Here is a 263,415-nt window from a genome sequence, read left to right as displayed (position 1 = left end):
AAAGTGGATGCAGCCAAAGTGCCATGTTTACCTTGTGTTTACCTTTGTGAACATGGAATACAAGATAAAGACCACCACTGCTTCCCAGCATTACCTGTCAAGAGCTGTGCCCATATTCTTATCTGGGTGCCAGCCAGTCTGGTCAGTCACTGCCCACTTACTAGGTAGGTACCTAGTCAACAGACTGGCACCTGGCAGCCACCAAGGCCTGCCTTTGGCATGGTTATTCCAATTATTCCTGGATTATCTTTACAACTGTAAAGCCAAAGCATATCTGATGTGATTGCTGGAATATAACCACCTACATTGTATGAATCTCAGATTCATGAACCTCTCAAAACATGAATCAAAATCACCACAGAAATCCATGAAAATTGATGCTGCTGTTTGATATTGTCCTTTAAATCCCCCACAAGGAAGAATATTGCATGTTTAAAATGTAATGCAGTTGACCTCAGTGGAAGAAATTCAATGCATTTTCACCACCCTCCTTTCTCGGAAACCACACACCTCTGCTGAGAAGCCTTTCTGACAAGCTAAAGCAGTTGGACTGCTGACTAATCCCTGAACCCACATAAAGGGCTGAAAAGACACATTTCATCTGAGGATATTAGTAGCCTACAGTACTGAGTTTAGGTCATCCAAAAGTTACGTTGCTGCAAACAAGTTGACAGGTTACTATACTAAACAAAAATATAAATGCAACATGCAACAATTTCAAAGATTTTACTGAGTTACAGTTCATGTAAAGAAATCAGTCAATTGAAATAAATAAATGATGCTCTAATCTATGGATTTCATATGACTGTGAATACAGATATGCATATGTTGGTCACAGATACACTATATATACAAAGATTAGATTTGATCCCATTTTATCCTATGTGTACAAAAGTATGTGTACACGCCTTCAAATTAATGGATTCGGCTATTGCAGGTGTATAAAATTGAGCACATCGCCATGCAATCTCCATAGACAAACGTTAGCAGCAGAATGGCCTCACTGAAAAGCTCAGTGACTTTCAACGTGGCACAGTCGTAGGACCTCACCTTTCCAACAAGTCAGTTTGTCACATTTCTGGCTATGGATCTAATCATTAATTCAGCAGAAATGACTGTGCATCACACAACACTCTGCAAATATGACCAGTTGGCCTTTGTTTGAAAAGCAAGCTGATTGGATGTTTGAGTATGAGTTTGCCAGAATATAAACACTTTCAACAATCAGAATGAGTGGGTTATAAAATGTAGGTTGATGCATTTTCTACAAATCCTCGTGACACATCTCCTTCGCATAGAGTTAATCAGGCTGTTGATTGTGGCCTATGGAATATTGTCCCACTTCTCTTCCAAGGCTTTGTGAAATTGCTGGATATTGGCGGGAATTGGAGCGCACTGTCATACACGTTAATCCAGAGCATCCCAAACACGCTCAAAGGGTGACATGTCTGGTGAGTATGCAGGCCATGGAAGAACTGGGACATTTTGAGCTTTCAGGAATTGTGAACAGATCCTTGCGACATGGAGCTGTGAATTATCATGCTGAAATATGAGGTGATGGCGGCAGATAAATGGCACAACAATAGGCCTCAGGACCTCATCACAGTATCTCTGTGCAATTGTGTTTGTTGCCCTTATCTTATGCCTGCCCATACCATAACCCCACCGCCACCATGGGTCACTCAGTAAACAGTGTTAACAACAGCAAACCACTCACATGGCGCTATACACGTGGTCTGCATCTGTGAGGCAGGTCGGATGTACTGCCAAATTCTCTTAAATGACTTTGGAGTTGGCTTATGGTAGAGAAATTAACATACAATGTTCTGGCAACAGCTCTGGTAGACATTCCTGTAGTCAGCATGCCAATTGCATGTGCCCCCGAAACTTGAGATATCAGTGGCATTGTGTTCTGTGACAAAACTGCACATTTTAGAGTGGCCTTTTATTGTCCCCAGTACAAGGTGCACCCGTGTAATGATCATAATTTATAATCAGCTTCTTGATATTCCACACCTGTCAGGTGGATGGCAGGTGATATCTAGGCAAAGGAGAAATGCTCACTAACAGGGATGTAAACAAATTTGTAAACATTTCTGGGATCTTTTATTTCAGCTCATGAAACCAACACTTCACATGTTGCGTTTATATTTTCGTACAGTGTAGTAACTGTAACGGATTGCATTTAGAAAGTAACCTACCCAACCCTGAGTATCCTATGAGCTTTATACAAAGAGATGGAAATACATCTACCTTTGTGATCTTCACGACATTCTATCTTTTGATTAGGATGTGCAGGCATTCAGACGAGACAAATAAAACAGAATGTTGTTTTCCCTCCATAACTAGTAACAGTCATTACATTGGCAGCACAGCACAGGCAGCTTCCAGTGGGATAAAACAGAGAGGGCTGCTGATGAAATTGTGTGCAATCAGGGGGAAAAACCCTCACCCTGCAGAGCGTGCCATGGCACACGCAGACGGTCACAGTCCCTGCCTTTCTTACAGATCTACTATGACACCTTTAGGGCATTATTACAACACAAAACCTCAAGTGTTAAAAAAACATTTGAGAACTATAAATCATGTACTGGTAGTGATAGACCCCAACTGTATAGCCTTTTGGTATGACTTCTTGCCTACAGAGATCACGCAAGTCTATCTAGGTCATTAGTTTCACAGCTCAATCAGTGTTAGAGCATAGTATAATATAAACTGCCATACATGAGTTTTGTAGAAGCTGGAATTTTAAAGAAATTCATGAAAGATATGGATGATGCTGTCACGATCGTCGTAGTGAGGAGACCAAAGCGCAGCCTGATGTGAATACATCTTTCTAATGAAAGACGAAAAACCACAAAGTACACTAAACAAAATAACACGACGACCGTGACCGCTATCACAATTGCGTGCAAACATGCAACATCACATAAATAATAAACCACAAACCCAAACTGGAAAATGGCAACCTAAATAGGTTCCCCAATCAGAGACAACGATAAACAGCTGCCTCTGATTGGGAACCAATCCAGGCCACCATAGACCTACAATATGCCTAGACTAGGAACACACACATAGACATACAAAACCCTAGATGAGACAAAAACACACATACCACCCTCGTCACACCCTGACCTAACCAAAATATGTAAAGAAAACAAATAATACTCAGGTCAGGGCGTGACAGATGCAAACATTGCAAACATGGAAAGATAGCAGTAAGCCCCCCCCAAAAATGAAAAGCTAGAAGTGAGGCTAATAATAAAATGGTGTATGAACTGATCTTGAAATTACTTTACGAGCAAACCTCTCAATGAATGATTTTGAGTGGCATATCAGGCTAATAATATAGAACTGAGAATTATATTAGCCCGGAGCTACTTTACAAGCAAACCCCTCAATGACTGATGAGCGACAGAACCAATAGGCTACCTGAACATTTGAGATCAAGCGAATACAAGTAGCGAAAGGCACTGAGATGTGTTTAGATCTGGACGGTACAATAAAGGCATTGCATCATTTTGGTGCTTTCTGTCAAGATGCATGGAATTTACTCTGAGATGCGATCGTTAAAGGACAAAGCAAAGAGCTTGCCATCGTCACATAAATATGTAAGGCACTAAAAGTCCTTCTGTTGATCAGCGTGTTATTACTGACCTAGCATTGTGCGAAGCCCCAGCAATGAGATACTCACGAGTCTTCAAGGGAAAGAAAACGACATCTAATGGCAGCTAGAAAGAGACACATTACCTTCTACGGCTGTTTAAATTGTAAGCACTGTTTACTTCCACATTCATTCGCTTTTCTGAGTTTGTGTGGATGAAGCATAATGTTAGAAACACCTAACTGATCAAGTAAAATGGCATCTGGAGCTCTGCTGCTAATGTAGTCATTAATACTTAATGGCAGCAGGCCTCAAGTGCAGGAACTACTCACGTTAAATGACCATTGTAGAGAAAGGGGTAAAGACAAGGTGATACAAAAGCAACTGTTGATTTACAATTGACACCACAATGACATCTAATGATGTTGTTGTGCATTAACATAGCAGACACACACAAAAATGCTCCAAATGTGTTGGGCCACAGTTTGGCTATGTCAAACCAAATCATTATTTTGTCCTGTCAGCTTTAAGTGGCCATCTGGATTCACGCTGCAAGAAAACAACAACCAAGCTTAGCGCTACAGGGATAATATCTGAAAACACAAAGGGCCAACTGCGCTCTCAGACAACAATAAGGCTATGGATCTACTGTAATCATTCTGTAGAAATGACTGTGTATCACATAACACTCTGCAAATAAAACCAAGGGGAAGTAGGCCTTTGTTTGAAAAGCAAGCTGATTTGATGGAGTTTGCCAGAATGTAAACACTTTCAACAATCAGATTGAGAGGGTTATAAAATGTGGGCTGATGCATTTTCTGCTTTATGACAATTCATTCCAATATCTTTCAATGTACAGGCCTTTTTGAAGACTGTGCCCTACAGGTCCTCAGGCTGGAGCTCAACATATGGTAAACATACACTATATATACAGAAGTATGTGGACACATCGTCAAATTAGGTCATTCGGCTATTTCAGCCACACCCTTTGCTGACAGGTGTATAAAATCAGGCACACAGTCATGCAATCTCCATAGACAAACATTGTCAGTATAATGGCCTTACTGAAGAGCTTGGAGACTTTGAAAGTGGCACCGTCATAGGATGCCACCTTTCCGACAAGTCAGTTCGTCAAATTTCTGCCCTACTAAAGCTACCACGGTCAACTGTAAGTGCTGTTATTGTGAATTATACAACGGTTGGGTCTAATCCTGAATGCTGATTGGTAAAACCACATTCCAGCCGGTGTCTATTCCACAAGCTACCACAGGCTAAATCTATGATGTTAAAATGCCTATTTACTCTGTTTCATCTGACTGCGCAATCCACTGTCTCATCAGCCCAGCCAGGCAATTTATAAACTTGATTTCCACTATACAAAGCATCTAGACATTATCTCACATTTCTTTAGACTAACATTTATTTTTCAACAGCGGAGATTTGTATAAACTTTGCTGTCTGTCTCTCCGACATTTGCAACATTGTTTCAATATTCAAATTCAATCTCCAGCTGTCCCATAGTAATGAACGAGTTGGAACGAGACAGACAGGCGGCAGCGTTTCTCAGACAGTCGAAATCATGAATCAGCTGGCATCATTTTTTTGGAGATATATAAAGAAATGTACATTCAAAAAAGATCAAACTAAACGAAGTGCAGCTAGTTTGCAGTCTTTCCAGCTTCATTTTGAATTGTGTTGTTAGATGTGTTGTTGGCTAGCTCCTCTAAACAACAGTGTCCTGACGAGTGAGCACATTTTCTATGCCAGATAAGAGCATTTAGAATGAACAACTGGGTCGCATCCATAGATACAGAACAAAAAGACTGAATGACTGGGTTGCGTCTCTGTCAACCTATAGAACGAACAACCAGCCGGCTTGGGTAACAACCCTAGATTTGTGTCGGGACTAATTCTTGTGGAAGGAGGAAATAGTATGAATAAATTAATATGTAAATCATTATTTAAATATGTTGGTAACCCGTGATAATGCCCTCGAAACCGGTGTTTGTAGGATATATTGGCACGGTTTGCCTAGCAATACCAGCTTCGAGGGCATTATCACTTAAGTAGAAACCTCTAGGAACAACAATGGCTCAGCCGCAAAGTGGTAGGCCACACAAGCTCACAGAACAGCGCGTAGCACGTAAAAATCATCTGTCCTCGATTGCAATACTCACTACTGAGTTCCAAACTGCCTCTGGAAGCAATGTCAGCACTAGAACTGTTAAATGACATTCTGTGCTTCCAACTTTGTGGCACCAATTTGGGGAAGGCCCTTTCCTGTTTGAGCATGACAGTGCCCCCATGCACAAAGCAAGGTCCATACAGAAATGGTTTGTCAAGATTTGTGTGTAAGAACTTGACTGACCTACACAGAGTCCTAACCTCAACCCCATCAAACACCTTGGGATGAATTGGATAGCTGACTGGCCGTGCAGTGTATTATGTCCACGGCAGGGGCTTTTATCAAGTCATGCTCAGAATACAAAGTGCACATTCACTTGATGTACGCCTGACAGGATATTTCTAACGGCTACAGGTAGAACGACTAAGCTCAGATCACATTCAAATGGGTGAGTGCGACGATCTATTCTTTGGTTTGATGTATTCTTTATTCTTGTTCTTCAGGTGACGCTTACCCAGAATAATTCATGTGCCTCATGCTTGTCTCACTCTAATGTTGTTACCTCGCTATGCAGGTCTCGTTCACAGGAGTAATCCATAAAATCCTGTCCTCGGAGCCAAGGGAATATCAATAGTGACTCAACTGGGATTTCAACCATAGCCCCCTCGGGTGCTGCCTGCTCGATCACAGCCAGTCCATCACACCAAAGGCTCCAATAAAACAGCAACTCCAAATACAATTCAAGAGATTGGGATCATAAGGTTCTATTTGCATTTTTGTCAAAGTGTAGTTATTGACATAGCCTTGTTCTCTTCAATGTTCTCTACCTATATTGTACTCTAAATACCCCATTTGTGTTGTTTTAAAATAACACAAGCTCAAATTGCTGACATCATTCAAAAGAATGAGGGTTTGGAACTTTAAAGCTTTTTGCAGATAGAAACGAAAAGTTCCAAGCTCTCGATTTGCAGATGGAAACGTAGTCCCGAGCTCTCGATTTGGCAAAAAGACCCCTTTCGAAGGCCAAAAATCTATAGTCAGTGATAATTTCGCATGAATACAACTATCTGGCCGGCATGGTACACCATCTCTCTCACTCTCTCTCTCCTCCTGACCAGTGCTGAGAAAGGTGACCCAGGGTTGGGCTAATTTACAGTCAGTGGGCACCCCAAAAGACTGCTGATGTCAGCCACATAACGTTATAGTTACACTCCAACATGCTTAGTAATAGTCTTTATGTGTCCCTGTGTTGAGATGGTACACCGTCAATTAAGGACCTCTACATTACTAGTGATAGTACATTTAGTACATGATAGTACATTTTTCGGGCACCTGCACCCTTTTCTTTATTATAAAAACCAGTTCAAAGGAGCCATATAAACGATGTCAGGATGTAAAACGCTGCCGGTTTTCACCCTCCTTCATGCCAAGTACCACAACTTCTCCACGGAGATGAGAGCAAACGAGATATTTTTTAAATTAACGTAAAAAATGTACGTTCTTAAACCCTTACTGTGTACCTATGTTTGTCCTCTGTTTGTGCGTGCCTTTCTTTGTTTGCTAACTATTGACTGTTTCCTCATTGCCGTTACTCTAAGATGGCAACTGGGTACGAATGCGCATGTGCCAATTGAATCTCAACAAGGAAACAGTCGGTGGATGTATTTGATTAACGTTTTATTAAAAAGTATGGATTTCAGTACACATAGAAAGGCACGCAACAACAGAAGACAAACGTATGTACACAGTAAGGATTTAAATGCCAATGTTTAAGTAGCAACGCATAGCGACTCAAAGGAGTCCTTTAAAAAAAACTCTAGTCTCTGCTCAACTCCGTGGAGGAGATGAGGTACTTGGCTACCCGCCTTCCATCTCTTTGGGAGCTTTCAATGGGGGAGGAAGGTTTCCCTCAGGGCAGGGAGATCCTGCTGCTGCTCAAAACATCCAGTTGCATGAAATACACTACAGTCGCAAAGTAAACAAGGTTATTATTCCTGAGATGTGCAGATGTGACAACTCTGGGCTAATTGCTGTGGGTGTGCATACACACAGTGTTATTAATGACGTCACAAGCTGGTGATGACGAGAGGAGAGAGAAACAGAACCACAGATATGTGAGTAGTAACCAAGCTGTCAAACCAGGTGTAGTACCAGGCTGTTCTCATATCCCACCGGATGAGGAATGTCATTTGGGGGTGAAAAAAAAAACGATTTCGCCATTCATCGCTTCATGTGTGGTGTGTGTCTCCTCCATGTTCATCAGCCTCATCGCCTTGAGACAGAACATCAGGGTGGTGTTGTTAAGGAGATGGAGTATGCTGATCTCATCTCACACTGCCCTCAATGTTGCTGCTGCTGCTGCTGCCTGCAACAACACACAGGCTGGGAATAATAAGGCCATGTTAGGCTGGTTTCCACAGTCACCACGTTCTGTCTGTGGGCTGCTTCCATTTGGCCATCAGCCTGCATGTCCCAAGGGTTTATGGCCGCTGAAGTCAAACCAAACCCAGCTTTCCTATAACACCTGCTACCATCCAGATTCTCACTGAGTGGGTGATAGTGTGACTGTCGAGAGTGGCAAAGTAAACATTCACACATGCAGACCCACACACAAACGCATGCATGCAATTTATAAACGCAGTGTATCTGTGTCGGCCTAATTGACCATTTCTGCTAAGGACTTGATCCAGGTAGGCCACCATTTAAAAGGCACTGCAACTTTTTAGGCATGAGTGCAGCTAGCCCAATAATGGACCAAAAGAGCCTAAAGTTACACCTTAGAGTCCAAAGGACCTTACATGTTCGGTTGAAAGGCGAATTAGCTTTGGCAGTTTTACAGGCTTTGGTTTTTCCATTTATATTTTGAGGTTGGACGGTAGCACGTGGGGCGCACCGATTGGTGTCACCTTGTTAGTCAGTATGTGTTACACCAGTGCTGGCTTGTCCATCTCGTTAGTTGGAAGGTGTTTCACCTGTGCTGACCTAGGTGATATTTAAGAGTGGCTGGCCCAGTGCTCCAGTTGTCTTGAGAGATGTGGAGGCTCAACACCTTTAGTTAGGGCTCCCTATTTGTGTTCTAGAAGAAGAATATTTTATATGATCTTCCCTATTTATGTTTTGCTCTGCTTTTTGGTTTGCTTCCTGTCTTTAAGATTGGTGTGGGTTTTTCTTTTGTTTGCTTTATCTTGGGAAAATGTATGGTGGGTGTATTTTAGGTACCAGTTGTTGTTGCTAGTCAACTTTCAGTGGACACCCCCATGAGTGTCTTCCAGAACCCCTCTTAAAACCCAGCCTGTTTCGTTTTGGTTCTCATTGCAGTAGAAGCTACTGAGGGGAGGACTGCTCACAATAATGGCTGGAAAGGAGACAATGGAATGGTATCAAACACATGGAATCCATGTTTGATGTGTTTGATGTCATTCTACTCATTACATTCCAGCCATTACCGAGAGCCCATTCTCAATTAAGGTGCCACCAACCTCGTGTGTCAGTGACTCTTTGTTAGTTCCCCCTTCTGGTTGAGCGACATTTTTTGTTCTTCTTGCCAGGGAACGTAACAGGCAGCAAAAACAGCCAAATACTCCATCTAAATTTGACTCGATTCTCAATTGCGGTATGGTTCTAGAAACACAAAGCCCTCTACTTTCATGTCAAATCAAAATAATTTCACAAATTTAACAATGTACAGTGTTAATGTTTTAATAGGTTTTAACACAGTTGCTGCTGACAGTATTTTTCAGTGACGTGTTTGTGGCATTCGTCTTCCGTTTACAGAGAAGTGTTCGAGAGACACAGAGAGCCGATTAGCCTCTGTCTTCTGTCTGTTTCCTGTAAACAAGCACTGTAACATGGAAATATGGCTGTATGAGAACCTTAACCCTATAAAAGGTGTGTAGTGATTTAAAGTATTTTTTTCTTCTGTCTATGGTGTTAAGTATTAAAAAAAATTCAGGAGAGAGGACCAGACTTGAATGCAATAGTTGCCTTGAACGCAGCTCCCTACTTAAGTGGTAATGTCCTCGGAGACGGTGTTTTGAGGATTTATTGGCACGTGCCATTATATTCTCCAAACACTGTCTTTGAGGGCATTATCACTTTTACACAACCGGTTACCAACATATTCAAATAATGATTTACATATTTTCATTAAATGTATTTTTGGGGCCTCCTGAGTGGTGCAGCGGTCTCAGGCACTGCACCGTAGTGCTAGAGGTGTTACTACAGACCTGGGTTCATTCCTGGGCTGTACCACAACCAGCCGTGGCCGGGAGTCCCATAGGATGGCACACAATTGGGCCAGCATCCATTACAGCAGTGGCTCATCCCCTCCACCAGGGACAAACTCCATCTTCGCCTACGGTCCCACTGGTCCTGTGACCGCCACCGCTGCAGTGCCTCACCTTCCTCTCTGCCAGCGACAACAGCTCAGCCAGCTATATGTTCCTGCTCCTCCAACTGTGGCTCTGCCCCTGTTCCTCACAGCTGTGACCTCTCAGTTCAGTGAGCCAATTGCCTCAATGTTCCAGTTTTCACTGCCCGCCCTGGCCTCCGGCTCACCATTTCCTCTCGACGGCCACCCTGGCTCTTCCTTCACCCAACACCCTCCACTTCGCATCTATTCTCTTCCTCGCTTCGCCATTAGGTCCAATAAAGTCCCGCTGGCCATGTGACCACTGCTGATCCTAATTTTCTACCTATATCCCTTTTCATTATGTCAGATATTACTATACTCGACAAATATATCTTCACCATCAAACACAGTAAACTGATCAGTTTAGCAGAATCACAAGTCTACCGGTTCCAGCTATCTAACCTCAGCCCTTACCAACCACTCACCTACTTCCTACAGCTCAGACAATCTCAACATGCCTTTCTATCCGATCCACTGTTCATAACTAAATCTGGTTTCATCGCCTCGCCAATGTTTCCATTCCCATCTGAGACAAATACTATCACTGTATGGCAATCATGTTGATCAATTCTCCTGACCTGCCCTTCCTAGTGGTGCAGTGGTCTAAGGCATTGCAGTGCTTGAGGCGTCACTACAGACCCGGGTTTGATCCCAGGCTGTGTCACAACCAGCCGTGACCGGGAGTCCTATAGGGTAGCGCACAATTGGCCCAGCGTTGTCCGGGTTAGGGGAGGGTTTGGCCTGGGGGGGGGGCTTTACTTGGCTCATAGCGCTCTAGCAACTCCTTGTGGCGGGCCGGGCGCCTGCAGGCTGACTTGCGGATTTCAGTTGAACGCTGTTTCCTCCGACACATTGGTGCTTCCGGGTTAAGCGGGCGGGAGTTGAGAAGCTCGGTCTGGCGGGTCATGTTTCGGGAGGACGCATGACTCGACCTTCGCCTCTACTGAGCCCGTTGGGGAGTTGCAGTGATGAGACAAGATTGCAATTGAATATCATGAAAAAGGGGGTCAAATATAGAACAAAACCTATTAATAAATGAATTGATCAGTAAATAAAAATGTGTTTGTGCATGTGAGAGTTGGGCTATATGGAAGAGATTACTGAGTAGTTTTGTTCATCAGGCTGACCCCCAGTCTTTGCTTGAAGTCACTGAGGGATGATATTCTGGCAATGTGAAGATAAGAATTCCAGAGTATGGTACCTCTTTATCTGATAGAGAATTGACTATGTGAGGTGTGGCATTGGGGAGGGTGAATGTTATTGCAGTGTCTTGAGTTGTATAGATGTATTTCAGAATGAAATTCCATTGAAGGGCTTAGGTCAACTGTCTGGAAGGTATGAGTATTAATAGACAAAGGTGCGTAATTGGTGTACATTAATGTCATAAATAGACAAGATATTGAGTTTCTTAAACAAAGATGCAGCTGGAGCTGGGTAATTAGAGGAGGTAGCTAGTCTTGTACATGTATTTTGTATGAGGAGTAATTTGTGTAGATAGGAGGCATATGTACTGGCCCAGACAATATTACAGTAAATGTAGCTATAGTGTATATAGTTAGTAAGCAAGCCTGATGAACCAAACCACAAATCTTTCTGATACCAACAGATTTCATAACTTTGCTTCAGGCAAATTGATATGATCTTTCCAGGATAACTTTTCCTCAATTAAAATTCTGAGGAATCTAATGGTTGGGACTTGTTCCATTTCATTCCCACCAATTGAGATTCTGCCTCTTTTCTTTTACAATATTTATTATTTATTACTTATTCTTACTAGTGAAAACAATAAAGTTGCATTTTTTAAAAACATTTTAAAGAATTTGTTTATCCAGAACTAGTCAGAAAATTTGCCCATGCCTGAGTTGTCTTTATTCATAAGTGAATTAAACATTTTTGGGTGATTAAAATCAAATTGTTAACATCAGCAAAAAGAATGGGAAGTACTGTACAGTGGAAGACACAGCAGCAATGTAAGTGATATAAGTTAGGGATAACAAAGGTCCAATTATCAAACCCTGTGGCACGTCACAGGATGTTTTGGCCCTGGTATATGCACAGCCATTTGCATAAACAAATTGTTCTCTATCATAAACATCACTATATAACCAATTATATGTATAATCATGAAAAACGTCATTTAGTTTAGAAAATCATATTTAATGATCAACCATATCAAACACTTTGGATAAATAAATAAAAATGCCAAGAGTGTAATCATTGTTGTTCAGGGCTGTAGAGATTTTATCCACAAGTTGCAAAAGATGGTGTTCTTGGGGTTGTACTCATCGTTCTTCTTCCTCCAAATATGGCGAGTGGAGTTTAGACCAAAAAACTATATTTTTGTCTCATCAGACCACATGACCTTCTCCCATTCCTCCTGTGGATCATCCAGATGGTCATTGGCAAACTTCAGATGGGCCTGGACATGCGCTGGCTTGAACAGGGGGACCTTGCGTGCGCTGCAGGATTTTAATCCATGACGGGTTTTCTTTGAGACTGTGGTCCCAGCTCTCTTCAGGTCATTGACCAGGTCCTGCCGTGTAGTTCTGGGCTGATCCCTCACCTTCCTCATGATCATTGATGCCCCACGAGGTGAGATCTTGCATGGAGCCCCAGACCGAGGGTGATTGACCGTCATCTTGAACTTCTTCCATTTTCTAATAATTGCGCCAACAGTTGTTGCCTTCTCACCAAGCTGCTTGCCTATTGTCCTGTAGCCCATCCCAGCCTTGTGCAGGTCTACAATGTTATCCCTGATAAATACTTGTTCTCCCCACTGTACCTCCATCACCTCCATTAATTCATAAGGACCAAACTGAAGCAGAGAAGGGAAATGCAAATCAGGTTTCCTTCAATATTTATTTGACAGAGGAACCCACATTCGCAAAAAAGTTATTAAATTCATGTGAAATAACATCAGGATTGCTATAGATCTTATTTTCAACAAACAATACATTGAGATGGGATAGTTGTAGATTCCTTTTTCTTATTCAACAGTTGATTGATGATTTTCCAAGTTGACTTTTTATTATTTAAGGATTCTTGGAATTTGTTAATAAAATATGTATTTTGATATCCGAAGCAGGTGAAAATGTTGTTCTTATAGTTTTTGTAATTTGCAGAATACAGGAGAGAGGGATTTGTGAGATTTGTGAGTTTTTTTTAACTGAAGATTTTGAGACCGGTTGTAAACCAAGGTTTCCAGAACCCTTCTGCTGCTCTTCTATGTGATTTCACTAAGGGAATGTCACGATTGTTGAAATGAATGGACCAAGGAAGCAGCGTGTGTAGAGTTCTGATACTCCAGATCCTCAACTACTCTAAAGAAGTCTAGTTTTATTGCTTCTTTAATCAGAACAACAGTTTTCAGCTGCACTAACATAATTGCAAAAGGGTTTTCTAATGATCAATTAGCCTTTTAAAATGATAAACTTGGATTAGCTCACACAATGTGCCATTGAAACACAGGAGTGATGGTTGCTGATAATGGGTCTCTGTATGCCTACAGTATGTAGATATTCCATTAAAAATCAGCTGTTTCCTGCTACAATAGTCATTTACAACATTCTGATCAAGTTTAGGTGATTTTAACGGACAAAAAATGTGCTTTTCTTTCAAAAACAAGGAAATGTCTAAGTGACCGGTAGTGTACTTCTGTTATAGTCTCCCACCATAATGATTTGATCGTTTGTTGCCTCTAAGTTCAATATATTGGTATAAATATTTTTGAAGTAGTATGGATCATCTTGACTTGGACCATAGATTAATGAGCCAAATTTGTTTTTCATCTACTTTAATTTTCAAAAAGATCCTGATAGATCAACATTTTTGTTAATTAATATCATCACACCTTTTCAGTTCCTTTGTCCATGACAGAAAATTATTTCACCACCCCATTACCTTTTCCGTGAGTTTCCTGTAAACAGCATATGTTGTATTCCTTTTTATTTTTGTCACGACTTCCGCTGAAGTCGATCCCTCTCCTCGTTCAGGCGACTTTTGGCGGTCGACGTCAGGGCCTTCTAGCCATCGCCGATCCACTTTTCATTTTCCATTTGTTTTGTCTTTGTCTTACACACCTGGTTTAAATCCCCCAATTACTTGTTCATTATTTAACCCTCTGTTCCCCCATGTTTGTTTGTGAGTAATTGTTTATTGTATTGCGGTCCGTATTTGTGGCCTTGTATTTCTACGACGTGTATTGTTATATTTTTGAGTAAAAATTGCTTTCATTAGTCATATCTGCTGCCCTGCCCTGCACATGACTCACCTCACCAGCTACACGCAGACGCATTACAATTTTAGCCATGTAAAGACTGATCTTCTTTTTTAAATAATATGCTATGCTGTTACAATTATAACTGGCTATACTTACCATAACGAGATACTATTCTCAGTCTAAATTGACCATAATACATGATAATGGAATCAGATTGAAGATGTCTTGTCAAATTCCTTTCACACTAATTCTCTATTATCCTCTGTCAAAGTGGATTTTCACTAATCTACACATTGACATAGAATATATTATTATTTTGTGCATGTTCATTTACACAGTATATTCAATATGTACCCCCTCCCTATGCAAATAGTTTGAGTATCCATTTGATTAGCTGTTGTTTTATATACATAGTCTCAGGTCCCATAACACACAAATGAAATTCGTGGTGCTTTTAATAACCATTTTTTTTTATCACCTGTTTGAAAGAATAGTTTCTGAAAATACCTATAGTTCCACTAGAGAGAGTCATTTATTCACCTCTAAACAGATAGTAGAGAATGATTCACTTCCAGGAACTCACTCTTTTTTTTCCTAATTTGAATCAGCTTTCTGCCCCTCTCATTGTTGAAACTTTGAACCACATTTTCATTTAACAATTGCTTCTGGTGCTATCTCTAAGATCTGGACGGCGGCGCATGTCCTCCTCCAGGGATCCTTCTGACCTAGATAACAATCGCTCAATTTCTAAACTATCTTGCCTTGCAAAAATATTAAAATCACTGGCAAATGCTCAGCTAAGAACTTTGAAAACTTAAAATTACTGTATATTCTTAATGTGCACCAGTCTAGTTTTAGACCTAGACATAGCACGGTTTAAGCAGCTACGCTTGTCTTAAAGAATGTGTTAAATTGCTTAGATCGTAGGAATCACTGTGCTGCCATATTTATAGACCTAGCCAAGGCCTATGATACTGTCGACCATCCCCTACTCATTCAAAGGTTGTCTGAAGTGGGCCTCGGCCAGGCGTCTTGTAAGTGGTTTGGGAACTATCTCTCAGACAGTGCACAAGTTGTGCTTTCTGATGGTGTTAAGTTACCTCGCTATTACTAAAGGTGTCCCAGAGGTGTCGATTTTGGGACCTGTCCTCTTTACTATTTATATAGGTAATAATGGTCTATCTGCAAAAAACGGACACTTATGTACACTATTCCCCTACTGCTGACCAGGGTATGCCAGGGCTGCAATCAGATGTTGCTGCTTTGCAGAAAGCCCTTGTTGATTTAAAATTGGTACTAAATGCAGGACAAACTAAATGTATGTTTTCTAAATCTCGTAGAAGTATTTCAGATAGTTATACACATTTATGCATTGGATGGTTCTCTCGTCGAGCACATTCTTGCCTAGAAATATCTGGGCTTTTGGATTGACAAAAAAAAAGACATAAAAAAACATATGGATGAGCTAGTTAAGAAGTTGAGATTTAAAGGAGGCTTCTTTTATAGAAATAGATCATGCCTCCCCCTGAACAGCAGGAAACAGGTTGTACAGGCAATGTTCCTGCCAGCTCTTGATTATGGTGACACCATTTATTAGAATGCAGCAGCCACTACTCTAAAACCTGTGGATGCAGTGGACATTAGCGCGCTTCGCTTTATCACAGGTGACAGCTTTAATACTCATCACTGTATCCTTTATCAGAAGGTCGGCTGGACCTTTCTGAATTCCCATAGATCACTTAATTTCTCCCTTTTTGTTTACAAAGTTCTCCTGCACAAGCTTCCAATATGTCTCACTTCTCTGTTAAAGTATAAATATTTGAGGCACTATTCCTGCTCACAGGGTTGATTAACTCACAGGTCCCTCATGTCTCTACCAAGCTAGGTAAATCAGCCTTTAGTTTTAACGCCCCCCATGTTCTGAATAATTTACCATCCTTATTACATCTTGATTCCCGGTGCCAATTTGGCAGTTTAGAATGCTGATGAGGAACGAATTCACTTAGGTTTGTGAGCGTTTTGGTTGATTGCAATAATTTATTTGTGTTGTTGAAATGTAGTGTATTAGTTTCATTTTTGTTGTTGATGTTTTATTGAATCATCATGCTGATTTGTGAATTGTTTGTTCTCAGGGCGCGATTGAGAATGAGACCCTGGTCTCAAATTGGGCATCCCTGAATATTATTATTTTATTTTATTTAACCTTTATTTAACTAGGTAAGTGAGATAAGAACAAATGTATATTTAAATTGACAGCCTACCCCAGCCAAACCCTCCCCGTACCCAGACGACGCTGGGCCAATTGTGCGCCACCCTATGGGACTCCTGATCACGGCTGGTTGTGATACAGTCCGGGATTGAACCCAGGTCTGTAGTAACAACCCTAGCAGTGTGATGCAGTAACTTAGATCGCTGCACAACTTGAGAGGCCCTCAGCAACAACAAAAAAACACGTGCCAAAGGTGGAGACGTTAGGATTTTTATGGACAGGGCCTAACTAGACTGGCCCAATAAGCACGTCTTAGAGATATCCTTTATTTGGACAGGCCACTAGCGCCAATGACGAATGCCCTAACCAGAGAAAATGTAGCCCCTCCTCCCTGGGCACTTGAGTAGATCTGAAAAAACTTGATAGGTGGAAGGCTGTAAACAATAGGGTGAATGCACCTTGAAGTAAATCTCAGCTCTGTTGAAAGTACACTCAAGAAACACTTCTATTGATAATAGCAATTCAGGAGTATCATTCAAACGGGTTAACACGCCCAACCAACATTAGACAGCTATACTGAATGCCCTTAGATCCCTGAAATAAGTAAATCAAATCAAATCAATTATGGAAATGGCCAGACTAACTGATACATAACACGGACATGGTGGCGCACCATGAATCAAGAGGTTGTGAATTAAAATCCCAGGTGAGGGCTGTTGAATACTAATTACTGTATAAATTAGCATGCACACTGTAGTCATGTATGTCAAAGTGTGTAAAATATGTACAATGAAAACACTATGTTAAAAGCACTGTGTGCAAGTTTCCCTAACCTTGCCGACAGACAAAAAGCTTGGAATGGATCAGTGGTTCACGAAGCAGGGCTTTGATTCACTCTGAAACAGTAGAAAGGCGTGATGTGTAGTGAAACCCTTTTTGGTTTCAGGAACATTCCTTTTGTCCCTTCAAGCGTTGTCCTGACAACTGATGAAACGTGTGTAGAACATTCATACCTTACATTCTGAAAACATGGCAACCATGTTCTGTGTATGTTTGGTGGGATGTTGATAGAATATTCTCCCAACCCACAGAAAACCGTGAACATTCATGTTCACGCAGCGTTCCATGACACATGTCGAGAACATGAATATGGTATATTCTGAGAACGTGGTAACCATGTCCTTGGTATGTTTTGTTTGACATTAAGAGATTGTTCACCTAACTAACACCAAAACATGCTAGAAAGGTTCTCAGAAGGTTTATGCTAAATAGAATGTTCCCCTAACCAACGGAAAAACTGGTCACTCAAACGTTAGGTGAACATTTCGGCTAACATGACGAAAGTGTTCTCTCTCCCTAGAATTGTTAGCGAGGTAGAGGTTGCTTTATGTTTAATTTAATTTAATATAGTTGTTTCTTTTGTTTGTGTTCTTCTCGTGCTTCCACTGGCCAGTCATGTGCTCCGCTGTGGGTCCCAAAGTGCACCCAAATGTGCCAGTATTAGTGACATTGCAGCCCGCAATTTGTGCGTTCCTGCATAGGGGGTGTTCAAACTCTTTATGCTTCTATTGGTCCATTTTGAAGCGAGGACTGTACGCTACTAAGTTAGCCTTCCGTTATCACATTATAAACACCACCCTATAAATACTGGCTATGCTGACGTTATAATCATTACTAACGATTATAACGTTACTTTGTGAGCACAGCATCATGTCTCTCCTCTTCCTTTACTATTAGCAAGCATGCGAAATGTCATTTGCCTGTTAACTTCACCCTATCAGCATGACAGAGTAAGGCAATTTCACCACACTTGCTGATTAACCTATGGGCTCACACATGCAATAATCACTTTCCTTTATTTCAAGCAATGGGCATTAATCTAGGGGAGAATTTATATGTTAACTGCCTTGTTCAGGGGCAGAACGCCAGTTTTGTACCTTGTCAGCTCGGGGATTTGAACTTGCAACCTTTCGGTTTCTAGTCCAACACTCCAACCACTAGGCTACGCTGTGCTTCGGTAAAGTAGGTGGGGTTATTTCTCCTGTCTCATCCGGTGTCCTGTGTGAATTTAAGTATGCTCCCTCTAATTCTCTCTCTTTATCTCTCTTTCTCCTTCTCTCTCTCTCTTTTCTCAGAGGACCTGAGCCCTAGGACCATGCCTCAGGACTACCTGGCCTGATGACTCCTTGCTATCCCCAGTCCACCTGGTCATGCTGCTGCTCCAGTTTCAACTGTTCTGCCTGCGGCTATGGAACCCTGACCTGTTCACTGGATGTGCTACCTTGTTCCGGACCTGCTGTTTTGGACTCTCTCTCTATCACACCTGCTGTCTCTAACTCTGAATGATCAGCTATGAAAAGCCAACTGACATTTACTCCTGAGGTGCTGACCTGTTGCACCCTCTACAACCATTGTGATTATTATTATCTGACCCTGCTGGTAATCTATGAACATTTGAACATCTTGGACATGTACTGTTATAATCTCCACCCAGCACAGCCAGAAGAAGACTGGCCACCCCTCAGAGCCTGGTTCCTCTCTAGGTTTCTTCCTAGGTTCCGGCTTTTCTATGGAGTTTTTCCTAGCCACCATGCTTCTACATCTGCATTGCTTGCTGTTTGAGGTTTTAGGCTGGGTTTCTGTACAGCACTTTGAGACATTGACTGATGTAAAAATGGCTTTAGAAATACATTTGATTGATTGATTGATTGACTGTCATGCAGGACAAGCAGGGGCGAAGGACATGGTGTACTAGCTAGCTGCGCGCTCCACTCGTCGGTTTTGTTTAGAATTAGGCCCAAGTGCTGCTAATTTGTGAATATTGTCGTTATGAGTAGGCCTAGTTTATGAATGCTTTAAATGAGCAATTATATATTACGGTATTGTGACCCAGTTTGCATCCTTTTACGTGACCCAGTTTGCATCCTTTTACTTTTACATAAAAAAATACCTAGGTCTGGACCTCGCTGACTTCATACAATATGTAGTTAGGGCCATACACTGTACACAGTTAACAACACATTTGCGGTGTCCATCTTCAGTTGACACGCAGGTGTTTTGAGAAGAAGATAGCTAATTAGCACAGATAGTCGACTCTGTCTTCCGTTTGTTTTCCGTGACAAAATTCTCTCTCGCTGAGTTTAAAGATATGTTCCTTATGTTATTGCAAGCCATGCATGTTAATGTTTAGAGCAAGCGTTGGGCAAAACACCCCCATCCAGAATAGGCCCTTAATGTAGTTAGCATCTATGAACTCAACTCAGATATAAACCTTGAATGACACACCTGTCTCGATCAATGAGAAGATTTGAAATAGGCAAGATGGTGGCGTAAATATTGTTGGATTACTTCATGGAGCATGTCTTTTTATAAAAAAAAATACATTTAATAATGGAGCATTTTCTCAATTCAAACAAAGCACCTGCAACTAGCCGCATAAGTTTTGAAGACAGTCATTGTCTGGGACGGCAGGTAGCCTAGTTGTTAGAGCTTTGGGCCAGTAACTGAAAGGTTGCAAGATCAAATCCTAGAGCTAACAAGGTCAGAATCTCTTGTTCTACCCCTGAAGAAGGCGGTTAACCCACTGTTCCTAGGCCGTCATTGTAAATAAGAATTTGTTCTTAACTGACTTGCCTAGTTAAATAAAGGTAAAAATAATTGTTGGGTATTAACAAGTGAAGTTTGGTCAAATGTTCTGCGCTACAGCTTTACAGTACCTAAGTAATAACGCCTATCAGCCAGCTGGAACAGAAGTGATGGTCTGACTAGGCAATATTTTTTAATACACTGTAGCTAATTGAGATGGAAAAAACTGTGATGGAAAAAACTGGATGGATTAGATACGCCTAAACCACAAGGGGGCACTCGGCCACCCAATGAGGCGCTTTCTTAATAAAATATGAATTATTGCGCCACCCCACCGAAGGCATTGTTATTTAATTTAATTGGTTCATTATGTGAGTGTCTATAATCAGCCCACAGCATTGCTCCTAATGGAATCACAGGTAGGCAGAGTATAGCATTATTATGCCGCTGATGCCAAATGCCAAATCCATGCATGAAGCCAATGTAGGTCACCCATATACAGGAGTTATCTTAAATTGCCCAAGGTTATTATTAACTCTGTAACTCATCTACTTTTTGGTTTGATGTCTGTATGAAAGGGAAAGTAATGGATGGAAAGAAAATGTGGGTAGCCCACTGCCCTATTCTTTGCCTAGAAATTGTGGTCCAACCATTTTCTTTCTGTCAGTATTTTATGGACAAAGATTTTGGTAGTTGTCCATGTTTGTTTTACCATAGTCTAAAGCCAGTCTCCGCAGGAGGCAGCCCCTCAATTAATAAATAAATAATTTTCCGTCTTGGAGATTAAAGACCATAAAATCACCAGGAAATTCTGTATACCCCCCTACCTTGTCACAACACAACTGATTGGCTCAAATGCATTAAGAAGGAAAGAAATTCCACAAATTAACTTTTAAGAAGGCACACCTGTTAATTGAAATGCATTCCAGGTGACTACCTCATGAAGCTGCTTGAGAGAATGCCAAGAGTGTGCAAAGCTGTCATCAAGTCAAAGGATGGCTACTTGAAGAATCTCAAATATAAAATATATTTTGATTTGTTTAACACTCTTTTGGTTACTACATGTGTTAATTCATAGTTTTGATGTCTTCACTATTATTCTACAATGTAGAAAATAGTACAAATAAATAAAAATCCTTGAATGAGTAGGTGTTCTAAAACTTTTGACCGGTGGTGTATATCTGTTTGGGATTCTTGCGGTCAATTCGAGGTCGACAAATTATTTATAACTGGTTCTGGCCCCCTGACCATCCACGACTGAGGGTAATAGGGGTCCCCTGGCCTAAAGTGTGATGGTAAGCCTTCCCTGGAATATGGGCCCTTGTGAAAAAAACAGACTACTTCCCATAATTAGGTGATTGGAAGTTTTCCTTCCAGTTTGCTCTTTCAAAAATAATTTTAGGCACTCTATGAAGAGCAGATAGCAGATATCTCCCACTCCATAATGATTTGGTATTGTCAATTATAATGAACCAGCAACCGTTTACTGGCACGCAAAACATAGACATAAGGTGTTGTGCAAATGTTAAGAGATTATGCAAATTCAACTGACACCTTCAGGTTTGACAATTAAACCAGCACTGCAAGCATCAGTGATACTCACACAGCATTGGAAAACAATCTGATTGCCAGGCGGCTGATTTGCTATGCAAAGCTTGTACTGGATACTTTTCTTAAAGCATTTATTTGCTCTCTGGATATTGGAATACACAGCTAACATTGTGCTTATGTGTTCTATTACAGATGGATACATGAAAAGGAAGCCTTATGGTCCACATAGGAAGAAATACTATTCAGTAAGTAACATGTTTAGAATAGGTAATACTCTACAGTGGTTCCCAAACTTTTTATAGTCCCGTACCCCTTCAAACATTCAACCTCCAGCTGCGTACCCCCTCTAGCACTAGGGTCAGCTTACTCTCGAATATTGTTTTTTTTGCCATCATTGTAAGCCTGCCACACACACACTATACGATACATTTATTAAACACAATAATTTGTTTTTTCACAACCCGGCTCATGGGAAGTGACAAAGAGCTCTTATAGGACCAGGGCACAAATAATAATATAATAATAATAATCAATAATTTTGCTCTTTATTTAGCCATCTTACATATAAAACTTTGTTCAGCAAAAATTGTGAATACCTCACCGCAGGTTAATGAGAAGGGTGTGCTTGAAAAGATGCACATAACTCTGCAATGTTGGGTTGTATTGGAGAGAGTCTGTCTTACACACAGTCTGTGCCTGTATTTAGTTTTCATGCTAGTAAGGGCTAATAATCCACTCTCACATAGGTACGTGGTTGCAAAGGGCATCAGTGTCTTAACAGACAGTTTGCCAAGGCAGGATACTCTGAGCGCAGCCCAATCCAGAAATCTGTCAGTGGCTTCTGATTAAATTACATTTTCACAGAACTGCTTGTTGCAAATTTCGATGAGGCTCACTTGTTCAGATATCGGTAAGTAGACTGGAGGCAGGGCATGAAAGGGATAATGAATCATGTTGTTTGTGTCCGTTTCGGGAAAGTACTTGCGTAATTGCGCACCCAACTCACTCAAGTGCTTCGCTACAGTGCCTTGCGAAAGTATTCGGCCCCCTTGAACTTTGCGACCTTTTGCCACATTTCAGGCTTCAAACATAAAGATATAAAACTGTATTTTTTTGTGAAGAATCAACAACAAGTGGGACACAATCATGAAGTGCAACGACATTTATTGGATATTTCAAACTTTTTTAACAAATCAAAAACTGAAAAATTGGGCGTGCAAAATTATTCAGCCCCTTTACTTTCAGTGCAGCAAACTCTCTCCAGAAGTTCAGTGAGGATCTCTGAGTTATCCAATGTTGACCTAAATGACTAATGATGATAAATATAATCCACCTGTGTGTAATCAAGTCTCAGTATAAATGCACCTGCACTGTGATAGTCTCAGAGGTCCGTTAAAAGCGCAGAGAGCATCATGAAGAACAAGGAACACACCAGGCAGGTCCGAGATACTGTTGTGAAGAAGTTCAAAGCCGGATTTGGATACAAAAAGATTTCCCAAGCTTTAAACATCCCAAGGAGCACTGTGCAAGTGATAATATTGAAATGGAAGGAGTATCAGACCACTGCAAATCTACCAAGACCTGGCCGTCCCTCTAAACTTTCAGCTCATACAAGGAGAAGACTGATCAGAGATGCAGCCAAGAGGCCAATGATCACTCTGGATGAACTGCAGAGATCTACAGCTGAGGTGGGAGACTCTGTCCATAGGACAACAATCAGTCGTATATTGCACAAATCTGGCCTTTATGGAAGAGTGGCAAGAAGAAAGCCATTTCTTAAAGATATCCATAAAAAGTGTCGTTTAAAGTTTGCCACAAGCCACCTGGGAGACACACCAAACATGTGGAAGAAGGTGCTCTGGTCAGATGAAACCAAAATTGAACTTTTTGGCAACAATGCAAAACGTTATGTTTGGTGTAAAAGCAACACAGCTGAACACACCATCCCCACTGTCAAACATGGTGGTGGCAGCATCATGGTTTGGGCCTGCTTTTCTTCAGCAGGGACAGGGAAGATGGTTAAAATTGATGGGAAGATGGATGGAGCCAAATACAGGACCATTCTGGAAGAAAACCTGATGGAGTCTGCAAAAGACCTGAGACTGGGATGGAGATTTGTCTTCCAACAAGACAATGATCCAAAACATAAAGCAAAATCTACAATGGAATGGTTCAAAAATAAACATATCCAGGTGTTAGAATGGCCAAGTCAAAGTCCAGACCTGAATCCAATCGAGAATCTGTGGAAAGAACTGAAAACTGCTGTTCACAAATGCTCTCCATCCAACCTCACTGAGCTCGAGCTGTTTTGCAAGGAGGAATGGGAAAACATTTCAGTCTCTCGATGTGCAAAACTGATAGAGACATACCCCAAGCGACTTACAGCTGTAATCGCAGAAAAAGGTGGCGCTACAAAGTATTAACTTAAGGGGGCTGAATAATTTTGCACGCCCAATTTTTCAGTTTTTGATTTGTTAAAAAAGTTTGAAATATCCAATAAATTGTCACAGTGCAGGTGCATTTATACTGAGACTTGATTACACACAGGTGGATTATATTTATCATCATTAGTCATTTAGGTCAACATTGGATAACTCAGAGATCCTCACTGAACTTCTGGAGAGAGTTTGCTGCACTGAAAGTAAAGGGGCTGAATAATTTTGCACGCCCAATTTTTCAGTTTTTGATTTGTTAAAAAAGTTTGAAATATCCAATAAATGTTGTTGCACTTCATGATTGTGTCCCACTTGTTGTTGATTCTTCACAAAAAAATACAGTTTTATATCTTTATGTTTGAAGCCTGAAATGTGGCAAAAGGTCGCAAAGTTCAAGGGGGCCGAATACTTTCACAAAGCACTGTATATCACATTTGACATTGTCCGTAAGCTTGAGTTCATTTGCACACAAAAAATAATACAATGATGGAAAGACATGTGTACATGTGTATTGTCCTACAGAGAAGAGCTCCAACTTCTTAATCATAGCCTGAATTTTGTTCCGCACATTTAATATAGGAGAGTACCTGTAATCCTAGATTCAGAACACTCAGGCGAGAAAATACATCACACAAATAGGCCAGTCATGTGAGAAACTCGTCATCATGCAAGCGGTCAGACAAGTGAAAATTATGGTCAGTAAAGAAAACTTTAAGCTTGTCTCTCAATTCAAAAAAATGTGTCAATAATTTGCCCCTTGATAACCACAGCACTTCTGTATGTTGTAAAAGCGTTACATGGTCGCTGCACATATCATTGCATAGTGCAGAAAATACATGAGAGTTCAGGGGCCTTGATTTAACAAAGTTAACCATTTTCACTGTAGTGTCCAAAATGTCTTTCAAGCTGTCAGGCAGCAAGAGCCTCTCTGTGGATGCGGCAGTGTACCCAAGTGGCGTTGGGAGCAACTGCTTACACGCGCGTTACCACTCCACTATGTCTCCCTGTCATGGCTTTTGCGCCCTCAGTACAGATACCAACACATCTTGACCATCAAAGTCCATTTGATGTCACAAAGCTGTCCAGTACTTTAAAATGATCCTCTCCTGTTGTCCTGGTTTTCAATGGTTTGCAGAAGAGGATGTCTTCCTTAATTGACCCCAGAAAAACGTAACGGACATATACCAGGAGCTGTGCCAGGCCCAGAAAGTCTGTTGACTCATCCAGCTGTAATGCATAGAATTCACTGGCTTGTATGCGAAGCAGTAATCGTTTCAAAACATCTCCTGCCATGTCACTGATGCCTCGTGAAACGGCGTTGTTTGATGAAGGCCATGTCTGTATAGTTTCTTTTAGATTTTCTCCCAGTATTGTCCCAGCCATATCCGCGGCAACAGGAAGAATTAAGTCCTCCACAATAGTATAGGGCTTGCCAGTCCTAGCCACTCGGTAGCTCACAATATAAGACGCTTCTAGCCACTTATTACTAATGGTATCTGTATGGTATCTGTATCTTTTATAGATGTCTTACTACTCTACATTTGTCTTAATTCTCACTCAAAAAAGTCCTGTGGCTTATTTTTCAAATTGGCAGGTTTTGTCTCTAAATGTCTACGCAAGAGTGAAGGTTTCATCAAGTTGTGAGATAGTACTTTTGCACATATACCACAGAGGCTGAGGAAAGGCACTACTCCCAATATAAGTGAACCCCAAATCAATGTAGTTCTCATCATATTTGCGCCTCTTCGATGGTCCAACATCCCTGTCTGTTGTTCGGTGCTTTCCCGGGTAAGGGTGCAGTAGCTCTTCGTCTGCATCAGATTCACAACTCTCAGTGTCCATGCTAGCTGGGCTAACATCAAATGTAGAATTACTTATGCTAGCATTGGATTTGCTCGTGGAAGCAGAACAACTTGTGTCGTCGACAGGTGCAGGTGTAGTACTGCTGGTAGTAGCAGTACTACCAGTAGAACTGGTATGTGTCTCTATGGACGTGGGCCTTATTTTTTTTAACCATTTATCAATTTTTGCGCAAACGGAATGAGCAGCAGCTACGTTTGGCTACATAGGGACCGTTAGTGGAATTCCTGCGAGAGAGTAACGGTTAATGTGATTGGATGTTAATTATTTGACTAGGCTATCTGTATTTGACATTGTGTTGTTATTTCGCTGAACTCTAGATGGTTTCATTTTATTTTTGGGAGTAAAATGTGGCTACTCAGGTGAGAAAAACACCTCACCCAAATGTATAGCCTCGTTGGAAAATATAAATCGATTGTTTGAAAATGTGAAGATTAAAAAAAATATATATATATAATATCTATTACATTATTATGATTTATTTGAATTTGAATCACTTTTAAAAATTGTATTGAACCTTTATTTAACTAGGCAAGTCAGTTAAGAACAAATTCTTATTTACAATGACGGCCTAGGAAAACTGGGTTAACTGCCTTGTTCAGGGGCAGCTCGGGGATTCGGTCTAGCAACCTTCCGGTTACTAGTCCAATGCTCTAACAACTAGGCTACCTGCTGCCCCAATTTTTGCGTACCCCCGACGGCGTTGCGCGTACCCGTACCCCAGTTTGGGAATACCTGTCCTACAACAATAGGATCCCTAGCCCCTATATGGAATTCGGCTACACACCATAAACCTTAAAGATGGTGTGATGTGGTAGCCTACATCCTCTGGCCTGTTTGAAATGCACTAGGCTAGTTTATATGCATCCCAGATCGACCTTTTCCTAGAAGAGATTAGACGTCAGACATTTTCATTTTTTTTTTTATATTGAAAAGAAGTGATTTCATTTCAGGCTAAATTCAATATAGGCCTATCAGGTCACGTGAAGCATCTGAAAGAGCCCAAAGTTGAATGCATGAAAGAGGGAGGAGAGCATGTGTTTAGTGCTTTGCTGGAGCACTTCATTCATTTTTAAATGATCAATATTTCTATGTACAGCACTTTCAGATGCCCGCTCATCGTTCATTTCAAACACTGAAACGGTTGGCACAAGAACACCAAAGCAGAGTTAAAATAAGAAAGCAATATCTGATACAAACTGCACTTTAGCCACATATCTGGCTATTAAAAAACAAAGGAGGAGATGATTCCACAGACCTCAAATAACTTTAAAGTCATAAACAAAATCAGAGAGTGAAACAGTATTTTTGCCCATGGTAATAGATTGATTTTAATGCAGTGGATTCAAGGATAATTTAAAACTGATATTTGGTTTCATTTACTGTTTTATTTTTCATTGTATTATGACTTTAGGGCGTTTAAGACGTGTATTTCTCTTTTCGAAGGATGACACCGAGGACAAAAAATACAATACACATACCATGAGCCCATATGGACTGGGTACCTTTGTGTGTATGTATTCTCTGTAAGACACTGAAATAATCAAATCAATCATGCGACCAGGTGGAGCCTGATTTCCAGCAACACTGCAGCTGATTGTCAAGTATCCACACATAGTACCGGGCATCGTTCTGAGTGACAGCTGGGTCTGTGTCACTCTCCCTGAATCTCAAGTTCACTGAAGGTGAAAACCTCAATGTTGAAAGGTAGATAGCTTTATCGCACCTCTAAATTAAGTCAAAGTCAAAAAGTTCAATCAATGCTGTCTGGGCTTAGTGAGGCTTTACAAAGGTGGACATTCACATGCTTTACTGCCAGTTAATGTAGCCATTAACACTTCTCCGGAGACACGGACTGCTTCATTAGACTGACCAAACAAGATATGATGATCTGTTACATACAAAGGGCATTGAGGATAATGAGATGCCGCATGTTGATTATAAATCTCTATTGCACTCCACACTGCCGTTTCCCACTTGGAAAAAAGGAACGCCTACATGAGAATGCTGTTCATTGACTACAGCTCAGCGTTCAACATCATAGTACCCTCCAAGCTTATCACTAAACTAAGGATCCTGGAAATGAACACCTCCCTCTGCAATTGTATCCTGGACTCACGCTGACCCTCAATACGGGTGCCCCTCAGGGGTGTGTGCTTAGTCCCTTTCTATACTCCCTGTTCACCCATGCATGACAACAACACTGTCATTATGTTTGCAGACGACACGATGGTGGTAGGCCTAATCTCCGACGACAATGAGGCCCAGTACATCACTGGGGCCAAACTCCCTGCCATCCAGGACCTCTATACCAGTCGGTGTCATGGGAAGGCCCTAATACTTGTCAGACTCCAGCCACCCAAGTCATATCTGCAACTGTACGGTCAGCGGTACCAGTGCACCAAGTCTGGAACCAACAGGACCCTGAACAGCTTCTACCCCCAATCCATATACTCTTAAATAGTTATTTAAATAGTTAAACAACTAGCTATATGCATTGACCGTTTTTGCTCTAACGTTTTTTGACTCATCAGATACGCTGCTGCTACTGTTTATTATCTGTCACTTTATTCCTAGTTATATGTACATACAGTATCTACCTCAATTACCTCATGACCCTGCACATCAACTCAGTACAGGTACCCCTTGTAATAGCCAGTATATCATTACTCATTACGTATCTATTATTATTTGTATTATTACATGTTTTACTTTTCTATTATTTCTCTATTTTCTTTCTTTCTGCATTGTTGGGAAGGGCCTGCAAGTAAGCATTCCACTGTTAGTCCACACCTGTTGTTTACGAAGGTGATGTGATGAATAAAATTGATTTGAAAAGCCAATCCAAGCTCAGCTATTTCCATTTTTGTTGGCCTCTTTGTATACCTTACAACACTATTTCTCTTTCCCATCGGGTTGTCTCAAATTGTTTATGACAACCATTCACAGCATTTCATGTCACAGTGTTTCAGTGACAGAGCCGAAGTGTACCAGCAGCAGCCATCTGGCTGAGACAGATAAGTAGTAAACACATTCCCATCCTTCTCTATATCTCTGTATGTATCAGTTTCAGGGGTTATTCAAGGACAACGATTTTGAGATTACACTGGACGAGATATGCCAGTCTTCCATTTCTCTCTAAAAATCATTCCAAGGGGGATGTATGGATGCCACTAGTCATTACCCCCAGGATATCAGGCAGTAAATACATGATACTGTCAGTCAAGATTACCAAGATAATTAAGCTATGTCATAAACACAGTGTGTGTGTGTGTGTGTGTGTGTGTGTGTGTGTGTGTGTGTGTGTGTGTGTGTGTGTGTGTGTGTGTGTGTGTGTGTGTGTGTGTGTGTGTGTGTGTGAGAGAGAGAGAGAGAGAGAAATATATGGCAGGATGGCTGTCCTTGCCAATGTAAAGACATGCTGGGGGGAGAGTACACAATATGGGGGAAGAACAGGACATTTTCAGTACAGTTTACTCCTTTGTGCATGTTATCAAAGGCTACTTTGGATTATATGTGATGGCTCAGTTGGTTGGTTGGAACAGCATGTCCTTGGATGAAAGTGTCTGCGAAAATAAGTTGGCCTATTATTATCGTCTATATTATCACAAATGAAGGGTGGCATATGCCTATGCCATTTATTTGGCTTCGTCAATGACCTTTTAATTTAATTGACTTTTCGTTCTGGATGACTGACTGTCCATCATTGTGGCTCTAAATCCAATCCACCTATGATTTACAGGTGATGATTCAAATTATAATCACCTCAACTCCCTGCCATTGACTCCCACTGCGAATCGGAGCAGAGGACTAATCCAGTGTATTCAGTGATGGCCAAGCCGTCAGCTGCGCTCTATATCGCATCTCTCTGGCTCATCGTGAGAAAGGAACCCAGCCTCTTCCCTGTGGTGAATAACACTGCGTGCGGTTCATTCATTCTGGAGCGTCAGATGGTGGGGCTGGCGACCGTGCAACTTGCACCGCGTCTCTCTTTCGTATCTCTTTTTACTGGGCTGTCTGTGCTACCGACCATATATCCAGTATAGGACAGTCATGCTCTGTGTGTAAGCGAAAAATGTTTTATTTCCAACAGGGGACAATTATCGGTTTTGAAATCCAGGCAACTGAGGATGCACAGCGCTGCTGTGGAGGATAGTAGTAGGACTCTGTTCAGCTCCACCGATTTCAGACAACGACGGGAATTCTCATTTTCGCGGTATGCCTCCTATTGAGAGAGAGTAAAGCAGGGAAAGAAAATAACGTCTGACCACATTGGATTCTACACTGTCCCTTTGACTTTCTGTGTGAAAAGTAAATGGTGCTAGTTAGTTGCACACTAGTACCCGAACAACCCGATAGTGGAGGGAGGAGCGATGAGAAGAACCCCATCGCCGTATACAACACTGGCTTGCTTTGTTTCTCAGCAAAGGACCCTTTCAGAAATAGGCTGATACTGTTAATTTCTTCAAGTGGCACTGTGTTTGGATACTGTTCTGCCTAATGCCGACTGGCACTTTATTCTGGACCATGTACAGTATGATCGAACATTAATTGTAAACGTTTTTCAGATTCTTTAATTCTAGTTTATGGATTATCCATGGATTAATCATTCAGACGTATAATAACCAGATCAAAATGTTACTAATTAAGAACTGACCGACTTTCTGAATTTTGAACATCCGGACATGTAATTCAAACTGTTCCAGTATTTGTTGAAATAGGATTATCAAATTGTTGAACCAATCATAATTGTCTTCATCTATTTCTGCTTGGATACCCGTCGATTGTAATAAATACGAAAGTAAATACGGAGGGGAGTTTATGGGTATGTCAACAAGAATACAGCTTTGACTGAAAACCATCTGGAATTGTGGAATTGGACCTCCTGAAACGTACTCTGCTGTAAAGTGCGGTCGCGTCATTGCAACTGCCCAGGCCAACAGCGCAGATATTTGGGGATTTGAGAGTTACAGTGACCCACGTGGAGCAGAGATCCAAAGTGGACAGTACACGATGGGTTGTTGCAGTGGCAGATGCACGCTGGCCTTTATATGTGGCATGCAATTGGTGAGTTCATGATCTTAATGATTTCATGCATAATGGTTTTCTCTTAGGGCAGGCTGGTCTCATAGGCTCGACGTAACATAGTATACGGGAGACTCAAATAATTATTATGTGTTACCTATGGTATAGTTACATAAGGCAGAGGGTTACTCAAAGGAATACTTTGGGATTTTGGCAATGATATATCTACTTCCCCAGAGTCAGATGAACTAGTGGATACAATTTTTATATTTCTGCATCCAGTATGAAGGAAGTTAGAGGTAGTTTCACAAGCTAATAATAACTTGCATTAGCGCAATGACTTGAAGTCTATGGGTATCACTTAAAGGCAAAAAACGAAAGGAGAGGGGTTTGTCAGGGTGGATGGGTAAGCATATAACACTATTGTCTAGCAATCCAAAGGTTGCATGTTTGAATTTCATCACAGACAACTTTAGCATTTTAGCTCATTTGCAACTTTGCAGTTGCTTATGACTTTTTAGCTACTTTTTCAACTACTTAGCATGTTAGCTAACCATTATCCCCCCTTTAACCTAACTCCTAACCCTAAAGTTAACCCTGACCCCTAGCCTAGCTAACGTTAGCCCCATAGCTAACATTAGCCACAATACATTGGAAATGTTTTTGAAGAAAATTGTGTACTGGGCACATTATGAAGAAAATAATTTGGTGGACGCAACATTTATTTTATTTGTGTGCCTGACATGAATTTTGAATAAGTCATTTCTCTTGATTTCACGATAATCTGTGATCGTGATCATTTCAACACACTATCTGGCTAGTAATGGGGGCCTCAAGGAGAAAAAAATTGTCCAGCGTGGGAGTCTCAAGGAAAAAAATGCCATGGCTGTTTCTTGGTCCCAGTTCGACCCCGGCAAGAGGCATATACTCGGCTATTTCCCTCTCCAAAAAAAATACAGCCACACCCTCAATAGTTCATTTCACTCGACATCAGCCACTGAATCTGATTACATTCTCCAGGTAACTTTGGCAAAGCAGAATACAGCATCAGTTCCAGTAGCCTACATTTGAGTTGATGACAGCATTATCAGCTGCATCCCATCTAATTCTACATTATTCCTACAGCCTTGTGTAATAAAACCTCAACATGACTCAAGGCGTTAGGCATTTCTAAATGTGACTATGGAAGGGAGCCATTCACAAAAACACCCCAGCCCCTCCAGTTCACCATGCTTCCCTGGCATCAGCCCCCAGTGGTACAGCTGGTAAGGAGCCTCTTGTGCGTGTAGTCAGTGAGCACCGGGAGGAGCAGTGTGAGCGCAAACCTTTGTGTAATTCAACACTCCAAATGATCCTATTCCCACTCTCCTCTGAGTTGTGATGATCAAATGATCCGCTTGAACTCTGAATTGTGGATTCGGTCGTACTAGGCCACTGGCGATTTTTCCAGTTATTGATTTAGCACAGAAGAGTTGACTTTTAGGATGGCAGCCGTAGGCTGTAGTGAAGTGACCAGCTAGTACCCTCATGCATCTCCCAAAAGCAACCTGGACTCAGGGGTAGCGTAACATAGTAAATGAAAATTCAGGACTCTCAAATTAGTAAAATATGTTAAGTTGGTATTAATATGTGGATGTCCATCGTAAAATCCGTATGATATGTTATGCATTACAATTCATACAAAATGGTACGAAGTATACATTATATGTATGATATGTTACAAATTCAATTGAGGTGGTTAACGTTAACTAGGCTAAGGGTTAAGGTTAGGGTTAGGGGATAAAATAAAATGTTATTCAGCACATGCTTCGTAAACAACAGATGTAGACAAACAGTGAAATGCCTTCTTACAGGCCTTTCCCAACAATGTAGAGAGAAAGAACAGAAAAATAATGTAAAAGTAAAACGTGTAATAATAAAACGTATAATAAATACACAATGAGTAACGATAACTTGGCTTTATACACAGGGTACCAGTACGTAAGTTGATGTGCAAGTGTACGAGGTAATTGAGGTAAATATGTACATATAACTAGGAATAAAGTGACAGATAATAAACAGTAACAGTTGTGTATGTGATGACAGAAAAAAGTTAGTGCAAAAAGGGTCAATGTCCAGGTAGCTATTTGGTTAAAGGGATACTTTGGGATTTTGGCAATGAGGCCCTTTATCTACTCAACCAGAGTCAGATGAACTCATGGACACCATTTTTTATATCTCTGTGTCCAGTATGAAGGAAATTAAAGGTAGTTTTGCGAGCCAATTCCAACTAGTGTTGACTGGAAATGACTCATCCACCACCAATGTAAGTAGTTGCAAACATACAGTACCAGTCAAAGTTCGGACAAACCTACTCATTGCAGGGTTTTTATTTATTTGTACTATTTCATATATTGTAGAATAATAGTGAAGACATCAAAACTATGAAATAAAACATATGGAGTCATGTAGTAACCAAAAAAGTGTTAAACAAATCAAAATATATTTGAGATTCGTCAAAGTAGCCACCCTTTGCCTTGTTGACAGCTTTGCACACTCTTGGCATTCTCTCAACCAGCTTCATGAGGTAGTCACCTGGAATGCATTTAAATTAACAAGTGTGCCACAAGTGTGCCTTTGTGGAATTTCATTCCTTCTTAATGTGTTTGAGTCAATCAGTTGTGCTGTGATGGAAGGCAGGGGTGGTATACAGAAGATAGCCTTATTTGGTAAAAACCAAGTCCATATTATGACAAGAACAGCTCAAATAACAAAGAGAAACGACAGTCCATCATTACTTTAAGACATGAAGGTCAGTAAATGAAGGTCAGAACATTTCAAGAACTCTTAGAGTTTCTTCAAGTGCAGTCTCAAAAACCATCAGTGCTATGATGAAACTGGCTCTCATGAGGACCACCACAGGAGAGGAAGACCCATAGTTACCTCTGCTGCAGAGGATAAGTTAATTAGAGTTAACTGCACCTCAGAGGAGACTGTGTGAAGCAGGCCTTCATGGTCAAATTGTTTAAAAGACATCACTGCTAAAGGTACTAATAAGAAGAAGAGACTTGCTTGGGCCAAGAAACACAAGCAATGGACATTAGACCAGTGGAAATCTGTCCTTTGGTCTGATTTGTCCAAATGTGAGATTTTTGGTTCCAACCGCCATGTATTTATGATATGCAGAGTAGGTGAACGGATGATCTACCCATTTGTGGTTCCCACCGTGAAGCATGGAGGAGGAAGTGTGATGGTGTGCGGATGCTTTGCTGGTCACAATGTCTGTAATTTATTTAGAATTCAAGGCACACTTAATTAGCATTACTACCACTGCATTCTGCAGCGATACTCCATCCCATCTGGTTTGCGCTTAGTGGGACTATCATTTTTCAACAGCACAATGATCCAACACACCTCCAGGTTGTATAAGGGTTATTTGACCAAGGTGAGTGATGGAGTGCTGCATCAGATGACCTGGCCTCCACAATCCCCCGACCTCAACCCGATTGAGATGGTTTGGACCGCAGAGTGAAGGAAAAGCAGCCAACAAGTGCTCAGCATAAGTGGGAACTCCTTCAAGACTGTTGGGAAAGCATTCCTCACGAAGCTAGTTGAGAGAATGCCAAGAGTGTGCAAAGCTGTCATCAAGGCAAAGGGGTGGCTACTTTGAAGAATCTCAAGTATAAACAAATCAAAATATATTTTAACACTTTTTTGTTTATTACATGATTCCATGTGTTATTTCATAGCTTTGATGTCATCACTATTTTTCTACAATGTAGAAAATAGTTTTATTTTTTTATTTTTTATATCTGGCATGTTTAGGTGTGTCCAAACTTTTGACTGGTACTGTATGTATTTAATCAAACATAGAATAGTACCTTTACTGCTACAGCCCAATAAAAACACATTGAATAACACATTCAAAAATGGCAAAACAAACAGACCAAAAAAATAAATCATGAGGAACAAGGTTTTGAAATGACTGTCCTGTATCTAGCAGTTATAAGAAAGCTCAGGAAATAATATTTAACCCCTTTTTTTTTTGTTGGTCCTGTGACACTTGGGGGTCGTAGAACAAAACAGAGAACACTACCCCTTTCCATAGTGGGGTCATATTAGTTTGTATCCCAAACCGTTCAGAGTTTTTCCATGAGAAGACCGTTTTTCGGGATGTCTCCTGGTCTGACAAACAGCGCTGTAGCTCTGCCACTTTCCACAGCAGATGCGGAAGGTGGACATAGGCGGATTGAGACGCAGCCCAAGCAGATATCTCTAGCTTAAACAGACGGCTTTTGATCGGGATGTTTTTATTATTTTAATTAGATTGACACATGGGTGCATCAATCGACTCTAGGGTTTTTAAAGTAACCTAATGCCTTCATCTGTGATTGAAATGCCGGGAATACAAAAAAATTGTGTGGCGGAAGGGAATATTGTTTTGTGTGTATCTGTCACGAATTTCGCATATGTAATTTGTGTCTATTTCACGATAATTTGTGATAGTAGGTTGGATCATTTTGAGTGAAAAACACAAGTTAGACATGCCGACTCAGCTATAAATGGATCAGTCCATTTGGTATTTGCCCGAAATGCCAGATGGCCAATCCACCCTTGGCCTCTTGTTTCACTAATCTTATGAGGATGTCTCTTCAATTAAAAATGGTTAATTGTTCACTTTCAAACATAGCCCTTGCCAACAACATAAATAGTATCTGCCTGATGGTTTTCATTAAAACACTCATTGCTATACTATAGCCTACTCAGCTAAATGCAGGTTAGATTTCAAGGAACCAGATTATATTCATGGTCAAGGCAAGCTCCTTTGAGCTTCATGGTCCATTGTCATTATTTTGGAGATCAGCCTCCATATGAAACTATAGGGTCCTATTGTAACAAGGTGTTGCATGAGTAGGCTACTATTTCATTCCATGTATGTCACAATGTGTCCTATAGACTACAGTGACTCACTGTCACTTAACTGATAGTAGATGGTGGTGACCATGTCAACACCATCCACCAGCTGGTACATATGATGAATCATCCTTGCGTGATGGGTCACATGACATTTGCCAAGTCTTGTTCAGCACACCCCTTAAGAATGTGCAGATGGCTATTTTGTGTGTACAGTATGTGTGTGTGTGAACACATTAGTGATGCATGAGTTGACTCATATACCGCAGCCCCCATGGTTATATCCGCAGGGAGGGCATTTTTAGAGTCATGATGGGTGGGTGGGTTGAATAAAGAGAAAACAATACCTTTAAAAAATCCATAAATGTATCATTCTTGTGCAATTTACATCTTTAAAAAAAAAACAATTTTCTTAAATTATGTTAAGCTATCTGGAATTAGTGTGTAAACCTAAGCTTTAAGGCATAACTGTATGCGTACCAAATAGCCTACACGCCAATTGCCAAATGCTTTTGGGAAGGGCAGAAAAAGTTAATGTTCGATCCACGGAGGCAAATAGAATGATGTCGGAGTTTCATTCGATAAGAGAAAAGCTGTGAAATGGAGAGTTGAAAAAAAAGAGAAAGGGGGGACAGGAAAGTCATGTTTGGGAAAGATTTGGTGAAGTGCTAAAATAGGATGATAAGCAGCAGGATATGTTCTATGTTATATGTGAGCCGCTATACAACTTTGACAGTCACAAGAAGGGGACTTCAAATACTGTAAGCCTATGGCACGTCAAGGGAACTGTAGCCTACTGTTCAGATGGGTTGAATGGAAACTGAACTCTGGACACTGACTGTAGGTCTATAACCTCTCAAGTAGCCTTAATATTAACTCCTGCAGAATTAATATTTTTTTTGCAGTTAAATTATAACAGGGACAAGAGTGGACAAATATAATTGATTTCTTTTAGCATCTTGAGAGAATGTGAATATGCAATTAGATACCATCTGTAGACGCGCTGTCTTTATCAACATCATAAAAGCTGATCTTATTTCAACCACAAAATATGCATCCAAGCCAAACTGAAATTTTATCATCAGAAACATGTTTGGTCGTTTTAACAGCTTTCTATTTCCTTTCAACCAGTCATTTGCAACTGATGTCATTTGGACATTTTGCACTGAAAATCTTTTCAGTTTTTTTTGTTATTGCATTTTATCCCCGGTCCCTGAAAGAAGCAGAGATGACAGAGAACATTACTGACTAGGTTGAAGAATACATTCTATTGATTTATAACATTATTCTGGTGAGCAAGGGTTTATTTGGTCTTCTACGGCAACATATAATGACTGAAAAGAAACTGCATGTATCTAATTTTAGACAAGTTGCCCCCCAAAAATTATAGGCAGAAACATATATAAATCAGGCAAACATTATTCCGCCGTCTCTGACTGTAGCCCACATCCCATTTTCTATATTAGCTGGTTAGGGTTGGGTGCGTGCCTCAGATTTTCATCTGAGGATGGGTTATTAGCAATTGTGGGCGGGTGAACAAACAGCCGACCCGAGCAGTAGTGTACATGTCTTATAGCCGGGCGGCTGTTAGAGAGACTCAGCCTAGGCGCAGTGGGCGAAGCCACCCCCTGAAGTCTGTTAATTACAACTCCCAGTCTTCCTAGCTGGAGACCTAGCATTCGGTCTGCTCTGGTCACATTGTTAGCAGACTGCTGTACTTTTACAGAACATGATAAGCCACCTCTTTCAATAAGGCTTTTAGGCTTCTCTTAGCACCGACTATGTTGGTTGTAGTGGAAAAAGTCAGCCTATGTGTAACTTAAAGATTATTTATACTTTCCGCATGTTCTGAAGAATAATGTAGGCATTAGGCCCCACAGACACTGGGTACCTGTTCTGTACAATGATTGGTGTTTGAAGAAGGAGATAGTTTGAGGAGGTAACACAGGACAGCTGTGTCTGAGAGCCCACACTGGAGTTGTTCTGATCGCATGGACACCATGTCCAGCCTCACCCACAGATACCCCTGTGATCAATGAGCTCTCATGCACACAGCGCTGGAGATAACCTTTCCCAATCCCCCTGACTGCATCCAGCCAGACACTCCTTCTGTCACGTGTAGCCTATCTACAGCCCTGCTTGCTCCCCGACACGGATCCATCAGTATTTCAAAGCACTGCTGCCGTGTCATAAAGCCGGAGTAGGAATGCATCCTCATCCACTGGGTCGCTTTTTAGCAGTGGCTACATTTAGTGTTTTTCGTTAATGCTCTGAAGCAGCAGCTGGAATTTTTAAACACTTGTGGGCATGCTCTCTAATTTCCTCCCAGAAAATGTCTCCTCCAGTCGTTAGGAAAGCCCTGTTAGGCTTATTTCATCATCTGTGCTTTTCCCTTTACCTCGAGCTGACTGCTTGACCTTGGCTGATGTCAGAACTTGTAAACAGTTTTGTAAACCATTTGATGTGTATTCATTTAGAATAGGAATTATGCACCAAAACAGTAGGCTACGTAAGTATTGCAATATTTATGCATGCGCCTTGATTAGACCATTTGAACGTAACAGTTTATCATACTGGGTCTTTCAAGCATTACCTCTCACTTAGTAGATTTGGAAACACAACACTCAAACAACCCAGAACAAATGCTCTTGTGCTCTCAAAGTGACTTCAAATGGACAATGTGTCACCCAACAATATGACCCATGCTAAATAACCATGACGAAAATCTTTTAAAAGTGTTAATAAACTCAGCTGCGTTTTTCATTTTGTTTGTGCTTCAAACCGTGTTTCAGAATGGATGTTAATATGATGCTAATTCCCACAGAAGACTGAGCAAGGATTAAAAAGAGATTGTGCTGTTCAAGTGTATGACATTTACCAATTTATGAAAAACGAAGAAGACCTGTTCATGTTTTTTCTAATCATGACATAATGCAGGGATTATTTACCTCTTTTGATCCTGCCTTTGATCCTCTCAGATATGATTCAGTTTTCATTAGCTACCCCATCGCGTGCACATTGAATTGCCATATAGTTTACGGGATATTTCCTCTACCACGAGGCTATTTTTGAGACAACTCAAGTTGGCTTCACACTACATCAGTTGTCACTATTAATGTCACATTGCTGGTATGTTCCACTGAAAATACCTTCGCAGTAGTTTGTTTTCATATGTGATAGTACTTGAACATAGGGGCGTAACTTTCACTGGGGACGAGGGGGGGACATGTCCCCCCCACATTCTGAAATAAAAAAATTGTCCTCCCCGCCCAGTTTTATCATTGGTATGAGATACAAAACGAGGCAACGATGTGCTTTAGGACCATGCGGACGCCTCCAAGCAGTCGGGTAGGCTGTTTGGAATATTTATCCGGCTAGATAAAAATACATGGATATATATTATGTTCCCCCACTTCTAAAATCAAAGTTGCGTCCCTGCTTGAACATATGGCTAGATGTAAATGGTATAAATTCAGCTTGATCCCCTCTATCGAAGACGCTTGGGCCTTATTGTCAGTGGTATTGTTAACAAACACGACCCATAAAGAAAATTAGAATTAAAAACAGGTTCAGCCCCTGGTTTGACCGTGATCTTGAAGAATTACACCACCTCAAGAATTGCATTTGGCGAATGGCTCGACACACTGGCTGACTGGCTTTCAAATCAAATCAAACTGTATTTGCCACATGCGCCGAATACAACAAGTGTAGACTTTACCGTGTAATGCTTACTTAGCCCTTAACCAACAGTGCACTTCAAGAAGAAAATATTTACCAAGTAGGCTAAAATAAAAAGTAACAATAAAAAGTAACACAAAAATAATAACAATAACGAGGCTATATACAGGGGGCACCGGTACCAAGTCAGTGTGCAGGGGTACAGGCTAGTTGAGGTAATCTGTACATGTAGATGGGGGCGAAGTGGCTATGCATAGGTAACAAACAAACAGCGAGTAACAGCAGTGTACAAGGGGGGTGTCAGTGAAAATTGTCCGGAGGCAAATTTTATGAATTGTTCAGCAGCGCCTTACCGCTTGGCTTGGAGTTAGAAGCTGAGGAGCCTGTTGGTCCTAGACTTGGCGCTCCGGTACCGCTTGCCATGCCGTATCTCAGAAAACAGTCTATAACTTGACTGGAGTCTCTGACAATGTTATGGGCTTTCCTCTGACCGCCTATTATATAGGTCCTGGATGGCAGGAAGCTTGGCCCCAGTGATGTCTTGGTATGTTTGGACCATGATAGTTCGTTGGTGATGTGGACACCAAGGAACTTGAAATTATCGACCCGCTCCACAACAGCCCCGTCGATGTTAATGGGTGCCTGTCCGGCCTGCCTTTTCCTGTAGTCCATGATCAGCTCCTTTGTCTTGCTCACAATGAGGGAGAGGTTGTTGTCCTGGCACCACACTGCTAGTTCTCTGACTTCCTCCCTATAGGCCGTCTCATCGTTGTCAGTGATCAGGCCTACCACTGTTGTGTCGTCAGCAAACTTAATGATGGTGTTGGAGTCTTGTTTGGCCACACAGTCGTGTGTGAACAGGGAATACACGAGGGGACTAAGTACAACCGCTGAGGGGCCTCAGTGTTAAGGATCAGCATGGCAGACATAATGTTGCCTACTTTTACCACCTGGGGGCGGCCCGTCTGGAAGTCCAGGATCCAGTTGCAGAGGGAGGTGTTTAGTCCCAGCGTCCTTAGCTCAGTGATGAGCTTCGTGGGCACTATGTTTTTTGAACACTGAGCTGTAGTCAATGAACAGCATTCTCACATAGGTGTTCCTTTTGTCCAGGTGAGAAATGGAAGTGTGCAGTGAATGTTTGTGAATGTTGACCTGTTTAAAGGTTTTGTTCACATCGGCTACCGAGAGCGTTATGGCACAGTCATCCAGAACCGGTGTAGTAGGATTCAATCAAATTCCTGTATTGACGCTTTGCTTGTTTGAGGGCATTTCATTCAAGTAAATGAGAAATAAGTGCACTCTTTGGCTATCTGTAAGGCCAAAGTTATTTACTTTAAGGAGCAGTTCTCTCTCTGTGGGTTTAACCCCACAAAGTTCTGGAAAACAGTTAAAGACCCGAAGAATAAACCCTCCTCCTCACAGCTGCCCATGTCCCTTAATGCTCTTTAATCACCACTTCGTTAAGTCAGGATTCCAATTTGACTCAGCCATGCCTCCTTTCCCGTCCAACATCTCCTCATCTCCTGCCCCTTCTAAGCGACTATCCCCGATGCCGCTCCCTCTTTTTCCCCTGCCCCGCTACAAAGTTTCTCCCTGCAGACAGTCACTGACTCTGAAGTGCTAAAGGAGCTCCTGAAACTTGACCCCAATACACATCTGGGTCAGATGGTTTAGACCCTTTCTTCTTTAAGGTTGCTGCCCCTATCATTGCCAAGCCATTCTCCAACCTTTTTAACCTGTCTCTCCTTTCTGGGGAGATTCCCATTGCTTGGAAGGCAGCCACGGTTTGTCCTTTATTTAAAGGGGGAGATAAAGCTGATCCTAACTGTTATAGGCCTGTTTCTATTTTGCCCTGTTTATCAAGTGTTGGAAAAACTTGTCAATAATCAACTGACTGGCTTTCTTGTAGTCTATAGTATTCTTTTGGGTATGCAATCTGGTTTCTGCTCAGGTTATGGATGTGTCACTGCAACCTTAAAGGTCCTCAATGACGTCGCCATTGCCCTTGATTCTAAGCAATATTGTGCTGCTATTGTTATTGACTTGTCCAAAGCTTTTGATACGGTAGACCATTCCATTCTTGTTGGCCGGCTAAGGAGTATTGTGGTCTCTGAGGGGTCTTTGGGCTGGTTCGCTAACTGCCTCTCAAAGAGTGCAGTGTATGAAGTCAGAAAATTTGCTGTCTCAGACACTGCCTGTCAGCAAAGGAGTACCCCAAGGTTCGATCCTAGGCCCTACGCTCTTCTCAATTTACATCAGCAACATAGCTCAGACAGTAGGAAGCTCTCTCATCCATTTATATGCTATGATACAGTCTTACACTCGGCTGGCCCCTCCCCGGGTTTTGTGTTAAATGCTCTACAGCAAAGCTTTCTTAGTGTCCAACAAGCTTTCTCTACCCCTTAACCTTGTTCTGAACACCTCCAAAACAAAGGTCATGTGGTTTGGTAAGAAGAATGCCCCTCATCCCTCAGGTGTTATTACTGCCTCTGAGGGTTTAGAGCTTGAGGTAGTCACCTCATACAAGTACTTGGGAGTATGACTGTCCTTCTCTCAGCACATATCAAAGCTGCAGGCTAAAGTTAAATCTAGACTTGGTTTCCTCTATTTTAATCGCTTCTATTTCACCCCAGCTGCCAAACTAACCCTGATTCAGATGACCAGCCTACCCATGCTAGATTACGGAGACACACTTTATAGATCGGCAGGTAAGGGTGCTCTCGAGCGGCTAGATGGTCTTTACCATTCGACCATTAGATTTGCCACCAAGACCCACAGGTGGATGCTTATTTATAAAACCCTCTTAGGCCTCACTCCCCCCTATCTGAGATACCTACTACTGCAGCCCTCATCCTCCACATGCAACACCCGTTCTGCCAGTCACATTATGTGAAAGGTCCCCAAAGCACACACATCCCTGGGTCGCTCGTCTTTTCAGTTCGCTGCAGCTAGCAACTGGAACGAGCTGTAACAAACACTCAAACTGGACAGTTTTATCTCAATCTCTTCATTCAAAGACTATTGTATTAATTTGTAATTTTTTATCCCAGGCCCCCATCCCCACAAGAGGCCTTTTGCCTTTTGGTAGGCCGTCATTGTAAATCAGAATTTGTTCTTAACTGACTTGCCTAGTTAAATAAAGGTCAAATAAAAATAAAATGTAAAGAAATGTTCAAATGTGAAATATGCTAGCTCCTCATCCTACCCCCTAGTGGTGTTGCCAGGTTTCTGTGGGAGCAGAGACAGCAGATCAATTTTAATATGGTTCCTCACTGGGGTAAGTCAGCCAGGTTCCCAAGCTCTTATGGTACCATTGTTATCTGAGAGTGGAAGCTAAACACTGCCATGGCTCATCAGCGTCGGTGTCAGGAAGGCTAGGCATTAACCATTGGAAGTCAAGCTTCTGTGTTAGGCATGGAACCAATACACCAGAACACGACAACTCATCCCCCTCGTTTGTGTTGCTTCTGATGGTCTCATTGTTGTATGTTGATAAAACAGCAGTGAGCAGCAATGGTGCGGTGGCTGCTGGGAGAAGCAATCTGCTGACCTGCTGGTTGCGGCTTTGGACCTTTAAAAAGATAATTGGCCCTATGTTCTTGGGTCCAGCTTTTATATCAGTGAATGTTAACTGTGTGCCCCACCCCTAGAGAAGCCTGCAGGCTAAACAAAGACAGCTGGGTAGGCTGTGAGTGTCATGAATCAAACACTATAAATACATTTGTATTGAAAGCTGCAAACTGTCCAGAGCACTCGTCCTATACTATTCTTACATCTGATATAGCGGACATGAAAGCTGGGCTATGTTTGTAGTAATAAGATGTAATTTCCTGACTGATGTTGGCTGCTTGCAGCTGGGCTCCGTGTGGCTGCGAGATGTGGGAGGTCTGAACCTCGGCTCTTGACGGAGCCGTTGCTCTCTGTGGAGGAGATGGTGAGCAGGAGACCTGCTCATTTACATACTTTCCAATTACATTAATGCATTGTACATCGTAAGTACACTATGTTTCCACGTATTATGTAAAACAATTTATATCTTTCATATCAGTGCATCATTACTACAGTATTTAGGTATTATCGTATTTTCCTTAGGGAATGATGTTCTAATTAAACTGACACTAAGTCAAAGTAAGGAAGGGAAAGAACCAACAATAGGCTAATTGAATCCAGACTAAAAAGCCTAGAGGAACAAAAACAAGGACAAAAAAAACGTTTAAATGCTACCCATTCAATTTTTTTCTTCTTGAATTATGTCCCAAGCGGTTATGATTCCAGAGAACAATTAGAGTGTTATTGACCAGGTTTGAATTGCATTTCTGAAAGAGCTGTAGTTAGTTAGTTCTGGGCAGTTTGCTGTGGATCATTGAAGCAGGACAGGGAAACAATTGGGAATATGTATTTAGACTGATATTGTGAACTAATTGTTTGGGAAAATAGTAAATTGACATGTATTTATTCGCCTGTCAACACATGTACACCTCTGAATAATTAATCTGGAGAAATGTATGCACTTATCATATGTAGTGAACTCATTGTGTTGATGCTCTGTAAGGGCATCACTACTCTATCCACGACTCAAAGCCCACAGGATAAGCTATGTGATGTCACTTACCTCCACATCCTCTGCACTACCGATTTATTAAACATATGCTATGCTAATCTGGCACAAGAGGTTTCTGCCACTAGTCAAAATGTCATATTTTTGTTAAGAGTATGCCCACTTTCAGCGATTACCATAAAACGTTCATCCTGACAACGTGATCCAAAAGCAAACAGGTGGTATCACTACAGAGCAGAGAGGAGATGCATCTACAGTACAAAATGGGCACGGCCTCAAACATAACAGGTTTACTGTAGAGTGTCGTTGAATTTCAAAATCAGATTGCCGATTCACTCTAGAGATGGGGGAAAACGTCTGTGGAATGACTGGCATAAATGGTCCAAATTCCTCACCTCAGGGTCCATATCTGTCTTCTGCTCTGCAGTCCCAGACCTGCCAACAGTACACTTATATGATATTAAGGAATATGGCGCTGCAGTGGCTGCACATGAATCATTGCATTGTGTATCTGATAAGTTTGCCCTGTAATCCATTTTATACATTCAAACCTGTCATGGAGTTTAGCCAAGCAAGGTTCACTGTTAGGATGTGTTTTTCTCTGCATTTCTGTTTGAATGTCTTTCATGTCTTTAGGGATAGCACCTGCTAAATCTATCCACTGGTACAGTACAGTAGGTGGTTGCTGTCATGTTTTTCTGGTTGTTTTTCTCCCAATTGTAACATGGTAGGCTAGCTGGATTTATGCATTTGGCTTCCAACACAGTAAGGCTTTAAATTAGGCCCTGACAACAAAGCTTTGCTGGTTCCAATTGTGGAAATAAGCATGTTGTGCGACAGCATTTTCACTAGCAAAAATCTGTCAACAGCTAAAAAGTTGCCATCAACTGGTTTGGAACATGACTTTAGGTTTCCAGCATTGACAGATGGCAGAATAAGTTGTTGGGCCAAATTCTCTCTCAATATTTACAGCCTTAGCTTGCAAAACCCCCTGCATTTATCCAAATGGAGATTTCTGTTTTGCCTGGTTTGTTTTTTATTGTTTATCCCTGAAGGTGAAAAACCTATTGTTCCAAGTGAACCAATATGCTTCTTAGCAGATCGAAGGATAATTTTTTTATGTAGAAATATATGTGAGTAACTGCAGAGTGGTGCCATATGTTTCATTAGGTTTTATTGTCTTATGACACAACTAAACTGTATCCTGATGCTATAAGTAGTACCACCACAAACCATAATATAATGCAATAACAAACCTTGATTAGATTCTAACACAGGTTATTGCAATGCATTATATTCCGCCATGCAGTCTTATCAGATCCAGACACATCTACTCGTCCTTTACACACATATTGCTGAGGGAAACTATTACACTGTAAAAAAACCCTCTGCTACTGTCTCCACTACCTGTTCTGATTTGATTGAATCCATCCCTTCTGCACAAATTATAGAGATGATATAATGTTAGCGGAGCGATGGCTTGTTTCTCAGCATTGGTTTTCAGCCTCTCGAGTGACTGAGGGAATTGTCACATAGCTGTATATACAGTCATAAAGATGAAGGTAAAATATTGTTTGTAGCTTGAGAGATGGCAGGTACGTGTCACAGAAAGCTGCCTGTCTAGTAAGAAAAGTCCTTGACGTGGGGAAGAGCAAAATGAATTATCTTCCTGTATTGCCACGGATATCTTATAAGGCAGAAAGATTTAATGACTCTTCTAAATGTTATAAATCATTCAAATCTTAAAGGTAGGCTTAATGAAATGACGTTGCCACTAGTGGCACCGCAGATATTGCGACGAGTGAGATGCAAGACTTCGCTCCCACACAGTCACACACAGTATCCGCTGGTGTGCATGGGTTTGCTTTACAATGTTAGAGCTTGGTATCGGGACCAAACGAGTGGGGGAGTTTAGCCTTGCGCTTCAAAGCTCTTAGTCGTTGCGGAAATTGACCCACTCTACTGTTTACTTTCTGCACCTACCTGTATGTCATATCGCTGAGTCTACCTTTTTAACAAGACCAATACATATCAGTGCTGTGAAGGTGTGTGGGTGAAATCTCTTTACTTTAGAAAGTTTATGCCCATTGCTTTTAACCCCCAGTATTCCATTAACCTCTCCTCTTAACCCTGTCTATCTTTCTGACAGGAGGTATGCCTTCAGTACATACAAGGACACTGAGATGAACCCATTGCTGCTGTCTGTTTGTTTGGGTAATTGTCCATTGAGCTGAAGTATAAAAAATGACAGTGTAGCTTAGCAACAGCAGGTACCAGGTAAGAATTGCAGGAAGTACAATGTGTACAACTGCAGAGGTATTTAAATTGGACTCCAAACTTCTGACACCTCGACACGCTGCATTTCTAAAATGTCCAGCTTTGTCTGACAACAACAGTGCGAGTTGGATAATAACTTTTGAATAAACTAAATGCAGTCTGCCAACCGAAGATGTTACTCAGGGTTTTTTTGTCTCCTGCTCAATCTCTTTCCAGCAATTTGTCAGCCATTTGTCAGAACCCTGTAAAACGCAATGAAAACATGTAGCTCAGTAGAGTGGATATGAAGCCACGAGGCATGTGAGAGGCAGTTGTAGAGATATGAGGGTAGGCCTGAGTGGCCACAGGTCTGAAGGCACATCAGAGGCATTCTGCGGGTTAATTATGGAAGGCCTGGGGGGGGGATCAACAGAGCTAACCGCTGAATGGGAATGCTAGGCAAGTGGACGACTGATTAAGGCCAGGCTGAGATAAGTAAACATGGCGATGTGGATGGGCACGTCCACGGCTCTGAGGGCAGCTCGCTTTAAAGGGGGTTTAACCTCAGCGATGAGCCGTGAATGCAGGGATGTATGGCAGTCGCCATGTCTCTGTGAGGACCCACCTGCCTGTATAATGACAGGGCTGGATTTGATAGGTTCACAGTTTTGTGGTGATTGGTTCAGTGATGCTTAAGAACAACGACAACTGACTGTTTAAGAGATGAGGAGTCTGTACCAGGTTGACATGTAAAACAATGTCTTCGATTGATACTTTTCATTGTTATTCTGACAGAAAGCTGTTATTTGGTGACAAAAAGTTGACGTAATTATTAGACTATTGTTTTATTTTCACAGCTTCAAGCTCAAATTGTTGCCTATGAATTTTCTCCAGAAAGCAGTGTTTCCAAACTTTACAATCTAATAATAAAGAGCTTGGTCACCATGAAATATGAATACTTGTACCCATAATGCCTCTGCCTAAGCTGTCTATGTTAAATCCCTAGTTGGGAGGGAAGGAGTTGTTCTCTCTGACTGCAGCGGTAAAACACTGACTGTACAATCCCACTGAGACCAAAACAAAGATGCTTATATGAAACAAGACATGTCGGGGGAGATGAGGAAGAATCAAACCATGTACCTGTAACTTTTTGTTGTTGCACCATTTTCTGTGTGTGTGCGCGCGCAAGAGGGAATAGTACTCTGCGTTCTTTGTATGAGTGAAATCACTAGTATAACTCAAGGCGTTGCTTGCTGGAACTTGGCTTGTGAGAGTTGTCACTTACTACCAAGATATTATAATGACACATGGTGATGACATTCACAAACAACAGCCCCAGACAGCCTGGGGATGTAGTCTTGTTATCCTGCTCCTCTCACTAAGATTACAGATAATGTCTGTCTTTCTGTGACAGTACCAAGCTAGATTAGTCTTCCTTTGTGTACCTCTGTGGTTGTTTAAAACTGATGTTTGACAGCCAATCTCCAGCTGGAGATGAGGAAGCCCAAGGCCCCATGACTGCCTCTGTGTCCTTACTGTGCCCCAGAACAGAAGCAGGGCTCTTTGTGTCATGTGGCCCTCATAACGTCTGCTGTGGAAATTCTGTCAATATGGTGGTGGAGTGGTTGGCTCTGTACTGTAGCCTGCCAATTATTATGTGTTTTCCAGCACATTGGTTTCCTTCTTCTATATCGTTTTAGCTGCGATCTGTTCTCCTGCGCAGCAAGCAGATTATGTACTGTACTGTATGAATTGATTTATTTAGCCTTATTATGTTACACCTGCCCTCTATTGCTAGTCCCTCTGTAATCTGATTCTGTTCTTTTTCCTGCTGTTGAATTGTTTTAACACTGGGGCTGACCTACACACCACATACAGTGTACAATTTCAGCCAGCAACTACACTGAACAAAAATATAAATACAACACAGAACAATTTCAAAGATTTTACTGAGCTACAGTTCATATAAGGAAATCATTCAATAATTTCTAAATAATTAATTTCAAATGACTGGGAATACAGACATGCATCTGGTCAGAAATACCGTAAAAGAAAGGTAAGGGCATGGATCAGAAAACTTAATCAGGTTGTTGATTGTGACCTGTGGAATGTTGTCCCACTCCTTTTCAATGGCTGTCCATAGTTGCCGGACATTGGCGGGAACTGGAACACACTGTCGTACACATCGATCCAGAGCATCCAAAACATGCTCAATTGATGACATGTCTGGTGACTGTGCAGGTCATGGAAGAACTGGGACATTTTCAGCTTCCAGGTCAAAACCCTGGTGAGGACTACGGCTCGCAGATGAGCTGCCCTGAGACGGTTTCTGACAGTTTGGGCAGAAATTCTTTGGTTTTACAAACCCACAGCTGTTTCATCAGCTGTCCGGGTGGTTGGTCTTAGACGATCCCACAGGTGAAGAGGCCGGATGCGGAGGTCCTGGGCTGGCGTGGTTCCACACGGTCTGCGGTTGTGAGGCCGGTTGGACGCACTGCCAAGGCTTATGGTAGAGAAATGAACATTTAATTATCTGGAAACAGCTCTGGTAGACATTCCTGCAATCTGCAGGCCAATTGCACACTCTCTCAAAACTTTAGACATCTGTGACATAGTGTTGTGTGACATAACTGAGAATTAAGCCTTTTGTTCGTATGGAACATTTATTTTATTTCAGCTGATGAAACATGGGTACAATGTTTTACATGTTGTGTTTATGTTTTTGTTCAGTATACCTAGATGTCCAATCCCCATACCATATTTTTATGAATGATGGAAGTGGCAGTAAAGAGTGGGCCAACTGGGCACTGTCACACCTGTCAATGACCCGGGGCCCAGATGCAGGGCTAGGGTCTGGGATGGGGCCAGTTAATCAGGGTCAGCCGTCATACCAGCTTATCTGCCAGTCACCTGGGTCACATCTTGAGTTGGCTTCACTGTAGCCCTGAGGTCCTAGTGCTGGTCGTGTCTGGACCCAATGTCTCACATATGTCTCACATAATGCCACTCTGCTTTGACATTACTTTGTAAATGGAAGGTCAGATGTTCATTTTATAATATCATGAGCTTACCTGGGAGTGTCCCCTTCAATTACAAATAATGTTAGGTGCTCTTTCCCAGCATTACAGTATGTGGAGGAATGAGGAAATGGTTTCAGTGCTTGGCTGCTTTGAGGGCATTAATGAAGCCCCGGAATCCTGACCAGCCCCTGACTGGAAAAAACTTCTGTACATCAGAAAAGCGATTACTAACCACAGAGTGGAATAAACTTTTTCCTTTAACCTCTCTGGGATATGTGGGACAGCCAAAGAGAGGAGTCACAAAAAGCAGAAATAGAGATAAAATGAATCACTAACCTTTGATGATCTTCATCAGATGACACTCATAGGACTTCATGTTACACAATACATGTATGTTTTGTTCGATAAAGTTCATATTTATATCCAAAAATCTCAGTTTACATTGGTGCGTTACGTTCAGTAATGTTTTGCTTCCAAAACATCCAGTGATTTTGCAGAGAGCCACATCAATTTACAGAAATAGTCATCATAAATGTTGATGAAAATACAAGTGTTATGCATGGAACTTCAGATAAACTTCTCCTTAATGCAACCGCTGTGTCAGATTTCAAAAAACCTTTACCGAAAAAGCACACCATGCAATAATCTGAGTACAGCGCTCAGACAACAAAACAAGCCATACAGATATCTGCCATGTTGTGTAGTCAACAGAAGTCAGAAATAGCATTATAAATATTCACTTACCTTTGATGAACTTCATCAGAATGCACTCCCAGGAATCCCAGTTCCACAATTAATTTTTGATTTGTTCGATAAAGTCCATCATTTATGTCCAAATACCTCCTTTTTGTTTGCGCGTTTAATACACAATCCAAACTCACAAGGCGTGGGCAAGTCCAGGCAAAGGTTCAGACGAAAAGACATATTACAGTTCGTAGAAACATGTCAAACGAAGTATAGAATCAATCTTTAGGATGTGTTCATCATAAATCTTCAATAATGTTTCAACCGGAGAATTACTTTGTCTGTAGAAATGCAATGGAACGCAGGTCACTCTCACGTGAGTGTGCGTGATCAGCTCATGGCACTCTGACTCATTCAGCTCTCATTCCCCCCTCCTTCACAGTAGAAGCATCAAACAAGGTTATAAAGACTATTTGCATCTAGTGGAAGGCTTAGGAAGTGCAATATGACCCAATTGAAAAACTACAAACCTCAGATTTCCCACTTCCCGGTTGGATTATTTCTCAAGTTTTTGCCTGCCATATGAGTTCTGTTATACTCACAGACATCATTCAAACAGTTTTAGAAACTTCAGAGTGTTTTCTACCCAAATCTACTAATAATATGCATATATTAGCAACTGGTCCTGAGTAGCAGGCAGTTTACTCTGGGCACCTTATTCATCCAAGCTACTCAATACTGCCCCCCAGTCCCAAAGAAGTTAACAAGTCCGATGAGAAAGATATCCGGTTTTCACTGGAAGAGGCCCAGATCCACGCCTTTTGCGTGAAGAAAAGACACTGGAAAAGGGGACGCAGAAATGCCTTTTATGCTCGCTTCGAGGCAAGCAACATTGAAGCATGCATGAGAGCACTAGCTGTTCTGGATGACTGTGTAATAACTCTCTTGGTAGCTGATGTGAACAAAACCTTTAAACAGGTCAACATTCACAAAGCCACTGGGCCAGACGGATTACCAGGACGTGTACTCAAAGCATGCATGGACCAACTGTCAAGTGTCTTCACTAACATGTTCAACCTCTCCCTGACCAAGTCAGTAATACCTACATGTTTCAATTAGACCACCATAGTCCCTGTACCCAAGGAAGCGAAGGTAACCTGCTTAAATGATTACTGCCCCGTGGCACTCACGTCAGTAGCCATGAAGTGCTTAGAAAGGCTGGTGATGGCTCACATCAACAGCATCCTCCTGGACACCCTCGATCCACTCCAATTCGCATACCGCCCCAACAGATTCACAGATGACATAATCTCAATCGCACTCCACAATGCCCTTTCTCATCACCGCCTGGTATGGCAACTGCTCGGCATCTGACCGTAAGGCGCTACAGAGGGTCATGCGAACGGCCCAGTACATCACTGGGGCCAAGCTTTCTGCCATCCAGGACCTATGTCATAGGCAGTGTCAGAGGAAAGTCCACAAAATTGTCAGAGACTCCAGTCACCCAAGTTATGGACTGTTTTCTCTACTACCGCACAGCAAGCGGTACCGGAGCGCCAAGTCTAGGACCAACAAGCTCCTCAACAGCTTCTATTCTATCCCCAAGCCATTAGAATGCTGAACAATTCAGAAATTTTGCCACTGGACAATTGACTTTGAACCCCCCTTGTACACTGCTGCTACTCTGTGTTTGTTTGTTACCTATGTATAGTCACGTCGCATAGTCACCTACATGTACAGACTACCTCAACTAACCTGTACCCCTACACACTGACTCGGTACCGGTGCCTTGTTACTGTTACTGTTATTCTTATTGTGTTACTTCTTATTATTACTTTTTATTTTAGCCTACTTGGTAAATATTTTCTTCTTCTTGAACTGCACTGTTGGTTAAGGGCTTGTAAGTAAGCATTTCACGGTAAAGTCTACACTTGTTGTATTGCACATGTGGCAAACAAAGTTTGATTTGATTTTGATTTGATTTGATCATGCCAAAATAAATCTACAGGGTTCCATCAAAGCAGATTTCATTGACAGCGATTTGGCTATATTTCTGCCCAGAAGTCCATCAAAGAGCTGTAGAGTCAGGCCTAGCTGTCATGCAGGGGTTATGGGGATTGGAGGATTGGTTACTCCGTGCTCACTGTCACTGATCATATGCTAAATGTGCTTTAGGCCATTGCCAGGAGGCCTCGTTATCGCAGGGAGAAAATGTGATTATATTTTAGAGCACAGGACGGAAATCTTCCTCTGAATATATTAACGGCATTAGATACACTTTTCACCCAAGCAAATGAAATTAATTTGAGCCAAGCAACTGTCTTTGGGCTCCGACAGAGGTAAGAGTTACAAATTGATTGTTATTGTTTCGGAGAGGCAGAAATGCGAGGGCCAGTGGCAAAACAATAAATACCGGATGACTAGGGAGTTCTGAATATAAAACAGATTTATAAAGACACGTACTTTATAATTGTCAGTATTTTGGTCTTGTTCCAACCTCTTATTTTGTTTTATGATCCCATCAGACTTTTAGACTTTCTTGAACCAGTAAAAATAAGCAATTTCCACCCCAACTCAATACAGCCCCCTTGGGCCAGAGGCTTTGTTTCTGTCACATCACCCAGTTCTGTGTCCTGTGGCCAAAGTGGTCATGTGTTTAGTGTTCCTGTCATGCTCTTGCTCAAACCCCCCTCCTGCTGTGGGCTCCTGAGGCATTTTCTACTATGTGTGGCTGAGAGCCTTAGCTCACTGTGGCTGTACACTGACTGTACAAAACATTAAGAACCCCCATTCCCCCCCCCCCTCCCCTCAGAACAGCCTAAAGGTGTCTGGAGCGTTCCACAGAGATGCTGGCCTATGTTGACTCCAATTCCTCCCACAGTTGTGTCAAGTTGGCTTGATGTCCTTTGGGTGGTGGACAATTTATGATACACACGGAAAACTGTTGAGCGTGAAAAACAGCGCTGCAGTTCTTGACACACTCAAACCGGTGCACCTGGCACCTACTACCATACCCTGTTCAAAGGCACTCAAATCTTTTGTTTTGCCTGTTCACTCTGAATGGCACACATACACAATCCATGTCTCAAGAGTCTCAAGGCTTAAAAATCCTTCTTTAACCAGTCTCGTCCCCTTCATCTACACAGATTGAAGTGGATTTAACAGGTGACATCCTTAAGGGATCATACTGTAGCTTTCGCCTGGTCACTCTGTAATGTTTTGTACACTCAGTGTATATCGGCAACACAAATGCACCTGACAAACACCTCCCCTATGTTCCAGGCTGACTTCAGTCTTTTGTGATGGCAGTTTTTCTTTGGCTGCAAGCAAAGCAAGCCCAGTGGTGAAGTGATTGCTGTTGATCCATAAATATAATTTCCTGAATGCCTTTGGGTTACCATTTGCTGCATGTGTGGTAGGCTGATTGCGTTGGAAGTGAATGAGACTCTCCAATGACCACCTGCATCACATGGCTATCTGGATCACGGTGGTGACCTTGGGAGAAAAGGAGCTGTCTGATGGTCAGGAATGATGGATTTCCTCATGCCTACGACACACAAACACCCACTCGCGCGCACATGCACAAACACATGCACAGGAACGCACATGCACACTCGCACTCTGTCTCTCTCTCTCTCTCGCTCTCTCTCTCTCTCTCTCTATCTCTCTCTCTCTCTCTCGATCACTCTCTCTTTCTCTCCATCTCTTTCTCTATCATATTTTATCCCCAGAGGAAAAGACCCAGAGTAGAAGCTGGTGCTTGGACAAAATGATCAAAGGATCTTGATCTGAGGAAAATGTAATGCCATTCTTATTCATGCATTTCAGTTATGTACTGCCTGAGCTCTTCGATTCACCCATAAACCACAGTATTGTCTTTGTTCCCATTAACCCCACCCCACACATGCACACACCCCACAAACCCAACCACAACCATTGGCATATAATGGAGGAGAATTAATTAGTGTGTCTGGGTTGAGGATGGAGTCCAGCAGCGGAGCATTGTGGTGCTTAAGGTGCTGAAGAGGCTAATGAGATGTGGAGGCAGTCTGGATTAAACAGCCATTCTGTTTTAATAGGAAAGGCCAGTGGTATTGGCTAGAATTATTTTTCCCTGAGCTAGCTCCATGCTAGCTGCTGCCAGTCTACAGGAAAAGAGGAATATAAATCTCAACATGCTAATAGCCTTAGCATTAGGATGGGGTTTATTAAACCCACCGAACCTTTCTCCCATGCTTCACTGTCAGAGTCATAAAGGGCATTGTTGCCCACTGAGAAGTCACGAGGAGCCGATCGATAAGCACACAGTGCATGGAGTTTTTAGAGACACTCTGGCTTACGAGGAACCTAGGATGGATCTGGCTGGGGAGAGTTGGGGCAGGAGTTCCACATGGATTGGAAAGTGTAATGGAGCCAGCGATCGCTCCTTAAGCTTCATCCATCCTGTGGGGGCTGAGGGAGGGAGTTTAGAGCTGTGGCCATGCTGCTGAAAGGCTCAGCTCCTCTCCTATCCTGTGCTCACAGGATGCTGTGGGAATGGAATCCCAGGCAGCAAATAACTTGGCTTGGGATGAGCCCTGTAATGTGTGTGAAGACCATGATCCTGTATTCAAATATTTCTGGGTCTTTTTTATCTTGTTATTTATTGGTGTCTCTCCTAACTAATTCAGACATAATTTGTGGTATGTTGCTTGTAAAGAAAATTAGGTGACGTTTATATGATCTTCTTTCAAACAATACATTTTTGCCACTTTCTTGCCATTTATATACGTGCATCCAATGTGTAGCTGGCACCGGGGATTAGTGGGAGCAAGAAACATTTAACTTTGACAGGTAGCCTAGTGGTTGGAGCGTTGGACTAGTAACTGAAAGGTTGCAAGATCGGGATGACAAGGTAAAAATCTGTTGTTCTGCCCCTGAACAAGGCAGTTAACCCAGTTTTCCTAGGCCGTCATTGAAAATAAGAATTTGTTCTTAACTGACTTGCCTAGTTAAATAAAGGTAAAATAAAAAAGAAATGTAATTTTCCCACCTTAGGGGAAAATTGGGGAGTTCTCATAGACCACCAGCAGAAAAGGTCTCCATTTACGAGTTGCTTATGAGTACATTTCACACTACTTTTGGATTATAATTGGATTGTAAGGCTGGAATTAATGTCCTGCTTAATATAATGTTTGTATCATCGTTGCAAATCAACTACATGATACTTAAAAAACACTTCAACTTCAACCAGTAGAATGGCTTTTTGGCTAGCTTTGCTGCAGTCTATGTGAATGAGCGTTAGCATTCTAGCTAACAACTGCTGCAAGCAGTAATCAAAACAACATTTTAACCTTATGAGAACCCCCTAAAAGTGTTTTTGTTTAGAAGTAATAACTCTGTAAATCTAGGTTAAATGGAATAGGCACAGGTGGCGGAAAACCTGTTTCAAATCAAAGTTTATTTGTCATGTACACAGATTAGCAGATGTTAAAGCATCAAGTAGCCCAGTGGTTAGAGCGTTGAACTAGTAACCGAAAGGTTCCAAGATCGAATCCCCAAGCTGACATGTTAAAATCTGTTGTTCTTCCCCTGAACAAGGCAGTTAACCCACTGTTCCAAGGCTGTCATTGAAAATAAGAATTTGTTCATAACTGAGTTGCCTAGTAATATTTTTAAAAGCAGGTACACCGTAATAAGCTAATTTTTGCTCACCATACTTGTAAATCATTTGTAAGTAATTACCTTGTAATGTGCTTATTTTCCTGTTATGATTAATAAAAAGTTGGCTACAGTCATCAAAATGTTGTCAGATATGTTCTGGTAATTATCTGAGCTGGCAGGGCAGCTAGATAGCTAGCTAACAAGCTAGCAATGAACCAAAACATTGTCTAGGAAGTTTTTTGAGTTGCCTGGCTTACTAAATTGACATATCCTAAATACATTTTTAAACAGATGGGTTTTTTGGTGCAATAAACAGAGCAGGTAACGTTGCAATTTGGACCAGGCTGATGCCATGTCATGCAGACTGACGTTTTTGTGTTCATACCGTTTCATAGTAAGACATTTGACGTCGGGCCACAATAGAATGTTCATGATTTAATGTCGTCTAAAGCTGGTGAGATGACAGGCAATGTTTACACTGAGGCGTAGGCAAAAACTTGAAAGAAAATACAGAAAATAACATTATGGTGGAAATAAATGTCCTGCGTCTGTCACCGGCTAGACCTTTCAGATATAAAGAAAGGGCGAGATAAAGAAGATGGCATGGTAAAGATGGCAGGTTTTTGTCTAGGTATAAAGGGGATATCTGACGAGGACGGTTTAATTTCCTGCAAAGTGGATTGATATACCGTATTTCATAGATGGATTTAAAAAAAAACAGCCATTAAAAAGTTTGTCTTTAACCGACTACATTTTTAAGAAAAGGAACCTCTCACTCACGCACACATGCACGCCCACATACACCCACACATCTTCTGTCTCCTATTACAATCATAGACTGTGCATTTTTTATGATCTGACAGAACCCCATCCATCTTATTTACTGCCAGCTAATGCAAATGAGAGGTGAATGATATTTAATATTCTGGTTATGCAAGACTCATCACATCCTGCTGGAGGAGGACGTTGGAGATGTCATGTATTCTTCACAGGAGTAGCAACTTCTCCTGTGACACCTATCCTAAGTGTAGGTGCTTCACAATGCCACGCCATGTCTCCAACTCTCCATGCCTCAGAGAGTGCTTCACAACGCTAGCAACTGTAATTCATTTTGTCCCCTGCCATCCTCCCATCCTGGTGCCCTTGGGATCAGTGCAGGAGTTACACATCCTTTCAGCAGATATAGCTGTTGCACTCCAACACAATGGATATATATATATATATATATATATATATATATATATATATATATATATATACCAAAAACAGAGAGATGACATACTGATGTATATGTATTTATATATTTATATCCCCCCTGAGGACAGTATCAAATTGCAGGGTAATGGCCTTTGGGACCTGCAACAATACTTTCCAGAGTGTGACTATTGAAGTGATCGATGCCTCCGTGTGGCCATTGATCTTACCTAAGGTTGTCTCTAATTATGCAGCGTGTCACCCTAGTATTACATTATGTTGATGAGACGTAACATAAAATCCCACCCTCGCTGTGTTTGTTTCCGATGCTAATCGCTCCATGTTCCTTGGGTGTGCTTCGTCATACATATGCATGTGAAGTGTGTTTTATACATCGCTGCATGCTGTATTTCATTCATAAATATGTATAGATGCAAATAGCCGTATGCTACATGTATCTCTGATGGTACTGCACATTGTAGGTAACTATCAAAAGGCTCAGCTAAATTGGGCTTTTGAAAAATCATGTCCTGTTCAGGTTAACTTACAAGTCAACAGGAAGGAGTAATAATACTGTGTGAATTACCTGGGACTTGACTTGTATAGGACAACGGTTGAGGTTGAGGTTGAGATGTATAACATTACAGTTAGACCGATATGCACTATTAGCTACTAAAAAAAGGGCTGAATAGGAAAAGTATGGAACAAAACTTTGAATGATGATGAGAAATGAAATGGTTATAATTTGGCTTCATTTCAGTCTTGATTTCTGCTTGAATATGCAGGTGATGTATTTACAATGAGACTGTCATTTATTAGCATTGTATTCAATGGCAGTGGATCCGACACATTTCATGAAACAATGGCCATTGTGAAGAATGCATAGTGCAGATGACTCAAGAGTTAGAATTTATTTTTTATTTTATCAGAATGATAAATGACTGTCTCAGGACCTTCATTTGTATTCTGGGTGAGTAAACCTGCAATAACTTTTCATCGTGAAATGGGACTTTTCTCTCTCGTCTATAACTTTAAGGCACCCTAAAGGATATGCGGCTATACTGATAAAATACTAATACTTCACGCATAGCCCTTGATCTGTTTTAAGTGACATTACTGCACTTCAATACAGGATTTCCCTAAAAAACATGTCCAATTAATCAGAATAGTGTCGCCTATATGCTGCCTTTGTTTATACTGTGGGTAGATACCTCGTAGTATTGACCTTTGTTCTTTTCTAGACCCCTGACCTCTCAAAAGGAAAGGCACAATGCGGTCATTTTACGTTAATCCATAGTCCATCTCAGGACCTCAATGAGCCAACCTGTGATTGGAGGAATCCAGTCCAAAACTATAATGTGCTGGTAAAGCGAATCAGGGGATGTTATTCTTCAGCGTCCTCTCCTCCTGACAAAACTCCATTCACCTTGTGAATTATTAGCAGGCTGTTCAATAATCAATGCACGTCCTCCTGGCTAACCAGCCTAAAATCCAGGTTCAGAGGAATTCAGCTGATTTCCCCCAGTCATCCATGACTGGTGATTAAGTTGTAAAATCTAGAGGTATTCATTATTGAGCAGCATAGGTCACGGTGAGAAGCATTTTATAGATTCAGACGGCTGTCATACTGTCAGAAAAAAACTGTGATGTGAGGAAATTATTGTGTTGTTAAAATGCATTATTTAAAGACCACGGAGACCCAACAGTGGCAGAATGCAGGTTGCGTTTGAAACATTCTACTGGGGGGGTAGCGTTTGTCATTTTCCAAGCTAGAGAGTGCCGAAATTTCTCCTGAGTAGAAAACGCTGCTCATGATTAATGGGACTATTGCAGTATGCCTATTTTTCTAGAAAATATATTTACTGTATATTTAGTGTATATTACTGTGGTTTACTCAAATCATTTCCAAGGGTTGCTTGAGGTTTGGCATTTCTATATGAGAGTATAATGGAGGTTATAATGTCCCTTTAGTTAGTTGATTGGTTGAAGTATTTTAGTTTAAATCAGTGCTCTTGATGTGACATAAGTAGTACTGAGATACAGACCAAGAGCATCTGTATCAGTCTCTTCATCTGTTAAGCTCTCAATGAAGACATGTTGCTCCTTGTTGAGCCTGGCAGTACATCGGAACATACGTCATATCATATTCGAACTTAGCCATGCATCCAACACTCTGTGTTAACGATTTCAAAACATTATTATTATTAATTTTACTTTTTACCACCTTTTTCTCCCTAATTTGTTGATATCCAATTGGTAGTTACAGTCCTGTCCCATTACTGCAACTCCCCTGCGAACTTGGGAGAGGCGAAGGAAACACGACCCTGTCAAGCCGCACTTCTTCTTGACACACTGCTCGCTTAACCGGCAAGCCAGCCACACCAATGTGTCGGAGGAAACTCCGTCCAGCTGTCGACCGAAGTCAGCTTGCAGGCGCCCGGCCTGGCACAAGGAGTCGCTAGAGCGCAATAGGACAAGGAAATCCCGGCTGGCAAAACCCTCCCCTAACCCGGACGACGCTGGGCCAATTGTATGCCGCCTCATGGGTCTCCCGGTCACGGCTGGCTGTGAAACATATCCGTCTCTGATGTCAATCTGTGTGGTACACAGTTGACAAAGAGCAAACACGCTGAACATTAAACCTTTGTGAACTGTGTTGGCCCGAGACATCAGCTGACTGTCAACCCCACCATTAGAGGTTTATGGATAAAATCAATGGGGAAGCCAAGCCAGGAAAAAAGCCATATTACAACCTGTGTTTTGATAAATGCATTGTTTTCTCTATAACCCGTTAGTTCATACAACAGTGATATATATATAAGGCTTAGACAACAAGAAGACAACAGTCACACAGTGAGCAGAATGAATTCAACCACACTTTTGTTTAATCACAAAACCAGAGAGCTTTGCTTTGTTATAGTTATAGAAAGCAAATTGATATAGAACCACAGAGAGTTACAGCAAGTCGCAAAGAAAACAGGAGCTGCCTCCCCTATTTCAGCACCATTACTACTTCAACATGATCAAATCAGCTATGCTTACAGTAACAAATTAAAGTTACCAAAAAACGATTTAGTCTAATCAGTGTAAGCTAAATATCATGTGGCTGTCCATGGTACTGATTTATGTGTGTAAGATGGGTGTGTGTGTGTGTGTGTGTGTGTGTGTGTGTGTGTGTGTGTGTGTGTGTGTGCGTGCGTGCGCATGTAGAAAAAAACGTATTGACTCACCATACTCGCAGAGCAACACCATGCCATCCGTCTCTCTCTTATGTTGCCAATCATACAGTTTCCACTCTTTTAGTTTTTGTTGTCCTAGACTAGGCTACCTGGTTAAAATACTTGTTTGGCTAACTTCCTTTCATTGGCAACGATGAGCCAGCTAGTTAACGTTAGCCTATGGTACTACATCTAATGTTAGCAAGCTACATATGGAAGTTCCCTAGTCTCTGGCTGGCCAGGAACACAATGGCGACCCGTCATTCAGGGCAGGTCATTTTTTGTTAATACGTATCACATATCAGTTTGCAAACAATGTAAAAAAAATCTTTGAGTTAATAAAGCCACATACAAGCATGGTATCTTTATTGCTTTCTTGAGTAAAGCAGCTTCAAAAGGCAGGCGTTTCAGCCTAGCTCAGTGCTTTCTGTGGTGGTGGGGAAGCCAGCGGGAAAAACGGAGAGTAGGGGTTGGTAATGTTCTCTAGTTGCGCCGTGATTGGTTCAGCGTTCTGTCACTCATGGGGACACTACGCCACCACAACATCTACGGGGAGAGCTTGAAAATGCAAGCCCCTTGGGTGCTGCCATAGAGCTACATTAGAAGTGCCCATCCAAGAAGGCTCAAGGTCATTGGCCACAGATAAAATAACGTTAAATCACGTTATATCTACCGCAGCTTTGATTGGACTGATCATGTCAACATCATACTTTCAAAATCTTAGCTAACAAGCTAGACAAGTAGTCATCATCATGAATCACGTTGACAATCTACTGGAAAATCCATTTCATATGAAGAGAAATTATAGATAAAACGTATCGGTGCTCATCGACCGTTGGACATAAAGATTACACAAAAAGTTGGAAATTGCAAATTCAACAATGGGTGGTTTGGAAGGAATCTGTGGCTAACTGCAAGCGTTGCAAAGCAATCACCAACCTGCTATTCAGTGAAGTAGCTCCAACTGGGAAAACAAGATTTCCAAGTCGGGAACTCAACCTAGTTTTTTTCCGAGGTCCCAGTTGTCTTGAAAGCACCATAAATCCAGAGAATGCCAGACGTTGATGACAAAGTTTGATGCCAAAATGTGTCCATAAGGACCGCTGTGCCACCTTCCTGTTCAAGTGGGCACAGCACATCAAGGTGAGTCCAAAAATGTCTTGTATGCTGCTGCATAAATTATGTAATATGCCAAGGAAATACAGTTGAAATCGGAAGTTTACATACACCTTAGCCAAATACATTTAAACTCAGTTTTTCACAATTTCTGACATTTAATCCAAGTAGAAATTCTCAGTTTTAGGTCACCACTTTATTTTAAGAATGTGACATGTCAGAATAATAGCCGAGAGAATGATTTATTTCATCTTCTATTTCTTTCATCACATTCCCAGTGGGTCAGAAGTTTACATACACTCAATTAGTATTTAGTAGCATTGCCTTTAAATAGTTTAACTTGGGTCAAACGTTTTGGGTAGCCTTCCACAAGCTTCCCACAATAAGTTGGGTGAATTTTGGCCCATTCCTCCTGACAGAGTTGGTGTAACTGGGTCAGGTTTGTAGGCCTCCTTGCTCGCACACACATTTTCAGTTCTGCCCACACATTTTCTATAGAATTGAGGTCAGGGCTTTGTGATGGCCACTCCAATACCTTGACTTTGTTGTCCTTAAGCAATTTTGCCACAACTCGGAAGACCCATTTGCGACCAAGCTTTAAATTCTGAATATTGATGTCTTGAGATGTTGCTTCAAAAAATCCACATTATTTTCCTACCTCATGATGCCATCTATTTTGTGAACTGCACCAGTCCCTCCTGCAGCAAAGCACCTCCACAACATGATGCTGCCACCCCCGTGCTTCACGGTTGGGATGGTGTTCTTCGGCTTGCAAGCCTCCCCCTATTTTCTTCCAAACATAATGATGGACATTATGGCCAAACAGTTCTATTTTTGTTTCATCAGACCAGAGGACATTTCTCCAAAAAGTATGATCTTTGTCCCCATGTGCATTTGCGAACCGTAGTCTGGCTTTTTTATGGCGGTTCTGGAGCAGTGGCTTCTTCCTTGCTTGTCTTTCAGGTTATGTTGATATAGGACTAAATGTGCAGTGGATATAGATAATGTTGTACCTGTTTCCTCCAGCATCTTCACAAGGTCCTTTGCTATTGTTCTGGGATTGATTTGCACTTTTCGCACAAAAGTATGTTCATCTCTAGGAGACAGAACGCGTCTCCTTCCTGAGTGGTATGATGGCTGCGTGGTCCCATGGTGTTTATACTTGCATATTATTGTTTGTAGATATGAACATGGTACCTTCAGGCATTTGGAAATTGCTCCCAAGGATGAACCAGACTTGTGGAGGTCTACAATTTTTTTTCTGAGGTTTCGGTTAATTTATTTTGATTTTCCCATGATGTCAAGCAAAGAGGCACTGAGTTTGAAGGTAGGCCTTGAAATACATCCACAGGTACACCTCCAATTGACTCAAATTATGTCAATTAGCCTATCAGAAGCTTCTAAAGCCATGACATCATTTTCTGGAGTTTTCCAAGCTGCTTAAAGGCATAGTCAACTTAGTGTATGTAAACTTCTGACCCACTGAAATTGTGATACAGTGAATTCTTAGTGTAACAATCTGTCTGTAAACAATTGTTGGAAAAATGTATTGTGTCATGCACAAAGTAGATGTCCTAACCGACTTGCCAAAACTATAGTTTGTTAGCATATTTCAACCCTGCAGGCGCTACACAAAACACTGAAATAAAATATAAAACATGAATTACCTTTGACGAGCTACTTTTGTTGGCACTCCAATATGTCCCCTAAAAATCAGAAGTGGTCCTTTTGTTCGATTAATTCCGTCCAAATATATCCAAAATGTCCATTTATAAAGCGCAAAAAAAACAGCTTACAAAAAACGCAACGTCACTACAAAATATTTCAAAAGTTGCCTATAAACTTTGCCAAAATATTTCAAACTACTTTTGTAATACAACTTTAGGTATTTTTAAACGTTAATAATCGATCAAATTGTAGACTGGGCAATCTGTGTTCAATACAGGAATGAAAACAAACCAGCGTTACTTTTCACGTCTTGCGCAACTCACAAAAGTGTTACCCAGGTCCTAGTTGGCCTACTTCTTCATTGCACAAAGGAATAACCTAAACCAAATTCCAAAGACTGGTGACATCCAGTGGAAGCAGTAGGAACTGAAAACAGGTTCCTTAGAAATATATCTTGGCAATGACAAATCAGGGAACAGAGAGAGGCAAAAATATTATAATAATCTGAACAGTTAGTCCTCTGGGTTTTGCCTGCTACATAAGTTCTGTTATACTCACAGACATGATTCAAGCAGTTTTAAAAACTTCAGAGTGTTTTATATGCATATCTACGAATAATATGCATATCTTATATTCTTGGCATGAGTAGCAGGAAGTTGAAATTGGGCACGCTATTTATCCAAAAGTGAAAATTCTGCCCCCTAGCCCCAAGAGGTTTTAACAAGAAATGTTAACAAGAAATGTTTGGAGTGGTTGAAAAATTTGTTTTAATGACTCCAACCTAAGTGTATGTAAACTTCCTACTTCAACTGTATGTACAGTATACTGCAGCTAAGACAGTAATACTAAGTGTATTTTGTGAAGTAAGCTGTTAGTTGGACATGTGCCTCACCTACGTCTGTTGCGGTGACCGTATTAACAACCCACCGGCAGTCACGAGTGAAAGCTCTGATGCTGCTGCTGGTTATTAGTTGCCTACAAAACTTGTTAACTCAAATCAAATGATATTTGTCACATATGTCGAATACAACAGGTGTAGTAGACCTTACCATGAAATGCTTACTTACAAGCCCTTAACCAACAATGCAGTTCAAGAAATAGAGTTAAGATAATATTGACAAAATAATCTAAAGTAAAAAAATTGAATAAAAAAGTAACACAATAAATAACGAGTCTATATACAGGGGGTACGGGTACCAAGTCTATGTGTACAGGTTAGTCGAGGTAATTTGGAATGTGACTCAGCATAGATAATAAACAGCGAGTAGCAGCGGTGTGGAAAGAAAGGGGGGGGGGTGACTGGAGTCTTTGACAATTTTTAGGACCTTCCTCTGCCTACTATATAGGTCCTGGATGTCAGGAAGCTTGGCCCCAGTGATGTACTGGGCCGTACGCACTACCCTCTGTTGGTCATTATGGCCAGATGCCATAAGGCGGTGATGCAACCGGTCAGGATGCTCTCAATGGAGAAGCTGTAGAACTTTTTGAGGATCTGGGGACCCATACCAAGTCTTTTCAGTCTCCCGAGGGGGAAAGGTGTTGTCGTACCCTCTTCAAAACTGTTTTGGTGTGTTTGGACCATGATAGTTCATTGGTGATGTGGACACCAAGGAACTTGAAACTCTCGACCCGCTTGAGATTGCGTCATCTGTGGATCTGTTGGGGTGGTATGCGAATTGGAGTGGGTCTAGGGTTTCTGGAATGATGGTGTTGATGTGAGCCATGACCAGCCTTTCAAAGCACTTCATGGCTACCGACGTGAGTGCTACGGGGCGGTAATCATTTAGGCAGGTTACCTTTGCTTTCTTGGGCACAGGGACTGTGGTGGTCTGTTTGAAACATGTAGGTATTACAGACTCGATCAGGGGGAGGTTGAAAATGTCAGTGAAGACACTTGCCAGTTGATACGCACATGCTTTGAGTACACGTTCTGGTAATCCGACTGGCCCCGCGGTTTTGTGAATGTTGACCTGTCTAAAGGTCTTGCTCACATCAGCTACGGAGAGCGTGATCACACTGTCGGCCGGAACGGCTCACGTCACTGGGCAGCTCACAGCTTGGTTTCCCTTTGTATTCCAAAATAGTTTTCAAGCCTTGCCACATCCGATGACCATCAGAGCCGGTGGAGTAGGATTAAAACTTAGTCCTGTATTGACGCTTTGCCTATTTGATGGTTCGTCTGAGGGCATAGCACGATTTCTTATAAGCGTCTGGATTATTGTCCTGCTCCTTGAAAGCGGCAGCTGCCTGGTACTCAGCACTCTGTTGTCCCTCTAATCACTCTGACGTCAATACAAATGTATTCAAAAATCTAATCAAACACTTGAGCTCATGTTGTGCAACATTTCTATAGGCTATGCAATTGCGGGAGAAAACAGAGTGATGGCTGCTAATAAAAATACTAGGATCCCATCAGCTTTCTATAGGCTAGGCCTACTATATTTATTTCTCAACTTTCCCAGTATTAAGCACATTGCTTATTTTTACAACTGGAGTATAGCCTACCTTGCTGGCATGAAAATAAACCATGGGGAAAAGCGTTCGCTATTTTCCTTAATTCACTATTGTTTGTATTTATTTTTACCCCTTTTTCTCCCCAATTGGTAGTTACAGTCTTGTCTCATAGCTGCAACTCCTGTACGGACTTGGGAGAGGCAAAGGTCGAGAGCCGTGCATCCTCCGAAACACGACCCAGCCAAGCCGGACTGCTTCTTGACAAAATGCCCGCTTAACCCGTACACCCGGTGACCGTGTCAGCGTACATGCGCCCAGCCCGCCACAGGACTTGCTAGAACACGATGGGACAAGTACATCCCAGCCAGTCAAACCCTCCCCTAACCCATGCGATGCTTGTCCAATTGTGCTGCGCCCCATATGGGTCTCCCGGTAGCGGTCGGCTGTGACAGAGACTGGACTTCAACCAGGATCTCTAGTGGCACAGCTAGCACTGCAATGCAATGCCTTAAATCACTGCGCCACTCAAGAGGCCCCCTCCTTTGGCTATTTAAGTGCATAGATGACGATACAGGTGCATGATAATGGTCCATTCTAAATCAAAACAAATGTCACACATATATTATTTTGTATATTTATAGACAAGATTAATGGGGGACAATATTAGCCTATCACTTAGTGATATTAGCCTATCACTGAATGATGCCCAGTATAAGAAGCAAAGCCTTTTTTTGCGAGTTTTTTCAAATCATAGGCGCACACCTCATGTCGCCTAGCCCATAGGCCTATATGTTTTAAAAAGGTTTGTTCACAACTTAAGTGACCAAATAACTTAAAATTAAGCACGTTAATCCGCTTTACAAGGGGTGTAGAGCCTAACTGGCATATATAAGCAGCGCGTGAGTTTCAAGTTTGGGGAAGATCATTTTCACCATAAAAATGCACATTTATAATAAAAGCATTACATGCATAATTGCAATTGCGGTCACTTTTGATAATGGGGTTTTCCGCTAATGGAAAATGTTCACTTATAGCCTACTACCATGTGCGCATTGCTGCGCTTATAATGTGATAACATAGCCTAATAGTCAACATTTTAAGCTAAATGTTCTGATCTGTTGCCGCAGCCACATTACATAAATGTTTTTTTGATGCTAGTGGTTGTATTAATTTGGGATCTATCACATCCCATAACTGTCCCAGGCTATGTTTGGAATATTTATTTCACCCACACTATAGAATAGGTTGACTTTTATACTATGGGGGATAGTAGATTAACATATGCTTTTGCCGTTTGTTACTCATCTTGTTGGCTGACGAAAAGTAAATGTGGACAGTTCTTCCAATATCTTTAATATGCACCTCGAAATTGGATAAGGACACATGCAGCCACATTGCGTCCCCGATGTGTCTGTCTTCACTTGTGGCCTGTGAGAAAGACCTGATTACATGACAGAGAGCCATGCGAGTGATAGACGCTTCGGATTGTGCAGCACACTCAGGTAGAAGGGCACAATGCAGCACTCCGGGCCATATAAAGCATGGTTTTTAGGGTGCATTACGGCCACACAGGGGATGCCGCCGTGTCATTTGAGGCATTATCAAGTGCTTGTTAAATTGTGAATGAGAGACTATTCGAGTGTGTACATTCTGCTCAAAAAAAGCTGAGCAGAGCTCATGCCTTTCAAGCAACTTTTTTTCAAATCATCATTAGAGTCTCATCATGCAGCCTTACAATGTATTAAAAATCAAAACATATAGCCCAACATTTGTACAACAATTAAAGTATCATTAATACCTCTGAATTAAGCATTTAGGAGTACCTATTTCTTTGTTAACCACTCAACACAGAATAGCCGCATGTACGCACTCCCTCAAATCTTTTGGAGAAAATATTTTGATTTTATTCAGCTCTGTTCAATTGTATTCTTCATACTATAAAATAATATAAAATAATGCCATGGAATTATAAGCAAATCTTGTCTGCTAAATGAACAAGTGTAGCCCACTGCCATTTGGCATAGCCACATAAGGATCTAACATAAGGACAACTCAGAGTATGCTATTATTTTCTTCTGAAATAGACTACATTTTCTTCATTCAGTATCATGCTTCTTTAGACCTGTCTAAAATAAATAATGGATTTATTGTGAAGGTGTAGGCTATATTACATGGATTTATTAGACTTTTTAAAATGGCTTGTAGGCTATGTGTGGAAGCCAGGAGATGCTAAATGTGTTTATGTTAACGGTCAATTACCTTGAGACCGACCGATATTTGCTTGATAATCACCAGCTAATAATTTGGTCCCTTTTCCCCTCATAACTTAGCCTACTGTTCTGACTTGGTGGTGCACATGTAGCCTATAGCCTGTTTTAGCCAAGTTGTAACGGCTGTCGTCGGTGGAAGAAGGTGAGGACCAAGGTGCAGCGTGGTAAGTGTTCATGATTTTTAATATAATCAAAACTGAACACTAAACAAAATAACAACTAGGAAGAATGAACACTAGCTACCTAGCCACTGGAGGACAACGACACAACGAGATGCAACAGTTCAAGTTTTTTCTGTAATTTACGTTTAGCTTTTGATGTGATTGGTCTGAATCCAAATCCAAACTGGTTTCCCTTGAAACTTTTTTTGGGGGCACCAGGACCATTCACAGTTGAGCTAAATCAGTTTAGCTCAACTCTGATTGGCTGTTCTTTTTTATCAAGGGAGGCCAAACGCTTGCTGTGTTCCATTTCTTTTGAATTCAATGCTACATGCGGAAACCATGTCATACTATTTTTGTCCAGGCAGCATCAGATACATGGGCTATACATACTGAGACAGAGGGTCGCTTTTCGCTCGCTCTGATGCTTTCTCTGGCGAGATACATTCAGCCACTTACAAATTGAAGGAAAATGATAAAACAGAGAAACTAAAGATACAGTGCCTTGCGAAAGTATTCGGCCCCCTTGAACTTTGCGACCTTTTGCCACATTTCAGGCTTCAAACATAAAGATATAAAACTGTATTTTTTTGTGAAGAATCAACAACAAGTGGGACACGATCATGAAGTGGAACAACATTTATTGGATATTTCAAACTTTTTTAACAAATCAAAAACTGAAAAATTGGGCGTGCAAAATTATTCAGCCCCTTTACTTTCAGTGCAGCAAACTCTCTCCAGAAGTTCAGTGAGGATCTCTGAATGATCCAATGTTGACCTAAATGACTAATGATGATAAATACAATCCACCTGTGTGTAATCAAGTCTCCGTATAAATGCACTTGCACTGTGATAGTCTCAGAGGTCCGTTAAAAGCGCAGAGAGCATCATGAAGAACAAGGAACACACCAGGCAGGTCCGAGATACTGTTGTGAAGAAGTTTAAACCCGGATTTGGATACAAAAAGATTTCCCAAGCTTTAAACATCCCAAGGAGCACTGTGCAAGCGATAATATTGAAATGGAAGGAGTATCAGACCACTGCAAATCTACCAAGACCTGGCCGTCCCTCTAAACTTTCAGCTCATACAAGGAGAAGACTGATCAGAGATGCAGCCAAGAGGCCCATGATCACTCTGGATGAACTGCAGAGATCTACAGCTGAGGTGGGAGACTCTGTCCATAGGACAACAATCAGTCGTATATTGCACAAATCTGGCCTTTATGGAAGAGTGGCAAGAAGAAAGCCATTTCTTAAAGATATCCATAAAAAGTGTCGTTTAAAATTTGCCACAAGCCACCTGGGAGACACACCAAACATGTGGAAGAAGGTGCTCTGGTCAGATGAAACCAAAATTGAACTTTTTGGCAACAATGCAAAACATTATGTTTGGCGTAAAAGCAACAAAGCTCATCACACTGAACACACCATCCCCACTGTCAAACATGGTGGTGGCAGCATCATGGTTTGGGCCTGCTTTTCTTCAGCAGGGACAGGGAAGATGGTTAAAATTGATGGGAAGATGGATGGAGCCAAATACAGGACCATTCTGGAAGAAAACCTGATGGAGTCTGCAAAAGACCTGAGACTGGGACGGAGATTTGTCTTCCAACAAGACATTGATCCAAAACATAAAGCAAAATCTACAATGGAATGGTTCAAAAATAAACATATCCAGGTGTTAGAATGGCCAAGTCAAAGTCCAGACCTGAATCCAATCGAGAATCTGTGGAAAGAACTGAAAACTGCTGTTCACAATTGCTCTCCATCCAACCTCACTGAGCTTGAGCTGTTTTGCAAGGAGGAATGGGAAAAAAATGTCAGTCTCTCGATGTGCAAAACTGATAGAGACATACCCCAAGCGACTTACAGCTGTAATCGCAGCAAAAGGTGGCGCTACAAAGTATTAACTTAAGGGGGCTGAATAATTTTGCACGCCCAATTTTTCAGTTTTTGATTTGTTAAAAAAGTTTGAAATATCCAATAAATGTTGTTCCACTTCATGATTGTGTTGTGTCCCACTTGTTGTTGATTCTTCACAAAAAAATACAGTTTTATATCTTTATGTTTGAAGCCTGAAATGTGGCAAAATGTCGCAAAGTTCAAGGGGGCCGAATACTTTCGCAAGGCACTGTACATTATTTAAGACGTTTTCTTTAAGAAAAATATTGTTCATTTTTGGGGAGAAGCCTGGCTTCCCTTGGCCTCCTTGAATATATGCCACTGCAACCCCCCCCCCCCCCCCCCCCCCCCCCCATCCATCTGCCCACCACCGTCCTCCATCCTATCACAGTTCAAGCCCAATGGGGCCCAGATAGTTCACTGCTCCCTCAGCCACCGCCGACAGTAGAGGCTGTCAAGATGCACTGGAACTCTGGAAATGAAAGTGTGAGAGGTGACGTGTGGCAGGAGATATTGGCTGACAGAGGAAGAGAGGGGAGAGGAGAGGAGAACGTGTTGCTGTAAGGGAGGAGATTGAGACAGAATGGGAGCTGGGGATGGAGGGACGTGGAGGTCAAGCATGAGAGAAGGGGGGAGAGTGCCAGTGGAGGAAGGAGAGAGCAAGAAAGAATTAGAAAGAGGGTTGGTGAGGGTGAGAAAGAGCGACGGTGAAGTGGTGTTGAGGGAGAATGAGAAGGGGAAGAACGGGGGTGTGGAGGCGACTGAGAGGCAGGATAAGCCCAGCACAGCTCAGGTATTGACGACACTTGACTGCTGGAGGGTGGCTGGAAATAAGACAAACTGTCCCTCGCTGTCAGGCCTTCAACCCTGATTGATCTGTTATCTCTTCTTGCAATTTATTTCTCACCAGGCCTGTATGTGTATGTGTGTGTGGGTGTATGTATTCTTCTGTCTCTGTTTGGGTGTATGGGGGTCTGACTGACTGTGTTTTTGGGGGGGGGGGGGGGGGGGTCAGTCTTTCCCTAAGCTCCAAAGGGGAGATAGTTGGCAGACACTACGGTGCGTCTCAGTTCCAGATTAATATGTCTGGTCTTCTCTGTAAAAGGGGGGGGGGAGTGTTAGCAAAGACCCCGATCGATCGCTTCGAAAAAGATCTGCCATGTCACACTGTCTGACAATGGCCTCCCTACTCCTCTACACAGCCCACAACACCACTGCAGATAGCTGACGTTAACAAATAGCAACATCTTCAGTAAGATCAGATCCAACAGTGTTTAATCGGCCACCACTCTAATGTTAAGTGCCCCAAACAGGGCAGGAGTGTGGAATTAACTGACAACAGCCCAAGTTTGATCACTGTATTAAAAATCTATTAAACAATGAAATAACCCCCCCCCCCCCCCCCCCCAACAACAAAAAACAACAAAATGTAAGCTTAGCTCAGCACAGTCTCCCATTTAAAATAACGAAATGTTCTAAGAAATTCATTATTATTTATTTATTTGTTTACGTAGGGAGGTGTGTGGGGGAGGAGGGGAAGTCTGAGTGATTCTGTCTGACTCTGGAAGACGATGCTGAAGTTTCTCTTTTTGTGCGGGAGCAATATCTTAAGTAGTGTGAGACTTGAAGTGGTCGAGCTTTCTCTCTCTGAGATGGATGAAAGTGGCTCATAAATTGCATTAGTGCAAAAGCACATAGAGGGACTGTGCCAGATGTCATTTGAGCTTAGAGGGTCACAAACGCTACAGTCGGTTGTGCCTGGATTTATGCATATAAGCATCCTGGGAAAATCCATTCCTTCTCTGAACCAAGTTCCTGGAAGTTTTCTTTACAGTTTTTGAAAGATATCCGTTGGTTATGACTGTCCTTGCGTGGATAAAATAAATCATCTTTTAATTTCTCTGAAATTGTTATGGTAAATGACTAGCTTGTCATTACTTTAAAAGGACTTTTGAATTGTAGATAACACAACAGACAGTCGCTTTCTTCCCCTTTTCTCCCTTATCTTCTCAAATAACAATTATTAGGCATCAGGCTGAGGAAATAGACTGGCTACCGAGGTCACACATCAACTAAAATGAAAAGTAATCAAAAGTTGTTTCCTCTTGAAAGGAGCAGTAGGCTATGACTTTTATTAGCTGTCCTTAGTTTCACCACGGCATTGTCGCTGACAATCAGCGGGAAATAACGTTGATAAGGCAGCACGCGGACTGAACACCCAATTTCTACATCCATTTCAGAAATGATCAGAGAATAACCGGCAGATCTGTCAGGGTTAGCGGGAAATAACACTGATAAGGCAGCACGCGGACTGAACACCCAATTTCTACATCCATTTCAGAAATGATCAGAGAATAACCGGCAGATCTGTCAGGGTTAGCGGGAAATAACACTGATAAGGCAGCACGCGGACTGAACACCCAATTTCTACATCCATTTCAGAAATGATCAGAGAATAACCGGCAGATCTGTCAGGGTTAGCGGGAAATAACACTGATAAGGCAGCACGCGGACTGAACACCCAATTTCTACATCCATTTCAGAAATGATCAGAGAATAACCGGCAGATCTGTCAGGGTTAGCGGGAAATAACACTGATAAGGCAGCACGCGGACTGAACACCCAATTTCTACATCCATTTCAGAAATGATCAGAGAATAACCGGCAAATCTGTCAGGGTTAGCGGGAAATAACACTGATAAGGCAGCACGCGGACTGAACACCCAATTTCTACATCCATTTCAGAAATGATCAGAGAAAAGCCGGCAGATCTGTCAAGGTTATTGGAGCAGATTGAAATACATGGACTCAGTCCCTTTAGGTCAGCTCAGATTGAGTTGGAAGGAAGAACACCAGGTGGATGGCCTTTCTCTCCATTTATCACTTTCTCTCTAGCATTTCTGCTTGCTAGGAAGCGGTTTTACAATGATAGGTAGTTTGCATCATGGGACCACCCACTGACCTCTCCTCCATTGGCTCTTATCATTATGGCTTGTTTACATAACACACAATCACGCATATAACAACTCTCCCCCCTTCCACCGCTCAGATATTAAATTGTCTGAAGACAATTCTCTCACACTGAGAACAGGCAAAACACACATTTTTTTTATTTTTATAACCAGGACGTTTGTGCCCACAATGTCCTTTGAGCACAGAAACCAACAACATCAAACGAGTGTCGTGAGACAAAATGGATGACCTTGGAATAAACATTGGCTCTGCAAGACTTCATTAGGCTATGTTCTTTTGTTCTGTGGTGGCTAGACTGTCTGTTTGTCCGTGTCACTGTTGTGGAGACAAGTCTCAACACCATTATTAAGAAGACAAGTCAGAGTGCTGGCTTTTAGGCTTTAAAAGCCCCCAATTAGTTGTAATTACACACAGAGAACATTCAACCAGTTGGAAATCCAAGTATCAACAACAGGAAATTGTTGACATTGAAAGACAACAATTACATAGCATGTGTGGTAGTTTTAAGGGGATTTAAATTGTGTTCTTTGTTCTGCTTCAAACATGAATGGTTAAAACTACCTCCTGACTCTCTCTCAACATACTCTATTCTGCTCTCTATCTGTCTCTCATACACCAACTCCATGACTAGGCTGTCAAGGTCTTTTAGACGGAAAGCTATCTGTGCCACCTTGCTCACCACAGATACAAATCAAACACGTGGACTTCAAAAGTTCAAAACCATCCAGTGACCACTTTACCCCCACCATCATTTTTATTAATGCTCCAGATGTAAATGGCTGATAGTTTCAGGTTGCCCCTCAGCCCCTGCCCCTGGAATACAGAGCACCATGGTATCAGCCACTTCATTCTGCCGTGTTGCCATGATTTCTAAAAGGGGGAGATAAGCCAAGAGCGGCCAATTTCCTTCCCAGTATGGGAGAGGTTTATTGATGGAGTGGACTGGGCTAATGTTTTTAGCCTTCTGGGTGTCCATCTGTGAGCATTTTTCCAGTGTCATCACCACTCTGTTTAAGTAGCTCCAATGGCTTCCTCGGGCAGAATGGAGACAATACCTGCTATTTATCATGCAGAAATTCAATTTCGGCCCTGCGATTCTCCTCATAAAAGAGTTTCCAATCCATATATCAACCATTTAGTTGTCTGTTTTCATGAGCGGGAAATCATTTGTGTGCATTTTATTTATTGGGAGGGGTTCCGCCAGTGGGTGGGGGGGGGTGAGAAATAGCACGAAAACTGATTAACCAGTGAGAAAAAACATCCAGGGCAAGACAAGAAACCCAGTTAGTGCTGCACAAGAAGCAGTTTGTCTCCTATTATTCCTGCAATGGGTGTATTAGTATTCCTTTGTGCCATGTGTACGAGGGAAGAAAGGGCAAATGCTTCATGCTTTACATTTGCTTTAATAATAACTTGTTCATGCTTCATCATTTAAGCCTAAAACCAGACCGCTGTTAACAAACTGCCAATTACAACAAATGAGACATATGCTCAATCAAACCATCACACCACAGCCTTGTTGTCTGTCCCCCCCCCCCCCCACCCCCCCACACACACACACACACACACCGCCACAGCCACATCGGGATTCACCAGCCTTACACTGGGTAATGATCACTAACAAATAGTCGCCCTATGAGGAGAAGGGATTTGTCATTTCCTCCATGTCTCCATATTTCCCTGGTTTGTGTTTTACTTCAGTTTTTGTTTTAGTTTTTTACCCATACAGCTTTGTAAATTCTAAACACATTCTACATACATGGCACTTTTAAATGTTCTATGTAGTAGTTACATAGCAAGAATATAGCAAGAATATAGTTATTTGATATACATTACATCTGGATGATACTTAAACACAAACAGTATACATTATATAGAACATGAGCTTTTAAACCCACCCTCAGCTAATCTCAGTCTATCTCACCTATCTCCGTAAACCCCCCTCTTATGATATCCATGTACCATGACCACTCACCGGCCAGTGCATTAGGTACACCCCCCCATTCACGAAAATGGATCGCTCCTACACACAGTGAGTCACGTGACTTGCTATATAAAGCAGGCAGACAGGCATCGAGGCATTCAGTTACGCTTCAATTGAACGTTAGAATGGGCCAAACGAGTGACCTAAGCAACTTTGAGCGTGGTATGATCGTCGGTGCCAGGCGCGTCGGATACAGTATCTAAGAAACAAATGCCCTCCTGGGTTTTTCATGCTCAACAGTGTCTAGGGTTTACCAAGAACTGTACGACAAAAAGCATCCAGTCAGCGGCAGTGCTGTGGGCAAAAACAGCTCACTGATGAGAGGGCTCAAAGGAGAAAGGCAAGAATCGTGCAAGCTAACAGGCGGGCCACAAACAGACAAATAACATCGCAGTAAAACGGTGGTGTGCAGAACGGCATTTCCGAATGCACTCGTCGGGCCTTGTCTTGGATGGGCTATTGCAGCAGACGACCACACTGGGTTCCACTCCTATCAGCTAAAAACAAGAAGAAGCAACAACAGTGGACACACGATCACCAACACTGGACAACTGAGGAGTGGATAAACATTGCCTGGAACATGACAGTGTGTTCAATTTACTTGCGTGGCCTGCGTGGCCTGTCCCCAGACCTCAACCCAATAGAGCATCTTTGGGATGAGATTGAAGGGTCTGTTTGCAGCATGAATGTACAGCATTCCAATCTGCAGCAACTGCGTGATGCCATCGGGACAGCATGGACCAACAACCCTGTGGAATGTTTCTGACACCTTGTAGAATACGCTGAATAATTCAGGCTGTTCTGGAGGTAAAGGGGGTCTGACCAAGTACTAGATGGGTGTACCTAATAATTGTATTTTTCAACTTTGCTGTGATGGTTCACATACATTCGGAACTTTTCTAACCTTTCTCGTATCTACAGATTACAAGTTAAAGATTAATATTTCTACTAAAAGTATTATTATAGTGTTGATTGATTGACTATGGCTTTCCAAATCTCCCAACAGTGCTATTTGCAGGGTTCATTTTTGGTAAATGTTGTGATTTTTTCAGCCACTCCTGAACCTTTGACCAGAAACAAGCTACGTACATAGGGGCAATTCCAGAATAAATGATCTAATGATTCTGTCTCTGAGATGGTTGTGTGCCCCATATATATAACATTCGGGTTGGTGGCAAGAATTTTTCATTTTCATTTAAATGTTAAAAAAAAGAGTTTTGAATCAGTTCATAAACCATGTGCCATGGAATCAGCATATTACAAATCTCTTCAACTGTTTTGCAACCTGTATGGCGCCGCTGTGAACATTTCTGGTCCTCAAATGAAACTGGTATGTTTTTCTAGTTATTACAATCATCTTTTTTTATAAAGAGAAGACAAACAATGGATGTAATCTTGGATAGAGCAAACATTGGCATATATCTTTGTTAAGTGCACGCGACGTACAATAACTCCACCTTTCCTGTTCATAATATCATTAACAAAGATAATTCCTTTTTTATCAATTAGTATTCTTGAGTTTAACCGTGATATTTGTTGTAATGTTTGTTCTGTCTTTTATGGGAGATGAAACTGTAAATGCAACTGGCATTGTATGGTTTATTTTAGTAAAGGACGATATTTTGAAAATGGTTCCATTTTCAATTAACAGTGAGAGGTTGCAATTTGGACCTGCCCGGCAGCTCCGACTTTGTTTGCATAAGACAAGACGTTGTGCATTTTTTTACTTGACAAATACTGCACCAAGCACCTTAGTTAGATGTACAATTCTGCAACAGAAACATCCCCAGCAAAAACTTCCAAATTAATTACAGATTTCTTAAGTTATCGTAGATTCATTCTGGGGATTGTGAGGAAGTGAAATAGGCTTCCATGTCTACAGTGTCTCTTGGGGGACAAACATTATTAACCAAACATGGAATCGGTCAGGAAACACACTTCCAAGACTGAAATCTCGTTCTTCTAATGAGCAACAGAAAAACACACTTGCCAATCGGCGTTTTCAGTGGCTCTTTAAAAATGATTGGTTCAAGTACTTGTCTTATATTGTCTCCAATGTATCATCCATTTTAAAAAAGCCTGTCTGATCAGGATGAATTATATCAGACAACATCTTTTTAATTGTATGCGGTATGCACTTTGCTAGGATTTTTGCATCACACACTGAGTACATAACACTGAGTATATTGAAAAAGGTTTGATATAGCTCAACTGGTATGCCATTCCAGCCCTGGAGTTTTCCCTGGCTTAAAGTCTTTAATTGCATCAAGTTGTTCCTCCTCTGCAATCTTTCCATCATACAAATATTTCTGTATAGCTGTTAATTTTACTCTATTATTAGGAAAAAATTCCTTACAGTTAACTTTAGTTAGTGGAAATGGACTGAAAAGAGAACATACGCTTAAAGTATTTTGCTTCCTCTTTCAAAAAACACTTTTCTTAATTATGGATGACTCTGTCATTTGTAGCAAGTTTCTGTAAATTGACTGGTTGGACAACATGTCAGTTCATGCTGTAAGAGCGCTGATAGATTGGAGGACGTCCTCCAGAAGTTGTCATAACTACTCTGTACGTTTGTGGAAGAGGTGAGAAGCATGAGCCTCCTAGATTTTGTATTGAAGTCAATGTACCCAGAGGAGGATGGAAGCTAGCTGTCCTCTGGATACACCATGGTGCTATCCTACAGAGTGCTGCTGAGGCAATTCTATACATGTTTTAATTCATTATTTGGTGACATGGGAATATATTTAGTATAGTTTAGGATAACTATTTCAAATGTTTAACAATAAAAATACAAAATAAATGAAATTCCCTGAGGAGGATGGTCCTCCCCATCCTCCTCCGAGGAGCCTCCACTGATCTCACTAGGTCAGGATTTTAAGCCTCCATATGTTCACTAGTTCTAATGTGTCCTTGATATTCAGAAATACCCTAAGTGCATGAGGGTGATCATTTGTAGTGTGATTTTCTTTGCTGTCAATTGGGGTACATATTATAATCTCCCACTATATGAATAGTCGTTTTTTTGTTTGTGAGCTCGGTAGATTATTATATATATATTAGAGGAATTGTGAATCATCATTATTTGGACTGTGTAGATTAATGAGTCAAATATGTTTATGGTCCAAAAGCATATTTAAAAGGATCCACCTTCCTTAAGGATCTGTTTGGACAGTTTGCATATTTGGATCAAACTTTATACTATTAATATCACCCATTTTGAGTTTCTTTGGCCATTTATTTGTATTTGTATTTTTTTTCCACCTTTATTTAACCAGGTAGGCTAGTTGAGAACAAGTTCTCATTTACAACTGCGACCTGGCCAAGATGAAGCAAAGCAGTGCGCCAGAAACAACAACACAGAGTTACACATGGAATAAACAAGCGTACAGTCAATAACACAATAGAAAAAAAAGAAAGTCTATATACAGTATGTGCAAATGGCATGAGGAGGTAAGGCAATAAATAGGCTATAGTAGCAAAGTAATTACCATTTAGCAGATTAACACTGGAGTGATAGATGAGCAGATGATGATGAGCTATTTACAGATGGACTATGTACAGCTGCAGCGATCGGTTAGCTGCTCAGATAGCTGATGTTTAAAGTTAGAGAGGGAATTGTAAGTCTTCAGCTTCAGCGATTTTTGCAATTTGTTCCAGTCATTGGCAGCAGAGAACTGAAAGGAAAGGCGGCCAAATGAGGTGTTGACTTTGGGGATGACCAGTGAGATATACCTGCTGGAGCGCGTGCTACGGGTGGGTGTTGTTATCGTGACCAGTGAGCTGAGATAAGGTGGAGCTTTACCTAGCATAGACTTATAGATGACCTGGAGCCAGTGGGTCTGGCGATGAATATGTAGCGAGGGCCAGCCGACTAGAGCCTACAGGTCGCAGTAGTGGGTGGTATAAGGTGCTTTGGTAACAAAACGGATGGCACTGTGATAGAGTACATCCAATTTTCTGAGTAGAGTATTGGAAGCTATTTTGTAGATGACATCACCGAAGTCGAGGATTGGTAGGATAGTCAGTCTTACTAGGGTAAGTTTGGCGGCTTGCGTGAAGGAGGCTTTGTTGCGAAATAGAAAGCCGATTCTATATTTGATTTTACATGACATAAATATATTCCTTCCTCCCAGTCCTTTTTCCACAATACCTCATCTACAGTTGTTGAGTTTCCTGTAAACAATGGATATTATATTTGTTCTCTTTTAGCCAGGTAAAAAAATAAATAAATGGTGATCTGCTAAGCAATTACAATTACAACTCGCGATACCTATTTCCACACTTATCATAATAATACACAAGTTTCAGTTATACTTACCATAATATTTGTTTGTCAACTTGTATTTTGGCCGCCATTGATGATTAAATGTCAATATAGCTGTACCATAATATTTGCACTGTTAAGCATACTAAGCAACTTGTGAAAACCTCCAATTGTCCTCCACCTGCTAAAACCTCCCCTCATATCTGGGAGGACTGTTGTCCTTGATACCACCAGACAACCTCCCTGACCCATGACGTGACTTTGCATCCTAAGCACACCTTTTGACCCCCGATTGGCGTATCCAGAGGGAAACATGGGCTGCCCCAGGACAACCTAATTCATTACTGCCACCCTTCACTCGCCCATTCAAAGGCAAATAGGTCTAGTGCCTGTCTATGAGGGGGCTTTTGAAATAATAACTAGCCATATAACAGATAAAAAGGGGAGAACAAACAAAAACTAAATTTAAATGAGAAAATAAGAAAAAAGAAAAAAGAGACACCAGAAAGAGTAAAGTAGTACTGCGGCCAACATAATGCTAACGTCAGAGCACATTGATCGAATCTTTGGATCCTTTTGCCAGTAAGAAAAGGTAAAAGGGTACAGCACAATATTATAGACTCATGTTGGCGCCGGAGGAGATGGCTGCCCTAATCAATTGTGCTATTGCGTGTATTTTGTACATAATGTTTCTGCCACCATGTCTCATGACTAAAAAGAGCTTCTCGATATCAGCACAGCGATTACTCAACCCGTACGGGAGGAATACTTTTTCTTTAACGAGTCAGACGGGGAGGATTTACAGTTGAAGTCAGAAGTTTACATACACTTAGGTTGGAGTCATTAAAACTTGTTTTTCAACCACTCCACAAATTTCTTGTTAATTATTAACAAACTATAGTTTTGGCAAGTCGGTTAGGACATCTACTTTGTGCATGACACAAGTAATTTTTCCAACAATTGTTTACAGACAGATTATTTCACTCATAATTCACTGTATCACAATTCCAGTGGGTCAGATTTACATACACTAAGTTGACTGTGCCTTTAAACAGTTTGGAAAATTCCAGAAAATTTTGTCATGGCTTTAGAATATTCTGAAAGGCTAATTGACATAATTTGAGTCCGTTGGAGGTGTACCTGTGGATGTATTTCAAGGCCTACCTCCATACTCAGTGCCTCTTTGCTTGACATCATGGGAAAATCAAAAGAAATCAGCCAAGAACCAGAAAAAAAATTGTAAGACCTCCACAAGTCTGGTTCATCCTTGGGAGCAATTTCCAAACGCCTGAAGGTACCATATTCATCTGTACAAACAATAGTACGCAAGTATAAACAACATGGGACCACGCAGCCGTCATACCGCTCAGGAAGGAGACACATTAAGTCTCCTAGAGATGAACGTACTTTGGTGTGGAAAGTGCAAATCAATCCCAGAACAACAGCAAAGGACCTTGTGAAGATGCTGGAGGAAACCAGTACAAAAGTATCTATATCCACAGTAAAACGAGTCCTATATCGACATAACCTGAAAGGCTGCTCAGCAAGGAAGAAGCCACTGCTCCAAAACCGCCATAAAAAAGCCAGACTACGCTTTGCAACTGCACATGGGGACAAAGATCGTACTTTTTGGAGAAATGTCCTCTGGTCTGATGAAACAAAAATAGAACTGTTTGGCTATAATGACCATCGTTATGTTTGGAGGACAAAGGGGGATGCTTTCAAGCCGAAGAACATCATCCCAACCAGCTTTGCTGCAGGAGGGACTGGTGCACTTCACAAAATAGATGGCATCATGAGGTAGGAAAAGTATGTGGATATATTGAAGCAACTTCTCAAGACATCAGTCAGGAAGTTAAAGCTTGGTCTCAAATGGGTCTTCCAAATGGACAATGACCCCAAGCATACTTCCAAAGTTGTGTTAAAGGACAACAAAGTCAAGGTATTGGAGTGGCTATCACAAAGCCCTGACCTCAATCCTATAGAAACTTTGTGGGCAGAACTGAAAAAGCGTGTGCGAGCAAGGAGGCCTATACAAACCTGACTCAGTTACACCAGCTCTGTCAAAAGGAATGGGACAAAATTCACTCAACTTATTGTGTGAAGCTTGTGGAAGGCAACCTGAAACGTTTGACCCAAGTTAAACAATTTAAAGGCAAATAAATCATATATCATTCCCTCTACTATTATTCTGACATTTTACATTCTTAAAATAAAGTGGTGATCCTAACTGACCTAAGACAGGGTATTTTTACTAGGATTAAATGTCAGGAATTGTGAAAAACTGAGCTTAAATGTATTTGGCTAAGGTGTATGTAAACATCCTTCTTCAACTGTGCATGGTGCATGAAATCTAAGGAAGTCTAAGTGGTTTTGCTTGCCTGAGGTAAAGTATCTCATAATAAGCTGTAGACCATACTATTTACCAAGAGAGTTTTCATCTATATTCTTCATGGCGGTCTTTCTACCACCACAAACCGGTGCTGGCACTAAGGCCAAACTCAATGAGCTGTTTACAGCCATAAGCAAACAGAAAAACACTCATCCAGAGGCGGCTTTAATGCAGGGAAACTTAAATCAGTTTTACCTCATTTCTACCAGCATGTTACATGTGCAACCAGAGGGGGAAAAACTCTAGACCACCTTTACTCCACACACGAAGACGCATTCAAAGCTCTCCTTCGCCCTCCATTTGGCAAATCTGACCATAATTCTATCCTCCTGATTCCTGCTTACAAGCAAAAACTAAAGCAGGAAGCACCAGTGACTCGGTCCATAGAAAAGTGGCCAGATGAAGCAGGACTGTTTTGCTAGCACACACTGGAATTTGTTCCGGGATTCTTCTGATTGCATTGAAGAGTACACCACCTCTGTCACCAGCTTTATCAATAAGTGCATTGAGGACGTCGTCCCCACAGTGACTTTACATACATACCCCAACCAGAAGCCAAGGATTACAGGCAACATTCGCACTGCGCTAAAGGCTAGAGCTTCCGCTTTCAAGGAACGGGCCTCTAACCCAGAAGCTTATAAGAAATCCCACTATGACCTTAGACGAACCATCAAACAGGTAAAGCATCAATACATGACAAAGATGGATTCGTACTACACCGGCCCTGATGCTCGTTGGATGTGTCAGGGCATGCAAACTATTACAGACTACAAAGAGAAGCACAGCCGAGAGCTGCCCAGTGACATGAGCCTACCAGACGAGCTAAATAACTTCAATGCTCGCTTCGAGGCAAGTAACACTGAAACATGCATGAGAGCATCAGCTGTTCCGGACGACTGTATGATCATGCTCTCCGCAGCGGATGTGAGTTTAAACAGGTCAACATTCACAAGGCTCCAGGGTCAGACGGATTACCAGGACGTGTACTCCGAGCATGCGCTGACCAATTGGTAGGTGTCTTCACTGATATTTTCAACCTGTCCCGGACTGAGTCTGTAAAACCAACATGTTTCAAGCAGACCACCATAGTCCCTGTGTCCAAGAACACTAAGGTAACCTGCCTAAATGACTACCGACCCGTAGCACTCATGTCTGTAGCCATGAAGTGCTTTGAAAGGCTGGTTATGGCTCACATCAACACCATTATCCCTGAAACCCTAGACCCACTCTGATTTGTATACTGCCCCAACAGATCCACATATGACGCAATCTCTGTTGCACTCAACACTGCCCATTCCCATCTGGACAAAAGGAACACCCACTGTATGTGAGAATGCTATTCATTGACTACAGCTCAGCGTTCAACACCGTAGTGCCCCCAAAGGTCATCACTAAGCTAAGGACCCTGGGACTAAACCCCTCCCTCTGCAACTGGATCCTGGACTTCCTGACGGGCTGTCCCAAGGTGTTAAGGGTAGGTAACAACACATCTTACACGCTGATCCTCAACACGGGGGCCCCTCATGGATGATTGTTCACTCATGACTCCCTGTTCACTCATGACTGCATGGCCAGGCACAACTCCACCACCATCATAAAGTTTGCTGATGACACAACAGTGGTAGGGCCAATCACCGACAATGATGAGATAGGGAGGAGGTCAGAGACCTGGCCATGTGGTGCCATTACAACAACCTCTCCCTCAACATGATCAAGACAAAGGAGGTGATTGTGGACCACAGGAACAGGAGGACCGAGCACATCCCCATTCTCATCAACGGGACTGTAGTGGAGAAGGTGGAGAGCTTCAAGTTCCTTAGTGTCCACATCACCAACAAACTGTCATGGTCCAAACACACTAAGACAGTTGTGAAGAGGGCACGACAATGCCTATTCCCCCTCAGGAGACTGAAAAGATTTGGCATGGGTTCTCAGATACTCAAAAGTTTCTACAGCTCCACCATCGAGAGCATCCTGGTTGCATCACTGCTTGGTATGGCAACTGCTTGGCCTCTGATCTCAAGGCACAACAAAGGGTAGGTGTGTACGGCCCAGTACATCAATGGGGCCAAGCTTCTTGCCATCCAGGACCTCAATACCAGGCGGTGTCAGAGGAAGGCCCTAATAATTGTCAAAGACTCCAGCCACCCTAGTCATAGACACCCTAGTCATAGACTGCACGGCAAGCGGTACCTGAGTGCCAAGTCTAGGTCCAAAAGGCTTCTTAAAAACTTCTACCCCCAAGCCATAAGACTCCTGAACACCTAGTCACAGGGCTACCCAGACCCCTCTTTGACGCTGCTACTCTCTGTTTATTATCTATGCATAGTCACTTTAACTCTACCTACATGTACATATTACCTCAATTACCTCTCCTTACGTTGAATCTGTACCGGTATCCCCTGTATTTAGCCTCTCTGTTGTTATTTTACTGCTGCTGTTTAATTATTTGTTACTTTTATTTTTTACTTAACATTTATTTTTGATAAAACTGCATTGTTTGTTGAGGGGTTGTAAGTAAGCATTTCACTCTAAGGTCTGTTGTATTCGGCACATGTGACAAATAACATTTGATTTGATATGATGTTCACATTAAGATAATCACAGCAAAAGCTGTAAGGCTGTCAGCCTAGTCGGTTTTGTTCATTGGATCCAATTGTTCGCAAAAGGAAAGAAAGAAATTAAAAATGAGAACCATCATTATAGGCTACATAATATCACAAGAACAGTTCCTAATGTCCCTTACATGTGCTTTGCCTATTGGCAGAGACATATCTCATGTAGTCCTTGTTATGTCCTCTACAATTTTAATAGCCGCTAATGACTGCGAGCGGATATCCATCTTACACATCACGCTACCCATGAAGAGAAGTTGAACTTATAACATAAGTTTAACTTGTAATCAACCCTGACACAGTTCTATCTAGTGCGAGTAAACATGTACACCTATCTTTTCTCCACACTCACATATTTTAAGGTATGTTTATAAGGTACACCCATCTAGTACCGGGTCAGACCCACTTTTGCCTTCAAAACAGCCTGAATTCTTCGGGGCATTCTACAAGCTGTTAGAAATATTCCACAGGGAAGTTGGTCCATGCTGATGAGGTGGCATCACGCAGTTGTTGCAGATTGAACGGCGGTACACTGATGAATTCGGCTATAATCAGTTTAACACAGTGTTAACCTGACAACCCCAGCGCTAGCTGAGTCAACAGACCCTGTTGACCAACACCTAACTCCTTTACCGGTGTGTATGGAAAAAGAATATGTCCTTTGCATTTTTGAAAGAGATTTATGGTGTAAATGGTGTTAAAAAGATCATGAAACCAGTTGATACGGGATAGGTCTACTCCAGCAGAGAACCTAGACAGGTTATTAATCCTCCACCTCTATCAATCCTTTATCCTATCCTAGCCCCACATTACATCAGTCAAACATTTTTTCTCTTCAATTCTATTCTGTACTTCAGTTTGTTTGACACTTGTATTTATAATGAGCAGCGTTGTTACCGTAGTCTCCCAGCACTGCTGAGAGGCGTGACCTCCAGACCCCTTCATTTACTGTTCCATGATGAACACGCACAGAACCCCAGATCAGATGGAGGGTCACATCAACCCCCCCCCCCAGCCCAATGTTTTTATATTATCCTGCATTTCTTTCCCTTTGGGTGCGGCCCATACTGGTCTAGTACAGTACTCTCCAATATGCTGCGGTTCCCTCGTTTCCATGTCGCCCAGGACTTGGACACACCCACATGTGTTGGGGTAGACTCTGGCGCTGGGGGTGCATATGTGTTGAGGTAGACTCCAGCTGGTGAGGCCAAGCTTGTGGCCTCGTCAAGGTCTGTTTCACGTATGTTTGACAGTAATTAATTGAGCTGGGTTCAATGCTAGTAGCACTACTTCGGGAATGCAGTCTCCCTGGTGCTAGTTAATATAGATTTCTTCTGCAAAGTCTGACTTTGACAAAGCCACAGATTTGTTTGAATGCCAAGAAAGTTAATATGATCTAATAGAGTCGTGCCAAAACAAATTGAGCTCTGCAGTTTGTCTTAGATGCATTTTCTACGCCTTGTAAAGAATAACCATGGATATTTTTGATGAATTCTAATAGTGTATTTGATTCCAGTCATTTCTCCTGTCAGATCTGGTGCTTGGGTACAATAGAGAGGCAGGGAAAGTGCAGTGGAGCTATTTAACATATCCATATTCTTTGCCAGGCAGAGAAATTCCCAAATTGAAGTTATACGGTTTGAAGTTGTTTTCTGCGCTGTCAGTCTCACTGCTGATTGGTCTGGCACATTCCTGGCTATCAGTAGTCAGGCGTCTATCTGGATTATAAATGTGTAATGTCAGCGCGGCGCTATTTGCTCTAGCTGCAGCAACACAACAGAAGTGGTTTCCACCACTCTTCCGCAGACAGCTAGGTGAGCTCACCCCCCTGTTTTCTTCTCCCTGTGGTTCAATGCCTGGCTACAGTGTCAGCACAATTAGGAAGGTCACTCCACACACAGTCATTACAATCAATGTCACTCAAGGTAAAGAAAGGTTCACTGTTTACTTAGTTCTTGCATCTGCTTCGGGACCGTTTAATATATTAATCGATAAAAAAAAATGTGTGCAGCATTTCCAGTGTATTTATTACAGGCTTTTTAATGTTGGCATCTTGCCTGTTGCATTAGAGAGTTTGTGTGTGTGTCTGCGGTTGCATCTGTGCCTGTTAAGAGCCTATTCCGTTACCCCCCCTGAGACTGTCTAATCAGTTGGAAAACAAACCGGGTTATATTACTGTCTTTAAGGTTTTTATTTTGATGCATAATCATCTCTCTGTCTCCAATCTCATTTGGATTCTCATTGCCTCAGAAGTCCGATGTCTGTAGTCAAAGCAGCGCTCTGAGTAAAGGCAGATAAGAAGCTACCACATGTCCTTCCCCGTAGGGCAAAGGGAAGGATAGAGGAGAGGAGGATAGAGGAAGGAGTGAGAAACAAAAAAAGGTTTGGTGCTTCTTCTTCCCACTCCATGGCAGTCAGGTTTAGTGTCTTCTTTGCTGTACGCTGTTGAGTTGAATGGAAAAAGGAATTTGGCAGAAGCACCATTCATCCTGTAGTGTGTGCTCTCATTATAAACACCTCCTATGATCATGAGTAGAGTGTTTCTCGAGCACCTGCTCCGTCATACTCATTTTCCACCTGCTTTGAAAAAGAATAACCATTCAAATTAGTCATGGGGATCAATGTGAGCTCCCTCCATCGTCCCCATGCCGTACCCCCTCTTGTGACTTAATTAGAAAGATGACAGAGCTTGCTTCGACTGAACACCACAACGCCTCTCCATTATGGACTACTTTTACACGCACCAGATAGGAAGGAGGTAAACAGCAATGAAATCAGGGGGAAATGCCAGTTCTTAAGATGATTAGATTATATTTGTGACATTTAAATGCCAGGGTTTTAGGGAAGTGAAAAAAAGGTTTCTCTGAATATTAAACAGTTCGGTTGAAATTAGATGGGGAATGCAGGCGGGGGTTTTTGTAATAGAAGAATGAGGGTATTGTGTGGTGAAGAAACCTTGGTGCCAAACACAAAGCTTTTTAGCTGATTAAAGGGGATGGATAGGGGATGAGACGTGAGGGACTATAGGTCTGTTCCTGGTACTTCATTGGCCCTGATACCCACTCAGCCAAGGAAAACGGAACCACAAGTGATGTGTTGCTGTCATTGTGACATCATCTCAGAGCCTCGATAAAAGTCTCCTCATCCATGATATTACGGGGGTAATGATGATAATGCAGTCCTCCACCTTGATAAGCCGAGCCAACGACGTTTAAATGGGGACATAGTGATTTGTTTGAATGCAATTTGTTGATTCTGGGCCTCCTGGTCCATTTGAACTAAATATGAGGTTTGACATTCGTCTGCGTTGACTCACGTTTATTGTATAAAATAAGTTGATTGACTACACATTCTTATTCACAACGAGGACCAGGGATAGTAGATGGGTTGAAGACGTTAACCTCATGGAGTCAAATAAAAGCAGTCTGGAGATACAGTAACTGTAATGTTGATAAATGATATCATGAGTTACTGGTTTGAATTACATGATTAGCACAAGCAGACTGGCACTTTTCTGGGTTCTGCTAGGCCAGCTGTAATTAATTCAAATGAAACCAGAGCCTGGACTTTGTGTTCTTATTCTAGAAGGTAGCCTATTACGTGTCTTCATTTGACAGTTCCGACCTGACTTTCCTTAGTTTCTTTACATCATCTGACACTAATGGAATTATGTATATATTCTCCAGGTGTACTTTACACAGTAAGCATCTTTGGAAGAGATCTGAACACTTCTATGTTCATAAGCCTTTGGGGAAGTATCATTTCCTAGGTAGGTACTTAGAATAGCTACTATTATGACTTGGTACATGACCATTATATTCAACGGTAAATTGCTCTGAATGAATGTTGGCCATTAGAGTGAGACAGCATAGGTAGATGGAAGAGATCAGTTCAAAACGATTTGATCTATTTTCATATTGGAGACTAAGTAAAAGACTTGGACACTTGAATCAGTAATCATTTCAGTCATTGGGAAAACAAAAACAACAGTAAAACAAATAGTCAGAAATGGTTATCCCTGATGTGTGCTAACCGTTACCGCTAGTAAACTATCTTCCCTCTTGCCCTGCCCTGAGAGGCTAAAATTGCCTCTACATTTGCCGGGGCTTAATACTGTATCTGATCGATGACGTGGGCAGATAATTGATTGATGGATCAGGCAATCAGCTGTCCTCTGCTGTGGACTGCAGGACGATGCAGTCGATCAATTCTCCTTCCAGTGGACAGATATCATTAAGGCTCAGGAAGTTTCAATAACAGTCCCTGCTGGAACCTCCTGCCCGGTTCACAGCCTAGATAGGATATATATTTGACCTAGGAATGGCCAGTTAACTCTGCTAAAGTCAAGATATAAAGGCTGTTTTATGGAAGCTCAGGGACAGAGTATTACATTTCCCAGCTCTCAGGCCCAGAAAACCCTTCTTTTTTTAAATTAAAGGCACCAAACTCCAAGTATTTTGATAATTAAAGATGAACGCAATTTTTCTCATCTTTTCTTGTCCCTCCTTAATCCATTGTGCAGTAGAATTTGATCACTGGCTTTTAAAAGGTCACAGAATCATCGGGAAATTGCAGTAAATCCCTTTGGCTGGCTGTGCTGGGAGCTGAGCAGACATAGTATCCACTCCTTTATGACGAAGAACGTTGGCTGGATAGATATCAGACTGTTGTTGCCCTTTGTGTGTTGCTGCTATCAACGTGTGACTTATAATGGCTTAGCTCCTCTCCTGGGGTCCATGCTCCCAGAGCAAGTGTAAACCTACTGCTCTTTGTAAGACTGCGTCTTTACAAATATTTCAATGAGAGAACCCTATGAGTCAGGTTCAAACACTTACGGAAACTCTGCAGAATAGTTGAATCCGACTTTTCCCCCCACAGTCTCAGTAATTGGATATATCGTTGTATGTAACAGCATGAAACGTGTCAGAAAAGCTGGTCTCTACCCCCTCAGTCAGAATTGGAGCTCTTTCTTTTAATTCCCACTCCTCTCAGAGTGACTGCCAGTGCTCTCTGTCATTTTCAGGATCAAAGAGACCTGTGAGTGGCATAGCTCTCCTGAGTAATGGACAAACACTCTGCATCCAGTTGTGAGCACATCCTGGTGCAATTCCATCCGAATTATTTGAAATTAACTTTCCGTCTGTCATTCTCTTCATCAGGAAAGAAACTACCAGCTTCCCTTTCCAGAAGTGCATGTCATGACTCATAGCTTTTATACCACTCTGTATATTAATGTGTCAGGGGAGAGAGGCAAGCTCTTAAGTAAATGTAAATTATAACTAGCCACAGAGTCAGAGTCGCCCACTAACTTTGGCCAGGGCCTCTAATGGTCTTGGTCTCCTTATGGTCTGGCTGGGTTTGTCTCTTGGTAATGGCCATAGACAGCCAGGAGGTCTGGAACACTGATGCGTATCCTGCCTCTCTAGGGCCTGTCGTTGCATGGCTGTCTGCATCACCACCACCATGGCTCCCCCTGACTACCTAGCCTTGACGGCTGGGTAGGAGTTGGGAAGGGGATTTTACCCTCCCCCTCGCCCCCCTCCTGTGACTGGAATGAATGGATGGTGCTGGTCCGATCAACACATGTTCCTCTCCAGAGGGGGCCTGGCTGTCACTGGGGATTGTGACAGCTTGACCTCGGTAATACTGGCTCTGTTCAACATGTTTGGGTTGGAGAGGAGAGATTTACATAAGAAGTAGAACAGAACCTAATGAATATTCAAGCCTTTGTCCCCGCTGCACTCATCTCAGTGACCCAAAAGAAATTCATATAGAGTAATCAGGCTTCGAAGAATTGAATCTCTTTGTTTGGCTGGAGTGTTGTGTTGAATCATGTTTACTTCGATCAATTTAACACACAGAGTATGAAGTGACATTGAGCAAAGGTTAACATAGAAATCTGAATATCCTTTGTTGTTGCACCAGTCATCCTATAATTAATTAAAATATATGTTTAAACTTCCCACACCGAAGCCTCATGCCCATAGGGGACACAATGGCATGTGCTACCTCAGATGTGTCCTGTTAAAAAAAAAATCAGATGTTAAATTAATTACTAAACTTCATGTTTTAAAATAATTGTTTGTAAAAATATCTGTCAGCGGTATTATTTGGAGGGGACCCACTGACTGGACCAGGCAAAGAGTACCCCCCCATTCCTATTGTCCCTAGTAAGTGGTTCCTTCCAAGGTGCACCACAGAGAAAATATATGCTAGGCAGGACGCTAGATACTCTAGTGCAGTTATTCCCAAACTGGGGTACGTACGCAAAATGCCATCAGGGGTACGCCAAATAAAAATGTGATTCACATTTTAAAATATACAGTATATATACTCTACCGTTCAACAGTTTGGCGTCACTTATAAATGTCCTTGTTTTTCAAAGAAAAGCACATTTTTAGTCCATTAAAATATCATCAAATTGGTCAGAAATACAGTGTAGACATTGTTAATGTTGTAAATGACTGTTGTAGCTGGAAATGTCAGCTTTTTTATGGAAAATCATACATAAGCATACAGGGGCCCATTATCAGCAACCATCACTCCTGTGTTCCAATGGCACAGTGAAGCGACGACTCTGGAATGCTGACCTTCTAGGGAGAGCTATACATATGGGTGAGTTTTTTTTCTAGATGAGTAGTTTCATTTCACTGCCAAAAGTAAAATTAAACCATCTAGTATTCAGAGAAAAAACAATACAATGTCAAATACAGGTGCCTAGTCAAATAATTAACATCAACTAACATTAAGCGTTTCACGGAACCCAAACCAGCTGCGCATGTGCGCCATCGTGCACTAACGTGCATAAATGTATTTTGTCCCCCTACACCAAACGCGATCATGACACACAGGTTAAAATATCAAAACAAACTCTGAAACAATGACATTAATTTGGGGACAGGTCAAAAAGCATTAAACATGTATGGCAATTTAGCAAGTTAGCTTTCACTTGCTAGCTAATTTGTCCTATTTAGCTAGCTTGCTGTTGCTAACTAATTTGTCCTGGGATATAAACATTGAGTTGTTATTTTACCTGAAATGCACAAGGTCCTCTACTCTGACAATTAATCCACACCTAAAACGGTCAACTGAATCGTTTCTAGTTATCTCTCTTCCTCCCAGGCTTTTTCATCTTTGAACTTATATGGTTATTGGCATTTACACTTTCATAGTATTACCACGACAACCGGCAAAACAGTTCAACTTTCAATCACCCATGTGGGTATAACCAATGAGGAGATGGCACATGGGTACCTGCTTCTATAAACCAATGAGGGGTAGGAGTTGGGAAGGGGATTTAGTAATACTGCTACTAGAAGTACTGCTACTTGTGTCGACGACACAAGTTGTTCTGCTTCCACGAGCACATCCAATACTAGCATCAGTAATTCTACATTGTTGCTAGCCCAGCTAGCATGGACACTGAGAGTTGTGAATCTGATGCAGCCGAAGAGCTACTGTCCCCTTATCCGGGAAAGCACCAAACCACAGACTGGGACGTTGGACCATCGAAGAGGAGCAAATATGATGAGAACTACATTGATTTGGGGTTCACTTATATTGGGAGTAGTGCCTTTCCTCAGCCACAGTGTGTTATATGTGCAAAAGTACTATCTCACAACTTGATGAAACCTTCACTCTTGTGCAGACATTTAGAAACAAACATGCCAATTTGAAAAATAAGCCAAGGGACTTTTTTGAGCGAGAATTAAGACGACTTTCGAGTAGTAAGACAAATAAGATAAGGAGTAAGACAAAACAAAGGAGATGATCGTGGACGTCAGGAAACAGCAGAGTGTGCACCCAAATATCTACATCAACAGAGTGCAGTGGAGAAGGTGGAAACCTTCAAGTTCCTTGGCGTACACATCACTGACAAACTGAAATGAACCACCCACACAGGCAGTGTGGTGAAAAGGTGCAACAGACCTCAGAAGGCTAAAGAAAATTGGCTTGTCACCAAAACCCTCACAAACCGTTACAGATGCATAATTGAAAGCATCCTGTCGGGCTGTATCGCCTCCTGGTACGGCAACTGCACCGCCCGCAACCGGAGGGCTCTCCAGAGGGTGGTGCTGTCTGCCCAATGCATTACCAGGGGCAAACTACCCGCCCTCCAGGGCACCTACAGCACCCGATGTCACAGGAAGGCCAAAAACATCATCAAGGACATCAACCACTCGAGCCACTGCCTGTTCACCCCGCTATCATCCGGAAGGCGAGGTCAGCACAGGTGCATCAAAGCTGGGAGTACCCCAACCCCCCCCCCCCCCCCATTCTGGAAAACAGCTTCTATCTCAAGGCCATCAGACATTTAAACAGCCACCACTAGCACATTAGAGACTGCTGCCAATAGGCATAGACTAGAAATCTCTGGATACTTTAAGGAATGGAACACTAGTCACTTTAATAATGTTTACATATCTTGCATTACTCAACTCATATGTATATACTGTTTTCTATACTATTCTACGGTATCTCATTCACTTAATGATGTTTACATATCTTGGATTACTCATCTCATAAGTATATACTGTATTCTATACTATTCTACTGTATCTTAGTCCGTTCCGCTCTGACATCGCTCGTATATAGTCTTAATTCATTCCTACTTAGATTTGTGTGTACTGGGTATATGTTGTGTAATTTCAAATCACATCAAATTGTATTAGTCACATGCGCCAAATACAACAGTGAAATGCTTTCTAACAAGCCCCTAACCAACAATGCAGTTTTTAAAAAATATGGATAAGAATAAGAAATAAAATTAACAAGTAATTAAAGAGCAGCAGTAAAATAACAATAGCGAGAATATATACAGAGGTGTACCGGTACAGAGTCAATGTGCGGGGGCACCGGTTAGTTGAGGTAATATGTACATGTAGGTACGGTTATTAAAGTGACTATGCATAGATGATAACAACAGATAACAACAGAGAGTAGCAGTGGTGTAAAAGAGGGGGGGTCTTATGGCTTGTTCTGGGTAGCCATTTAATTAAGTGTTCAGGAGTCTTATGGCTTGGGGGTAGAGGTGCCCCTGTGTTGAGGATCAGCATGACGGATGTGCTGTTACCTACCCTTACCACCTGGGGGCGGCCCATCAGGAAGTCCAGGACCCAGTTGCAGAGGGAGGTGTTCAGTCCCAGGGTCCTTAGCTTATTGATGAGCTTTGAGGCCACTATGGTGTTGAACGTTGAGCTGTAGTCAATGAATAGCATTCTCACATAGGTGTTCCTTTTGTCCAGGTGGGAAAGGGCAGTGTGGAGTGCAACAGAGATTGCATCATCTGTGGATCTGTAGGGGCGGTATGCAAATTGGAGTGGGTCCAGGGTTTCTGGGATAATGGTGTTAACCTGTCTACAATACTGGTTCCCAATTGGGAATCAACCCTCCCACGTTCAGCTGAAACGGTGGCGCATGGAACGCAAAAATATTCTTAAAAATATTTAACCTCCACACATTAACAAGTCCAATAGCTCAAATGAAAGATAAACATCTTGTTCATCTAGCCAGCAAGTCAGATTTCTAAAATGTTTTACGGCGAAAACATAGCACATATATATGTAAAACCACCACCAGACACAGCTCATTTCAATAGCCAAAACATGCAATCAACAAACGCAGGATTAAAAAATAAATCGCTCACTAACCTTTTGAAAATCTTCATCAGATGACAGTAATATGACATATTACACAGTACATATTTTTTTTTTTCAATAATATGCCATTTATATCCATAAATGTCCATTTACAGTGAGTTCACCTTCAGAAATTACTCAAAAATGCCCGCAGGAAATCTATGTAGCGCGGCAAGATAACGTAAATAGACATCATAAACTTTGACTAAATATACATGTTCTACATATAGTTAGAAAGATACACTGCTTCTTTATGCAACCGCTGTGTTAGATTTATTTTTAACTTTACAGAAATCGCACACTATTCCATATGCTGAGACAGCGCTCAGTTCCAAGCTACATTTCCACGTAATGTTGGAGTCAACAGAAACACAGATTTAAGCATAAATATTCCCTTACCTTCGATGGTCTTCGTTCAGAATGTTCTGGAAGGCTTCATACTTACCCAATACATCGTTTGGTTTCAAGTCTTGCGTCTTTGTATTAGCTACTGCTAATAACATCAGCTGAAATGCACCCAAAACGTCCTCTGGTCCGGAAAAGTTGCGCATCAAAACTTCAAAATTACACATTATATGTCGACTAAACAGGTCAAACTAAGTGCAGAAGCAAGCTTTATGATGTTTTAGACACGCAAAACAAACTTCAATTCAATCGGCCATCGTCTGCCCTTCTCTTGAGTGCTGGAAACAAAGGAATGGCTGGGACCAATTCGCGCCCATACGCACAGCCTATTCTCTCGTGGCACGCACTAATTTCACTCCCATAGGGTCAATTCTCGCGGGATTTGAACGATTCAAAGCTCTAACGAAAGAGGACATCCAGAATCATAGCTGGTTGGGAAGGGTGGGGGCCATGACGTCAAAGTTGCTCCAACTTTCATGGCCACAAAAACTAGTTTGGAAGAATGCCTGCCCTGTGAGTTCTGCTATACTTACAGACATAATTCCAACGGTTTTAGAATCTTTAGAGTGTTTTCTATCCAATAATAATTTATTTGCATATATTAGCAATTTTTGACAGATTTTTTTTCCAGTTTACTAGGGGTACCCAATCTCTCCAAAGGGGGCGTATGTCTGCCATATCCTGTGAGCCAAGACCAGCCTTTTGAAGATTTTCATGGCTACAGATGTGAGTGCTACTGGTCGGTCGTCATTTAGGCAGATTATCTTAGTGTTATTGGGCACATGCACTATGGTGGTCTGCTTAAAACATGTTGGTATTACAGACTCGGACAGGGGGAGGTTGAAAAGGTCAGTGAAGACACTTGCCAGTTGGTCAGTGCATGCTCGCAGTACAGGTCCTGGTAATCCATTTTGCCATCGGCCTTGTGAATGATGACCTGTTTAAAGGTCTTACTCACATCGGCTGCTGAGAGCATGATCACACAGTCTTCCAGAACAGCTGGTGCTCTCATGCATGTTTCAGTGTTATTTGCCTCGAAGCGAGCATAGAAGTTATTTAGCTCGTCTGGTAGGCTCGTGTCACTGGGCAGCTCTCGGCTGTGCTTCCCTTTGTAGTCTGTAATGGTTTGCAAGCCCTGACACATCCGACGAGCGTCAGAGCTGGTGTAGTACGATTCGATCTTAGTCCTCTTTTGACGCTTTACCTGTTTGATGGTTCGTCTGAGGGCATAGAGGTATTTCTTATAAGCTTGCGGGTTAGAGACCCGCTCCTTGAAAGCAGCAACTCTAGCCTTTAGCAAAATGCGGATGTTGCCTGTAATCCATGGCTCCTGGTTGTGGTATGTACGGTCACTGTGAGTACGACGTTATTGATGCACTTATTGATGAAGCCAATGACTGATGTGGTGTTCTCCTCAATGCCATCAGGGGAATTCCAGAACATATTTCATTCTGTGTTAGCAAAACAGTCCTGTAGCTTAACATCTGCTTCATCTGACCACTTTTTTATTGATCTAGTCACTGGTGCTTTCTGCTTTAATTTTTGCTTGTAAGCAGGAATCAGGAGGATATAATTATGATCAGATTTGCCAAATGGAGGGCCAGGGAGAGCTTTGTATGTGTCTTTGTGTATGGAGTAATGGTGGTCCGGAGTTTTTTCCTCCTCTGGTTGCACATTTAACATGCTGATATAAATTTTCTAAAACGGATTTAAGTTTCCCTGCATCAAAGTCCCCGGCTACGACGAGAGCTTCCTCTGGGTGAACGATCTCTTGTTTGCTTATGGTGGAATACAGCTCATTCAATGCTTTCTTAGTGCCAGCCTCTGACTGTGGTTGTATGTAAAACAGCTAAGAAAAATACAGATGTAAACTCTCTAGGTAGGTAATGTAATACGCTGCATCCTGCCGGTGCAGCGTATTACCAGCCAGCTGTATGTTGGTAGTGTCGTTGTTCAGCCACTTCTCCGTGAAGCATAAGATATTACAGTTTTGAATGTCCCGTTGGTAGTTTAATCTTCCGTGTAGGTCATCTATTTTTTTGCCCAAAGATTGCACGTTTGCTAGCAGAATGGAAGCAAGTAGGGGTTTATTCGATAGCCTACGAATTCTCAGAAGTAAAAAAACAAGTTACAAACAAACAAAAATAAGTTATAAACTAACAAAAAAACACAATCGGTTGGGGGAATGTAAAATGTCTGCCTTCTCCGGCGCCATCTTATCTTTGTAAGATATTACATGTTAGACATTGCTGCACTGTCTGTTGGAGCAAGAAGCACAAGGATTTCGCTACACCCGCAATAACATCTGCTCATCACGTGTATGTGACCAATAAAATTGGATTTGATTTGAAATTATTTAAGACTGAGACTCTCTCCAATAGAATTCAGCATTGCAGAGTTATTTTCCTTTCAAGCACACCCTTCTCATTAACCTGTGGTGAGTTATTCACGATGTTTGATGAACAAATAAGGTTTCATATCTAAAATGGCTAAATAAAGAGCAAAATTATTGATTATTATTACGTTATTATTTGTGCACGGGTCCTATAAAAGCTCTTTGTCACTTCCCACAAGCCGGGTTGTGACAATAACTCCCAATAAATGTATTTGTATAGTGTGTTTGTGGCAGGCTTACAAGGATGGCAAAAATAAACATTTGAGAGTGCGCTGACCCTGGTGCTAGAGGGGGTACGCAGCTGGCGGTTGAATGTTTGAAGGGGTATGGGACTATAAAAAGTGTGGGAACCACTGCTCTGTTGGATGAGTGTAGAGTGACACACAGCGTTTGATTTCATCATAGCTGCCGGTGATGGGCAGGACTCACAGGAGGTATGTTTGTAAATTAATTTGATCAAGCTATGTAGCCTATTGATTCCTTCTTGATGCAAAAAACAACAACATATTTTGTTGTTTCTTTGTAATACTAGCCACCTACCCATTTAATGAAGTTGGCTTTAGCTAGCCAGCTAGATAGGTTCCCAATCTCCCAACCTCATATCTTAGCTTGTCTAACTATCTTAGCTTGTCATGTCTGCTGGCAAGGTTGCTAGACTTTAGAAAAGCAAGCAATTACTAAGTATACTGAATAATCATCCTACTAATCTTTTACACAGATTTTAGCAGAGATGCAGAGAAGCATATTTATTTTCTTAAAAAAAAACTCTAGTCATTAGGATACAGACAGCTCAAGAGGTGTGCTTTAAACCTCTTAAGGATTAGCTGCTTTAAAAATATATAATAATAATTACATACCCAAATCGAACTGCCTTTAGCTCAGGATATGCATATTCTTGGTACCATTTGAAAGAAAACACTTTGAGGTTTATGGAAATGTGAAAGGAATGTAGGAGAATATAACACAATAGATCTGGTTAAAGATAATACAAAGAAACAACCAACCATTTTTTTGTATTTTTTTGTACCATCATCTTTGAAATGCAAGAGAAAGGCCATAATGTATTATCCAGCCATGGTGCAATTTAGATGTTGGCCACTAGATGGCATCAGTGTATGTGCAAAGTTTTAGACTGATCTAATGAACCATTTCATTTCTGTTAAAAAAATGTGTATCAAGACTGCCCAAATGTGCCTAATTTGTTTATTAATAACTTTTCATGTTCAAAATTGTGCACTCTCCTCAAACAATAGCATCGTATTATTTCACTGTAATATATACTGTAAATTGGACAGTGCAGTTAGATTAACAAGAATTTAAGCTTTCTGCCAATATCAGATATGTCCATGTCCTGGGAAATTTTCTTGTTACTTACAACCTCATGTTAATCGCATTAGCCCACTTTAGCTCAACCGTCCCGTGGAAGGGAAAAAAGGGATAAAATATGCTTAAAAATACTCTGCTTAAATATAATCTGGCATTTTATGATAATATAGTGATTTGTGTGTATTAATTATGATGCCATGAGTGTCAGTCATGCAGCCATCATTTTAGAGGGAGCACAATGTACTTGAGGATGGAGGGCAGTGGGGGGGGGGGGGGGGGCATCACCCCCATCAATCCTCATAATCTTTGTGCCCCCTCTAAAATAATGGGTGCATGACACCCCTGTTCCCACATGACAACATATGCTATATAATGAAGTGAATAACCTTATTTCAAACCATATATATTCAAACCGAATAGTGAACCTAAGGTTAGTGTCAGCACCTTGCCAGTAGCCACACAGCAGGTTGTTTATGAAAGAAAACATTTCAGAGGGGTCTCGGGGCCTGATTGTTGATGCTGCTTTAGTTACAAAAGCAATGAGAAGAACAATACCAGACAGCATGCACGAGTGCTTCCAGACTGATGGAATTCATTTGAATGCGCCTGGCGGGTACAATGTGACTATATTCCTAGGCCTTGGATCAGGTACATCTAGCCTTTCTCCTCAGAGCCTGTGGAAATGAAGAGCAGAACGAATAGGCTAGGTTGTCTGGGATGACTTTATCAATGAAATTCATATCTCCAGCTGTTCAAGTCCACTGCACTTTAATCAACAAATGCATTTTGGGTTTCCAGGGCTTATATGGGGCACATATTAGTCTTGTCTAGTGTCTGCATTTTTGTGTGTCTTTTGATGCAATTCAACACATGGTGTATCCTTTTTTTGTACAGTATATTACTATATTTTATTCAAATAAAAATTAGCTTTTTTTTTGCAAACAGCCTCTCAATCTGAACTAGTCTCTGAATCGGTGTCTTGAGAGTAAGTCATGGCAGACCCAGTATCTCTCACACTGAGACTTCTAGTTAACAGGTTTCTTGAGCGTGTAATATTTCCCATTAAATTCCTTGAGAGGATTTTGGAGTCTTTCAGCCAGTATGTTGCAGGTGGTTGGGATACCAGGACACCGTTACAGCCCTACCACAGAGAGTAAAACTGTCAACAAGCAGAAATATCTTTCAGGGGGCAGGTGCTCCAACTCATGATATATGGTTGACTGGCTAGTGGCTTGTGTGGATATTTTAGTATATGGTGGTTAGCTAGAGAGTAGACAACCTGTGTTGCTGCTGCCCTGACCCCCATGTGCAACTCCCGCCTGAAGAAGGGATGGAGTTGGGTCAGAGGGTCGTTGATGCAGAACCCTCCTCTCTATGTCTTTCTGTCTCTGCGCGTATCAGCCACGTGTATCAGCCAACCAGACTGAATATTGATGATGATGAAAATCAAGTGTTTTCAAGTGCTACTCAAATGTTATTCTGCTGTGGCTGTCCTGCTGATATTCAAACTAGGTAGCTATCTACACACACTCGACCCGTGACCGCATCTCAAGCCATGCATATTTGGATACAGAGTGTTCACACTCTCCGTACAGGGCAGACTGGGACCCGGGCGCTCGCAAGTTCCGTACAGGGCAGACCAACAGACACAACGGACGGGGTGGGGGTGGCTAACTTGACAACGTCACGACAACTTGCGGGCATTGGGTTTAGAACACCATCACCCAAAAGGGAACTGAGCGAGCGGGAGGGCAAAGGGGCATGTGTTTGGCACAAGTAGATTCCTATCTGTGCACCTGCATGCTCCAAGTAGTAATGCAGTCATCAGAGCAGATGTCCTCCGAAAGCTTTTAATGAGTTTGAGAATACCGTATTCCCCAAAATGCTCTCCAGCCAGATAAATAAATAAAAACGGGCAATTACTACGTATAAAAACCAAGATGACAGTTTAAGGTCATCCAATTTCTGTAAAACCCTATTAATATCTTGTTATGAGGAATATAACTTTAAAGCTATTAAACCAGACCACATGATTTCTTTTTGCCCTCCAGAGTTTTTCTGATTATTTAGCATTCTGTAGCTGTGTGTAATGTTTTTTCAAGAAGCAGAAATTCACCATGAATCATTTCAACTTCTGTCATAGTAATTGTGCATCGAATTGGTGACCTTGCCGGCCAGTTATTGCCTACAATATTTCCCTCCTCCTCACTCAGTGTCTATGGAAGTTGATAGTAGCCACTTGCTGCATAGAGTGTCAAGTCGCACCTTCCAGCCATGTTGGCAACACTGAGGTCTATTCCTGGTCTATTCAGGCCCCACTGACACTTCACCATGGCTCCTTAAAATGCAAATTAATATTGAAATGAATTATCCTCATTAACACTTATCCACATCCTGATGAGTTTTATTCCGACTCTGTCCCCTTCCTCCCGAAGCTATTCTCGCTCATGTCATTAATGCTCTCCCCAATGGTTCTCAAGAAGCCCAGTGTGGCAAATGAGTGCTAGTCATCAGTCCTCAGGGGCTCCTCAATGGCTGATATTATTAATAAGGCTCTCAGGCAGGCACAGTTTGGAATGAAATACCCTCACAATGATTCTCTGGCCCTGCCAGATCATTAGGGACTCAAGGATCATAGCTCCTCCAATCATTTCTATTTGGTGCCAAAATCATAAAGGGGAAAATTAAAGTGAATTTATGGCCAGAGAGCACAATAGAGCACAAAAACCTGGCATGGGTTTTAGGGATCGTATATATATTCCCATCACCTCTAGCGGAGAGAAAAACGTCCGGTATATGTACGTTTGTATGTAGCTTCTGATACTCACTATGTGGGTTACAGTTCTTCTTAGTAATGGTTATGTGATATAGTTTGTGGACTGGTGGAGGGCCCTTACCCTAGAAGTTGTCGAAGTGATATCCATTGTTGTTAGAATAGAAAGGTTACAGAGGTGGGAAGAGGGAAGAAAGAGAGCTGCTGTTTCCTCTCATTCCATAGCTAAATGTCTGTTTGATGTCATATGGAGCTGTTCAGCCCACTTAAGCATGTATAACAGTTCTGTAAACAATACGGTACAGTATGTCCTGTAGGACATTAGCTGCATTTGTTTCCTTACTGACAAGCAGCACATTCCGTTTGAGATGGCTGTCGTGTTGTTTAAATGCTTACTTCAGTCAGCACAGAAAGCAGTTAGTGTTGATGGAGCTGATGCATTTTGAATGACTGTTATTTGTATCATTTATATTATATAATGCAGAATGAATTCAATTATATGTTTGAGTCCGTTTTGTTTAATTGCTTGTTGGTTCAATCACAACAGCATTGTATGTCTCTAATTACTTATTCATTGTAATTTTCCCGTGTACACTGAGTGTACAAAACACTAAGGACATCTGCTTTTTCCATGACATAGACTGACCAGGTGAATCCAGGTGAAATCTGGGATTCCTTATTGATGTCACTTGTTAAATCCACTTCAATCAGTGTAGATTGTAGACAGGTTAAAAAAGGATTCTTAAGCCTTGAGATAATATAGACATGGAGTGTGTACAGTGGGGCAAAAAAGTATTTAGTCAGCCACAAATTGTGCAAGTTCTCCCACTTAAAAAGATGAGAGAGGCCTGTAATTTTCATCATAGGTACACTTCAACGATGACAGACAAAATGAGAGAAAAAAATCCAGAAAATCACATTGAAGAATTTTTTATGAATTTATTTGCAAATTATGGTGGAAAACAAGTATATTCAGAGGGCGAATGGGCAAGACAAAATATTTTAGTGCCTTTGAATGGGGTATTGTAGTATTGTAGTTTCTGTGTATATCAAGAATGGTCCACCACTCAAAGAACATCCAGTCAACTTGAAGTATTGGCGTCAACATGGGCCAGCATCCCTGTGGAACGCCTTCGACACCCCCAATGAATTTAGGTTGTTCTGAGGGCATATTCAATATTAGGACAGTGTCATTAATGTTTTGTAAACTCAGTGTATCTCCACAAGTACTGATTCATATTTCATTATCAATAGTGTCCCAAGCTGTGTTGGAGACACTTTTTGTACTCAGTTGAATGTGTAGGCTAGTTTCACATCACTGCATTACTCACTGTCCTGTGTCAATGCCCTCCTCCCCATCTCCATGTGGCCTGTCATATGTCTAAGGGCCTGCATTTGTCACTTTTACAGCCCCTATAGATCTGACTCTTCTATCATTGAAGACTCTACATGTAGCCTACATTCACAGAGGCGTCTTCAATGGGAACATACCGCACATGACTAGAGTACGATTACTGGCACATATATCTGTAGATTAGAACGCACAAAATACCCTAATGTGTGTCTTATTTGCCCTTTATTTTTTTTATTTTTTTTTGTATAACAATATCATACACTATATATACAAAAGTATGTGGACACCCCTTCAAATTAGTGGATTTGGCTATTTCAGCCACACCCGTTGCTGACAGGTGTATAAAATCGAGCACACAGCCATGCATTCTCCATAGACAAACATTGGCAGTAGAATGGCCTTACTGAAGAGCTCAGTGACTTTCAACATGGCACTGTCACAGGATGCCACCTTTCCAACAAGTCAGTTTGTCAAGTTTCTGCCCTGCTAGAACTGCCCCGGTCAACTGTAAGTGCTGTTATTGTGAAGTGGAAACGTCTAGGAGCAATAACGTCTCAGCCCCGAAGTGGTAGGGCACACAGGATCACAAAATAGGACTGCTGAATGCCAAAGAGCGAAGAGCGTAAAAATCGTCTGTCCTCGGTTGTAACACTCAATACTGAGTTCCAAACTGCCTCTGAAGCATGATCAGCACAATAACTGTTAGTCGGGAGCTTCATGAAATGGGTTTCCATGGCCAAGCAGCAGCACACAAGCCTAATATCGCCATGTGCAATGCAAAGCGTCTGCTGGAGTGATGTAAAGCTTACCACCATTGGACTCTGGAGCAGTGGAAACACGTTCTCTGGAGTGATGATTCACGCTTCACCATCTGGCAGTCCGACGGACGAATCTGGGTTTGGTGGATGCTAGGATACTGCTACCTACCCCAATGCATAGTGCCAACTGTAAAGTTGGCTGGAGGAGTAATAATAGTTGTCTGGGGCTGTTTTTCATGGTTCAAGCTAGGAACCTTAGTTCCAGTGAAGGGAAATCTTAATGCTACAACGATTCTGTGCTTCCAACATTGTGGAAACAGTTTGGGGAAGACCCTTTCCTGTTTCAGCATGACAATGCCCCTGTGCACAAAGCATGGTCCATACAGAAAGGGATTGTCGAGATCGGTGTGGAATAACTTGACTGGCCTGCACAGAGCCCTGACCTCAACCACATCGAACACCTTTGGGATGAATTGGGACGCCGACTGCAAGCCAGACCTAATCTCCCAGCATCAGTGCTCGACCTCACTAATGCTCTTTTGACTGAATGGAAGCAACTCCCTGCAGCAATGTTCCAACATCTAGTGGAAAACCTTCCAAGTAACAAAATGGGGACCAACTCCATATGAATACCCATGATTTTGGAATTAGATGTTTGACAAGCTGTTGTCCACATACTTTTGGTCATGTAGTGTACGTTTTGAATGTATTTTTGGTCATTATCATCCTTATTTCTCACCATCACTAACTGGTAAAAATACCCCAAATAATAAAATGCATTAAAAAAATCCAGTGATGTGCTTTTGACGAATTATTCATGGCCATGTGCATTTTCTCTCACTACTGCATACCTTTTCATGAAGGTATGAAAATACGTAGGCTAATTTAATGATCAAGTCATTTTTAAGCACACACGAACTAAATGGCTGCTCTTTGCCACTGACATCTAATTGCCTGAAAGGTACAAATGAAGGACTGTCAATACGCTCCCATTGTACAGACGATGCTGTAAGCTTAATGGTCTATGAAGTTGGCGGACATCTCAGCTTTATCTGTCTCAGTGAGTTGTTTTTCAGGGATATCATTAGTCTGTATCACTGGGATATATGTATATTCTGTAGTGGCAGAATGCTTTTTCCCATGGAATATATAAAAAGTTGTGGTAATCCAAACAGTATATGATTATGCTAGCACGTGTGAATACAAACACGTCTACGGCTTGTTGTGTCCTTAGTTTGATTTGACAATGCATAGTTGTGGTAGGATCTTCCAAGCCTCTAAAAGCCTTTTGTTGTGTATATGAAACTTTAACTTTACACCGACTTCATCAGCATCATCACTTTTCATGTACTCGCAAAGGTACAGTTCATAAAACCACAGGAAAAGAAGAAACAAAATCATCATGGGCGTATTGATTGATTCTCAGATATGTTCCTCTCAGTTGAAGTCTTGTTGTTCTTCAAGTTCAACTGTGTTAGAATGGTAGATCTTCTCATCAAGTGTAACAGTGCAGAAGGTGACTACTGCTATGGCAGAACAAAGGCAGCTGAATTAATATGTGCATATCTCAGGCTCTGAATGCTTGTCATTGTATTCAGCAGAGAAGTATGGTGTTCCCCAAGGAGTTGTACTGGGTACACCTTTATTGTCAGAATGCTTTCATCACCCCATATATATCCCTCTACCATCTCTGGGTGCTTCATATTTAGTGATTCCACTTCCACCAAAGCTGCGTCTTTTATCTCTTCCCACTTCCCTGAAGGAAGTTGTGATAATGCATACATTTTTCATGACTTATGATTTCACAATTATTCTGTCATCTGACACATGCACATGATGTTGGTCAATATTTCATGAAACTTTTGCATATATTATTAGTTGTTTTTTCCATTTAATAAAAACAAAAATTAAACTGGGAGCGATAATAAATTCACACCAAAATGTCAGCATTTATGAAGTATGTTGCTATTGTTTGATATTTTATCTAGTAAAATAAAAATAAAACGTATATATATTTTTTACTTGTTTATATTGGCAAAGGGTTGTTCTGATTTATTATTTATCAGATTAGATATAGCGTTAAGATCGTCTCATGAATATCATGTCTAACTGTTTATGCACAAGTGGTGTAGCCTATCGCTGAGAAATCTGCATATTCATTTTGATCATACAATTCTCAAGTGTTTTCTTTCCATCCAAGAGTGTTTTGAGAGGCAGCCCTACCCACTGCAGATGTGAGCGACTTGTTTCAAACCTTTTTAAATTATCTAGCCTGAATATATTTTGAATACATTTCTTTTCTCACTTTCACAGTGAATAAATTATGAAACCATCTCAAGCATGGGATTGGGTTGATATACAGAAGGAAGAGATTTATCCAGTAGCCTACTGACTGCAGGGACATAAATGAACTGACATGTATACACTGAGTGTACAAAACATTAAGGACACCTGCTCTTTCCATGACATAGACTGACCAGGTGAATCCAGGTTTAAGCTATGATCTCTTATTGATGTCACTTATTAAATCTACTACAATCAGTGTAGATAAAGGGGAAAAGAGACAGGTTAGAGACAGATTTTTAAGCCTTGACTGAAACTCAATATTAAGAAAGTGTTCTTCATTTTTTGTACACGTAGTGTGTGCTACAGTACAATTTTCAATTTCAGACTAAGATTATTATTAGAGCCTCTGACTCCTACTGTACATTAATCGAACGGTAAATAACCTTATAATATGTCTGCTTGTTTATCAGTTGCTGCGTAGCAGAACGCCCATCGTGCCATCGATAAGTGTTGATGCTATGAACAAATCAAATGAGTTTCACTCCCCCAGGTTCTAAACACCTGAGCATTTGTAGGTGGATTTGTAGCCGTAGTGACGGACAATGGTGACGCCCTCATCTGTGATTCTGCATGAGAGGGAGCCCCTAGCCCAGGCTTCACATTACCTCCCCACACTCTGGGGCTAATGTGCTCTGGTCAGAGCCGCTGTGTGTCGTACAGCCTCCCGAGCCTTGTCTGAATGCAACATGAGGCTGCATCTCTATTCATGCTGCCACCACTGATTGATAGGCTTTTTTCTCTCTCTCTCTCAGTGATTAGAGGCAGCTCATGTCTCCTCCACATAAGGAGGGGAAAAAAGAAAAACCCTATGCTTTGACGAAGCCAGGAGGATAAACTTCCATTTCAATCAGCAGTTGTAGAGTTGGAGTGTGTACTTCTTTTACCGTAATCATCCTTGTGTTGTACCTCAGTAATGAGGTTCTCTCCAACTCTTTTCAGGAGGGTAAAATGAAGGTGTTATGTAAAACAGCCTCACCAAACAGAATTATCAACTGAATTCTCTGTGTAGGAGGAGCTGACCTTTCCCGACAGTAAAAAAAAAAGAAGACTATTTTACCATGAGTGAAGAAACCCCAATGGCAGTATAATGACAGATCTGTACAGTTTAATGGTTTACTAATTGCATTTTTCAAAGTCGTATTACTGTTGTAGGGCCTACCGATTGCCCTTGCAGATGTCTTTAGTTCGATAAAGGGTTATAACTCACTGAGAAATTCCTTCTCTTGAGATCTGACATGTTATTTGGATCCCCTCTGTTATTTCCCTGGTGAATAGGGTCATTCTACTGCCCCGCTCAATAATTGGTTCCCCCAAATGTATGTTTATAATTACTCATGTATGGATAATTGCTTGATAAATATTTCACTTTGTGCACAGCTGCTTGAGAGAGCTGTTTACATGTGTGATGATAAAAGGAGGCTCAGTTACAACATTAATGACTAGGGAGGCCCTCTGACTTCAACAATAGCCTGAGGTGTTTCTCTCTGTGTCAGGCAGTAAGCAAAACCCTACAGCTTCTCTCTCACCATTGGACAGGGCCTGTGATACTGAGGCAGCTGAGCTCTCTGGGTCTTTTGGAGTTCCTCCAATAATACCAGGCACTCCCAACTGCATAGTCGGAGAACCTTTATCAGGCAGCTTTGACATTGAGACATTATCAGGTAACTAATGCTAGGGGTTACGATTCACCAATGGCTGTTATTTGTGTTGAGGCTTATGAATGCGCTGTGGAAGCACGGCATGTTTAATTGCAGGCTATATACCATGTTTCCTTGTTGTTTACCCTTCTAATCCAGGCGGCAGGATGCTTTTGAGCTGCCATATGGGCTCCCTTCAGGACTCTCTGGGCTCCCTGCTTTAGTTGCGGATATGGTGAGGTGCAGGCAGCTTTTCAGGAGGGCTTCTCATTCTCCAATGCCATGGAAATGCCATGGAGTGCTGCTAATTAACACCATTTATTTTCTTTGTGCCTTTTTCTGTTCAGCAGAAACATGTTAACAATGCCTCTGAGAGGAGGACCTGATGTGTGTAATGTTAGACAGGAAGGAGCTTTGATAAGAGGGCTTGGTAGGGTGGTAGTGGCGTGGAGGAGATAGCGTTGCAGGGTGGTAGTGGTGTGGAGGAGCTATCGTTGCAGGGTGGTAGGGGCGTGGAGGAGATAGCATTGCAGGGTGGTAGTGGTGTGGAGGAGCTAGCGTTGCAGGGTGGTAGTGGTGTGGAGGAGCTAGCGTTGCAGGGTGGTAGTGGTGTGGAGGAGCTAGCGTTGCAGGGTGGTAGTGGTGTGGAGGAGCTAGCGTTGCAGGGTGGTAGTGGTGTGGAGGAGCTAGCGTTGCAGGGTGGTAGTGGTGTGGAGGAGCTAGCGTTGCAAGGTGGTAAGGGCGTGGAGGAGATAGCTTTACAGGGTGGTAGTGGTGTGGAGGAGCTAGCGTTGCAGGGTGGTAGGGGCGTGGAGGAGATAGCATTGCAGGGTGGTAGTGGTGTGGAGGAGCTAGCGTTGCAGGGTGGTAAGGGCGTGGAGGAGATAGCATTGCAGAGTGGTAGTGTTGTGGAGGAGCTAGCGCTGCAGGGTGGTAGGGGCGTGGAGGAGATAGCATTGCAGGGTGGTAGTGGTGTGGAGGAGTTAGCGTTGCAGGGTGGTAAGGGCGTGGAGGAGATAGCATAGCAGGGTGGTAGTGGTGTGGAGGAGCTAGCGTTGCAGGGTGGTAGGGGCGTGGAGGAGATTGCGCTGCAGGGTGGTAGTGGTGTGGAGGAGCTAGCGTTGCAGGGTGGTAAGGGCGTGGAGGAGATAGCATTGCAGGGTGGTAGTGGTGTAGAGGAGCTAGCGTTGCAGGGTGGTAGTGGTGTAGAGGAGCTAGCGTTGCAGGGTGGTAGTGGTGTGGAGGAGCTAGTGCTGTAGGGTGGTAGTGGTGTGGAGGAGCTGGTGTTGCAGGGTGGTAGTGGTGTGGAGGAGCTAGTGTTGCAGGGTGGTAGTGGTGTGGAGGAGCTAGTGTTGCAGGGTGGTAGTGGTGTGGAGGAGCTGGTGTTGTAGGGTGGTAGTGGTGTGGAGGAGCTGGTGTTGTAGGGTGGTAGTGGTGTGGAGGAGCTAGTGTTGCAGGGTGGTAGTGGTGTGGAGGAGCTGGTGTTGTAGGGTGGTAGTGGTGTGGAGGAGCTGGTGTTGTAGGGTGGTAGGGGTGTGGAGGAGCTAGTGTTGTAGGGTGGTAGTGGTGTGGAGGAGCTGGTGTTACAGGGTGGTAAGGGCGTGGAGGAGATAGCGTTGCAGGGTGGTAGCGGTGTGGAGGAGCTAGCGTTGCAGGGTGGTAGGGGCTTGGAGGAGCTAGCGTTGCAGGGTGGTAGTGGTGTGGAGAGGCTAGTGTTGTAGGGTGGTAGTGGTGTGGAGAGGCTATAGTTGTAGGGTGGTAGTGGTGTGGGGAGGCTAGTGTTGTAGGGTGGTAGTGGTGTGGAGGAGCTAGCGTTGCAGGGTGGTAGTGGTGTGGAGGAGCTATTGTTGCAGGGTGGTAGTGGTGTGGAGAGGCTAGTGTTGTAGGGTGGTAGTGGTGTGGAGGAGCTAGTGTTGTAGGGTGGTAGTGGCATGGAGGAGCTAGCGTGGTTCCCTGACTCTGACTCGCTCTGTTCTGACTGTATGTTGTGTGGTTTTAGATTAGGGAACTAATTTACTGGGGAAACAGATGGAAAAATACCAGTTTTCCTTTCATTCCACTGATACATGAAATGACGGTATAGTAATTGTGGAGGCTGGCCCAGATAAACATACAGTAGGTGTCAGGAACCGCTTGGCATACCACATGATTGAAAGGGAAAGGGGGATACCTAGTCAGTTGTGCAACTGAATGTATTCAACTGAGATGTGTCTTCCGCATTTAACCCAACCCCTCTGAATCAGAGAGGTGCAGGGGGCTGCCTTAATCGACATCCATGTCTTCGGCGCCCAGGGAACAGTGGGTTAACTGCCTTGCTCAGGGGCAGAACGGCAGATTTGAACCTTGTCAGCACGGGGATTCGAACCAGCCTTCCAGTTACTGGCCCAATGCACTAACCACTAGGCTACCTGCCGCCCCACCTAACAGTGGTGGAATACATGCACTTCGTTTGGTTATATTTTCAAAACAAAATGTGCATAATTTATCAGTTCCTGCTGGATGAGTAACAGTTGTGCCGGGACTATTTCAATAAAGGTCCTGTACATGGAGAGACATGTCATTCCCTGAGCAATAGTTCTCATAAACAAAGCATTAAAGAGGATCATTACATGTCATACAACGGAACAAGGTAGGCTGAGCTCTATAGTTATAGCTGGCATGCATAGGGAATCATTTCAATAAAATGTAAAAAAATATATATAGAAAAAATGCAAAGCTTAGCCTCTGTTTAGCAGGCAAGTTCCCTGAAAATACTATAATTTATTTACGAACTCTTCTGGGAGCAGTGAGTTTGTGAGTTATTGTTTGTACCTGGAATGACATTCGAATCCTGTCATTTGGACCCAACTGTGCATTCGGATTAATGTATGATCTATGAGCCGTACTCATACAGTGCCCAGATGTATAGTGACTAGCTAGGTTGCCAGAGACAGACAGACAGACAGAATGGGGCAGGAGCAGCGTTGTGAGCTGGTCAGCCCTGGGCTGGACTGAGCCATGGACAGACTGGATTTAATAGAGAGAAACTTGGTGTTTTGACGACTTGAAAGTACATTTATGAAGTATTGCCTAGCGGCATGGGGAATGTATCACTGAGCACCCACAGGGGAAGTTAATTTAGTTGTGGCATCTGTTGTGATAGTCAAAGCTCATCAACAGTCAGTCGAAGGAACACTAGCGAGGAATTCCAGTCAGGAAAATACTGCCTGTGCAAGTGCACAGTTCTTTAATACAGGCGGTGGTTCGTTAAACTGAGATCTCACAAATATTTAAAGGCCATTTTCTATCCGTTCACATGGAATTTACAGCGAGGGCAATCCAATTATCCCACAGGCATTTTGTTTTACTCCACCAACTGTAAAAATTGGAGTGCGCAGACATAGCTTTATTAGTAAGGACTATAAAATAAGAAGATCGTTAGTTGCAGATATGAAGTTGAGTTTAAAGCATCCTGTAGTTGTTGGGATTTGGGAACCATTAGCATCAGTGCTATGAAGCGCTATCTAGCTCTGACACTGTTGGGACACACTGTTATCCTTCCCCTTACCGCAGCCCTTTGAAGTGCCATGGCTGATAGTCGTATCAACACTGGTGTCATGTCCAATCAGACACTGAGACCCAAACGGTCTGGGCAGAGGGGTCTAGCCTTGCCAGCTTCAATTTCCCGCAGAGGCCAACATCGAGGTGGGTGGGGACACGACCCTGAGGAACTCTGCCCCTCTCGGGCAATTCGAGACAGCTGTGTGATGGGGAGGAGGAGAGAGAAGACGCCGGTGTCACGACCCCTTGGTGTGGTGTTCAAGCAGATTTCCCTGTCCTCCCTCCCTTCCAGCACAAATGTTGAAATACATCACTCCAGCACATCTCTCAGGGCTCTGATACCCTCCAGCAGATCAGCAATAAAAAGTTGACATGGCCCACAACTGTACACAGGCATCTTTCTTTGTGTACCTTTATTTAACTAGGCAAGTCAGTTCAGAACAAATTCTTATTTACAATGACGGCCTAGGAACAGTGGGTTAACTGCCATGTTCAGGGGCAGAATGACAGATGTTTACCATGTCAGCTCGGGGATTCGATCAAGCAACCTTTAGTTTACTGGGCCAAGATGCTAACCACTAGAGTACCTGCAGCCCCAAATCTTGTAGCAAACAAGATGACATCGATTTTGTCTGATACTAAAGTTAATTTCATTTCTCTCCATTTCCCTTACAGATCAGCATATTGGAACGACAAATATTTGACTTCCTTGGGTACCAGTGGGCTCCCATCCTCACAAACTTTGTGCACATCATCACAGTCATCTTGGGCCTCTTTGGGACTGTACAGTTCAGACCAAGATACGTGACCGGGGTGAGTTATATCTTCCTTGATTTCCTATGGAGTCATACATTAATATATTGGGATATTAATCTTGGGATAAGTGGTTTTATGGAAAGTGGTGTTATGAAGCAATTAATATATCTTACATGTTACCTATTTTATTTACAAAAGGTAATATTACATGTTCATATTTATTGATTGCATTTATATTTATAGTGAACAATAATAATGTACATAGTCTTATAACTGATATGATGTCAAGACCTATGACCATTGACCTACACAGTATACAAATAAAGAGAGCAGGAATACATATTAATTCAAGACTCTCCTACCTGAAATAAGTCTCTCATCTTGACAACCTTTCAATCAAACCATACATGTAAACTCAGCAAAAAAAAAAGAAACGTCCTCGCACTGTCAACTGCATTTATTTTCAGCAAACTTAACATGTGTAAATATTTGTATGAACATAACAAGATTCAACAACTGAGACAAAAACTGAACATGTGTCTAACAGAAATGGAATAATGTGTCCCTGAACAAAGGGGGGGTCAAAATCAAAAGTAACAGTCAGTAACTGGTGTTACCAGCTGCATTAAGTACTGCAGTGCATCTCCTCCTCATGGACTGCACCAGATTTGCCAGTTCTTCCAATGGGATTGAGATCCAGGCTCTTCGCTGGCCATGGCAGAACACTGACATTCCTGTCTTTCAGGAAATCATGCACAGAACGAGCAGTATGTCTGGTGGCATTGTCATGCTGGAGGGTCATGTCAGGATGAGCCTGGAGGAAGAGTACCACATGATGGAGGAGGATGTCTTCCCTGTAATGCACAGCATTGAGATTGCCTGCAATGACAACAAGCTCAGTCCGATGATGCTTTGACACACCACCCCAGGCCATGATGGACTCTCCAGATCAAATCAAATCAAATCAAATCCAATTCAATCCCGCTCCAGAGTACAGGCCTCGGTGTAATGCTCACTCCTTTGACAATAAACGCGAATCCGACCATCACCCCTGGTGAGACAAAACTGCGACTCGTCAATGAAGAGCACTTTTTGCCAGTCCTGTCTGATCCAGCGACGGTGGGTTTGTGCCCATAGGCGACGTTGTTGCCAGTGATGTCTGGTGAGGACCTGCCTTACAACAGGCCTACAAGCCCTCAGTCCAGCCTCTCTCAGCCTATTGCGGACAGTCTGAGCGCTGAAGGAAGGATTGTGCATTCCTGGTGTAACTCGGGCAGTTGTTATTGCCATCCTGTACCTGTCCCGCAGGTGTGATGTTCGGATGTACCGATCCTGTGCAGGTGTTGTTATACGACGTCTGGCACTGTGAGGATGATCAGATGTCCGTCCTGTCTCCCTGTAGCGCTGTCTTAGGCGTCTCACGGTACGGACATTGCAATTTATTGCCCTGGCCACATCTGCAGTCCTCATGCCTCCTTGCAGAATGCCTAAGGCACGTTCATGCAGATGAGCAGGGACCCTGGGCATCTTTCTTTTGGTGTTTTTCAGAGTCAGTGGAAAGGCCTCTTTAGTGTCCTAAGTTTTCATAACTGTGACCTTAATTGCTTACCGTCTGTAAGCTGTTAGTGTCTTAACGACCGTTCCACAGGTGCATGTTCATTAATTGTTTATGGTTCATTGAACAAGCATGGGAATGGGAAACAGTGTTTAAACCCTTTACAATGAAGATCTGTGAAGTTATTTGGATTTGTACAAATTATCTTTGAAAGACAGGGTCCTGAGGAAGGGACGTTTTTTTTTTGCTGAGTTTATATTATGGAGACTTAAAACCCAGGCATTTTGACTTGTCCGTCAGCCGTCAGAGAGCTGCTGTCATACAGCAGGGAGATTACCTTGACAGCCCCTCCTCCTCACCCACTCCTCCCCTGAAGAAATGGAGCCTCAACCCACTATCAGCCTCAGCTATCAAAGTCTATGCCTGTAAAGATAAATGGCTTTACTGTCCAATATTACTCTTGCTTATATCCGTTTTGGTAATGCTGTCAGAGCAGATGAATTTTTATTCTAATTTAACATGGCTCTTGCCAGTAGCTGGAGAAAGGCCAAATTAGGTTCCACTACACTCACCCATTTTCTGGATCTAATGTCTTGACAACATGTCAGATTATAGAGGCGGTAAAACCTTCCTCCGTGGCGGCTCTCCCCCTCTGTCAATGGTCTGGTGAATTAGGCCTGGAAACATATACACTTGTGCCCTAACACATTCATGGATTGCCCCCTACTGCTCCCTCCAACCTCCACCCCCCTGGGTTTAGAGACCATCACCAGCTCACGTACCAGTTTGGATTATGGCCCTAATTGAAGTCAATGGCTTGGCCTAGTCCTGCTCCACCTCACAGACGTGGGAGAATCATTATGCCGCCACACGTCTACTTCGAGAGACGTGTCAGCCAGACAGCCGCACTCCAGTTGGGAGGAAGGCATGTAGTATTGACCTTCAACCCTCCCCTCGGGCGTTTCAGCTGATTCACTGTATAAATTGTACGTACAGCATGTGCCGGCCGACATTACCTGTGACAGCTTGCAGTGGTATCTCCCCCTCTCTCATCCTCTCCCCCTCTGAGGCCATCTTGGGTGAGAGTCAGTCATTCCCAACACATTACCAAGGAGTCCCCATGACTACGGGAGAGGATAGAACCCCCCCCCCCCCCCCCCCCCCCTATCTACTGAGGCCCGGTCCAATGATGGGACAGTCCCCATACTACAGGGGTTTCCAAACCTTTCTGGGCCCCACAACCCCATTTTGATATCAAAGAATGTTTGTGACCCCACCATGTAAAAAAAAGAAAAATCATCACCGGTCAATGTTAACTTTTTAAAATGGGTCTATCGCAGTCTATTACAAATCAGTCTGACAGTACTTTAGACAGTATTTCAATCTGAAGGAAGTATGGTTTGAAGTGACTGAAATGCATCAGAAAATATATTGTTCAGAAGATCATCCGACAATAATTTTTTATGATTTTCTGTGTAGAAATGATCATCATTGATGATGTTATTTCCCCCCCAGTCTGATTTAGTGCCTGGTCTTGTCCACTCTGTTCTAATGAGTCCTGCATGGCTTGTGGGTATTGCAGTGGGAAACAGAAGTCTTGTCTTTTCAGTGATGGGGGTCATAATATTTTGGAGCTTAAACCATTCAAAAGATAGTGCCACGTTTGTAGGAAGAAACTGCATCTAGCAGCTACCGGAGGTTAATGACTTAACCCCGGTTCTATGAAGCGGAAATTTTATCTTGCGACCCCATTTTCAAATCAGGCGACCCCGTATGGGGTCAAGACCCCTAGTTTGGGAAACACTGCCATACTGTATCCCTTTCTGTAAATGTTCCTCTTTAGCTACAGTGTTCTATCCATAATATCGCACATCTCCATACCTCTTTGATCCATCAGGTTATACATTCATGATGATTATGATGCCTTTTCACTGAAATCCCAGAAACCTGCATGATATCTACAAAGATATTTGATCTTACTGTCATAAAGTACAAATTTTCTTAACAAGTCAAGAAAGTTAAGAACACATTCTTATTTACAATGATGGCCTAGGAACAGTGGGTTAACTGCCTTGTTCAGTGGCAGAACGACAGATTTTTACCTTGTCAGCTCGGGGATTTGATCTAGCAACTTTTCGGTTACTGGTCCAACACTCTAACCACTAGGCTACCTGCCACCCCACTTGTGTCAGCTATGGCTCCTGTAGTGATATTTGTCCTCGATCATGTGCATTTAACAGATAAGTGGATGCATATAGTTCCGGTGGCGTAAAGTGCTTAAGTATTCATACTTTAAAGTACTACTTAAGTTGTTTTTGGGAGTATCTGTACTTTACTTTACTATTTATATTTTGACAACTTTAACTTTTACTTCACTACATTCCTAAAGAAAATAATGTACTTTTTACACTGTACATTTTCCTTGACACCCAAAATGTTGAATGCATAGCAGGACAGGAAAATCATCCAATTCACGCACCTCTGATCTGGCGGACTCACCAAACACAAATGCATCATTTGTAAATGATGTCTTAAGTATATTTGATCAATTACATTTACTTTTGATACTTAAGTATATATAGAACCAAATACTTTTAGACTTTTACTCAAGTAGTGTTTTTACTGGGTAACTTTTACTTTTACTTGAGTAACTTTCTACTAAGGTATATATACTTTTACTCAAGTATGACCATCGAGTACTTTTTCCACCACTGTATATTTGGATGAGCTTTCTACATGTAATGCAATTGAGTTCCCATTTCCAATGGCCCAGTATTTTATTCTGGATCACCTGTCTGCTTTAAAATAGGATCAGATAAGCATCCTTTTATCTGAAGATCTCTCCTCTGCTCTGCTTATCAGACTTCACAGTTCTTCTTCTCCCAGAAAGTCGCTTCTCCCATTTTAATCGGGGGGAAAAAAACATGTGTTGTGATAATGATTTCCCATGCTTCAAAATAGCCTGCTTCGAAAAAAGTACATGATATGTCGATAGATGCGGCGCCGTGTCTTAGATCAGGGGTGTCAAACTAATTTTGCCCCCAACTTTCTTGTGAGTGTCCTTTCAGACATTTGGACAGTACTGGGATCTAAATGAGGACATACTGAACTGTAACATCATGTTTTGTGTTCTTCAGTGCCAATTGGACATTGAGTTGTTTCATTTTGACACATTTCAAAACGCTTTGATAAGCCTCCATCCCTATCTCTAAGGAGCCTCTACGCCTCAGCCCTCCCACACACAACACACAACACACAACACACACACAACACACACAAACACACACACACCTTCAATACCGAGAAGAGGTACTAAATGTTTGGCTCTGGCATGATTCAGATGTGTGGAGGCAGATTCTGTGTGAAGACATACCCAGCAGATAATTAATTACAAAGAAACACTATGATCCTGGCTGTGGAAACCCAGATACTAAGGAGAATCAAAATATGCATTTGTTTTTGGCGTGTTATTCTGAGCTTGACATTGCTTGTGGTGTTCTAATACTGTGATACTGTTTGTTCAGTGGTGTGTGCTTCTTCTCTCCCCCTCCTCTCTCTCTCTCTCTCTCACACTCTCTCTCCTCTCCCATAGTATGCAGTGTGGCTGGTTCTCTGGGTGACCTGGAACATCTTCATCATCTGTTTCTACCTGGAAGTGGGGGACCTCTCCAAGGTAATGTGACCTGCTGAGAGCTCTACAGAGCTGGAGAGCCTTTTATTATTACCTGCCAGAGGACAGAGGCCATGGATAATATGTCTTTAATGGTCTTTTTCGCATGCTATTTAATCATGCGTTACACATTACTTCGCTGTTTCTGAAAGAGATAGTTGCGAAGTCTGGTTAAGTCTCTTAAGAGCTTTCCACACCTGGATTGTGCAACATTTGCCCATTATTATTTTCAAAATTCTTCAAGGTCTAGGATTTTGCCTGTGCTTAGCCCCATTGCACAATTTTTTTTCCTGAAAAACTCCCCAGTCCTTAACTGCAACAAGCATACCCATAACATGATGAAGCCACCACCATGCTTGAAAATATGGAGAGTGGTACTTAGTGAGTTGTATTGGATTTGCCCCAAACATAACACTTTGTATTCAGTACAAAATTGTAATTACTTTGCCACAGTATTACTTTAGTGCCGTGTTGCAAACAGAATATAGGTTTTGGAATATTTTTATTATGTACCGGCTTCCTTCTTTTCACTCTGTCATTTAGGTTAGTATTGTGGAGTAACTACAATGTTGTTGATCTATCCTCAGTTTTCACTGCCAATAAACTGTTTTAAAGTCACCATTGGCCTCAATGGTGAAATCCCTGAGAGGTTTCTTTCCTCTCCGTCAACTGAGTTAGGAAGGACTATATGTAATTTAATCAATGCAAAATTCAGGCTGTAACACAACAAAATGTGGAAAAAGTCAAGAGGTGTTAATAATTTCTGAAGGCCTTGAAAATACGGTGTGGTTTGACGAGAACGCTGACATTTTTCCAAGGCAGAGATACCCGGCCCGAGACAGCGGTAGATGCATCCATTCATGCATAATGTGTATAAGTGTAGGCATAATGACAATCGCCAAATGTCCTTACACTTTTCGGTTCTTTAACAGATGTTTATTTTTATTAATCAAATGGCGGGTGGATAGAACACTGTTTGGCTGCTGGAATTCATTTGTGAGTAGACAAACGTGCGGAGGTAGCCTACAGTACATGAGCCGTTTTGACAATCAGATGAAAGATCATGACTGGTTGTGTTTATTCCACAGTATGAGGTAATACATTTGAGTTAAGTTCAGATACATCTTTACTACTAGGCCCACAAGAGATCATATTAAATTAATAGCGATTCTATATGTAATTCTATGATTAGGCCCATCCAAAAAGTCCATACACGAGGTCCCGTACAGGGAAAACAAATACATCTACTTTCACCCCTGGTTCAAAGAAATAAGGTAATACCGCAATATAGATGCAAATGTGTCTTCTCTCTCTCCCTCCACCTCTCGGTCCCTCTCTCTCTCTCTCTCTCTCCCTCTCAATATCTTCGGTCCCCCATGCTCAAACTTTCTAGTTTCAACTGGGAATTTATTCCATAATCTGTCGTCTGTTCATGTTTGTATGAGAAAATTGCAGAAGATGTAATTAAAATGTCAAAATGTTTAATATTGTACCCAATTAAAAGCCAAACCAGCCGTGTACCTTGATTATGACATTTCTTCAAGTGCTTTCATCTACTATGTTTTCATTTGGAAAATGAAACTGAAATGACTAATCCCTTAATGTTGACCACTGACTGAGCGCTTCTCATGATCAGATATTATCAGAGCTGTGGACATGAGTCAAGTAGAGACGTGAAGATTATATTGCTGTAGCTTTTGGTCACAAATGAGGCCACATTACATGCCATTGTTGTATCACCATTGATAAGGATTATTGTAGTGTTATTGGTCAAGCTAATTTGCCGGTAAGGTAGTTGTAGTTCAGTATATATCCCCATAGAAAGGAAAGAGAACAGGTGTGGGTATTTTGTCACACCATTTGGATTGTGTTTATCTGTGAGGAAGTCTCTTTGAAATGTCTGTACATTTCTTAGTCGATCGTGCTTCCTTGTTGCTCTGTCGTTACTGTTTAATCTTATCTGGGATCTATGGCAACAGATGGAGCTCTCACTTAGTCTCACAGTCTTCACTCTCCTATAGCCTGTGCCAAAATGGCTTCCTTCCTCCTCAATTGCCTTTGGAGGATTTGACAGTTTCACCTCAGAGATATCTTAGCACGTTTGAAAAGCATCAGGGAATGACATCTGTTGCATTATAGTTTTATTAACAGTCAATGTCATTAACAGCTGGAAAATGACATGGGTTTGGGGCTATATACACTTTGACAAACTCAGTCCTGGTATATCTGCATAGTACATTGCCTTTTTTCTCAGTGAGTTCTCCCTGCTGCATTTCAGCACTGCTTTTTTAAGTCTTCTAACTTGCCTGAAATAAATCTCTTAAAGAGAGAATGTTCATTGGCTTCCTCCACAATTCACCAGCGTCAGTTCCCACGAGTGGCCTTGTCACTTTTTTTCCTAGGGAGAAGAGGCACTGAGGCATCAACTCATCGCTCCTCATCGTTTTGCCTGACTGACGAAAAGGGCATCTGCGGCTTTGTAGTTCTGAGTGTGATTCCACTGCATGTTCTACATGGTGGTTCTTTTCAGGTACTTTAATTAGTAACAGTAAAGTGATAGTGTGTTAGTTAGTGTGATTTATTTGGCTCACGTTTAGTCGCCTCATGATTTATTAATGTAGGTGTAATGTGTTTAACCAGGAGAGAATCCATTGAGACCCACCAAGGCAGGAAGATCACACACAGAAACAAATTAAGATAAATAAATGGTACAAATCCCTGCGTATTCTTTTCATTACGTGGCGCAATCCTCCTTACAGGTCTCAACTCGCTCAATCAGCTAAGGGGGACTTGTCTAGGAGAAAGCCAATCGTCTATCAGGAGAGTGATTGACATAGAAATAATACGTGACTTGAGAGAGAATAAACAACAACCGTATTTTTTTGTAGCTCGGGCTTGGGCCTGTAGAGAGGAAGTGTCACCATGTTTATTTTACATTCATGTCAAATGTCTCAAATGGCAAACTGGGCACTCTTAAGAGTGCTCCCTTTCTGGATTGTGTTTGTGCTTTAATATGTGAATGGGTTAAAAGTGGCAAACTCTTTGGCCTGTTCACCAATTCCATTGGCATGCCCAGAGATATTCTGGGAATTGAATGTGGAGGCCATTGGCAGAGGACTGTTGGCACTGACAAGAAGTGACAGGGTAGAGCATGGGAGAGTGGGTAGAGTGGGCGTAGAGAGCCATGGAGCTCCAGTCTGAGCCTCAACCTGAGCCCAGGCAACAGTAAATAAAACGGTGTCCCAGCCATGGCAGCCGACAGCCTTCTAGCTTCAAGGCAAATAGTCACAGTCTGGCAGAGAGGAGGATGAGAGCTGATGCAATAAGAGCTGCTCACAAACGTCCCTCCCAATCTGGGACAGACAGATACACCTGGCCCACCTGGCCCAAAAACGGATAACGTCTCCTGTCAGCCAGGAATCTAATCCAGGCTGGAACAACCTGACATTTGCATAAACAAATAACTCCATTGAAATGGAGCTTTCTGACATCTTAGTATGGGATTCATGCCAAATATTGTGTGCCAAAGTTCTCCATATCAATACTGATCATGACCTCTGTATTTTAGCCTTAAGGCCTGAACAATATTGCTGGCTACATTATGCACAGTACTAAGCAATGGTTCAAGGTTAAAATCAAAGCAAAGGTTAAATGGAGAATGTATGATAGATTTGGCACCGATGTCTTCCCAGCTCAGTTGAATTAATGATACCTTTTTACTGTTTGTAAGAAGTTCCTATTGTGCTATGTCATGATGTTGATATATTTGCAGCCCAATGAAATATCGCTATGGTTGTAAGTGGCATGGCAGAGCCTCAGTAAATCCTTACATTGGCAGGTTATCTGTGTCTTTTTCCTTGGAGCAACTTTAAAAGCATGCAACTGGCCTACTTCCTGTCTGCACACTCTTCATAGTCTTCATATACAGGAAAATGCTGGTATTCTGATAAAGTGTCAGGTCTGGGAGGAATAGTGATTTATAGTCAATTTCACTGGAGAGGAGGGACAAGGCTGGCCTGTCAGCACCGGGCCCTCAGAACAAATGAGTTACAGTGCTTGTGCTAGCTCAATAAGGCTATTATTTCCCATCACCACCTATCACAGACTCTGAGAGCCGTCTAGTTTAGGAATAGGCTGGCCGGAGGAGCTTGACAGGGGAGCCGGACACTAGAACTCCAGACGCTACATGAATCACGGACACTCCCATAGAGTAGCCTACATCCCTTACTAACTTTGAACTTCTCACAAAACATAAGGGAACTATGTTGTTATAAAATAAAGGGAATTTAGAAAAGGGTGTTAATAGTTACAGGTGAGGTAATGCAGGCCTGTCACCAGAAACGGTTTGCTTTAGTCCTAGATAGGTAATTACTCATGTTATACCCTTTGGCAGTGCACTGACCCTGAATCACCCAACTTAAAATATCCAGTTGTTTAACTGAACCCGCTGGAGCAGTCCGAGCACTCCAATTTCCAGCATACATAACAGTGGTTACTATGTATTAGGTTTTTATGAGCCATGTTTCTGTCTCATAGACCCTTGATAGAACCCGAGTCTATTTCAAGAGGCTAACAGTGAAATGCTTACTTGCGGGCCCTTCCCAACAATGCAGAGAGAACGAAAATAGAGAAAGAGTAGAAAAGTAATAACACATAATAATAAAAGTCATAATAAATACACAATGAGTAACGATAACTTGGCTGTATACACAGGGTTTTATAGCCTTTTAAGGGTTATATCGATATATTGGCTTTCCTATTATTTGAATCGATCTGGCCTGGGCTGAATAAGTTATTAAAAGTACCCGAAGCCTGCCTCTTATTGAGCTGTTTATAGTTGGGGTGCCGTCATGGCCCTGTCAGGGTTTAATGTGCTGCTGTTAAGAGTTCACAACTCAGTGTCGGAATCATTTAACAAACCTCAAACCATTTAACAAACGTGTCTTCTCCTGGGTGATTAAAGGCCAAACCAACGACATGGACGTCACTTGATTGAGCTCAAATGAATTTGATCCACTCCTTGATTTCACTGAGACTCATTGATTCAATTTGGTGAAACATTCGGAAATATATTTGGACCAATCTAGCATGTACGTACACAAAGGCATAGCAGACGTGAAGATGTCAGAATGTGTTGATTGTATTGACCATTACCGGATCAATGCGTTAGAAGACAGACTGGGAACTAGCCACAAAGTTAATAACCGGACTAAATGCAGAGTAAAAGGCATGCTCCAGATGCCTCCCTGATGAATGCTGAAGTCTGCAGAGTGCTCTCAGTGTCATTAAAGATGACAATAAAAGTCCCCCCTCCAGTGTGCTATTCAGATTAGAATGACACTAATGCAGTGCTCCGACCATGAGGGTGCTTGGAGAGGCTTGTAGATGCTTTGCCACTGACTTGGCTGTATGTAAATGCTTCATTCTCCACCCCAACTCTGCCACTAGCCAATATGCCATAGTATACAGTGGCTTGCGAAAGTATTCACCCCGCTAGGCATTTTTCCTATTTTGTTGCCTTACAACCTGGAATTAAAATTGATTTGTTAGGGGTTTGTATCATTTGATTTACACAACAACATGCCTACCATTTTGAAGATGCAAAATAGTTTTTTTTATCGTGAAACAAACAAGAAATAAGACATAAAACAGAATACTTGAGTGTGCATAACTATTCACCCCCCAAAGTCAATACTTTGTAGAGCCACCTTTTGCAGAAATTACAGCTGCGAGTCTCTTGGGGTATCTCTATATAAGCTTGGCACATCTAGCCACTTGAATTTTTGCCCATTCTTCAAGACAAAACTGCTCCAGCTCCTTCAAGTTGGATGGGTTCTGCTAATGTACAGCAATCTTTAAGTCATACCACAGATTCTCAATTGGATTGAGGTCTGGGCTTTGACCCGGCCATTCCAAGACATGTAAATGTTTCCTCTTAAACCACTCAAGAGTTGCTTTAGCAGTTTGCTTAGGGTCATTGTCCTGCTGGAAGATGAACCTCCGTCCCAGTCTCAAATCTCTTGAAGACTGAAACAGGTTTCCCTCAAGAATTTCCCTTTATTTAGCGCCATCCATCATCCCTTCAATTCTGACCAGTTTCCCAGTCCCTGCAGTTGAAATACATCCCCACAGGATGATGCTGCCACCTCCATGTTTCACTGGGGGATGGTGTTCTCGGGGTGATGAGAGGTGTTCGGTTTGCGTCAGACATAGCGTTTTCCTTAATGGCCAAAAAGCTCAATTTTAGTCTCATCTGACCAGAGTACCTTCTCCCACATGCCTTTTGGCGAACACCAAACGTGTTTGCTTATTTTTTTCTTTAAGCAATGGCTTTTTTTCTGGCCACTCTTCCGTAACGCCCAGCTCTGTGGAGTGTACTGCTTAAAGTGGTCCTATGGACAGATACTCCAATCTCCTCTTTGGAGCTTTGCTGCTCCTTCTGGGTTATCTTTGGTCTCTTTGTTGCCTCTCTGATTAATGCCATCCTTGCCTTGGATTTGGTCTCCTTGCCTAGTGAATTTTGGTGGGCGGCCCTCTCTTGGCAGGTTTGTTGTGGTGCCATATTCTTTCCATTTTTTAATAATGGATTTAATGGTGCTCCGTGGGATGTTCATCTGTTGATCTGTACTCCTCCACAACTTTGTCCCTGACCTGTTTGGAGAGCTCCTTGGTCTTCATGGTGCCGCTTGCTTGGTGGTGCCCTGTGCTTAGTGGTGTTGCAGACTCTGGGGCCTTTCAGAACAGATGTCTATATACTGAGATCATGTGACACTTAGATTGCACACAGGTGAACTTAATTATGGACTTAATTATGGTGGACTTAATTATTGACTTAATTAATTGTGGACTTAATTATGTGACTTCCGAAGGTAATTGGTTGCAGCGGATCTTATTTAGAGGTTTCATAGCAAAGGGGGTGAATACATATGCACACACCACTTTTCAGTTTTTAATTTAGATTTTTTTTCTTAGTTATTTCTTTCATTTTACTTCACCAATTTTGACTATTTTGTGTATGTCCATTACATGAAATCCAAATAAAAATCCATTTAAATTACAGGTTGTAATGCAACAAAATAGGAAAAACACCAAGGGGGATGAATACTTTTGCAAGGCACTGTATATGAATTAGTGTTAAGAAATAAACCACACAAACTTCCCCTAAATCAACGTTCACATTTCAGTCATGTGACAAAAGTGAATACTTGAGCTTGTGTGTCAAAAAACATTGACATTAAAACTGTAATTTTGCCAGTACATTGTTTTGCTATAATCCAGGGGATTTACTTGAGTTAAAATTCTCTTTCAACAAGCAAGAAGTTTCTCCCATCAATCATTTCTCCGCGGGAGGCCAGTGTGTTTGTCCCACTGCTCCATCTGTGAGGGAATGTGTCACCAGCAATGTCAGTCAGTGGAAACAAACAAGCAAACAGACAGACAGACTCAAAATGCCACACTCTCTCTTTTAATGCCTATGGTTGTACAGTCTGTGACGCACTCACATGGATTCATATGACTGTAGAAAATACATAGATAGAACTGTAGATATAACACATATGATACAGATCCCATGGAATAGAAATAGACTATTGTCAGCTGTCTGCAAGTGGTCACCTTAATGAAAAATGATGTGCCAGTGTGTAATGGATGCAGGGACAATCAGAAACATAATACTTTTCCCATTCACCTGAGAGAAGGAGCCATCATCTGGGTGAGAGAGGGTAGAGAGATAAATGTGCTGATCAGTGTGGTGTGGTGCCGGCAGGGAAAGGGGTGATTTGTCCAAAGTGCCGCGATTGGCAGGGCTTGACCAGCAGGTCAGGTGGGAAGAAACTAGTCATATCCAACGGCATCGCAGCACAGGCAGGGACCAGGAGATTTCCGTCTCGGTAGAGATAATGCAGAGCAGGAACAAGCCTACAGGCTTCACTCAAAGCCAAGATGGGGCGAATAGCGCTGCAGCATCCCACAATACATCACTCCACTTACGGGTCTGGGACCTTCGTGGATGATGGGGGAGCATTTAAAGTAGGGTGCTTCTGTTGGGAGAATACATAGCCTGTATGGTTATCGTTGTTAGTATGTTTGCAATGTTCAGGTCTGATGTCTGACGCGTTAAATATCTACCCAGCCTAAAACAGCCACTTTGTCTTCAACCGGTCATTGAGTGACTGGGTCGAGTATCCAGCATCAAGGCCAATGACTTGCTAAAAGAAGTGATAGGGCTCTGAGGTAATAGTGCTCTTAAATGTTGCATGCTGGGAGAAAAACCGGTTTCATCCCTTAACCGTCTTTTTAATCTCCGGAAGAAAACGGCAAAAAGCATAAGCAGGAACCTGTCCAATAGTGCCATGAGGATCAGAAAACGATTTGGAATTTGGCATGGTGATATGAGATCAGTACTGCCTAAAGCTATATGAAGTGTCAACAGGCTTTTTCAGTCCCTTGGTACCATAGCAGCCTTCAATAGTCTGCTTCGAAAATGTGTCCTTATGATATCTTATGGTCGAAATAAACACGATGGCAACCCAGAGACGCCATCTTTAATTCCTTTGTATTGATATCTGTCTGATGGCGGTGACCTGAACACCGAAGGGACATATCAAATATTCAAATCTAATTAAAAGCACCTGACCTTTTAATCTGACCGAGAGGTTGAAAATCATAAGCGGTTCCGATGCCGTGTTGGTACAAACATAATTAAACACAAGCTTTTAGAATTTACAATCAGAGCTCTTGAATTATGATGACCCTTCCATTTGAAGGTCAACAAGTAGAGGAGTAACAGACGAACCAAGGGGGATAATTCAGACGTAATGAGAGAGAGTACTGTAGTTAGATGACCGAGTCAGGGACACAGGTAACCTGCAAGCTCAGACATGATTTAGAACAGACGGTTCCTTCTTACTGAATGTCCACACTCTCTCCGTCACAGATGAGCAAAGACGGCCGCTAGTAGGAACACTTACACAAGGTTCACTACAACAGTCAACCTCATCAAACACTGTGAAGCCGATAGTTTGTCACACCTCATTGGTGCCTTATGTTGGTCATTATCGCCAAACTGTGCTGGAGGTAATAGTGAAAGAGTATCTGTAGTATCCATGCTACTGTAGCTTGATGACTTGATGTATCAAGCAGTATGTGGATCAGAGTAAGTGTGTGTCAGGAAAAGAGAGATAGAGGACTGTGTTGCTGTCATATCTTTCTCTATCTCTCTCTCTCTCTCTTTCTTCCCCTCTCTTTTTCTTTCTTTCTTTCTTTCTTTCTTTCTTTCTTTCTTTCTTTCTTTCTTTCTTTCTTTCTTTCTTTCTTTCTTTCTTTGTTTCTTATTGGCATGGCAAACATATGTTTACATGTCATATTATGTCTATATACAGTGTTGTAGTGATGTGCAAATTGTTAAAGTACAAAAGGGAAAATAAATCAACATAAATATAGGTTGTATTTGTTCTTCACTGGTTGCCCTTTTCTTGTGGCAAGTCACAAATCTTTCTGCTGTGACGGCATGCTGGTATTTCACCCAATATGTATGGGAGTTTATCAAAATTGGATTTGTTTTCAAATTCTTTGTGGGTCTGTGTAATCTGAGGGAAATATGTGTCTCTAATATGGTCATACATTTGGCAGGAAGTGCAGCTCAGTTTCCACCTAATTTTGTGGTCTGCACATAGCTCTATTGAGAGCCAGGTCTGCCTTTGGCGGCCTTTCTCAATAGCAAGGCTACGTATGCTCACTGAGTCTGTACATAGTCAATAGCATTCTAGTTTGCTCTATTTTTTTGTAAATTGTTTCCAATGTGTCAAGTAATTATCTTTCTGTTTTATCATGGTTTGGTTGGGTCTAATTGTGTAACTGTCTTGAGGCTCGGTGGGGGTCTGTTTGTGTTTGTGAACAGAGCCCCAGGACCAGCTTGCTTAGGGGGCTCTTCTCCAGGTTAATTTCTCTGTAGGTGATGGCTTTGTTATGGAAGGTTTGGGAATCGCTTCCTTTAAGGTGGTTGTAGAATTTAACGGCTCTTTTCTGGATTTTAATTATTAGCGGGTATCGGCCTAATTCTGCGGTCTCTCTCTCTCTCGCTCTCTCTCTCTCTGAGTTGCATCTCTCATTCTCTCTCTCTCTCTCTCTCTCTCTCTCTCTCTCTCTCTCTCTCTCCCTCAGCACCATTACACAAATAGCAATTAGTTCACTGCCTGTTCTGTTGTAACATCAGGGCTTATTCCAAAGGTCAATCTTTATTGCTAATTGCTCTGAAGAAAATTGCACTTTTTTCTCACCCAAGACACCATCAAATTACTTTAATCAAAGCAAAAAATATATAGAAATACATATATACAGTCGGGCAAAAAAGTATTTAGTCAGCCACCAATTGTGCATGTTCTCTAACTTAAAAAGATGAGAGAGGCCTGTCATTTTCATCATATGTACTCTTCAACTATGACAGACAAAATAAGAAAAAAAAATCCAGAAAATCACACTGTAGGATTTTTAATTAATTAATTTGCAAATTATGGTGGAAAATAAGTATTTGGTCACCTACAAACAAGCAAGATTCCTGGCTCTCACAGACCTGTAACTTCTTCTTTAAGAGGCTCCTCTGTCCTCCACTCGTTACCTGTATTAATGGCACCTGTTTGAACTTGTTATCAGTATAAAAGACACCTGTCCACAACCTCAAACAGTCACACTCCAAACTCCACTATGGCCAAGACCAAAGAGCTGTCAAAGGACACCAGAAACAAAATTGTAGACCTGCACCAGGCTGGGAAGACTGAATCTGCAATAGGTAAGCAGCTTGGTTTGAAGAAATCAACTGTGGGAGCAATTATTAGGAAATGGAAGACATACAAGACCACTGATAATCTCCCTCAATCTGGGGCTCCATGCAAGATCTCACCCCGTGGGGTCAAAATTATCAAAAATCAAAAATCCCAGAACCACACGGGGGGACCTAGTGAATGACCTGCAGAGAGCTGGGACCAAGGTAACAAAGCCTACCATCAGTAACACACTACGCCGCCAGGGACTCAAATCCTGCAGTGCCAGGCGTGTCCCCCTGCTTAAGCCAGTACATGTCCAGGCCCGTCTGAAGTTTGCTAGAGAGCATTTGGATGATCCAGAAGAAGATTGGGAGAATGGCATATGGTCAGATGAAACCAAAATATAACTTTTGGGTAAAAACTCATCGTGTTTGGAGGACAAAGAATGCTGAGTTGCATCCAAAGAACACCATACCTACTGTGAAGCATGGGGGTGGAAACATCATGCTTTGGGGCTGTTTTTCTACAAAGGGACCAGGACGACTGATCCGTGTAAAGGAAAGAATGAATGGGGCCATGTATTGTGAGATTTTGAGTGAAAACCTCCTTCCATCAGCAAGGGCATTGAAGATGAAACGTGGCTGGGTCTTTCAGCATGGCAATGATCCCAAACACACCGCCCGGGCAACGAAGGAGTGGCTTCATAAGAAGCATTTCAAGGTCCTGGAGTGGCCTAGCCAGTCTCCAGATCTCAACCCCATAGAAAATCTTTGGAGGGAGTTGAAAGTCCGTGTTGCCCAGCAACAGCCCCAAAACATCACTGCTCTAGAGGAGATCTGCATGGAGGAATGTGCCAAAATACCAGCAACAGTGTGTGAAAACCTTGTGAAGACTTACAGAAAACGTTTGACCTCTGTCATTGCCAACAACGGGTATGTAACAAAGTATTCAGATAAACTTTTATTATTGACCAAATACTTATATTCCACTATAATTTGCAAATAAATTAATAAAAAATCCTACAATGTGATTTTCTGGAGAAAAAAAATCTCATTTTGTCTGTCATTGTTGAAGTGTACCTATGATGAAAATTACAGGCCTCTCTCATCTTTTTAAGTGGGAGAACTTGCACAATTGGTGGCTGACTAAATACTTTTTTGCCCCACTGCATACAATAGAATATATAGGGGAATGGAAATGATGCAGACAATTACATTGAAGGAATGCAGACAATTACATTGAAGGAATGCAGACAATTACATTGAATGAAGCTACAATCCATGTGCATTATTCAATCTGATCTACTGTACCCCCTGTTTGTTGCTTAGCTTTGCATTGGTGTGCAATTCTATAGGGTGTCCACACGCTTTGGTGATGAAATTTCTCTTTCTTATGTTATAAAATATATTTTTACCGAGACAAATAATATAATTCACATTCTAAATTGTGTAAAGGGTCTTTCTCTAACACATCATTAACATTATATCACAAAAGTTGGATTTCTGAACCTAATACATACGATAATAAGCACTGAGCTCTGTTGACATACATTAGAGGGGAAGGTTTTACATTTTGTTGTCGTCGTCTCAAAAGTTGTCTCCACGGGTCACAAAAAGCAAAATTAGCATGACACGAGCTGAATTACATGTAAATGGTTTTGAAAATAAAAAGCTTGGTACACACACTCAGTGCTCCGTTGACATTTCACAGACAGTTGCTTTTGTGAGAAATCCTCAACAAAAAAAGAAGAATTTCGAATGAATATGAAAAGTCATATTGTGCACAAGTCTACTAAATACTATATGTCTCCAAATCGATGTCCATGTTACCGCTATATTGTTTTTTTCTTGTCCTGCAGACTTGAGAAGAAAGATGACTAGTTCAACAGGAAAGTGAGCCTTAATTCTTGCACAGAATCCAGCCCAGCTGATGCAATGCAATCTTCCTGATATTTGGCCACTTTTTTCTTTTTTCCTTCTCTGGCCACCATTGATTTAGTCACTCTATTTCTGTCCGTCCTACAAGGATAAAAACTCCAATATACTTTTGAACGTATTATGATACATGAGGTTTGGACCATTGTTTTTCTTCGAGGATTACACAATGAACATATTATTTTACCCATCGCATTTTGTATTGGACACCCTGCATCCTGTAGCAATAGGGAACATGTAGTTGTTATTCTGTGAGCCTGTTTGATCATTTTGCACCACAGTTTCTAAAATTGAATAATACATGAAACTATAAAAGCTTTTGATAATGTGTAGTGCACAGTGTGCATAGCATTTCCTACGGTTCAACTATATCATAATAATAGATATCAATTTCTAAAGCTGCCTTGACTCGGCTGCATGTATCATTCTCCCTGAATGAATGACCTTCACCATAAATACAATTCTCTATCCTCAAGTGGACAGCACATTGTAAAGACAGCGCCTGCGGCTACTGTTCCAGAGAACGATTGCGCGGGAATGCATGAACAAACAACAAAACCAAACGGACACAAAATAAATTAAACCTCTTTCAGCTGTTCATATCTCGCTCATAAATCTACCTTAGCACATTCTCTGTAAGAGTGTTCGGTTCTGAACACTGGGGGCCTACTGGAGAGAAGTGAGGAGGAATGTAACAGAGACTCATTTAAATGTGACTGCTTACGCCTTATTTAAAGATCACTTCCAGCCTGTGTTCCCGAAGAGGGAAATTGAACACGTCAAATTTAACCTTTAGACAAATAATTTGGGATATTCTAATTGAAGTGAGAATATGACAATATCGCCATTGTCTGTGAGGGGAATGGATTGGTAAAATAGCAATTTGAGAGGGATGAACAATGAAAGTGTTCATTTCCTCCTTCCTATTTTACACATGTCTTATGTCTTTTACAGTGTTCTGCCTCTGCCCTCAAACGCAGTGTCCTTCATCAGTCATCTCAATCCCCAGGAGACACTGGCCAACATTCAAATAAATTGGTGTGAAGTCCCCCTCATTCGCTGATCATAGACATAGGGAAAGGTTTTGCATCTACAGTATGGACAGCGTGGATGAATATTACTAGTCATGACAGTTGCCATACCCATTGTGAGAGTCCTAGGGATAATAATCATGGCTGTAAGCACAGACAGCCCATATATTTGCATCATGCTCATGTTAATTTGATGTCTGTCTGATGATATTTTCTTGTTTGATAGCTTCTTACTCTCCGGAAGTAGGTCAGTCAGAAATAGACATTGGTGTGTCTGACTGGTTCCGTCTACTGATCTGTGTCAGTAGCATTTCATTGAGACGTCTGTCGGAAATTGAGTTTGTGAGAGATTCTGATACAGCGCAGTTGTCACGTTCTGACTTTAGTTCTTTTGTTATGTCTTTGTTTTAAGTATGGTCAGGGTGTGAATTGGGTGGGTTGTCTATGTTCTTTTTTCTATGATTTGGGATTTCTGTGTTTGGCCTGGTATGGTTCTCATTCACAGGCAGCTGTCAATCGTTGTGGGTGCTTATTTTCCGTGTCAGTGTTTTGTTCCACACGGAACTGTTTCGGTTTTGTTTTTTCACGTGGTCGTTTATTGTTTTGTTCAGGGTTCATTATTCTTATTAAAAAACTGGATGACCACTTACCACGCTGCGTATTGGCCCGATCCTTGCTACTCCTTCTCAGAAGAGGAAGAGGAAAACCGTTACAGAAGCACCCACCACCAAAGGACCAAGCAGCGTAGTAACGGGCAGCAGCAGCGATCTCAGGACTCCTGGACATTGGAGGAGATTCTGGACGGCAAGGGACCCTGGGCACAGGCTGGGGAATATCGCCGCCCAAAGGCAGAGCTGGAGGCAGCGAAAGCCGAGAGGCGGTGGTATGAGGAGGCAGCACGGCAGCGCGGTTGGAAGCCCGAGAGGCAGCCCCAAAACTTTCTTGGGGGGGGAGTGTGGCTAAGTCAGGTAGGAGACCTGAGCCAACTGCCCGTGCTTACCGTGGAGAGAGAGGGACCGGGCAGGCACCATGTTATGCCGTGAGGCGCACGGTGTCCCCGGTGCGCAGGCATAGCCCGGTGCGGTACATATCAGCGCCTCGTATCGTCTGGGCTAGAGTGGGCATCGAGCCAGGTGACATGAAGCCGGCTCAGCGCATCTGGTCTCCAGTGTCCAGTGCGGGCTATTCGCCGGGTAGGGTTGGGGTAGCATTCAGCCAGGTAGGGTTGGGCAGGCTCGGTGCTCGAGACCTCCAGTGCGCCTTCACGGTCCGGGCTATCCGGTGCCACCTCCATGCACCAGCCCTCCGGTGGCAGCCCCCCCACACCAGGCTGTCTCTCCGTCTCCTCCCTACAGGTGCTCCCGCCTGTCCTGAGCTGCCAGATTCTCCCGTCTGTCCTGAGCTGCCAGAGTCTCCCGTCTGTCCTGAGCTGCCAGAGTCTCCCATCTGTCCTGAGCTGCCAGATTCTCCCGTCTGTCCTGAGCTGCCAAAGTCTCCCGTCTGTCAGTCAGGAGCTGCCAGAGCCGCCGGTCAGTCAGGAGCTGCCAGAGCCGTCCGTTACTCCGGTGCTGCCGGAATCGCCCGTCACTCCGGAGCTGCCGGAATCTCCCGTCCATTTGGGAACCATTGCTAGGGTCCCCAGTCCGAGGTCCGCGGCGAGGTTCGCCGCGTTAAAGAGGCCACGGAGGCGTGGTAAAAGGCGGACAAAGACTATGGTGGAGTGGGGTCCACTTCCCGCGCCAGAGCAGCCGCCGCGGACAGACACCCACCCAGACCCTCCCCTATAGGTTCAGGTTTTGCGGCCGGAGTCCGCAACTTTGGGGGGGGGGTACTGTCACGTTCTGACCTTAAGTCTTTTGTTATGTCTTTGTTTTAAGTATGGTCAGGGCGTGAATTGGGTGGGTTCTCTATGTTCTTTTTTCTATGATTTGGGATTTCTGTGTTTGGCCTGGTATGGTTCTCAATCAGAGGCAGCTGTCAATCGTTGTCCCTGATTGAGAACCATACTTAGGTAGCCTGGTTTCACAGCAGTCCTTGGCGGTGCTGTAGGTTGGCACTGTCTGCTGTCATTTAGATAAGATGTGTTAACCAGGCTGTGGTTATTGTTTATGGACCTACATACTCTTAACCATGGTTGGTGGCATCTTAATTGGGGAGGACGGGCTCGTGGTATTGGCTGGAGGGGAATGAGTGGAATGGTATCAAACACATGGTTTCATGCCGTTCCATTCGCACCGTTCCAGCCATTATTATGAGCTGTCCTCCCCTCAGCAGCCTCCACTAACACACATGTATCCTAGTGCAATGGGCTATTCTTTAGGTCTCTTCTGTGCTGCGACACAGATTCCAAGATATTGTGTAATCGCATATTTTGTTCCGTTAGCTAGCCGAGTCATTCATTCCATGAAATGTAGTCTGAGACATAATAAACCAAGCTGCGTTTTTCAGTTATTATTTTTTCCCCTGCACCCAGTGCCGCCTTACGAATAATTATGTATTTATTTTGTGTTGTATAGCACTCCCTTTTCATCATTGCCTGGGCTTTTGTCTCTGTAGATTTAATGAAAGGCTTAATGACACTGAGCTCTCCCCCGGCGCGGCGTGTCTCAGAACTCCCTTTGATTCCCTGCTCCTGGCATATGTTTAGAATTAGCTTATAATAGAGAATACTAAACTGAAGGGATTCTGCCTTTATTTTCCCCAGCTGTTGCGGGTGCTTGTGTTGATGAAGGTCAAGGGTGATTGTCCATTGGGTTTCCACGCAACTCCTGTCATGTCAGGCTTCATCAGAATACTGTGACATCAGGGGGTCAGAAGCAGGGGAAGCAAGGGGGAGGGGTCATTGAGAGATTGCTTATTTCACGGGTCAATCTGAGGCTTTTGTCTAAGAGAGCCTTTGTGTGACTACTAACTGTGTTAGCCAGGGGCTCTCAGGGCTGCCTCTCAGGCCTGTCTGAGGACCATGCTCCTCGTTGCCTCCTGGCCAAGAATAGCAGGGATAGCATATTTCCGGAGGGGACCTGAGCAGGTATTGTCATGGGGATGACAGCCGTTAAAGATCAGTGAGCCAGCTGAGCCAGGAGCTCTCCTGAACCCAGACCTGCTCTCTCCTGTACATCTAATTGCAGCTAGGACCAAAATCAAAAGGGTCTCAACTGCTCTGATAAGCATGTAGGAACTAACCCAGGGTCAGTGAGGGCTCACCTGTCTGTTCCCAGCTACATACAGGGCACAAGGAAGACCATGTTTTATCTATTATAATGAGGCTTGTAATAATCATACTCGGAGGTGGGTATTGTATGTATTTCTGTTGTTAGTCTCCTTGCCTGTTTTCCAAAGTTACCATAGTCTGCGCAAATGAGAGACAGCCAACAACGAAATGTATGTGTCGTTCATTAGCATAGCCTCGTCACTGTGCACACACAAGGTATGGCATTGTGGCTCAGCTGTGGATCCTCTGCATTTAAACTCAAGGATGGAAAATAATCACCCTGTAATTCCCAAACAGGGAGTGGAATATAGCAGGCATTGGAAATGAAGCGGCTAATGATGAGAAACAGTCATTCCGGAGGCAGCAGTGTATCATGTGGAAGGGATCTGAGGCAATACTGCTCCCTGTTAGGCTCTTCAATATCCACTATCCGAACGTCTTACATTTTAAAAAGGAACACACCCACTGAGTTGAATAATAAATAGTATTTAACTGCATTTAACGGTTGATCAGGTTCGTGAGGGGAGAGGTCCTTTCTGTGCTGCTGTAAAATGTACTGCCAGTCCGAGATAAACACTATCAGTGTGTGGGCTTGGGCTTTTAGCTTCCTAGAAATCAGCTGTACCTTGTAGTTACTGTAATGGTTCCTAAAGATAGGCAGGGACTCCATGTTCCTGTAACGACAGCTTGGTATGATCAAGCTCCAGTAGTAATGAAGTGAAACAACTCTCACCATCAACCCTCTGTCCTTGGAGATTGATTAGTGTTGTTATTTTGATGTTCTGTAATTAGCCGTGTCGGTCCGATTATGGATGAGAATCAGTCTGACATTTGGAGAAGATCAGCTGCTAATTTCTTATTGACACAGTCACTGAGTCACAGACACAGCAGCGCAGTAGAGACTGTTGGATTCACCGGGGGGCCATTAACCTAGTTTGTTTTCTTAGTTACATCAGTTAGGTCTAAATAGGTGAACAGTCCTCATTGATGTTGCGGTGTATACCAAGATGGCTGACCATAAAGTAGCTTGTGCCAGCTGTCCACATCTCTTTAAACAAGAATGGATGCACAATAGAACGGCTTGAGTCAAAGGTAATGAGAATCCCCAGATCCCTTTCTTGAAGAACTCGCAGTCAGATGATTGTACCTCTTCTTTCTCAGAATACATCCCCACACCCCCATCCTCCTCACTCTCTTCATCACTTTAGGAATCAAGCTTGGGTAGGCATCGCAGCCCTACCGCAGACTGCCACACAAATAAGAATCCTGAAAAGCCTGTCAGTTGTTGGCCTGCACAGAATGTATTTTTTTTTATCCATATGTGGCTGTCGTGCTGTTGGTTTCAAGGCTCTGATGTTGCTGCTGCCACGGCTGGCTACACAAACGAACAAAGACACATGAAGACACAACCTGTCGTCAGTATGATAGCTTTGTTCAGTTTCCATTACTCTCTCTGTCTCCCTCTCCCTGTCTATTGTTTTACTACTATATATCCTACCCTTCCTCTCTCCTCCTCCCTTCACTCATCCATTCCCCTCATTCCGAGGAACAATTAACCTCCCGCGGGGTGTGGTGGAACCCGGCTGCCTCTCTCTCTCCTCCTCTCCCTTCGCCTCGCCTCTCCTCCGTCAAGGGAGTGGACCGACATGAACAAGAGAGGGAGCACCTATTTCTCCTCTCCGTGCTAGCAGGCTGTGTGCGAGATCTACACCTCTCTACCTCCTATGGAGCTCTCCTATGGATTCTTACGTAATGGCCATATGGCCCCATATGAGAGATGGGCGAGCTGGATCAGTCATGCCTTATCTCATGGCTCCCTCCCCCTGACTGAAATGTCAACACCACCACCTAAATGTCTGATTTGGTGTACGTCTTCACAATGGTGAAGGATTTGGATAGGTCGGTGCCACCCCCCCCCCCCCCCCTGTTTGCCTTTTAGAAAAAGCCAGGTAAATATATACAGCCCATCTCAGACACAACCACACGATTATGGAGGTTCTGAAACTGAATAAGGCGCTTGGCAGCTCCAAGATTTTCAAGAGACTTGTACACGAGTAAGGTGTCGTCCTCCTTCATGGAATGGGGCATTAGTTGTGTGTGCTAGATGCCTGATAAAGAGCTCTCTTTCCTCATACATAGTTATAGCATGTTTCTCCCTGAGCCATTCTCATGATAGCATCCCCATATAGTATTTTAGAGGGGTCAAACCAGTTGCATAGGAGACACGTGGTAATCACATGCTCTCATGACACAAGGGGATCTACTGCAAAGACATCTATTGCAATTTGTTTGTCACTATTAGTCACTTGACTCACACATGCCCAAGATGCAACCATTCAAATGTTATTGTCTCCATTTTCCATCTCTTCCCTGAATAGAAGGGTACAGTATTGAAACTGACAGATGGAACAGGAAAATGTAAAAAAAAAACATTTTTCTGAATGCCAGTCTTCTTCTTCCCTTTTTCTGGAAGGTGTGTACATACACACACACACACACACACACGCAGTAACCACACACACATTCTGGCATAATGACACCTCAGTATGCTAAGCCTGTCCAAGAGTGTTCCAGGAGGTGCTGGAGGATTCACAGGATTTGGAATTCCAATGAAATGTAAATTACCTTGCTGTGGGGAGGAGCTGCATGATGTCTCAGTTCACTCTCTGTGATCAGCTTTTTATTCCCCTCCAAAAAAGTGGCCAGCCAGCAGCCTTGGTCAGAGCACCTCCTATCATTATTGTTTCTTTATACGACTGCCTTTGTGTCACTTTAAAGAAAAAAAACTCCTTTAAGCATTGTGGAATACTGGCGAAGGGGGACACATGGGAAATGAAAGAGACAGCAAAGCAAGACGGTCCATGACTGTCTAATCATGGTACAGGTTTGGCGCTTGGCTCTGCTCGGCTCGGCAGACCCTTAGCTAAACGTGTGCTGCTCAGACACATCCAAAGATCTAGGATTAGCCTGGGATATTTGTTACCAGATGTTTACCCTCTTGTGAAATTCATGAAGCTATTAATTAAACTCACATGCTCTGATAAATATGAATGAATTAGCACTGGCTTAACTTAGATTACAGGGCTCTTGGCGTGTGGACTGGAATTGCTCAATGGACGACATTAGAATTCAGCAGCACCCTTGTAACACTACTGTTTGAGTAAGATAAATTGATATCATCTCTTTACAGCTTACAATAAGAACCCTGTTCATCCACAGAAAACAGGTCATGAGTATCTACAGGTAACTGGCAAAATAAAGGAAACACCAACATGAAGTGTGCTAATAGGGCTTCAATGCACCTTGGCATAGATTCAAGTGTCTGGAACTCTATTGGAGGGGATGCGACACCATTCTTCCACAATTCTTGTGTTTTGTTGATGGTGGTGGAAAACACTGTCTCAGACTCCACTCCAGAATCTCCAGGGGCGGGTGTACACACACACACACACACACACACACACACACACACACACACACACACACACACACACACACACACACACACACACACACACACACACACACCCTTTAAACCCCCTATGCTCCTTTGAAACTCCTCTTTCAAAGTCACTGAGATCTCTTCTAGCCATGGTAGCCGAAATAATGTGCAACTGGGCATTTTCATACATGACCCTAGGCATGATGGGATGTTCATTGCTTAGTTAAGTCAGGAACCACACCTGTGTGGAAGCACCTGCTTTCAATATACTTTTTATCCCTCATTTACTCAAGTGTTTCCTTTATTTTGTCAGTTACCTGTATATCTCTAAACAAACTGTTTCTGATAGTTATAGTGGACAAAAATATAAATACAACATGCAACAATTTGAAATAAAATTAAATTGTATTGGTCACATTCACATGGTTAGCAGATGATAACGTGAATGTAGCGAAATGCTTGTGCTTCTATTTCCGAGCAGGAAGTAATATCTAACAAGTAATCTAACAATTTCACAAGAACTACCTTATACACACAAGTGTAAAGGAATGAACAAGAATATGTACATATAAATATATGGATGAGTGATGGCCGAACGGCATAGGCAAGATGCAGTAGATGGTATAGAGTAAAGTATATACATATGAGATGAGTAATGTAGGGTATGTAAACATGATATAAAGTGGCATTGTTGAAAGTGACTAGTGATACATGTATTACATCCAATTTTTTATGATTAAAGTGGCTAGAGATTTGAGTCAGTATGTTGGCAGCAGCCACTCAATGTTAGTGATGGCTGTCTAACAGTCTGATGGCCTTGAGATAGAAACTGTTTTTCAGCCTCTCGGTCCCAGCTTTGATGCACCTGTACTGACCTCGCCTTCTGGATGATAGCGGGGTGAACAGCGGGGTGATAGCGGGGTGATAGCGGGGTGGCTCGGGTGGTTGTTGTCCTTTATGATCTTTTTGGCCTTCCTGTGACATCGGGTGGTGTAGGTGTCATGGAGGGCATGTAGTTTGCCCCCGGTGATGCGTTGTGCAGACCCCACTACCCTCTGGAGAGCCTTGCGGTTGTGGGCGGAGCAGTTGCCGTACCAGGCGGTGATTGTGCATCTGTAAAAGTTTGTGAGTGTTTTTGGTGACAAGCCAAATTTCTTCAGCCTCCTAAGGTTGAAGAGGTGCTGTTGCACCTTCTTCACCACGCTGTCTGTGTGGGTGGACCATTTCAGTTTGTCCGTGATGTGTACACCGAGGAACTTAAAACTTTCCACCTTCTCCACTACTGTCCCGTCGATGTGGATAGGGGGGTTCTTCCTCTGCTGTTACCTGAAGTCCACGATCATCTCCTTTGTTTTGTTGACGTTGAGTGTGAGGTTATTTTCCTGACACCACACTCCGAGGGCCCTCACCTCCTCCCTGTAGGCCGTCTCGTTGTTGTTGGTAATCAAGCCTACCTCTGTAGTGTCGTCTGCAAACTGGATGATTGAGTGGGAGGCGTGCACGGCCACGCAGTCATGGGTAAACAGGGAGTACAGAAGAGGGCTGAGAATGCACCCTTGTGGGGCCCCAGTGTTGAGGATCAATGGGGCAGTGATTCTATGATCAATGATTCTACTGAGTTACAGTTCATTATTAGGAAATCAGTCAATTGAAAACAATCTATGGATTTCACATGACTACGCTGGGGCGCAGACAATGGTGGGCCTGTGAGGGCATAGGCCCACCCACCGGAGAGCCAGGCACAGCCAATCAGAAAGATTTTTTCCCCACAAAAGATCTTTATTACAGACAGAAGTACTTCTCAGTTTCATCAGCTGTCTGGGTGGCTGGTTCCAGACAATCCCTCAGGTGAAGAAGCCAAATGTGGAGGTCGTGGGCTGGCTTGGTTACACGTTGTGAGGCCGGTTGGACGTACTGCCAAATTCTCTAAAACGATATGTTGGAGGCAGCTTCTGGTAGAGAAATGAACATTCAAGTCTCTGGCAACAGCTCTAGTGGACATTCCTGCAGTCAGCATGCCAATTGCACACTCCCTCAAAAAAATCTGGCATTGTGTTGTGTGACAAAACTGCACATTTTACAGTGGCCTTTTATTGTCCCAAGATTTATTGTCCCTAGGTGCTCCTGTGTAATGATCATGCTGTTTAATCAGCTTATTGATATGCCACACCTGTCAGTTGGATGGATGCTTTTGGCAAAGGAGAAATGCTCACTAACAGGGTTGTGAACAAATTTGTGCCCAACATTTGAGAGAAATACGTTTTTTTGTCCAAAAGGAAGATTTCTGGTATCTTTTATTTCAGCTTGTGAAACATAGGACCAACACTTTACATGATGCGTTTATATTTTTGGGGAGCTGATGCCCTGAAAGTGGCCACACAGTCCAATGCTCCTCTGTTTGCTTCAAGCAGCAAACAGAATTGTTTGTCATTGTGTTATTTCCAGCCGGTTGGCTTTGTTTGATGAGCCTGGGCTCCTGTCACTTTGGCTGGGGTGCAAATGGTCCTACCACACTCCCCTGCCTCCCAATGCTGCAGCTCTGACCTGCTGGCTGCCAGGGCCAGGCTCCACTGTGGGGGCTCACGTTAGCCCCAACACCACCCCACAATCCAGCAGCCGCTTCCCATTCCCCAATACACTTGCCCAGCAGATATCCACTCCCCTCTCTCACATTTGATCTTGCTCATTCATTTGTGTCCTTGTAGGGAGGGAGTCGGGTGTATGGATGGATGGATGAATTTGGGTGTATGGGGGTTTTGTGCTGTTGGGCTGTCAGGCTGCTGGGGGTGTTCCCATTCTCTTCCCCCAGCAGCCCCTGCACCTGCTCTATGGGAGAGAATTGGGGATGTAGCTAGACAATACTAGCCCCAGGCTTCTCTGGCCCTGGAGCCTTACCCTAGCTACCACACAACTCGATCCCATTACGTATAGGTCAGAAATGTTATTATAGTGATAGTAGAACCATTTCATAACAATTTTCCAAAGGTCTTTTCCTCAGTGTTGTAATTTTGATGTAGGTTGGGATGGTTATGAGTGGTGTGTGTGTAGTGATTGAAGGTGAAACATTCTGTAGTTCTACTCTCCATTTGCTTCCATTATGCTAGTGGCTATAGGCTACTATATAAAGATCACATTTCTTAATTGAAGAGCTGGCTAAGAATTACTTATTTTGTATATCTAACTTCACCATTTTAATGTGTTATATGCCTTCAGAGTAAATGCATTTTATTCCACCAATCTGAAACCCAACATTACTTTAAATAATGTGGCTCCAAACAGCAGTGAGAGGAGCAGATGCCCTGAGAATCATCTCTCTATGAGTTATCCTTTTCCACTTAATGAACTGTGGACCAGGGGCGGGTGTACACACACACACACACACACACACACACACACACACACACGCACACACACACACACACGCAAATGCACACACTGCACACATACCCACACATACAGTACACACACACACACACACACACACACACACACACACACGCACAATTCATCTCTGACTGTTCCATTCTCTCTGCTCCATTTGAAATGAACACATGCTGCATACATCATTTGGATGGCTTTCATATGCAGTTGTTTCTGCATGTGCAATGTATGTGCATGGCATGTGTGATGAGAGAAATGCTACACCACAGTGTGTGCCACAAACAGTATTTGTAATTGTACTACTATAATGAGGAGTTGTTCATTTCTCTCAAGGTGGGGCTGTTTTTTGCTTTGTGTGCACACCGGAGATGTGAGGGTTCAAGTCAGGTTCATAGTCATTCATCGATCCATCATCTCTTTGAAAACACCACTCATGAATTGGGCTCGGGTCCAAACGGGGAATAGAAAAGCTTTTACCTCAATTGAATAAGGCAGCTTTTGATTAATGCTGTTTAACAAATGATGATGCCAGACTTGATAGTTGTGGTTTTATTTCATTATATATCTCTTGCTGAAGCAGACCCATTATACTGAGAAAATAATTGCCAACATTAGTCAAATTAAGTTTCCACCAAAGGTGCACAACAAAAGCCATGGCTGCCAGACTCCAATCTAGTGGTTAATGTCTATAATTTACATACAAACAGTTATAAACCACAGCATAGCATCCTATGCTAGCTGATTTGACTCATCATACAGTATTGTATGAATACAATGCAGAATGTATGAATACACAGTATATGGTAAAATGTTGTTGTTGGTCTTCAATCATCCAGCTGCTCATTTTCACTTCAGGGATGAATGTTCCCCATTCACTTACAGGTTCCTAGTTGCATTGTATGCTCAATAAGATGATTGGCATTTAAACTATGTGAATCATGTATTTGAATGAGTGCTTATATTAATAAGCAACGGGTATATACTGAGGGTACAAAACATTAGGAACACCTTCCTAATATTGAGTTGCACCCCCTTTTGCCCTCAGAACAGCCTCAATTGGTCGGGGTCATGGACTACAAAGTGTCAAAAGAATTCCACAGGGATGTTGGCCCATGTTGACTCCATTGCTTCCTACAGTTGTGTCAAGTTGGCTAGATGTTCTTTGGGTGGTGGACCATTCTTGATACACACGGGATACTGTTGAGCGTGAAAACCCCAGCGTCATTGCAGTTCTTGACACACTCAAATCTGTGCGCCTGGCACCTACTACCATTCGCCGTTTAAAGGCACTTAAATATTTTGTCTTGCCCATTCACCCTCTGAATGGCACACCAACATAACCCATGCCTCAATTGTCTCAAGGCTTAAAAATCCTTCTTTAACCTGTCTCCTCCCCTTCATCTACACTGAGTGAAGTGGATTTAACAGTTGACATCAATAAGGGATCATAGATTTCAAATCAAATCAAATTGTATTTGTCACATGCGCCGAATACAACACCTTACCGTGAAATTATTAGTTACAAGCCCTTAACCAACAATGCAGTTCAAGAAATAGAGTTAAGAAAATATTTATTAAATAAAAAATACAAAAAATATACAAAAATTAAAGTAACACAATAAAATAACAATAACAAGGCTATGTACAGGGGGTACCGGTACCGAGTCAATGTGCTGGGGTACAGAATAGTCAAGGTAATTTGTACATGTAGGTAAGGGTAAAGTGACAATGTATAGATAATAAACAGCGAGTAGCAGCAGTGTACAATACAAAGGGGGTATATAGTCCGGGTGGCCATTTGATTAATTGTTCAGCATTCTTATGGCTTGGGGGTAGAAGCTGTTAAGGAGCCTTTTGGACCTAGACTTGGTGCTCCGGTACCGCTTGCCGTGCGGTAGCAGAGAGAACAGAGAGACATTTTTGGGGGGCTTTCCTCTGACATCGCCTAGTATATATGTACTGGATGGCAGAACGCTTGGCACCAGTGATGTACTGAGCCGTACGCACTACCCTCTGATTACTGATCACTTGGTCCCCTGGTCAGTCTATGTCACGGAAAGAGCAGGTGTTCCTAATGTTTTGTACGCTCCGTGTATTATTCAGTTGTCAGTCCTGGAGCATCTTGCAGTGTGTTGTTTGCGTTCCTGTGTATTGGTTGTGTCCGTCATAGATGAAGGTAAAGGCCTAATGGCTCAAGCAATGATAGCATCTTTGGTGGTTACAAGATGAGAGGGTCTGAATAATTAAACGAACACAGCGGGCCGATCTTTCTCAATTGCTAACCCGGTTGAAAGTACAAAAAAACAACAACAAAAAACAGAGACATCAAAACAACTACACTAAAAAAGCATAATATGCTAAGCGTTTCTCCTTCTCTTCTTAACAACATGCGACTTCCCAATGATTGATGTACAGTACTTTTAGATATGGAAAGAGGTGTCTTGGGGTGCTAAAGGCAGTAGCACTGCTTGGTTGAGAAGATCAAAAAGACGTCTGGAGAAATGGTAGATAGATGGGTCCTTTAGAATGTCCAATAGAATGAGTGTGTTTTCGGCCATCACATGTCGTCACCCAACATCCCATTACGACATTGTTGCATAAAATCAACATTCATCTTTTAATTGCTTTTATTTGGCCCAAACTTAATCAAGCTAATGAAGCACGCCCTCTAATCGACACTTGTGATTGTCTTGATGAGATGCCTATCTTCCACCATGATCATTTACATAATTTCCCCATCGCCATCTCCAGCAGCAGAGATCGACTCAGAGTCCTGCCTCGGTCTTCAGTCTATAGGTGGAGCATCATCAGTAGTAGAGATCTCATTTACTGATTGGTTGATGCAACTGTGAGCAGAGCCGACACTAGACAGCCAAACAATCTTTCACAACAATGGGCCTGTGGCCTGCCATGGCAACGGTCACCTTCTAGACTACACTGAGACTACACTGAGCTCCATGGATTATGGCAGCGTTAGTTGCAGAGTGTACTGTTTATTCATTTAAAACGGCACAATGTGTTTCACTGAAATACCCTCGTCATCCTATCATAATTCCCAGCATTGCTGGAGTGCGTTGTGCCTTTAATCTGTTGTTCTATTTTTGGGCCAGCATTATGAGAAAACAACACCGTAAGAAACCAGGCTAAACTATCTCTGTGTTCGAGGTGCAAACTGAGCCCAGTCCCCTTGTGTTCGTGCTCTTTTTGATAAGCTTGGTCTTTCGAGAGGATATTTGGTGTCAGCAGCCTTCATCCCTTGATACACCTGAAAGTCATTTGCGACGTCACGCCCGCGTCCCTTCTTGCTGTCATAGCTAGTTTGTGTCAAGGATACCCACACCTCTTCCAGTGGAGCTGGGAAGCGGGAATCAATCATAAATAGCTGTGTAAGTAATGGATGTAATGTATCAGTCGTATCTGTTGGGTAGATACGACTGACGATGACAGTGTGTACGGTCATATTTGTTCCAGGTGAGATCACCAGTTCTGGTTGAGGCTTGGCGGATCTTCTGACCGTCTTGATAATGTGTCACGATTGATTCCTGATGGGTTTTCATACCCACCATCGCCAGAGCCCTCTTGCAAAACACCTATATTTTACAGTTGCCAATGTAGCGCTTAACATAATCAGACCGCAAATCATCATGGCTCTTTAGGAGAGCCTTATTAAAATATTGCTTTGAAGCAGTTTGTGCAATTTAAATTGTTCCAGAATCCATTAATATTTACCAAGAGGTTTCTTTTCCTTAAAAAAAACAAAAAACACCCAAGTGCTGCGGGTCTGAATTAATAAGCTAGCTTTCCTAATGATTCATTTAGCTAAGCTACAAAAAAAATGTATCAAGCAGAAACTGTTAAGGATGAACGACATTATCTTATGACACTCATATCTCCAGACATCACAGAGGTGGGTGAGGATTTACAGTCAATGGATGAATCCTAATGAGAGACGGATCAGCCGCCTTATTATGGGTTAAGGTGGCGCGCGAGAGAGAGAGAGAGCGAGAGAGAGACAGAGAGACAGATGAGTACGAAAAAAGTATTAAAATGTATGCACTCGATACTGTAAGTCGCTCTGGATAAGAGTGTCTGCTAAATGACTAGGTAATATGTAACTACAGGGAAACACAGAGGACCTATTGGATGAATAAGCTCGTATTCTAGTGAAATGATATCGACTTGAGCTCTGAATGGCGATAAGCTCATTATGATCGTGTGATTAAATGTGCTCTTTCCATGACCGGGTGAATCCAGGTGAAAGCTATGATCCCTTATTGATGTCACCTGTTAAATCCACTTCGATCAGTGGTCACCAACCGGTCGATCTCCAAGGCATTTCTAGTCGATGGCCAAACATTTCTGTAAAAAAAAACGATAAAGCATTGCGTTCAATTTTTTTTATTTTTTATTGTCTCGCGCTGTTGGCGGTAGGTTCAATAGATTCAGCTGCCCTGTGTGCCCTGTGTTCTGATTTAGAACCGTTTCATGTGTCTGAAGGCACAAATGCGCCTTCCCGGCGGGCCCGGAGAGCAAATCAAGTGCACTGTAGGCCCAACGCTGGCCAATCGGATTGTAAACAAAAGTTCAAAAGCACAACAAAAAAATACCGGTATGATCATCTAGCCTACCTCAATTTTATAAATATAATTTAAACAAAAGGTCCGAACAACAATGGCAATTCAAGCAAAGCCAATATGCAGTGATAATGTATTGGCCCTACAGCTTACTGCACAAACCTCATTGCTATAGTACTGTTTTTTAATAGGTTAATGTTGCATAGGCTTGTGTTTTTAAAGTCATGTTAAAAGATCCCGACTTGCATTTTGACTCAGAAAAGTGATCTTGACTCAGAAAAGGTTGGTTACCCTGGTGTAGGGGAGGAGAATCATTTTGAAACCTGAGGTTCATTGAGACATGGATTGTGTAGGTGTGCCATTCAGAGGGTGGATGGGCATCCGGCCAACTTGACACAACTGTGGGAAGCATTGGAGTCTACATGGGCCAGCATCCCTGTGGAACACTTTCGACACCTTGTAGTCCATGCACCGACAAATTGAAGCTGCTCTAAGGATAAAAGGGGGTGCAACTCAATAGTTGGAAGGTATTCCTAATGTTTTGTACACTCAGTGCATGTTTCTTGTCATATCCCTCCACCCACATAACCTATCCAAGGCTATCCATAGACTCATTCTGTCTGGAGGGCCATAGGCCCCAGCCTGCCATCCATCTGGGTGCCAGCTTGAGCCCAGTGAAGTGTGGCTGCTTCCCACAGCCAAGGTGTCCCATCACACTCCAGTGAAACCAGGGCCCAGTTGAGTTGTTCTGCCCTCTATCTGCCCAGGGCCCTAAATCAAGGTGGCAAATCCTTCAGTGCACCGCCAGATCGTCCCAGGACCAATAAAGGAAGGAGGAACTGGCGTTTGTCACAAACCCCCCAGATGTGATGTGATATCCACTTGAGCCAGGTTCCATGTCTAATTCATCTTTCTGGTGAAGAAATCCACTAAGTTAGGAGCTGAAGGGCCCCTTCTTGAATTTGATGAGGTTTTCTACAACTAAACTCTAATGTGGATGGATATAATTTTCTCCCTCTCTCTCTGGATGAAAGCCGCGCCTATCCTCCCCCTTTGTGATTGTTCTTTGTTCTGCATGTCCAAAGTGGATGGTCTAGTGGTCCAGGGGTCCTGTTATTTGAGCTGGTGCCAGGCAGACGAGGGCCCACTGACCCCTGACCCTCCCTCTGTTGCCCCTTGACTCTGGCCCTGGCAGCTGCTGACACTGGAACGATCACGGCAGATTTCCTCCTCTTCCTCTGAAGAGGTGAAACAAGGATCGGACCAATACGCAGCGTGGTAGGTGTCCATGGTTTTTAATAAGAAGAACTAAACATGAACACAGAATACAAAATAATAAAGTGAACTGGCAATGAAACAGTCCCGTGTGGCACAAACACTGACACAAGAAACAGACACCCACAAAATACCCAAAGAATATGGCTGCCTAAATATGGTTCCCAATCAGAGACAACGATAGACAGCTGCCTCTAATTGAGAACCAATCTAGACAACCATAGACATACAATTTACCTAGACAGGAAACAGCCCCATAAACATACAAACCCCTAGACAAGACAAAACACATAAAATCCCCATGTCACACCCTGACCTAACCAAAATAATAAAGAAAACAAAGATAACTAAGGCCAGGGCGTGACAGGAACAAGCTCTCTAGAAGAGAGAACCCTTCTGTCTAACACTCGTTCCAGCCGAGCCAACAGTCTCTGATTGTTGCAGAGGAGATAAAGGACACTCTCGCTAAAGGACACAAGCCGATAACACAGTACACTGCTCGTTCTCTCAAGTATGACTGGCCAAGTTGAGGCAGCACAACATCTCATTCCGAACTGAACGGTAGACTCCCAATGTCTCCCAGCAGTGTCCTTGTATATTTATAGAGCACTGGTTTGTGGTATGTGAAAAGAAAATGTGTCTCAGAAATCAACGGGTTGTTTATCTCTCTGTTGGGTTTTCCTCTCCACACACACACACACACGTCCGATTGCTTTTCTCTGCTGCCAGTGTGGCAACCATCTGCAGGTGCAATTCAAATGGAGCGTGTCTTATTGAACAGCCATACCTCCTCCACCTCTGGCAACCATTCAGTATGAGGGTCCTGCAGCCAGCCAACAGAAAGGGATAGTGGACCCTGCAGAGAACCAGAGCCTACCCAAACAAAAGGTATTCCAGAGTTCATCCTATCATCTGAATGGTGTTACGACACCGGGGTTCTGGCATTTTCAGTTCAATCTTCCAATGGTCAGTTATAAGATGGAGGAAAGGCATCTGAAGGTGATTGCCATGTGTCCCATTATATTGAAATGGACTCTCGTCTGAAGATAATTTGCTGTGTGACGCGGAATAAGCCAAAGAATGAGTCCAAATTGTCTTCTTTCCTTCTTGCCGAGGTGTATTTGGTTGTCACAGCGATGTATGCCGTGACTTTTCAATGTTTTCCTTCTCTCCAATTTTCAGCTGTTACACCACAAACATTGGCTTTGGCACAGCCTGTTGTTGGTTGGGCACTCTGTTGTCATATGCCGTGTTACTTGCAGTTCTCTCTGCAATCAGCGCTTTCAGGCAGGTAGGAGAACACTGCCATTTGGCTTTCAATCTCTGTTTGACTTTTTTGAATGACCCACTCTATTGCCAATGCAGTGTTATAGCTTGCCACTTGCACTTTTGGGACTATTATATTTGCTCCATTGTACAGGGAAAATTTAATTATGCAGCTCAAGTATCTATTTGACCCAGATCTGCTGGTGGTCAGATACAGGATCAGAGTACAGGAGATGCCAGCAGATCTTGTCGCGATGTGAATGTTCTGGGGTCTCTAAACCATGAGGAACTCACTCTGTGCACCTGATTATTATATATGACAGGAGGCAGCAGGCCCAGACTGAGTTCAGCTACAGCAGTAATGACAGCACCAGGGAAGCATTGCTTAAAGAAATCCCCACTGGACTGCCCATTTAACCTGCTGTAGCAAAACTGCAAAACCTCCCCTTCCCCATCTCTCTCTCTCTCTCTCTCCCCATCTTTCTCTTCTTCTCTCTCTCCCTCTCTCTCTCCCCCTCTATCTCTTCTTCTCTCTCTCTCTCTCTCTCTCTCTCTCCCTCTCTCTCTGCTGTTTGCTTGATTGCCTTCTGTCTAAAATGATTCTGTTATTTGTCTCTGTGGAGTTTCTCCATTACCTTTAATGATCCATTTGCTCTCCTTTTCCCCTGAATGCCTGAATCACCAGATTCCAAGGATATGGGACTTCAGACCTCGAAGATGAAAAAAGGATCCTATGATTTTTATGAGGTGTTTTCTGCCAATAGTGTGTGCTGTGTCATCATTTGAGTTGACAAGTTATCTGTGAATAACGATTCTTCCTCTTGTTCTTCCGCTGTTTTTCAACATCTGTTTTTGTAGCTGTTAGCACACGTTGTGGAGCTGTAGTGTTATTACAACAACTGCATATTGCTCTTGTCTTTTCAGATAAGCACGTGCATGTCTCAGAGGCCTCTCTCTCTGTTGGCCATATGGGCTGTTTGTGAGAGGTGGTGCATACATCATTTGATAGAACTGAACAATCTAATTTGTTGCGCGTGCCTCCTCCATCCTCGGCACAGAAGGTGCTGTCCACACCTCCTCCCGATGGTGGCTAGTCACATGTGACGCACTCGCGCACACATGGCATGGCTCATCTGTGACTGTGTGTGATGACGGCATTCTTTGATGTCATGGAGCAATCCGTCCCCCGCTTGCCACCCCCTCCTCTGTGAGGACACAGACTCCATGTGTCGCCCAGGTTACAGTAGCAGACGACGAGAATGGGAAACAGACTTTCAACTGAAGGATGACGGCCAGGTTCTTACACCAATCCACCTTCTGCACACTTATCCCCTCATCACTGTCTTTGTCTCATTCTGCTCCTCTCTCCTTAATCCCTCTCTCTCAAACGCTTCATAATCTCTCTCTCTCTCTTTATTTATCTGATCTCATTCTCCTCATCCTCTTTCCCTCTCACTCTCTTTCTCTCCCTCTCATTCTCTCTCTCTCTCACAGTCTCTCTCCCTCTCACTCCCACTCGCCCTCTCACTCCCACTCTCCCTCTCACTCACTGTCTCTCTCACTGTCTCTCTCTCTCTCTCTCTCTCTCTCTCTCTCTCTCTCTCTCTCTCTCTCTCTCTCTCTCTCTCTGTGTGAGTCACCTCTGTAGAAAGGCATATAGACGAGAAGTTTCGGGGGAACTCGTCCTATTTTCCCGCGAGTGGAAGCGCCGCTCCATTGCCGCTTGATTGGCTGCTACCTTTGATCTTCTCCTCTCCTTTGTTTAGATCCTGCGTTGACTCCATCTCTCTATGGATATAAAGGGAGGGCTTGTGTCACACATAATGTGGCCCTGTCTCGCCCACATTTCATTCAGAAAGGCTATATGAACCATTGCCAAATACATTTCCTGTTAGAAGTTCGATTTCAACTTTTCTGAATGGGTTACCAGTATATTGATTACAGGTCTTGTATAGCCATGGCCTCTCAAATAAATGTTTCTATCACATTGAGCCGCATGAACCATTACTTTAATTCTCCCTCCAGTGTATTTTCCCTCCACATTGAATACAGTCAAGAGTTTAACACACAACCCCATTGTGATGAAATATCTTATTGTTGTGCTACAGTCAGTAAATTGCTTTCATAAACCTCCCTCCCTGTTCAGTGAAGAAATCAAATTGTAGTGAAACAATCTGATTCAGACATTGGAGCAGCAATTCCACACCCTTTCTGGTCCTCTTATCGAAATATAGTAATTCATTATGTAGACTTTGTGCCTGTGAAAAGTGGTTGTAATTGGATTTTTAGAACAGAGGGACTCTTGTATAGTGTCGATTTGCATCGATTTGATTTGATATTTTTATATGAATACGAGAGGCGTTCAGTTACAACATTTTAATTATTATTTTTTTATTTAACCTTTATTTAACTCGGCAAGCCAGTTCATTTATTTACAATGACGGCCTACACCGACAATGACTGAGCCAATTGTGCGCCGCCCTATGGGAGTCCCAATCACGGCTGGTTGTGATATAACCCGGATACACTATTCCTTCTAGTATAGAATTTGTTTTCGGAACGATTTAACATTTTCAACAGCAAATTATTGTGAAGAATGAAGAAACATTTGACTAATCCTTACATACACTTCACATAAAGAGTTCAATCGTGAGCCATAGATGAGAGCAATATGATTTATCTGCTCACAGTCACTTCCTAAAGCATAGCGACAGGGGTTAGAAAGCCCAGGCTCATTTAACAGGATTTCTAGTGGAAGTTAAAGCAGGCAGGCAAGCTCCAACCCCCCAAACCCCCTGACTGTGCCAGCCAGCGCATCCCTGTCACAGAGCAAACCACTACATCAAGCTCAACCTGCTCAAAAGGAGATCTTCTGAGCACTGCAGAGCCAGAGGAGTCTGCCTGGGAATATCAATGATTTCCCCAACCCGGGTAATAAATGGAGGAGACACACAACCCCGATGCGTTATGTATAAGAAGTGAATTACCACTCTAATATCCAGGCCGGTGAGCGGATCAATAAGATGCCAGAGGGGCTGATGAACAGCTACCTAGCGCCCGGGCTGGTCCAGAGGCCTCCCCTGCTATGCTCGGCTATTCCCCCCTGTGTTATTTAATGGTCACGTGGTGTAGCCAGCCGTGCTGCAGGAGGATAGCTTCATCTGGAAGAAGAAAGAGCTGCTTGTCCTGTCTTCTCTTTCCTCTCTGCTTTCATTCACATTGATGTTATGGTGAGAAGGCATGTGTCCGTGTGGTGCCAAACACTCAAAGGGCTGTGTTTGCAGTATTCACTCATGTTAACAATCGTCCATTGGTCAATGGAAGCCATGTTCCGCCGTACATCGCTCATACAAAGGAGGAATTTCACTGCAGTGGATAAACAGGATGGGATAGAGGTCTGGTGATTAGCCTTGGTGTCTTTGGAACAGTATGGCAGCGTCTGCCATTATTTTAATCGCACCAAATTAATTCACTTCTGTGCTAAATGAGCTAATTTCATGGTCCTGTGAACAGACAAAACTCCTCAACTGGCAGGAATTGTCTGTTGTGCAGCAGCTGGAGACGGATCACAATAGAGACCCTATGACGTAGACGATGTTTACAGGAGGGCTCATATTAAACTCTGGTCAGTATGAGCCATGCAGACATTCGAGTGGGTTCACTAAGTTTTACTACTTTTCAGTGGTTTGTTAACCGTGGCTGGGCTGATGCTAGCCTATACTGGACTCCTACAGCCCAGCTCTGAGATTACTCAGTGGCTTCATCTCAGTCACACTTAGCAACGGCTCAGACGCACAGTGCCGCTGTCACACTCCACTGCGCAATTAGCATAATCCTCGGGAACTCTGGGTGTCAGAAATGAACAACGCCCATGGCTGTGGTTGTTACTTACATTCCTCTCTCCCTCGGACTGTGCACATCCATATTCGCAGCCTCTCTTTATATACGCCAAACCCTCTTTTATTCATCTGGGGTTTGGAGGTAGGACTGCTCCGGATGGAGCCAGAGGCTTTAGTATCAGAGGTTTTGTGTTGAGTTTGGATCTCTGGTTTAGTGGTTGACAGTTAGACAGGGATTGCATACCATCTATGCATTACATATTGTACTATACAGTATATGTACAGGAGAGTCATGAGTTGAAAAGTGAAGTCTGAGTAAATGAGGGGAGAAATGTTGAGTAATACTCAGTGTATTGAAGTTAAATGTTCACTATACATCATACATGATTCCAAACGATCATCAAAAATTATTCTAAACCCCCAGTATAATAATGAATTAAAATGACAGTAATGTTGCTGAAGTGAAGATCATAATTACTCATGAGACTAAAACAAGTAACAGTACACATTCTGGCAAAAAAAGGGGTTTTCAACTTTCTCAGACATTCTCACCATTGCTGCAACAGATATCAAAGGTTGACACACACGACACCGTGGTCTGTATAGCACTCTAGATAGTTATGGTTCAGTATAGACAGTTATTGTTCAGCATAAATGGTTATTGTTCAGTATAGATAGTTATTGTTCAGTATAGATGGTTATTGTTCAGTATAGATAGTTACTGTTCAGGAAAGATTGTTATTGTTCAGTATAGATGGTTATTGTTCAGTATAGATGGTTACTGTTCAGTATAGATGGTTATTGTTCGGTATAAATGGTTATTGTTCAGTATAGATGGTTATTGTTCAGTATAGATGGTTATTGTTCGGTATGGATGTTTATTGTTCAGTATAGATGGTTATTGTTCGGTATAGATGGTTATTGTTCGGTATAGATGTTTATTGTTCAGTATTGAGAGTTCTTGTTCGGTATAGATGTTTATTGTTCAGTATAGATGGTTACTGTTCAGTATAGATGGTTATTGTTCAGTATAGAGAGTTATTGTTCAGTATAGAGAGTTATTGTTCGGTATAGAGAGTTATTGTTCAGTATAGATGGTTATTGTTCAGTGTAGATGGTGAGTGCTGACCCCCTGATGTGTTTGTTCTGACACATTCCTCCACAGGCAATTAGGGACACTGGCCTTTAGACAGGGGACCAGCTGCACCTCTGCCTCTTACCAGCCTCTCCCTGCCTCCTCCATGGCCTCTGCAGCAGTAATTGCTAGACACCATCTGAAATGCCAAATGAAATAACTTTGGAAGATTAGGACCAATGTCCAGTTCAACATCTGTCATGACTGAGACAGCCAGGGGTGTATCATTCTGTTCTAATTAGCGTAGACAAATTCAAATCAAATTAAATCCAATTGTATTGGTCAAATGCGCCGAATACAAGTGGTGTAGACTTTACAGTGAAATGCTTACTTAGGAGCCGATTCCTAACAGGGCAGAGTTAAAAAGTAACCAGCCTCCGACACATTGGTGCGGCTGGCTTCCGGGTTGGATGCGCGCTGTGTTAAGAAGCAGTGCGGCTGGTTGGGTTGTGTATCGGAGGACGCATGACATTCAACCTTCGTCTCTCCCGAGCCCGTACGGGAGTTGTAGCGATGAGACAAGATAGTAGCTACTACAACAATTGGATACCACGAAATTGGGGAGAAAAAGGGGTAAAATAAATAATAAATGAAAAAAAAAGAAAGTAACCCAATGAAAACAATAAGGATACCAGTACCGAGTCAACATGCAGGGGTACGAGGTAGTTGAGGTAATTTAGGACATACAGTATACACGTGGGTAGGGGTAAAAGTGACTGGGCAATCAGGATATATAATAAACCAAGTAGCAGCAGCTTAAAGTGCATTCAGTAAATACCCCATGATTTTTTCCACATGTTGTTATGTTACCAGCCTCCCAAGCTCTGTCAAGTTGGATGGGGAGCGTTGCTGCACAGCTATTTTCAGGTCTCTCCAGAGATGTTCGAGGCTCTGGCTGGGCCACTCAAGGACATTAGAGGCTTGTCCCGAAGCCACTCTTGCATTGTCATGGCTGTGTGCTTTGGGTTGTTGTCCTGTTGGAAGGTGAACCTTTGCCACATTCTGAAGTCCTGAGCGCTCTGGAGTAGGTTTTCTCTCTGTACTTTGCTCCGTTCATCTTTCCCTTGTCCTGACTAGTGTCCCAGTCCCTGCCGCTGAAACACATCCCCAGAACATGATGCCGTCACCACCATGCTTCACCGTAGGGAAGATAATCTTGTTTCTCTGGTTTGAGTCCTTTAGGTGCCTTTTGCCAAACTCCAAGTGGGCTGTCATGTACCTTTTATTGAGGAGTGGCATCTGTGATGGAAGCCGATTCTAGATTTAATTTTGGATTGGAGATGTTTAATATGAGTCTGGAAGGAAAGTTTACAGTCTAGCCAGACACTTAGGTATTTGTAGTTGTCCACATATTCTAGGTCAGAACCGTCCAGAGTAGTGATGCTAGTCAGGCGTGTGGATGCAGGCAGCGATCGGTTGAAAAGCATGCATTTAGTTTTACTAGCGTTTAAGAGCAGTTGGACGCCAGGGAAAGAATGTTGTATGGCATTGAAGCTCGTTTGGAGGTTTGTTAACACAGTGTCCAAAGAAGGGCCAGATGTATACAGAATGGTGTCGTCTGCGTAGAGGTGGATCAGGGAATCACCCGCAGCAAGAGTGACATCGTTGATATATACAGAGAAAAGAGTCGGCCCAAGAATTGAACCCTGTGGCACCCCCATAGAGACTGCCAGAGGTCCGGACAACAGGCCCTCCGATTTGACACACTGAACTCTATCTGAGAAGTAGGTGAACCAGGCGAGGCAGTCATTTGAGAAAACAAGGCTGTTGAGTCTGCCGATAAAAATACGGTGATTGACAGAGTCAAAAGCCTTGGCCAGGTTGATGAAGACGGCTGCACAGGACTATCTTTTATCGATGGCGGTTATGATATCGTTTAGTACCTTGAACCTGGCTGGGGTGCACCCGTGATCAGCTCGGAAACCGGATTGCACAGCGGAGAAGGTACGGTGCGATTCGAAATGGTCAGTGATCTGTTTGTTAACTTAAAATCATGTCCAATCAATTGAATTTACCACAGGTGGACTCCAATCAAGTTGTAGAAACATCTCAAGGATAATCAATGGAAACAGCTCAATTTATTTTGTTCATTTTAGAATTTGGCTGTAACGTAACAAAATGTGGAAAAAGTCAGGGGGTCTGAAAACTTTCCGAATGCACTGTGTGTGAAAGTGTGTGTGTGTATGGCGTCTAAGATAAATAAATGATAATAAAGGGTCAATGTAAATAGTCCTGGTAGCCATTTGATTAACTGTGTATGGCTAGAAGCTGTTCAGGTGCCTTTTGGGAAAAGGGATACCTGGTCAGTTGCACAACTGAATGCATTTAACCAAAATGTGTCTTCTGCATTTAACCCAACCCATCTGAATCAGAGAGGTGCGGGGGGCTGCCTTAATCGACATCCACGCCATCGGATAGAACAGCGGATTTTTTTCACCTTGCCGGCTTGGGGTTTCGAACCAGTAACCTTTCGGTTACCGACCAAACCAGCTTAACTGGCAGTGAGAATGCCAACTGGCAGGAATCTTCAGCAATTTTTAGGGTCTTCTTCTGACATGCCTCATATAGAGGTCCTGGATGGCAGGGAGTTCGATACCAGTGATGTACTGGGCCGTACCCACTACCCTCTGTAGCGCCTTGTGGTCGGATGCCGAGCAGTTGTCATAGCAAGCGGTGATGCAGCCAGTCAAGATGCTCTTAATGCTGCAGCCGTATAACTTTTTGAGGATCTGAGGGCCCATGACAAATCTATTCAGCCTCCTGATGGGGAAGAGTTGTTGTCGTGCCCTCTTCACGACTGTGTTGGTGTGTTAGAACCATGACAAGTCCTTAGTGATGTGGACACTGAGGAACTTCGTTGGTGATCAGGCCTACCACCGTTGTGTTGTCAGCAACAGGGTGTACAAGAGGGGACTGAGCACACACCCCTGAGGGGCCCCCATGTTGAGGGTCAGCGTTGCAGATGTGTTGTTGCCTACCCTCACCACCTGGGGGCCGGCCTGTCAGAAAGTCCAGGATCCAGTTGCAGAGGGAGGTATTCAGTCCCAGCGTCCTTAGCTTTGTGATGAGCTTGGAGGGCACTATGGAGTTTAATGCTGAACTGTAGTCAATGAACAGCATTCTCACATAGGTGTTCCTTTTATCCAGGTGGGAAAGGGTAGTGTGAAGTGCAATAGAGATTGCGCCATCTGTGGATCTGTTGAGGCGAAATGTGAATTGGAGTGGGTCCAGGGTTTCTGGGATGATGGTGTTGATGTGAGCCATGACCAGCATTTCATGTCATTTAGACAGGATACTTTGGTGTTCTTAGGCACATGGACTATGGTGGTTTGCTTAAACATGTACTGTAGGTATTACAGACTGAGTCAGAGAGAGGCCAGTTTGTCAGCGCATGCTCTGAGTACTTGTTCTGGTAATCCTTCTGTGAATGTAAACCTGTTTAAAGTTCTCACATCGGCTACGGAGAGCGCGATCATACAGTCGTCCGGAACGCGTCGTATTGGGGGGGTTGCGTGATTTCTTATAAGCATTCGGATTAGTGCGGATGTTGCCTGTAATCCACAGCTTCTGGTTGGGATATGTACCTATGGTCACTGTGGGGACAACTCCTCAATGCCATCGGATCAATCCCGGAACATATCCCAGTCTGTGCTAGTGAAACATCCGTTTCATCGGACCACTTCCATATTGAGCGTGCCACTGGTACTTCCTGTTTGAGTCTTTGCTTGTAAGCAGGAATCAGAGTTATGGTCCGATTTGCCAAATGGAGGGCGGGGGAGAGCTTTGTATGCGTCTCTGTGTGTGGTAGAAATGAGGTGAAATGGATTTCCGTTTTCCTGCATTACAATCACCAGCCACAATTATTTTTTAATTGAATCATTATTTAACTAGGCAAGTCAGTTAAGAACAAATTCTTATTTACAACGATGGCCAACTGGGGAACAGTGGCTTAACTGCCTGGTTCAGGGGCAGAACAACATAATTTTACCTTGTCAGCTCAGGGATTTAATCCAGCAACCTTTCAGTTACTGGCCCAACGCTTTAACTACTAGGCTACTTTCCACCCCACTAAATTATATGTCAAGTAATGTAACTGCATGTTAGTGTGGTCTCCTTCATTTTGTGATATGGGAGGATATTAAAGGATAACTGGATTCCTTGAATAGTGTTTATAATAATGTAAGATGTTTGACAGTGTGTGTGTGTAGCTCTGCTTTAAGTGTATCTGTGGACACAGGACACTTCGCTATTCCATCCTCATTAGCCACCAAGCCTCAGTATTCTTAAAGTTCACACTGAACGAATGCGTCTTTCCCATGGTGCAATTAATGTTGCGTGAAAGCCACTTGACACCTACTAAGAGTCTTTGTTTTAAATATCAACTTTCTCTGAATATGACTCATTTTAATCGGCAGGAAACACACGTATTCTGTTGCTTAGCAAGACAATTATTTCCCAATCTAATTCAGTGTATTCTGTTGGTTCTCCTTGTACCACACACACTTGCACAATCAGCCTAGTCGTAGTAATCAGCCATTGGTTCAGCATGTACTTGTCAAAGGAAATTCCAAGAAAATACTGAAAATACCCTTCTGAATTCTTCAACTCGTTCGCTGATGATAGGTATTGATCTTGATCCTTTCCAAATACCTTCAGATTGCTTTCTCTCAATGTCATTCTCCAGTTCTGATTACAGTCACCCCTCGAACATTCCTACAGAAAGCATACTAAGCACTGTGCAGCACTTGCCTCCGCATACTTCCACGAGTGCAAGGAATTCAATTCAAAGACACACCCAGGATTGTTTAGTGGTATTTGAATGCACACTTCGATAGGCATTCAACTGTAAATCAGCATATTGTGAAAGGAGAGAGAGGACACTCTTCCTTCCTGTTAGTGTTGTCAGGACACTCTTTCTTCCTGTTAGTGTTGTTAGGACAGTCTTCCAGTTAAACTCCTCTAGAACTTGGATTGAAGTCTTTAAATGCAGAAAAGCTGCTCTCTTGATCTCTTCCTGTGCACTGCGGGGAATTTTGCACCCCTGATACCATGGGAAGAATGAGAAATGCTCCTACTTCTTTAAAGTGGAACATCTGGGTGTCTTTCATAGCTGGCTGTTGTGCTTAACAGTGTGACTGTCCCTCTTTTGTGTTCAAACAACCAAATCCCCCCAACCAGGGCTAGTTAAGCATATATATTTTTTAGACCTTGAAAGTAGTGTTGCAGGAATGTATCTACAGAATAACTCACTCAAATGCCACTCTCATAAAAGTATACCCATCCAATTTGTAGGCCTTTGTAGTGTCAGTGCTTTTTAATGCTCAATCAATGTAATATTCGAAAGGTTGTCGCCAATTTGAATTGAATTCATTCTGTTTTTCGAAGGATTCTCTGGCTGATGAAACAGCAAGAGAGTACAAAGCCCTAAAAATGGAACCCACAGGGACGTAGAGAGCAAAGTAAAGCCTCCGTGCAACTCCTGTAATACTCCTCTTCGTTCCCTTCAGATGTAAGACAGATACTGCATATGGCTGATTCTCAATTATTCCACCTATTTCTCTGGCGACTTAGTTTCTTCTACTTTGTTGTCAGGGATGTGTTAGCCTATCCTTTTGCAGTCATCAAGTATGGACAACAACCGTTGGGAAAAGCCCAGTCATCATCACCTTACTATTTAGGAGGAGTAATAACAATCAGTCGACTCTCAGTGACACCCAACTCTCACGCTGTCCTTGTACTGGTTCCAGATGATGCTGAACCACACTGCCAGTCAGTCAGAGGGTAGTGGAGAGGTGTTTGGCTGCTAGTAAGGAAGGCAGCCCTGTACTACTGCATATGGAACAGTGATGAGCTGAGCTGAACACTCGCCACTCATTCTATCCCGCAACTTGACTGATGATGGATGCTGTTCAGCCACACGACTGACGTTCATTACAGCAGATACAGAGGCAGGGAGACACAGAGAGGTAGACAGCTGCAACCTGCCCCCCCCCCCCCCCCCCCCCCCCCATCTCTTTCTATTCACGTCTAGCAGTCTTTATGTTCCACTTGTCTGTCTCCATACGAGGAGGCATGAGACCACACCTGTCGTACGGCATGAGGCACCGAGCCGGACCGCTCTCGGTGCTAGGGGACAGGCAGAGGTGTGCTAGTCCAGCTAACGTGTTTAGGACGACTGTACATAAGATTGCACGTTAGAGCAGGCTGTTGTTCTATCACAGGTCAGGTACTCTGTAAGTTACAAGCATTTCTTTCATGTGTTTGTTTGTCCTTTATGTGGGTTTTCATGTAATTACAATCTGAAATAGTTGAGCAGTCTGGCACTAGACCTACCGGATAAGGCCTTGAGTTTCTGATTGTATTAGAGAGCCTGTTGCATCAATACCCACTCCTCAATGAAACAAACAAGCAGATAAAAAAAAGATCCTGTGGGTTTGTTGTTTGGCAAGGCTCCAGCCAAACGTCTCCCACTGATGCGTATTTCAAGATGAATTAAAAGCAGTTTACCACAACACCCACATCCTGCTGTGGACAAACACTGGCGCCATTTGTTGAGGCAGAGGAGTGATAGATCTTGATATGGCCTTTAAACAACAGGCAATAATGCCACTGACACCAATCCCCCAGATGACTCATTCCCTTCTGCAGGAGAGAAGAAAAGTAGGAGCTGGTTGACAAGTGTTGGTAGGATGAAAGTGAATTGGGTGGTGTTACTTGGTTTTGTAAGTGAGAGGGAATGTTTGTCTCAATGCCAAATACCAAGGTTTTATGCTAAAATAACTGATACACTGCAGAGCGGGCAATACTACAGCTAGGGCTGGAAGGCACACTTGTCTGATTTAAGCCGTGCTCTTAAATGTGAGTCGAAATGTCAAAATGCAGGTCTTTAGGGAGAGTTTAGCACAGACTGATAATGTGTGCATCGAATACATTCAGTCATGTGTTCGTAGGTGTGAGAACAGGGTAGAGGCTTGAGAGCTAGTAGGACCATTTCTGGGATGGATTTTGTCGACGTTTTATTCTCTCTTCATTCGTTCTAGCTTAAGGATGTGTGCACGCACACTTCCCTCTCAGTACCAACTCAAATTATCCTCTGCTTGATGACTCAAATGACCCGGGATTTCACAATTACTTTTTGTATACCGGAGTTTGGATCGCTAGCACTGGAAATGGCACAGAAAAACCTGATCCCTAATAGCCCTTTATTCGGTCACTTGATTGTAGAATTAATGGCATGCAAAAGCTGAATGCATGTTGGCTGAGTTTTACCCTCTGTATACTCTTGTTCTGCTCAGAATTAATAGCCTTCCCGAGATGCCGGGAAAGAGGCAGAATAAATAATTGTGTTGCAAAATGTTAAGCAAAGCTTTTAACTTAACCGAGAACATTACCAAAGCAGCACTAGCTCAATGCTTTTTCCACTCTAGAATGGTAGATGATTCTTTAAAACAAATTTCGTAATAGGCTTATTAATGAAAGTAAAATACACATTGCATTAAATTAGAATCTCAATCCCCTGTAGGCAATGCAGCCTTTTTAAAGAGTTGGGAAGTGGTAGCGTAGAGAAGTCACAGAGGGGAGGTTTTTCACCCTTTTAGCCATTGTTCCATGCCAACGAACACATTTTAGCTTGATTAGAATATTGTGGAGCGCTGGGTGTTTGACCTACGTTGTTAAATCACTGCCAGACTGACTGAGGTGTAATCGTGCTTAAGCTTGAGCACGTAATTGCACTGACTCCACTATGGCTGGGGAAGGCATCGGTAGTAGCTGAACACCTACAACAGAAAATCCATTGTAGATATACTCAAAACGTACTCGACTATCTAGCATTTCTACATAAAATAGCTCAATATGAATGTCACCTCAATATTAATGTTGTCCCCTTTCCACATAAACACCTGATCTACAGTACAGTAGTACCTATATATACGGTATTTCAACCCCCCCTCTCCTTTCTGCCAGCAGGACAGTGACCTGATCATGACCTTCAACATGTCCATGCACCGGTCCTGGTGGATGGAGAATGGTCCAGGCTGCAGGGTGACCCCGGTCACCCCTCCTCCGTCCTGGGCCCCGGAGGACCACCGCTACATCAGCATTGCAGGTTGTCTGCTGGAGTACCAGTATGTGGAGGTGGCCCATAGCTCCCTGCAGATCCTTCTGGCTGTAAGTATAGTAGCCCTCTGTAAGTATAGTAGACCTATGTAAGTATATTAGACCTCTATAAGCATAGTAGGCCTCTGTAAGTATAATAGGCCTCTGTAAGTATAGTAGGCCTCTGTAAGTATTGTAGGCCTCTGTAAGTATAGTAGGCCACCAGAACAGCTTCAATGTGCCTTGGCATAGATTCTACAAGTGTCTGGAACTCTGTTGGAGCGATGCCACACGATTCTTCCACGAGAAGTTCCATCGTTTTGTGTTTTGTTGATGGTGGTGGAAAACGCTGAGCGGCTCTAGAATCTCCCATAAGTGTTCAATTGGGTTGAGATCTGGTGACTGAGACACACACACCCTCCCTTTAAACCCCCTATGCTCCTTTTGAGACCCCCCTTTTAAAGTCACTGAGATCTCTTCTTCTAGCCATGGTAGCCAAAATAATGGGCAACTGGGCATTTTTATACATGACCCTAAGCATGATGGGATGTTAATTGCTTAATTAACTCAGGAACCACACCTGTGAGAAAGAACCTGCTTTCAAAATACTTAGTATCCCTCATCTACTCAAGTGTTTCCTTTATTTTGGCAGTTACCTGTATGTAGACCTAGTCTGGCTGCTAGTCTACCCGCTACACTCCCTCTCATCTCAGCAGGGGGACGGGTTGGAGCCTAGGCTCTGGGCATGTGGGACTCTTTTTGTTGGAGTTGGAAGACTGTACACTGACCTTGTTTCACATGAAGAGGCTTTTATGTTTGGGCTATGATGATGATACCCCTGTGAACCACGATATTTTGCACAGAAATGTTCATATTGTTTTCAGTTTAGTTAGGCTGTCTACCTGTGATATGAGGTAATGGAAGAAGAAGTTCATCGTATGCCTGTGCACAGTCATCAATGCTGAGACATGCCAATGGGATGTGAAACACACATTATTTTGTCTCGTATTACTAGCTGCCTACTACTGTAGTGACTAATGGCCTTGCAGCAATATTATAAGGCAGAAAATTGTCAACGGGAAAAACAACTCTTCATCTTTCTAAAAGTGTAGGCTTAGGCCTGGCGGCAGCTTTTAGTGGCTTGGCAGTGGGCCATCCCAGGGGGTGGCAGAGGAAACACAATTCCCTTATTGACGATTGGTTTTCCCTCCATTCCCCTCGAGAGTGTGTGTGTGTGTGTGTGTGTGTGTGTTTGTGTGTGTGTGTGTGTGTGTGTGCGTGCGTGTGTGTGTGTGTGCAGGGAAAACTGTCCCCAGTGTATCTTTCTTTCCCTCTCTCGCTCCCGCCACTTGTGATTATAGTCCTCAGGGTCTCAGTGTGAGCAGGAGATTCCCACAATGCACCAGGATATTTCAGAATGACTTAATGTACGCCGTGTAATTAGGGGAATGTTGATGTAACAGAGCAGGGAGTTGTTGCTGTGTCAGTGATCATGTCGAGGGTTCCACATAGATAGATCCCAGGAGAACACATTCTCTCCAGCCAGTTTGTGAAAGACAACCACCCGATACTTTACCTGCCTGGAGTTAGAACTATTCTTAAACTCTGTCAGACACTGTGCCACCTATTTTGGATTTGATTTCAGGGATACTTCTCAAGTATTATACGCATCTCAATGTATTTTACTCTGCACAATGGAAACCTTTCAGTCTTAAACCGAACACTTAAGCTGTTTTTGATTGAAAACAACCGTGAGATGGTGGATGATCATTGTTCCCTTTAGTGCATTGTATGATCTGTCTACTGTAGGGACTATTGCACTCACCAAACAAGGTTTGTGCATCGAGTCTACAGTATATTCCATCACATGTTCAGCGAGTCTCTCTTGCAGTACAGTAGAATAGATACATGAACACAATTCCAAACCCCAGTGAGAAATATGCTTAGAGCCTGTCAGATATTATGTAGAAAATGATTGGAATTATTGCAAGTTCAATAACGCTTAGTCTCCTAAACACAGGAGCTGGTTCAGTAGCATGGTGTCAAGAGAATGTTGGGTGTCAGGATCAATATGACAATGATTGAATTAAGTTCTCCCTGAAACATCGAAGGGGACTAGACGGGTGTCGGTGTCAGCAAAACCTTTGAGCTGCATGAGCGGGGGGGGGGGGGGGGGGGGGGGGGGGGTAGAGGGCTTCTTCATTACTACACAGCCTGCATTGGAGCCCAAAAATAATACAATGGTTTGATACTTCTTTCTGATATTCAGGTGCCATCTTTTAATGTTGCCGACATCCCTTTTGCATAGACTAGAAACACGTTTCTGTGAGGATAAAATGAGGGTCGCTGCACCGCTTTCATTTCAAAGGCTAAAATATGCTTGGAGAGAGACCAAATCCATTAAAAGTTGTATGCCAAAGCTACTGTCCGAAGTCTGTTATGTACTGTTATATAAAGTAAAACCTGGACCTGAGTGGTTCAGAGCACTAGCTTCTGTAGTGGAGGCATTTGGGAAGTGGTGTGTCGTGCTTTGTCATTATGGCTGATAGCTGTGAGCCAAAGTCTACAGCCATTCAATCTGCAGACCTGGCCACAGTGTCCAGTATCTACTGGACATTATACAAACCATGGAGCTAGAAACTAGACCACAGCATTACACATACCGGTATTCCCATAATAACTGTGCCATGCTGCCATAATGCATTTGTATTGTAAGCTGCTGTTGTCTTTGCGTAGCTTTTTACTAGCTTAGTGGAACGCATTGGGCTGAATCTAGAATCAATTTGCTAAATTACCTCCGATACTCCATTCACGCGGAGTACCCTCTGTAAGCGGCTTTGCGTTGCACTGGAGGTCTTAGCGACGGACATCATAATTGGGCTAAGAAACATTCCGAGGCACAATTGCATCCCAAACACACTTTTCCTATCTCAGACGTTCGACGTGGACGGAAGACTGTTTAATTGTGTCTGGCAGCACGAGGCAACAATGTCAATTTTCCCCAGCACCTCTTTAATGGATAAGGGATGGCTTTTGTTTCCTCGCGTGAGAATCTCAGGGAAAGAAATGACTGGTTCATTATCTTTCCCCCAAAATGAATGAGTGGCTCTTTGATCTGCTAACTGCGCAGACAACCGCCCTCTCTCTTCTCCTCCTCTCCTATTCTCTCCTTCCCCCTCTGCCAGACAAGAACACAATTGATCCACAACTTTTGGTTGTCCCTCTTCTTTCATTGAAGTACAGTCATTTGATAGGGTACAAAAGTACCCAAGTAATAATGTCTTATCTCATATGTATTAATGAAAATAACCTGGGAGGTTCATCTAATTCAGTAATATCTATGAAAATGGTCCGCAGTGAAAGGGCCTCCTTGTGTGAACCACAATGATGACAATAAAGAGATAATTATAAGGATTACAGAGGAAGCATTTTCTCTGTCATCCACGCACCCACCAACTTCTTTTTTTAGGCAGCTTCCTTGGCTCCGACAGAAGACGATCCCTAAGTCTCACTGTTATTCTGCTGCTCTCTTTTCTAGCGTCAGAGCAACAGAGCAGCACCTTCCATGAATGAGGTTTCTCTCAAAGCGGAGAATGGATGTAGGGGCCTCATCCGTTCATTTACAACCGGCCTAGACATTAGTATGGCGGTACGCGTCATTACGCCATAAGGAGGCCTCCGTCTCAAAGTAATTAAATAGTGCGTGGTACTAAGAAGCCTGCCTTGGATGGGACTGAGGAAGGGTTGAAATCGCTGGAGGATCTTTTGATGTTACTCCTCCCCTCTCCTCCAGTCCTCCCTGTCTTTGTTGTCTGAGTGAAGCTGTCTTTGTTTTGCTGTCAACATCAGACAGGCAGGCAAGTAGCTACGGACGATAAATAAGATGTTAATTGGCGCAGTGACCCTTTACCAAAGTAGTGAGGTCACTGTGACACTGTCAACATGAGACTGCTGGGCTTGGTGGCACTTAGCTGAGGGACCATATGGTATTTTCAGCTCTAGGGTTGCGAGGTTCGGCCCGAAACTGTGATGTCTCACTGTTCTTTTGCCACATCCCATCTGCAATTACACTCGGTTCCCACCACCATAGGATGTCATTATCTATGGAGAATGTGTTAATTTTCTTAGCTAGTCGGTGGAAAAATATCAGTTAAAGACATTCCTGATTGGGTTCCTTGTGGGATAAATTCATCTCGGTAGCACAGTGGTGCACCATGCTGTGGTAGGTAAGGTTGCTCTGGGAGTGTAATCACACAGCTCTGTGTGGGAGTTGAACCACTGATTATGGTTAACACTCTAGGTGATTAACGTCCTCCGTCTCACCTTCAGCACCATACCGTGGCGAGGTCCAGCCATGTTGCTTTGCACCATCGTCTGCTGCATGAACCTATTAGTGTAATGCAACACTGGATGAGAAGAGCCCCAGCGCACTCTCCCATGGTTGAAAATAACACTCACCCCTACCTACTGTTACTGTACAGAAGCAGTTAACCATAAAAATGTACAGTACACTGACATATACTGTGTAGGTCTCATGCCATCCAACCTCTTTTTTCACTTGTGTTGCTACTGTGATGATTTTTTTTGTTGTCTATAAGAATGGCTGCTTGTCAGTTATTATCTGCAGTCAACCTCTGGGAGATGACGAGTGCAGCCAGGAAGACGTTGATGTGTTGCCAGGCAGATTTCTCTGTTCTTCCTTCGCCCTGGGAGAGAACAGAGGAGAGGAGTACAGTGGCGTCGGGGCCAGGCGGTGCACAGAGCCACAGAGCAGAGATACAGCACACGCCACCAGGGTCCAGGGGAGAGCCTGGGGGACAGGGCTGGGGACAGAGAGAGGCGGCCATTTCATATGGCTGGATAAGCGGCTAAATGAGCTGTGTCCGGTACACAGTAGCATGGCTGACGCCTCAGAGCCCCGGGGCCAGATTCTCTAAGAACAGCGAGCCAGTCGACCCGAGGAGAGCCATGAATCAGAAGAGCTTCCACGTTCATTCTAACAAAACTGTTTGATGAGGAATGATGAAGGTATGACTAACTGTTCTATTCAAAGCATGTGCACAGACTGTGTTTGGACAAGGACATGGTTTAATGCAAAAGTAATTGAAGTAACCCTGATATGAACTGTCAGAGTCAGTGCCAGTGCTACTGTATTGCTGCTACTAATAGTTGCACATTTATATGCAGTAAAGTCACAGCTCTATGGAGTCGTAAGGGGACTCGGTCTGTAGAAAAGGAGCCAACTTTGCCATTGACGGGTGCCTCCGATGACAGGTGCCATAGGGCTGCAGTATATGTAGCAGGCTGAACGCCTGGCTAGCACCACTTACTGTCAAACCTTAGCTTTACAATTGTGTCCAGGCCCCCCATATCCAGCAAGACATTTCATAGACTCACACATAGACACACGCACACACACACACACACTGGGAGGAATAATGTTTTCTTACTGGAGGAGACAGCTGTTGGAGTCCACAGCCCCTCCACTCCTCCATCACATCCTCCAACCTGTACAGACACACGACAGGCGTCCTGTGCCCAGGGCCAGAATACACTTTAATAAATGAGACTATTAACACGGTTAATAGTGATGGTGATGTGCTTTATGAGAATATTTTCAATGACACTTGTAATGAATAATAATTACATCTGATGGTACTATTGCTTTTTCCTTGGTTAGGGATTCCGAGTGGGTCTTTGAATGTGAGTGTAATTGTTTAGAGAAGAGCTATGGCCCGGGTCCATTAGCTAGAAGATTAAAGGGACGCACGGCATAACCGTAAGTTTCCTATTTTCACCGATCACTCAGGCACTGTGAAAGCCCCTTTGTGTAGTATTTGCCTGGTTAATGGTAAATGCACTTCGTGATATTATTTACCCTTCTCTGAATTTAGCCTGTTGATGAAGTGGGAGAATTATCATAAACCCCTATGTGTTTAAACAATGTCATCTCTGCTTTGCTGCTGTGATCTATTATGGGAGTAGTGGAAATACCTTGTGTGTTTTATTCTCCATATGATCCCACCATTTTAATTTCCATTTATCTTCCTGTTGTTTGGCATTTCTGTCATGATGGGATGAAAATTGCTCTCTCTCCCTGTCTCTCTGTCTTCAGACATTCATTTCTATTCTATTTTTCTAACCCCTCTGTCACGGATCCCTTGGGAACTGTGTCATTACGCACACCTGGTCCCCATTCCCACTGATTGTAATTGTTTAAATGTGCCCTTTGGTTTCCATTGGGCTGTCGATTATTGTTACAATGTCAGTTGGTCCTGTGAGTACCTGTGCTGTGTTGTTTTGGCTTTCGTGCCACTTGTATTGTGCAGATGATTACGGGTTTGTGCGCTTGGGTTATTTATTCGAGGTACTCATGGGTTTCAACCCTGTGTTTTGTATACGTGTTTGTTTGGTCTTCGTCCCCGTGCCTTTACGTGGCACGCTGTAATTTGGGTAAATAAAAATCCTATTTCACATTCCTGCACCTGTCTCCCGATCCTGTAATACCAACGTGACAGAATAATGGACCATTAAGGGAGACATTGTGACTGGTCCGTCCAGGCGCCGCAACTTCAGCAACTGCAACTGGCCCGTCCGACGACGACGCAACTTTGGCAGCTGCGTCGGGTCCTGATCGACCCCGCACTGCGTTCCTGTGATCGTCCTCGGGGGGGGGGGGGATCTGTCACGGATCCCTCCGGAACTATCAATATGCACACCTAGTCCCTATTCCCATTGATTAGTAAGTGTATAAGTGTGCCCTTTGTTCACCATTGTCTCGTCGATATATTGTTACAATGTCCTTTGGTTGTGTGAGTACCTGTACTGTCTTTTGGCATTCTTGCCATTTGTATTGTGCAGATTAGAGGTTTCGTCCCGTGTGGAATCATTGTGTGCATGTATGTTATGGGTCTCGCCCGGTGCATTTACTCGAGGTACTCCTCGATCTTTTGTTTTGGGTTTCAACCCTGTGTTTTGTATACGTGTTTGTTTGATCTTCGTCTCCATGCCTTTACATGGCATGCTGTAATTTGGGTCAATAAAAAAACCTATTACGCATTCCTGCGCCTGTCTCCCGATCCCTTTATACCAACGTGACACTCTCCCACTGCCTTCAATGTTAATTTCAATGGCTATTGTTCAAAAAAGATTTCAGAATGGAAAGATGCGTATCTTTAGAGAAATCACTATTGAAGGGCTCTACTGGGCTCTCTGGGAAATATGAAGCAAACACTAAGCCAATTTGGTCAGAAGTAATTTTAAGAGGATTGGAGGAGGTATCAGTTATGGCGAAGGAATCTGCTCCTCTGATGCACCGACGATGGAAAAACACTTTGCTTTTCCTCATCCAAGTCTTTCAATGTCGAATTAAACAAAAAAAGCAAAGTCCACATTGATAGATGAATCCAATTCATTAAGCCAGGATAGGTGCTTCGCTCCAATTTCCGCTTCTTTCGACAATCAATTTCTCTTCGCCAAAGACTACACGTGTTTCACGCCTGTGCATGTCTAGAAAGCCATTTTTTTTAGCTATCAGTTCTGTGAATAGTGAATGTCTGTAATAAAATGGAACAGTTTTGACAGTGGCCAACACCTTGAAGGAAGTGAATCAATTGGCCTCATTAAATGTTAGGCCCTAAAGGCACACAGAGACCATGGCCGCACGGAATTGCGATCTTAGACTAATTGTTGTGTTGAAACAGAGTCATGCTCGGCAAATCATTCACGAGACATCTGTCAGTCTGGCTCACAACGTTATCACAGAGGCTTCAGTATCAATCTCAGGCCCCTTTCCCCATGTCTGTCTCTCTTCTTATTTGAAGCCTGTTTCTCTGTGTGTCTCTTCGTTCTCCACTCTCTGTGAGATGGGCTTGTTGTTGTGGCTGAATGAGTAACGGCATGGGCCTGTGTTGAGTGACAGGGGAGCTGATATTGTCGGGATCTCTGAAGTGTCGGAGCATCTCATCTGATAAGCCAGAGAGCGAGAGCGAGATCAACGGCTAGGGAGGGCGAAAGCGGCGCCTATTTTCCAAATGTCAGAAACGACATGGGACGCCGCTTGATGAGACCCTGTGAGCTGCGAGCACAGTGTTTCATTCAGCTGCTTTAATTGCGGGAGCCTTTTGCTCCCAACACCGACGACGTCCCATATCACAGAGCTGGAGATGATCAGTCTCCCTCCACACCACTGAGGTGATTGTTACCAGTGGACAAAAAAGGCGAGCTAGCACTGCACTGACGCTGCAGGGGCTGGGGCTGGGGCTGTCATTTGAATAAATGGTGGCTTCAACCCCCCCCCCCCCCCCCCCCCCCCCACACACACACACACACACACAGACAAGACGACAGTGTCTGAAATGCGTAGAAACGCTGGTCTTAAAGTCCTCAACTGCCATCCAATTTTTCAATCTCAAAGTTTTGTCCGTGGTACAGCGTTGTAGTGACACACTGACACTGTGTTAGTAGCAGCCTACAGCCTCGGTCACGACACAACATTGTCAGAGTAATAAGAAATAGCTGTCTATCATTGTGACGTGTAGGATACACTGTAGAGACGTTCAGCTCAGCTGCGTATGTCTTGACATGGGGCAGATTAATTGTAAGCTCTCCTCTGTCACAATAGGTATATATTGTGTTTGGCTAAATAGCAAACAGCCTCGGTGTATGAAAAATGGCGAAGATAGTGTGCTGACACATGTTCTTAATGTGTTGAATTATGTTGAGATATTCAGCTAGTGTTAAGAAGGCGTTTGACCCTGCCTCTGTCACACACTTCCTGTGTTATCCCTCCAGTGCCTAACACAAGTCCTGCTCTCTCTTCAATCTCCTCTCTTCCCACCTTTCTCTCCTCTCTTCCCACTGTGTTGATCTTTAAATCCCGTTGTCTATCACAGCGTTTGTCAGGATAGCACCTTTCACTTCAATCCGTTATGCCTCGTCAGGGAAAGAAAATATCTCGGACGTGTTATAAAATGGCCATTACTCACTCCGTGAGGGCTTTGGGAGGTCACAAAACCAATTATCAGGAAGTCACGCAGGCCGTACACCAAGTGACTTATGACCTCCCAATTTCTCACCATGACCCTCATATTTAGGAGAAAAGATGGGACATCTATAAATACAAATCTGTCAACCTTCACATGGGTGCATCAGACTTTACAATTAGAATTATACCGATAGTCAGGCGTATATTGAGCATCCCCGACTACCTTGCAAAGAATTTGTTTGCGTTCCCCTCTTTGCATAGAGGTCAAAACTACCATCAGCTTTACCATCTTCTTGGCAGACCGATATTAGCTGGCTTGCCATTAATTTGGAGAGTTGACGCTTAGAATACAAAGCAAGCATCTACTCAAGGCTATCAGGGCTCAGTACATTACAAAGGCTAGTTCGGCTTGGTATTCAAACAGTATTTTGGCCTAGATCAATGGGGAGATGTCTGAATGCATTATAGTAAACAAAGAGCAATTATGCTCCTAGCTCAGAGTTGGCTTTTACAGCAAGCAATCAATCCCTGGACAATGGATATGGGAGCTAAGGGCCACATAATGAATGATTATCAAGTGAAGGAAAGTATCTCTGCAAAGCCAATAAGGTTAGCCAATAAGACCAGAACCAATTAAGCAGAGTTGTCTATGTTGAGATGCTTTGCACATTAGCTAACCCACCTTGGGTCACTTCCATCAATTTAATACTGTAGTCGTGTGTGGGTATGAGTGGAAGCAGCATCAATATAGATAGAAGGATATGGAATGTACCTTTAATGGTCTACTCGAGACCCATACCTGTAACCCTGACCGGTGACAATGAGAACAAATAGTCCTTTCCTGTGTGGGTAGTGTTACCAAGCAGTGCAAACCCAGTAAAGGTCATTCCACCTTAACCTTCTGTCAGTCAACATGCGTGCAACAGCCATGTCACGTAACCAGCCTATTGAACAGAGTCGAAGGGTTCTCGTTTCAATCTTGACTCTTTGTCAACAGGAGTGCACAGCGAATAGAAATATGCGATAATGGAAGCGATTTCTCAATTCAATTCTATCTGGCCATGGCATGTTAGCCTGGCTGGTGGGACTTTAAACATGTCTCTCTCTGAGGTATAAAGGAAATGGGAAACTGTAAGAGGGAAATAATGGTCAAACACTTCACAAGCATCTCTGTGTGTTTGAGGCGAGAGGAGAGTGAGAGGGAAGCACCGCCCATGTGTTTATTGTGCTGTAACATTGCTATGTCAAAAAGTGACTCATTCTCCTCTATGGTTAAGTGCCTTCTCAATTGTGAAAGTGGAAAATTGGGTCTGATGAATGTCGTTGAAGAATCACAGTATCCTCACAGGAAAAGAAGACTTCTGTCTCATTTCTGATCATTTGGTACCACTGGGACAATGCAACAGCTATCCTGGAGTAAAAGAGCTCTCTCAGTACAATGCATTGATTTATCTCTTTGGATTCCCTAGAAATATCAGGGTAGCCATACAGGGCATATAATATTGTTAAAGATCATTATCAATGATTTCTTTAGGGAATGACTTAATAAATGTGACCTTTCAGTAGAGTTGATGTGTTTAAACCACCTACTCTTTCAACATTCAGTGATTCTGCTAAATGCGCATATTTCATAATTACATTACCAGGTTTGGGCAAGAGATTCAGACTAATGTCGAATAATCCTTCATATTCATGTATTTTTTATCTAGCGGCTTAAAATTGATTGCCTGTTGCTTAGTCATTTTACTTTTATTTGCATTATGCTAGTTTTCCAAAGCTTCGCATTTGGCTTATGATTTGTCTGGGGTACAGGGCAAGATACATTTTCTGCCACATAGAGCCATGTGTACTTACCGTCAGGCTTCTTTGAGAGTAAAAAGGTGAATATTTTAGGGCTTCCGGAACATTTGCACTGTGACAGAATGATCGGGTTTGGTGGAATCTCTCCTTACTTTGTGAAATATCTTCTTACTTCAAATATGTCATGTTTCAATTTCTCAAAACTCTTTCAGGCAAGTTTCTTTTCTATTCATCCTGTCATCTTCTTTCTGGAAAACTGCGGCCAACTGCGGTTAACTCGTTCGAGAGCATGAATGATTCAGCAAGAAAATTTGTCTCATTTATTATTGGAGAGGTTTGACATTTTTAGCATCCTCATTTGAATTTTTACTTTTTCAATTACAAGTATTTGATTATTGAAACCACTCGTATTGATTACAAAATGTATTTCTAATCACACAAAGGAGCGTGTCTGTTCCCAAATGGCACCCTATTCCCTATAGTCCATTACTTTTGATCAGGGGCTGGTCAAAAGTAGTGCATTATATATGGAATAGGGTGCTCTCCTCCTTCATTATGTACAATGATTTACACTACAGCCTATAGTATATAAATCTTTCCTTTGACCATTTTTCCTCCTCTCCTCTTACAAAATGATGCCCACCAGCCGAAGACTCAATAGAGAAGTCAATGAGCTTGGCCCTTGGCCATGATTAAGGAAGTAAACGGTTAATTTAGCTACCTAACAAGACCAACGCCTATGTGGAACTCACACAGCACAAGCTCAGGAGGTCTTTGCTGTGGAGCCTCTCCTTCTTCTGTAGGGAGACTAATTCAGATGAAGAGCCCGGTAGGTCGCCCAAGGAGGATTAGAATGAAGAGAACTCAATTGCTTTCTGCTCTAAGGTTGGCAGATTATTGAAGACACAGAGGTTTATTTTAATTACACCCAAAGAATGGGCCCAGCTCACAGCTGAAAGTCTGAAAGTTCTGTCTACATTAAATGGAACCTAATGAATTCTTCAATATCTTATTTTTTAAGGATTAAAAAATTCACTGTCAAACAATGATACACTGATGTATCAATATATATGAAGTTACACTAGGAGACATTCACTTGGGAATGCACTATTGAATGTAGTCTTACATTAGAATAACAGTAGCATTACTGGGTTTTTTTATTTATTTAACTAGGCAAGTCAGTTGATAACAAACTATTATTTACAACGACAGCCTAATGGGAACAGTGGATTAACTGCCTTGTTCAGGGGCAGGTGGACAGATTTTTATTTTGTCAGCTCTGGGATTTGATTCAGCAACCTTTCGGGTTACTGGCCCAACGCTCTAACCACTAGGCTACCTGCCGCCCATTTCTTACTGCATACTGTGGAGATTAAACTGTCTTTGATGGTTGTGAATGTGTGAGGGGTAATGCTTTGCCATCATTGAATTATCATGAATCCTGAATACATTGCTCAGGGCCCATTTTCCAAATGTTCTCCAGTCTTTTTTCTTCTCGGTATGGGGTTAAATACTAGGGAAACATTTCAGCAAGGCTTTCACAAGTCCTCAACCTGCCTGTGCAGTATTACCCACAGTGTATGCAGTACCTCATTTAGAGTGATGCATCAGCTTGCCATCCACAGCATCTACCCCCAACCGCTCTGATATGTGGCCAACAGAAAGCACCATTTTATAGGAACTGCTGAAATGCCATTTGGCTTTATTGTGATGAGTAATAAAACACACATTGAACCTTTAGCGTACTCTGTAAATGCCCCAAAATATATACAATCAGCATTTCCCTGAGCCAGGTCTGGTTTTACAAGAGTCTGTATGCCAGCAGTTGTCCTATTTAAAAGGTTTAATGGAGTCAATGTACTTAGATGTTTGCCCTTGATGTGTTGTAGCTTGCTTCCATTTCCTGGGGATGCAACCCCAGTAAAAAGCTAAGGTTCCACTGAAAGTCTGTTTGCTGGTGCAAGCTGTGAGATGTGGCTGCAAATAACCAGTTGTTGGCATGGTACGCAGCTCTGCCCCGTCTATAAACGCTAAGGAGCAAAGTCACCCGCAGCGAGCCAAGGAACACAGGAGGATGGGGTCAAGGACATGTGAATTACCTTTTGCACAAAGTGAGCCGCTCACAGTTTGAAATGGGAGTCTACACTGAGACAGAAATAGGTTGAGTGATGCCACATCAGCACCTGAAAATGGATTAAACTACAGGATTGTGCCCACTTTTTATGAGGAAATAGGTTAGCTGGGAAATGTCCTCCACATCAATAATTGTATGAAGGACCTTTGAAGTTATATTTTCCCTGCCGATCTCTAACATGGTTGGGTGAAGTAAAATATCTGATTATAATACTATAGATAGTCAAATGTGAGGTGTTGGAAGTGAGATGCAGGAGTAGGTGAAAAGCCAAGATCCAGGATTTCAACACATGCAATAGCATGCTCACATCTGTAGACTTTGTATAGCAGTGGAAGCTGCTGAGGGGAGGAAAAAATTGTTGGAAAAATTGTCCAACACTTGTTTACAGGCAATTTTACTTTTTAATTTGACAATTTACAGACAAAAATGTATTGTGTCATGCACAAAGTAGATGTCCTACCGTCTTGCAAAAACTATAGTTTGTTAAACCTCTTTGGGCTGAGATCCCGCTAACGGGGATAAGTATTTTACACCATTTTAAATAAACACTTCTTGTTAATCCCACCACAGTGTCCGATTTCAAAAAGGCTTTACGACGAAAACAAACCAAACGATTATGTTAGGTGAGTGCCTAGTCACAGAAAAACACAAAGGAGTCACAAAAAGCAGAAATAGAGATAAATCAATCACTAACCTTTGATGATCTTCATCAGATGACACTCATAGGACTTCATGTTACACAATACATATATGTTTTGTTCGATAAAGTTCATATCTATATAAAGAAACACAGTATACATTGGCACGTTATGTTCAGTAATTCCAAAACATCCGGTGATTTTGCAGAGAGCCACATCAATTTACAGAAATACTCATAATAAACATTGATAAAAGATACAACTATTATGCATGGAATTATAGATACACTTCTCCTTAATGCAACCACTGTTTCAGATTTCAAAAAAGCTTTACCGAAAAAGCACACCATGCAATAATCTGAGTACAGCACTCAGAGACCAAAACAACTCAAACAGATATCCGCCATGTTGTGTAGTCAACAGAAGTCAGAAATAGCATTATAAAAATTCACTTACCTTGAATGATCTTCATCAGAATGCACTCCCAGGAATTCCAGTTCCACAATAAATGTTTGATTGTTCGATAATGTCCATCATTTATGTCCAAATACCTCCTTTTTGTTCACACGTTTATAATTCACTGTATCACAATTCCAGTGGGTCAGAAGTTTACATACACTAAGTTAACTGTGCCTTTAAACAGCTTGGAAAATTTTTAAAAATGATGTCATGGCGTTAGAAGCTTCTGACAGGCTAAAATCAAAAGAAATCAGCCAAAAAATTGTAGACATCCACAAGTCTGGTTCAGCCTTGGGAGCAATTTCCAAATGCCTGAAGGTACCATGTTCATCTGTACAAACAATAGTACGCAAGTATAAACACCATGGGACCACGCAGCCGTCATACCGCTCAGGAAGGAGACGCGTTCTGTCTCCTAGAGATGAACGTACTTTGGTGCGAAAAGTGCAAATCAATCCTAGCAAAGGACCTTGTGAAGATGCTGGAGGAAACAGATACAAAAGTATCTATATCCACAGTAAAACGAGTCCTATATCGACATAACCTAAAAGGCCGCTCAGCAAGGAAGAAGCCACTGCTCCAAAACCGTCATAAAAAAAGCCAGACTACGGTTTGCAATTGCACATGGGGACAAAGATCGAACTTTTTGGAGAAATGCCCTCTGGTCTGATGAAACAAAAATAGAACTGTTTGGCCATAATGACCATCGTTATGTTTGGAGGAAAAAGGGGTAGGCTTGCAAGCCAAAGAACACCATCCCAACCGTGAAGCACGGGGTTGTGGGGGTGCTTTGTTGCAGGAGGGACTGGTGCACTTCACAAAATAAATGGCATCATGAGGTAAGCAAATTATGTGGATATATTGAAGCAACATCTCAAGACATCAGTCAGGAAGTTAAAGCTTGGTCGCAAATGGGACTTTCAAATGGACAACGACCCCAAGCATACTTCCAAAGTTGTGACAAAATGGCTTAAGGACAACAAAGTCAAGGTATTGGAGTGGCCATCACAAAGCCCTGACCTCAATCCCATAGAAAATGTGTGGGCAGAGCTTGCTCAGTTACACCAGCTCTGTCAGGAGGAATGGGCCAAATTCACTCAACTTATTGTGGGAAGCTTGTGGAAGGCTCCCCGAAACGTTTGACCCAAGTTGAACAATTTAAAGGCAATGCTACTAAATACGAATTGAGTGTATGTTAACTTCTGACCCACTGGGAATGTGATGAAATAAATAAAAGCTGAAATAATCATTCTCTATACTATTATTCTGACATATCACATTCTTAAAATACAGTGGTGATCCTAACTGACCTAAGACTGGGAACTTTTACAAGGATCAAATGTCAGAATAGTGAAAAACTGAGTTGAAATGTATTTGGCTAAGGTGTATGTAAACTTCCTACTTCATCTGTAGATTGATGCTTCTTATTGTGCATGTTATAAACAAAAAAAATGTATGATTAAAGATTGTACTATGATTAAAGATTGTACGATAATCGTTACAAATCATCTGAAAATCAGTCTGAAATTGAATATTTCATCTGTTGTTCATGTCCATATAGCCTAGGACAATGTGGTAAAGTACTGTTATTCCTTATTCCTTTTTTATAAAAAATTTCGCTTGCTTGCCTCACTTTTCTGGGGGGAAAATACGTTAAACAGTGAATCAATTTTGTCTGGCCTTATCTAGTTTCCAAAATGCAATAGCCATAGTATGATTTTGATTTCTAACAACCAATATGAAACCCTTTTTTTCAGTCAAAATATTTCTAATGCTGAAGAATGTTTCTAGTCAATCTCTCCGTGGCTGAATTGGTGCATTCAGAATGAATGGGACCGTTTTGAAACCACTCTCCTATTACAGCACATTGCATTGTCATGCCAGTTGGATTTCACAAGTGCTGCACATAGATTGAAAGTGTCCTCTGCCTCAACACTCCTTGACCTTTGAGCAGTGATGTGCACGTGATCCATGCATGCAACAGCACCCTCCAACTATAATAAGGCCAACATGCGATCGCTATCGTACCCGTGCAAAACATGCCACTCATTCAGTGTCGTGGCTATCAGCTGCACAACATAGGAGACTATTCATTTATAAGGCTCCTGATTCAATTAGCCTTTGAACAGTAATGCAATCAGTCATATTCAAAGTCAACTGGACAAAGCTGCTTTTTTGAAAGTGATGGTTATGAAGCTATGTAGTAGAGACGTGTGTCTGACTCCCACCCAGACAATAGAGAATGGCGGTGTTGTGTGTCTGTGTTTATTCTGAGGAGACGCGGCTTCATAATACTTGCGGTGAGATCAATCATGCCCCCAGACTTATTCTCAATTATTAATGGTTTCCTCAGTAACTCTGCATGTATTATTCAGATGTATAGAATCTAATTTTAACCTACCATCGGGAGTCATCGTCACAGTGGTATTTCCTACGGAGTAGAATGGTTTGTGTATAAAGGAGCCTTCATCATAAGAATACCCTTCTCTATTTACAGGAGACAAATTAGGTTTACGCCCTGTGACACGGTTCAAAATGAGATGCCATTGGGTAATCAGAGGAGCTTTGTGTGTGTGTGTGTGTGTGTGTGTGTGTGTGTGTGTGTGTGTGTGTGTGTGTGTGTGTGTGTGTGTGTGTGTGTGTGTGTGTGTGTGTGTGTGTGTGTGTCTTGTGTTGCTGTCTGATAATAACGCCCATGCGACAAACAAAAAACAGCTCCTTTGTCTCACCTTCTCAGTGCTCCTAATGGGTAAAGTGTGCAGTGTATTGTGTGAGTGGCGGGCCCCGGATCGTGTGTGGCATGTGTCCTTCACATCAGGGCACAGTATTATGCAAATGGCCCAGTCTGGAGATGTATTGCATCTGTGTGAGTGTTGGCCTGTGCTCCCAGCCAGCTACAGAGACAGAGCAGGGGGAGAGGGGGAGGAAGGGAGCGCCACATTATTTAGAGTAAATGAGGGCAAGACCTTGAAATATTCCTGGAATTTTAAATCTGTGGTTGCTCAGATTTATAACTGTGTCTGTTTATCGGGCAAGGAGGGGTAGAAATGAAATACAAAATAGCTTATTATGTCTTTATGCATTTTAGTTCAATGATCTGATTAAACGATAAACACAGATTATAAAGAAAGCCATGTTGGCTAAACTCTCCATCATGGTAGGGGCCACTATGATGAATCTCAATGTACACACTGCTGGTTGCATGCCAGCATGACCCTTAGACTCCAGACAGCGCCTGAATATGAGGACGGCACACCCATTATCCACATGGGTATCTATAGTGCTGTCTCGTGCATGGCCTCCTGTCTAACTGAATCCTATGTTACATTGAGAATGTCCATTCCTCTCCACTTACACGCTGACCTCAGCCTGACCCCCAGCATCTGTATCACGCAATCCAATCAGAGGCCTCCAATTCCTGGTCTATGAAATTACAGGCCTAAGGAAGAGCGGGGAAAGAAAGTAATATGGTTGTGTTGTTCTGAGGTGTGTTAGTGCCAAGAGCAGGGATATCTACTATACTACTGTGTTGTACTTTGGCTAAGACTTCAATGACATTTCCTATGTTCGCCTGGCTTTCTATTGTTAAACTTAATCCACTTAATCATTATATTAGGTGACTCATTTTAAACACAGACTTATTAAGAACCGCCAAGCCCACATGATTAGCCCCCGACCATTTAAAAAAAAAAAATGTTTGTGTAATGTCTCTTAATAAACCATGTTTTTCCATTGGCGATGCAGGGTTTCTCTTTTCTCTCTTTTTCCGTTGTCGTCTCTCTTCCTCTCTATGTGACCCGTTTCCTAGAGCAGAGTGATGCATTATATGTTGTACTAACACCTGTTCCCTCAACACAGATAGCGTTAGATGGTATTAGATTAGATGCTAACACCTGTTTCCTCAGCACAGAATGTTTTCCACTTGGAGATGCTCTTCTGATCTCTATCTTGTTCCCATTTTCTATCACTGGTGGCTCATCTTTTCCCACCAATATTATTTTGCAGCTCTCTGCAGCTCTTGAAGGCAAGGACACAAAAATCTATGTTTCCTCCACTGATTGTGCTATTCTAATTAGTCTCTTTCTCACTGTGAAATGTCACAACTCACAACTGCAGACTAACTTAACTTTCTTAATTTCTCTTTTGCAGCTTGTTGGGTTCATCTATGCCTGTTATGTGGTGAAGCTCATCTCAGAAGAGGAAGACAGCTGTGAGTATTGCCTTTCAACGAATATTGTAGATCTAGGAGAAATATACCTGATTCCTACGGTCACACATTTAAAGGCGATTATCATTTCCCTTTGCTTGTTATAATGATAACTCAGTGCCATCTCACCTCATGTGCCTCAGTTGCCCCGTTCACGTCATGTCGGAAACTCCGAGTTAAATTTCAAATGAACACAAGTTATTTGTGTATTGTTTGATTCTGATAATTCCCAAGTGGGAATGTTTCTACAAAGAGTATCAAGTCGCAAATTTCAGAGTTTCCGACATGACATGAATGTGGCAAGTGAAACGCACACCTTTGATTCATAAGCTTTACCTGACCAATCACATAACTCCAGTTACTGATGTTTTGCTACGACAGTACTAATGAGCCATTTTCCTGGACTCGCTCCATGATATAATATATAACTAGTTATTTTACGTCCAAGTAAATATATACAGTATGTCTGGCTCAAGGCTGACATCTCTGTATTCCTGCATTTACAGAGTACTTCATTTACTCTAATAACCGAGCATTAGCATGGACATTACTCTTCTGGTAGGATCTTTAGATTTAGCCAAGTTTAATGCTCCAACAAAGGTTTACATTTAAAAGTCCAATTGCCTTGCTCCAAGATACATTAATTATTTTCTTTGGCCTCTGCCTCTTTTTCACAAGATTAGAAAGCAAAACATATATTGGGACAGGAATTACTTTTTGTGTTATCGTCATTTAGAAATGAATATTGATTGCGCCAAGACATGTGCTAGTTCTCCTTGTTACCCGTCTTGATTTGGAAACATAGTATGTGCTGGAAAGAATGCATTTGCCAACCACCCCGGCATCCTAGATCAATACCATTTAGTTTTTAGCAATCTCTCTTGCATTCTCTCCATTTGCAACATTCGTCACCAAGCAGCAGCCATAAAGAGAAAGAAGGAACGAGAGGGGATAGAGAGCGAGAAAGAGAGGGGGGGGGGGGGGGGGGGGGTCAGAGAGGGGGGGGGGGGTCACATGAGGCGATTGTACATGATTGCACACTGTACATGCCTTCTCTATCGTTTTAGAACATTTTTGACTACAGTACCGTTCAAAATGTTGGGGTCACTTAGAAATGTCCTTGTTTTTGAAAGAAAAGCACATTTTTTTGTCCATTAAAAGAACGTGAAATTGATCAGAAATACAGTGTAGATATTGTTAATGTTGTAAATGACTATTGTAGCTGGAAATTGAATTTTTTGTATGGAATATCTACATAGGTGTACAGAGGCCCATTATCAGCAACCATCACTCCTGTGTTCCAATGGCATGTTGTGTTAGCTAATCCAAGTTTATCATTTTAAAAGGCTAATTGATCATTAGAAAACCCTTTTGCAATTATGTTAGCACAGCTGAAAACTGTTGTCCTGATTAAAGAAGCAATACAACTGGCCTTTTTTAGACTAGTTGATTATCTGGAGCATCAGCATTTGTGGTTTCGATTGCAGGCTCAAAATGGCCAGAAACAAAGAACTTTCTTCTGAAACTCGTCAGTCTATTCTTGTTCGGAGAAATTAAGGCTATTCCATGCGATAAATTGCCAAGAAACTGAAGATCTTGTACAACGCTGTATACTACTCCCTTCACAGAACAGCACAAACTGGCCCTAACCAGAATAGAAAGAGGAGTGGGAGGCCCCGGTGCACAACTGAGCAAGAGGACAAGTACATTAGTGTCTAGTTCGAGAAACAGACTCCTCCCAAGGACTCAACTGGCAGCTTCATTAAAAAATACACGCAAAACACCAGTCTCAATGTCAACAGTAGAGAGATGACTCTGGGATGCTGGCCTTCTAGGCAGAATTCCTCTGTCCAGTGTATGTTATCTTAATCTTTTATTTTTATTGGCCAGTCTGAGATATGGCTTTTTCTTTGCAACTCTGCCTAGAAGGCCAGCATCCCGGAGTCACCTCTCTACTGTTGACGTTGAGACTGGTGTTTTGCGGGTACTATTTAATGAAGCTGCCAGTTGAGGACTTGTGAGATGTCTGTTTCTCAAACTAGACACTCTAATGTACCTGTCCTCTTGCTCAACTGTGCACCGGAGCCTCCCACTCCTCTTTCTATTCTAGTTAAAGCCAGTTTGTGTTGTTCTGTGAAGGGAGTAGTACACAGCATGGTACGAGATCTTCCGTTTCTTGGCAATTTCTCGCATGGAATAGCCTTAATTTCTCCGAACAAGAATAGACTGACGAGTTTCAGAAGAAAGTTATTTGTTTCTGGCCATTTTGAGCCTGTAATTGAACCCACAAATGCTGATGCTTCTTTAATCAGGACAACAGTTTTCAGCTGTACTAACATAATTGCAAAAGGGTTTTCTAATGATCAATTAGCCTTTTAAAATTATAAACTTGGATTAGCTAACACAAAGAGGCCATTCGGAACACAGGAGTGATGGTTGCTGATAATGGGCCTCTGTACGCCTATGTAGATATTCCATGAAGAAATCACCCGTTTCCAGCTACAATAGTCATTTACAACATTAACAATGTCTACACTGTATTTCTGATCAATTTGACGTTATTTTAATGGACAAAAAAATAGCTTTTCTTTCAAAAACAATTAAATTTCTAAGTGACCCCAAACCTTTGAACAGTAGTGAATATTAACTTGAGTTTCATAATCACAGTTATTCATTTAAGATTGGATGCAGCATGCCTTTATTAAGAGTGTCCGGCTCCCCTAGGTCCTCCCCTAGGTCAGTACACTGACAACACTTTTAGTGTACTGACATTATACCTGACTGCAGGTTAGTGTTGTCGCAACCCAACATACAGTACCGCTCACCAGCAATAGGGATTCATATAAAACGTTTCAGTGGTGGTAGAAGAAGGCTTTGCCTCTGATAGCTGTGTGATCACCTTCAATATGCACACAGTACACTGAACATGGGAGCTGTTATGAGAGATATTACTAAGAGTGTGTGCGGTTTGGTTGCTCTCTCAAGCCAGAAAAAGACTGAGTCAAATAAGTGATGTGGCACTTAGTAGGCTATTTCCTCTACATTTAGCATGGGTATCTGAGTGTGGCTCTGCTGGAGCCCCTGTACAGGGAGCCAACACTAGGCAGGCAGGAGTACTAAACCATGACCACAACCAAACGTGAGTCTCTCAGCTAGCTGAGATTGCCTATCAGACCATGTCTCTCTCTCTTTCTAAAGAGTATCCCCAGACATAGCTTTCCCATCTTTAGAGCCCAAATGTCACTGCCCAGAATGGGGAGTACCTCAATCTGGCATATTATATAGCCCATCCTGGATAAGTAAAGGATTCCCTCAGGCATTGTTATGATAAAAGTAATTTTGGTCCCAATTAAGAGACAATTATATTTGCCACTCAATAATGGCAGTGAGAAATATGCCATTCAGGGGAAATGAAGCTCAAATTGGAATTTACCCTTGACAATCTCGTTGATGTATTTGATGTGTTCCGGAGTTGGAATTTAAAGAACCTGGGAAAAGCCCATGAAGTATAATACTCCATTTGCAGTGGTGGTGGTGATCATTTCAGTCATGTAGCTGTGTTTAATTTGGCCAAACACAGAGGAACAATATTGTTCATACCCTCCAGTGAATGAGAATGGTATTGATGGTTTGATCCCTGAAGCATGAGGAAACACTAATCTGGGAGCCGTATTGGCCATTACAGCTCTAATTAATATAGTACATGAAGCACCTCAGCGAAGGTAATGAACAGCTAAAACCAATCAACATGCTCACTCCGTAATTACAACTACTATCAAGGGTAATGTCCCAGGGTCCATTTAAAAGAAAGGATGGTATTTTAAATTATTTTGCCTCCAAGAGAGGAAAGAGGGAGAAAAGATGAGAGAGGGGGAATCAAGATGCAGCTAGCAGTGTGTTCAAGGTGCTGTAAATACTTTTTTTGCATTAATAACAAGGAAATTAGGTTACAGCTTCCTCTATGGGATTTGCAATCAGGTTCAGTGGACCAGAAAGGTGGAATGTCATGTTGATTGGCCCTCGGCGGCATTTCATTTGCCACTGCTTTGTCATAACAACTTGTTGTGAGTACTTAAGACAAAGCAATTTGGAGACGTAGATCAAGTTGTGCTGACTGCAATTCTCAACAATGCTGCCATTAAACCTTCCCCTATAGCTAAAGCCTACTGAATAAAGCCCAATCAATATGTGGCTATGTCTTTGGGGGAAGTGGTACCTGTATATCTCTGACTGCTGCTAGTGTTTTACTGGCATCTTTCAGGGCTTTTTGTATAGATATGAGCTACTAATAATCCACCTTAGCTATTAGCATCTGTTTTAGTGTGTTTCGTCATCAAGTGAGCACTATTTGTCACATTAGCATGGTAAATACAAGTAGCTGCAGGCATTTAACATTATTCCCTCCAGCAAAAGGAAAATATTAAAATAGCTTTTCATTACACACATAATGGTTCAGTCAATCGGTCACTCAGTGTAACATTCTAACAGTCTTATATATTCACCTGAAGAAATCACGCCCAATGATCCAATGGGCCAATGGATGCCGAGCCCGCCCTCAGAAGCCCCACCTTCCTGGCTATAATCCCGGGGCACACATTCATTTCCTCAATGCTTCGCTCTTCAGCTCCTCTGGAGGAAGAGCGTATCATGTAATTTGCTAACTTTTGAAGCACACGAAGACTACGAAATTCAGCTCCGACTTTGGTCTGTTAGTAGGGAGAGAGTACTCGTCCCAATAGATGTTACAAATTTTGACTCTTCTTATCGGTTTTTGTTTTTGTTAAAAACCCATTACTTTCTCCACTGCTTGTGTAGACAGTTCTTCCTTGCTTTAGTAAGATTGCCAGTGGTAAGAGTAAATTCAAAAAGGCTAACCAGCCGAGTTGGAACCTCCGACTGTGCCCTAGGGCATGTGGTTTCACAATGAAAATTAAAGATACTCATGAGTGCTTTCCTGTTTAAATGGAGGTCTTGACTCGGACCAGTTCGTGTGACCATTGTCTCCTCCTGTCTTCAACTTCCATTGGGCATCGGGCTGACGTTGTGAGAAAGATTGGGGCTTCTGACGAAGGGTTTCCGGTGAAGCGACCTCGGGAATGGGGTTGTCTGAGGCCGGGAGAGAGCAGCAGCGGTGGTCAGAGTTGATAGGGCTGTCATCACAGCCAAGTGAAGATCATTCCAGTTTCTCTGTCATTGATCAGATTCCCGGGGATGATATACTGTACTATCCCTGACTGGTTCTGGAGGGTGTTCAGAGTGTGAATCGAATGACATCAATCTATGGCAGCCTAAAGCTTTTGGATTCGGCCGGTGAGAGTGAACCATTGGTGGTTAATACGCCTTTGATGGAGCTGTGTCGTAGGGCGGCAGATCACCCGGGGGTGGATTGGCCGGCTTCTCCCCCACAGCAGAGTTCCTCTAGGTTTGGGGGAAGGTATCTACCTCCTGTTCCTGCAGCTGTGAAGCATCGCTTACCCCTGCTTACCCCTGAGCTAAAGGCGACCCGGGATTCCCCTCTATCGGGTTATGGGGAGTTCATGAATGTACAGGGTTTGGAGTAGGCGGGGCACGTTTGCACACCGCTGATGGATGCAAAGCTGGCAACTTACTTACCTCCATGGACTAACAAAGGGGCTAATCCTAGCACGGTACTTCCAAATAAACAGTCCCAGTTCTCGGGGGATCAGCTGGACAAAGTATACCAGGCCTAGGGTGTGGCAGCCCGGTTGTTGAATGTGGTCACGGTGCTGCAGATGTTCTGTATCATATCGATTTGCTGCAAGAGCTGAATAAGACTATGGAGGCGGGAAAGCCAGTTTCAGGGATCTTCGTCGAAATGCGTGCTACGGCTAATTTTGTACATCTGTCCTGCTGTACTATCCTGTCTGTAGGGGAAGTGTGGGGGTGACAGTGGTGGCTCAGCGACACCTCCAGTTGACGTTGTCCAGGATTCCTGAGAGGGACATGCAGATGTATTTGGATGAGCCAGTTTCGCAAACAAGGTTGTTTGGCTCGACTATGGAGTTCTTACAGAAAACAGGACGCAGCTCTACGTGTCCTTTTCCCACGAAAATCCTTCACAGGGGTGACGGGGCCCTCCTCACCAAGCATTTATGGTGGCAACAGTGCTCCCAAGTGGCTCGGTTAATAGGGGCAAGTTACTAGTTGCCGAGGTCCCCGAACCTGGTGTGCGCTGGATGTCAGAACGGCAGTATCACGAAAGCACATTATTTCAACCCAAAGTTCCTTGGTGTTCAGGGGTATCGAGAGGGCGGTATCATCCAGGTGAGGGCATAATAAAAACAGTTCCTTCCCCACATTCAGACACATGGTTGTCAAGAGTGGTGGATTCGAAAACAAATTATCGCAGTCCTCGGGGTGGAGCTCTGCCCCTTCAGGACATAATGTATGGGAGACTGGCAGCGTGCTCTGTCCAGTGGCGACCTACGCAGTTTCACAGTGGGTGATGAGGACGGTGGCGAGGGGTTGGCCTCTGATGGCCTCTATGATAGCTGGGGTGCCTCTGGGACTTCTGTTGATGCGTCTGTTTCAGCGCTGTCTGAGTGCTACACGCCTGGACGCAACTTGCCATTGCCATCGGTGGCTCAAGGTATCCCTGTCGTGCCTAAGGGCATTGACTCCTTGCAGTGGGTTCTCATGGGCCGGATATTGTCCCGCAGGGTGATCACCGCAAACGCTTCGTACTCAAACATTTTTTATAGTTGTTTATTAACCATTATTCTACCAGGTATATTGACAGAAAACATAGTGTACTACTTTCTCTTGTACACTTAAGGCTCGGAAGAGTTGCAGGGGAGAGGAGAAGAGATAAAGGTGCTTTGAAAGCTAGGAAAAAAAACTGTAGCTTGCAACATTACATTTTTTTTTAAAGCAGCTCTCATGGTAGAAAAGGTTGGAGACCCCTGGTAAAAGCCCATGGCACCGACCTTGGACCTAGCTTTGATCCTGGATGCTCTGTGTGAGCCTCCGTTTGAACCATTGGAGTCTGTGGACCTGAAGGTCCTTTCCTAGAAGACTGCCCTGCTCATGACATTGGCGTTGGCCAAGCGCGTTGGGGATCTTGACGCGCTATCAGTACACCCGTCCTGTTTGGAGTTCGCGGTTGGTGACTCCAAAGTTGTGTTACATCCTAATGCAGCTTTCGCTCCCAAGGTTAAGGCTATATCTAACAGGTCCCTGGCTTTTGAGCTGTTCCCTTTCTCATCTCCTCCATTTGCTCCCAGTGAACAACGGAGGTTGCATGGCCTGTGTCCGGTGCGCTTTACACATGTATATGGATGGGACCCTGGATGTCCGCGTTTGTGACCAGCTTTTTGTCTATTTTGCTAATCCAGCTCAAGGTAGGGCACTTTCTTGGATTGTCTCCCTGGCATTTGACAGCAAAGGACAAGGGAAAAGGATCGCCTAGTGATGTGCATGCTCACTCCACTAGGGGTTTGGCTGCTTCTAGGGCATTGATCCGGGGCATCCCCACATACCTTAGTGAGGTTTTATCACTTGGATGTAACTGCTCCCAGTGTGGCTCATAGTGTTCTTATGGCTGGGTCCGGGAGTGGGTGTTAGGCAGTGTGCAGGTTGCGCATTTATCCGGGTTACCACAGTTCCCTGCAGGTTTGAGCCTTGGGCTGCCTTGGGGTGCGGCAGAGCGTAAAGTGCGCATTATCAGGGTTACCATAGTTTCCTGTGTGTTTGAGCCTTTGGCTGCCGTGGCAGCGTGGGAGTACACAGTTTCCAGGTTACTGCAGGTTTCCTGTGTGTTTGAGCCTCAGGCTGCCGTGGTTCATCGGCTCTGATCAATGCTATGCAGCGCGTGTGCCCTTTGGACTTGGCCTGTAGTGGCAGATTGTCATTGTGCATAGCCAAGTTGCAGCTGGTTCTGGTTCCCTATATAGGGCTCTGACAGTTCAGGCTTCATGAGGCTCTGACAGTTCATGCTTCTCAGGTACCTATTAGGTAAAAAGGTGGCTTCTGTAACCAGTGGTGGACCTAATGATTTGGAGGGCCCAAGCAGAGACCAGTTTTATGGGTTTTATAGGAAAGACATGAAATTTAACTGTGAAAATGTATTACCTTTTAATATGCCATGAACACAACCACTCATGATTTTTTCATCTGATTATCAAAAAGTAGGTTACCTTCGCACTTTTATCCAAAATAATTACAGCATCCAAACAGTGCACTTTGCACCCGCCAACTTTTCTTCAATTGGCAAGTGGCTAAAACTATCTTACCGGAGAAAGCAAACGAAAGCAAACGAAAAAACGTACTATGCCGTACTCTTGTTGGCCAGACAGCATAATATACATGGGCTACACATACAGTGCCTTCAGAAACTATTCATACCCCTTGACTTTTTCCAAATTTGGTGTGTTACAACCTGAATTTTAAACGGATTCAAATGAGATTTGTGTCACTGGCCTACACACAACACCCCATAATGTCACAGTGAATTATGTTTTTATTTTGTTTTACAAATGTAATAAAAAATGAAAAGCTGAAATGTTTAGAGTCAATAAGTATTCAACCCCTGTGTTATGGCAAGCCTAAATAAGTTGCATGTTCTGTGTGCTATAATAACGTTTAACATGATCTTTGAATGACTAACTAATCTCTGTACCCCACACATACAGTACAATTATCTGTAAGGTCCCTCGGTCGAGCAGTGAATTTAAAAACATATTCAACTACAAAAACCAGGGAGGTTGTCTAATGCCTCGCAAAGAAGTGCACTTATTTGTAGATGGTTAAAACTGTAAAAAGCAAACATTGAATATCCCTTTGAGCATGGTGAGCTATTAATTACACTTTGGATGGCGTATCAATACACCAAGTCACTACAAAGATACAGCCGTCCTTCCTAACTCAGTTCCTTACTCAGAAACCTGTTCGCAATAAGCCACTAAAGTAAAACTGCAAAAAATGTGGCAAAGGTATGCTTGTCATCGGCAAGGTCTAGGGAGTTGTTTATGATACAAATAAATGGAATACAGCTAAGCACAGGCGGAATCCTAGCGGGAAACCTGGTTCAATCTGCTTTCCAAAAGACACTGGGAGACAAATTCACCTTTCTGCAGGACAATAACTTTAAACACAAGGCCAAATATACACGGGTGTTGCTTACCAAGACGACCAAGATGACACAAGTCAAGGGGTATGAATACTTTCTGAAGGCACTGTACATGTCCTCTGCCTTGATGACGATGGCAGTATTATCAGCAGCACCTGTCTTTTTACTAAAGAAATATGTTCACTTAAGGCAATTCTTCTGTAAAAATGTAATCTTTCTTTCTTTTCTCTGCCTCGCTCTGGAAGCGCCTCATTGCTGCTACTTAATTTCAATGAAGGTCACGTTTGAAATCGTATCGCGTGAAACAATGCACAGAAACTCTGTCAGGGTGGAATAGTCCATTATTTTGAACCAGTCAAGGTGGAATAGTCCATTATTATGAACCAGTCAGGGTGGAATAGTCCATTATTATGGGTGTCCGTGGGTGATTAATGGCACTTGTTTCTACCATTATGATAAAAACTTGGATAATATTAATATTGATATGAAACACATGTACACTATATGTATGGAAATAAATTATTGACGGGGGTTGGGGTACTCGAAACGGAGCATGGGTGGGATCTCAATCTGAGAAATTATATATTTTTGTAAAAGATTAGAAGTAAAAAAATATATAAATTATGCCCAGCTTATGAGGCCTCTTGATGATTTGAGGCCTGAGGCAAATGCCTCTTCTGCCTAATGGTAAATCCGCCACTGTCTGTAACCCCTTTTTAGAGCTGGTGTAATCTGTGTGTGCTTGGGCTGCCGTGGGTCTCCTTGTTTGGTACCCTCTGAGCTGGCTTGGGGTGTGATTGTATGTCCCCATAGTATGTTATACCGAATGATTGACTGAAAGGGAATGTACAGTTCTGAATACAACTACTGTTCCCTGAAGGAGGGAACGAGGTATAAGCCGTCAGGGGATTTGGGCACGCTGAAAGCTGTACTGAATTGAGGAAATAAATGCGAGCCCCATTAGTATATCCAGGAAGGCGGGGCTTCCAAGAGCGGGCTCGGCATTCATTGGCCCATTGGTCATGAAGTGAATATGATTGGCCGTTGACTCCCTCCTTCAGGGAATAGTAGTTATACTCATAACTGTACATTTTCCTGTGGTTATATATGAACTTTTACTCTGCAGAACAATACTGATACAATAGAATACTTAAGTGCTAAAGCTACATTTAATGGGACTTTTTTTTTCAAGAGGATGTAGTGCAAGCCTTTATTGTTCCTTAGCCTTTTATTGAAATTTGCCTGATTGAGATGTGGCCAGTCTATCTCCAGATTTTAAATTGGGCACGTTCTGTCTTACCTCTGCAGGTCCTCTGATAAGCCTGATCACAGTACAGAGGTTAATGCCTACAATAAAGGCCAACAAGGATTTAGAGCTTTTGGTGAACGTCCCCTAAAATGTACCATTAGAATGATGATAATGCCCGACCTTCCATCTCTTCCTATTCAAGGTGCTGGGGGGGAGGAGAGCTCATCAGGAAATGTATTTGGCTTATCTCAGTGTTTCATTTGTCTTAAAAGACTCAGATGCATAAAGACATCGGATCGTTATCGCGCTTTAGCACCTCCGTCTTTTTGGTTGAGGCCCAGATACCTAGACCTGCAGGCCGGTCTCTGTGGAAGGCTGGGCTTTAATCCTGTCCAGTTTGTTATTCTGTGTGATCTGCTAATCCAACAGGCCATGCTCCCCGAGCATTGCTCCACCGCAGATATCGCCCCTAACCAGCCCTTAGACGGTCCGGACACTGATCATCCACTGCCTGGGATTATCACAAAGACACAAGCACGCACGCGCTTATTTAGAGACACAGACGCGCGCGCGCACACACACACACACACACACACACACACACACACACACACACACATGCCTTTGTTTGATCTCACAGTAACCAGATGTCCTCCTTTTCTTCTTATTTCTGTGTCCAGTTGATTTTATAGGAGGGTTCGACTCCTATGGTTATCAAGGACCTCAGAAGACATCCCATTTGCAACTACAACCCATGTACATGTAAGTGCACTGTAGCTACATCTCTTCACACCTCCTATTACAGTCCTTCAGAAATGTTTTCCCCTGACTGTGGCTTATCTGGGTGCCAAGTTCACTATATTGTCACACTTCAGTCTATAAACTGGAAAAATAGGACTAGGCTGAGGACATTACAACGCAAGGCAGAGAGGAGTCTCATATATAAATAATGCTAGTGTCAGTACAGCTTAGGCAATAGCTTGGGTCAACAATGAGGGATGGACTGTTTGTATCTGGACTCCTGAAAGGTTGGGATTGTCTTGAGAGTAAATGAGGAGAGGAACATGGGATGTTCAGTCTTTGAGAGACTTGAAAGGATTTCCCTACTTGACACTGAATGAATCAGAGATTTTGTTTTATAATCCTGTGTACAGTGCAGGCTGGTCAACATATAATACACAGGAAATAGACAGTAATCCACTCCTACAGTATAAAGAGTTATCCTCGAAAGCGGGTCTCATAGGTACATTGAACATGAATGTGGATATACAATGCACAGGAGGTTGGTGGCACCTTATTGGGGAGGACCAGCTCGCGATAATGACTGGAGAGGAATTAGTGGAATGGTAACAAATACATCAAACACATGGTTTCCAGGTGTTTTTTTTAATCACATTTCTCTGGGGGTCACATGAAGCAATTTTTGGGGGATATACTGTTCTGTGCTCATGGCCTTGTGTGTCAGATGAGCCCCACAGTGGCAGGAACAGAACAGCCTGGGTATCCCCTGCCTGCCTCTCTCTGTGGAGCACAGGCCTCAGCTGACTGGCCCAGCTAAGTAACACTAATCGTAGGGGGAGAAACACTGTGAAGCAGTGCCAGGATTTAGAGCAGGGTGCTGACATGTCTACTAGTGAGGAGAGGGGGTTGGTGGGAATAGGTAGGGAGGAAGAGGGGGGGGGGGTAACAGCCTCTTGCCCAGCCCAATGCCTACATTTGGTCATTCAGTGGTGACTACAATGGAGTGTCTCCTAAATCTTAACCTGCTGTCTGTCACTCTCAGACAGCAATGAATGGAAACACAGGGAGGGGAGGGGACAATGAAGTGCACATAGGGTGTGTGGACATGTCCATTGTCTAATGTGAATGGAATAGGATGTGTTGTATCTGGCCCATTGTTCAAATCAGTATTGTGTCATCTGTTATTAGCTGCTGGTTGTACAAGGTCAGCTGAGTTCAGGTGGGAGTCCTCCGTCATTTAAGGGAGTAGGGTTTAGACTTGTACTCAAGGAAACACTTCAATCCTTCACCAACATAACTTCTCAGTTGTGTCATGAACGTTCTGCCTATACTTCTCTATAATAACTGGGCAGATAGGTGGCTAATTCCAGGGTAAATCACTTTGCCGTCATCACATCAGACAAGAACCATCATTTTATGATCATAATTTCCTGTATTGCGCAGGGAAAGTGTGTAACTGTCGGTAGGTCAGCATTTAACACATATGGCACACATTATGGACATATGGATTCATTTGTAACACAGGAGAATGGAGAAAAAAACAGAAATGTCATTAAGAGCCATTCTGTGGTTTTATGACACCCAATAGGGAAGACAATATAGATTATAAATCATTTGCGCCAAGATAATGATATGGTAGATGTACTACACATCATCTTCAATAGTCAATCAGTCTTCACAGCTGATGCACGTTAACAATCGTTCTTATTGGATGTGACAACTGTGAATTACCAAGGTCTTTAGAGAATAGTGGCAGGTGTAATGATTCATGCTTTTTTTTTCGTGATTTGCTTGTTTTAACATGAACATACAATATGAACTTGTATTTGAATTTGTCTGTGGCAATGTGCTTTCTTGGCACTGACTCATTTTTCTCTTTCTCTTCACAGGTCAAAGTAACAAGGACAGCTGCCTTATGAACCAATCAAATAGAGAGCTACAGTTCTAACTTATTGTCTCATTTCGTAAATGTCTTAAAATAATACAGTGTCTTACAAACTGTGTGGAGAATGTGAGATTCGACACTTTAACCTCAAAGACTCCGACAAACACACTGGGTTTTCTTTGTCTCTGCTCAGCCTCTCTGCTCAGTGGGGGAGTCAGTCTGGGTCTGGACTAGGGGCCAGGCAGGTGCAAGAGCGCCCTCCTGTGGCTCTGTTGACCTTACAGGACGCATATCTCTCCATACTGGTTCTTGCTTTCTTTATGACAGCTGAATAACTGTTATATTGAGGGAACAAATTGCTTTGATGCCCCTGGACAGTGTTCAAAAGGACCAAGATTCCGGACAAAGGGAAACAGTTGGACTTGTGCCAAGTTCTGAGAGCACTAGCTAAGTGGTGCCTGTGTTCCGACTAACTTGATTAGAAATACTCTCTGCTTAAGGAATGTTCAATAACTAATCACTATGGCTTTAGTCATCAGAAGTAGTTTTATAGCTCCCTTATAAAGAGTTGATTAGAATCAATGTACATGTGAAACCATGTGTTTACAATACATACACTTGCGCCGTTGGAATTCGATCTGAGTTGGGCAATTGAATGGGACAAAACTTTGACGGGATTGAAAAAGCAATCAGGTGTTGTTTCTTGCGATGGATGTATTTGCCTTGAATGTGCCAAGAACAAGCGTTAAAGATGAGTTAGACAAGGTATTGGATGCTATCCAGAGATACATATTTTTGGAGCTCGTCTCGGGGACATCAGTTCAAAAGTTCATTCGGGGATAACACAATATTTGTTTTGCATGAGGTGTCAAACTCTGTTGCATATTTAATCTCTGAAAGCACTGGACCTCATCCCATACTAGGTAGAGGTGACAGTTGGCCTTTCTGCAGATGTCTTTTCTCTGTAAGGTTATGTGAATTTTGTGCTTTTTTTAAGACAGCGTGGAGACATGAGTCTAATGACAAAGAGAAAACAAAATGTAACTTCTTTCAATTCTAGAATTTTTTTTTAACATGTGACAGTGTTTACTCTTTTATAGTTGACTAACAATATATTATAGAGAGCTTGGAACTAGAAGGTTTTATCTGCATTTTTTTAATCAAAATTGAGTTATTGACATAGCCTTGTTCTCTTCAATGTTCTCTACATATATATAAATACCCCAATTCATGTTGTTAAGTTCCAAATAATACAATAGAAAAATAGCTGACACTATTCAAAGCAATGAGGGTTCGTAACTATAAAGCCAATTATCTCAGAATAATCTTTTTGCAGATAGAACCTTGTAGTCCCAAGCTCTTGTTATGTTGTGTATAAGTGGGCCTTTCTTTTACTCCTAACTGTATAAAGTGTCAAGGGAAACCTTGGGAACAATATCTTGCTGATAGTGGTGTGGTGTGAGGACTAGAAGGAGGTGTGTGGTAGAGTTTGTGCTGTGGCTGAAACGTTGTGCTTTTGTCTAGTGGACAGCGTGGGAACCCCCTGAACCAACCAGGACTGCCTCAGTTCTTTCATCGTCGTCTTAGCCTCATCATACTGTAACTGTTCTACTGGAGGGAGCCTTTTTCCCGTGAGCAAAACAATTTGTATATCTCCCACCATGCATAAATCCTTCTGCTCTGTAGACCTTAACTCTATATCATGGGGCCTATCTATGTTTTCTATTTCAATAGTGTGAATCTGTTGGCTCTTCTGGAAATGAATGAGGTAATACTAACAGGTCTTCCAAGTGACTGAATATTGAAATGGAAGCTTTTATTTCCCCCTCCGCTGTGATCTATGATGATAATTTTGTAAATGTCACCTCGAAATACATAAATGCCTAAAATGCTGTTCTAAACTCAGGCAAGTTTAGCTTCCAACATACACTTACTACTTGTGTTTGAACCTGACCAAATGGTAACAGCCAATAGAAAACCTGAAAACACAAAGATTCCAAAGCTAAGCATTATCCTCTTCTTCATAACATTTGTGTCTGGGACAGTATGATATTGATATTCAACTGGGTAAAAGCAATATGGTCTCTAGTATGCTTCCATTCATTATAAGTCCCAGATAAGAGTAAGTTGTGTTTTATCAGTGAGTTTATCTAATATGATTGGATAGTGGATGTACTGTAGTGACACTGGTGGTTACCAACATAGTTACTTACTGCTGAGATTGTCCATCACCCCTTGATTACAGAGATTATTCAAAGTTGTAAATATAACACAAATTCTCAACCAGGATAACGTTTTTGACAAGATGTTGTATAGATCTGAATTAGAAATAAAATCATTTGATTGCATCTTGCTGTACTGTATTCTAAGTTCCTACGTTCAAAGGGAGCTGTATAATACTGTTGCAGGCACTCAATTGCTCATCATAGAGGCTTTCCTGAATACACTATTGGTTGTTTTGCTTGGGTTCAGTGCTCACTTCTACTTCTCAATAGATTTAGCAATTTATATTTATGTTACTTTCAAATTGACTGTAAATATAATAAAATCTAACTGTGGAAAAGTCCAATTAATTTTCTCATTTGATTTCCGAGTACTTTCACTTCCTGCAATGCCTTATGTAATCACTGACATCCTACTTTCTAATCTCTCATCTGAACAGCGAGATGTGCTGATACAATAATGGTTTGGAGTGCCTAGCAACAGCCTGTACAGCCGGAAGGTATCATTCATTACAATTTTCTACAGTATGTGAGGCAAACTGTTGCCAGCCTCAGCCCATCCGTCCTCAACACCGCAGACATAACGGGGGAGGGTGTGAAGCTAACCTGATGCTGCCATCTATAATTTATTTGTTCCTCTATTTTACTAAATGCTCCACTCTCGTATACAATGTTTAAAAGACCCATGTACTTTCCCTGTGCCAAGTATAATGCTCTGGCAGGAGGCTATTGATTAAAACCTTTGAAGCAAGCACATGTGGATGTAAAGATTTTCCTCTCCTATACATATGTCTGCAGGTTTACCTTCCACCTGCCTGAGTTTTCTATGAAATATCCCTTTATGAAAGATAGCACAGCGTGAAGCTCATTGTTACCTGAGACCTATACAGCTTTCTATAGTAAACAAAGCTTGCCCTCTGGGAGAAGAGGAAATACTCTGCCAACTCCTCACTGGAAATTGGATCTTTAACCAATGAGGCAATTGGAAAGAGAATAATATCCTGATATGATACAGGAGCTGAGCTGTGGTCGGGGGAGAAATCAATCCTTGACACTGTTGCATTTTTATCTGATCTTTGTGTGTGTGCGTGTTTGTCTAAATATACACCAATTATAGAAAGGAGACTGTCTGTACTTGGAAACCACCGCGGTAATGCTCACAGAGCAATGGTCCCAACACACACAGAGCTGGCTGGAAGTTCACTGAACGCTCACTCTCTCGCACACAAAATGAAATGTCAAAGACTCACCAATATTCACAGCCATCTGTTCAAGAGAAAATGCAAAGTAGTCTGTGTTAAAACCTCCATCAGAGTCACACTGCAGCCAAGCTCCAAGCTGACCAAAGATGTGCCATCATGTGACAGATTGTTTTATCAGAGAGTCATGTGAGACCTACCAGTGTTAGAAAATGATGAATACGGGGGGAAAAAAAGCATATCGGCTCCTATGCTAAATAGTACTGAGAACATCAGGGACATCTTTAGAGCTCTTTTTTCTGATGACATAGGCATTCCTACCCATTAGTGTCTGTCTCCTCTTTGCCTCCGTCAATCATTCTGTCTGGGCCTCCTGCCACAGGAACCATGTGTAGTTGAGAAGTGTATATGATATAATGAGGTTGGGAAGCCTCAGAGCGAGTAATGACTGATCATGAGCCATATCACAGTATTACTTTGTTTCATTGCTTTTCCCAGTGAGGAGGATTTCAGAGTCCAAGTCAGCATCTCCGCTGTATTTTGAAAGTAAATTATGCCATTTAAAAAAATGGTATTTGCAACATTAACAAGCATGCTTATAAACAGTTTAATACACAATACACTGTTTAATGTTCACATATTCATGATACTACCTATCAAGAGGTTATCTTGATGAACCTAGTTTTGATAACAATATGGTATTAGTCATTTTACTACCAAGCTAACATATCCACATGTTTACAGTTGGCTTCTTAAATACAATATTAGCTCTATGTGTGAAAGTTGTTTGTCTTAGCTGAATTTCTCCCTCTCTGCACTGTATGTTAATCATGCATATATAAAACGCAGCCCCAAGGGTCCATTTGGCATTGGAAAAATCGACTCATTTGACCACAGGGTTGATTCAGCACGTATCCATTAGCCCTGGTGGCCTAATATGAAGGTAATTTAGCCCTGAGCCCTTCTGAAGAAAACTGTACAGTCTGCACATATGCTTGTCTTTTTTACGTTTTCTATATCGACTTGCAAACCAGATTTCCTCTGTCGCAGTTACATATCCTAAATGCAAATTCCCCAGTTGTGATGTTGTGTTATAGACTATACTACCCTCTTCTGTTGACTGTTGATGTTGTCATTGTGCCACTGGACCACACATGTATTGCTGATGATTATTTCATTGGCAAATACATAAATGGAATAAATATATTCAATTGTGAAATGAAGTGCCATCACTTTCCGATTTTGAATTGTTTTATTGAACGCGTCTAGTAGCCTGAATTGGCAAGTGTCATGGTAGAAGGTATTATAATCTGACCAAATATGGATATTATAATTGGAATACCGTAATTTTCTCCAACTCTTGAGGTATTACTCAATTTGTGGAATCAAAATGTTGTCCTTTATGACTTCTTGCTTCAGGTGCGTCCATAGATTGATTAGGTGCGCCCTTTGTGCACAATGGCGTATAAATGACAGATCATGCAGTGCCAGATTGTTTCTACCTTGGTTGGAGGTAGCCTGTCGCTGGGCAGACAAGGATCCCCCAGACTGCACTATCAAAGTAAAATAAAACCAAAACGTAATAGGTGGATATGTATGAAACCTTCTTGCTTGTTTTTCATTGACAAATGCGCTGCCGTTTGCCACAGCCAAAGAGCTGGATGTTTGGATGAAGTCAAACAGCTACCACGTTACGGATTTATTTTCTCCCACACGCAGACCCGGAAGCAGAAATACAGACTTGGGCTTTGTTTTGTTTTGTTAGTATCTGGACTGGAGTTGGAGGGGAAGCGACAACGTGTGCATGGTCGGGGAGTTATACCTTGGGAATGGAAGATGAACACATTTCTCTCAATGTTTACAAGTGTACAATGCCTAGTTTTGTCAGCAGTTATGACGAAGAGACAGTCTGCAATCCATCAGAAGTGTTTGATAAAGTTGAGACATCAGGCACAGATTTGATTCAAGATGCCTGGGAAACAAAGATCCGAGCACAAGACGGGGCATCGGAGACGCACAAACACAGACCTGAGAGAACGAGTTGTAAAGAAAATGTTGAAGGATACAGTTTCAGAAAACCGACTGCAGTGGATATTTTGAGGAATTTCGGGACGACGAGATCCCCCCCGAATTCCAATTACAATTCAGCAGATGACCAAAAAGAGCCAGAGGATGCCGTGGTAGAAATTGTTTTAAATGAACGAATTAATTATGTGGACCTTGAAAAGTCAAGTGGTAGTGAAACGAAGGGTGGAGAAGAGCAAATCGCAGATCACACAGAGGGATTAACGTCATCCGATTTGGATGAAGTCGATGTAACAGATTCTGACGAAATTTGTGAAAGTAGCAGGGCTGACGACGATGTCGTACAGTTGAAGGAACATGTTTACTGTACGGTATACTGTATTGCAAACGATAACTACAGGAAACCGGCTGACAATGCCGGAGAACACCAATATAATGGGGCGATAACTCCGTCAACATCAAACGTCGCCACAGAGCCATCCACGGATTTGCAGCAGCAGAGCGATTTGGAACTAGGCCACCCCTCTGTCCCGGAGCCATACACCCTATCGAACCTGATTGATCCTAGAACTCTGAACAACTTTTACAACGGGGATTACAATGTATCAATTGTCTTGACCTGTCGCATCTGTCTGGACGACAAGCACATAAAGCCGCTACATTGTTGCAAGAAGGCTGTCTGCGAGGAATGCCTGAAGAGATACATCAGTTCACAGGTATAAACCTGGCATCACAGTTCACTGAAGGCTGTCTCCAGCGTCACATGTTTTCTGTGTCAAGCCGTTTGGATGAAGTGTGTGTGTGTCTGTGTGTGTGTGCGTTCAATAGACACAGGGTAAATCCGCAACCCTTTTGATTTGAACGAAACCATAGTTGCCCATTGTAGAGGTGCTAAGAGAAATGTATTTTTTGGACCTGAATGCCAAAACATTCAAGAGATAAGGTGCTCAAAGGTGACCCATTTTGCATACCCCACTATAACCATGAGACACCCATGTCTTCCTCACTGGAAAAGATAAACGGTTGAGATTGACATAATTTAAAAGCTTAGTGTTGTCAACATTTTATAATTTCTGGAAAAAACGTTTTTTTATTTTTTTGAAATGCATTTTTTAACCTTTTAATGTAATCTAATCTAATCTAATGTTATCTAAAAACGCATAAAAGGCGATTTGTTTTCTTCATATTTGTATATATTGTAGCTTTGACCTTATTTGACATCATCTGAGGTTTTTGTGTTGTTCCCGCCATCAGTTGAGACACAACATGCTCTTGAATACACGGTGGGTGTCATGTTTTGGCTGATAAATATACTAAAATAGTCAGAAAATAAACATTTCAACATTCAAATCGTACCACAAAGACGGTTGGAGTTCCACACAACAGATAATGTTGTTTTAAATTATACTGTCAATCCCCCATAGGAAACCTATTGAAATCACACACCATTTAGCCCAGGGGCTGTTGGCTAGAGTGAAGTAGCCAAGACCAGTGTAGGCACATTTGCTATTTAACGCAACAGTTTTTGTGAAAAAAAACTATTGGTAGAGTTGAAAATGCGATAGATACACATTAAACTTTACATTTTTATTCGGTACATGAAAACTGAAGGGAAGCATTACATTTTATGTGCACTACGTCATGACGCACTTTATATCTGCATAAAGTCTGGTAGAAACACACCACTGGTGGGAAAAATGCACATATTCTCTTCATGCTGAAATTAGAATATTCCCATGAAAATCTGTCGCCAATTTGATGGAAATGTAGCTAGTCACACAGAAAGAGATAGGGCCTATACATATTCAAACGAGGCCTACCTGTTGTGATTATTGTGGGTTTTCACAACACAAATGTATGTTTACCCTCATTGGATTAGCTTTGGGATCATTTGAGACACTCCCTAGCTCATTGGCATGTCAATAGCTTATCCAGGTGCAGTATGTAGTGGTATGTAGACATTTGGCTGCCTGTGTCGTACTGTATACCCAATGGGAGCGTTGGTCCATGTGCTCAGACTAGTTACCACGAGGAGGAACACCTGCTGGGGCAGTCAGCTGGGAGAGTACTGGGGTCTAGTATTACACTGTACACCATGTGCTCAACTACCTGAGGTAGATCCAGTCAAAGTAGTCTGTCTCCGCTGCAGCCTGGAAGAGAGACAAGTAATTGGGATGTAGGTTAGTATAGTGATAAATTAACAGGTTTAACAATTTTCCATCTTAGTATTAGTGTTATGCCTATGTGCCAGTATTTTGCTGGGCAGCTTGGGGAGAAGGGATGGAAGGAATATCCCATTGTGTTGTAACTGTGCTGCCTGTCTCAGCCATTGTTTTCCTTGTTTAGGGAAGCCATGTGCTTCCTGCTTGCTGAACCTACTGACTCCTCATGTAAGGAACAATCTGCAACAGTGCTGTGCTATGGAATTCAACAGGATAACTAGGCCCAACTCTGTGCTACTGAGTGTAAAGTGAAGGGATATGTTAGGCATTCCCCAGAGAATGTATCCGTGTCCCTGTCTATCCTTGAATAAAGTGTGGGATGACTATGGTATACAAAGTTTCTATGGACGGCTAACACAGAAAACCTGTGTGTGGTGTCTGTGGGTGGTTTGCACAGATATGGAGGATGTAGAAAAAACAAGTAAAGAAATTGACTAAAGAAATTGCAACATCAGTGAAGGCACTGACTGACTGCCTGCAAAATGGATTTGTTGGCTGAGTGCTGTGGGTGTGCTGTCTATCCTCACGGCTGATGGCAGCAGCGGAGGTAGGGTTGGAGATTGTAATGTGTGGCTGTAATTGATAGCTTAATCCAGGGGTTCCCCAGCGTTTTATACAACCCCGCGATGTTAACAACAAAAAAAAAAAAAGTGATGTGATCAACGGCCAATGTTTACTTTAATAATTGTGGCTATGAGAGTCTACTACAAATCAGTCTGACAGTACTTTTGACTGTATTTCAATCTGAAAGTATGGTGTGAAGTGACTGGAATGCATCAGAAAGGTATTGGGAAGTTCAGAAGATAATCAGGCAATAATGTTGCATGATCTTCTGTGTAGAAAATATGTTAATTTTCCACAGTCTGATTTAGTGCCTGCCCATTGGGCAAAGACTTCATTTCAACCCCAAACATCTGTGATGACGTTGAATCAATGTGCAAAAACTGATTGGATTTGCAAAGAGTCATTAGCGTAGCCCAAATTTGAACATAAATCCAATGACATGGTGACATTTGTTGTTGATTTCACATTGAATGTGTTAGTTGACAACTCAACCAAATGCATACAAAAAAAAATCACAAACGCAACATGTAACAATTTCCACAATTTTACTAACTTACAGTTCATATAAGGAAATCAGTACATCAAAAATACATTCATTACGCCATCGTTTATGGATTTCACATGACAGCCATGGGTGGGCCTGGGAGGGCATAGGCCCACCCACTTAGGAGCCAGGCCCACCCACTGGGGAACCAGGCCCAGCGAAGCAGAATTCGTTTTCCCCACAAAAGGGCTTTAATACAGACAGAAATACTCCTCAGTTTCATCAGCTGGGTGGGTGGCCCCAGACGATCCCGCAGGGTAAGAAACCGGATGTGGAGGTTCTGTGCTGGCGTGGTTATGGTCGTGAGGCCAGTTGGGCATACTGCCAAATTCTCTGAAATGACATTGGAGGTGGCTTATGGTAGAGAAATTAACATTCAGTTCTCGGGGAACTGCTCTGGAGGATGTTCCTGCAGTCAGAATGCCGATTGCACACTCTCTCAACACTTTAGACATCTGTGGCATTGTGTTGTGTGACACAACTGCACATTTTAGAGTGGCCTTTGATTGTCCCCAGCACAAGGTGCACCTGTGTAATGATCATGCTGTTGAATCAGCTTCTTGATATGCCACACCTGTCAGGTTGATGGATTATCTTGGCAAAGGAGAAATGCTCTCTAAAAGGGATGTAAATAAATTTGTGCACACAATATGAGGGAAATACGTTTTTTTGTGCATATGGAAAAAATATCTGGGATCTTTTATTTCAGCTCATGAGGTAAGGGACCAACCAGCACATGTTGCATTTATATTTTTGTTCAGTGTAAATCAAAACTACACGTTGAGCTGGGTGATCTAGTACTCTCTGTTCTAATGGGTCCTGTGCTTGTTGGCATTGTAGAGTGAAACAGGACACACGTACACATTCCAGAGTGTCTTATCTTTCAGTAATAGGGTCCTAATATTTTGTAGCTTCAACCGTTCAAAAGATACAGCCTCATTTGTAGGAAGAGAGCAGACCTCTAGCGGCTACTGGAGGTTACTGCCGTAACCCTGGTTCTATGAACAAAGTGTGATTATTATTATTTGTTATTTTTTTCAGGGTTTCAAATCAGGCGACCCAACATGTGGCCGCGACCCCTAGCTTGGAAAACGCTGGCCTAATCACAGAGCTCTGTCCCTGTAGCACCTAATGAAATCCCGTTGCTCTTCCACGAGAGGCTGTGTGCTGCTGTGTGTTCTCTCTGAAGACGATGTCAGTTGGCCACCAAGACGGATCTTGTTATTGTCGTCTATGTAGCATCAGATTGCAGACTGTTCCTTGACTCAAATCCAATTTAGTCCTTGACTCATCAAGGTCAGGATAGGGACTGATACAGCACAAGAGCATTTCCATGTAAAAGACCCATCAGCGCCAACATACGAAGTTCATAGGAGCATATCAAATTTGGGTGTCAAATGAAAGCTGAGAGTCAATATTTTTGGGGAAATGAAAGCATAGATACATTTTTCAACCATTTTCCATAAGAAAATGTTGGCATAAGCAAAGGCTTCGATTTTTGGATAAACAGAAGGAAAAGGGGGTTTTAGAAAATGGCTTAAAAGGTATCACACATACATCAAAACACAATGATGTTGACGTAAAGACCCTACCAACTCATATCAACACATGTTTAGTTTTGGAGAAATTGTTTACCTTCTGTAAGTTTAAGAAATGTTGCCTTGTGCCTTGAATTCTGTTACCAAAAGCCCACATATTTTTGCATTGTAATTTCAGAAAATGTTCATGATACAGTATATCTGCACCAGTAGTGGGAGTATAGTGTTTCACAGTATTACTTACCCGCAAGTGTTATGATTAGCTGTGATATTCGCCTATTGATTTCTCCTGCTGGTGCGGCATCTGTTGTCAAAATGGTGAAAGCTGTTTTGACTTTGTGGTTCTCTGGTGGAAATCGGGTAAAACGGCCAATGTTGAAAAAATTCTACACTGTTCGTTCAGTTTTTTGTGTATTTGAGAAAGCAAACACTTAATATGGTAGGGAATCATTGTACCTTCTAAATCTCTGTGAAATATATTTTCAATAACAAGGCTCAAGCACGAGTCTCCGCCATGTTACGGGGAAATGGGATGCCATGTTACGGGGGAGATTTGTTTTTAATGTAGCCTAGTGCTATTGCAATTCACCTAGCTTCCACATACTGTAGGGGAGAAATTCTAGGTGTAGCACCTTTTAAGATATTTGCTCATTTCTCTCCCTCATGAGGAGGGAGGATAATGAAGTTCACAGAAGTAAAAAGTAATAGTAGACCTACCCATTAGTTATAGTGATTTTACTGATATCAAATTTGTTTATGAATTATTAAGAGATTAAAACTTGTTTCTGTTACCACGTCGGTAACAGAAATACTGCAACTAAATTAGCCTCAATGGGAAATTATAATAGTCACAAACCACAATGGGGTCACCTGCTACTGTTGTCCCTTCCACTTGCATACTGTTATGTTCAGCTCATAACTGTTTTCTTTCTTTTGTCTGGCGGTCAAACCAAGTGTCTTCGTCTGGACAACCCCTCTCTATCTCTCTCTCTCTGCCTTTCTCTGAACCTACCATGTTTCACAAGTTTGGACAGTACAATACATTACTGAGTACAGCACAGTACAGTACAGTGAGCAGAGCATTAGTGAGCAGGTGTACAATAGTTACAGTGAGCAGAGTTACAGTGAGTTACAGTGTACATTAGTTACAGTGAGCAGAGTACAATAGAGTACATGAAGGAAAAGTAGAGTAGAGAACACTATGTTGTACTCTACTATACTGAACTACACTCTACTTTACTGTACTCTACTGTGCTCTGCTTTGCTGTGCTGTGATGTCCAAACTTGTGAAACATGAGGAGAATAACGTTCATATGCATATCTGTGTAGTACAGATCAGGGACCCATGATGTAATTCCGTTACCATAATTCTGTTACCGGGTGTAAATCCATTTCACTTACTGTAGTTCAATAACCAAAATACATTTTGTTCAAACTCAAGGTGAACTCAAGTATGTCATAGCTGACACCCAATTCTTTCTGCAGACATCTTTGAATCTTAATTCGGAGCAGATATTTACAGTACCTTCAATAAATTATTCAACACCCCTTGACTTTTTCCACATTTTGTTGTGTTACAGGCTGAATTTTAAAACGGATTAAATTGAGATGTTGTGTCATTGGCCTAGAACACGCAATCCCATGTCAAAGTGGGATTATGTTTTAGACATTTTTACTAATTCATTAAAAATGAAAGCGGAATCGTCTTGGGTCAATAAGTATTCAACCCCTTTGTTATGGCAAGGAAGTAAGAATTTCACCAACAAGTCACATAATAAGTTGCATGGACTCACTCTGTGTGCAATAATAGTGTTTAACATGATTTTTGAATGACTACCTCTTCTTCGTACCCCACACATGTAATTATCAGTAAGGTCCCTCAGTCAAGCAGTGAATTTCAGACAGATTCAACCGCAAAGACCAGGGAGTTTTTCCACTGCCTCGCAAAGAAAGGCATTTATTGGTAGATGGGTAAAAATACTAGAAAGCAGACAATGCATATCCCTCTGAGCATGATGAGGTTATTAATTACACTTTGGATGGTGTATCAATACACCCAGTCACCAGAAAGATACAGGCGTCCTTCCAAACTCAGTTGCCAGAGAGGAAGGAAACTGCTCATGGATTTCACCATGAAGCCAATGGTTCACAACAGTTAATGGCTGTGATAGGAGAAAACTGAGGATGGATCAACAACATACTCCACAATACTAACAATACCCTAAATGACAGAGTGAAAAGAAGGATGCCTGTACAGAATAAAAAATCTTCAAAAATGTGCATCCTGTATGCAATAAGGCTCTAAAGTAAAACTGCAAAAAATGTGGCAAATAAATTATGTCCTGAATACAAAGTGTTATGTTTGGGGCAAATCCAACACAACACATCACTGAGTACCACTCTTCAAATGTTCAAGCATGGCAGTGGCTGCATCATGTTATGGGTATGCTTGTCATCGACAAGGACTAGGGAGCTTTTTTTGATAAAAATAAATGGAATAGACCTAAGCACAGGCCAAATCCTAGAGGAAAACCTGGTTCAGTCTACTTTCCAAAAGACACTGGGAGACATTCACCTTTCAGCAGGACAATAACCTAAAACAAAAGGCCAAATATATAGTGGAGTTGCTTACCAAGACAACATTGAATGTTCCTGAGTTGCTTACTTACAGTTTTGACTTAAATCTTCTTGAAAATCTATGGCAAGAAAAAGGCTGTCTAGCAATGATCAACAGCCAACTTGACAGAGCTTGAAGGTTAAAAAAAGAACAATAATGCAAAATATTGTACAATCCAGGTGTGCAAAGAAAGCTCTTAGAGACTTATCCAGAAAGACTCACAGCTGTAATCGCTGCCAAAGGTGATTCTAGCATGTATTGAGTCAGGGGTGTGAATACTTAGGTAAATTAGTTATTTCTGTATTTCATGTTCAATACATTTGCAAAAATGTACCAAAACATGTTTTCCCTTTGTTATTATGGGATATTGTGTGTAGATGGATGAGGGAAAAAAGTAATACATTTTGAATTCAGGTTGTAATTCAACAAAATTAACGAAAAGTCCAAGTGGTATGAATACTTTCTAAAGGCACTGTAACAGAGTTTTTGGAAAACGTGGTCACATAACAAACCTTAAAGAGATTTTACAGTAATTCCGTTACTAAAGTGTACATCTGCACAGTTCTTCCACCAAATGAGCCTCTGTACATTTTTCAGTGGAAATTGTTCAAAGTAGTCCCATGTGCATGGAGTTGTACGGTTTGTTAAACATAGAAATTCATGTTTTTTTTGTTTGGCATACATTTTAATTGAGAGAAAGAAAAAAACTGGGTCAAAGAGTAATTCCGTTACCGTGGAATTCCTCCATGTTCACATGGGCTTCTTTAGGGATGAATTGGCAAATTCAATTGTTTCCAGGCTGTAATGAGCAGGCTGAGGGTTTCAGGGGCAGCAGCACAGTCATCCTGTCCAACCATAGTTTATGTGGTTTGCTGCTGCTACTGCTCACAGTGATATTATTATGCTGTAATAGCTGTATAATTCAAAATGTGCCCAATTGATTAGGCACTGTGTGGACATTGTTGTGTCTAATGGATGTAATTGGGGAATGACAGGGCCTTTTGTTCTACTGTTAGGGTTTGTCTTGCGTTCTTTGGCTTGGCTTTGGCAGTTATGAATCTGCTTGTGCTAACCTGTAAAACCTGCCTGTTGAAATGGTTCTCCTGCGCCAAACAAAGTGTAATGTCTGTTACAGTACATTAACACGTTAAACACAGTAACTTCAACTGCTTGCTTCATAAAGTGGCAGTGTCTGTCATGCCTATTGCTTTTCAGTGCATTAAACCTTGATTTAGAGGATTTGCTGTTGGCTCTCTTAGGCTCAAATGCTCTCAGACTTGTGCACTGGTTTCTAAGCGTTTCCAGTGACCTGTGGACAGTACATTCTATGATTCAAAGAGTTTTAGGCATTCCTTGCTTTGTGTGAGTTCTATGGATCCTATCCTACAGTTTAGGCCTAGTTGCTCTCCAAAACTTGTCCAATAATTGGCCAAAGTTTTCTGTCTCAACCGATGTGGGCTTGAAGTACACGCCTACCAGCTCTTGAGTCCTACAGTGTCTTTTCTTCTCCCTTTGGAGGAGTTCTGATAGCTGCTTTGCCTGCAATGATTAAAACTGTCATTGCTTTTAATATCTGTATTTGTATTCCTGTTAGGGTGACGTCTGGTCTGATGATAAAAGCCTGTATGTCTTATAGTCTGAATATAATAGGCTGTGTGAGGGGCCTCCCAAGTGGTGCAGTGGTCTAAGGTACTGCATCGCAGTGCTAGCTGTGCCACTAGAGATTCTCGGTTCGAGTCCAGACCGGGAAACCCATGGGGCGGCGCACAATTGTCCCAGCGTCGTCCGCGTTAGGGGAGGGTTTGGCCGGCATCGCACACTAGCGACTCCTGTGGCGGTCCGTGCGCAGTGCACGCTGACACGGTCGCCAGGTGTACATTGTTTCCTCCGACACATTGGTGCGGCTGGCTTCCACATTAAGCGGGCATTGTGTCAAGAAGCAGTGCGGCTTGGTTGGGTCATGTTTCGGAGGACGCATGGCTCTCGACCCTCACCTCTCCCGAGTCTGTACGGGAGTTGCAGCGATGAGACAAGACTGTAACTACCAATTGGATACCACGAAATTGCTCTCAATTCATGTGATGCTGCCAGATCAAAGGGATGGAAATACAAATAGTTAAATCTCCTCACCATGTCTTGGGTGCAAAAAGGCACTGCATTTAAATGGCTAATTCTTCTTATAATCGAGCCACAAGCGTATCCTCAGTTCCTCCTTGCTTTCTGAGCCCTGTCACAGCCGAGCCACGTATTGTCTACTTCCGACTCGTTTTTTTCCCCTTTTGGTTGATTACAACATATTATTACTTCCTATTTCCTTTGATTAAGGGACTCGTTGTTATTGACTCGCCATCTTTATATTGTAGAGGAAACTCCTATCAGGCTTAGTCTGTCTAATTGTGTTAAATAAACATGCCTCAATGAATCTCAATGAGAAGAGGCTGATAAGTAGTTGTGTGCCGGTCAGTCTTTGACGATTGCAATGTTCTGACCTTCTGCCAGGATCCAGGAAGGACGTTATCCTGCCCTCTAGATCCGGAGTGATGCCACGTGTCTCAATCCTGTCCCTCACATTGGCTCAGAGGCGTTACATACATGAGCTTGGCATACCACTGGTTTGTCATCCCTGTCAGAGAATATGAAGACTTTCCTCTCAGTACATATCAAAGTATTGCAGATGCTGCAAGACACATTGTTATTCGCTTGTCTTTTTGCATGGTTACGTAATAGTATCCCTAACATCTTATTATGACGAACACGGACAATATAACACTGGTAGGGACGTGACTGATTCTCCAAAGCTGTGATCAAACCGACGCTGAACGTTTGAGTATCTGTAGATTCACGTCAGCATCGCAAATCGTTTCATGAGCATAGCTGAAGTGTGACATAGCATAAGGAAGTATAGAAGGGGCCACCCTAGGTAGTATTCACTGTGTTGCTTCTTGCATTGTCACATTGCTACCAGTCTTATTTTGTGCCACTCCTCTACCAAAGCTGGTTCCACCGGCTCAGGGTGAACACCATGGACAGGTGTGTGTGTGTGTGTGTGTGTGTGTGTGTGTGTGTGTGTGTGTGTGTGTGTGTGTGTGTGTGTGTGTGTGTGTGTGTGTGTGTGTGTGTGTGTGTGTGTGTGTGTGTGTGTGTGTGTGAGTGAGCAATGGACAGTGAGAAAGAGACCTCTAGCCCGGGGGGGTCGCCTGAGGACAGAAGCCTAATAAAGTTAATCTGCACCTCTGGTCATTAGTGAAATCAGGGCTAAAATTAGGCCTAATAAAGGGATGAAAACGCACTCCCGGAGATCGCTCATTATTATCTCTGCTAGACTGTGGTGGACTACAGTTTCTCCTCTGCTCACATGTGTTTGGCTCTGAAGCAGCAGGGCAGTTATACTAGGCTCCCGAGTGGCGCAGCGGTCTAAGACACTGCATCTCAGTGCTAGAGGCATCCAGGCTGTATCACAACCGGTCGTGATTGGGAGTCCTATAGGGCGGTGCACAATTGGCCCAGCGATGAACTAAGGACATGCATCTGGCTCTATTACAGGGGAAGTCGGAAGTTTACATGCACTTAATTTGGAGTCACTCCACAAATTTCTTGTTAACAAACTTTCGTTTTATCAAGTCGGTTAGGATATCTACTTTGTGCATGACACAAGTAATTTTTCCAACAATTGTTTACAGACAGATTATTTCACTCATAATTCACTGTATCACAATTCCAGTGGGTCAGAAGTTTACATACACTAAGTTGACTGTGCCTTTAAACAGATTGGGAAATTCCAGAAAAATAATATTTAGAATATTCTGATAGGCAAATTGACATCATTTGAGTCAATTGGAGGTGTACCTGTCGATGTATTTCATGGCCTAACTTCAAACTCAGTGCCTCTTTGCTTGACATCATGGGAAAATCAAAAGAAATCAGCCAAGACCTCAGAAAAAATTGTAGACCTCCACAAGTCTGATTCATCCTTGGGAGCAATTTCAAGGAAGAAGCCACTGCTCCAAAACCGCCATAAAAAAGCCAGACTAGGGTTTGCAATTGCACATTGGGACAAAGATCGTACTTTTGGAGAAATGTCCTCTGGTCTGATGAAACAAAAATAGAACTGTTTGGCCATAATGACCATTGTTATGTTTGGAAGAAAAGGAGGAGACTTGCAAGCCGAAGAACACCATCCCAACCGTGAAGCACGGCGTTGTGGGGCTTTGTTGCAGGAGGGACTGGTGCACTTCACAAAATAGGTGGCATCGGGAGGTAGGAAAATTATGTGGATATATTAAAGAAACATCTCAAGACATCAGTTAAGTTAAAGCTTGGTCGCAAATGGGTCTTCCAAATGGACAACGACCCCAAGCATACTTCCAAAGTTGTGGCAAAATGGCTTAAGGACAACAAAGTCAAGGTATTGGAGTGGCCATCACAAAGCCCCATAGAAAATTTGTGGGCAGAACTGAAAAAGTGTGTGCGAGCAAGGAGGCCTACAAACCTGACTCAGTTTCACCAGCTCTGTCAGGAGGAATGGGCCAAAATTCACCCAACTTATTGTGGGAAGCTTGTAGAAGGCTACCCGAAATGTTTGACTGAAGTTTTTACAACGATTAAATGTCAGGAATTGTGAAAAACTGAGTTTAGATGTATTTGGCTAAGGTGTATGTAAACTTCCGACTTCAACTGTATATGAAGAATTTAGCCATTTAAATTAGGCTTTTTAAAATACAGCGTCGTTCGGGTTTGGCCGGGGAAGGCCTTCATTGTAAAAAATACTTTGTTCTTAACTGACTTGCCTAGTTTAATAAAGGTTAAATCAAATAAAAACAAAAAAACAGCACTAGATCACTAATGGTATGCCCTGGCGAAATCCAGGGGCACACTGCTCTTAGAGGAGAAGGTAGATGTTATAGGCCTATATATTTTTCACACCTTGCCACTGCTCTAGTGTCCCTGCCGTGTTGGCTGACAGGGTCACTGTCCTGTGGCCTGGTTGATGGGTGTAGAGTTGGGCTCCAGGGTCGCCCAGGGGACACCCTCGTCACTGGGCACCACCTTCACAGGTGGTGACTCTCTTACTGACTGTCTCGTCTCATCAGCATCACAGCCTAGCTCGTCCTAAGCCTGTGACCTTGTCTGTGCAGGTTTAGCCAATAGCTGGGAATTCCCAATGCAAGTCACAACACAAACATCCCACATATTCACTTCCCTTTATTTACACACACAGTAGTTATTAGTGATGGGGGGGGGGGGGGGGGGGGGGAATATTGATACAGTCACATTTTTCAATATTATTTTTCAACAATATTATATTAACTTTGGCTCAAAGTATTGATTTGTAAAACAAAAAATGCTACTGTAGGTAGCGTTAGCTAGCGCTAGTCGGTCAAAACTCCAGTATGTTTTATCCTATAGCTCGTTCTCCATCTTCTTTTTTAAATAGTGAGCCAACATGTTTTCAGAGGTTTTATTTCCGTGACAGTCGTAGTATCGAATCACAATACATATTGTATCGGCACCTAAGTATCATTATAATATCGTATCGTGAGATCCCTGGTAATTCTCAGCCCTAGAAGATACGTATATCATGCTGGTGCCCATACAGGGTTAGTTACATTAGGCCAGACATATTATTAGAGGAACCAAGCCTGTAATGAATAAATACACGTATTACATTTTTAGCTAATACATGTTATTTTGTCCAGACCAGTCAGCTGGACTAAAGTCAAATGAAGGTCCCCACTCCACAGGAGTTGGCTGACTTCATAGTTCCGGGAAAGAACAGTGTATTACTGATATCCCACTGTTTCACCAGATTATCATCTCAGTTGCACTGTGACTCCTCTTTCTTGGAGAGTTTTCGATCAGCTATCTCTAAAGAACAGTCTGTGTTTTGTTCTCACTTTAGGCCTACCTAGTTCTGACCACCAACCTCTCATGTGAGCTCATTGGGCAACAATGGCTGAGCTGCTGCTGCGGTGCACTTAGCAACCCCAGAGCAGAACAGAGTAGACAGCCTGGCCCTGAGGAACTGAGCTGAGTGCAGGGCCAGTAACAGCCCATAGGGCCAGAGGTCAGACTGTCATAGTGTTAGGAGCATGCTCAGTCTGCTGGGCATTACCCCAGAGGTGTGCTGTGTCACTCTCTAGTCTAGGGGTAGGCAACTAAATTCAGCCGTGGACCGGTTTTTGTCAGAACAAATAAGGCCAAAAAGAGATTTGAAAATAACAATATTTTCCTAACTTGATTACATTGAGACATGATCACATTTTTATATATATATTTGTGGGAATACTTGGGAACAGATTTCCTAAATTAAGCAAATTTTTTGCTGGATTCCTGGTGATTTTACAGTGTATTTTGACAAACATTTTTAAAAAACACGTTTTTAAAACTCATGTGTCAGTTTTGGCCCACCTGTTGCTGACCCCCTGCTCTAGCGTCTGCTTAGTCTACTGTATGTACTACAGGCCTAGCCAGCAGAGGATTAGTTAGATCAGAGCAGCAATACTGTGTACTAATCCTCTGGGAGGCCTGGACCTGGCCTGCCCTTCTGTCTGTACCATCCCTTCGGTGGTAGTGGGGTGGAGGCTAAGACTGTCACTGAGACCTTGTACTAGGGCCCTTCTTCCTCTGTTGTTTTCCACAGCTGTAGTAGTAGGCCACTACTGTTGTTCATGGAAGCCTTCCAGCTTCACCCAGGAAGTCCCAGTCTGACACCACGTCAACGTGAACAATGTGGGCGGAATGAAACCTTATTGATACCAGAAATCTCTCCTCGCTCCCTGCTCTACTCCTGCCTCTGGGAACCAGTGGAGGTCACAGAGGAATGAGAGCATTGAGCCCTCTCTTAAAACCCAGATCCTAAAGAAAGACCCCCCCCCCCCATTCACACATTCACACACTCACACACACAGTATTTATATTATAAGGGTAGTATGGTAACAATTAACTTTGCCTTATGTCAGTTAGCCTACAGTACCTGCCAGGCCATGTACAATGAGTGTATAAAACATTAGGTACACCTGCGCTTTCCATGACGGACTGACCAGGTGAAAGCTATGATCCCTTATAGATGTCACCTGTTAAATCCACTCCAGTCGGTGTAGATTGAAGGGAAGGATTTTGAAGCCTTGAGACATGGATTGTGTATCATTCAGAGGGTGAATGAATGTAAGTGCCTTTGAACAGGGTATTGTAGTGGGTGCCAGGTGCACCGGTTTGAGTGTGTCAAGAACCGCAACGCTGCTGTATTGTATGTAATTGTATTGCTTTGTCTACCCTTCATCTTCATAACACATTACGCAATCCAGTAGCTTCATGTATTGACAATATTTGATAACCGGATCTAAGGCCAATGGCAATGTGTTTACATGTAACGTATGACCACTGTCCATTCGGTAGATGATCCTAATTTGTCATACAGCATTCTGTAGAGTAGATCAGGAACCACGTCTCTCTTCATTGATCTGTGTAATGTCTATGTCTGCCCCAGGTCAGGGTGGGCAGAGCGGACATCGTGTGCCCCATCACGGAGTGCAGTGGTTACCTGGAGGAGAGCCTGGTGGTGTCCCACCTGGGCAGCGAGGAAGTGGCTAAATACAAGTACTTCCTGGAGTTGAGCCGGGTCGACTCCAGCACCAAACCCTGTCCCCAGTGCAGCCAGTTCACCTCGCTGAAAGGACGCACCCCCAGCAAGGCAGACCACAAATACAAGGTGAGAGAGAGGGACTATACTGTTCTGAGATCAGATATTATACAGAAGGACTGAGCCCAAGTAAAAGGTGAGTACAGGGCCTCTGCTGTTTCTAGCACGAACCCTGATATTATACAGTAATAATAAGAAAATATCTGAATTACATGTCTTTCTGAAGAATGCATATAATCTGACCTTGTGTACTGCTTTGGGAAACGCTTGGGTTCCTTAAATCATCGACAAAGTGCATCATTGTGCATAATTAATGATGGAGGCTTTAGTCTGTGCAGACAGGCACATCTATGCACTGTATGCCGTGCATCTAGCCGATCACATGTCTATGCCCTCTGCAGATCCAGTGCACCAAGTGTCAGTTTGTGTGGTGTTTCAAGTGCCAAGCCCCATGGCACGACGGTTTGAAGTGCCGGGACTACAGGAAGGGGGACAAGCTGCTGCGTCACTGGGCCAGCGTCATCGAGCACGGCCAGAGGAATGCCCAGAAGTGCCCCCGCTGCAAAGTGAGTGACAGGGCCAGGAGAGTTTACAAAAATAGCAAACCTTGCTCCTTGAGGGAGATTTAGGTTGACAGTTTTGCAGCAAAACGATGGTCCTTAAAAGGTGTTCACTTGACTAGGAAGGTGGTGTTTAAAGTGAGCAAACACAGCAAGCCCTGTATCTCAGAAAAACCTGCTAATTGTGTTTAAAGAATCTCAAGAGAGGACCGACAGTTCTCCAGCCCTTTATGTCTACATTAGGTTATTAGAGATGTGCTTTTCAGGTGTTCTCCAGCCATGACACTGTCCTCGGTGCATGTTCCCTCTCTCTCTCTCTCTCAGAGCTTCAAACACAGGGTTAGGAAAGAGAGAGACAGAGAGATATTGTTGTTGTCTTTGTCTCCCTAGTCCACTTGTAACGATGGCTAGAAATGAAGCATTCCAGGAAGTCATAAGACTGAGCCTGGGGTCAGAAAGTCCATACCAAATTAGATTTGGAGAGCAACAACAGCAAACACAACACAGGACTGCTGATTCTTCAAGGTGGTGGGATCCATCACTGATGTGTAGGCTGCGAGCTGTCTGTCTGTCCATGGCAGCACTCTCCTCTCAATGTACTGTCAGTCGGCATGAGTCAGGGAGAGGGGTTGAGTGAGGCTCAGATATCAGGACAAAATGTTTCATTATTTTTCCTTAAAACAAGCCAAAACACTTTGTCCGCCACACAGCTTGAAGTATAGGCTACAGCCTGTGTTTTATATTCTGAAAAGACCTTCGATGAACTAACTGATAGTCTCGTAATTGCTACATATTCTCAAGAGTTATTCATTTGTGCAGAAGTTAGGATCTCACTTGAGACGAACAACGACTTCTAAAGGCTTTATAGATGGAGCATTCACGAAGTCATATGTCGCTCCCCGATGATGTCACGCTCCCCAGATCCACATCCAGAGGACGGAGGGCTGCGATCACATGAACTGCACCCAGTGCAGCACCAACTTCTGCTACCGCTGTGGGGAGAAGTACCGCCACCTGCGATTCTTCGGGGATCACACGTCCAACCTCAGCGTGTTCGGCTGCAAGTACCGCTACCTTCCTGAGAAGCCCCACCTCCGCCGGCTGGTCCGGGGGTCCGTGTGTGGTGAGTCTACCCAGCCTCAGCCCGGGCCCCAGGGGCCCTTAAAGACTTCATAGAAGGGACACATTGGGATTCACTAAGTTATTAACCATTACATTTTATGGCATATAGAAAATATAGACCCTCTAGTGCTGATTTAAAAAGATGCTCTGATTAGCAATTGTAATTTTTTGGCCTTATGCCTGACTGCTGAATGTAGTTATGACACTTCCTGTGACTTTCCTCCTTTGTCTCTGTGATCAGACTCAGAGAGATAGATAGGCAGGCGGGGGCGACGAGGAAACTTCAATTACCATGTGGGTGGCCTTTCATCCTCTTAATCAAATCCCGCTGCTTATGAATAATTCACACAATAATGAAGACGATCAAAACGGCATGTACTAGCTTGTTGCTGCTGATATGACTCTTTCATAAACCCGTTTTCGCTATACAATTACTGCCTCTGCTAAAAGTTTGCATTGTTGTCACGGCTCTGAAGTCAGAACAATACCGGCGTACTATAGTAGCAACCACAGAGGTTTGCATGACCCTTATCAGCAGAACGTCCTTATCTGAGGTTACGCGTGTCTCTGTGACCCTGCCTGCCGTCTCTGAATAGTAAACAGCTCTCCCGAGAGATGCAGTAGCTTTCTAAGAGGTGTTCTGACTGCAACTCGGTGTCTGTCGTATCCCCAGGGGCTCAGGCAGTGTGGCGTGTAGTGACATGCGGGGCCTCAGCTGTTGCTCCCCGAGTGGGGTTAGCTAAAGTTAGTCAGAGGCTGCAGGTTGCCAATGGAAACATCTGACACACGGTTGACTGTGGGCTAATGTGGCCTTCAGAGGGGCTCCAACTACCTTCTATTAAGGCACTGCTCACACAACTCACATTCTATTGTTTTGACAGCCTTGACAATGTTGCCCCCATATTCAGGCGCAATACTACAAACAACTGTGTTTGTTTTTATTAGGAAGACCCCATCTGCACCCCTATCCTATTTCAACCAATGTTTGATAGCCTGTTGAAAATGTTGATGTGCTGTCTACGAGGCTGCTATTCCAAACTCCCCTGTCCTCCCCATGCATTTTCATGTGTGTACTTGTCCTGACCCGTTATGAACATCTGTGTTGTCTCTTCTGTCTTCCTCCAATCCCAGTAAGTAAAGTGGTGGTGGCCCCTGTTGTCGTAGTCTTGGTGATGGTGGTTGGAGCCTTATCCCTGGTCGTAGGTAAGCACTGTTACATCCTGTTCTAATCCTCAAGAGAACTTGACACATTAGATAACCAGTGGTGCTTTAGATATAATCTATAATGTGTTACTTTCTCTTGGGTCAGGTAGGTACATGTTGTGTGACTCGGCTTGTCCAGTGGCTGTGGTGTGCTGGCGAGGGCCACCTGTGTCTTGGTGTAAACAGATAGAAGCGGCTAAGTGTCTGCTTTTTCAGATAGCTCTGCAACACTGGGCGGTGGGAGAATGACACGCTGATATAAAGCTGTTGACAGTCACTTGTTAATCCGGCAAAATGTTAAATGTTGTTATTTACGTTGGATAAAAGTAAACACTCAAAGCTATTTCACACACTGCAGTTGAGGAACAATGGGAAAGTAATTCTGCTTTGAAAGTTGATGAACTTGTTATCCCACCTTTGAGAAAATGGCCCTTGAATGTTTTGCTACACCTACTGGAGAGCTCCCCTTTGTCTACACCCATTCAGCATCGTTCACACCCTCTAAAGCCTTAGCCCCACCCATCTCTTTAAGGATTCTCATGTGAGGCCATGTGCTAAACAGAGTGGGTAAGGTGGTGTAGTAAACAACCGAAGATTTCAAAAACTCCAGGTAAAAAATACACTTTATCTAGTCCTTGGCCTATATCCTAGTCTGACTTTTGTGCAGGTCATGTTGTTCTTCACATTAGCATCTCTGGTAAAAACACACTATATCAAATACTATCAACGTTTATTTGTCACATGCACAGGATACAGAAGGTGTAAATGGTACAGTGAAATAGTTACTTGCATAGTAGCAATATCAAAATAGAAAGCTTCCAGATAAAAAATATTGTACACTGAACAAAAATATCAAATGTAAAGTGTTGGTCCCATGTTTCAGGAGCTGAAATAAAAGATCCCAGAAATGTTCCATATGCACAAAAAGCTTATTTCCCTCAAATGTTGTGAACAAATTAGTTTACATCCTTGTTAGTGAGCATACCTTTGCCAAGATAATCCATCCACCTGACAGGTGTGGCATATCAAGAAGTGGATTAAAGGGAAAAGGGGATACCTTGTTAGTTGTACAACTGAATGCAATGAAATGTGTCTTCCGCATTTAACCCAACTCCTCTGAATCAGAGAGGTGCGGAGGGCTGCCTTAATCAACATCCACATCTTCAGCGCCCGGGAACAGTGGTTTAACTTCCTTGCTCAGGGCAGAGCGACAGATTTTTACCTTGTCAGCTTGGGGATTTGATACCGGCTACCTTTCGGGTTACTGTCCCAACGCTCCTACCCGCCAGACTACCTGCCCCCCCCTTCACAGGTGCACCTTGTGCTGGGGACAATAAAAGGCCACTTCCTTGTGGGAATTGTCACATCATTTGCATGCATTAACTGTCAGTCATTTCACTGAGTTTACTGCTCGCTCTATATATTAACCTGCCTGTTCTCTCCTGCTCTGCTCCGCTCTCTTCTCAGGCCTCGTGGCCTTCCCTATCTACTACATCTGTAAGAAGAGACGGAAGCGCACCCAGGGGACAGGCCGCTGGCTCTGAGCTGAGGACCATGACAGTGTGGTCAGGACCCTGCTCCAGAGGCGTGGCCCAGCGAGGGGACACAGGGTTGGGGGAGGGGTCCTTCCAACACGCCCCACTAGTTTCTAGCCCCAGCCTGAGAAGAACCATGCTTTAGAGTGGGCTCCTCTCTTTACTTTATGTCCACCACAAAACTGTCTGTGGCTCCTCCTCCAGCCTGTGGATCTGAAGGCTCACAGAGCACACAGAGCAGTCTACTACTGTTCCCTCCCACTAGTGACCAGGATTGCTGAGGAGAGGCCAACTGACAGGCAGGTACAGCCTCTGGTATCAAGAAGCCACTCAATTTCTTTTAGAAAAGTTTGAGGTTATTTATTGAATGGTTTTTAGTACTGTTGTTTGGTTTTGTTTTTTTGTCTGGGCTCATATAGCATGGATAGTGAAACAAAAACACATTGGATAGAATGAGAAAGAGTCCCTCAAGGTGTGTGGGTGAGTTTATCACCATTCTATTGGTTACGCGTACAGTAGAATGCCTTTTGCGGACCCTGAGAACCTGCAAATATCAGGGATTGTATTGTGGTGCATACATAGATAGTTACATCACATCAAGCAATTGATTTCTCATTGTTAAGGACCAATCCCTAACTGTTTCCTGTAAGTGAGATTCCGGCTCCATTCAGCCGCTTCCGCCACTGCCAACCTCGGAGTGCTGTGCCCACACACACACACACACACACTGGTATTTGCATCGTCAACAAAATGCATTTAAGTCTTTTTCATTGTAGAAAACAGTGGGGACAGCACTGTTTAAATAACTGCTGTTTGATGCCTAGTAATCATTTATCAATAATCTCATCCATACTTGCAAAGTAGGGTTTTACCCTATCTCTGTTTTACTAAGTGTTCTATTGTCCTAAATGATCCAGACAAATGTGGTCCAATTTAACGAATGGGAGAAGTCTGAGTGTTCACAGACAATAACCGAAAAGTGCTTCATGCATTGGATACATTTTCTGCCTCCTTCAATGGTCAATATCAGATGTTTTCTGTGAGAATAGATCTAAAAACACACTTAAAACATATCTGTGGAGGACGGACCAATGGACAGACAGACTGTAAGAACCGTAAATGATCCAGAAGTCATGGTTTTGTTATTTACCTTGAGGAGCCTATTTAAGGAACTCACTTTCAAACTCACTAGATTGCTTGCAACAACCACTTTCCCATAGTCTTCCATTATTTAAATCTAGTTAAAGTGTCGTACATGCTATTTGTATATGAATGTGTCCATGAACTTCATACTAGTCATGTCAGGGGTTTTTGTTCACATCAAATGTGTGTCTTGACATCATTAATAATTAACTATCGTTCATTCTCCATTTTAATATAAAACACTGATTACAATAGGGAATGGTAATTAACCTAACACCAAGTCAATTTGTGCACAACATCAGCACAGGAAAAACAGTCGTGTTTGTAACACAGATGACAATCAAGTATCTCTTAGACTTAAAAAAAAAAAGTGGCCTTTGATGTAAGTACCCTTTTGAAAGCCACACAATAGACCTGGAGCTGTGCCAGGGGAATGGTGGATTTTATGAATCTTAAAAGGATGTAACTTGGCAACATTGGGCCTGTCCAACATTTTCCCCCCCTATCCCCCCAAATCCCCAACCTTCTCACTGTGGGCGCTGTATATATCAGACATTCAGCTCTGCATTGATTATTATTGTGTTATTAATGACACAGACTATGATGATGATGATGATGATGATGGAGATCGATGAATGCTCGGTCACTACTTACCGTGTGGACTTCAGTTACCACAATGTCAAAGGTCATGGACAGAATTTGAACTCTATTAGGCTTTTGTAATTAATCTCAGGGAGCATTCTGTTACCATTCTCCACGGCTGTCTTTCCCTGCATGCTCCTGTAGCTGCCACTGTACTATGTGATCAAAACATGTCACACATATTGTTTGTTTTTACATGGTTTTAAAGATGTATCTTACCTGACGCCAGATATAATTTTGAAAATTTTTCTCACCAAGTCATCACCTGGATAATACAGTTGAAGTCGGAAGTTTACATACACTTAGGCTGGAGTCATTAAAACTCATTTTTCAACCACTCCACAAATTGCTATACAAACTATAGTTTTGGCAAGTTGGTTAGGACATCTACATCGTGAATGTCACAAGTAATTTTTCCAACAATTGTTTACAGACAGATTATTTCACTTATACTTCACAGTATCACAATTCCAGTGGGTCAGAAGTTCACATACACTAAGTGGACTGTGCCTTTATATAGCTTGAAAAATTCCAGAAAATGATGTCACGACTTTAGAAGCTTCTGATAGGCTAATTGACATAATTTAAGTCAATTGGATGTGTACCTGTGGATGCATTTTAAGGCCTACCTTCAAACTCAGTGCCTCTTTGCTTGACATCATGGGAAAATCAAAAGAAATCAGCCAAGACCCCAGAAATTATTTTGTAGACCTCCACAAGTCTGGTTCATCCTTGGGAGCAATTTCCAAACGCCTGAAGGTACCACGTTCATCTGTACAAACAATAGTACGCAAGTATAAACACCATGGGACCACGCAGCCATCGTACCGCTCAGGAAGGAGACGCGTTCTTTCTCCTAGAGATGAACGTACTTTGGTGCGAAAAGTGCAAATCAACCCCAGAACAACAGCAAAGGACCTTGTGAAGATGCTGGAGGAAACAGGTACAAAAGTATCTATATCCACAGTAAAACAAGTCCTATATTGACATAACCTGAATGGCCGCTCAGCAAGGAAGAAACCACAGCTCCAAAACCGCCATAAAAAAGCCAGAATAGGGTTACAACTGCACATGGGGACAAAGATCATACTTTTTGGAGAAATGTCCTCTGGTCTGATGAAACAAAAATAGAACTGTTTGGCCATAATGACCATCGTTATGTTTGGAGGAAAAAGGGGGAGGCTTGCAAGCTGAAGAACACCATCCCAACCGTGAAGCATGGGGGTGGCAGCATCATGTTGTGGGGGTGCTTTGCTGCCGGAGGGACTGGTGCACTTCACAAAATAGATGGCATCATGAGGTTGGAAAATTATGTGGATATATTGAAGCAACATCTCAAGACATCAGTCAGGAAGTTGAAGCTTGGTCAGAAATGGGTCTTCCAAATGGACAATGACCCCAAACATACTTCCAAAGTTGTGGCAAAATGGCTTAAGGACAACAAAGTCAAGGTATTGGAGTGGCCATCACAAAGCCCTGACCTCAATCTTCTATAAAATTTGTGGGCAGAACTGAAAAAGCATGTGCGAGCAACGAGGCCTACAAACCTGACTCATTTACACCAGCTCTGTCAGGAGGAATGGGACAATATTCGCCCACAATAAATGTATTGTTGGAAGCTTGTGGAAGGCTACCCGAAACGTTTGACCCAAGTTAAACAATTTAACAGCAATGCTACCAAATACAAATTGAATATATGTAAACTTCTGACCTACTGGGTGATGAAAGAAATAAAAGCTGTATTAAATTATTCTCTCTACTATTATTCGGACATTTCACATTCTTAAAATAAAGTGGTGATCCTAACTGACCTAAGACGGGGCATTTTTACTAGGATTAAATGTCAGGAATTGTGAAAAACTGAGTTTAAATGTAGTTGGCTAAGGTGTATGCAAACTTCCAACTTCAACTGTATATTAAGATGCCATTGTTTGATGCCACTTTTAGTGTATACATGTTACATTTTAATCTGACATCGGATTGGGTAGGTGGAGGATCCACCTCGGACGTCTGAACTCGCCAGGGGGCTTATCGGCTGGCTGAAGCCCCTATTCGTGCCATTGTGGCCTGGTTACCATAAAAATATGACTGGTGCCTTTACAAAGATCATTGATATAGGCTTGACGGTCTCATCTCTGCTCCAAAAACGTCTGTAGCTTGCACAACTGAAATGGTAAATTTCTCCTGATCTACCCATTGTAGATGTCAATTATCTAGTAGTTTAAAGCTACAACAACACCAATAGTCGTTTTTCATGTATTGGTTGGTTTATGAAATTCAAATGCACAGATTTGTATTCTACTTTTGTTTGTGGTTCTTCTGTGCTGCTGCACCACTATCTTCACAGTTCATGTCATTCACGTTTAGCTGTTTGTGTCAGATGTAATTGTGGAGTCATTAAAAAGTGATGGTTAAAACGCCAAAAACATATGTCTTTTTTTTGTGTGAACAATTGTTTTTATTGGATCACGTCAAAGGCAATACAATCAACAAATGAACCTTGGGGAATTGGACACGATGCAGACAATTACATTGATGGAAGCTACGATCTATAGATATGGAATATTAAAGCTGATCTACCTCCTAAAGAAAATAGTTATAATAATCTACCTTCTTCCTGTATTAAGCCAGGCAAACCAATTGATGGCTCAACAAAAAACACTGTCTTGCACTTACCAACTGTGATGTATAGTTTTTAAAAGATCTCTGGCCCTTCCCTCCCTGACCAAACCCCATTCCATCCATCCACAAAGATGTCCTATTCAGAAGTTGTTTTTACAGAAACATGATCACCCTTTATTTCCGTTAGTGCTTGCCCCCTCTGAGAGTAGCCTACACCACACCAGCCCGGCCAAGCTGTTTTGTTATCTGTCCTGTCCACTCTATCTTCCCTGGATGGACAGACATAGGAGAAGTCCCAAATGGCACTCTATTCCCTTTATAGTGCACTACTTTTGACCAGGGTCTATAGTCGACCACTACAGTATATAGGGTGGCATTTGGGATGCACAGGCAGCTCCCCAACGTCATGTAACCCAACCGGGGCCAGTGCTTACTCAGCAATACATAGCTCTGGGATCAGCTGACCTTGCAGCTGTGGTGGCCACTGAGAAAGTGAGTCATGACTTCTAGCTGGTTATGGACCCACAGGTCAAGAGGAGGATTCCTGGGGGATGGGGAAGTAGTTATAACAGGGCCTTCAAACAGCCAAGCTCTGTGGCTGTGGACTCAGCTCCCAGCTGGTTCCTTCCTTCCAATCGGGATCATCTGATTTATTGTGTGTGATTAGAATGCTGTGAACAGCTGTGTAAATATACAGCACTCCATATCAAACAAATTCAACAACACAGAGGCTCAGCAGAGCTGAAAAAGCTATGAAATATACAACACATTTAATGAGAATTTCCTGTAGTTAGTGGTTATGCTTTGGCAATATTACATACAGTAGTAATATAGGCTTTTGTTGCTGTTCTGCCCGATGCAAGGGCCTCATGTCACAATAATAAACCAATGTGATCTGAATCATTGTTAATCATAATGAAAATTCCATTCAGTCAATTGAATATCCTGCCTCCTGTTTCATTCTGTAATGTGGCCTTGATGTCTGTCTGTGGGACTGTTTCCTCATGGTGTGGGGCTGTGCTCCTCTGTCTTCATACTAGCTGACACAGACATCCTGTTGACAGAGCTAAGACAGAATAAGACTTGGCAGAGCTGCAGAGGGGAGCTCAGCTGCCAGTACTAGTACATACTAGTACCACACTGATTCCTGGTACAGCATAAAATAAAGCACATCCATATTAAAACTCCCAGTGAATTACAGAATTTCATATGGTGTTTTGATAAGACAGGGAAACATTTAATCTTTAAAATCCGTTTGAAATTACTTTCACGGAAAGATTACAGCTTCAGAATGCAAGGTTTTTCAAAAACACATCAGAGCTGAAAAGAGCAGCTGCTGCTTTGAGGGAGATGTGTTCAGTGCTGTTTCTAGGCATAAGCGGTATAATCGGCTTTTTTGTTTGTTTTGGGAGTAAGTCGGGGTCTCAACTTTGTAGATACACTATACAGTATATACAAAAGTATGTGGACACCCCTTCAATTTAGTGGATTCGGCAATTTTAGCCACACCCATTGCTGACAGGTGTATAAAATTGAGCACACAGCCATGCAATCTCCATAGACAAAAATGGCAGTAGAATGGCCTTACTGAAGAGCTCAGTGACTTTCAATGTGGCACCGTCATAGGATGCCACTGTTCAGAAAGTCAGTTCGTCAAATTTCTGGCCTGCTAGAGCTGCCCCGGTCAACTGTATGGGCTGTTACTGTGAAGTGGACATGTCTAGGAGCAACAACGGCTCAGCCACGAAGTGGTAGGTCACATAAGCTCACAGAACGGGACCGCCAAGTGCTGAAGTGTGTAGCGAGTAAAAATCGCCTGTCCTTGGTTGCAACACTCACTACCGAGTTCCAGGAAGCAATGTCAGCACAATAACTGTTCGTCGGGAGCTTCATGAAATGGGTTTCCATGGCCGAGCAGCCGCACATAAGCCTAAAATCGCCATGCTCAATCCCAAGCATCGGCTGGAGTGGAGTGAAGTTCACTGCCATTGGACTCTGGAGCAGTTGAAATGCGTTCTCTGGAGTGATGAATCAGGCTTCACCATCTGGTAGTCCGATGGACAAATCTGGGTTTGACGGATGCCAGGAAAAAGCTACCTGCCCTTATGAATAGTGCCAACTGTAAAGTTTGGTGGAGGAGGAATAATGGTCTGGGAATATTTTTCATGGTATGGACTAGGCCCCTTAGTTCCAATGCAGTGAAATATTAATGCGACAGCGTTCAATGACATTATAGACAATTCTGTTCTTCCAATTTTGGGGAAGGCCCTTTCCTGTTACAGCATGACAATGCCCCCGTGCACAAAGTGAGGTCCATACAGAAATTGTTTTTCGAGATCGGTGTGGAATAACTTGACTGGCCTGCACAAAGCCCTGACCTCAACCCCATGGAACACCTTTGGGAAGAATTGGATCTCCAACTGCGAGCCAGGCCTAATCAGTGCCCAGCCTCACTAATGAGGTTGTGGCTTAATGGAAGCATGTCCCCACATCACTGTTCCAACATCTAGTGGAAAACCTTCTCAGGAGAGTGGAGGCTGTTATAGCAGCAAAGGGGGACCAACTCTATATTAATGCCCATGATTTTGGAATGAGATGTTCAACGAGCAGGTGTCCACATACTTTTGGTCATGTAGTGTAGATCATAAAATACACAACGTGCAATTTCAGAATGTGGTAGTGCATCAGCAGCTATGCCAGTCACTGACAGTCACTCAATTAGCCCATGTCAGCAAACATTTTTATAGATTGCTAGGTAAGTTAGTCTAGCCAGCTATCTAAACCTTATAGTAATCAAGGCACGTGCCCAGGGGCCCTGACCCCTAGGGTGCCCCCATTGATTTTGTTAGTTACTCTCACTCAGATATCATATGAACCTGGCATAAGTCATGGCAAAACATGTAGAATTGCAGGAAATTAGCAGGCCAAAGTCCAAATTGGCTGTATTGTAAAAATGTATGAAAAAAAAGAATGAATGATCAAGAGTTCCAGTTGAAGATGAATGGTGCATTGCATCTGAAAGACTGATATCTTGAGAGTCTTATCTTCTATCAAATGTTTTGCTTCTTAGAAAGTGAATATATTCAGCATAATTTTGAAAAGTATAAATAAAATGTCTACTGCTACATTTTTACCTGGCCCTAATTGTAAATAAATAAAATACAATATTGTTGGTTATTGAAAATATATTTCACAGTGGTTTAGATGGTACAATGATTCTCAACACTTGCTTGTTTTGTCACATAAACTGAAATTAGGCTAACTATTAACATTTTAGCAACCAGGAAATGGCAAAGTAATTGTTGAATCTGTTTAATCAAAATTCATGTCTATCATCTCATGTAACTAATTTACTACAGGAGATACTACCCTGCTCTGACAGACGAGGGTGTAAATTGGTCAGATATTCTCAAAGCCTAGAATCACAAAGTATCAGCAGGTGGCGTCGTTGCATTCTGTAATGAAACTACCCAAACTAGCCTAAATAAGTAACTTGGATACATTACACTTTCACTCCACCGGAAACATTGGGCAATCATGTATTTAAGTGTACATGAAACTGACAGTATTTTAAGATTACATTTGAGTTTTTCTGTCAAGAAATATAGTTCAACATATTGCATATTTGGCATCATCAGTCTAAATCATGTGCCTAGTTCGACACGAAAGAGTATTTGAACTCTGAAGACGTCACAACGCTGTTTCAGTAATTGAGCACACCGCCATTGGTGAATGTTGGAAGCCCCGCCAATGGAGGCGGTGCCGTAATTGACAGTGAAGGAACTGGCGTAAACATTGGCGTCTGACAGTACAGCAGTGAGCTGCTGTATCTACGTTAAAGCGTTGTTTCAGAAGAACAATTCATATTTACTTCAAGTAGCCAACTGCATCACACTGCTTCGAATGGAGACCAGACAACAGGGTGAGTGAGCGTTCAAGCTCTCGAAAAATGTATAATAATATGTTACACATTATGGATTTTTGTTGTTGCATTTATTCAATTGTGTATTTAGCTTATTTGTTATTTACAGGATGAACGAAAACTGTTGTTACTGAATTCATAGTTGATAGCCTTAATCTTAATTTAAAAAATATATAAATAACCTTATTAAGCAGTTTAACTTTAATATGTGATGATAGTCTTGGTAGGTGAAATTAAGTGTAAACTTTTAATAAATTCTACCTCAAAAGACAAAAGTGTATCAATAGAGTAGCCATTTTCGACCAGTTATCACATGACGCATCTACTTAATGGAACACGTGGTTAACGTTTCATTTCTGTCCAATAGAGAGCATTAGTAATGCCATCTTTTTGTAGGCACAAAACTCCGCCATGGTTCGTTGGACAAAGCCTATGGGAAAATGAATGCAGTTTTTGTAAGGTTTTGGGATAAACGCCGAAAATAAGGTCTGTGGTAAACACAGGTTTAGGAGATCTTATACATTTTTTTTCAATAAGATGGTCTTCATTTTTCTTCACTTTTTTATTATTTTTTAATTTTTGAAGCATTTATGACATTTAATAAAGCACATAAAGGCTTTCTAATTCACAAAGATAATTTTAACTGACAGATATTGTTATATCATAGAACAAAACATATAAGATCTCCTAAGCCTGTGTTAATCTCAGACCTTATTTTCTACATTTATCCCACAACCCTATTCTTTCCCCGGTTCATTTTCTCAATAGGAATTGCTGAAAGAACCAGGGGTAACATATTTTCCGGTTTTAGGACTACAAGGTGGCGAGCTCTATGTGTAACATCATTGCAACATGGTAATAAAACATAATGTTCATTTGGATGCAGTATTGCTCTGTCCTTCTGTTAGGTTCAAATATATTTTGCAAACCATGACTGGCTCAAGGCCACTTATTTTCCCTTCCCACCGTGACCACCTGACCAAATAATTGAAATCTTGTGACCATAGATATTCTGCTTTGAAGAGCCTTTCTTTGTAGTTGGCCCTATTATCCAAATAGCAAGATGGCTGTCTTAACTTGTGCACACTAGATTATCAGTTGAATACTGGCTATTATAATCAACTTTCTGGTTCAAACAAGGTATAGGCATTGTTTTTTATCAACCTCAGGTTATCAGGTTACAGTCAGCCTGAATGAACACTGTAACCTACACTATACACCAATTGTGTGCGTGTGTGTGCGCTCCTGTGTTTATGTGTAACTCACTATTTTGTATTTCACCCCATTCATTGCCTAATGGACATCAAATGCATCGTCATCAGAGTTGTACTCTAGTGTACTGAGCGACTCTAGTGTACTGAGCGACGGTGCAGGGGAATGGGGTAAGACCTCATATTCAGATGAGTGGGTTATGCCCAGTGGGTTTGTGGTGCATCTGCAACCTGAAAGTGACAGGCCTTTGATCTGTAGACTAGACTACTTCCCCTGTTATTGGTAGTATTGCAGTAGCTGTAGTATTTCTGGCCCACGTTGGAACAGTGAACCTGTGCAGCATCAATTGCATATTTTTTTTATACTTTCAGGATTGTAATAGCATGTGCCGATAAATAGAATGATTTGGATTTATATCCATTCATTTGTCTTGATGCTGCACAATTGAACCAGAAAATAGGCCAATGTCCTCTTGATATGTTTCTTGGCTCCGTAGATGGACAGACTCCCATTTTAGAATACTCCAGTTCTCTTGCAATCAGTTGCATGCTGTGTTTGAGCTGAATGTTTTAGGTCTTGTGGTGTTTCCAATGACTAAATGTTCCCTGTACGCATAGAACCTCAAAGGATCTGTAAATGAATGGCCTAACAAGGGTCAACTTCATCAGGCAAAGCATGAAACGCCTCTGATTTTGAACTTTTTTTTATCATCTGCGTATGTGATAGAAATGTTTCGGGACATTTGTTTTACAGCATTTCTTCTCTTGGTATGAACATGTTATAGGCATAGACTATATGGTTAGAACTTGTGACTTCCCCGGACAAAGTAGCATAGGCCTATCTATTTTTATCAATTATTACTCATTTCATTAAAGGAATGTAATCTTTCCCCCTTGTTTCTGCTACCAAATGAAGAGAGAGGACAAGGACATCTCAGGACAGGTATGCTTGCTTCTCTGTTTAGCTGACTGCCCTTCACAGAAATGTTCACGTGATGTGGAAGTATACAGTATCCCTGATTCATGTTTAAATAGGTCTCTTTATTGTGAGGGAATGAATGATTGACCCACTTTCACCACACTTTGGCCACAAATTGGACAAAAACACCCCTGACAGTGTTAATTCCAACGATGCGTTTGAGAGCAACCATTTGATGTAGTTGCAGTCAAAGGACTATCTGAAATGGGATCTTTGACTTCGCTAGATATCGCACTGCTTAATTCTGCCGTGGCTGAGGTGAAGGACTTTGGTAAATCTAGTTGGATAATCCGAGGGGAAAATCCCACTGATTACTACAGCCAGGCCAGAAATGACGTAACAGGCCAAGATGACAGCCTAAAATGGAAGCAAAAATGGGAACTAATTTCCAGATAACTTAATCTGTTTATTTACTAAATGCTACATTTTATTTACCATGGTTATGAGCAATCTCGTTATTGGTAAGGGGACTGGGGATCATTTCCAGTAACATTTCCAGTTGTGTTTGTCTGACACACTTTGTTAAGCTTATAGGATTTGCTTCCTCAGTCAGTACAGAATGCAGGTCATTTTACTGCATGAGTCAACTCATTGAACATCGTTGAGTTAGAAGGGTGATAATAGTCCATAATGAGATGAGAGTGCTACTATGTACAAGGCGAGAGAGGATCAGTAAATGTGTCATCAAAATGGAAGACAACCTGCTTTTCTTCTTTGAGAGACACCCACTGTGATGTCATCACTTATAGCCAGATAGTTTACCTTGGATGACAGAGACTTTAGCACAGCTAGAGCAGCCACAGTGTGAGAGGCAGGCCTCTCAGTTCGCATTTAGGTTTCTCTCAGGTCTCCACGCAGATGACTGATTTTGTGTGAACAACCCTATGCTAGCCGTCACTGCTAACGACTGTATCTGTGGATAAGGGTTGTAGAGTAAAAACAATGATGCCTTTGAGAACCTAGCATGTGAAAAATAGTATTTCTCCAGCTCTGGCCCCTGTGCTGCTGAGTATGATGAGTGTGAATTGGGTGCGGATGAGTTGTCACGCCACAGTCACTGAGCCGCGGGGCTCCTACTTTAAGGACAACGTCGTGGTCGAGACTCGGAAAATGCCTTCAGACAACCCAGACCAGCTGACCCGGACTCGGAATGTGACAATGCCATTTTTTGGATGGGGCCGCAGATTATCTGAAATAGATTCCCAAATCAGAGAGAGAAAACGAGGATGGGTGTCCTTTTGAGAGTTAATGTAGTGTTACTGAACCCCTACTGATTGTGGTGTGGTTCTGTGTTTATTCCTTGGCCAGAGTCTGTCTCTCTCTCTCCCTCAGCCATGTATGTGATGGTTAATTGAATCAGACTGAGGGGCGGGGCCGAGGTGAGGTTTAGAGTCATCGGTGTACCAATAATATGATGTTCAGGTGACATGTTGTCAAAAAGGAAAGTCACGAGCCCATCAACCCACTCTTAATAAAAAAATGTAACCTTTATTTAACTAGGCAAGCCAGTTAAGAACAAATTCTAATTTTCAATGACGGCCGAGGAACAGTGGGTTAACTGCCTGTTCAGGGGCAGAACGACAGATTTGTACCTTGTCAGCTCGGGGATTTGAACTTGCAACCTGACTAGTCCAATGCTCTAACCACGAGGCTACCCTGCCGATCCAGTCAAGCCTGCATGGTTTCCTGTTAATGCTCTTTGATATTGATTACCATATAGATTTTTTAATGAACCTGAGCCAATGTTAATGTATAATAGGGACCTCTTTCAGTGCCCCAGGAACAATGCTGATGGATGGAACCTCACATTGGCAACACAAACAACATCACTTTTGTACGAGTGTGTGTATACTGTCTGTCATTTAAAATGAGTCAGCCCGGTGTTGAAGGATTGATGTGTCTTAAGGACAACACAAGGATTCAATTAATGATGATGATGATGATTGGGCTTGCTCGTCTGCATGGGAAGTTGCTAAGCAACGCACTCTTAACCCATCACAGTGAAAACATAGAAACAGTTGTTCAAACTGAAATTGTCCCATTCTAGAGAAATAGGATAAAGTCGTAGAGTAATTAACTTTTACATTTGAGTCATTTAGCAGACGCTCCTATCCGGAGCGACTTACAATTAGTCCATTCATCTTAAGATAGCCAGGTGAGACAACCACATATCACAATCGTAGTAAGTACATTTTTCCTCAATAAAATAGCTATCAACACAGTGCAAGTAGGAAAAGACAAGTCCAGGCTATTATTATTATTATTATTAAAATACGTCTACTATTAGAGTCACTGAGGCCTGGCAAGATGACAATAGAGAAGAGAGTGATGAAGAGTGCTAGAATGTATACTGTGTACACGGTGGGGCTCCAAGCGAAGGGATCCTCTCCAAAGGCTTCTGATGAGAAAGTGATTGGGTTATGTGGCCAAACTGCATCACAAGCTCTGTGCCACGCCACTCCAATCATCTGCTGATGTAATGAGAGGCCAGGCCTCAAAGATGTGACTCCTGCTTGTTTGTTGTCCTCTTTGTCTTGACAAAAACATCCTCTACCTACGGTCATCTTAGGACGCTGGTCCCTGCTCAGTAACATCTCTTGGGTTTAGATGTCATGTTATAATGTTATATTTAAGGGGGGGGGGGGGGGGGTGGTAAATGTTTTGTTATACCCGTTTATTACGGTCTAATATACCACGGCTGTTAGCCTATCAGCATTCAGGGCTCGAACCACCAAGTTTATAATATGTTATAATGACCTGGCTTTATGTTGCTGGTGATTGAAATAGTATCATAAGCTCAGAGCCTTTCACCCAGTTGTATTACTGTAGCCTAGTATAGAATTTAAAGCCAGAGTCTCTTTACTGTAATATTATATTATGCAGTTACAGGGACAGACATTTGAAGTTACACAAAATTAGGCAGAAATTGGGTAAAGCTATACTCCCAATTTGAGTTCAAATTCACTTTATTAATGGCTGATTTAATCTGCTGAGGGTACACCATGCCAGGGCTTTGGCCATTACTTCATCAGTCAGATATTGATCAGACACTCAGTGCTTCACATACCAGGAAGTTGTTTGTCTGTTTTAGCTTGTATTGTAACTGGAAACACACGCACGCATGCACGCATGCACGCACGAACGCATACACACACACATGTTGTCATGTAATTAGATCACCATTAGGTTCCATAAGCAATAGATATTCCCCCTGAATATTTTATATATATATATATATATATAAAATCATATAAGAAAATAAAAAAATGTAATAAAAAAACAATAAGCAATAGATTTGTGCTCCTATTTAGTCATACACATTGATTAATGAATGTTTTAAGTAGAGACAACATACAGGGCGGTTACTCTAGCAGACAACTGGTGGCCTTATGGAAGGGGATAAGCATGACTTTTCTTTAAACTATCCAGAATATATCTTAGCTTAACATGTATAAAAATAAACAGGATTGGAAATGGAAGCTCGAGTGTAGATAATTACAGTCAGTGTCTCCTAAAGATGGTTGTTAAACGTGTGGTGAGGTCATAATGGGAATATTGCCATTGTCACAGTGATGGAGGGTGGCGTTCAGGTTAAATCTGTCCGGACTGTGGTCGTGTTACGATGGCAACAGATCGGGGGGTATGTCTTGCCGTAGCCTGAATCATCTCTTCGAGTTAGACGATTTGAATGGGTGCCTGAGTTTCTTTTGTTATTTGCAAAAACATACTTTATGTGATTGTCTCTCCACTATACAATGAGTGTACAAAACATTAGGAACGCCTCCTCTTTCCATGACAGACTGACCAGGGGGAAGGTATAATCCCTTATTGATGTCACTTGTTAAATCCACTTCAATCAGTGTCGATGAAGGGGAGGAGACAAGTTAGAGAAGGATTTGTAAGCTTTGAGACATGGATTGTGTATGTGTGCCATTCAGAGGGTGAATGGGGCAAGACAAAATATTTAAGTGCCTTTGAACGGGGTATGGTAGAAGGTGCCAGGTGCACCGGTTTGAGTGTGTCAAGAACTACAGAGCTGCTGGGTTTTTCAGACTTAACAGTTCCCCGTGTGTATTAAGAATGGTTCACCACCCAAACGACATCCAGCCTACTTAACACAACTGTTGGAAGCAATGGAGTCAACATGGGCCAACATCCCTGTGGAGACTTTTCGAGACCATGCCTGACAAATTTAGTTTTTTCTGTGGGCAAAAGGGGGTGCAACTCAATATTAGGAAAATGTTTGTTCACTCAGTGTATATGTACAGTACCAAATTTGGACACACCTACTCATTCAAGTTTTTTTTTTCTTTATTTGTATTATTTTCTAAATTGTAGTTTAGTAGTGAAGACATCAAAACTATGAAATAACACATGGAATCATGTAATAACCAAAAAAGGGTTAAACAAATCGAAATATATTTTATATTTGAGATTCTTCAATGTAGCCACCCTTTGCTTTGATGCCAGCTTTGCACACTCTTGGTATTCTTTCAACCAGCTCCACCTGGAATGCTTTTCCAACAGTCTTGAAGGAGTTCCCACATATGCTGAGCACTTGTTGGCTGCTTTTCCTTCACTCTGCGGTCCAACACATCCCAAACCATCTCAATTGGGTTGAGGTCAGGTGATTGTGGAGGCCAGGTCATCTGATGCAGCACTCCATTACTCATCTTCTTGATCAAATAGCCCTTACACAGCCTGGAGATGTGTTAGGTCATTGTCCTGTTGAAAAACAAATGGGATGGTGTATCGCTGCAGAATGCCGTGGTAGCCATGCTGGTTAAGTGTGCCTTGAATTCTAAATACATCACAGACAGTCACCAGCAAAGCACCATCACACCTCCTCCTCCACGCTTCACGGTGGGAACCACACATGCGGAGATCATCCTTTGACCTACTCCGCGTCTCACAAATACACGGCGGTTGGAACCAAATATCTCATATTTGGACTCATCAGACCAAAGGACATATTTCCACCGGTCTAATGCCCTTTGCTCGTGTTTCTTGACCCAAGCAAGTCTCTTCTTCTTATTGGTGTCCTTTTAGTATTGGTTTCTTTGCAGGAATTCAACCATGAAGGCCTGATTCACACAGTCTCCTCTGAGCAGCTGATGTTGAGATGTGTCTGTTACTTGAACTCTGAAGCATTTATTTGGGCTGCAATTTCTGAGGCTGGAAACTCTAATGAACGTATCCTATGCAGCAGAGGTAACTCTGGGTCTTCCTTTCCTATGGTGGTCCACATGAGAGCCAGTTTCATCAGAGCGCTTGATGGTTTTTGCGACTGCACTTGAAGAAACTTTAAAAGGTGTCTTCAAGTAATGATGGACTGTCGTTTGTTTCTCTTTGCTTATTTGAGCTGTTCTTGCCATAATATTGACTTGGTCTTTTACCAAATAGTCCTATCTTCTGTAAACCACCCCTTCCTTGTCACAGCACAACTGATTGGCTCAAATGCATTAATTAGGAAATAAAATCCTCAAACTAACTTTTAACATGGCACACCTGTTAATTTAAATGCATTCCAGGTGAATACCTCATGAAGCTGGTGGAAAGAATGGTTACTACATGATTTCAAATGTGTTATTTCATAGTTTTGATTTCTTCACTATTATTCTACAATGTAAAAAATAAAGAATAACCCTTGACTGAGTGGTACTGTAAGTCTGAAGTGTTCTACATTTTGGGGGTTGTTTTGTGTTTAATCGTCTATCTCTCCTCAGGTTTGCTGGACCCAGAACCTCTAACAGAAGTAGATGAAGAAATGGTGTCAGAAGTGGACCTCTACAACACTGTGACCGATGAGGAGAGGGAGGAAATATTGAGTGAACTCACTAAGGTAGTCCCTCCCGTCAGCACTTTTCACCTCTCTGTTTTTCAATGTTTAGCTTGGCATGTTGATCGAGTTGGATTCAGGAAGCGCTGTCTTGGAGATACATTCTGTTCAACCTTAGAGGGGAGAGATGGTTAAGAAGTTGGTACACTGATCTCTCTCACATAGGGAAACTGTGTTGGACCATGGGAGAGAGATATATTAACTGGAAATAGGAGCGGAAGTAGAGGGCATTATGAGTTATGTAAATCTTGGCAGCTCTTGCAGCAGAGCTTTTTTGCATAATATGAGTCGGCATCAATTAGGATTTGGGTTTACAGTTGTTACTCTTCATCACTGTTGTTTCCCCTGGTGTTGACCTCAGGCCAAATACACTAAACTGTGTTTTAAGGAAGAGCCAGTGTTCTGTACTTCAGTTCCCTCAATTTACCACCATATTATTATTATTATTATTATTATTATTATTATAGTTATATTACCAATACGTATATGTAGCTGAAATTGCCTTTTGTAGCCATTTGTAGTATAGTAAGCTTCATCCAAGAAATATACTTTATTTGCTGATAAGGAGTGGGATATAACACATTTTGTCCATGTGTTACCTTATTTGCTTTATGGATAATTCATTTGGAATACTTAAGCCCTAGGGGAAATTAGCATCACTCTCCTACTCTATCTCTCATGTCTTTATTTCTCTCTCTCCTCTCCTTCTATGTTTATGCCTCTAGTTAGAGGAAGAAATCTCCACCCTGAGGCAAGTGTTGGCCTCCAAAGAGAAACACCACTCAGACCTCAAAGCCAAACTGGGGATAACACCACTCAGTGAGCTCAAACAGAACTTCAACAGGAGCTGGTATGACATGCAGACTTCCACTGCGTGAGTACCCAACATCCACCCTCTAGATGTTTTGCTCCTGTCACCAGAGATTGTCTTTATGGGCGTCACAGAGTGATGAATGTATGGATCCGGTCTGATCAGGCTCATTGAGGCAGATAATGACAGGGAGCAAGCGGCCTAATGGTGATGTGACATCTAAAGCAGCACAGTGCTACCTGACTGGCTGCCTGGCCCAGGACACATCTATCCACGGGGGCAAGCCAGTAAAAACAAGCAGCAGCTTCAGGCTCATATAGGTCAGTACTGTGTATATATATAGCCATTTTCAGTGAACAGCTATACAATAGGCCTAGATTTCAGTCCTCCATCTCTGCCTGCATCTGCAGACTGGCCTTGTATGTCCCTAGCTATTCAGTTACCAGAGTCACGCTTTAACTAGGCGCTCAAATGGGCAGAGCACCCTTCTCCAATCACCGTTACCATGGTGAGAGGGAACTGCAAACCGCTAGGGTCAAGCAGATCTGGTGGTGCTGAGAGATCATTGGCTGGAGGGAGAGGAGAAGAATGGGCCTCCACTGTTGAAATGCCACGACACACTTCCTCAATCTCCAGTCTCTACACTAATGCAAAACCAAGGCAACAGGGCCAAGTGTAAAGGAGGTGAGCAACTCCGTCATAACGGCCGAGCTGTATCTATTGTCAGTGTGGTTTGTTGTTGGCATCAGTTGATGTTAGGTGACAATATTTCTCTTTCTCTCTCGGGCTTCTTCTCTCTTTTCTTTTCTCTCTCCTCTCTCTCTCTCTAGTCTTTCTCACTTCAGGCGCCACACTAGTTAGACTCAGTACCTAAGTGAGCTGGCGGACCACATTCTTCTCAGAATTACCTTCCACAGCAAAAGCGTTAGCCAGATTAACACATTGCACTTAATGCATCTCACAAATGCAGTAAGCTCTTTGTCTTGAAATAGCAGGACTCAAATCCGATAAGGTGATGGCATGGGCTGGTGCTCAGGGAAGTGCAGGAGTTTCTCAGGTTTCCATGCAGTCTGTGTGTAATGCACTGAGAGGTAATCGGGCTCTAGGGGCTGGGGATGTGAGAGGTTGGAAGCCAGGCACTCTGCAGACTAGCAGGCTTTTAGAACTAGAAAATAAAGAGGAAAATCAATGGCTTCTCTTTGTAGGCCACTGCCCTAACAGTGGTATAAGCTGTACAAATAATCAAAGCGATGCGCTCCTCTGTTTCCCAGAGATTCTGCAGCATCAATAGGAGTTAAAACATGGGGAAACACTGAGTCTTTGTTGTCTGTGCCATGCTCCCCTCATCCTGTTTTTATAGATGTATGAATCCCTGACTGATTGGGATACTGAGCTGGAGTATCAGTTACACCCTGGCTCCGGCTCTGACTATGAAACTAATCCGTGTGTGTGGAGTGAACAGTGCTCCGGACAGGGACAAGAAGAGAACAGGTGTGGCAGTCCTGTGGTATCCTGTCCTGTCTGTTTTTGATAATCACTGTATTGTCTTTTCATTTGTCCAGGTACAAAAAGACGTCGGAGACGTTGAGCACGGCAGGGCAGAAGACGTCAGCAGCTTTCACCACATTGGGAACAGCCATCAGCAGGAAGTTTGGGGATATGAGGTACAGTGTCACTGGTGCCTATAGCAACCACACAACAACATCAACATCTTTCATATCCAATCAACTGAAGCCTTACACTACGACTACATCTTTTAGCCTACAGCTATTGAGACAGAATACAAGGTGGCCTCCAGTCAGAATGACCACCCTCCTCCCTCATCTCCACTTTTCTGCAGCCAGTCTGTCGTGTGCCCAATCCTAATTGTTGCTGGGGTTGACCCAGACAGTCTGTTGCAGGGGGCATGTTTGTGTTGCATAAGCCCAGAGTAAGCAGCTTTCTGCAGGCCAGATTGGATGCGGGCCTGGGGTGGAGTGGGGGGGGGGGGGGGTCAGTAACCCTCTGGGTGTCTGCTGACCACTCTCTGCCGTGAAGACCCAGAGTTCTGACTGGGCAGGGTGGCACAATGGAGATCCATTGCTGGCCTGTATGCTGGCTTTGCAGGTGCACACTGGGGAGCTATCATATCATAGACAGCTGGCCCCGGGTTCACTAGTAATACAATACTTGACTAGCCATGACAAAGAAAAACTGATTTACTGTTATGCCTGTCCATGTCATTTAGTGTGTGTTGTAGACGTGTCAGTCTTTGTTTTGTTATTTTAATGTCGTCATCATTATTGCATGATAATAACAAAAGACTCACCACCGCAGGTTTATAATAGTGTATTAACCAACCAACGTTATGTATAAAATCACGTTGAACAATGATCCAGAGAGACAAATAGATATTCCTTTGTGTATTACAGCATGTTTGGCCTTGAGTTAATGTATCCCAGAAGGTATGCCACCTAGTGTGCATGTGTGTGTGCATGCAAATGAGTTTGACCCTGTGTGGACTATTCGTGTGAATTGAAAATACAGTAGAACACGTTATTTTCATGAACCCTGTTCACTATGTTGCCCAGTGAAATAAAAAAAATAAAAAAGGTGTGCCCTGGCTGACTTGCATTGGTTGAAATATGCTAAACCAAACATTTAGCTATGAGGAACCATGGAGAGCAAGGTACAGTATGTTGCCTGGGGTTGAAGTTTGCTGTGGGCTTTACTTGGGTGACTCCCTTAGACTTACAGACTGCAGGTTGTTTGCATTCTAATGCATAGTGTATACAGTACTGTAAGGATACAGTATATACATTATATGGCATGATAACCAGAGCTTTGATGATTTAATGATTGGTTAACTGTGTGTTTGAAGTGTGTGCCCGCGCTGGATCTTTGAATTTGGCTTTTCTTGAATAGAAGTTTAATTAAACTCTGTCGTGATTCCAAAATGAAGTAGCCTAATGTAAAGTGTTGGTAGGACACTTGATAATGTCAGGACAAATGTCTTAAATGTCTTTGTTTCTTCATCCTTTTCTATGCATCCAAAGATCAAATTCACTTGGGTAAGAAATTGTGTTTTAGTGTTATTGGTTGTATTATACCTCTGATTTAGAGTCAGATATGCGTGACTGCACTGAAACTAGTCAGAAGACGGACTAAGGCCATTGCTTACGTAAATATGAGTGGGATTTAAGATATAATGGTAAGAAGATGACTACCAACTGAATGGGATCAATTCCAGGGATGCCTTGATTTGATTAGTCAGACACAGTTAGTTCCAGTGCAGTCACATCATAACCTAGTGTGAATGTGTATACACGCAAACCTTATAGTGAACTCCTCAGATCTGTAGCACACTGACCAGTAGGCATGCATGACTTTGACTGTTGTTGACCATAGCATGTTTTACTTGTGGGCGGTTCAGTATAGTTACAGTTTTTAGATCATTTGTCTTTCTCTTTTGTACCTTCTGTGGATGTAGCATTGCTAGTTCTCTGTAGAAGTTGTTAGTCATATACACATGAATGAGTCATCGATACGATATGACAAAGTTGTCTAAGAACATATATCATATTACAATATAAGCCATTAGATTCCTCTAAAATTTCTATATATTTTCTTTTTAAGGCTATCAGATGATGGGTAAATCTACATTATAGAAATGCCTAGAAAGTTGCCCTGCTGAATTACTGTAGACTAGAGGGAGTGCTTGCTGTGTGTGTGCGTGCGTGCGTGCATGTGTGATTGCGTGTGTGATTTCTGCTGTCTGTAAATTCATGTTAATGATTTAACTCCTCTCTTACCTGGGCCATGCTCTCTTGGGACAGCTACTCTATCCGCCACTCAATGAGCATGCCCGTTATGAGGTAATTGTGTGTAGCCTACTTTGTGTGTAGTGATAGACATAACCCTCCACTAGATCCCAGTCCTTAGCCACCCACCCATTCTCGTTGTCTTAAGGCTGAGCGTTTGTAAGCATTGTGAGTAGAATTGGTATTGGTTCAGAATTTATAGGTGAAACAGGCTTGCATTGTAACATTGGCATATCCTGCTGCAATCATCAGGAGAAGATTCATGCATTTCTAGCTATCTGACCTGTTTATCCAAAGATAAACGTGTGGAATCGTAACACTAGAAAAAGTGACCTTTCTATAACACTGATGAGCATACAGGACTTCTCCCAGTGTTTTGTTAACAGAGCACTGTAAGTAACGGTAGCTTTAGCAGAGCACTGTAAATACAGACCGCTTTAATAGAGCACTGTAAATACAGACCGCTTTAGCAGAGCACTGTAAATACAGACCGCTTTAGCAGAGCACTGTAAATACAGACCGCTTTAGCAGAGCACTGTAAATACAGACCGCTTTAGCAGAGCACTGTAAATACAGACCCGCTTTAGCAGAGCACTGTAAATACAGACCCGCTTTAGCAGAGCACTGTAAATACAGACCGCTTTAGCAGCGCACTTGTAAATACAGACCGCTTTAGCAGAGCACTGTAAATACAGACCGCTTTAGCAGAGCACTTGTAAATACAGACCGTTTTAGCAGAGCACTGTAAATACAGACCGCTTTAGCAGAGCACTGTAAATACAGACCGCTTTAGCAGAGCACTTGTAAATACAGACCGCTTTAGCACAGCACTTGTAAATACAGACCCGCTTTAGCAGAGCACTGTAAATACAGACCGCTTTAGCAGAGCACTTGTAAATAAAGACCGCTTTAGCAGAGCACTGTAAATACAGACCGCTTTAGCAGAGCACTTGTAAATACAGACCGCTTTAGCAGAGCACTGTAAATACAGACCGCTTTAGCAGAGCACTTGTAAATACAGACCGCTTTAGCAGAGCACTGTAAATACAGACCGCTTTAGCAGAGCACTGTAAATACAGACCGCTTTAGCAGAGCACTGTAAATACAGGAAGCTTTAATAAGTGTACACAAAAGTACAGGTACAGTATGGTGGCTCAGATAGATATAAACATACATGTTGTATACTAAAGTAATAGTATTGCATGAAACTGAACTGCTTTTCATCTCATTAGGAACTCTCCCAGTTTCAAGTCCTTTGAGGAGAAGGTTGAAAGCACCGTTTCCAACATAAAGGTAATGTGAGACATAACACATGTTGCTGTCAAAGCAATGACAGAGATTTACGTAATGTTGAAATAAGGCCCGGATTCAATCCGAGCGTGCTTTGTCCGCAATGCGCGTATTAAAGACAATGTTCCCGGGTTTGCAGAGGAACACATTCACGGTAAACGCTGTCTCGGCTCAACCTGAATTTACCTTTAAATGGCACGATTGCGGACAAAACAATCGGATTGAATCCCGGCCTAAGTAAACTCAATATAAGGGAGTAAACATTATGGAGGTCTTTCTTGTTAAGCTTCACTTCCTTTAGCTCAGGAAAACTTTTGGCTATTTTTACAGCTCAGCTAATTGAGGTTAAACACTACCCTCAGGAGAACAATTGCTCCACTTTGAATGTGCGCATTTGAGCCTGATGTCGTAATCTCTGGTGTTTCTAACAACCCATGCTGAAAGTTCAAACAGATTCTCGACAATAGCCTATATTAAAATGTTGTTTTGTGTGTGTGCGTTTGTGTGCCTATGCATTTCTGTGGTTGTTTTTGGATTTGGAGCAGACCAAGGTAGGAAGCCAAGGAGGTGGAGGGAGTTTTGAGGAGGTGTTGTCTTCAGCCGCCCACGCCAGTGCCCAAGAAACCCCCAGCAACAACCTGTCTGAGAGCAGTGATCATGAGCGGACCTGCTAGACCAGAGCCTGAAACAACCTCCCCAGACCAGGATTAGCACTATACTGCCCCTCACTGGCCCAGAGGCCACATTACATTACCTGATGAGGAGAGCATGACAAACAGTAGGCCTATCTATCCAAAGCCACATCAAGTACCAACACAAATGTGTATTATCTAATGGCTTCTTAGCCTTTGTGTTTCCAATCTGTAAAGCACTCCTGCCCTTGATATTTTATTACTATGAATACAGCTATTACCTTTTGTATTTTAATAAAAATAAATGTGTTCCGTTTATATCAATGTATTTGATAAACAAAAAGTAGTGACTTTCTTCCCAGTACTAAAACAACATTTTCATGATGACACCTACTTTCCAAGAGTGGACAGTCACATAAAACTATTGGGGGAGAGAATTATATTTGAAACTAATACTTGAAATTGCAAGTACTGGATTTGTAGGCCTATACTGCACTGTAAATGGGGACCAAAGTAAGGCCTCGTGCTGAAAATCTACTGAATACACTGTCATCCCAATGAATCACACTAATATCTCCTTTATTCCAACCGTGCACTGTTTGCACTTGAGCCTTGATGGGGTCTCCTAAATCCGGACCTAAATTATACTTATTATCACAGCAGTCAGGCAGTGTAGATGCTTTGACACACTGTGGGATTAAATGTCTATTTTTAAATGTGGTTATTTCTTCTGTTTATTACTGCTAATCTTCAATAATGGACCAAACAGCTGGTTTTCTATTTACAGAATTAACTTTTGTCACATGATTTTCTCCTTGTGTTTATTGTTCAAGTTGATTTTTCTCGGTTGCTGTGGTTTTTAACTTAATTGTGACTAGACGTTTGTCAGACATTTAAGTGATAATGTTTTCAGACATTTTGGCTACGTTTTGTCAACAGCAGAGTTGCCCTCTCCTGAATGTGACTGTTGTAATACCCAAAGGTTAATAACAGTTGTTATAGTCCCTGTGCAGTCCTGTGTAGCTCGGTAGGTAGAGCATGGCGGTTGCAATGCCAGGGTTGTTGGTTCGATTCTCACGGGGGACTAGTATGGGGGGGGAGTATGAAAATGTATGCATTCACTACTGTAAGTATGACTTAAATGTAGTCTAGCAACTTCTGCTTTTTTTTTAAACAAAACTGTATCCCAGTAAGATAACACACTATGAATAAACTGTTTTTTGCAGTATGACTATTAAACAATTTGTTGCAAACCAATCTAAGGTTGTTTGTTGTATGTTATGACATTGAAATAAATACCATGAGTTAAATTACATGGTACTAATCTACTAAAACAAAACACTCAAGAACACAAATTGTATTAAGACAGCCCAAACACATTTTGAAATGTACTGTAATTGACAAATAGCATCCCATTGACTCAAGTACTTAAACTAATGCCTTTGTACAGAACATGTGAGACACTATTTTCGGCTAGCGTTAAGGCAGCACTAGTGTCAAACGCACGTTATTCGTGTGGAAACGCAGCCTATCCAGCCGTGCCGCACATTTCCCATATGTGCATGGAACAAGATGTGATTTGGTGCCTGTATACTTAATATTTAGAAACATAAAACACTACTGTTTTTTCCCCATTTTCTTTTATTAAAAAGAAAGCATAGCCTCCCCTCTCAATGAAGGCTGTTTTCTTTTTGTCCTGCCCAATGTAATCAAGTAAGACCGTCCAAAAAGGCTGTGTTAGGCTGGTGAGACAGCTTGGAATACATCTTAATCGCCAAAGCTTTATTAAATTATCAAGTTCGATAAGAGCAAAACAGTGAGCTGACTTTCCCTTTTTACGCTACATGACAAAAAGTATGTGGACACCTGCTCGTCAAACATCTAATTCCCAAATCAAGGGCATTAATATGGAGTTGGTCCTCCCTTTGCTGCTATAACAGCCTCCACTCTTCTGGGAAGACTTTCCACTAGATGTCGGAACATTGCTGCCGGGACTTGCTTCCATTCAGCCACAAGTGCATTAGTTAGGTCGGGCACTGATGTTGGGTGATTAGGTTTGGCTCGCAGTCGGCATTCCAGTTCATCTCAAAGGTGTTCGATGGGGTTGAGTTCAACGCTCTGTGCAGGCCAGTCAAGTTCTTCCACACCGATCTCGACAAACCATTTCTGTATGGACTTCGCTTTGTGCATGGGGACATTGTCATGCTGAAACAAGAAAGGTCTTTCCCCAAACTGTTGCCACAAAGTTGGAAGCACAGAATTGTCTATAATGTAATTGTATGCTGCTGTAGTGTTAAGATTCCCCTTCACTGGAACTAAGAGGCCTAGGTTGAACCATAAAAAACAGCCCCAGACCATTATTCCTACTCCACCAAACTTTATAGTTGACAGTTTACTACCGCCAGACCGGCGATCATGAGTCATGATGGTAGTCAAATTCCATGTGACCATTTAGTCACAGTAATTAGGCTTCTCCAAGCCCTGATGGTCATTAGTAGCCCACCAAACGTGCTAACTAACAGCACTATTGTCACTCTAATCACTCTGACATCAATGCAAATGTCATCCAAAATCAAATAAAACCCTTCATGTTGTGCAACATTTAAAATCAAATTTTATTTGTCATGTGCTCCGAATACAACAGACCTTACAGTGAAATGTTTACTTACAGGCCCTAACCAACAGTGCAATTTTTAAGTAAAAAATAGGTATTAGGTGAACAATAAGTAAGGAAATAAAACACAACAGTAAAAAGACAGTGAATAATAACAGTAGCGAGGCTATAGTCAGGCACCGGTTCTAGGGCTATTTGAGGTATTATGTACATGAATGTATAGTTAAAGGGACTATGCATATATGGTAAACAGAGAGTAGCAGCAGTGTAAAGAGGGGTTTACATTGATTACCTGTTCAGGAGTCTTATGGCTTGGGTAAAAGGGTAAAAGCTGTTGAGAAGCCTTTTGGTCCTAGACTTGGCACTCCGGTACCGCTTGCCATGTGGTAGTAGAGTCTTTGACCATTTTTAGGGCCTTCCTTCCGCCGAGCAGTTGCCATACCGGGCAGTGATGCAACCAGCTCTCGATGTTGCAGCTGTAGAACCTTTTGAGGATCTGAGAACGCATGCCAAATCTTTGTACTTTTTTAGGAATCGGGAGGATAGAGTTGTGGTCGGATTACCAAATGGATTGCGAGGGAGAGCTTTGTACGTGTCTCTGTGTGTGGAGTACAGGTGATCTAGAATTTCTTTCCCTCTGGTTGCACATTTAACATGTTGATAGAGATTTGGTAGAACTGATTTAAGTTTCCCTGCATTAAAGTCTCAAGCCACTAGGAGCGCTGCCTCTGGGTGAGTGGTTTCCTGTTTGCGTATTTCCCTATACAGCTGACTGAGTGCGGTCTTAGTGCCAGCGTCTGTCTGTGGTGGTAAATAAACAGCCACGAAAAGTATAGCTGAGAACTCTCTCGGCAAGTAGTGTGGCCTGCAATTTATCACAATATACTCTACTTCAGACTTCTACTAGAGACTTCCTTAGATTTTGTGCACCAGCTGTTGTTTACAAATCTACACAGACTGCCCCCCCCCCTCTTACAGGTGTGCTGTTCTATCCTGCCGGTGCAGCGTGTATCCCGCTAGCTGAATATCCATTTCGTCATTCAGCCATGATTCTGTGAAACATAGGATATTACAGTTTTTGATGTCCCATTGGTAGGATATTCGTGATCGTACCTCCGTCTAGTTTATTGTCCAATGATTGCACGTTGGCGAGTAATATTGACGGTAACGGCAGCTTTCCTACTCGCCTTCTGCAGGTCCGGACGAGGCATCTGGCTCTTCTTCCTCTGCTTCACTTCCTTTTGCAAATAATTGGGATGTCTGCCCTGTGGGGTGTTTGGAGAATATTGTGTGAGTCCTGCTTGTTGTTGTTGAACTCCCTCAAATACTTTGGAGAAAATATCCTTTCTGTTTTATTTGTTTAATTGTATTATTCATACTATAAAATAATGTCAAAATAATGAAGAAATCTAAGCAAATCTTGTTGGCTAAATGAACTAGTGTAGCCCACAGGCATTTGGCATAAGCCAGATCAGGGCCTAGCATCAGGACAACTCAAGAGTATGCTATTCTGTTCTTCTGAAACAGACTACATTTTCTTCATATCATGTTTCTTTAGACCTGTCTAAAATAAATAATGGATTTATTGTGATGGATTACACTGTAGATGTTCCAAAGGTCTACATCAGTGGCTTGTGTGTGGAATCCAGGTGATGCAAAATGTTTTAATGTTAATTAACGGCAATTACCTTGAGACTGGCAGTTATTTGCTTGACAATCACCGGCTGACTAAATTTAATGACCGCCACAACCCTAATTTGGGCAGGTAGTGTTCTCCTGTCATCCGCCAAACCCAGATTCGTCCATCAGATGGTGAAGCGTAATTCATCACTCCAGAGAATATTTTTCCACTGCTCCAGAGTCCATTGGCGATGAGCTTTACACCACTCCAGCCAACGCTTGGGATTGAGCATGGTGATCTTAGGCTTGTGTGTGGCTGCTCGGCAATGGAAACCCATTTCATGAAGCTCCCAACGTACATATTTAGGTCTCAAGGTTTTACTCACCTGAGGTAGCGTATCTCATGATAAGCTGTAGACCATACTATCTACCTAGACAGTTTTCATCTGTATTTTTCATAGCTGTCTACATACCACCACAGACCGATGCTGGCACTAAGACCGCACTCAATGGGATGTATTCTGCCATAAGCAAACAGAAAAACGCTCATCCAGAGGCGGTGCTCCTAGTGGCCGGGGACTTTAATGCAGTGAAACTTAAATCCGTTTTGCCACATTTCTAATAAGAATGTTAAATGTGCAACCAAAGGGGGGAAAAAACTCTAGACCACCTTTACTCCACACACAGAGATGCATACAATGTTCTCCATCACCCTCCAGTTGGTAAATCTGAACACAATTCTATCCTCCTGATTCCTGCTCACAAGCAGAAATTAAAGCAAGAAGCACCAGTGACTCGGTCTATAAAAAAGTGGTCAGATGAAGCAGATGTTAAGCTACAGGACGGTTCTGCTAGCACAGACTGGAATATGTTCCAGGATTCTTCCGATGGCATTGAGGAGTACACCACATCAGTCACTGGTCATCGGCTTCATCAATAAGTTAATCGATGACATTGTCTCCACAGTGACCGTACGAACAGTGCCTTGCGAAAGTATTCGGCCCCCTTGAACTTTGCGACCTTTTGCCACATTTCAGGCTTCAAACATAAAGATATAAAACTGTATTTTTTTGTGAAGAATCAACAACAAGTGGGACACAATCATGAAGTGGAACGACATTTATTGGATATTTCAAACTTTTTTAACAAATCAAAAACTGAAAAATTGGGCGTGCAAAATTATTCAACCCCCTTAAGTTAATACTTTGTAGCGCCACCTTTTGCTGCGATTACAGCTGTAAGTTGCTTGGGGTATGTCTCTATCAGTTTTGCACATCGAGAGACTGAAATTTTTTCCCATTCCTCCTTGCAAAACAGCTCGAGCTCAGTGAGGTTGGATGGAGAGCATTTGTGAACAGCAGTTTTCAGTTCTTTCCACAGATTCTCGATTGGATTCAGGTCTGGACTTTGACTTGGCCATTCTAACACCTGGATATGTTTATTTTTGAACCATTCCATTGTAGATTTTGCTTTATGTTTTGGATCATTGTCTTGTTGGAAGACAAATCTCCGTCCCAGTCTCAGGTCTTTTGCAGACTCCATCAGGTTTTCTTCCAGAATGGTCCTGTATTTGGCTCCATCCATCTTCCCATCAATTTTAACCATCTTCCCTGTCCCTGCTGAAGAAAAGCAGGCCCAAACCATGATGCTGCCACCACCATGTTTGACAGTGGGGATGGTGTGTTCAGCTGTGTTGCTTTTACGCCAAACATAACGTTTTGCATTGTTGCCAAAAAGTTCAATTTTGGTTTCATCTGACCAGAGCACCTTCTTCCACATGTTTGGTGTGTCTCCCAGGTGGTTTGTGGCAAACTTTAAACGACACTTTTTATGGATATCTTTAAGAAATGGCTTTCTTCTTGCCACTCTTCCATAAAGGCCAGATTTGTGCAATATACGACTGATTGTTGTCCTATGGACAGAGTCTTCCACCTCAGCTGTAGATCTCTGCAGTTCATCCAGAGTGATCATGGGCCTCATGGCTGCATCTCTGATCAGTCTTCTCCTTGTATGAGCTGAAAGTTTAGAGGGACGGCCAGGTCTTGGTAGATTTGCAGTGGTCTGATACTCCTTCCATTTAAATATTATCGCTTGCACAGTGCTCCTTGGGATGTTTAAAGCTTGGGAAATCTTTTTGTATCCAAATCCGGCTTTAAACTTCTTCACAACAGTATTTCGGACCTGCCTGGTGTGTTCCTTGTTCTTCATGATGCTCTCTGCGCTTTTAACGGACCTCTGAGACTATCACAGTGCAGGTGCATTTATACGGAGACTTGATTACACACAGGTGGATTGTATTTATCATCATTAGTCATTTAGGTCAACATTGGATCATTCAGAGATCCTCACTGAACTTCTGGAGAGAGTTTGCTGCACTGAAAGTAAAGGGGCTGAATAATTTTGCACTCCCAATTTTTCAGTTTTTGATTTGTTAAAAAAGTTTGAAATATCCAATAAATGTCGTTCCACTTTATGATTGTGTCCCACTTGTTGTTGATTCTTCATAAAAAAATACAGTTTTATATCTTTATGTTTGAAGCCTGAAATGTGGCAAAAGGTCGCAAAGTTCAAGGGGGCCGAATACTTTCGCAAGGCACAAGGCACTGTACATACCCTAAAGGCTATAGCTGCCGCTTTCAAGGAACGGGACTCTAACCCAGAAGCTTATAAGAAATCCTGCTATGCCCTCCGACGAACCATCAATACAGGACTAAGATCGAATTGTACAACACCGGTTCACTCATCGGATATGGCAGGGCTTGCAAACCATAACAGACTACAAAGAGAAGCACAGCCACGAGCTGCCCAGTGACACAAGCCTACCAGACGAGCTAAACTACTTCTATGCTCGCTTCGAGGCAAGTAACACAGAAACATGCATGAGAGCACCAACTGTTCAGACTGTGTGATCACGCTCTCCGCAGCCGATCCTCCACATCGGCTGCGGAGAGCGTGATCACACAGTCTGAACAGCTGGTGCTCTCATGCAGGTCGAAGACCTTTAAACAGGTCAACATTCACAAGGCCAGACGGATTACCAGGACGTGTACTGCGAGCATGCGCTGACCAACTGGCAGGTGTCTTCACTGACATTTTCAACCTCTCCCTGTCCGAGTCTGTAAAACCAACATGTTTCAGGCAGACTACCATAGTCCCTGTGCCCAATAACACTAAGCTAACCTGCCTAAATGACTACTGGCCCGTAGCACTCACGTCTGTAGCCATTAAGTGCTTTGAAAGGCTGGTCATGGCTCACATCAACACCATTATACCAGAAACAATATACCCACTCCAATTTGCATACCACCCTAACAGATTCACAGATGATGCAATCTCTATTGCACTCCACACTGCCCTTTCCCACCTGGACAAAAGGAACACCTACGTATTTGAGAATGCTATTCATTGACTACAGCTCAGCTTTCAACAACATAGTGCCCTCAAAGCTCATCAATAAGCTAAGGACTCTGGGATTAAACACCTCCCTCTGCAACTGGATCCTGGACTTCCTGATGGGCCGCTCCCAGGTGGTGAGGGTAGGTAACAACACATGCGCTGCGCTGATCTTTAACACAACTCAGGTCAGGTCCCTCCTGTACTCCCTGTTCACTCATGACTGCATGGCCAGGCACGACTCCGAACCCATCATTAAGTTTGCAGACAACACAACAGTGGTAGGCCTGATCACTGACAACAACAAGACAGCCGATAGGGAGGAGGTTTTACAGCTGCACCCTGGTATAGCAACTGCTCGGCCTCCAACCGCAAGACACTACAGAGGGTAGTGCGTACGGCCCAGTACATCACTGGGGCCAAGCTTCCTGTCATCCAGGACCTCTATACCAGGTGATGTCAGAGGAAGGCCCTAAAAATTGTAAAAGACTCCAGCCACCCTAGTCATAGACTGTTCTCTCTACTACCCCACGGCAAGCGATACCGGAGCGCCAAGTCTAGGTCCAAGAAGCTTCTAAACAGCTTCTACCCCAAGCCATATGACTCCTGAACATCTAATCAAATGGCTACCCAGACTATTTGCATTGCCCACCCCCTCTTTTACACCGATGCTACTCTCTGTTATTATCTGTGCATAGTCACTTTAATAACTCTACCTACATTTACATATTTCCTCAATTACCTCGACTAACTGGTGCCCCCGCATATTGACTATGTACCAGTAGCCCCTATATATAGTCTCGCTATTGTTATTTTACTGCTACTCTTTAATTACTTGTTACTTTTAAACTGCATTGTTGGTTAGTAAGCATTTCACCTGTTGTATTCGGTGCATGTGACTAATAAAATGTAATTAGAACAGTTCTAGAGGCAGTTTGGAACTCGGTAGTGAGTGTTGCAACTGAGTAGAGACGCTTCAGCACTCGCCTGTCCTATGAGCTTGTGTGGCCTACCACTTCGCGGCTGAGCCGTTGTTGCTCCTAGACGTTTCCACTTCACAATAACAGCACTTACAGTTGACCGGGGCAGATCTACCAATGCAGAAATTTGACAAACTGACTTATTGGAAAGGTGGCATCCTATGACGATGCCACGTTGAAAGTCACTGAGCTCTTCAGTAAGGCCATTCTACTGCCAATGTTTCCTATGGAGATTGCATGGCCGTGTGCTCAATGTTATACACCTGACAGTAACGGATGTGGCTGAAATAGCCAAATCCACTAATTTGAAGGGATGTCCACATACTTTTGTATATATAGTGTATCTATGTATTGCAGGTAGGCCTACATTATTTTAGCCATGCTTTAGAGGTGCATAAAACCGCCCAGTGTCTAGACTGACCATTGCATTAGGTTTTGTCAAATAGAGCCCAAGGTATTTGCAGTTTATATTGATTAGAACATGTAGGCCTACGGGAATTATCTCAAATAAATAATGTTATAGTCATAAGTAATAATTATAACCAATGGTTTTAATGAAGCCTCACAGCTTTAAAGGTCAAACAACTCAAAACAAAATAGGTGCATCTTCTGATGCATCACGGGAATTGTACAGCCAAAATATGTGCACATCCAGAAACGTTCAATATAGACAAATTACTTTCAAAGTCTTGTCCATCTATGTAAAATAAAAGTAGCACTTTGGGAGTAAAACAGGGCACACATTTGTTTTCAAGGATAGCCCATTTTTTGCTACAACTCACCAACCAGAACCAGGTTTCCATGACAACATTCTACCACATCATGTGAGGATCAGTTAGAACAGTGGCTACCACAACATCATTGACACAAGCGGAATGTAGCATCATTCAGTGGAAATGTTGAAGTCAGGAGGAGTCTGTTCTTGGTTTCTTGGACTCTGAGCTCCCAGACGACCCATCACCTCCAGCTGCCAAGTGACCAGCTCTCTCTTCATTTAGACTCTTCACAAACTGGATTACCTCTGGGTGGTGGAATCGGCCTGAGGTGGATGGAGATTAAAAAAACAAAAATTACACCACCTTTAGATAGCCCATAGAGCCGATCATCAGCCCTCACTACTAGGTTAAATGAGATATAGTACCTACCTTGTGTAGAATCAAAAAACTCCTGTAGCCTGCCTGGTTTCCCCTCCAGCTCCTCATACTCGTGGGCCTGCAGAATCATCTCTAGCAGGTCAAACTCTTTCACCAGCTTAGCCTCAGCGCTCGTCTGGCTCTCGTACTCCTGGGGACACACAGTGTGGGAGGGGTTTGAGCAGTGGTTTAACTGAGCTGGAGCTACCCGGAGCTGCAGCTCAGGCACCTTCGTTTAAAGAAAAAAGTAGGATAAAAAGTAGAATCATAAAAGTAGGATAAACCAAGGTTCGGATTATGCCAAATAGGGTAAGGGTTATGGAAGCTAGGTTTAGGCAAGCACCTTAATTGGGGAGGACGGACTCGCGCTAATGGCTGGAGCGGAATTGTATCAAATACATAAAACACATGGTTTCGATGTGTTTGATGCCATTCCATTTACTCCGTTCCAGCCATTATTATGAGCCGTCTTCCCCTCATCAGCCTCCACTGTAGGGAAGTTAGGGTTAGAGTTGTGGTTGAGGCTGGTTGTGGACATGAAGCTAGGGTTGAAGTGGAACTGACAGCGTTTTAACTACTTTGCAGATATGAAACAGACATACAATCCTAATATCAGTCAAACATATCAAATTCCCGGGTTTATGCTACAAAACCAAGTTTATAAGAGCTTTTCCAAATAGGCTCTATTTGACTCAAAATTCCATGACGTACACTAAGGCATTGTTGTCAGAATAGATTGATGCAGTTCAATGCATGGTTAATATAATTCATAAACTATCAAAAGAAAGAAAGTCGCACACTCCATATATAAACTCCCAGCAATTGAATGGTGTTTACCAACGTTTCGGCATCACTGTGCCTTAAGAGCCATCTTTTTTTGGTGTCATTTGGTTAGCTAGCAAAAAATGTAAATCGCTTTGCTAGTTAGCTATGCTCAACTTGAATGACTGTTATCTAGTTAGCATTTCTCTTGCGTTTGTAAATTCACTCTGGCTATCTAATCCGATTTCAGATTTCACTCTCGTCCGAATGTGCCAGAATAACTGATGAATTTACAAACGCGCAACACCCACTGAATATGACCGGTGTCAGTAAACGTAGGCAAAAAAGGTTAACAGTCACCAACGCTCTAGATAACATGTAAAGAGCCTAACCAGCTCTGCTAGGGCGAGTAAAATGGTCAGAGAGAGGTGTTTTCTCATTTGTGTCAGGAAGTAGTTAGCAAGCTAGCCAAATTTAGCCAGTTAGCTTGGGTGCTTGACTGCCATTGTGAGGAACGCTCGGATCAACCCTACTTACTCCTCGGCCAGAGCCTCCAGTGTCAAATGTGCAGTGTGCGCTCTGAACACTTATCTATTTGTCAATCAAATGTATTTTGCATTGATCAAATGGGCAGGCAGGCAAGTACCCATTCAGTTGGCAAAAAGTAGGTTGAGATAAGCACGCATTTGGCAGGCAAGTTGCAGAAGGACGAGCAGGCAACTATTCCACCATCATTAGTGCAATTTTGATGCCCAACAAGCTTAAACATTTTGAGAGAGTTTATCTAATGTTCCCTATATTTTAGTTAATCTCGCTCTGGCTAGAATTAGTTTCTGATCTCGTTGTTGCTGATGTGGATAACTGAGGGATAGAGCATACCGTTTCAAGGTTGTTTGATCAAAAGGACTGAAAAGACTCCCATAGTATTTACATATTTGCAGAAATCCTTTCAGGTGTATTTTGTGGCTTTTGGCGAATGTGTTATAATGATCTAAAGTCGCGCTGTTACTACTAAACACACAGTCCAGTTCGAAGTACATGTTGGCAGGCCTTGATGGCAAATGGCTTATTTGCATAAAGGCCTTCTGAAGTTCAGATTGGCTATGACGCACCGGTCTGCGTTGACTCCAGTCCTGGACGAGACAGATGTTTTAATTAGGTTCTATTTACTGCAATTACTATTACATTCCCAAACGCATGGCAGCTCACACACTCTATATTTATTGTTATAGTTCTGCCCCTGAGCAAGGCAGTTAACCCACTGTTCCCCGGGTGCCGAAGACGTAGATGTCGATTAGGGCAGCCCCCCTCACCTCTCTGAATCAGAGGGGTTGGGTTAAATGCGGAAGACACATTTCAGTTGAATACATTCAGTTGGACAACTGACTAGGTATCCCCACCTTTCTAAGAATTTATGAAAATGTGGAAATGACCATATCTAAGTGCTCGCTTGTCAGGAAAGAAAAAGAGTCATATTTTTCCTGGGGGTGTATATGAACACATTTTAATAAGATTTCATGTTGAGGGGCCTCCCGAGTAGCGCAGCAGTCTAAGGCACTGCATCTCAGTGCTTGAGGCGTCACTACAAACCTGTGTTCGTTCCCAGGCTGTTTCAACCGGCCATAACTGCAAGTCCCATAGAGCGGCGCACAATTGGCCCAGCATTGTCTGGGTTAGGGAAGGATTTGGCCGGTGGGGCTTTACTCGGCTGATCGCGCTCTAGCAACTCCTTGTGGCAGGCTGGGTACCTGCAGGCCGACTCCAGTCATCAGTTGAACAGTGTTTCCTCCGACACATTGATGTGACTGGCTTCCGGGTTAAGCGGGCTGGTGTTAAGAAGCGTGGTTTGGCGGGTCATGTATCGGAGGACACATGACTCGACCTTTGCCTCTCCAGAGCACGTTGGGGAGATGCATCGATGAGACAAGATCGTTATTGGATTGCAATTGAATATCATGAAATTGGGGAGAAAAAAGGGGTAAAATACAATTATTATTAAAAATAAAAAAAAGTCCCAAAAATATGATTGCATGTTGCTGTCAGTTCCACTTTAAGGTTAGGGTAACCTATTGTGCTTATAAGCCTGGGTTATCTACAATTCAACAGCCTTAGTGGGAGTGACGATAGAATTCTGTGGGCGTGACTTACTGAGAAAAATGTTGGTCATCATTTAATTTTAGTGAATCACATGTCTCCAAGGCGGAATGTAAACTGAGGTGCACAAGACACGTACAAGGAAGGGTTAGGAGGAAGGTGTTGTGGGAGATGATTGAACACATACTACAGGCACATAAAGGTGAATGTAGCAAAGTGGAAAACCGCTATGACTGACCTCCCAGAGTTCATAGATCTCTTTCCTCATGCCCTCCTGGAGAAGACCAGTGAGGTGCCTCATTGCTTCCTGAGAAAGGACAGATTGTCATTGGCTGATATTTCTGAGGAATTTACAAATCTACAATATCCTACATTTTGACACCATGGAAGGTTTGTAAGAATAACCTACCTCTTCCCTTTTGTGTTTCTCTGCTTTACTAACGTTGTCTGCAGGTGCAATATCACCCACAATGCATTCTGCCATGTCATGAACCAAGGCCAACTTCATGCACCTACGAGAGAAATGTAGGTAATTCATTACAAAAATGATTCCATAAAGACCTGAATCAAATATAATAATTCATTGTAGGCCTTACCTAGTAATTAAGCGTGAAAAAGTCAAAGAAAATAATGCAACGTTTATAACAAATTATACAGCTACGATGTTTGAAGTTTGAACATGATCTAATGTACAGAACAACTTTACCTTTCTTTATTGACGTTGTGATCTGCTATCGTCAGAGCCATCATGGACATTCTGTACATGTGGTCAGACACACTCTCCGGCTGTTTCACGTTCCTGTACACCCAGCCCGTCCGTGGCACGCGCTGCAGGATGGAGGTAAAGAAATTGTTGACAAAAAGCAGCCATAAAAAAAGGTAGGGTAAGTTATACTATTCATTGACGTCATGTAAACAAACGTGGGTTGAAATTGTGCTTTGTCACATTAATAGTGTCGTTAAATAAACCTTATCGTAATCAATGGCTTACTTTCAGTTGCCCAATAAGTTTCATAAATTGCAACATATTTTTCATGCTGTCGGAGTTTATGGAGGCGGCCATTGGTATCTTGTCGAACCGGTAGTAAATAAAAGCATGGCCAGAAATGTGTGCAATGCTCAAATCTTGCCAATAGATGGAATCATAAACAAGGCAATGCACAAACCATAAACCCAGCACTGGCAGAACTGGTGTCTTATTAGGCCTAGTATACTAGTTGACATTATGTACAGATTGTTTATTTGAAAATGAATTACATTTCTAACACATAAAAGGCATCATGCCATTTGCACACACTGTATATAGACCTTTTTTTTATTTATATTGTGTTATCGACCGTACCTTGTTCTCAACTAGCCTACCTGGTTAAATAAATGTGAGAAAAAAAAAATTATAATAATGTTTTTAAATGTTAACAAAGTTATTTTTATGAGCAATAACGCCCCCCATATGATACATTACAATTTTACTATTTTAAGCTGTAAATTGAAGGTCCATGGGGAGGTGTCATAATACCCATATAACGTATGGCTGTCATACAAGGAAATGGTTCCAATCGATTTTCCACTATTCATTTTTCCTATAGGAGATTTTAGAAGCACTTAAAATAAGGGCTGTGATTCGTGTAGGCTTACCCTGGCGTGACATTTCTATAACCATGTACATTTCTCTCGAACAAGGTGACTTTTATCATAATATTCGTCTCTATTTACTCTTGAGATTCGAAAATGCTAATTAACGTCAAAGTAGACAACATGCAAAACTACAAATCCCTGCAAGCTCCTGCACGTCATCTCTAGCTGACACCTTTGCTAACAGGTATTGTGTCAATTTAAAATGTTATCAAGACAGTTCACAGAATTGTCAATTTAAAGAAATGTAGTCAATTTATTAATTAGTACATTTAGCTCAATCCAGAGATTCTTACCTTTGCCTCTCTTCGGCAGTCTCGTCCAGATCATCATGGCACTTGTAGTTCTTTATGATAGCCACATTAGCAGCTAATTCGCATTTCGTTTTGGGGGGTAAATACAAATATATATATTGTCCTAGAGCGTTTTACACAGTTCTCAAAACGTCCTGCCAGGGTAAACCTACACGAAACACAGCCCTTATTTTAAGTGTTTCTAAAATCCCCTATGGGATAAACGATTGGAATCATTTCCGTTTGACAGCCATACGTTTAATGGGTATTATGACACCTCCACACCTTCAATTTACAGCGCAAAAAAGTCAAATTGTATCGTATGAGGGGGGGGCATTCTATTGCTCATAGAAATCACTTTGTTAACATTTTAAAAATGTGTTATTCTGCGTTTTATATGTTAGAAATGTAATTAATCTCCCGCTAGGTTTTATGGGTATTATGACTCATACGGTGGTACTCTATGCAGCCGTTTATATCGCAATATCAAATCATTTCTGGGTAACAATTAAGTACCTTCATATGATATTCTTTTCTACTTAAAATGGTCAAAATTCAACAACAATTTATTATTAGCTGTTATTGGCAGAGAAGTTTGAAACTCTCTTTATTATTGGTCGATTATCTAATTTACCGCATGGTGACGTCATCAGGCAGACCAAAACTCCCATCTTTTCAAACAGCTCTTATACTAAAAGGGCATTATTATAATTTTCAGAATTTCACATAATGTGGACATATATATAAAACACAGGAAAATCATGTTTTTGACTACACTGGCCCATTGCACGGAGGAAAGTTTGGCTTAATGCCCAGGAAATGAATCTTCTAAACAATATATCAGGAATCTCTCATATCAGAAAAATGCCTTTAACTTTGCATTATGACGTCTGACCTATACACATAGTTTCCCCGAATGTGTAAGAACTAACAAAGTTTCTAAAGGAATTATCTGTTTGATAGAGTCAGATTCATTTTGTAGAAATTACCGATAGTGTGTTCATCATTTCAAAATATCTACAACGTGTAGAGTATTTTGACTGTCCTTCTGTAGCTGTTAAATTAGTTTCCCCTGTGTCTTTAGAAGTTGTGGCCTTGACACGTATGATGAGGCATACAATATGTCTGTTACAGGAACATTAGGATTCCATTCACATTACATTACTGGCTTCTTACTCCAAACCAAAAATCAATACATTACATTTTAGAGCTACAAAGAGAGAGTGGGGAGACAGGTGAGATATCTGGTGGGATATTGTGATTTTTGTGTTCTAAATTGTTGCCAAATATTTAACCCACGACACTTGGACATAGAATACCCCACAAAATGTCGCCATCCCTAAGTTGTGCCTCTCAGGATCTTTACAACCAAGCAGCTGTGAGCCTATATTTCATCATGATGATGGCAAAGGATATGGGTCTTTTCCTCCCTTCTGGGTTGTAAATGCTATATCCAGGGTGTGTGTGTCCTGTCAGGGAGACACGGACAGTCTCACTTCCTCATCTACCTGTGCCACCACACTTCCTCCCCACATGGTTTCCTCCAGGCAGACACCCTATCTGGGGGCATGGTAGACAATACAGACCCAGCCTGGAAGGGGCTCTCTCTGGGGCACGACTGAGGGTCAAATGGGTTTATTGGATGATGTGACCATCAACGTCAGCTTTTATGTGGATTGTAGCGCAGCAGTAATTTAAGTATCAGACAACTCTTGTTTCCCTTGTATAGTAGTGCCTATGTTTGAAATGATAGACTATAGTCAGCTCATATCTGTAATTGTTCCCAACATTGGAATGGGTTGATGAGTCTGAGAAATAATGCTTCAAAAGTTTTCATGGTCATTAGCCCCTAAGCAGACTATTTTGTTCACCTTTCTGAGTCATTACCGTTGGATTTCTAAGCTGCTGACAGAGTGCCATTTGTTCCCCCCGAGTGTGGTTTCATCTTCAAGATGGAACAAGTTCCCAGGTCAGACAAAACCCTTCTCAGTGAAATCATTCAAACATTGCCTGCATTCCTGTTAGTCAAGAAGCCGTTCATCTGCCTACAGTTTTGCTAAGAATCTCATAAACCAACGGGTGGCTGATTCCAATTTACCCCAGGGCATGTAGAGAAAGACTACCTTCATAGGTCAATGTGACGACTGTCAGACAAGAACAACATCATGTTGTCAAAACAATGATAGCTGCTGCACTCCTCCCTTTATTTACAGGAAACAAGGATTTCCTTCCTCCCATCCATCCTCTATTCTGTGGGATAGAAAATAGACCCAGCCAGTTGACCAGAGGGACAGCTAGGCTAGCTACAGACTGCTTATCTCTTAATGCGTTGTCCCATCCTCTATTTTGAGCTTTTTGGCTGTGTTACGGTTTGGGGCTTTTAAGACATCCTCCTAACCTTTGACTCCTCAGTTTGACCCTAGTGGCTCTAAATTTAGGACCTGACACTAATAATGGTCTGGGAAATCTTTAGGGGGATTTTGCAGCTCTCTGGTTATCCTGAGAATCCTCTCGGTGAGAGTGGTGGTGACATAGAGGCTGTCTGGACGTTGGGACACAGCAGACTAGTTTCTCGTGAGAATGCCGTACCGCCTTGCGTTTGGCGTGCGCGGGGATGTTTACGAAGAGCGCACGCGTGAGCATCACTCAGCTGGGCGTGTTGAAGACCACGAGGACTTGCTCTCTGCACCAGGCTATTATTGTATCCCCCATGTCTTCCTCCCTGGCTGGCTACTCTGCTATCTATATCACTGCTTACTGATCTAGCCACGGTTGTTGAGTGACATAGTAAAGAGCAGGCCCCTAAACTCAGGGAGAAGACACAATTAGTAACACACTTCAGAGTTTCACAAATCTTTTTCCTATTTGATTTAGTTTATGCTCGTGGCATTTTAGTCATATTTTGTGATGAATTTCAGTTCCAATTGGATCAACTTATATTTTACATTTGTGTTTATTTATTTTCTGTTCTCACAACCTAATGGTGGTATTAAAGGTTGATTAAACCAGAGAATGTCAGAAATGCAGGTTGTGTCTGGTCTTGATCTATTGATGTGATATTTGGAATGTTAAGCATACTTAGATATGCCTGACTAACAGGCTATAGACAAGACTTCTGGCCAGGAGGGCCTCACGAAGAATTCAATAAAGTAGTGTGCATCCTTTTTGCTTGGGTTACCTCGACAGCAGGTAATACATCCCAGGCCCTGGAACCCCCAAACTGCTCTTTCTGGGTGTCAGAACATGCTGTTTGCCAGAGCGCAGCTTCCTTCCAGTCAGCGACCAGCAACAACAACGCTGCTGTGGAAAACCATGGTGGCAAATAGCATCACTTGCACTGCTTTGTCAGTTCTTTGTGTGGAGAGTCTGTAAGACAGAGGAGGGTTGTGTCCCTGCAGGCCATGTGAATGGGGAGAGGTTAGGGCCAGGGCAGGTGAAACATGAGACTCAGCAACACTGCTGACTGCACCTCAAAAGAGCAAAGCACTGCCTTGAAGTGAGCGACCTCGGGCCGGTCATAAACAGAGTTCACAGGGAAAGACGGGGAAATCTGTATTTTACTGGGAGAGGAGGAGAGGAGAAGAGGACTGACTGGGGGCTCACACATGGCTTTCCTCTCTTCTCTGGGAGAGGAGGAAGAAAGGGACATTGTAATTAATGGCTCCTCTCCTTTGATTTAGAGACTTTGAGAGGCTGAGTATGTTAGGCTCATTGAGGAGGCCCAAAGCACAGCTTAGTTCACTTACGGAAAGGGGAGGGAGGTGGAACTTGCAATGTCCATAAAATGTTGTATTTATGCATTTGAGAATACATTGTTGGCGAATAAGGATAGGTTTATTATCAAAAGGTTATGATAACAGATACGTATAGTGCATTCGGAAAGTATTCAGACCCCTTGACTTTTTCCACATTTTGTTACTTTACAGCCTTATTCTAAAATTGATTAAATCGTTGTTTCCCCCTCATCCATCTACACACAATACCCCATAATGACAAAGCACAAACTTTTTTTTGTTGTACATTTATAAAAAATTTAAAACTGAAATATAACATTTACTTAAGTATTCAGAGCCTTTACTCAGTACTTTGCTGAAGCACCTTTGGCAGCGATTACAGACTCAAGTTTTCTTAGGTATGACAGTACAAGCTTGGCACAACTATATTTGGGGAGTTTCTTCCATTTTTCTCTCCAGAACCTCTCAAGCTCTGTCAAGTTGGATGGGGAGTATCGCTGCGCAGCTATTTTCAGGTCTCTCCAGAGATGTTCGATCGGGTTCAAGTCTGGTCTCTGGCTGGGCCACTCATGGACATTCCCGAAGCCACTCCTGCGTTGTCTTGTCTGTGTGCTTAGGGTTGTTGTCCTGTTGGAAGGTGAACCTTCGCCCCAGTCTGAGGTCCTGAGCACTCTGAAGCAGGTTTTCATGAAGGATCGCTCTGTACTTAGCTCTGTTCATCTTTCCCTCGATCCTGACTAGTCTCCCAGTCCCTGTCGCTGAAAAACATCCCCACAGCATGATGCTGCCACCACCATGCTTCCCCGTAGGGATGGTGCCAGGTTTCCTCCAGATCTGATGCTTGGCATTCAGGCCAGAGAGTTCAGCCTTCGTTACATCAGACCAGATAATCTTGTTTCTCATGGTCTGAGAGTCCTTTTAGGTGCCTTTTGACAAAATCATGTGCATTTTACTGACAGGTGTGTTCCTTTCCAAATCATGTCCAATCAATTTAAATTACCACAGGTGGACTCCAATCAAGTTGTAGAAACATCTCAATGGAAACAGGATGCACCTGAGCTCAATTTCGAGTCTCATAGCATACTTATTTAAAATTATATTTGTTTTTAATTTTTTATAAACTGACAAACATTTTTAAAAACCGGTTTTCGCTTTGTCATTATGGGTTATTGTGTGTAGATTGATGCTTATTTTTATTTTTTGAATAAATTTTAGAATAAGGCTGTAACGTAACAAAATGTGGAAAATGTCAAGGTGTCTGAATACTTTCCAAATACTCTGTATATCTTTTTTAACCCTGTATTTTCCAAAAAGGAGTATAGACATGTATAATCATCCATCGGAAACTGAAAACAAGTTGTTGTTTCTATCCAGGCGTAGTTAGGAGTTGTTATTCACTGGTAACTGAATGGGGAGAGTGATTGTTTTTAGATTTATTGGCGGTGTGACAGGACGTTTAACCCTGCATTTGGTCTTACGAAGCAGCCCTTTCAGCTGCTCTGTGGGGTGCGATGCGTCACAGTGGGCTGTGCCTGTGCCACTGAATACCTCGGAGGGAGCAACACCCAGCCCAACACCATCACACCAATGGGCCTCAGAACAAAAGGATTTACGGAGTCTGTTTGTGGCATTTCAGTACAGTGTGATGGATGTTTTGTTTACAGCCGTTGTTGTTGATGTGTTGTTTTGAAACTTGTTCATTCTCATTTCCAATATTCTCATGTCTCTCTAAGCATATCCAGTGCTCTTCAATTCCAGAGGATTTATCCATTTTGAAATGGATACAAAATGCAAATTATTTGATGTTGTGTACTGTATTAAACTTTACACCTAAATGTTGATGTTCAACTATGAGGGCCAAACCCCCCCCCCCCCCCCCCCCCCCCCACACAAAGGTACGTAAAAACATAGGCTGGCCTGTCTGTAACTAACTCTACCTCTGTTGGCCTTGGGTGACCCACTTCTCAACTCTGCGTCTCAGATAAAGGGACAGAGAGGGAGCCGAACATAGCGCCAGGAGGCTTCTGGTCCCACGGCTCCAGCCCCGCCAGATCACCCTGATCCAAGCACAGTGCCAGCCCTCTGGGTTGCTGAGAGAGAGCCCTCGCCACCCCTTGCCACCATGCCTCCTCCCAGGCTGCACACACAGAGCGCCACTGTCTGCCGTACGTACCCACGGCCTGACTGGCTGGCTGGCTACTGCCACCGGCCCCGTTGCGTAACAGGCTAATCTATCTACTTGTACTGTTTTCTCTTGCTCTTTTTGTAGTTTTAAAAGAACAAAGCTGTTTGGGTAACATTTGAGAGATTGGAAAAAAGAAGGGGGACTCAGTGTGGGGACTTTGGGTATTAGAGCTGGGACTGGACTGTCAGTCAGTCAGAGTAGCCTGGGAAAAGGAGCTGGAAGTCAGGGTGGGTGAAATCTCAGGTCATGACGATTTAGCCTACGAGCATGTGATGGTGTGTGCCCAATGGGCCGCTGCTGCCGGCGACTGCAACCATTGAATCAGACAACGTCTGAAGTCTCTCTCTCACATTTGAACAGCAGCCTTCAATAACAAAGTGTGGAACAGCGCCGGAGCCCCCTGTGCAGACAACCTGAATGGGTATTCAGGGTGTATTATAGGGTCGCAGGAACAACTTTCATCTTTTCAAACTGTTGTGGCGTTCCATCTGTCACCATCAAAAGGAGCTCCTGCCGTGAGCCACAAAAACAAAACAACTAGCGTTAGCATTTCAGGATCACTGCTCAGGAGTTATGGCAGTGAAAGTCATACCAAAAGCACGATTTAAAGATCACAAGTCACAGGCTTGTTATTTTTTCAAACCGTGCTAAATAGATGACCCCAGTTAATATCCACTGCTGAGGTGACAACAGTGTTGGAAGCAGGAGTTTTACCAAACTGGATCCTTTAACAGTTGCAATCGAGGGAGAAGGGCCTTGGTCAACGTGGTGACCAATAATCTGATGGTCACTCTGACAGAGCTCTAAAGTTCCTCTGTGGAGATGGGAGAACCCCCCATAAAGACAACCATCTTGTGTCAGAATTAGTACAGGAAATGACTGTTGCAAGTCATCAGTGTCAATATGTTAATTATACTGAACATGAAACCATACATGCTATTTAAAGGATAAAGTCATGAGAAAGTTTTCCAGATAAGCATCTCTACAATATTTGTGAAAACGTTGTTGTCAGTGTGTCTACGTGCCCCAGCTTTTCCTTTGAATTCACCCAAATTAGGTCATTAAAATGATCAAGACTTATCTTAATTGATAACAAAGCTTTTCATTTGGGTGCACTGCTGTACACGTTATCGTTTCACAGTCTGTGGGTGTAACCACCTTTTTTATTTAATTAAATAAGAGATCAAATGGAAGTGGGAAAATTCCCCTTACATAACTTTCTAACTATCATAACTCCGCCAACTTGCTATTTAAAAACCCTGTGGGGACATCAAAGAAAGACAGGGTCGACTAAGTACATGAAAGTCACATTTGGATTGGCATAAAGATATTTCAAGAATTTCAGTTATGTGCCAGGTGATAGTTCACAGTCTTAATCTGTAACTGTCTATATTTGCTCTGCTAACTGTTGATGATAATGGACCTGCCATTCATTGTAACTGTACGATAAAGGACCACCGATGACATATAGTAACCAGGTGTACTGCGGTAATCTCAGCAATGCTTGCTGTGAAAGGAAGCAGGCATGGAGATAAAAGTGTGTGTCATAATTATACCTTATTTGGAAAAAGATTCAGCTTTATTTCATAAGCTGACATGCAGTCCCTCCAAAATACATGTGGTGTATGATTTGTAACAGAGGTGGGACCAAGTCATTGTTTTGTAAGTCTCAAGTCTTAGCACTCAAGTCCCAAGTCAGGTCCCAAGTCAAGACAGGCAAGTCCGAGTCAAGTCTCAAGTCAAGACTGACAAGTATCAAGTCCCAAGTACAAAACTTTGACTTTCGAGTCATAAAGTCATAATGTGCTCTTCACCAAACGTAATACAATTTTATATTTTTAACAAGAGTAATAGTTAGTATATTACATTTACGCATGATTACGCATTATTTAAAAAATATCTATATATTTATTACTTTCCAAATGTTTTATTTCCATGGAAATACATGGGTAGCCATGAGAACCCCCCCCCCCCCCAATAGTGATCAACTGTTGAGGATCGCTATGGGGGGCGATGTGGGCTTGTACACAATCACCCAACCTTAGCACACACACACTCTCTGTGTGTGGTTACAGTAGGCTAACGTATGTCAATGGTTTTAGGAACAGCAGTAGCATCAGGCAGGATTTAGGCTACCAACTGCCTAGCTCAATCTTGGGTTCAATGATCTTTCCAGGGGCTCCAACTGAATTCACCCCCTGACGTTCCTCTGCACTGCCACGCACAACTTTTTCTCAGCTGGCACAATTTGATTGGCTGCTGTCCGATTCAAACTGTAATTCGTTAAATGAAGAGTTGATGCGCTGCACACTGATTTTAATTGCATAATTTTTTATATTTGGACTATCAAGTCAGGTCGAGTCAAAAGACTCATGTCCAAGTCAAGTAACGAGTCATTGGTGTTAAAGTCAAAGTCGAGTTGCGAGTCATCATATTTGTGACTCGAGTCTGACTCGAGTCCAAGTCATGTGACTCGAGTCCAAGTCATGTGACTCGAGTCCACACCTCCGACTTGTAACACTTCAGTATAAATATTGTTTTATGGATTGCTGGTTTAAAAATAATACTTCAAAATAATAGAAGATTTATCCTTCTGGAAGGAATACTGATCTTTAGTATGATAGTTCTCAAAAATACAGTAAATCAGCTGTCTCCTTTATAACAGAAGAATTACAGTATGATGCATTGTCTGTATTGTGGAAGCCAAACTCTCTCTCACACAAACACACACACACACACACACAAAACATGGAGGAAGTGTGTGTACTATATCCTGTCGGCGTTGCTCTCATTGGAGGGGAGCCAGGGGGAGGTTAAAGCAATGGGAAACGGCCCCCTGCTCCCCCAGCTCCCCTCTGTGCTGTGCTGCTTCGCCGGCCGCTGTGAGCCAGGGGCCCTGCATGGTCGCAGTGAAATAGAGAAGGAAAATATGTTATATTTAGAACCCGGCCCGTCCACGCCGCCCCAGACGAGAAAAAAGGGCAGTCACTTAATAAATAAAAGGGCCTAGAGCCTGAGAATGATGGTGAGACCGACCAAGGAAAACAATGTGTGAGTCAACACGGAGCAGCCTGTGAAAACAAACAGAGCTGATGAGAACGTCGCTGGTCCTGAAAGGCTCATTAGAGGCCAGATGCAGCCTTTCCCCCATGGCTCTCAGCACCCGCCGCTTCCTTGCTCGCTCGCCGCCCCGTGCACCCGGCACCGGCAGCCCAGCGGCATGACTTCCCAACCAAGCCTGCCTGCCTGCTCAGCCCCCATCACTGTTTCCGACAGCACTTTATTTATTATAATAATATACAGTGAGCTCCAAAAGTATTGGGATAGTGACATTTGTGTGGTTGTTTTGGCTCTGCACTCCAGCACTTTGGATTTGATATGATACAATGACTATGAGGTTGAAGTGCAGACTATCAGCTTTAATTTGAGGGTATTTTCATCCATATCAGGTGAACCATTTCTAAATTACTTTTTGTACATGCGCCCTTACCATTAATTTCCATTGAGCACAGAATAATCTGAAACACAACCAAAACAAACAGCAAATGCATCCAACAAATTTGTAGAGTCACAAGCTTGATGTAGTCAGTTCTATGAAATACTTCACTTTATACTACTTAAATACACATGTAAGTGAACTTGTAAGTAAATACCTTTGGTCCCCTAAAATGGAGGTACTATGTACAAAATGTGCTGTAATTTCTAAATGGATCACCCGATATGGATGAAAATACCCTCGAATTAAAGCTGACCGTCTGCATTTAACCTCATAGTCATTACAATGTTTGGAATACAGAGCCAAAACAACAAAAAATCACTGTCCCAATACTTTTGGAGCT

General features: G+C 42.5%; 4 protein-coding genes across 18 annotated transcripts; 3 read left to right on the top strand and 1 right to left on the bottom strand.

Moving 5' to 3' along the window:
• The first annotated feature begins 29,873 nt into the window (after window positions 1-29,873).
• nkain2 (sodium/potassium transporting ATPase interacting 2) lies at window positions 29,874-193,824 on the top strand. 3 transcript variants are annotated; one of them, XM_021600369.2, is made up of 7 exons: window positions 29,876-31,066; window positions 110,818-110,955; window positions 116,046-116,126; window positions 159,937-160,140; window positions 178,235-178,295; window positions 189,310-189,391; window positions 191,260-193,824. In XM_021600369.2, exons 1-7 carry the CDS (start codon window positions 31,013-31,015, stop codon window positions 191,267-191,269), a joined length of 630 nt encoding a protein of 209 aa, XP_021456044.1. In that variant the 5' UTR covers window positions 29,876-31,012; the 3' UTR covers window positions 191,270-193,824. The 3 variants fall into 3 exon arrangements, with proteins under 3 accessions (XP_021456046.1, XP_021456044.1, XP_021456045.1); XM_021600370.2 differs by having other exon boundaries at window positions 29,877-31,066; window positions 159,940-160,140; XM_021600371.2 differs by lacking the exon at window positions 191,260-193,824 and having other exon boundaries at window positions 29,874-31,066; window positions 189,310-189,395.
• A 2,374-nt stretch (window positions 193,825-196,198) lies between these two features.
• rnf217 (ring finger protein 217) lies at window positions 196,199-218,424 on the top strand. Its single transcript, XM_021600368.2, has 6 exons — window positions 196,199-197,417; window positions 211,673-211,894; window positions 212,227-212,391; window positions 213,307-213,508; window positions 214,639-214,710; window positions 216,178-218,424. The coding sequence occupies exons 1-6, from the start codon at window positions 196,506-196,508 to the stop codon at window positions 216,252-216,254; spliced, it is 1,650 nt and encodes a 549-aa protein (XP_021456043.2). The 5' UTR covers window positions 196,199-196,505; the 3' UTR covers window positions 216,255-218,424.
• Window positions 218,425-224,347: 5,923 nt separating this feature from the next.
• On the top strand, window positions 224,348-240,393 carry tpd52l1 (tpd52 like 1). Of its 13 annotated transcripts, none has more exons than XM_021600354.2 (11): window positions 224,348-224,574; window positions 225,897-225,956; window positions 226,702-226,728; window positions 232,491-232,606; window positions 233,329-233,477; window positions 234,977-235,078; window positions 236,450-236,464; window positions 237,030-237,044; window positions 237,230-237,268; window positions 238,447-238,507; window positions 239,047-240,393. In XM_021600354.2, exons 1-11 carry the CDS (start codon window positions 224,556-224,558, stop codon window positions 239,176-239,178), a joined length of 735 nt encoding a protein of 244 aa, XP_021456029.1. In that variant the 5' UTR covers window positions 224,348-224,555; the 3' UTR covers window positions 239,179-240,393. The 13 variants fall into 13 exon arrangements, with proteins under 13 accessions (XP_021456029.1, XP_036831666.1, XP_036831668.1 ...); XM_036975771.1 differs by having other exon boundaries at window positions 224,349-224,574; window positions 239,050-240,393; XM_036975773.1 differs by lacking the exon at window positions 225,897-225,956 and having other exon boundaries at window positions 224,349-224,574.
• Window positions 240,394-248,273: 7,880 nt separating this feature from the next.
• Window positions 248,274-252,882, bottom strand: hddc2 (HD domain containing 2). The gene is made up of 6 exons (XM_021600349.2): window positions 252,724-252,882; window positions 252,439-252,560; window positions 252,142-252,244; window positions 251,971-252,039; window positions 248,889-249,027; window positions 248,274-248,782 (listed from the first exon to the last, which is right to left on the bottom strand). The coding sequence occupies exons 1-6, from the start codon at window positions 252,793-252,795 to the stop codon at window positions 248,649-248,651; spliced, it is 639 nt and encodes a 212-aa protein (XP_021456024.2). The 5' UTR covers window positions 252,796-252,882; the 3' UTR covers window positions 248,274-248,648.
• Window positions 252,883-263,415: the final 10,533 nt, after the last annotated feature.

The sequence above is a fragment of the Oncorhynchus mykiss genome, chromosome 4 (genome assembly GCF_013265735.2).
Source record: "Oncorhynchus mykiss isolate Arlee chromosome 4, USDA_OmykA_1.1, whole genome shotgun sequence".
NCBI classification, from domain to species: Eukaryota; Metazoa; Chordata; class Actinopteri; order Salmoniformes; family Salmonidae; genus Oncorhynchus; species Oncorhynchus mykiss.
This window is presented reverse-complemented; position numbering and strand designations above follow the sequence as displayed.

Coding starts and splice junctions, on each gene's coding strand:
- nkain2 (XM_021600369.2), top strand. CDS start 31,013: ATGGGTTGTTGCAGTGGCAGATGCACGCTGGCCTTTATATGTGGCATG. Junction 116,127..159,936: donor AAGTGGGGGACCTCTCCAAG/GTAATGTGACCT, acceptor CCTTTCTGCCAG/CAGGACAGTGACCTGATCAT. Junction 178,296..189,309: donor CTCAGAAGAGGAAGACAGCT/GTGAGTATTGCC, acceptor TTCTGTGTCCAG/TTGATTTTATAGGAGGGTTC.
- rnf217 (XM_021600368.2), top strand. CDS start 196,506: ATGGAAGATGAACACATTTCTCTCAATGTTTACAAGTGTACAATGCCT. Junction 197,418..211,672: donor AGAGATACATCAGTTCACAG/GTATAAACCTGG, acceptor TGTCTGCCCCAG/GTCAGGGTGGGCAGAGCGGA. Junction 213,509..214,638: donor GGTCCGGGGGTCCGTGTGTG/GTGAGTCTACCC, acceptor CTCCAATCCCAG/TAAGTAAAGTGGTGGTGGCC.
- tpd52l1 (XM_021600354.2), top strand. Junction 226,729..232,490: donor ACAAGGACATCTCAGGACAG/GTATGCTTGCTT, acceptor ATCTCTCCTCAG/GTTTGCTGGACCCAGAACCT. Junction 232,607..233,328: donor TATTGAGTGAACTCACTAAG/GTAGTCCCTCCC, acceptor TTATGCCTCTAG/TTAGAGGAAGAAATCTCCAC.
- hddc2 (XM_021600349.2), bottom strand. CDS start 252,795: ATGGCCGCCTCCATAAACTCCGACAGCATGAAAAATATGTTGCAATTT. Junction 252,245..252,438: donor CACAACGTCAATAAAGAAAG/GTAAAGTTGTTC, acceptor TTTCTCTCGTAG/GTGCATGAAGTTGGCCTTGG. Junction 249,028..251,970: donor AGATCTATGAACTCTGGGAG/GTCAGTCATAGC, acceptor GTGTGTCCCCAG/GAGTACGAGAGCCAGACGAG.